The 288358-nt window shown below is 45.9% G+C and overlaps 2 protein-coding genes and 1 long non-coding RNA gene across 11 annotated transcripts; 1 reads left to right on the top strand and 2 right to left on the bottom strand.

The window, feature by feature from the left end:
- Positions 1-45293: 45293 nt before the first annotated feature.
- Positions 45294-116578, bottom strand: SH3TC2 (SH3 domain and tetratricopeptide repeats 2). Of its 5 annotated transcripts, none has more exons than XM_070569225.1 (17): positions 116107-116578; positions 97699-97797; positions 94067-94194; positions 90825-90930; positions 89034-89177; positions 87795-87996; positions 86922-86995; positions 84790-84985; positions 76728-76861; positions 73882-73923; positions 72060-73757; positions 71772-71952; positions 56027-56177; positions 53838-53960; positions 52210-52360; positions 49767-49963; positions 45294-48116 (listed from the first exon to the last, which is right to left on the bottom strand). In XM_070569225.1, the coding sequence occupies exons 1-17, from the start codon at positions 116156-116158 to the stop codon at positions 47925-47927; spliced, it is 3870 nt and encodes a 1289-aa protein (XP_070425326.1). In that variant the 5' UTR covers positions 116159-116578; the 3' UTR covers positions 45294-47924. The 5 variants fall into 5 exon arrangements, with proteins under 5 accessions (XP_070425326.1, XP_070425324.1, XP_070425325.1 ...); XM_070569223.1 differs by having other exon boundaries at positions 87795-88017; positions 116107-116549; XM_070569224.1 differs by having other exon boundaries at positions 87795-88017; positions 94085-94194; positions 116107-116316.
- Positions 116579-123916: 7338 nt separating this feature from the next.
- On the bottom strand, positions 123917-129136 carry LOC139075074 (uncharacterized). The gene is made up of 3 exons (XR_011525113.1): positions 129001-129136; positions 128029-128335; positions 123917-126911 (listed from the first exon to the last, which is right to left on the bottom strand). It is a non-coding gene; the product is annotated as an uncharacterized lncRNA (long non-coding RNA).
- A 1215-nt stretch (positions 129137-130351) lies between these two features.
- On the top strand, positions 130352-278661 carry ABLIM3 (actin binding LIM protein family member 3). 5 transcript variants are annotated; one of them, XM_070569222.1, is made up of 24 exons: positions 169194-169367; positions 169752-169851; positions 208159-208296; positions 218634-218817; positions 220644-220756; positions 226711-226837; positions 230759-230852; positions 237462-237549; positions 249945-250003; positions 252512-252583; positions 256348-256503; positions 258070-258099; positions 258623-258752; positions 259464-259562; positions 260899-260946; positions 263288-263422; positions 264977-265041; positions 266307-266454; positions 267702-267731; positions 268304-268362; positions 270136-270196; positions 270898-270905; positions 271440-271520; positions 276551-278661. In XM_070569222.1, exons 2-24 carry the CDS (start codon positions 169839-169841, stop codon positions 276662-276664), a joined length of 2052 nt encoding a protein of 683 aa, XP_070425323.1. In that variant the 5' UTR covers positions 169194-169367; positions 169752-169838; the 3' UTR covers positions 276665-278661. The 5 variants fall into 5 exon arrangements, with proteins under 5 accessions (XP_008526523.2, XP_070425323.1, XP_070425319.1 ...); XM_008528301.2 differs by lacking the exons at positions 169194-169367; positions 271440-271520; positions 276551-278661 and adding an exon at positions 130352-130460 and having other exon boundaries at positions 270898-271126; XM_070569218.1 differs by lacking the exons at positions 256348-256503; positions 258070-258099; positions 276551-278661 and having other exon boundaries at positions 270898-271520.
- Positions 278662-288358: the final 9697 nt, after the last annotated feature.

Below are 288358 nucleotides of genomic sequence, written 5' to 3'. Positions count from 1 at the left end.
CACCCCTGATATCTAAGGTGCATGCCCCTCCTAATCAAAAGCTCAGGCGTGCAGTGTTTGTACAGTTATACAGATCGGGAAACAGAAGACAAAGAGGGGAAAGGACTTGCTCAACAGCACCTGGCAGCCCAGATGGGCACCAGAGGGCCTGGTCATCTGACCCCTCTGCCAGGGGCCGCTCAGCCTCCGGGTCTCAGCTAAATGGCCCTTCCTCCGAAAGTGAGCTCGAGAAAGAATCAGATGCCTGTTATATTCTGTCCCCACAATCAGCTTTTCTCCTTTGCACTCATCACAGTTGGTGACCATATATTATTTCTTAATGTTTGTCTTCCCAACTAGACAGCAGACTCCAAGAGACAGGGACCCGTTTTGTACACCAGAATTTCTAGCACCTAACACAGTGCCCAGGACATACTAGAAAATTAACAAATATTTATTGGATAGATGGACAGACAGAAGTTCCAATGGTCTCTCCTGCATAATAGAAAACAGGAATATTGAAAAAGAGAAGGGTTTGCCCACACCTAGCAACAGGTCTGTGCCATGAGGCCAGCAAAGGCAAAGGGGGAACTCATTTTCCTTCAGCCTCAGTGTTCAGGATTGGACCAACTAGGCTTTGGCAAGCCTTCCAATTCATAACAGTGTGTATATTTCTAAATTTTATTTGCTGAGTCTAGGGTAGAAAGTGACAACATTATTCTCCCAATTCTCTAAAAGGGGCTGGTGGTCCCTCAGGCCACCCAGCTTTATGGTTTCACATCGCCCTCTAGTGGCCAGGATATGTCACCATAGTTTGTGGTGGTCGATGAAAAACTGAGCTTAAACAAGTTTAGAGGCCTGCTTTGAGTATAATAATAACTTACACATGCGTGAAATGTACTAAATCCATGGAGATAGTCATTTATCCGTTCAACAACTAATCACCCAGTGCCTGATTTATGCCTGGGACAATGCCTGGTGATAGAGTATCGCAATGAGTGTGTCAGATGTACCCCCTGCTCCTGCTTACATCTTAGGGCTGGGGCATTCAGTAATCACACAGCACTGGGTGAAATACCACTGTGACGAGTGTTAGGAAGGAAATTTACAGAGTGTCAATACAGAATATAAAAGTGAGGGGCCCTCTCCGGCGAGGCTTCTCTGAAGAGATCACGCTTAAGCTTGGATTTGAAAGACAACGAAGAATTAACAAGGAAAAAGTGGGCAGGGGATGGGAGGGAAGGAAGAGGCAAAGAATTCTAGGCAAGGAAGAGCTCTGTGAGCCGGAGGTGGAGAGAGAAGGCCAGGTGGCCTCCAGTGGAGAGGGACACAGGTGAGACAGAAGTTTCCTATTAATGTGAGACGGGACATAAGTTGCTCATAGTGACACAGCTTCTGGGTAGTGATAAAGAAGATGAGGCCCCGGCCAGGGTGCATACCGCAGGATAGAAAGAGCTGTGGGGCAGAGGGCAGATGGGGGCTCCGAATGGCCTGTGGGAGGGAGGGAGGCACCAGCTCCTCCAGCCTGATATGAGCTCAGACAACAGCTGCCGGAAGGTACTTGAAAGGTCACCTAGGCCTCCCTGTCCACTCAACAGGGAGAAAACAGGCCCAGAGAATGGAAGGTCATGTGGCAGTGAAAGGCAAAACTCCTTCTCCCCATCCTGTATACCCAGGTCTGGAGGAGCTCACTGCTCCCCAGAGATGCTCCAGCCTGGGCCCCCCAGCCTCAGTCAAAAGTCCAGTTCCTTTAAGGACCTCTCTTCAGAACCGTCCTCTCTCAGCATCTGAGGATCCAGCTGCCATAGCCCTAGGAGCCAGGGTCTTCAGGGTCCACATAGACAAGCTCATCCCTCTGGACCCCACCCTCCATGCCACCCCACCTGGGACCCACCAGCGGCTGCTACATGGAATTCCTGCCATGTCTCTTGGCATGCTGTGCCCTCTCTCCCTTTGGGGCCTGCCCAAAAACTCTTCTGTCTCACCACACTGCTCTCTTCCCGTTCTCCTAGCCTGGCCAACTGCCGCTCACTCTCCAGGTCCCGGCTTAGACATCCTCCTCTCCAGAAGCCACCCCCATACTCCCCGGGAGCCCCCTTTCTGAGCTTCCCCACTGGAGCACTGATCACATTGCATTTTGATTGCCTGTTTCCTTGTCCATCTCTCCAGCAGACTTGAACACCCGGAGGTCAAGAACTACGTATATCTCATTTTCTCCTGTATCCCCAGCAGCTAGCACAGCGCCTGACACTTAGAAGGTTCCCAGAACTATTCCTTAAATAAATAAACGAAGGAAAATGGAGCACTCTAACCCCAGCACCTGCTTTTCACTGCCCTGCACTGGGCTTCTCACTTCTTTCCGCCCATCATTCTCTGCCCTCTTTTTGTCTAACAGGGGCCTGTTTACTGCTGTAATATGACCTGAAGGAAAGAGAGCAGTTCTGTCCCAGCCCAGGCAGGGACTCGTCAACCTCACACCAGCTGCTGCTGTCCCCTAACCTCCCTGGGAAAGTGGAGTGAGAAGCAGGAAGGAGCTCTCTGCATTTCAAACTTACTAGACGTGCTATTCACCACCACTTGTTTTCCTGGTGACTAGGAATGCTTTTGAAAGTTGGGTTTTCTTTTTTACCAACTTCCCCAGCATTCTGAGGCTTGGATGTCTCTGAGTGAGTCTACGAGCTACCACAGACCCCAAGGCCAAAATCCTGTACAAAGGAGGCCCGCCATGAGTCAGCTATTCCCCAGCCTGCATGCAAAAGGGATCCTGGCAATTCTGCTCAATCAATGGCACATCTCTGTCGAAGGCCTACTATGTGCCAGGCTGTTTTAGGTGCTTTCCATCATTGGAGAATAGTCAGGCTTTGCCCTTGCCCCCTGCAGAGCTAATATTCTAGCAGGAAATACAGCATTAAGCAACTTATTACACAATTATTCAGTGATAATTGAGATACAAATCGAGGAGGAAAAGTGCAAGGTGCCAAGAGAGCACAGCCTGAGTGGCCCGGCCCCACCTGGGAGGTCAGGCTGGCTGCCCAGAGGCTGTGACTTTTGGGTTGAGAGCTGAAGGATGAGTGGATGTTAACTAGGCAAAGAAGAGGAGGGAGTGTGTGCACGTGCGATGTGTATGTGCACATGTATGTGGGTGCATGCAAACATGTGAGCATTTATAGCTATAGGCGTATTGTGTATGTGAATTCATGTGTGCACATATGTCAGAGCATATATATGCCATGTATATTGTGTGTGTATGCCTGCATGCACATGTGTGTGCACGTGTGTGCCGCAAGTATATATGTGTCCACGTGTGCAGGTGCGTGTGTATGTGTCCCAAATGTTTGTGCGTCTCTTGTAGAGTCAGACCCTCTTCAGCCTCTGGGCCTCCTTCCCAATGCAATGAGTCGTCACTGTGAAGCAGACTTCAGGGCTTCTCTGCATGGAACCGTGATTCTCAAAACTCTTTTGGCTCAAGGACCATTTCAGTAACAATAACATTTTACTTGTGTCCTTGCATTTACTCCTCCAGCAACCCCAGGAGGCAGGCATGGTTATTGTCCCATCTTGCAGAAGTGGAAATAAAGGCTCAGGGAGAGGAAGGGTCTTTCCTGAGATCACGCAGCAGGTTAATTTTGGAGCTAAGAGTTGAACACAGGTCTTTTTGACTCCAAAGCCTACACTCGAATCCACTGAGCTCTCTTTCCTGTCACTAGGGCAAGGGTCAAGATGGATCAGCCATACGGAGGGTCCCCCTCCCACTGTCGCAGCAACAACACCCACCCAGAAGTGAATGGAAGAAGCTTCAGTGAAGCCCTGTCCCAGTTCAGCCACTGAGTCACTGTGTGACGTGGCCGAATCCCTCCTCCTTTGTGAGCCTTCGAGACTTTCCTGAGTTCTTCCAGTCATAAGGCACGCACATCGAATTGTGACTGTCACTGATGCTGAGGAATCCAGCGGACCTGGTTCAAAGGTCCCCTCTGCTTTCTAATGGCCGTGTGACCTTGGAAAAAGTTACTTAGCTGTCAAACTTTCCTCACTTGTAAAACAGGAATAAAAATTGCACCTACTTCATAGGGTTGTTTGAGGAACAAATGAGATAATGCACTTAGCATAAAATGATTGCCCTGCAAGTGTTAGCTAACATTGTCATTATTTTCATATATTGCACACTATTATAAGCAAGGATTATTTGGGGTCCCATTTTGTTCCAGTTCAGGGTTTTAGAAGAAAATGCAAGGAAGCATCTGGTTTGACCAGGATTGCTAGATATTGGATAGTTTGTAAAAAAATTTTTTTACAAAACCAGACTTGGCTCATGGGTCAATGGAAAGTCAGTTTCCCTTTGGCTCTGAGGCCGGCGGTTCAGAGCAGTTTATTCTGGTGCTGGCTCACAGTTTGGTTAGATTCAAGGCCATGACCATGAGTAAGCGATTCACCCTTGCCAAAAAGTATAATCATGGTCATATTCTAAATATTTGTCCCATAAGAAACCAAATCTGCCCAACCTTCAGGGGTCATAGATGTCACTCACTCACTCAATGGAGTTCATTCATTCATCCAACTCGGAATTATTGACCACGCACCTCGTCCCAGGCACTGAGCACTGGTCATGCTGGAGACTAATGGGAGGGAAAGCCGTGGGCAGCCTCGGGTGATTTTGGAGAAAACTCAGGGCCCTCAGGGAGGGTGACTGCTCCCGAGCGGTGCAGAGTCCTGGAGAGGAGGCAGGCCTGAGTGTTCGGTGCATCTTGCAGTGCAGCTGGTCCCAGATGGAAAAGGCCGTTAGGGGTCATCTCAGAGAATACACACATTTGACAGGTGGAGAAGCAGGCACCCAGAGAGAGGAGGGAGCCACTGAGATCGCGAAGCTGGGCTTCATCCTGCTCGCCTGACTCATACGTCACCATCTCTCACAGTGAGCCCCTCCTTTACTCCCAAGATTTCAGGCCCACCTCATACAAAAACACAGCTTCTTGAGACATTTTAGCCCATGAACAGCCTCAAATATAGAGACAGTAAGAATGAAAAAGCAACCTCACTCATTTCAGTGTCTACCGCTTACCGGGTGATTACTTGGTTCCAGGCACTTTGTTCAGCATTTTATATGCCTATCATTTTAATACTCAAGACAACCTCATTGGGTGGGTCATTATTACTCTATTTTACAGAAGAGGACACTGAGGCTCAGAGAGGGGAAGGAACTTTCCCATGGTAACACAGCTAGAAGTTACAGAGCCATCATTGAACTTAACTCTGCCTGACTTTGAACCCAGGCCTGTAACCGCCATACAATGTCCCTCAGTGGGATACAGGGCACAGGGTACTTGCCAGTTTACACCTTCTTCCTGGGCCCACCCAAGCTGGCAAAAGTTTGATGACTGCAGCTGGGAAGGAGGAAGAAAGAGCAGCAAGTGAGCAGCAAAGACACTTGAAATCCAATCCTAGGATGGAGTACCCACTAAGATCCAGGACTGTGACAAGCTCCAGGGTGATGACGATGGAGGGAGATGGGAGCTCACTGTGTGGTGAGGAGATGGATGGATGGATTCAGTGCTTGTCCCAGACAAGAGTGGCACCAGATGCTGCGAGATAACTTGTGTGGTGTGACATAGAGCAAACCATTTCCTCCCTTCTGGAGAGGCAGCACAGTACAGTGATTAAGCCCAGGGCCCCTGGAGCCAGACTCCCTGGGTTAGATCTTAGCTCTGCCTCTTACCAGGTGTGTGACTCATGCAGTATTAGCATTTACTGAGTTCCCTGCCCTCTTCCATAAAATTGGAATAATAATACCTATTTGATAGTATTGTTATGAGGACTAAATGAATTACTATTTGGAAAGCACTCAGAACAGTACCTAACACATAGCAAGAACTGTATACATTTTTGCTACATTTTTTTAAATTATGTGAGCTAAAAATAACATACCTGATTGTTTGAATTAAGATACCTTTAGCTGTAAAATAACAGAATACCGGACCCAAAGTGGCTTTAACAAAAGGTTTTATTAGTATCTTCCACAATGAGAATCATTTGAAGGGCAATGGTTCCAGGCTAAAGGATGTCCCCAGGAACTCATGAGCTTCTCGTTCTCCTTCCCAATATCTTCCATATATCCTTGGCACCTCCCCTCATGTCTCAGGATGGCTGCAGCTGCTCGAAGCATCACATCTTCACAAAGCCATATCCAGACACAGAAAGGAAAGGTCCTGGGAATCTCTCTGGTACATATTGCTTTCTTATGAGAGAGGAAAATCTTCCCTAAAAATCTCCCAGAAAACTTCCCTTATCTGTCCTTAGCCAGAACAGGATCATGTGATGACCCTAGCCACTGTAGAAAGCCAGAAAAACAAGATTCTGGTGTTTTCAGTTATCTAGAGCTGGGCTCCAGAGGAAGAAAGATGAAAGGAAAAAGAGCTGTTGAGAGGGCAATCAACCTGCCTTGCAGGACAACCTTGAGAAGGGAATGTGGGAAAGGTGCAGGAACACTGTGAAACATATGCACACGGGTAAGGTATTGTTCTCATAAATAATAACGGCAATGCTAGTCCCTGTGGGGTAGAAGTAGAGTCTAGAAAAGCAGGATGCCAATAATTCCAGGCAGGCCTGTTCTTTCCCCACAGACATGGCAGGCAAGGGGAAAATGAAAGGAAGCCAAATGCCTCATGGGCCTGACCCCTAAAACTGACACCGTGCGACCTTGTAAGAACCCAGACCAGAGGAACAATTGGTCACCAACTTTCTCCTCTCAGTTTGGTAGGTCATAAATAAAGCCTCGAGGGAAAGATAATGAAGTTAGTTTAAGAACAGTGGTAGAATTTCTCTGAGGGGAGAAAACTTTTGTTTAGAAAACACTTTGATGGGGCAAAAAGTCAGCCCCCCAGTCATGGTCAAGATCAGGGATCAGCTAACTTTTTCTGTAGAGGACCAGATAGTAAATATTTTAAGATTTGCAAACAATATGGTCTTTCTCACAACTACTGCATTCTGAGTAGTATAAAAGCAGCCATGGACAATACATCAACAAATGAGTGTGGCTGTGTTCCAATAAAGCTTTATTTATACAAACAGATCGAGGGCCAAATTTGGCCCACGGGCCATAGTTTGCCAACCCCTGCTCTCCAAGGCAAGTTACATAAAACAACAACTGAGGCCAAGGGTCTCAAACTCAAATGCACAAGGATCTATACAAGTAATGTAAAGAAGTGAAGCAGGCTGGGTGGGGTCTGTGGCAATTCAGAGAACACATGACTCATGGAAAGGGGGCAGTTGCAAGACCCAATGTTGTCAGATCGTCCAATTTTTCAAGAAAATCCGAAATGCAGATATTTATATCTTCTAATTTTTAAATGTTGGCAACCAACTCAAAATTTTAAACCTGATGCCAACGAAACAAAACCCATCTGGGGGCCAGCACACCTTGGGGGCAGCCAGTTTGTGACCTCTGGCTTAGAAGCTCTTTCTTCTTGAGCAACATGCTATGACAACCAAGTACACATGAGACATTTCAGTGGCACGATCCAGGAAACTTAGCACAAAGCCAGTCTGACCTATTGTGAATGGAATGCATAACGGCTACTGTCCTGTGTGGTGGCCAGGCATAGGTGGGAGCCACACAAGAGCAATTAGCCTGTCTGTACCGTATTTCTCTTCCTACCTCATTAATGCTCCGCTTTCTATACACGGTGGTGGCATCAGCAGGCTGGGGCCTCAGGTGCTGCCTAACATTCCTCGTACAGACCTTCCTGACATACCTCTGAGGAGCAATGAATTCCTGTGTAGAAAGGTATTTTGCAAACCAGAAAGCCACATATACATCACCTTGACCAGTTTCTGGCTTCCATGGCCCCAAACACTGCCTCGAAGGCTCTGATAAGGAGTCTATTCTTTAGAGAGAGGTCAAAAAACCCTAGCAGCAGGACAGATGCAAAGCAAAAGGACTCAATCAGATCTCCTGCTGGTACCAAGGCCCCGTGAGCTGTGTCCACACCGCTCTGAGGAAGCCGGGGCAGCTGCCTCAGGCTGCAGACAGCTCAGCGTGGGACACCCTGTCCCTGGCTGTCTTTTAGCTGTTCTGCTCACCTGTTCACTGACTTCTTTGTCCTTCCCACCAGTTCCTGTAAATCTGCTGTGTCCTGAGTCCTCTCCTGCCCCGCTCAGCTCTCCATCCTCCTGCCTTCTGCCCTGCTATTTGCCTGGAGGCTCAGCTTCAAGGGATGAACTGACCTGCCTTTTCTCATCTCTCTGTAAACCCCACTCTGGGTTCCTTCAACAGTATCTTGGGGCGGGAGGGGAGGAGAAGACAGAGACAGAGACGAAAAACAAACAATGCAAACTTCCTAGCTTAGATGTTGTTCAGCCTCATGTCCATGGAATCCAAACCGGTCCAAATGAGATGCTGGGCCAGCAGTTTTTCAATGCTTCCTCAACACCTCTGATTCTTCAGAGCTGTCTCCAGGACACAGGTGGGGGTTATGGGGGATGACACAGGCCAGGGGTGACTTCAACAAAGCAGCTCCAACTGATCTGTTTTGTATGTTTCAGACCCTCATAAAACTGTTACCTAAAAAAATGATTCCATTGCTTAAAAAAAAGTTTGAGGGGCCAGGCCAGTGGCCTAGTGGTTAAGTTCATGTGCTCCAGTTCAGTGGCCTGGGGTTCGCCGGTTTGGATCCCGGGCACAGACCTACACACCTCTCACCAAGGCATGCTGTGGCAGGTGTCCCACATAATAAAATAGAGGAAACTGGGCACAGATGTTAGCTCATGGCCAATCTTCCTCGCCAAAACAGAAGGATTGGTGGCAGATGTTAGCTTGGGGCTAATCTTCCTCACCAAAAAAAAAAAGGTTTGAAAACTTCCGTGCTAGCTGCTATGCCTAGAACAGATGGAAGAAGGTAAGCTCCTACACGGAAGAAGTCTATAGGATAGCTTAAGGTGGCAATATTTTCCTGGCAAAGGACAATGCAGGAAAAATTGGGCTAAATTTTTGTTCGAAATAAAAATAGCTTTATTGAGTCATATGGGAAAAAGGTGTCTGTTTGCATAACTCAAATGATCCACTTTGTTGAATGACGAATAACATCAAGAACTATTTTTCAGCCACTTACATTTGAATATCTGTTTATATTTGCCAAGTGGCGACGTGGGGGACCATTTCTCATCTTTCATGCTGCAGTTAGATTGTGGAGCGTTTCTCGAAGCTGCCATGAGGCCCTGCTCATCGCTGCTTAGTGGACAGACCACCCCTGGGACCACCCCAGGGGATTATCTACAGGGCAAAAACTCTGAGAGGCATCCCAGCTCCTGCTTTCTTCACCTTGTCACTCAAGTTCAGATTTCTCCCAGGGGATGGTAAACCCCAGGTCTTAGGGACAGGCAGGGGACTGGGCTCCCAGGGCCGTGGGACGCTGAGCCTGCAGGGAGAGGCCGGCATGAGTCAAGGGAGGTGCTCCATCCGCTGAGCTCAAGTCTGAAAGGCCGCACACACCCCGCAGCTGACTCAGCTGACAGCTCAAGCAACAGCTAATTTGGGAGGCGGATTTGCAGGTGTGAACACTGACCAGCTCTGAAAGAATAGAAAAGGAATTAATCATTGCATTTGAGAATCGTCCGTTCTCAGACTTCCACAAGCAAAGGCTCTTAGAAACTCCAGCCTAGGAGGAAACAGAGAGGCTCCAATATTGCATCATGGCAAAGTTCAGACTCTGGAGGCAGACAGATCTGAACGCGGGACACCGAAAGACTCTGGCTAAAAGGAAATTTACTGGAGGGAGTGGGGCAGCTCACAAGAGGGAAGAGAAGAGAGAATCTGGGACACACTCGGAGCAGAGATCAGGAGTTACCTGGCCATCTGGCCCAGGAACTGGAGCCATAATCAAGTCCTGAGGATTTCTTCTGCTCTCAAATGATACGCTCAGGATTCCAAGCCCCGGAGGAGAGTCATTCCAATTGCACTTTCCCTTGCCTCACCAGTGAGATTTGAGGACACGTTCAGGCACCGTAGCGAGAGAGGCAGGCATCTGATTTACCATTCCAACAAGACCCTAAACACGGAGAGTGAGATAACTCCCGAAGGAAATCAGGGGCCCTGGGGAACAGGGAATGCTGCCTGTGACCATAAAGAACAAACGTCTACAACCGCGCACCTGCCACAGGGCTGCTCAGGGGACTGACAGAGACCATCCACATAAGGGCTGAGCACACCGCCTGCCGCAGAGGAAGCCCTCCGTCGCCATGAGTCTTTCATTACAACTCAGGCTCCTGTGTGAAGCGATACCCACTCTACGGCATGCCTGTCGGAGCAACACCCTCTGAGACCCCTCCCCCTCAGGAATCGTGGTTCTAAGGTACCTTGAATGCAGACATCATTTGGCTGGGGAAATTTAGATTTTACTGACCACTAGCACAGCCCATGCCACTGAGAGTCCACCCATATCTGGGATGGGACAGGCGGTCCCGAAAGAGACCCTCATGGATTTTATTCTCTTCGATACTCCGAGAATGCTCTGCGTGCTGTCCGCTCTAAGATCAGGGATGCAGGCTCAGAAACCCTTACAAGAACATGCAGCCTCGAAGACCTTATCTCCTCCTTAATATTCCACTAAGTGAAGAGCCGGTTCCTTGGACCCTCATGCCAAACCTCAAAAACTCTAAGAGCATGTACCAGACAGGGGACACCCACCTGCTTCACTGCTCCCGGCGACTGCCCTATTAAAAGGCAGCTGCAAACCCCTGGTGTCTGAAGCCACGCTGGCTTAACTTGAGGCATTCTAACTTCACAATCAATTACACAGATAGGCAAGGCGAAATGGAAGGTCGTTCTGCAGTTGTCTGGCCAGTCAAAGCCACCCTACCCTGAAGGACACCAACTGGGCTGACGGGTGACAGATCTAAAGCATTGTCTCTGAGCTCACTTTCATTTCTACTTTGTTATTTGAAGGGAGTATCAATACCATAACTCAATAACACACATCTTCAGCTTGGATGCCTCTAGCTTCCTCCCTCTAAGCCAGTTCCATGATTTGTTCATTCAACAAACGTACACAGAGATCCGCTAAGAGCTACTTACTGCGTGAGGAGTTGAATAATAATCATAGCTATTTTTTATGGAGTGCCTCTGATGGGCAGGCTGCGATGGTTTCTTCACATTGTCTCAATTCATCACAACAGCCCTGTGGAGGATATCAGTTCATTCTTTTCATAATAACTATGGATGCTGCTTGAGCAACTAGAAAGCTTTCAGTACTTTACAATAATTGTGCTTTGTTTACCTTACCCTTGCTGTTTCTTTGCCCACACAAAAGGTTAACAAATGAAACCAAAGGGCTGGAGTTGGGCTGAGGGAGCAGGGGTGGCCCTATCTGAAAGATGGTCTCAAACCCTCTTTCCTTCCCCCGTATAAAGACAAGACTTCACCTGAAATATACTTTCAGGTGATATTTATCACCTGCCTAATTATCAGGTGAGGCTGATAAGAAAGTCCAGTTCATGCGTCTCTGTTCCACCAACTCCTGTTCCAGAGGCAGCACTTCCCAAGTACTGGAAGTCAGAGCCGACCACAGCTCTGGGTGGAGAATAAAAGAGAAAACAGAGATGAATGAGGGTCGGTGATGGCATCCCTGAATCCATTGGTCTCCCTTGGATCTGAGGAGATCACCTGGCCCCTCAGATTCCCCTGTGGATGCTCAGACCAGGACATTGTTTCTGCAGAATCTTCCCACCAGTGACTCTCCCGGCAGGACCAGCTGTTTGGCTGTGTTTAAGCTGTCACCCAGCCAAAGCAGCATAGTGGCACACCCAGACTCCAGCCTAGCAAACACATCAGGTCTGTAGCCTGTGCCAGGACTTTTTAAAAACATAGTTTGAACCAAACAGCCAGTCAATTTAAAAACCCTCCAAGCAGAGAGCCAATGAGATCTGGAAACAAAGAAAACTGAAAATAAAAGGAAAATATATTTATTTATTCACTCATTCATTATTTATACCTTGCCTTTCTCAGAGAGGATCTAGATGTCAAAAACCAAGTTACTCTTTTAAAAAACAGTATTACATATGTTTTGCAAATTTCAATGATATTATAAAAAATAACTTGGGTTAACATTCAAAATATAAAATGTGTGTGTGTGTGAGCCCACTTGTGCCTGTTCACTACTCCGTAGGGTTTCAAATGCAGGAGTTTCTTTCTCTTTCACTTCCAAACTTAAAAATATGTCACAACACAGTATTGTCTACCTAAGTCATGCATTCATTCCTTCAGAATCATTTATTGAAATCCAACCATGTGCCACCCACCGAACCAGGTGTTTCGGACACAGTGGCCAAAAACCCACATACAGTTGCTGCAGACACAAAGCTTACGTTTAAGAGAGTTGGAGACGAGCAATGTTGCTCTGTGCTGAGACTGGACGCTCCCATCCATGGGTCCTCAGAGCTGGGAAGGCACTCAGAGGTCATCTAGACCAGGATTTTCCAAAGCACAGCCCTTCGCGTACCAACCTCACCATTTTTGCCATATGCCAAAACCACCTTCATAGATTTCTTTAAATGTTCTCATCTCCATAAACACTTTTATTTTAAGAGAAAACTCTACATCATGGAAAACCAGGATCACTTGTAATTAAAAAAGGCAACCATAAAAATAAATAAATAAAAACAAATAATGTGATTAAATACTCATCTAAATAGATACATGTAGTTCAAGGCGGCCTCTGAGCATGAAGTCTGCTCTCACTTTGCAAAAGAGTAAGATCAAGAGGTATTTAAAAAGTGTTAAAGATATATTAACGCCAATCTGAGAAGTTCTTCCCTTAATCAGGAGGATTAAAGGAGGATTAAGTTGTGCACAATGTTCTACTATGTGATTTAATTGTTTTTAGGGTTGTGATAATTAGTCACAGGATTTAGCAAATCCTGATCTAATCCAGCCTTCTCATTTTCCAAAGGAAGCTGGGGCCCAGAGACAGGCGGTGACTTGACTAAGGGCAAACAGCAACTGAATGGCAGAGCCGATACCAAACCCAAGTCCTTGCCTTCCTACCCAGACCAGTAGGTTCTGCTACAGTGGGCTGCAGACCACCACACTAACAGCTAAACAGATTCTTCTATTGGTTCTTCACCGTGACTGAAGACTGGTCTCGATCCACCCTACTTTCGGATGGGAAGAAACCAAAATCCATGCATGCCAGGCATCACAGTCCTTCTCATTCACAAAGATGGAAATTTTTCATTTTTTTCTGTTTTCTCCAGCCACTCATTTTCCATATGTTATAGAAGTTCTTGTAACAGAAATATCCACTAAGACCCCAGATAAAACCTAGAAAGTTTATAAAGACTTCTGAACATCCCAAAGTTTACATAAGATCCTTGGATAACTTCCTGTGATAAGGAACTCATTGGGAAAAAAATACCCAACCCCATCCCATAAGGACTCTTTGTCCTATAAAACTCTCGGTGCGCACATCCTGTACTTGGCGACCCTCACCACATGTTGACTGTAACACTTAAAATCAGGCCAAGGAGACAGAGGAGGGAGAAACCCTCTCTCGTTCATTGAGAAGGTCACCTCAGTTTGCCTGCCCCAGTCCACCCCAAAAAGTAGGTTCCAGCAATGGCCCCAGGGAAACAATGGGATGTCAGAGCACGCAGAAGCCATCAGCCCATTAAGGGAGTGCATTCCGCCATCCTTGTTTATGCTGCTTCTCTGGGAAGATGAGGCCAGGGTTTCAAAATTCCTCTCAGGAGGATGTGACAGTTCATGAAAGCTGGCTGCTTTTTTCTCTTTCCTTTGAAGCTGGCACAAGAACATTTCTAGGCTCCTCAGAGAGGTTGAAATCCATGTTTTATGGCGACAACTCTCAAGTTCAGCTTTTCCCTGCCTGAGGGAAGGAAGGCTGCCTAAGCCCCCAGGGCAGACTGTACCTATCCACCTTATGTGAGCAGCACTGTGACCCTCTGCCCTCTAGGGCTGGTGCCCTGTGAGCACCCAAAAGCAGAGAGAAGTGACTCTTGTTCCTAATGTGGAAAGAGCAGGACTTCCTATTATGCAGCTGGCGTTTCCTGAAATAGAACAGGACTGGAGCAAATGATTTTCACTAGGCAGGCAGGAAAGGCTGAGCGCCACTCCGTGTTTGATGAGTGGTGACTCAGACCCTCGCTCCTGGGCGCTCTCTCATCCTGATTGGATCCGACTTTTTTCCAGTTATGCTCAGCCATCAGGTTCCCTCCTTGCCAATGCCCGTTGTCCCGCCAGCCTATTTGATTTCCTGGGGAAGCCAAGCCTCTGTCCTTCCTCTTATGTTTTTTACACCCAGTTCCAGTTTCTATTTTGAAATTGATTAGGTCTTGATCCACCACTCATGTTCGTTTCCAGAACACCTCCTGTCCGGCTCTGCCTCTGTCTGGGAGAGATGGTGATTTATGTTGATCTCAAGCAGACGCAGGACTTCATCTGGAACTGTTTTCAAGTTTTGGGCATATGCCCAGGGACTATCAGAATTAGTTGGAGAAAAGTGTACTGAGGGTGCTGATTCAGCAAAGATCGCCTCAGACATGCTGCACCACCCAGACTCCGTTCCCAGACTCTCCACTCTTGTCTCAAACTGGCTCCCATTCAGTCAACACTTAAAGAGCCCTGATTATGAACCGGGCACTGTGCTGGGACTACAGACATGAAAAAGCCTGGCCCCTGTGGCCTCAATTGCCCTCCAACGTGGAAAGGACTCCATAGACTTATTATCAAAGCTCCGTGGGAGTCACAGAGAGAGGCAGCGTGCTCCAGCCCCTGCCGCCTCTCCAGCTTGGCTCAAGACGCCCTTACCCATTTCTCTCTGCATTGGCCTCCCTGCCCTTCGTTCTGCTCCTGGATGCCTTCTCTTCCCTCCACCTGGAATGATCTTTCCCCATCTCTTCACTTGGCCAGCTCCTTATCATCAGTCAGCCTCGGCTTGTACACCCTCCTCAAAGAAGTCTTCACCAATCATCTTATCACCCCCGTAGCCTCCTCACAGACACCCCAACAGGCTGTATCACATTACCTTCTTCCCCCTGGAGGCATTTTTCACTATCAGACTTTACCTTGTTTATTTATTTGTATATTGCATACTGTCTGTTTCCCTCAAGTAAAATGTAATGTCTGCAAGAGCAAGGACTTTGAACTTTGTGTTCATCACCATACCCTCAGCGTCTAGAACATTCTGGGCACAGAGTAGATGTGCCAACAGTCAGTACTTGATGAGAGACTGGATGACTACTCTACGTGGGGAATCAGGAAAGGCTTCAGAGGGATGTGACTTTGGGAGGTTGTCAGGTGAACAGTTATGCAGGTGAGAATTTCCCAAACAAAGACACGAAGCATTACAGGAATAGTGGGGAGGCGGTGGAAGAATCAGGGGGAGGGATGCAAATAGAGGCTGAAAAAGCAGGCAGGGACCCTGTGGTGACAATCTTTGGATAATCAGGAGGGGTTTTTTTGTTTTGTTTTTCCTGTAGGGCAGTGACAAGGTCACTTATCAACTAAACCCAAAGGAGGCAGCTAATCATATTTCACACGAGTTCTTCCCCCTAGACAAGTCAGACAATCAGGGTTGGCTCTATGAAATTGCTTGTGTCTAGGCCAGCACCCTTATCAATGCTGTCCCTGCCACTTCTAAATACTCACTGTGTGCCAGGCCCTGGGGGAAGCACTTCACAGCCACCATCTTGTTTGATCCTCACAACAACCTTAGGAGAGACCTTGCCTTCCTCACCTGGCAGATGAAGAAATGGAGATGAAAAGAGGAGAAGGGATTTACCTAGTGGCAGAGCTGGGGTTTGAACCCAGGCAGTCTGACCAGCCCAGGTCTCACTGCCTTCCTTGCCTTGGGACTGGAGAGGGCTTCCTGACTGTGCATGAAAGGGTGGCCAAGATGGAGCGCTCCGATTCTTTGCTGTCCCCATTTTTAAGCATAGGCTCAGGTGCCTGGAATATAACCCACCATCCTGCCTGTTAAAACGTGGGTATTTTGCCTTCAATCCCCTGCTGCCCCCATGCTGCAGACATTCACTGCAGACGATGTGCATGGCCATGGTCTTGACTGAGTCGTCCAGCTCAAATGTAACCTCGTTGGGTCTCACGCCGCTAAAGACCTGATCTCAATCTTCAAGGATGTCCCAGGGGAGTTGGAGAATAAGGCAAGGTCAAAAAGGTGGGATAGGATGCATGCTAAGGGAGTTTCTGTGAAAAACACACATCTGACCTGTCACACCTCCTCAGATCCTTCAGGGACTGGACAGCACTGTGACGATTGAGTCAAAAGTCCTCACCAGGGCCCTGTCTGGTCATCCTTCACATCTCAGCTCAGCAGCCACATCTTCAGAGAACCCTTCCATTTTATGTCAGACCCTCTCATCAGGTGCACACAGGATGTGGACCCGTCCTTCACAGCTCTTATCACAGTGGCAGTGCTGCATTTGTGGGCAAGATTGTTGGCTTGACATGGGTCTACCTCACTAAAATGTGAGCTCTGTGAAGGCAAGAACACGTCGATTTTTCTTGATGTTGCATTCTCAGGGCCCAGCACAGGACCCATTCATACTGGCCACTCAATAAATATTGGTTGAATAAATGAACTCAGAGTTGGGAGGCAGTTACCACACGAGTGATAGTGGGTGAATTACTTAATCTCTTTAATTTTCTCAACTGCAAATTGAATAATATCAGTCCTCTGTCCTTTTCAAAGCAATGAAATAAAATTAAGTGCTTTATAAATTATTCAGTGCTGTACAGGAATGCCTGACACAATATATCCTCAGGATTTGGAGCATTTTCAGAAATGTCAACATCTAAAATGGAAGCTGGGAGCTTAGAGAATGGAGCCATGACCTGCTCTCAGAGATGGCCTCTGTTTAAATGGAGGTGGCCACGGAGACTTGCCTGAGGCCATTCAGGGATTAAGGCATCTCCTCGAGGAACCATGCCTGGAATAGGACAGATCTTTGCAATTGAACTATGACAGGTCTGAGGTCATAGTGGTTGTCAGAACAGACAGGCTGTGAGGATGTGGTCTGGAAGGGGAAAAAGAAGAGATCAAAAGATGTCTCCGTGTGTCTCCAGCACAAGCTGAGGAAGGGAGGTTGTGACGGGGAACCAGCTCCAAATACACAGATATTCTCAGAGGGGAGAAGTGAACTTGTCACACCTCCCTGGGAACTTCACCAGCCGACTCCACCCATACTCAATTAATGCTAAATGTTTTAATTCTTAATCTCATCTTCTAGCCAAGCTGACTCCTGGTTTCTACTAACCTGGTGGAATCTCAGCTTTGGAGTCAGAAAACCTGGATCACATCCCAGAAAACAAAAAAGCTGCCAAATACTGAGCGCTTGCTATGTGCCAGGCACTGTGCAAAGCACACGGCAGCCCTTGTTTCATTTACTCCTCCAAGAGGAGTAGCACCATCAGCCTCATTTTACAGATGAGGAAAATGAGCCCAGGTCACACAGCTCCATTTTAAGCTCTATAAGTCTGTTTCTTGATTCACATAATGTAAATAAACATCTTATAATAGGGTAATCGTGAAAATCAAGTGGGCTACTGTGGGTGAGTGTCAGGCAAAGCTCTCTGCTCCTTGGGCCAGCAGCATCAGCGTCATCCGAAAGCTTGTTCGGGATGCAGAACTCGGAGTCCCATTCCAAACCTATGGAATCAGAATCTGCATTTTAATGAGATTCCCAGGTGATGTGTAGGCACTTTAAAGTTTTGAGAAGTGCCGATGGAAGACGTTCTTAGCCCCCACAATGAACTGTTGAGCTGGCATCTGACTCATTCCTATCCTCTCAGTTTGGTTAGCAAGAGTCTATTACTCCATACCTTGGTTATTTCTAGGCTAGTCCTTCTTAAACTTGAATGTGAATACAAATCAGCTGGGGCTACAGATTCTGATTCAGTAAGTCTGGGTGGGCCCCCAGAGTCTGCATCTCTAACACAATCCCAGGTAACGCAGCAGGAACTCGTGGACCACATTCTCAAGAACCAGGGGCTGGAGCAAACTGACAGATCCAGGTCTGGATCAGCAAAACGGAAAACCAGACCCTGCACTTGGGATGACTTTGTTGGGAGGAGACATCTCCGCTCCACATACACATCTAGAGGGCAGGCAGCATCTCCAGTCCTCCTTGTGTTCTCAGCACCTAGTTCTGTGTCTGTCCCAAAGGAGGCCTGTGTCATCACTGAATGAATGAACGGACATGAGTCAGTTCTCACCTCTCCCCTACTTAGCACTGTCCAGTGGCTTCCTATAATTACGAAACCCTATGAGGCTTGTCATGGCCCACAAGGCCAGACCTGACCTGGGGCCTACCCACCTCCAAGACCCCTTCTCACGTCTCTCCCCACCCCACCCCATCTTCACAGCACTAACCTCTTTCCTGTTTCTCAAACATACCAAGCTTTTTCCTGTCGCAGGGTCTTGGCACCTACTCTCCCCTCGACCTGGAATGCCCTTCCTCCAGCTCTTTCCATAGCTGGCTCCTTCTCATCATTCGTACCTCAGCTCAGATTTCACCTCCTCAGCAAGGCCATCCTGGACTGACCTGTCTAAAGTGGTGCACACACACCCCACCCCAAAACTCTCTATCATGGTTTTTTTTCTTAGCCCTGATCTACTTGAAAATACTTCTTTTGTTGTTTGCTCTTTTTTCTGATTCTGCTATCAGAAAGGAAACTTTATGAAGACTCAGGACCTTATCTACAAGCCTTGGTCCGTAGTAGGCACTAGATAAATAGCTATGGAATGAATGGATAAATGGTCTAACATACCTCCAAGGAACCCATAATTTGTTTCCATCACTGCAACAAGGGAGGGAAAGACTGAGCACTATGTGAGGCCAGAAGAGGTAGTCATCACTTCCTCCCAGGTGAAGAAATGGGGGTGGTTATCAGGGCAGGTTCCCTGAAGGAGGTGGTATTTAAACTTCACCTTGAAGGGTGGAAAGGATTTGAACAGGCAATGAAAGACAGAAGCAGCCACCCCAGGCAGAAAGAACAGTTTGGGCAGAGGCTGACGGTGTGGGAAGGCTTAGGGAGCAGAGCGCACAGCTGAAGAGTAGAGACTCAGTACCTGCCCAGCCCAGGGCTCCAGGCAGGGACAGCTTCGCTGTAGGTGTGACAGAGCCTGGCAGGGCTCCTGCAGCTGAGCAGCTGAGGTCACTGCCTTCCCTCAGGCAGGCCTCTGCCACACCCTGAACCAAGATGATGGAGCCTAGCAAGACAGGGAAGCCATTAGGAGGGGACAGGTAGGCCTAGGGGTGAGGACCGGCCTCCATCGCGCCCCACCCCCCCACCTCATGCCAGTGGGCAGCCCTGAGACCTGCCTGGCTCCTGTCCTCTCATCTGTAAAGGGCCAGATAGTTGTAATTATTTCATTAACCCGCTGTGATCATCCGTTTCAGGTCCAAGTCCCTGTTTATCCCTAAGCTCCCTAAGAAAACCACATTGGTCAGCCTTATTCACGACTCTATTCCCAGAGTGAAGGACAGGGAGCCTGGCACATTAAAGTTCCTCAATAAGACTCATTCATTCATTCACTGCTATTGATCAAGCCCTTACGATGGCCCAGGCCTTGCGCTATACACTGAGGATATAGGAGTGACATGTGGCAGCGAAGGTCTCTACCCTCTCAAGGGTAGAATTCACATTCTATTTGGGGACAACACATTCTAGCGACTGGATTCTGCCAGTCTCCCTTTGTGAATTCAGCAAGCTCTTTAATTTTCTGGGCTGCCTGGAAAGTAGAAGTGGATAGACTAGATCACCTAGTTCAGAGTTTTGAACTAAATTTTGAGGAATTCTAGGGTTCTGTGGAGCTTCCTGCATTCAGCAAGCAATGACGAGTTTCTCTGAAGGAAGATTTAATGAGCCTACGTAAGCTTTTGTTCTCTATTTTCTTTTGGGGGTTTCCACTTAAAAGTTCATGTGAGAAACAAGTTCCACTGCTAAGGAAATGTTGGTTGGAAGCCACTACCCTCATCCAGCCTCACACTGGCCATGGTGTGGGCCAGAGTGGAGAAAGTAGAAACTAGACATGCCTCCAAGTTGGGGGCAGCTGTAGGCGGTGGAAGGACGCTCTGGGAAGATGGTGTCCAAGGACCTGCGGTGATGGGTACTCGTCAGAGAGAGAGCAGCCTGGCAGATGTCCAGTAAGATGAAGTGGAGACAGGCACTCCTCAGGTCTCTGGGACATGGGACTGCATGCTGGTAGCTGGCAGTGGCCAGAGAATTTTCTAGCAGGTCTAAGAGAGATAACAGGACCAAGGCCTCAGGGAGAGATGGGTGGGAGGAAAACATGCTTCCCATCTGGGAGATGCTGGGACCGAAATTCAGAGATAAGAATTATAACAGAACTGAAGTCCAAGGTGGGGATCTGGTTGGGGACCACCACGCCCGGCTAAGGTCCGAGTCAAAACTGCAACAAACTGACTATGCTTTGAATCAAGCTACCTGTCCGGAAGTCTTCACGTCTCCGGCTAAGGCTTGTCCAAAGTCCCGGACAGTGAGGGGTAGGAATCATAAACACAGCTCCTTTTACCTGATCCTCTGAGCAATGCTCTTTCTACTGCCTAATCCATGTGATGCGAACTGGGCTAGATTCCAAATCCAAATGGGATTTTCTAGACAATGAGTTGTTTATTGAGTGCTTGGTGAAAGGGAGGAGATAATTTTCTCCAAACTGAGTTCTGGCTCGTGTTTCTCAGGGATTAAACTGACATTTGTGTTTTTAGCACCAGCCCATTAGGAGACTGGAATGGCTTTTCCTGTCTCTAGCTCAGCGCCTCTGGAGTCTTAACGGTGATCTTTAAGTTCTGTCTGCATAACACCAAAGCAACAGGTCAGTTCAGGCCAAAACCAATAAATACAAAGTTACTCTTATTAATAGCAAGTTTCTGAGCAGACTTTGCCCGCTTTACAAGCCGCTGTCCTCTTTGCTCCTAAAGATCTTGGGGAGGGTGTGGCTCGATCTCCACCTCAGCCTTCTCTTCCGCACCACCCTGTGTTATTTTCAGGGCACTTACTTTACTGCTCTGACATTCTGGGGTCTAATCTATGACTAGAATTTACTTAATTTGAATTAAATTATATTAAACCACATGCTCTATAAAATATGTCCTGTTTTATTGGTTTCCTTTTTTTTAATTGCCACTTACCTTTTTAGCGAGAGTTCCTTTTAAGAAGCTCCCACTATGTGTCTGCTGAGGAAGGTCACCTGGGCCATGAAGATGACCGTGGCCTGGGATATGGTGGCGGAGAGGACAGGCCTGGGTCTGAGTGTAAAATGACCCAAAAAGAGACAGAGAGCAAGGAGCACCAAGAAACAAACTCCCTAGGGTGGGAGTAGCCTACCACCAGATGCATGCTGAACCCCTGGATTCAGGTTACCCAGCTGCATGTTCCAAGAAACCAAATGCAGCTCCCTTCTTCCCACTTCCACATACCTGGGAGCTGAACTGCTCTGAGTAATCAGATTTTAGATGAGGTAAGGCACACCGGTTTCATCTTCCCCTTCCAGTAACAACAACCTAGTTTCCTATTTGGGGGAGTTCCTGCCTATCCCCACTGTCCCCAGTCCATGTGCTCCATCTCTGGGACCAGGTGTCCCAGGCTGGCCCACCATTGGAATCCATCCTGTCACAATGATCATCAGGCCCTGGGCTTTTGTGCAAAGCGTTGGGGAATAAGATACTCTCTTTGCTGTTACAATCAAACCTGGGGAAGAGAGATGTAAGATGTGGGGCTGCTGCTCACCATGGTGAAACTACATGAAGCTTAGAATGGAGGGAAGCAGAGACAAGAGATGGCGACTTCTTAGAGGTGCTGTCGACCTGCTCCTGGAATCAGCTTGGTTTTTAATCACATGAACCAATATGTTTCTTTTTTATTTGTTTTTAATAACTTAAGCCAGGTTAGGTTTCACCTTCTGTTTCTCACAGTCAAAGGGATCTGCATACAAATGCCAGCTCCAGTGGACTGGCAATGACTGCCTGAAGAACCGTATTGAGAAGAACCCTGGGGGCGTTGTCTGGGCTCGTGACTCAGGAGGAAGGTACGCCAGGAAAGAGTTTAAAAGAGAAGATGTGTAAAATGGCGCATCCCTTTGACTAGGATACAACCGCTGACTCAGCCCTCTGCCTCTCTCTGGACTGGGCAGTGTTTCATAGTTTTCCAAGGCTTGGTCTTTCAGGCTGGCATATGGGAAAGAATGTGTCAGCAAGTGTCCTAGAAGGGTAAATGTCCACATTCACTTCGAGGTTTAGTGGGTGTTCCCGCCCTCAAAGCACTGTGCTTGGGACCATAAGTACATTTGTTCCTTGTATCTGTCCTCTAAGAACTTACACTCTGAAGGAAAAATCTGCTTTCTGCGTGACGTTGAGTGCTCCGCTCACTTCTCTGACCTCCAGGAGTTTGAATCTGTATATGGTCAAAATGAATGATGATGCTAAAAACATAATGGATTATACAGGTAGCACTTTTAAATTTACAAAACAGAGAATAGGAAGTGAGTCCAGGCAACTGAAGCAATGAAACCTTACCCATGGATTACTTCATGGTTTTCATGGTTCCCCCAACTTGGGCAAGCTGATCTGGTTAACTGAGATTCTTCCTGACGGAACTTTTATTAATTCTAACCCCATCTGACATCAGAAAACAGACACTGCAGAAGAGTGGGGTACTTTTCTGATAGAAAGCTATTCGCTAAAAACATTTTAAAGTCAAAACACACACAAATATATATTTCTACTTTTTTGAGGCGGTCAGGTTATGAAGGTATAATTTACGTACAGAAAAATTTACCTTTTCAGTTATGTGGTTCTATGAGTTTGGACAAATGCCTTCAGTTGTGATACTACTAGCCCAATCAAGATATAGAAGAGTCCTGTCTCTTCAAACAATTCTCTCATGTCCCTTGGTAATCAACCCCTCCCCCGGCTCCCAGCACCCAGCAACCACTGATCTCTTTTCCTGAACTTATTTCCAAAGTGTCGTATCAATGGAATCATACAGTATGTAGCCTTTTGACTCTGACTTCCTTCAATAAGCATAACGCATTTGAGATTCATCCAACTTGTTGCGTGCACGTTGACTCTGTTCCTTTTCAGTATTGAGTTGAGTCGTATGCCATTGTATGGGTATCCCATGGTTTGCTTATCCATGCACCAGTTGAAGGACATTCAGGTGTTCTTGCTTTTGGCAACCATGAATAAAGCCATTATAAAAATTTTTGACAGGTTTTTGTGTATACAAGTTTTCATTTCTCTTGTATAAATGCCTAGGAGTAGGATTGCGGGGTCATTTGGCAAGTGTATGCTTAATTTATATGAAACTGTCAAAGCATTTTCCAAAGTGCCTGTTCCATTTTGCATTCCCAGCAGCAGTGTAGCCACTTTCATTTTTAAATAGACGGAATGTCATTTTATGTAGTTTCAGCTACGTTATCATATCTCCATTAAGGCTAAAGGGACTTCACGTGTGTGGTAAAGGCAAAGTAACCTATGGATGTCACTCAATCATTTTTGTGGCATGAGGCTCAGATAGTCTTAGCTTTAGAGTGGTTTTGGAAAAAGACACAAATGCAGAAACTTGGTGCTTGAAAGGCAGTTAAAGTTCACTGATTTATTATCTTTGAGTAGGGCTGGGGTTTTTTTGGGGGGTTGTTGTTTATTTTTTTCCAGCTTTATTGAGATATAGTTGACAAATTAAAGTTGTACGTAAAGTTTTTGTACATGATTATTTATGTATACATTGTGAAATGTTTACCACACTCAAGCTAGTTAAGATACCCATCACCTCATATAATTATCTTTGTGTGTGTATGTGTGTGTGTGAACAATTAAGATCTACTCTCTTAGCAAATCTCAAGGATACAAATAGCATTGTTAACTATAGTCACCATGCTGTACATTAGATCTCCAGAATTTATTCATCCCGCATATCTGAAACTTTATACCCTTTGACCGACATTTCCCCATTTCCCCTACTCCCAGCCCCTGCTAATCACCGTTCTCTCTGCTTCTAAGAGTTTGACTTTTTAAATTATTTATTTATTTATTTATTTATTTATTTATTTTTGAGGAAGATTAGCCCTGAGCTAACTGCTGCCAATCCTCCTCTTTTTGCTGAGGAAGACTGGCCCTGAGCTAACATCCATGCCCATCTTCCTCTACTTTATGTGTGGGACACCTACCACAGCCTGGCTTTTGCCAAGTGGTGCCACGTCCACACCCGGGATCCAAACTGGCGAACCCCGGGTCGCCAAAGCGGAACGTGCGCACTTAACCGCTGTGCCACTGGGCTGGCCCCTAAATTTGACATTTTTTAGATTCCACATATAAGTGACTTCATGCCCTATTTGTCTTTCTGTGTCTGGCTTGTGTCACTTAGCACAACGCCCTCCAGGTTCATCCATGTTGTCATAATGGCAGGATTTTCTTCATGTTCATGCAGCATTATTCACATCAGCCAAGATATGGAAACAACCTAAGTGTCCATCAACAGATGAATGGAAAAAGAAAGTGCAAGATTATATTTGTACAAACACTCAATGGAATATTATTTGGCCTTGCAGAAGAAGGAAATCTTGGCATTTGAGTAGGGCTGTTTGCTCGGATATAGTCAACTGTCACTCATTAAGGTTCTGCTCAATAAACCCTATGTTTACTGCTCAAGTGAAATTGGATGTGTTACTTAGCTGCTTTAAACCTCAATTTCTTTATCTCTGCAAGATTTTCGTGAAGATCTAGAGAAAAATGAATGAGAAAAAGCACTGGAATCAGAAAGCAATTAAACATTAGGCATTAATAAGAATACAGACGTTGCTAGTGAGTTTAGCTTTCTATGGGCAACTTTACCAAGCCTGGGTGTTCTTAAAACCTAATAGCACAGATCATGTGATTATTAAATGTTGGAACTGGGCCAACCCCAGTGGCCTAGTGATTAAGATTGGTGTGCTTCACTTTAGTGGCCCGGGTTCAGTTCCCAGGCACGGGCCTATACCACTTATTGGTGGCCATGCTGTGGCAGCATCCCACATACAAAATAGAGGAAGATAGGCACAGATTTTAGCTCAGGGCGAATCTTCTGCAGAAAAAAAAAAGTGTTAGAACTCCAAGAACCTTCAACATCTTCCATCAAGTCCCAGCTCTTAATGTCAGTCTTAGTAAGGAAACAGAGGCCCCCCTGAAAGGCCAAGACTACACTAAGTTAGCAGTTGCAAAGCTAGTTAAAGAATTCATAACTTCTGCCTCTGTGCCCAGTGCTCTCTTGATTCTCCACCACCTTCTTCTAAAGGCTGGTTTGAACAGCGGTCAGACACAACAAACTTTTAGGCCAATCCCCATCACAGTGGAATAACCACCCTACTTAAAGTAACCCCCAATCTCTCCCTATCATGTGTCCCTGTATTACTTTCCTCGTAGCACTAATTCCCATCTTCACCCGTTTATTTTGCTTTATCTCTGCCCCATTGGAAGTCAAGCTCTACCAGGGTATGGGCTTCTATTAGCTATATTGCCTGGCACATATAGTAGGTCTTCAATAAATGTGTGTTGAATGATGATTAGAAAAATGGTCTTTTACCAAATCATTCATGTTTACAACAGGTTTGACTAAACGACAGGTAGCTTCTTTGACAAATTTTTAAGCCATTTGTTTGGGTGACTTATAGGTGTCACAGACCTAATCAGAGCACAAGAATTGCTCGGGCCATCAGATGCGAGGGGCCTAAATCCCATTTCCATGCCGTAATCTCCTAGTCCTGCTCCGTCTTGCTCCTCTAAGGGCCACATTGTCTAAACAGTGCCGAGCGTTAACTTGTTAAATCAGTTACACCCAAAAGGGCTGAGATTATTTAACAATGTAATATGATGAGGTCATATCAAGAATTCTGAGGAGACGCAGAGTTTTCAAAGACTCCAGTTCCATGCCAGGGAGCTATTGTTTATGAAATGATTTTTGGAAAATGAAGAATTAGCTCAGGAACTAATCTTTTTCATGGGAATTCATTGTGCTTAATTCTCTACTTTGAAATTATTTTAGATCCATCCCATAATCATCTGATTAGTCTCAGTTTTTAGAGGAAATGCATGAAGCAAATGCTTCTAAATTTAATTTAAATTGAATTTTAACCATGTAATTCATCCGTGTGGAGGCAAAAATACATAATTGCCAACCATCTTTGCTGTGAACAAAGATTGGTTCCATTTGCCACCATTGGGAAATTTCAAGAATATTCTCACTGGAGTGTATGTTCTAGGAGGACAAAGATTTTGTGGGTTTTGCTCACTGGTCTACTTCTAGAGTCTGGGGCAGTGCTAGGCTGAGAGAAGGAATTTAATAACTACTTGCTGAGTGCCTAAATAATCTTGGGGTTATTTATCCAAGTTGAAATCCTCCCATGCCTTATCCAGGGAAAGATCAGCCTGGACCTCCAGCTCCTAGCCCTGTCCCAAGCAGACCTGTGTGGTCTTTACATCCATGGTCTCTGGCAGATTCCATGTGAACTCCATGTATTTGGCTGGGTTTCCCACTCAGGCTTACTTATGGTACTTTTCTGAGAGCCTCGGAAAAAACTAAGCGCCAGGCACCACTACAGAAACAAAACGAAACCTCACGACGAGAGAGGCGGAGTGATTCCGCGAGGATCGTCAGATTAAGACTTGGAGGAACAAAGTTCTAGTCACTCCTACACCACTTACCTAGTGTGTGAAGATCGCCAAGTCACGTCCTCACTCTAGACTTCCTCCAAAAAGTGGGGGCGGGGGGATGGGGAGGTGCGGGTTCTTTAGATCATGGTTTTCACATCTAAAAATCTCCACTCTGTGGCCCAGAGTAAGCTTTTATACTGAATGCACCCAAAGGTGAGCCCATCTCTACTTCTGCCACTTCTCCAGATGCCCACAAGAGAGCCTTGAGAATGCTATTGTACCTGCCTCTGGCCAGAAGGAGAGTCACTCCTGCCTATTTTGGGGGACAGAGAAGGTGACTTGCCTAATATCCTTTCTGCATCTCTTAAAGATAAGGCTGATTTCTTTCAGCTTCACTAGACAATAAAAACCTGTGTGTGCGTGCATGCTAGGAGCCACACGGCAGAAGGTTCAAGAAAACCAGCTGGATTTTGTGGAAAACAAACAACAAATCATCTTTCTCCTTTTTCCATGGAAAAGAAAATAATTTTCAGAAATCCTGTCCTAGATGAGAGTGCTATCTGGTCTCATAAAGCCCCTTTGGTATTTAGTCTTCAACGATGGGCCCCAGTGAAGCATATATCCCAGTATTTATGCCACTGAGTAGTTTGCTTTCACACCAGATCTAGGCTGGACCTGTATAACTAATAGATAACTAATAGGATGCAGCAGAAGTGACACAGTGTGACTTCTGAAGCTAGGTTGTAAGTCTTACAGCTCCCACTTTAGTCTCCTGGAATGATAGTTTCTGGAATGCTGTCTCCTGGATCCCAACCACCATGCTTTCAGAAGCCCGAGCCACATGGAGAGGCCATGTCTCAGCACTCCAGTTGACCACAGCCCCAACTGAGCTCCCATCTAACAGCCAGCATCAACTGCCAGCCCCTCGAGGGAACCATCTTGGATGCCCAGCCCAGTTAAGCCTTTGGATTACTGCAGCCCCAGCCACCATCTGACTGGACCACATGAGAGATCCCAAGACACAACAGGCCCATGAGCCAAGTCAACCCAATGGATCAAGACAGATAACAAGGTATTATCTTAAGTCATGAAGTTTTGGAGTGGTTTGTTAGGCAAGAATAAGTAACCAGAACTCTGCCTCAAATCCCTTTACAAGTTTCTGTAACCCTGAGCTGCTCTCACAAGTCTTTTACACTCACTTATACAAGACTTTGCCTTTTCTTAGCAGAGATTTACAAACAGCTGGTTTTGTTTTAAAGACCTCAAAATTAAATTTTGAGGTTAGGGTTTTTTTCCTGTTGAATTTGGAAAGGTTTGCACTGGATGTGAAACAATGAAGTTGAGTTTTTAAAAATATATTATGACACTAGCTTTATAAATTTGGTTCCAGATAAGATGTCTGTGACTATGGGTCTATAGTTCTTGTAATTATGTTTCTCAAAATCATCCCGATTTCAAGTAACCGTTCCCATGAATCACAGGGATTTTTTGAAAGCTACAATTTTGCATCCAGTCTGCATTTTGCAAGCTGCCTCTCAACCAAAGAAGAGGACAAAAATCCTAGGTCGGGTCACGTGTTCCTTTTTATGGCTCAAAAAACATAATCCCCATAACTCTAATTTTCAAGGGCTGTCAATTTGCTTCCTTCTTTGGATTTGGGATCCTTATTTATCTGGTCTGGTTGTGCCCTACTGAGCCCAAACATGAGAAAAATAAAAACAACCCCAACCACACACTCATAGAAACACACACAAAACAATATCTTGGGTCATGGGAGAATTTGCTCTTATTTTCTTTATATTTCTCTGGGTTCCTTTTGGAGCCACTGAATTACTTTTATGAGAATTTTTTCCAGATCAAGTTATTTTAAACTTTAAAGACTTAGACATAGTCATAATGCAGTATCTCCTATATTCCAGGCACCACGCTAAGCACTTTAGACACATTAACTTAGTAAATTTTGCATCCTTGGGATATGGGTATTTATTATCCTCACTTTACAATTGAAAGAAATGTGGCTCAGAACAGTGAGTGATTTGTTATCACCTCACAGTACCAAGTACCCTGAGCTGAGATTGGAACCGAGGTCTACCTCTCAGGCAGCAGAAGTATAGCTGGGAACATCTCTGAATTCTCACACATCCAGAAATTGCACCTCACTTGAATCCTTGGGCAGGAGCCATAGCTTGGCCAACAGAACTATGTGTCCTTGGGGATTACCTAAGGGAAGGACTTACTTCTGAGTTTGGAAGTATACAAAGTGTTGACATTTTCAGACTGCTTATTTATATCATGACAGTTGTTGGCATAATTCTGTATTATCCAGATTGCACTGGTGGTTTCCCTGTCTGTTAAGATCTTGTGCTATCCTTTAAGTGCATAGATGCTGAAGATTGCCCATTCGAGGGGCTTTGGCTGGGGCACAACAAGCAGTCACAGAGACCCAACAAAGTCAACAATCTGAAACAGAAGCAGCTGGAATGGGTAGAGCAGAAAAGCTAAGTAGCAGTCAGGATATTTAGGAACTGTCACTGTGGGTCCATCCATGAGCACTGGGGAGAGAATGGGATACATGACAGAAAAGAATGGGTTCTTGGGTTGGGTGTACAGGAACACATGTTTGCACAGGTTTGTGTGTTTGTGTGTGTGTGTGTGAGTGTGTGTTGGATGGGGTGGGTGCTGCTTTTCCTCCATACATCATTTCCAAACAACCTTTTCTTTCACTCAGTCTGCATCCTCTTTAAACCAGTTTCCTCTGCATTCTCTCATAGGCGAACCATTCTGGGGAAACTGAGACAGCTTCTCAATGAGATTTCCTGGCGGAACGCTCAGGGGTTGAGTGAGTGGCTCTGTTTGTTCTTTTTCTCTAACTTACTCCTGTCTCTAGTCACATCTGCAGTCCCTCTTTCCCTGTAGGACATTGGCCATTTAAAATATATTCACATTAAGATGATCAACAGTTCCTCTTTGGGAATGCAAGCATGTGACTCTCTGAACCTCGGTTTCCTCATCTGTAAATGTTCGTACTTGCCTTCACAAGTGGGTTGACCTTTGTCAAAACACACACGTACAGCCTTATACTGTTGATTGGTTGAAAGGAGGAGATCTGAGTGAATGACCAGGTTTATCTGGGGACAAGACTGCTGAAGAAGCCAAGCCAGGAGCAAAAGGGATCAGGCAGGCTGATGGCAAAGATCTTGGGCCTGGAGTCAGACCAGCCAGTCCAAACCCTGCCCCTGCTACTCACAAGGTGTGAGGTCTTAGGCAAGTTATTGAACTGCTCCAGGCCCCGGTCTCCCCATCTGTAAAATGGACATGTTAGTAGTACCTACCGCTGAGGCTGTTTTGAGCAGAAAATGAGATAACACATGCAAAGTGCTTAACCCAACGCTTGATACACAGCAAGTGCTCAGTAAATATTAGCAGTTGTTATTTGTTATAGAGTACACAGGGTAAAGATTACAATAGCTATTACTTATTAAATATTCGCTATGTACAAAGCTGTAGGCTAAGTACTTTAAATACATTCTCTCTCTCGATCTTCAAAGCAACCCTATAAGGTACATTCTAGAATATCCCATTTTCCAGTGAGGAAACTGATATCCAGAAAAGTTATCATGTCTACAAGATCTCAAAGTTATCAAGTATGAGAGTCCAGTCTCTCTGACTCAAAGCCCTGAGATCCCAACCAAGTCTCACAGAAACTTAATTTCCCAAAACACAGAATTAGAGTTATTGGTTGAATGTCTGTCAACTCTTTCCACAGGCCTTTCGGGGGATTCGCTCTGAACCCCAAAACCTATAATATGTCCCTTTAAAACACCAGGGCATTCTCTATGACAGCCCAATGACGCTGCGTGGGGTAAGAAAGAACATGCGTAGAGGACATTTTCTTCTTCGTGAGGTTTTACACACACCATGTCTGAGGATGAGTGTATTTAAGCGCTTATAAGATGCTTGCAAGCCCTGATGCAGAGTGAACATGGCAGAGAGCATGCAAGGCAGGAGGAAAGCATGACGGACAGAGTTTGGAGTCAGACTGCCCTATTTGAGCACCACATCTGTCCTTCATTAGCTGTGGGCAAGTCTTTTAACCTCTCTGAGCCCCAGGTTCCTCATCTACACTGGAGTAGGGGCTCACCTCTCCTCAAGGCGTGGTTCTGAAGATTAAATGAGGTTGTTCCTGTGAAGCACAAGACACAGTGTGAGACCCAGAGGAAACTTTTGAGAAATATTAATAGTACTGCAATTACTGTCTTCAAAACATTATATATATTATTATTAATATTCAATTCTCAAAACAGTTATACCTTAGAGACAAGGACACCAAGACTCAGAGAAGCCCAGCACTTGCTCAGGACCACACAGGGCTGGTGGTGGGCCTAGTGCTCCTCCCACAGCTGCCACCTGCTACTGAAACCAGCAGAGCAGTGAGGTGCTTGTGGCTGGGTCGTGTACACCCCTTGCTGGGCTCTGAGGAAGGAGTCCACTTTTTTTTACAGAGTAGCAACAGAAGTCATTCTACCATCTCTATAATCCACAGTTGCTTCAACAGCAAAGCTAACCCCAGTCTTTATGGGGCCATCCTGTATTTCCCAGTGCTCAAGAGAATTCAGAAGTTTCTCGAGTGGGCTTCCACCTTAGTTTTTGCCTTGAGTCAGATAGTAAGATGATTATGGCAGAAGAGTTTCCCAGAGGCTGCAGTTTTTTCATTGCTGGTGACGTTAAGCAGCCCCCAGACATTGCAGTTGGGTGGTTGAAATGCCTGCTCTGGGAGGGGCGGCCAGTCACGGAGCCGGGGTCACAGAAGCCTTGTAATTAGAATTGGGCTGACTAATTTCCAGGTGGAATCAGAGGCTCTTGCAAATTCCTTTTGTAGAAATCATACCCACTGGGGTCCAACCTGCCGAATCACTCTACACTCATAAGCAGAAACAGCTGGCGTCAGAGAACACTAAAATACAGCAAATAACCACATGGGACTTGGTCCAAGGAGACGGGCCTCCTCTTGCATTGGAAAGTGGTATGCCAGTGACGTCACGTTAGTTGACAAGTTTTCCCAGTGTCTAAGGCGAGTGTCAGAGAGCAACCCTGACCCGGATGAGCTGGGTGACCTCAGGCAAGGCTCTTCCCTTTTCTGGTTCTCCCTTCATAAGATGAATGAGTTGGACTAGAGGGTCTCCAAAGCCACCCACCGTCACAGTTATCACTTGTATGATATAGAATTCTCTGAGCATTTGTTCATTGAAGAGGTCGTAAGAGGTAACTTAATTGAATATCTGGCTGTTTCATACAACAGCCCTGCGAAGTTGGTGCTATTAATATTCCCATATTACAGATGCAGAAATTGTTAAGTGTCTTGCCCCAAATCATGCATGAAACTGAGATTTTAACCCAGGCCACACAACCCCAAGTCCTATACTCTTAACCACTAACAATATTAATGAAAACACTAATGAACCAGCCATGCGTATTAAGGGTTCCAGATCCTTCTTTTCTGGATTTCTCTATTTTTATCCATAAATAATGCATGTGTCAGCTCTCAGGCATCACTTAGCAGACGTATACTTATCACCTACCCTAAGTCCTAGCATGTCAACCCTGACAGATCATCTAGGCTGGGTGTTCTGAACTCATCATCCTTGGGCATGCATCAAAGGGTCCATGAACTCTCTGAAGTTATGCACAAAATGTGGGTGTGTGTATGTAATTCTGAGGGCAGATTTCATAGATTTCTTCAGATTTTCAGAGTCTATGAACTTTTAGATGCCAACCATCTTTTGACAGTTGGTAAAAGAGAGACCTAGAGCGGAAAGTGGACTTGCCCAAGTACGCACAGCAAGGAGTGACAGAGGTGGGTTCAGACCCCACACCACCTAACCTGGAGCCCAGGGCTCTTTGGCTGCATCACACAGATCTATCTCAGTTCTCTCCAACATGCACCAAGTGCCTGCCAGGGTCAAGATGCCTTAGTGGGGATAGCATGCAGAGCTCACAGTCTTTGCATATGGTTTATAAAATCGTTATGCTTCTCGTATATCTTTGAGTTTAACCTTGGGCCTCCGCATCTTGCCATTTCTCTAAAGTTCTTACCATTGATAGTTAACACTGATCTGCCCGTCTGCCTCTCTGCTATGGATGAAAACTTAGCTCACAGCATTTCACTCAGATCTGGTCCAGTCTGCCTTTGCCTGGCCCCGATCCTGGCCTCCATAGATGCCTAAGGTGGTTGGGCCTTTGCATCTTATTGTTTGGGTTGAAATAATCAGTCCTAAATAAAACTGACAACAGCTAAACTACACAAAGCAAAATGTGTTAATGACTAAACTTTGACAGAGGAATTAAATTGTCCTGATAAAGTTCATATCAACCAAAAATGTGAACTACAAAAACTGGACTTAGTAGAAATAAAGCCAAAGTAGAAAAACCCCAATGGCAGAAGCTAAAATTTATACAGTTAAATTTGATACAGATAAATCACAATTGATAAATTAAGCCTTCCTTGTAAAATCTCACATGCAAAAGAATTAATCCCTATAAAAGTGATTTTGATAAACTAAAAAGGGAAATGGCAACAAAGAGAAATGGTTTCACTGCACTATATTGCACAGTGATCTTGAAAGTAAAATGGCTTAATGAAAGTTAATTAAGAAAAGTACTTTCTTGACAAAAATTCAGCCATGTTGGTGCTGTGAATGTTTGTAGCTATAAGCGTGGAATCAAAGCATCGTGAGTGCCAAATCACATAGGTCAAATGTCTGCCACATTAAAAAGAAGGGTCAAAATGAAAGCACCAATACTGGGAAGACAAAACTTCCTGTAGCGGTGCTTGGTAAGGGAGGATGCTCTGACGAGGCAGGCAAATGATCACTGCCTTTGCAAAGGTCACTTGAACAGCCGGGCAGCTGTCACAGACTATGTTCTAGTCATGCTTTAACCCTACTGGGCAACGAAGAAGTGAAACACCAGGAGTAAAAGTTAGGGATGGGATGCGTGAAGAATTTCCTGAACCTGCAGGAAGGTTCGCAGAGAATTTCCTTTACTTCTTGAGCAAGAAGGGTCTCTTTCCTCTTTGCCTTCCATTTCTAGTGGTCCCTGGAGTTTCTTGTCCCATGTCATCTCGAGTGCAAGGCACTGGCTCACCCACCAGACTTCTGGGCCTCATGCCCATCACTCTCCCCACCTCGTCTTCTTTGATAGCACTGGCATCAATGGTGTGCTCGAGCTGGCTCGTACCTTCTTCTCCCGAGAGCCAGCTGTTACATTTCAGGAATTTTGTGAGCTGGTTGTTAAACCCAGCCATTATTAAAAGTTAAACTATATAAAGAATATAAACCTATGATTAAATGTATCACATTAAAAGGGGTTAATAAATGCTCAAAACTCATCACTTCCTAGTTAGTTTCATCAGTTTGGCTGTTACCTATGCTCTTGAGCTTGTTCACACCAATTGCTGTATGGTGGTCTGCATGGTGGGTTATACTATAGAGTGGTGTGCACATCCTTCCTAGCCCCATATGCAGTGACATCACATTGGTAGCTCAAAATCAGCCCAAGTGGAGTATTTATATCGCAGAAATTTGCAAATGCTACAAATCAGGGCTTAATTGTTGGCTGCGTTGATTGTCTGGATTTAAGAAGGTGATGCTAATAATGCAGATTATGCTTAACACTGTGTCAAGTCTGCAGCTGTTACATTGTGATGAGCACATCAAACTGAGGGAATCTTCTTTCGGATTCAGCAAAAGTCCTCACGCAATTAACAAATGAGTGATTTTCCAACCTCTTTGTTGTTTCACTTTCCTCCTACTTGTTAATGAAAACATCAACCAACATTCATGTCACAATTATGCTTGTTACCCAACTGCAACCATAGTCGACTCTAGATTCAAGTTGATGTTAGTGCCGTCAAGTCGATTCTGATTCCTAGCAACTCTGCATACAGCAGAGTAGAACCCTGTCCGGTGTTTTTGGGCCATCCCCTCACCTTCTGGTGCTCTATCAGACAATGCTCCACTGTTATTCATACAGTTTTCATGGCCAATTTTTTCAGAAGTGGGTGGCCAGGTCCTTCTTCTTAGTCTGGAAGTTCAGCTGAAACCTGTCCACCATGGGTGATACTACTGGTATTTGAAATACCGGTGGCATGGCTTTCAGCAACATGCAGCAACCACAGTATGACAACCGACAGAGGGGCAGGGTGGTTCCCTGACTGGGAAGTGAACCTGGGTCTCAGCCACGAGAGCACCAAATCTCAACCACTAGACCACTGGAGCTGGCTCCAGACAAGAGTTCCACATAAATTAATGAATGTGCTGTCTGAGAATCAATTGGCTATATAAAATTTACAATAAAAGTATCTATATTTTATTGTTATTTGTAAATTGTGCATTGTACATCTTTTTTAAAAGTAAAATTTATGACCAACTTGAGTATGCATATACACACACACATTCTTTTTTCAGAGAGCCGGTTGTTAGACACTTACCTCTAACCTCTGTCAGAAGTCTCCTGTCTCTTCCCATAACACCATCAGGACTAGCTGCAGCCACCAGGACTTTAGGCCAAGTGAGGTCATGGTGGGCCCAGGGAAGTGCCTGGAATCTTCAGGCCAGAGGAAAGGAAGGCCAGTGTTTACAGTAAGGGCTGGCTTCAGAATGGCCTTTGTCTGCTCAGGGACCTTATTTATTTTCACACTAGCTTAAAGCCTTTGACCTGAGTTTGAAGTCAAAGGACAGGAAGAAAGGTCCTTTTCTTTCATGGGGATTGGCCACATAGTTTGGCTGGGGGAGAACTCTGGGATGCTGTGAAACCCTGGCCCAGGATGTCCCAGAGCCTTGGAATGACAGCTCATGTTAAAACTGGAGAGAGAACAACCCCACTTCTCCCTGGAGGCCGCAAGTCCTGCGAAGTCTCTGCAGGAAGCCCTCACTCCCTCACGTACCTCTATTTCAGCTCACTCTGGTGTCCTACAGGGGGCATATTTATTTATTTATTTCATTATAGTATCCATATATAACTTATCCCCTAAATAATGCCTATAGTCTATTCCTTTATTCATTCACTCATTTATCCCATAAATCAATATCAAACACCTTCCATGGTCCAGGCACTATTTCATGCAATGGGTGCAGTGGTGACCCAGACGATCTCTGAGTTCATGGCATATAAGGTCAAGTGGACAATACAAACATTAAATTGGTTTCCCATCCATTTGGATGCGAACTACAAGTGCTTGCTCCAAGGTTCCAAGCTGAATTCATTACCTTCTTCATCCAAACAAGTACTCTTCCGAAACGTTTGTCAATACAACCACCACCATCATAGCTACCACTCAGATAACATGTGCCAGGCACTAGTCTAAGCACTTTATATATATTAACTCATTTAATCCTCACAACTGCCTCAGGAGATAAGTACTATTATCATCCTCATTTTACCAATGAGGAAAGAGAGGTGCTAAGAGCCTAAAAATTTGTCTGAGGTCACACATTTGATAAGCAGTGGAGTTGTTCAATGGTACCACCATCATCCTGGGCAGGATGTTCAAGTGGACAAGATCAATCTAGCTGAACTTTCGTGAAATTTAGCAAAAGTCCAGCTTCAATTTTCTGCAATACTTGCAATATGGATGAGGCTTAGATTGGTATCCTGACTCTGCCTCTCTCTGCCTATGGGACTTTGGGTAAGAGTTAATCTCTGACTTAACCTCTCTGAATTTGTTTCCTCATATATGCTCTATAAACAATTATACTATGCAATTACTTCCTGGGCAGGGAGAGACTATTAAACGGAGTTGGTGATAAAATGGGAGCACACATTTAGCACAGTGTCTGGAAAAAGTGCTTGAATCTCAGCTATGATGGTGAGAATGATGGAGAACTTCATCAGAGGACCCTGCCCCCACCCAGGAGCACATAACACTCCACAAGGTCATGAACTGTGATTACCTTGCTCACCGGAGTGTGAGCCTAGCACATAAGAGGTGTTGAATATTGGTTGGTTGGTTGGATAGAAAGGTTGAGGGAGGGAGGAAAGGTGGGAGGGATGGATAGACGGCTGTCTGGCTCTCTGCTTACTCTGTCCCACAGGAGCTATCCCGTGACTCAGACTCTCCCTCCTAGAGCTTCTCACGTGTGTACCCAGTGTCCTCTGAGCAGACCAATAATACATATTCAAAGGCAGGGACCAGGTCTTTTGTCCTGCATCTCACCACACCCCTAATTTATGAGTCACCAAAGAAGGAGCCTTGGGATTCTGAAATAATATTCTGCCCACTTAGCCCCAAAAATATCCTAAGAGTGTCACCTGTCCCCTGGTGCCCTTTATTCCACAGAACCTTCAGTACTGAAGGGATTTCCCGTGATGCTCGGTGGAATAATGCTTGTCTAAACCAAGCTTCCTGCCCCTTGGTTTTCTGATCATTCCCCCTCCTTAAGACAAAGGGGAACCATCAAATGTTCACAAGGGAAATATTTCTCTTCAGGATCCTAAGTTCTGGAAGAGAAAATGTGAAACCAGAATTATACTGTTATTAAAAGCACTGATTTTCAGGTCAGCTAGAACTGGTTTTGAATCTCTGCAAGTATTTTAACTACTTCGAGCCTTGATTCCTTCTTCTGGAAAGTAGGGATAATAACACCCTCTTGTAGGGTTATTTGGAGGATCAAGTCAGTCCTGCAGGTGAACTATCTAGCATAATGCTTAGTACAGGGCCAGTGCTCAGTAAAAGACTGCAACTATCCTGGTCATAACTGCTTCCTGTTTGAAAATTAGGACGAGACCAGTGCATCTAGAGCAACTCATCCTGAACAAATGAAAATTGTGCTTATTATTCTCAACAAAATTTTACTGAGCACCTGCTAAGTATGAGTAGCCCTATCACCCAATTCCGCGAGTCATTCATGAGCAAAACACAGGTAGATTATGGTTTTAATACTTTTTCTATCTCATAAGTGATAAGAAGGGGTCACAACCTGAATCCAAAGTGTCATTCGTTCATTTTTTTATTAACCCAAATTCACCAGATCTTTACTGAGATTCTACCATATGTCAGACACTGGGCTCAATTCTGGAAATTCAGAGCTGAGTGACAAGGTTCCCGCTGTCATGGAGCTTCCAATCTAGGTGGCACACAGAGATTATCTCTTTTAATTTTTCATTTGCCATCTTAAGCATTTTTTTTTTAAAGATTGGCACCTGCGCTAACATCTGTTGCCAATCTTTTTTTTCTTCTTCTTCTTCTTCTCCCCAAAGCCCCCCGGTACGTAGTTGTGTATTCTAGTCGTGAGTGCCTCTGGTTGTGCTATGTGGGACGCCACCTCAACATGACCTGATGACGGTGGTGCCATGTCCACACCCAGGATCCGAACTGGTAAAACCCTGGGCGGCAGAAGCGGAGCGCACGAACTTAACCGCTCGGCCTCGAGTCCGGCCCCCCAGCTGTCATCTTTTTTTTAAAAAGCCACATAGATGGTACAATTATAAACTATTGTAAGTGCCCTGAAGAAAAAGTACAGAGATCTATGAGCACATGCAAAAGAAAGAAGCTAATCCAAGGACATGAGAGGGAAGAAAGAGAGACAGAGAGACATTATACAACTGGAAAGAAAGTAGGAATGCCACAGGACTTGGAAGAGGGTCGAATATCAGACTATACAATCCCTCAGGACTTTAAAACAACCAAAAATGCAAATCCTCCAAGTCATGTCTGTTTGGCTATCCTTCCCTCCACCCACCAGAGTTCCAAAGCTGCGTGTTCTAGGACAGACAAAAGCCTGTTTTGTTTTGTTTCATGAATAAGTAGCCGTTTGGTCACAGGATTACCGTGCAGCTGTTTTTCTACCCGGCCTGCGACAGCTCCCCAGGGAGCAGAGCAGATGTAGCTGCGTCCCTGCTGTCTGGTGCAATGTGCGGAGAAGCTGGGGGCATTCCTACAAGCATCTCTACGAAGCAGACATCCAATAGACCGTGAGGAACAAACATCAGAAGATCTCAATTTACAGGAAAGTTCAAGAACAAAAATGTCCCCTTCACACACAATATTTGGCCCACACAGGTAAGGCAAAGTAGTTGTGAGTCATAGTCGTCATGTTTCAATATCATACTCTAGATCTGAAAGGTTAGAATCAAAGATGGAAGAGATCATCTATTTTAAAAATTCTTTCCATAGATAAAAAATTTGCACAGGTAAAAATTGGCACTCCTAGATAAAAATAAAATGGAAGGTTAAGAGGATAATCATTCCAGAAGACTATGAGTGAGTGAAAAACTGTTTCTAACATGATTTACATGTAAAGATTACAGCATCTGTTATGAGCATGGGTTTTGCCCAGGCTATTTGCTTCACAAGACACATTTGGAGGATGATAGTGTCCCTACCAGCTTTCCTATGATATCAAAAGTAGCTGATCCTGGCCAATAGGCACATGGAAAGATGCTCATCATCACTGATCATCAGAGAAATGCAAATCAAAACTACACTAAGATAGCAACTTATACGCATTAGAATGGCAAAAATAACCAAAACAAAAAGTAGCAAGTGTTGGAGAAGTTGTGGAGAAAAAGGAACCCTCATACACTGCCGGTGGGAATGCAAACTGGTGCAGCCACTATGGAAAACAGTATGGAGATTTCTCAAAAAATTAAAAATAGAAATACCATATGACCCAGCCATCCCACTACTGGGTATCTATCCAAAGAGCTTGAAATCAGCAATTCCAAAAGTCCCATGCACCCCTATGTTCATTGCAGCATTATTTACAATAGCCAAGATGTGGCAGCAACCTAGGTGCCCATCTTATTTATCCAATCATCAGTTATGGAATACTACACAGCCATAAAAAAGGATAAAATCATCCCATTCACAACAACATGGATGGACCTTGAGGGTATTATGTTACGTGAAATAAGCCAGATAGAGAAAGACAATCTCTGTATGATTCCATTCATATGTGGAAGTTAAACTTGTAGACAAAGAGAACAGATTAGTGGTTACCAGGTGAAAGAGGGGGTGGGGTGTGAGCACAAAGGGTGAAGTGGTGCACCTACAACAGGACTGAAAACAATAATGTACAACTGAAATTTCACAAGGTTGTAAACTATCATAATCTCAATAAAAAGTTAAAAAAACAAAAAGCCAATCCTCTCGTGTCTGTGTCCTCCTTTCTGCCGCTGCCATTCAAGCCACAGGACCGCGAGTGAGATCCACGAGGCTGCACGTGGCTGTCTCACTTGCTCGGGTGTCCATGGTCTTCTAGTATTGGCTCTAGGGTCTCTTGCAAATTCCCTTCACTCATCCTACTCGTCACCTGGAATCTTCTTCAAATCTAACTTATAATTTGTTTTGACCTATGGCCACTATGCCATTACAAACTTTCTGTTCCTCTTTTCATTTTCCATTTGGGAAGGATGTTTATCATTTCTTCTAGACTAAGTTAGCTGACTGTAGTCAATGAAAATCTCCCTGTTTTTCTCAAGACCTCCTAGAAAATCGGGCGTCTCCAATGCTGTTCTGGACTAATTGACTTTTAACCCACCAGAATCACTGTGTTGATTTCAGCCCAATATTCCAAACTGCTGAAACAAGTTTTAATCTTGCTTCTATTCATGATCACATTACTGATAGCCTCTGTCCCAGAGATGTGTCACCTGGCATAGACCCACAATGTAATGGAATGGGTTAGCGCTCTAGTTCCAGCTCTAGGGAGACATGAGTTCAAATCTCACCTCAACCACATGCTGCCTGTGGACTTAAACCAGCCACTTTCATTCTCTAAACCTCAATGGAGATAAAAATAATAGCGTCTTCCTCAAAATGTTGCTGGATTACAGGAGAGAGTTCTCAGAAAGGTTTTGCATAAGGCGTATTGCAGAATATCCATTCAAAAACGTCAACCCTTATTTCTATTTTGATCTGTACACATTCTCTGGTCTTAGTAAAGCTGTCCATCAAATGATATAGAAGAAGAACAAAGACCAGAGCCCTCCTGGCTTTTTGAGAGACTCCCTCCAGGTCAGCGCTTTCCACGCTGCAGGTTTGTGAATCTAGAAATCACTTTAGCAGGTCATAAGCCAGATGTTTTTAAATTAGAATAGAATGTTTTTAAAAATGAATAGAATAGGGGTTAGCCCAGTGGCGCAGCAGTTAAGTTCGCACATTCTGCTTCTCGGCGGCCCGGGGTTCGTTGGTTCGGATCCCGGCTGCGGACATGGTACCGTTTGGCAAAAGCCACGCTGTGGTAGGCGTCCCATATATAAAGTAGAGGAAGATGGGCACGGACGTTAGCTCAGGGCCAGGCTTCCTCAGCAAAAAGGGGAGGATTGGCAGCAGTTAGCTCAGGGCTAATCTTCCTCAAAAAAAAAAAAAAGATTAAAAAAAATAAAATGAATAGAATAGAATGTATCAAAGTGCATTTCATGTTGTAAGGACTAAATGGCATTTTGTCAAACACATATGTATGATTGTGCGTGTGCAAACTGGCGTGCAACGTAAAATGCATCTCTTACTGTGTGTCACAGTAAAAAAGCGGTTTGAAAGCCACTGCTCTAGGCTGACCCAGAGCTATTAAATACGTTCTTTGGTCATGATATACTATTTAAGAGAGACATTACTGCCCCCTACTGGATCTCTGGATTTCTCACAGGGAGGGATGGAGGTAGGTTAGCAAAGGCCTTGCTTCTCACTGCCCATGTGACCTCAGCCATCCTCCTCGTACACTGTCTGGAAGGTCACCCAGAGGCAACTCACCCCTTGAACTATCCTGATGCCCTAGGCACTGAGTTAAAGGTGGCGCCAAAAGTGGGAGCCAGAGTTCTCACCATTGAAATAATGGTGTGCTTCCCTCCCACCACCTCCCACAGTGTCTCCTGGGAAAGTAAAACAAAGTGGCCCCATGACTGAGTCTCAGCCACACGTTACCGTTGGTCCCACCTCCACCCCATTACACATCACAGCTGGGCAGAGCCTTCCAGTCCCTAAGCAGCCACCTGTCCCTGCTTCTCTGGGGAGACTACGCCTCTCAAAGGAATGCCAACCAACTGCCGTTCTCAGAGCCAGGACTGCCAGCTGCGCCCATCCTCTAATCTCCCGGGTTCTGAAATAACTGAGTAGGGTTGGGCGAGCAGAGAGGTACACTCCGGGAAAGATGTGCTGTCCCACCCAAGAGGTAGGCCCGCCCCCAAGAGGTCTCACCAAGAGGTAAAGGCAGGGAGAAAGCAACACCGCTAACACACATCCATCTTAAGAGGTGGGGCCCAGAACCAGGTGCCAATTGCTTACTAAGAATCTAAATCCTGCTTCAGTCCTCGAACCCTGCACCAGCTGAGCGCTCAAACCAAGTCACCCACACATGTGGCCTCAACCAAAGGAAAAAGTGAGGCTGAAGAGGGCTTCAGACCCATGTCCCTAATGCAGGACCAGCATTCCCAGCCATGCTCCGGGTTTCACTGCCCATCTGAACTTCGAGGCTTATATCAAGAAAGAAACCAAATGTGAGTGAATTGCAAAGTGGCAGATAAAACCTAGTATGAAAGAGTTTAACTTAACTTTAAAATAATAAACTGATGGGTGAGGTCATAGTAAGCATTTTTTAGAACATAAACCATTTGATTAACTCCCTTTAAAAATAGCCTCCTTTGTTTTGAGTCTGAAATAGGCTTCTTTCTTCTTTGTGCAAAGGCCTGTCCCCATAGATAGATGTGCTTTGGCCACTTCCTCATCTGAAATAAAGATGGTAAACAAGTCTTTATCAGATAATCTAGTGTTTACACTATGTGCCGGGCACTGTGTGTGCTTGGTACTTTTACGTGTTCTGTCAGATATAATTCCGACAGCAATGGACTCAGAGAAGTTAATGAATTTGTTGAAGGTCACACAGCCAGTAGGAGACAGATTCTAACCCAGGTATGCCTGATTCCCTTACCCCAACTCAGGACTATTGCCTGGGGAAGTGCAGGGCCCAGCCCCTTGAATTTCTCCTTCCTCCCTTCCTGTTGTTCACACATCTCAGTAGGAGAATTATCAAAAGGGAGGGAAGTCAGGGCTGTGGCTGTGGTTAAAAGTTCCACGTGCTCTGCTTCTGCAGCCCAAGTTCGTAGGTTCGGATCCCAGGCGTGGACCTATTCCACTCACCAGCCATACTGTGGAGGCATCCCGTACACAAAGTGGAGGAGGATTGGCAATGAATGTTAGCTCAGGGCTAATCTTCCTCAAGCAAAAAGAAAAAAGAGAGAGAGAAAGATTGGCAATAAATGTTAGCTCAGGGTGAATCTTCCTTATGAAAAAAAAAGAAAAAAAAAGGGAAGGAGGTCAAAATGGTCAAAGTCATAAAAAAACAAGGAAAGACTGAGAAACTGTCACAGACCAGAGATTACTAGCGAAATGTGACAACTACATGTGATGTGGTACCCTGGCGGGATCCTGGATCACTAAAAGGACTTCGGTGGGGAAACGTGAAAGCCAAGTAAAGACTGCAGTGTGTCGTTGTGGTACCCAGGTCCTAAAGGTCTCCCACCTTCCCTCCTGCTGCCCTGTGATCTATTCTCATGCTGCTTCCAGAAGCATCCTTCCAAAGCACAAATCTGACGTTGTCTCTCTCTCCTTCTTATAAATTTCCATGGCTCCCCCTCGCCCTCAGGGTGAAGACCGAAGCCCTCAAGGTCTGTCTCCAGCTCCCCTCTCCAGTCTCTTCTCTGCCCTCCTCTCCCTACCCCCTTGATTCTGCTCCAGCTTTGCTGAACTCGTTGCTGTTCTCAGAAGACACCAGGCCCTCTCTACTCTGCATCTTTGCTTGACACATGCCCTGTCTGTCAATTCCACACCCCTTGGCCTGCAGTTAGAATTAAGTAAATTCCTCTCTCACTTAGACGTCACTTCCTCCAGGAAGCCCTCCCTGAAGCCCTTGCTCCCATGCCTGGGTTAAGTCCCCTCTTCTGAGTCCCCATAGCACCCTGTAATTAGCTCCCATCACAGTGCTTCTCATCCTGAACCATGATCATATTATAGCGTTTGCCCTCTCCCTCTCATACAACTGAAGCCCTACTTCCCTGAAATGGGACTTGCACACCGAGACATGGCATTAAATAGCACTGACTCTCATTGTGGGGAGGTGAGTCCTCTGCGTGCCTTTCTCCGTTTCTCTGATTGCTCAAGAAAAAAGGTGTTAGTCTGTCTTCAACACTCCCTGCCGCTTGTTAACCTCTCTCTTTTCAAATAACGACCGATGAAGCCTAGGCTAGGCACCTGAAGTAGGCAACGGAATCTATCCTGAATTTAGCACATCATTTTGTTTTCATTGTGTTTGCTTTTGTTGATGAAATCCTATTTATGGAAAGCAATACAAGTTTCTCTTCTACATAGATTAGTCATCCTTTATAAAATTAATTTATATGAGTAAAGGAAGTAAATCAATTTAGAAAAGTTTGGTAAGTGGCTGTTCAGGTGGTGCAAGTGGTGAAAAATGCATGTATATCCACATGCGTGTGTATGACATGCACACAACAGTGAAGGTCACCCTGAACGAGAGAAACCCTGTCATTAGTGCAGCTAAGTCATGAGACCCAGGGCACTGCTGTCTTTGCCACTAACTACCCATGTGACTGGGAGAAAATTACTCTTCTCTTTCTCAGTTTACTCACCTGTAAAAAGAGGAAAATAAAATTGGACCGTAAAAATATATGATTTCATCTCTCAGATACGAATTTCTCTTCCAGCCCATACAGTATGGAAATCACACTGCTGGAAAAGAACCCAGAAGCGATCACACTTTTATATTAGAGATCAGAGATCTGAGGGTTAGAGGTTAAGTGACTTGCAGAAGATCACATTGCAATTTAATATCAAATTCAAGATCAAAATCCAGGTTTCCCGACCCCCTGGTGATCCGTTCCCCCCACTGCATTCTGAAACCCTCCACTCCTATATTCTCCCTTCCCCAGATAAACTTCTGTCCAAAAGTCACATTTTACTTACAAAGCACAAGCAAACACACATGCACATATGCACACAGAGACGCGATATAAAGACACCTTACAATAACAGAAAAGCAAATAAGAAAAAGATAAAGGCGATATTGGATTTCAGAGCATTCACAATATTGGAGAGGGAAGTAAGCACCTAAAAGCTGAGGAAACATGTCCCAGGGTTTTCCACGATGTTGTAATTCCCTCCCTGTTCTTTATTTAGATCAGATTCTAGGCGCCAGGAGGTCACGCAAGCTGGGGGCAGGATTACGGTAAAGAGGGTAACTAATTCACCTTGACTACTCTATATGTATAATAAAACCTGCTGACATAGAGACCAGATCCAATTGCCACTTCACTCTCTGTGGCTCATGAAAAAATAGCACCAACACGATCCAAAGGGAATAGTTAACCACATTCTTAAAATGGGATTTTTAAGCACTTTTAAAGACTATTTTAGCAGAGCAATTTGCATAAAGACTGTAGTGATTGCAATGACAGAGCACAATGTTTTTCTCATTAAAAAAAAAACAGTCCTACCCTTATCTTTGGAAATGTGCTGAACATTTTCATAACTGAGCCGGTTTAGAGGCAAATTTACCAGATTTATAAGTGAACCAAAATGTACAGAATCAGAAAATTTTAACCAAAATTCCCAATGAAATGTAAAATGAGTAGATATAAAGCCCTTCACTTAAATATACATATTTATTTAAATATTTATTTATTTATATGTATCTTTGTAGCAATTGAGAAAGACCTGGCCAACCAGAAGCTCATGTGAGAAGATATTTCATGTTCATAAGCTCAATGTGAGCCAATGGCAAGATGTGGCTGCTAGGGAGAAGAAAAATCTTAATGCAACATTAAAATACACATTAAGTTACATTTAGTACAGTAACATCCCTCTGTATCTCCACCCACCAGCCAATACCAAAAGCTTGCTGCAGTTATGGGAATCACACCATCAGAGGGACAGAAACTGGCATCTGGCCAGAGGAGAGCAATAGGTCAGCGGGAAAAGGGAGAGGGTCTGGAACGCCAGTCAACTGGGGAATGGGTCACGGCTTGGGTTCCAGGGCAGAGCAAGCCATCTTCAAACACAAGATGTGTAACCGTTCTGGAACGCATGTGCCCTTGTCCATCTCCCGGGAATGTTGTTGAAGGGACTCTGCGTGGGAGGTCAGGCTCATCCACAACATCGCTCCACCCTCGGGAATTTTATGGTTTGTGGTAGGAGCAAAACCACATCTATTTGACATAGTGGTGGATTAGGTCACTTCCTTTCCTTCCTAGAGAAGACCACTCTCTAGAGTAGAGAGCGTTTTGACAACCAACCAAGCTCTTGAGAGAAAACAAAATGTACTGATGTCTAGACAAGCTCGGTGACTAGAAGATGCAATGTTGACTCAATTACCACTCCCTTCCCACTTCACCACACCACCAACTGTTCAGTGGCCCAAGAAGCTAGAAATTAAAATCTGAGCTGCGGGGCATGAGGTGGCGAGCCCTGTGGCTAGATCTTCTGGGATGTTCCCACATTTCAGAGCAAGGGTGAACACCTGCATCAGGATCACTTAGATGCTCGTTAAAAATCCACATTCATGGGACATCTCCCAGACCTACTGAGTCAGAATTATTGGGGTAGGAACCAGAAAGTTCATTTTCAGCAAGCTTCCTAGAGGGGTCTTTCGCATCCTCTCTGAGAACCGTGGTTCCAGAACAGCTCCTCTCGTGCTTTCCTGTGCATTATAGCCACCTGGAGAGCGGGTTAAAGCTGGGACTCGTAGGCTCCGGAGACTCTGATTCAGAGGTCTTAGGTGGGCACCAGAATTTGCCTTTCAAACAACCTCACAGGTGATGCTGATGCTGCTGGCCCAGTCAGTGGACCATGCTGTGAGTTCACTGCCTTAGAAAATCCTGGATTCCATTATCCAAGAACTCAGATAGATACGGTGGTAGGCAGCGGCTGAAACGGTCCCCAACGATTCCCCACCTCCTTGTGTGGGCTGGACCTAGCGACTCACTTATAACAAACTGAATAGGCAAAACTAATAGGATGTCCCTTCCGTTAGGTGAGATGAGAAGACAGTGACCTCCTTCTCTCGCTCACTCTTCTTCTTCTCACTTGCTCGCTCCGATGAAGCAGGCCACCATGTTGTGAGCTGCCGGATGGAGAAGCCCACATGGCGAGGACCTGTGGGCAGTCTCTGGCCCAGAGCAGGGAAGTGACTCCCACCAACAACAATGTGGGTGAGTTTGGAAGCAGGTCCTCCCCCAGCTGAGCTTGAGGAGACCACAGCCATAGCTGACACCTTGATCATAGCCTTTCAGCCAGAGGACCCAGCTAAGTCCCACCTGGATTCTTGCCTTCCTACAGAAACTGTGTGATAATAAATGTTTCAAACCACTACGTGTATTCTGGAATGATAGATAAGTAATAGAAATGCTTTGTCAGGGAGCTACTCTGAAATCAATATGACATCTTGGTAATATTTAACCCATCCTTCAAGTCTCCCATCTCATCTCTCCCTATTCTAAAGGGGACAAATGAGTGTATAAATGTAAATGGGTAATATTTAATAATACACACTATGCACATGTAATTTACCCCATAATTTTCTTAGTGCCCAATTGTTATGCCTTGGCCCTTGGGAAGCTTCCCTGGGGTTTCTGGAAGGTTATGGGGGGACAGAGCCTCGCAGCAGGATGGAGACAGTGAATCCCAAATCCATGTCAGACCTCACAGCCTGGGCGCTCCAGCTGGCTATTCTGAGGCTGTGTCTTTTGAGCTAAGAGCATGGTGAATTCCTGCCTGCCAGTCCTCATGATGTAGAGGAGTGGCACCTCCTTTGGTCCTGGCTGAAGAGAGAGAAGAAAGAAACTACCAATTTCTCTGCTGGTGGGGGGAGGGGTCTTTCCCTGAGCAAAGTCAGTGAAGGGAGCAAAGTGCAGTCCCCTTGCCTTCTCTCCAGTGCCTGCCTGATTTCCTCACTGGGGGAAGGAGACAGGTCTTCCAGGGGCAAGGTTTCTCATTTTCTCTAGAATTGCCTGTTGAGAAAGTGCATTTCAGAGTCTGCATGTGTGGAAAGGCCACAGGAAAGGCTTTAGACACAAAGCCAGGACTTCTCATCCCTGCTCCATCGTGCACTCCTTGTGTGGCCTGGAATGAGTCCCTCTCCCTCTGGATTGCGCTCTTCCCACTGCAAGATGAGAGGGCTGGGCCAGTGATGTTGCAGACCTTCCAGAACAGTGTCTAGGAGTCTAGGGTGAGGAGGCAGCTTCTGGTCACAGCATGGTCAGAGATAGGACAGCTCTCTTCAGAGGGCCAGCCCCCCGCCACTCAGCCACCGTGCCCGCTCTGAGGAGCGCCCAGAGGGGCTGCTGTGCCACAGGGGGCTCTGGCAGATGTTGTCCAGCCTGCTTCTAATGGTGTCCTGCAGCTTCTCATCACCCAACAGGACCGCTGCTGCCAGGGCCAGCCAGAAGTAATCAGTGGCATCGTGGGCATCCTAACCCCAAGGCATGGGAGCAAAGAAGAGACAGCATTAGCACACATTTCCAGGAGAAGCTGGGAGGCAGTGCTGGGAACTCTGAGAACTGTAGCTTTCCCACCCCCACCTCCTAGTTCCCTGGGGGAGCTGTTCCCCACTCCACTGTAGTCCCATGACATGGCTAACCCCAGTGGCCATCCTCCCGAGGCACAGGGGTGGCACCTTACCCAGGCTCAGACAATTGTGAAGCAGCATCACCCTGGGCATAGTGCTGCAGGGATGGATAAGCGACTCAAGCTGACCTATCCCAGTCACTCCCCAGAACCTACCAGTGTGACATAGTAGAGAAAACGGTCCCTTACCCTTTTAGATGTGGGTTTGAGCCTGCCAATAGCTGGAGGGGAAGGAGGCCAAGAAACAGAGAGAAGTGGAAACATACAGAGACAAGAGATATAAAGAAAGGTGGGGGAATCCATGACAACATTTGAGTACCAGCATTTAGAACAACCCATGACGACATTTGAATACCAGCGTTCAGAGCTACCTGAAACTCAAGTTACACTTGAGCTTTCCAGTTACTTGAGCCAATATATTGTCTTCTTTGCTTAAGCTAATTTGAGCTGAGCTCTTCCCCTTGCAATCCTTACAGCCCTTGGTTGATGCAATCAGATCACACACACTTTGCCCCTGACCCACTTCCTGGGAGCAGTGGGACAGAGGCAAGATGGCTGGGAGTCCTTCACTACATGTAGGGATGAGGAACAAACGCTTTTTTGGGTGAAACTCAAAAAGGGATGTCTGGTTCCCATTAACCCTCCTAAGAAAATAATTAATTCAGGCCAGAAACAACTCTGGCAAATAAGAAAAGGACAGTAGAACTGCCCTGAGGGTCCCCTGGGGAACAAACACAAGCGTGACTCAGAAGCCACTGCATTAAGAGATTAAGAGTTGTGCTGGAGCAGACAGGGGCCTCTGGGAAGGGGAAGTCAATGCCCAGGGACACGGTTCAAGGGCCAGAATTCTGTCAGAATTTCAGACCACTAGCCTAGTTCTAGAAGTGGCTAGAAAAATAAGAAGTTCTGGATTCAACTCCAGCAGAGTGAACAGAAAAATCAAGGCTAAGGCCTTCTTAGGACCAAGGCATGCTTACATTCAAAGACCCCACACCTCGTTATCTCAGACATAGTCACAGATTTCTCCTAAATATAGTTTTATATAACTTTATAAGAAGTGAGTTGCAATTTACTGGTTAATCTACAACGTTTTGTAGACAGAGTTAAGCATTAAGTTTGAGTTTCATTTTAGAGCTTATAGTTCTTTTGTTTTGAGGGCCTCAAAAACGTATTGTTTCGGGTCTCATCTATTTTCAGAGGCCCTTGAGGAGCTCACAGGCACTAGGCAATGTGCCCCTAGTACCTGATAGATAAAGTGGCCACAGAAATCATAGCAGGGCAAGGAGAAAGAGGAGGTATGATCTGTCTTTTCAGCAGAGATGGGAGCCCCTTTGAGGTCTCCAATGGGGCTAAGCATCCCCACTGGAGCCACTCCCCACCTTCTGAGAGGAGAATCCCCATCTGGGCCCTCTCAACTCTACCCTGAAGGCTCAGGGTCAGGGGAGAGTATGCTTGGATGGTAACTCTCACGTGACTTGGGAAGCCTGGGTCTTACCTTCAGCTGGTAGAAGGTGAGTCGGCCCAGGCGATAATACACCTTGGCATAGTACAAGGCTTCCTTGGGACTCTGCAGCCAAGGTGGACAGAGGGACAGAGTCTTCAGGTAGCAGTCCTCAGCCATCTCGTACATGTGCAGGGAATAGTACACAGTAGCCAGACGGTGAAAGGCCACCAGCTCCTGCCTCTGATCTCCTAGGAAATGGAAGACTGAGATAAATATCTTGCAGCCAACACTTTGCATCATTCACTCACTCACTCATTCTGAACAATTTTTTGAGGGTCTGCTAGGTGTCAGGGACCAAGCTCGGGACACAGGGAACAAAGCAGAAGAAGTCCTTCCCTCGTAAGGCTGATGGACTCACAGGATACAGACGTTCCCTAAAGAATTCCACAACTAAAAGCGAAATGTGAAATCCCCTTTCACAAAAGCCCCTGTGATCACTAATAAAGGGAAGCCTCGTTTCAATCGGAGTCAGGATGCCAGAAGGGGGAGATCCCATGCAGGACCCCTGGAGGTCAATTACAGACCCCCACAGAAGTCTCAACGGGAAAGAATCATTAATTACTGGAAGAAAGGTACATTGCATCCCAACAGAAATCAACTACACGAGCGATTCAGCCAATGAGAAATCACCGCCGCCCTAAATTCTTGCTTTTCTCCAATGGACTTTCGTGCAAAACAACTCCTCCCAATTTCCTCCTTTTTCTCTATAAAATAATGTTCCTCTCCCTCATTTGTTGGATTTGCCTATAGATCTCTACAGCATGCATATCCCAAATTGCAATTCTTTGGCTATTCCCAAATAAACTCCTTCTGTTGGTAAAATAGCTAGCTGTTTTATTTTTAGGGTTGACACAGTTGTGGTAAGTGCTACAAAAGAAGATGCAGGGCTCTGTGAGAGTGACTAACAGGAGGATGAGTGCTGGGCAAGGTGTTCTGGGATCATTCCTAGAGAAAGCTTTCTCCATATTGCAGAGGTCACTGTAACTTGGGATTCTGGGAAATCCCTGTGATGGGACCTGGTGAGAAGACTAGCTTGATGGAGTAGCCAAAAATTCCTAGAAATGAAAAACTGTAAACAAAGTATGACAACTGTCTTCCTTGCCTAAAGGTCTCTCTCCTCAGAGAGTTCTCTGGGGCTGCCATCAGCAGCAGGCACCCTCTGCTCCCTTCCCAGCTCACAGTCTCGGATAGCTACAGAGACCCAGCCACTTTTAGCCCATGCTTTAGAACCTGGGTTTCTAATGGGTCTATGGCCTGTTGTTTTGGTTTTTGGTGGGTTTGTTGTTTCAATAGCTAACTCCTTTACTAGAAAGTGGCCTTCTAAAGAGAACAAATGCTTCCAGTTTTGCTTTTGGAATATTTGCAAGGTAGCTGTTTGATGCAATCTAAAAACATCACTTGTAAGTTTCAAAGAAACAAAAGCCAAAATTAGAAGATCCAAGGGAGAGAAAATTCTCTGCTATGGAAAAATCCAGTCACAGGGAAGTGGATGAAGGGTGGACACAGCCTCATTTCAGCCTTTGCCCTGGGAAGGAGAGAGTCCACCTCCGAGGGAGTCGTCTGGGGCCCTCAAGGCCTTTCCTGAGATTAGCGCACAGTCGCTCAGATAAGGTTTTCTGCCATAAAGAAAAAGGTAGGAAAAGGAGAGGGAGTGCTCTGAAGTGCAATTAGACACAATAAAGCCCAGTACCAGCCACTTCTCATGCCACTGAGAATGCCCAGAAGTCCCTTCTAGAGCGTCACCAAAGCCTCCATTTCCCCTACATCTAATCAAGGCTCCTCTAATCAAACCTGCTTTTCCTCAAGCATCAACATTTTAGATGAGGTTTTGTGTGGGTTTTTAAAATCATTTTTCACTCTGCCTTTTTTCTGTTTTAATGTCATATTGTTTCCCACTAGCTTTTGTGACAAATGCAAGCTATTTCAGCTATGTAGTGAATTAATGGGAATCTGACATTCATTTACATTTCAATCCCCTGGAGAAAATGTGCTTTTGACTAATAATCAACCAGTTAAAAATGTAGGGCACAGTGCTTTCACGGTGGCGGGGAGGGGCATTGCCTGTCCATAGGATAAAATACCATTTGCCCTGTACTCTGGAATAATACCAACTGTAATCTAATAATTAGTGTGGCACAGGTAACACTTATCACGGACTTATGGACCAAGCGCTGCGCTGCGGGTTTGCCTGGGTAATCATTGGTCTTCCAACGGCATGAGGTGGGCGCTGTGGTTAATCCTGATTGTCCGATGACAAACGTGAGGCTTACAGACAGTAAGCAGCTTGCTTAATTAACGTCCCCCTGACTGTTGGACCCAGGGTTTGAGCCCAGGCAGTGTAACTGCACAGCCGATGCCATCACTGCCTTGTCGTCCCTTCTAGGGGGGTGTTCACCCCTTCCAGCCAACGAGCCAGACAGTTAAGACCACCTACCTGTGACTGTGCTGAGTCTGGCCGCCAGGGTGGCAAATTCTAAAGCCTTCTCATAGCCTTCCAGGCTGATCTGCAGCTCTGTCAGCTTGTTGAAAATCCGGAGCTCACTTCTCACCGCCTTCATCCTCCTTGCTAAAGGAACAGCCCCAGCCTGAGAACAGAGGCACAAAGAACCTTAGTCTAGCTCAGGATCCACACTACATACCATACTCTATGAGGCTTCCTCTCCACTGGCAGGGGCTGAGGGGATGGCAGTGATTAAAACCAAGAGGATCGAGGGGCCTGCCCCATAGCATAGTGGTTAAGTTCATTTGCTCCACCTCAGCAGCCTGGGTTCATGGATTCAATCCTGGGTGCCGACCTACACATCACTTGTCAGGCCATGCTATGTTGGCATCCCACATACAAAATAGAGGAAGATTGGCACACATGTTAGCTCAGGGACAATCTTCCTCAAGCAAAAAGACAAAGACTGGCAACAGATGTTAGCTCAGGGCCAATCTTCCTCACCAAAAAAAAAAAGAAAAGAAAAGAAAAACCAAGGGGATCTGCAGTGTTTCCCTACATGACTGCTCAATTCACTCTCCTGGCCCTTGCTCTTGGATTCTCTGCCCAGATCTTAGAGGTGGAACAACTAGAGGTCATCAGACCTCCTAAAACTGGGGAAACTGAGAGCAGGAAAGGGAAGATAACTTTTCTCAAGGTCATGTGGGGAGTTACCCCTCCCAGCTATGTGCGCCCTCAGCACCCCAGTGCTAATATATCAAGTACATATATAGAGCGTGGACATAATGTCTGAGAGTGCCCAATAAATGCTTATTTCTATTGTCTTTATTACGATAAAATTTCAGGCAGTTTCATCATTTCTCTGATCCTGGGTTTTCTCATCTATGAAACGCGTATGAAAGTGAGCACCTCAGAAGTCAGGGATGTGCTTCTTGCTCTCCCAACCCCCACCTCAGTGCCTGGCCATATTGCGTCCTTGATAAATGTCTGAAGCTGAATAAACCACTGAACAAGCAAATGAATGAATATCTGGATAAGTGAGATTTTAGGATCAAATAAGATAATGAGGTTTCCCAAACTTGAGTCAGCAATGAACAACAATTATGATATTTAACACCTGGACATTTACTTAATTAGTATTCTTTCTTAAGTCAACTCTCTTTTATTATCTTGCCTCATCTTTGCAATAATATCCATGAAATCATGGATTTGATGAGCTGGTGTTACACATTTTTAATTTTTCAAAATATATTTTAATGCATATTTAATAAATAGTAAAACAAAAGTGCTCATCCTGGGACCAGTCATCTCCCACCACATCACCAGTGGTACATGGAAATAGTCTGGTAAATGTAGAAGTGTTCTACAAATTGTAAAGTACCATGTACCCAAGAGATGTAATTATTATGGTGTTTTCTCCCAAGAAGGAGAGAATGACAGAGTTTATCAGCTCCTTCTTTAAGGGCCTGCTAGATTGAAGAGAGGGAGAGCATGTGGGCACTGGATGGGGAAGGGAAGAAAAGGAAATACCAGCAAGAGAGGGGAAGGGGGCCCCAGCCATGTGGCCCTGCTCACGTTTGTGCCAGGGCCTGGCTGGGCACGCTGCACAGCCCAGGACTTACTCGATAATACTCCACTGCGCGATGCCTGTGGCGGGTCCCGTTGAAGAACACGTCACCTGCTTCTTCATAGAGTTTGAGAGCCAGGGAGGGCTCCTCTGACTTCAGGGCTTTCTGGATGGCTGCCTGAGTGGGACAGAGATGGCTGTCAAAGGCGGAGAGAAGGACTTCCAAACGTCCACAGGACAGGCGGCAGTGAGATCTGACCACCTAGCTCAAACCTCTGCTTAAGTGACCCCGAATCCTGAATTGTCCTCCACTCTCGGAGGGCTGGTAGGAAGACTTCGAGATTCTATAGTCCTGCATTTCCCCATCGTGGTGTGAGAGATTACTTTGGGGGCCTTAGAAATGATTTTTAACAGTACACAGACAAACATTTATGTTTTAATAGTTAAGTATTTATTTTAAGGTGTTTAGGGAAAATGATTAATAATACATGAAAACCTGTGATTTCAGATAGCACGTTTAGTGTAAAAAGCTAAGTTGACATGAAGTTGACTCAAAAAAAAAGAAGCAAATAACAGTACAGAAGGCACACGAATATGGCAAAACCATGAACTTGATGTGTAAACAACTGAAGTTTGGCAACCAGTGATGTCATCCAACACCTACACTTTGCAGATGCAGACACCAAGGCTCAGGAAGAATAAGGAACGTCTCCAAGATTGCATCAGTAGTTAGCAGCAAACAAATGTTAGTCTGCCAGCCTGACACCCTTCTCCTGGCCCCAGTGACCTCTTTTTCTCAAGCCAGCTGTTTCATATTGCATCTCAACAAAATGTGATGAGGAAGTTGAGGAGGGGAGAATGTCCCACAGCATCTGCAGCACAGCTACAGGACCTAAGGTAGAAGCCTTAGGTAGAGAATGATGCACTTCAGCCACAACGACCCTGCAAAATATCAAGTTAGGTGGCAGTGTGGGGTTGGGTAGGCCTGGGACCAATTCCAGCCAATGAAATGCTGGGTGAGTCCCCTCAGTTATTATCCATATGCAGCTACCCAGAGAGAGAGGCAGAGAGATGGCATCCTGCAGTCAGGAGGCTCTCCCACCAAGCAACGAACAGCCCAAACATCTCCCTCTGGGCCTCCATCTCTTGGAGAGTGAGAATCAAGACTGAATTCTCTACTCTCTGAAAACGCTTTCAGTTCTAAAATCCTAAGTCAGAGCAAAGGCTGAGAGTGAGGGCTCTAAGTCAAGCTGCTAGTGTGCAATTTTCACCACTTACTGGCTGTGTCACTTTGAGCAAGTCACTCGGCCTCATTGGGCCTCATCTGGAAAATGGGAATTTCAATAGACACTCCTGCCATGTTTGTAATGAGGATTACACTACATCACGCATGTGATGTGTTTAACAAAGTCTCCTGTGCATACGAAGTATGCAATCAAAGTACACAACCATTAGTAAGTCTCTTTAGAAGTGAGTTCGTAAATTTAAGTAATAGAATAAGGAGAGTAAAAAGGGAGAAAATAAGAAATGGGAAGGAAGAAAAGATAATGGACATATTTTAGATGAAACAAATCTTATATGCCGTGATAATATCAGTACGTGCTAAGTCCTAAGCATTTGTAAATGCTTACTATGCAAATGTATTTACTATGCAAGTGATATACCTAAATCCTTACCCTAAGAGACAGGGTTCATCCATGAAGAAACTGAGGCCCGGAGGGCTCATAGAGCAGGCCCAAGGTCACACAGTCCATAATCGATGGCTCTGTGATTTGATTCCAGGCCTGTCTCTCTTCAAAGCCCAGGCCTTTAATCAATACACTCTGCCATATCTCAGACATTAAAGGTATGCAAACAAAAAAATCATAAGAGAACAATAATGTCAACACCCTGCATGCATCAACCTCACCTCTAGTTGCAGCAAAACCCTGAAGTTAAGGTGTGTGTCAAGCTTTGGAAAGATGAATATAGCTGACGTGCCAGGTGAGTGAGTCTCCCACCATGGTCTTTGAGAGCTCACAGGTGTACAGTATATGGGTCTCAGGGACTGCCCTTTGCCACCTGTATTCAGCCTGCCAGATCGCCCTGATTTCCATCTTGTGTCCAGGCAGCAGCCCATGTTGACCCTCCCTCCAAGGACTTGGCAAGGACATCTCCTTTCTCTAGTGCCAGCTGGTCAGTTTGGAGGGTACAGCTGCCTCTCCAAATGGCCCAGGTGAGCAGAGGAGCTTGCGGAAGGCCTACCTGCAGGTACAGCTCCACCAGCTCATCTTCCTGCATGAGGTAGTGAAGTCGCCCAGCCCCGAGCCAGGCCTCGGCCGCCTTGTCTCTCTCCTCCAGGTCAATGAAGATACGCAGGCTTTCCTTGATGCAGGTGAGGGACCTCCTGAGGGACCTGGGAGGTGGAGATGGACTCATTAGGTGTGAGGGCTCAAAGGGGGCTCGGAGTCACTCAGCACGCGAGGAAACCAAGGCCCTGGGAGGAAACAACGTTGTTTCAGATCACACAGGGAGGTCAGGCCTGATTTGAATCCCGGCTGTGCCTCAACCAGCTGTGTCACCTTGAGAAAGTACAGAACTTCTCTGTGCCTTGGTTTCCCCATCTGTAAATGGGGATATAATTATACCTGCCTTGGAGGGTTGTTGTGACGATTAAATGAGATAAAACTAGAGTGCTCAGAACAGTGCCTACCACAGAGTAAGCACTCAGTGAATGTTTAGATGTTAATTATCATTATTATTATTACTGGTCCATCCATCTTTCAACTACAGTATAACATTGTTTTTTGTAAGCACCTAACACACCGTAGATGCCAAATGCACAGTCTATTGAATAAATGCACAAACGAATGATCACAGTGGTGACTTTAAATCATCCAAAAGATTTTGATGTTTGTTTAAGAAGAAAAATCAAAGAAGGGCAACAGCTTTAAAAGGTTGGTGCTTAACAGAGTAATCTTTATTTATCTGGAAAATTATCTTAGATAGAAAACTTCCCCCATGACAGGGATCAATGAAGAAATGAGGTATAGGCAGCGTAGTGTGGCACAGATTCATAATTCTAGAACAACAAGGGGCACTGGGCATTATCTAGAGAGTAGTTCTCAACTCCGGCAGCGATTGGAATCGCTCAGAAGCTTTTTAAACACACAGGCACAGGCAAACTCCCCCCAGTGTGTTGACACGCCATGCTAGCCTGGGACGCTCTGGGAGTGTGGCTCAGGCACCAGCATCTTATAAAGCTCCCCAACAGGGACTCTGTTGTGCAGCTTGGGTCGAGACTTGCTCACCTAGTCCAACCCCCTTATTTTACAGAGGAAACAGGCCCAGAGATGGGAAGTGACTTGTGCAAGGTTACACAGCACATTAGGGAAAGATCCAAGGCCGGAACTCCCTTCTCCTGAGTCCCAGCCCAGGACTTGTCGCAAAACACCCACATCCCTCAAAGCGTGATTTATAGCCCACCTGCATCAGCATTACCTGGGGAGCTTATTAAAAACACAGACTCCCAGAGCTACCTCAGACTGACTCGATCAGAATCCTCATGCTTGCAAGCCAGGAACCTGAATTTCTGAGACGCACCCAGCTTATGCTCACGCACACCGAAGCTGAAGAACCACTGCACCGAATCACCCAAATCCTTCTAGAAAAACTGGTCGTCATCAACCAAGCCTGTGGACAGTTAGGAGGTCCTCATCAAACATGGTTATCATCTCATCGTGTGCAACCCAGCCCCAGGCCCCCTGGTGCACAGTGATGGAAAGAAGCGTTGCCTTTGACTAATGAGGTCCTGATTTGTCTTGGTGATGAGGCAGCTGTTGGCCTTCTGGAGAATGTGCCAGGCATTTGGCGCTTGTCAGTACTGAGAAGAAAGACCTCAGGTTTTCCTCACTGCCCTGTTCTTCACATGGGATTTGTCGACATGCAGGGTGGGCTCTGACCACCCTCTCTCCAGTATTAGAATGTGAGATTGCTGCTGAGACTGTGCTGTGAGCTCAGGAGCCACGCGCAATGCTGAGGTGTCACCAGCCTCCTGGCTGAGCTGGGGCAACCACAGCCCTCTTACTATAAGAAGCCCTGTCCTTCTCCTGCCCGCTCCACACCCACAAACGTCACGCAGAGTTAACATGTTCTACAGGCCTGGCCTCCACTGCCCTCCCCACTCCCTCTGGAGCAGCTGATGAAGACAGGACCCACACATCTCATCCTGATCCTTTCTCCAGCTGTTTTGTTTATTACCATATGCTGTCCTGGGAGACCCTTAGGCTATGGTTGTTTTCTTCAGACCCCCAGGGAGCAAGATTTGCATTATTACAGAGAGGCCAACTCACAAAGCAGGCATTTACTTCTCAGACCTTTTCTCTCCAAGCTCACTATGACTGTGGACAGGACGAGAGGACATCAGTTTTTCTCTCCAGGAAACATCCCACAGGGGAAGGGAGGATGTACGGAGGCCAGCTACTCACACAGCGCTATCAAGACTCCTGGTGCATGCAGGGTTTTCGAAAGACCGCAGCCTCCCACCAAGACTTACCCCTGACCCATAACCTCCAGCAAAAACAAGTGCCTTATGGTCTGAAATTGGGAGGGGGTCTCCTGCTTCCTCTGTTCTTTTCTATCACAACTCACCACCCCATTTTTCTACATCTGCCAGTAGCTGTGCTATATCACCCACCAGATGAGCCACTGGCTTGGTCTGGAAGGTCCCAGCATCCCAGTTCCTCTAGCCACCACCTGTAGGCTCTAGGTGTGGCTCAGCTCCCAAATCAAAAGAAGTAAGGAGCCCAGCGGATGGAACAGCATCATTTCAGCCTTGATCCCAAGTGTCCCAAGCCCCAAGGCACTCCTGGGCCCCCTACACCTGGACCCTGCCAGGCTATCTCCTCTCCTCTCTCAAGTCTTTTCTTTCTCTCATTTTTCCTGCCCCCAGAGTTCAATCTGTGCAGCTGAGTCCTTTTTTCTTGCTTCCTGCCTGGACATCAGCCACGAGCCTGTGGCCAGGTGACCTCGATACACCTACATTCCCAGACTTCCTGCTTCCCAACCTTGCTGGGGCTTTCCAGATCCCCACCCTGCCTGGATGAATGTCTGACCTCTGGCCAGAGCCCCACCTCCGCTAATTGCTCCTGTCCTGTTTCCATAATAAGAACTGCCACTCACCAAGGGCCTACCCTGTGCCAAGTGTTGGGACACAAATTTTCAGTATACATTTTCTCATTTAATCCTCATAGAAACCCTAAGCTTACAAGAGTTCTTAGCCCATTTTGCAAATAAAGAAACCCAGTGGGTTTTTTTAAAAACTTGTCCAAGTTTGCACTGGTCATTTCTAAGGATTTATTTTGAGATCTCTGCTATTTTGTCTTGTAATAACAGCAATGACAGTAATTGTCACTGACATTTACTGAGCGCTTAGCATGTGCTGGTGGCTTTACATTTGTAATCTCATTTAATCATCACAATAGCACTAAGAGAGCAGTACTATTGTATTCATGTCATAAATGGAAAAAATAAGGCTCAGAAAGGGTAAGTGACGTGGACCAGGTAATATACCCTGTTTAGACCAGGATCTAATCCTGAGGATCTAATCTGACTCCAGAGCCCCCCCACACACTCTGAAGCAGTGCTCAGTCCCTGGCTCAGAAGTCAGCACATGGGAAAGGTTTTGCTTCTTTGACCACTTGAGCAACCTGGAAATTTCAAAGGACATTAGCCACTTCGAACCTTGAACACAGTTTCCTCATCTATGAAAGTGGAGTAGTGATATACATCATAGCCTTGGGATCAGATGAGAACATGTCAGCGCAAGAAATTCTTTCCTTGTTTAGGATTACAGAAATGTTAGGGATTAGTCATATTAGTTATATTGAAAACCAAACATTGAAGCATTTTTTTTCGGTTCCACAGGAATAGGAAGTATAAGGATAAGAATAAAAGCCATGAGTAATGACTTCTAGGCTACTGTTGTATTTACATGCAAAGAATCATTATTTTGTGAAGACCTACTGCACGCAAGGCCTTTCTTTTTTCTAAAAATAATATGCATACGCTTAGTGGCACTTCGCACAATTGATATGTACCTTTGGTGATTATGTATATAATGTCTATTTCCTAAACTAGTCTATGAGCATTGCGAACTCAGGGACTATATCGCCTTTGTTCAGCTTTTAGCACAGTGCCTGAGCCACAAGAAATCCTCAGTGTATGTTGAATTGATTCAGTAGAGCCACAAAGTTCTCCTGAATGCCACCTGACTCAGCTCCAGAGCAAGGTACCATCTATATTGAGTCACCTGGAGACAGAAGACAAGACCTTCAAAGACCCCTCCCATTGAGAGATTGAAACTCTTTATCAAACTAGGTTCTATCATTGTCACCTGGAGGCAGAGAGAGCAAGACTCTGAAGGTATTGGACAAAAGGACAGCAAAGTGTCCCAAGGCAAAAACCCAAAGGCTGGGCCAAAGTTTTCATCATCTCCTTGCCCTCCCCTTCCATCCCCCACCTCTAAACCCTAGAGAAAGTCTTTCAAATAGGAGGAATTAAAATGAGTAGAAAGGCAGCATGGGTAGTGAAAGCCACCATAAATTGAGGGTTCGGGGATCTCAGCTAATACCAGTAAAACCAACTGGTGTCAGGAGTCTGCACTCTTTATAGCAGGCAGCGATCAGATCAAACGAAAAATGAGGCCACTCTCATCCATACAGTCCCAAGGAGTTTCATGATGTAGACATCCACATCTATTCTTTAGAGTGAAAATTATTGACTGAACAGGCAGAATACATACAGAATATCCACTCTAGACCAGGGGTTGGCAAACTCTGGCCCGTGAGTCAAATGCAGACTTCCACCTGCTATCGTAAGTAAAGTCTTATTGGAACACAGCCACACTCATCCATTTATGTATTGTCTATGACTGTTTGCATGCTACATCTATAGAGTGGAGTGGGTGTGACATAGACCATATGGCCCACAAGGCCTAAAACATTTACTATCTGACCTTTTATTAAAAAGTTTGCTGACTCCTGTTCTAGACTCCGACTGGGCATCAATCCCTGCTGTGTGGCTCCATGCACGTTACCTGGCTTCCTTAGCTCTCAGTTTCTACAGGTCTTTCTACCTCCTATGGCCATCCTAAGATTACACCTTGCTTGGTAAACAGTGCATGCTCACTGAATGCCTGCTGTTACTATTATGACCACCATTTCACTATAGACGCTCACTGTGCAAGTCTAGAGTGACCTGCACAACCCCCTACCCCCAGTCAACCTCCACATCCCCTCCCAGGTGACAGGCTGGAGTCCTCTCTCTCCTTTAGTACCCATATCCGGATGAACATCAGACCCTGTCTGTTGAACCTACAGAATGTCTTTCAAATGTGCCCCTACCTCTCCGTTGCTATTGCTATTCCCTTTGCCCAAAATGCTATTCTACTCTTCTCCACTTCTCCAAATCTTACTTATCTGTCAAGGGCGTCCTCAAATACTACCCCTTCATGACATCTTCCCTGACAGATCCTCCCATCCCTTAGCTGCAACTGAGCTTTCCTTTGCCTCCAAAGCTGCCCCTGCAGATGCCTGCCCTCTCTCCCATGAATACTTCCTGCCTTTACTCACTATGGCTTTGAGCTTTGTGAGAATGGAAATCCCTTGGAGGGAGTTAAGTTGAAAAAAATTTGTTCATTACATCAAAACTCACTTAATAAATTCCTCCCAGAAATCAGTGCCAGGAAAAAGTCTGCTCCAACAGATACATTTGTTTACGTACTTTAATTAGACAGTGAGAACATCATATGGCTTTCCTCTTCTTACCTCAGCTACGAGGAAGCTTAAGGCTAAATTACAGTAACGACCTGCAGGTGCGTGGAAACACCTGTTTACCTATGTCTGTTAGCCAGTCTTTGTTAATTTTTTTTCTTGAATGCTCCGTAGGAGTAGGTGATTTATACATGCTAAATAAATATAGCATTATAGCGTGTTCTCCTTGATGAACTGAGCATTCTGAAAAGGGATAATCACCTCGTGTTTGCAGAGGTTTCCTCTGACACCTAAGGCACTTGCCCCTCTTCCTCATAGCATCACTCATTGGTGGTGAAGCAGGAGAAGTGGACATTTATTTCCTCCCAGTTATACAAATAAGAATCTCAGAGCCTAGAATTATAGAATGTTAGGATTCAAAGATCCTAATCTGGATCAACTTCCAGAATGATGGAGTAAGGATCTCAAAAGATCCACTCCCCCATGAAACCAATTAGAACACTGGCAAAAACTGTCACAGTCAACTTTTTCAGAACTCTGGAAATGAAACAAAAGCCTGCAACAATTCAAGGAGCATTTATTTAAGAAAAACAGCCGAATCCTGTTAAGAATAGTGAGATTTGTTGCTGTTTAACTTGCTCTAGAACCGTCTCCTCCCCGAGCTCTGTGGCAGCCTCGAAAACCAACAGCCTTGTCATCACAGTAGCTGGGAAAACCAGCAGCCCAGCAGCCACTGGAAGGGGCACAATGAGTTTGGAATTCCCCACTGTTCTATTCCCACGGAAATGTCACTATTTGATGTGTCTGGGAGTTCCCTGAAAGCCTGCATTCGTGGGGCTTTTTAAAATTGAACCTGACACAGAGCTCACTCACTATAGAACGTTCTCTCCCCTGAGGTATTTGTCCAAAAACATCAGCATCAATTGTCTGACACTGATGCTGCCTGAAGTGGTGAAAACATTTGGAGCAAACAAGAAGGTGACAGAAAAAAAATAATAAAAGGAAAAATTTGAGAATAAGATGTCCATAGGAGGCTTTGAAAAGCTCCAACATATTCCCAGGAATCTAGAAGGCCACACGCCTGTGCAAAACTGCATGCATGCCCAGGAAACACCTGAGATTGTTATAAATTAAGACGTTAGTTGTAATCCTTAGGGTAACCCCTAAGAAAATAGCTGAAAGAAATACTGTAAAAGAAATGACAAGGAAATTTAAATGGTACACTAGAAAACATCTATTTAACATAAAATGAGGCAGCAAAGGAGTAATTTTAAAAAGGTGTAAGACATATAGAAAACAAATAGCAAAATGGCAGACATAGTAATTACAGTAATTAAAGTAAATGTAAGTGGACTGAACACTCAAGTCAAAAGACAGAGATTGGCAGAATGGATTTTAAAAAAGAAAGAAAAGAAATGATCCAACTACATGCTATCTACAAGCAATACACTTTAGATTCAAAGACACAAATAGATTAAAAGTAAAAGTATGGGAAAAGATACACCTTTCAACAGGAGCTGGAGTGGCTAAACTAATATCAGATAAAAATACCAAAATTGTCACTAAACACAATGAAAGAAGATTTTATAATGATAAAAGAGTCATTCCATCACGAAGACATAACAATCAGAAACATAATGCACCTAAAAACAGAGCCCCAAAATACACAAAGTAAAAGCTGACAGAATTGAAGAGAGAAATAGACAATTTCTATTCAACAATAACTGGAGATTTCAATACCCCACTTTCAATAATGGATAGAATAATTAGACATAACAACAAAACAAAATAGAAGACTTTAACTATAAACCAATTCGACCTGACAGACATCTGCAGAACACTATACTGAATGGCAGAATATGCATTCTTCTCAAGTACACATGGAACATGCTCCAGAAGAGACAGTAGAGTAGGCCTTTCTCAATAAATTTAGACCTTATAAATAAATTTAAAAGTAATGAAATCATACGAAGTATGCTCTCCCACCACAATGGAATAAAATCAGAAATCGGTAACAGAAGGAAATTTGCGGGATTCACAAATATGTGAAAATTAAACAATATACTCCTGAATAACCAAGGAGTCAAAGAAGAAATAACAAGAGATATTGGAAAGTACTTTGAGATGAATGAAAACAAAAATACAGCATACCAAAATTGGAGTGAAGGAGGTGCCCAGAGAGAAATTTATACCATAAATATTTATATAAAAAAGAAGAAAGATCTCAAATCAATCACCTAACATTCCACCTTAAGACACTTGAAAAGGAAGAGCAAAGTAAACCCAAAGCAAACAGAAGAAAGAAAATAGTTAATATTAAATCAAAAATAAATGATAGTGAGAATAGAAAAACAAAGAAAATCAACAAAATCAAAAGCCGATTCTTTTAAAAAGCAAATTTCTGATCAGTCTGATGGAGAAAAATAGGACACAGTGTGAGGCAAGAGTACAATTTTATTTCTTTGTATGTGTATATACAGTTGTCCTGGCACTGTCTGATGACTGCTTTTTCCTCCATTGGATGATCTTGGCTTCTTTGTCAAAAATCAGCTTATCATAGACACAAGCATTTATTTCTTGACTCAATTCTAGCTCATTGATCTATATGTCCATCGTTATGCCAGTACTGGACTGTCTTGACTGATGTTATTTGGTGGTGTGTTTTGAAATTGGAAAGCATTACTTGTTCAATTTGGTAATTCCTTTTTGGGATTCTGGGAGCCTTGCAATTACATTTGAATATTAGAATCAGTTTGTCAATTTCTACAAAGAAGCCAGCTGGGATTCTGATAGAGGTTGCATTTGAATACATAGATTATTTGGGGTATATTGCCATCTTAATAAACTTCTGATCCCTTACTATGGAATGTTTTTTCATTTATTTAGATCTTCTTTACATTCTTTCAGTGGTATTTTGTGGTTTTCAGAGTATAGATTTTACGCTGCTTTTGTAAAATTTAATCTTTTACTTTAAATACTTTATATGTGGTAAAAATACTAGGATAATTAAAAATAAATATTTTATTCTTTTTGATGCTATTGTAAATGGAATTTTTCTTAGTTTAACTTTCAGATTGTTCACTGCAACTGTATGGAAATATACTTGAATTTTGTGTGTTGGTATTATGTTCTACAACCTTGCTTAACTCATTTCTTAGTTCTGGTGGTTTTTTGGTGGATTCCCTGGGATTTTCTATGTACGTGATCCTGTCATCTATGAATGAAGACAGTTTTGCTTCTTTCTTACCCCCCAGAAAAAAAAAAAGAAAAAGAAGAGAAAAGACTAAGAATTAAAGTAGAGACATTATTACTAACAGAAATAACTAAAGTAATAAAAAGGATTATAAGGGGGTACTATGAATAATTGTATACCAACAAATCAGATAATCTAGATGAAATAGACAAATTCTTAAAAAGATAAAAATATCAAAACTGCTCAAGAAGGAATAGAAAATCTAAATAAACCCATAACAACTAAAAAGAGTGAATTAGTAACGAAAAAAACTTCTAACAAAGAAAAGCCCAGGCCCTGACAGCTCCACTGGTGAATTCTACCAAGCATTTAAGGATGAATTAACACCAAACCTTCACAAACTTTCAAAAAATAGAAGAGGAGGGAACATTTCCCAACTCATTATGAGGCCAGTATTATCCTGATAGCAAAACCAGACAAAGACATCATCACAGGAACAGAAAACTACAGACCAATATCTCTTATGAATATAGATATAAAAATTCTCAACCAAATACCAGCAAACTGAATCCAGCAACACAGAAAAAGGATTATACACCATGACCAAGTGAGATTTATCCCAAGAATGCAAGGTCAGTTCAATACTAAAATCAATCAATTTAATATGCCTTATTAATAGAATAGAAGAAAAACCCACCTGCTCAGCTCAATAGGAGCATAAAAAGTATTTGAAAAAATTCAACACCCTTTAATGATAAAAACACACAAAAACCTAAGAATATAAAGGAAATTCCTCAACTTAATAACGGGTATTTATGAAACACTCACAGCTTATTTCATACTTAATGGTGAAAGACTGAAAGCTCTCCCCCTCATATCAGGAACAAGACAGGAAGGGGTACTCTCACCACTTCTATTCAGCATTGTATGGGAAGCTCTATCTAGGGTGATTAGGCAAGAAAACGAAATAAAAAGAAAGGAAGAAGAAAAACTATATTTGCATGTGACATGATTTTACACGTAGAAAATCCTGAGGAGTACACACACATGCACATGCACACACACACACACAAACTATTAGAACTAATAAACAGAGTTGCAGCATGCAAGATTATCATACAAAAATCAACTGTATTTCTATACAGTGTCAATGAGAAATCTGAAAATATAGTTAAGAAGACAACTCCACTTACAATAGCATCAAAAACTGCTTCAGAATACATTTAACGAAACAAGTGCAAAATTTATATCCTAAAAACTACAACACGCTGTTGAAAAGGATTAAAGAAGACCTAAGTAAAAGTAAAGACATCCCATGTTCATGAATTGGAAGGCATGATATTGTTAAGATAGCAAAATATGCCCAAATTGATGTACAGATTCAACGTCATCCCTATCAACATCCTAGCAGGCTTCTTTGCAGACATTGAAAAGCTGACGCTAAATTTCATATGGAAAGGCAAAGGACTCAAAAGAGCCAAAACAATCTTGAAAAAGAATAGCAATTTTGGGGGACTCACACTTCCTAATTTAAAACTCACCACAAAGCTGCAATAAACATGACAGTATAGTCTGGCGTAGGCTGGACATACAGATCAATAGAGTAGAACTTAGAATCCAGAAATAAGCCCTTACATTTATAGTCAATTGATTTTAAACAAGGGTGCCAAAAACATTCAATGGGGAAAAAGAATTTTTTCAGCAAGTGGTACTTGGACAACTGGATATTCATGCAAAAGAACAAAATTGGACCCTACCTTACACCATACACAAAAATTAACTCAAATGGCTGATTGACTTAAATGTAAGAGTTCAAACTACAAAAATCTTAAAAGGAAATAGGGCTAAATTTTGTGACCTTGGATTAAGCAATGATTAAGAAAAAACAGATAAATTGAACTTCAGCAACTTTAAAAATGTTTGTGTTGCCAAAGGACGCCATCAAGAAAGTGAAAAGAGGACCAACCTTGCTGGCCTAGTAGTTAAGTTCAGTGCATTCCACTTTGGCAGCCCAGGTTCGGTTCCCAGGTGCGAACCTATACCACTTATCTATCAGTGGCCATGCTATGGCAGCCTCTCACATACAAAAGAGGAAGATTGGCAGCAGATGAATTAGGGTGAATCTTCCTCAGCAAAAAAAAGAAAGAAAGAAAAGAAACCCATGGGTTGGGAGAAAGTATTTGCAAATCCTGTATCTGATACATCCAGATTTTATCCAGAATATATAAAGAACTCTTACAACTGAAAAATTAAAGGACAAATGATGCAGTTAAAAACTGGGCAAAGGGGGCTGGCCCAGCGGTGCAGTGGTTAAGTGCACACATTCTGCTTCGGTGGCCCAGGGTTCACTGGTTTGGATCCCGGGTTCAGACATGGCACCACTTGGCAAGCCATGCTTTGGTAGGTGTCCCACATATAAAGTAGAACAAGATGGGCACAGATGCTGGCTCAGGGCCAGTCTTCCTCAGCAAAAAGAGGAGGATTGGCAGCAATTAGCTCAGGGCTAATCTTCCAAAAAAAAAACTAGTCAAAGTATTTGAATAGACATTTCTCCAAAGAAGAAATACAAATAACCAGTAAGCACATGAAAAGAAGCTCAACATCCTCAGTCATTAGGGAAATGTAAATCAAACCCACAATATGATACCACTTCACACCTACTAGGATGACTAAAATAAAAAAGGCAGATAATAACAAGTATTGGCAAGAATGTAGAGACACTGGAACCCTCAAACATTGCTATACGAAGGTAAAATGGTGCAGCTGCTTTGGCAGTTCCCCAAAAGTTTACATACACAGTTACCATATGACCCTGCAATTCCACTCCCAAGAGAATCCCCTTCCCAAGAGAATTAGAAAAGTATATTCACACAAAAACTTGTTCACAAATGTTCATAGCAGCATTAATCACAGTCGCCACAAAGTGGAAACAACTCAAATGTCCATCAACTTATGACTGGATAAACATATGCAATATAGCCATACAATGGAATATTAGGCAGCAATAAAAAGGAAGGAACTACTGACACAGGTGACAAGGATAAACCTTGAACACATTACCCTAAGTGAAAGAAGCCAGTCACAAAAGGCCATATCTTGTATGATTCTATTTATATGGAACATCCAGAATAGGCAAATCCATAGGGACAGAAAGTAGATTAGTGACTGTCGGGCTGAGTGCAGGCGGGTTAATGGGGAGTGACTGCTAGTGGGTATAGGGGGTTTGGGAGGCCATGAAAATATTCCAAAATTAGATAGTGCTGATGGTTACACAACTCTGTGAAAGTATATAAAATCAATTAATTGTATAATTTAAAGACTGAATTTTATGGTATGCCATTATATCTCAATAAAGCCATTATTAAAAAGCTTAATTCAGGAAATTCTTCCATAAGAGCTCTGACTGGCCAGCCTTTGCCTGAATCCTCGTAATGATGACACCCTCACTCTCACAAGGGGTGGACTGCTCCATTTTTGGATAGCTCTTTGGAAACTTTTTTCCTAAGTGTTCAATTCCCTACCTCCTACCTACAGTACCTAACACATCAGAAGGGCTCCTGGTGTGATAAAATGCTGGATCAACATTTTGTAGTGATATCATTAAATTAAAAAAACAAACAACAGAAGAGTGTACTATGTAACAGAATTTTTATCGTGATCCCATTTTAGTAAGTAAAAAATGTGCATATTATATACCTAACATATATTTAATGTAGAGAATATGTATCACATATAATCTTTACATGTATGGAATATTTCTTGGTGGGTATTTAAAAATCTGTAAGCAGTTACTTCTGGAAAGTCTTAAGGAAAGGGAAGTTGGGTGGGGACCTTTATTTTTCAACTTATAACCTTCGATATTGGTTTAATTTTTTTGTACCATAAGCAAATATTATAATATAACTTTAAGCAACTTTAATTTCAAAAAAACCTTATTCCTGATTGGGGTGGAAATCCCTGATATTCTAATTCACTCTCCATTTCGTGGTTCCTTATCAGTGGAAACTCCCTAAGAGAAGACCCACTGTGTTCTGGAGCTGTTACTACGCAAGCCGGGTTCTAAATGGGCTGCTGGCATCTAAGGTTCCACTGTCAGCACTCTGACTATTGTAATTGTCACCGAAGAGCAGACAGCCTGCCTCCAAGTTGCAAGCACCTTTCTCTCCTTACCTGAGCCATGAGCAAGAAACCAGGGACTGAATCGGGCAAAACGCCCCCATTGTCCATCTGAATCTCCTGTCCTGCAGCCAAGTTGGCATATCATATAGCTGCAGCTCAAGGGCTGTGAGCTAGTGGACTAGCTAACTAACTAACTAACTAACTGACTGACTACATGGCTGCCCCACACAAACATGTATTGTATGCCTCCTCTGTGCCAAGTCCTACGCTAGACACGATGTCTGCCCGCACGGACTTTATGGCCACTACGCCATGACATCCCTACCCTACTGCAGAGCCCTTGGGAACCACAAAAGCTTAGGTCTCTGATCTAAAAGGCCCTGTAGAAGAACCACAACTTTAAGAATCTCCCCCCAAAATTCAAGATGCAGGAATTCTGGTGCTAATAGGGCTATTGCCAGTGTTTGAATAGCATAGCTGGCTGGCCCTAGACTCAACGTTTTAGAACTGGAAGGCACTTCATTCAATTTAACTTTATAAATGGAGCAACCAAGAGAAGAAATGACTTATTGAAGGACACGTTATCAGCTCATGGCAGGATCAGGTGTCTTGACTGCAAATCCAGCTTTTGCTGCTCCTCTCCCAGCTCTGCAGCTTCCCACTTCCTCCATCACTTCGTGGACCAGCTGCAGCCCCACTCCTTACCTCCTCTCTATCTCCCCCATCACCTAGGAAGTAGAGTGACACTTCACACTGGCTTAAGTAAGGCCTCCGCAGTCTGTGTTGACAGTGACCAGGATTTTCTCTCCGGCTTCCCCCTTAGGATTTCAGTGGTTTTTGACAACAGAGATGGGAGGGAGGCTAGTGAGCAAAGGACAGCTGTGGGGTAGGCGACGGCTGGGAGTAGTGATTAATCTGAGACTGAACTTGCACACAGGGAGGGGTGGCAATAAGCCTGCCACGTATCTGCCACCCTTGCTCCAGTCCCTTAAGTCTGACCATGAACAGACGACTGTCTCATCTCTAAGGTTAACTGAAGCCCGCTTCCTGGATCTGCTCCAGAACCATCCAAACTCCTAGGAGGTCCTGGAATGGAAGCACGGCGGGGCTGGCGCCAGGACTCCCAACCCCTCACATGCTGCAAGGGCCCAAAACTCCTTGCCTGGGACTGAAGGCAAAGACAGTGGGAGGTTTGGAGGACACTAGATTCTTGTAAGAAAGGGACGGGGGAGGGAGAGGGAGACAGAGAGAGAGAGAGAGAGAATTCGCTATCTGATTATTCCAGATCTGATTGTCCAGGTGCCCAAGGTTACCTTGCTGCCTAGAAAAGCAAAAACTGTCATTTAATTAGCTTCTCCTCAACCACCTCTCTCTGCTCAACACTAGCAACTACCCCTGCTCTATTTTAGAAGTCATTTGAAATTATGAATGCAATGCTACAATGCTAATCTGTTGTAAAATGAAATTGAATATCTTGCAAACTATGCAGAATTTAACAGAATCAATTAGAGGCTTGTTAGCGAGCAGAACCGCAGGCCAGGCCACTGGCAATCAAGGGTCAGGCAGATTAGACCGATGAAGAGACGGAGGAGAGAAAATCAGCAGGAGGAGGATTTAAATATCAAAGAGTTAAAAGAAGCCTTTGGGGGGCTGGCCCCGTGGCCGAGTGGTTAAGTTCGCGCGCTCCGCTGCAGGCGGCCCAGTGTTTCGTTGGTTCGAAACCTGGGTGTGGACATGGCACTGCTCATCAGACCACGCTGAGGCAGCGTCCCACATGCCACAACTAGAAGGACCCACAACGAAATATACAACTATGTACCGGGGGGCTTTGGGGAGAAAAAAGGAGAAAAATAAAATCTTTAAAAAAAAAAAATAAAAAAAAAATAAATAAATAAATAAAAAAAAAAAAAAAAGGGGCTGGCCCCGTGGCCGAGTGGTTAAGTTCGCGCGCTCCGCTGCAGGCGGCCCAGTGTTTCGTTGGTTCAAATCCTGGGTGCGGACATGGCACTGCTCATCAAACCACGCTGAGGCAGCGTCCCACATGCCACAACTAGAAGGACCCACAACAAAGAATATACAACTATGTACTGGGGGGCTTTGGGGAGAAAAAGGAAAAAATAAAATCTTAAAAAAAAAAAAAAAAAGAAGCCTTTGGGGAAAACAGTGACGTTTTGGTATATTTTTGCAAAAATGGGCCTTTCTAAGACAGCACTAAAACTCCAGTCACAAAACACAGGATGTTTCATTATGCCATTATACAATTTTATCAACAGAATGAAGCTAAAAAGTCAACACTTCTTTTACTGTTTGTTTATTCTAAGACAGTGCATAGCTGCAAATATAACCGAAGTTTCTTAACTACAAGGTGAAAATAAACTTAGTTTCATAAGTTCCGGTTTCATTTTAAAGGTAAGGTCTCAAACAAACTTTTTTTACCATGAAATTTTACACCCCTGCTTTCAGTGGATTTATTTACTTATTGCCCTTTCTCTAATGCCAATTGTCCTCAGGTAACGAAGGCCTCCTGAGGGTCCCACAGACTTCCGTGTAACTGCCACGTCTCTGAATTATGCACCCTCAGCCAGGTCACGTGATGGGTTATTACAGAAACACATGAGTAATTGTAACAAAGTCAACACAACTGAGTCCTTGCTATGTATCAGGCACTGTTCCAAGGGTTCCATGCGTTAACCAATGAGAGAGCTGAGGCAGGGAGAAATTAAATAACTTGCCCAAAGTCGCACAGCTGGTAAGTTATGGATGGCACTGAGTTTGCACTGTGTGGTGGCTGCAGCATTCACCCTCTTTTCCACGAAGCCATAAACATACCACGTGCATTTGAACTTGTCTTCCTAGGGGAAAGAATACTGTTTCTCCTTAAGGACGAAAAAAATGTGTCTAGGACTGTCCCTCAGTCTGGACTCACCTGGCTGTGTTCAGGTTCCGATAGAGCTGCCCAAGGGACTCCAGCAGCCTCCCCTCCATCTCCCGGTCCCTGAGTTGCTGAGCCAGGGTCAGCCAGTGCTCGTGGTAGGTGATGCATGCCTCAGGGTTTGGGGACACAGAGCTGTAGAAATGGCAGAGGGATTTGGTGACCTGAAGCTGACCTGAACATAAAGCAGGGACATGAATGAGATGACTTGAGCTAGGACAAAGCGAAAATGCGCTCTAACGCTTTTCTCGAAAGCTTCCCAGCAGCCCCAGCCATACTCACTCTTTAGGTGTCGATGGCTTAAGCCAAACAGCAGCGCCGTTTCATAACAGAGGCGGCCGCTGGTCAGCTGGCGTCCATACACCAGGACTTGGGCCAGCCAGAGAAGCACCTGTACTAATTCCATGTCTGTCTCCATGCTGGCCTGGAGTTCAGAATAGAGTCGGACTGCCTGCAGGAGATAGTCTCTGGCCGGCCACTGAGCCCGGGACTTAAGAGTCAGGTGGCCAAGATTAGCCAAAGTCACCGCCTGGTTACGCACATCCCCCGTCTCCCGGGCTCTGTTCAAGGCTCGGAAATAGCTCTTGGCTGCCCTGTTCACCCGGCCTTCACCTTGAAGTGCAAGTCCCAGGAGGTTATGGACCACCCCCTTTTGGGTAACACTCTCTGTCTCCTGCATGGAGTATAAGAGTGGCTCAAGGATGTCCAAAGCCTTCTTCGCCTGGCTGGCTAAGAGATAGGCCCAGGCCAGGGAGAGGGCAGACTCGAAGGCCTCCTGCTCACTCAGCAGCTGCCCTAGCACCAAGGCTTGGCTCAGGTAGTGGATGGCACCATCAGGAGACCTGTGTTGGAGGTACACTTTGGACAGGATGAGACACAGGGCCCTCTGGGTGCTCCGATCTGCCTGCTCCTCACAGGCAGCCAACGCCTGCCTGAGTGTCGGGCACGCCAGGGTGGAAACTTCACCCCAGCTTGAGGAGGGAATACGAAGGAGCTTGGTGCTATTCTGGAGAACCAGGTGGACCTGCCAAATGGGAAGGGACATCCCTTGGGCATTCTGGGCACCACATTGCCGGACAGAGGCCACTGCAAGGTGTGGAAGATATTTCTTATCATACAGAAAAGTCAAGATGGTGGCCACAGCATCCGAGGCAGGAGGGTGTCCAGAGAGAAGCTGCAGGCGCTCAGCGAAGGGCAAGACCTCCTCATGCTGGCCGAGGCTTAGGAGCAATCGGATGGCCAGGAAGCAGGCCCTGGCCTCCAGGGAGCAGCTGCCCACCGCAATGCCCCGGCGCAGCACATAGGCCACCACCTCAAGCTCGTTCTTGGCACTAGACTCACGGTCAGGAAGGCAAGCCAAGAGGGCAGCTGCCTTTTCCAGCAGGGCCGAGCCTTTATGCCTCAGCCTCTGCCTCAGGTAGATGGCAGCCAAATTGATGTACAGAGCAGCCACCAAGGATAGGTCCTCAAATGCCCCATTGAGAATGTGGATGGCCTCCTCAAAGTACACCCTGGCCTGAGAGAGTTTGACCTTCCTGACGCTCAGCCGGCCCAAGAGGAAGCAGAGACGGGCGTGGGCCCAGGTCATGTGGTTCCTCTTGGCCCACTTCCTCGAGGCCTCCAGGTAGGCCACAAGCTCATCCTCCTCAGAGAAGCTGTAGAAAGAAGATGTGAGGAAAGAGAAGGAGAAATCGTAGAGGCTCTTAAAATGGTCAGCATAACCCTTGTGATCCAGAAAAGCCAAGATGGGGGCAAAGTTCTCAGCCTCCTCCTCCTCTTGACCAGTGTTTAGGTCCATGAGAAGTTCCGGGTCATCAAGGTCATCAGTCTCCAGCAGGTGATAGTTGTCTGAGGCAGCTGAAAGGAGCTCCTCCTCCAGGCTGGAGTCCTCAGAGCTGCTGGATTGTCTGGAGCCCACAGCCTGGTGCTCCTCCCAGGCTCCACCAGGCCGGGCCTCCTTGAAGCCTTCAGGCTGGGATGCTGTAAGGGACAGGCAGAGTTGAGCAACCCTAAGCACCTATAACTACGGTGGCCAGCTCTTGGCAAGAGAACAGGTTGCTGTCCTGAAGGACTGGAGGTCAGGTTCAGCATGATCTCTACTCACCGATCAGATCATTTGGAAGATTCTGGATGGATTCAAACCCACCTGGATAGAGATGGAGGACAGATCTGATGTTAGGTCATAATGGGCCACCATGCCTACACCTGCAGGTGTAGCCCAGACTAGTGGCCTCTTAAGAGATTTTGTGTTCAAGTTTTAGACCATCAGCCATCTTTAAGGAACTGGGCAGAAGTCTCCCCTTCATCATCATCTCAGAGCTGTGGGGACCTGAAGATCATCTTTTTAACACTTTCACTTTACAGTTGGAAACTGAGGTATAAATGAGACCCAGAGTCAGAGAAGAAAAGCTGGAAACACAAGCTCTATGCCAAGAGCTGTAGGTATGGGGAGAAGATGGAATCTGAAAGCCCATATCTCTCAGTGAGTTTACAACAGAGCTGGGAACAGAATGCCAAGTGCAGCACACTTTGTGGCATATGGCATTGCCTCCCATTTCCGCGAGTACCACCTCTTCCCTTCTTCTTTCTCCCATTCATTCATCATCCATCCACTCATCAGACATTGATTGACCGTATACAATGTGCTTTGTAAATTTGACAGGATGAGATGACCAAATGTGAATAATGAAGAAAGAAAGAGAAGATGGATCTGAGGGTCCTAGTTTTGATTCCTGAAGTAACTTAGTGGGACGAGGTGAAAGAAGGGGCAGCCTTGAGCCCAGTTTTAGGCATTTTGAGTTTGCGGTACTCACAAGAGCTCAAGGCAGAGAATAAAATAGATCTATATCCAAAAAGAAAAGTTTAGACTTGCAAATATAGATTTGTGACCCAGTGCAGGTCACACACAAAGAGTGGGTAAAAGTCCCAGGAGAAGCATTTGGAAGAAAAAGCAAAGTAGGTGGGAGAGGAGCGGGGAGAGGCAATTTGTGAATGAGCCAAAGGCACATCAGCATTTGCTGGCAGATGGGAGCCAGTGAAGAAGGCTGAAAAGGTACAGAGAGAAAAAGGGAGACACAGAGGCCAAGGCGCCATATGGTGCAGCCCCCTAACGTCACAAAAGTGAAACAAGACGAGGTAAGAATGAAGAAGACACCTTGGTTTCCACAGCAAAGAAGTAAATGCTGTTGGTTAAAGCAGGCACAGTGGAGCTGTGGAGCTGAAGGCCAGATTCACACTCCACAGGACAGGGGCTGCTAGAGAGAAGATTCCACCTCTCCCTGGCGGAGAAGCAACAGCTGCCTGTGCCCCAACCCCGGGATCTCCAGTGAACTTTGAGGACAGCAGGCCCCTCACCAAGTCAAGCCTCTGCCTGCTATTCTCTGGGGAAAACTTCTATGTCACTGCAGACCCTTGATATCCACACCCCAAACGGTAGAAGGCCCTGCAGCCAAACATAGGAAAGCTAGAGCGCTGGGCTCTGGAGAGCTATTCACACACCCAGCCCTCACTGACGTTGAGGACATGTGCTAGTCTTACCGCAGCCATTTCTCCCCAGGCCAGGGCCACCAACAGCACAAATGGTTCCTCACTTACAAAAAGATGCTCCCTCTGGGAGGAAGAATTGCGGAGAGGCACACCCCAGGGCATAGGCCTCCGGGGAGAGAGAATTCACAGATAAGATGCCCCCTTTGCTGGTTGCCTTGGTTCTAGGGGCAGACTGCACAAATGTAAGACACAGCCCAGCACCCAGCAGAGTTGCACTGCTGGTCTTTAGATAAGAAGCAACAGGCCACATGGGACCTGTTCCTGGATCTCTCCCAACCATTGGATCAATAGTTGGCAGATACTTGAAATCCAAGTGTGCCATCATTCTGCCTTCAAGGAGCATCCCAAGTCGTCCTTCATTTTCAGACCTCAGCTCTCACCTACCAGGTAGAATCTGTAGCTTCAGCTTCCTGGCTCAGCCTAGTGGGGCTGTGTGATCTGCTTGTGGCAAGAGAGCTCTACCCAGGCTGGTACTGAGGCCTGGGGTAGGTGCTCGTCACAAATGCTCCTTGCACACAGAGAAAGACAGCAGCTCCCACCTCCGTTCCCTGGAGTTGGCCTAAGGACCCCTTCTGCAGAATCTCTGGCTGTGCTCATGAAATATGCCCCATCTAATCTGGCCACACAGGAGTGGACACAAGATCACCATCACTGAAGAGGTGGGAGAAACAAGAATCCCTCCTCAAACCACTGTCAATGGGTGAATGTACTTCCCGACGCAGAGCTGTGGGCCCTTCCCAAAGTAAGGGAAAGGAGTGTCATTCATTTACTCAATCAATCGTGCAGACACTGCTGAAAACTGTGCTAGGCACTGAAGCCCCTCACCCACCCAAGGCTAGCACACCCAGCAGTCCAATGTCATTTTGCATCAGGGGCAGTGTGGGGAAGTATGGATTGTCCTGAGTAGAAAATGGGGGAGAGCAGTTCTTATCCTGGCTCAGGGACTAATTCACTTGGGCCTCAGTTTCCCAATTGTAAAATGAGAGGAGAAATCATCTCTTACAGTCCTTCTCGCTGTAACATTCTAGGCCCCCCCTTTATCATCAGGGACCTAGATATACTTCAGTCATAGAAGAAGGGACCTCAGCCACAACTCAGGAAGTTTTTCTTCTCCAAGATTAGAATGGATAGCTCAATATGGCTGATCTTCTATGCTAAGCTGAGTTGGTTTAATCACATCACATTGTTTCTGGGCAACGTGTCCCACACAATCCCAGAATTGTCTGGAATCTAAAGTGAAAGTGCTGCTAATCAAATACGATCAGGTCATCAATAGAATAGTGGTCATAGCCCCAAATTCACAGGTGGGATTAGAATTTAGAGATATTCTATTCCTGGTTGGGAAGGGCTTCTTAATTTTGAGGGGCCTGGGCTTTCAAAGGGGTCTGAGGAATGAACACTCACTAAGCCGGTAGACAGACGTGATGTCAGTATGAGCAAGCGTGTGGAGGAAGTTGGCACACTCAGCTTTCCTGTCACTTCCCAGGACCCACAGAGACCATCTTTCCTCGTCACTGAAAAAGGCAGAGTTCTTGCTCCTGCATTGAAGCAAAAGACATGGACACAGATCAGTGCAAGGTTCCAGACATGACCCCTTCTCTCTCCACCCTAGAATGTAGTGAAGGACACAGAGAAGCCATCAACCCATTTGCCATAGCTGAAGTCAGACTCCTCATCTCCCTGCTGTGTAATGTACTTATTTATACTGCCAAGGAGATGAGCTGCTCGTCCCGCACCCACGGAGATCCGAGCTACGCTGCACAGCTCAAAGGAGGAGGAAAGCACTTCTCCAGTTAAACCTCTATCTCCTACAAAAAACAAAGCCCCTTCTCTTGACTCCTACCCTTTCTTTGAGATCATGTGGTGCCCATTTTTATTGAAAGAAGTAGAAATTGGCTGTCCTAAATGTAAGGGTTGGAAAGGGACCATTAAAAGAAGTTTCTTTGTCAGGTTATTTCAAGGAAACATTAAAGAGAAGTACCATGATCCAGAGCAATGATGAAGAAAGTGTGACCATGGTCAGAAGGAGCCTTTCCTAATGTTGACACTGGATTCCATGACACAGAACCACAGTATCATGTAGCAGTAAGGAAGGAATAGAATGCTAAGGGATGGGAAGTAGGTAGAAGGAAGGCCAGGGGGCTGGAAGAAATGGTTACAAATAATGGAGACCTTTTTTTTTTTTTTTTTGAGGAAGATTAGCCCTGAGCTAACTGCTGCCAATCCTCCTCTTTTTGCTGAGGAAGACTGGCCCTGAGCTAACATCCATGCTCATCTTCCTCTACTTTATATGTGGGACGCCTACCACAGCATGGCTTTTGCCAAGCGGTGCCATGTCTGCATCCAGGATCCAAACCAGTGAACCCCGGGCCGCCAAGGAGCGGAACATGCGAACTTAACCACTGCGCCACTGGGCCGGCCCCAATAGAGACCCTTATACTCACTCTATTGTGTAAACTAATTGTTAAAACTAATTTTCTTCTTTTTTTTTTTCCTGCTTTATCTCCCCAGGTCCCCCTGGTACATAGTTATATATCTTAGTTGCAGGTCCTTCTAGTTGTGGCATGTGGGATGCCGCCTCAACTGGCCTGACGAGCGGTGGCATGTCCACGCCCAGGATCCGAACCAGCAAAACCCTAGGCCGCTGCAGCGGAGTGCGCAAACTTAACCACTCGGCCACGGGGCTGGCCCCCTAAAACTAATTTTCTTATTAGAGATTTGTCACAGGACCAAAAAATCCAAAAACTAGAAATGCCTCAGAAAGTATTCAATCCAGTATCTATCTGAACCATATTTAAGATCTCTTTCAGTTCTAAATAAAGATCTTTTTTTCACTCAGAATCCATTTTTAAAATAAAGATAGCTTCGAAGCCCAAGAGTTAACAACAGCTAATACTTTTGGGGGCTTATTATGAACTTATCATCTCATTTAATAGACACAATTGCCCTAAGAGGCAGGTACTATTCTTACCCCCTTCTTACAGAGGCACAGAACTGAGGCACAGAAAACTGTTGAAGTTGGTGGTTAGGAAGCAGCAGAGCAGGATAGAAGAAGAGCTTCTCTAGTTAAAGCAGAGCTGGAGGGGGAGGGGAGCTGGAATGGGGGTGCCAGAGTCTGCCATGTACACTTTGTTCCCATCCTTAGATAATGCAGTTTGAAATCCAGTGATGAGAAAGCCAGCAGTTAATACGAACTGCCCAAGGTCACACCACTAATTCGTGGCAGATCTGCCGCTAAAGCTATGCCCTGATATCTGGCCCAGGGCTCTTTCCATAAGACTTACTCATCCCCCATCTCCCTGGCCTGAACCCCAGACTCTTCCCAGCACCATGAGAGTGCCCATCCTCAAAAGACCATGTAATTGAAATCTACAACGAAACTCATTTGAGATAAAAAGAATTATATGATCCCAAATCTCTGTAGAACTCTTAAATTTGGCAAAGCATTTCTGAACTTACTATTTCATTTACTCTTCCTAACAACCCTACAACGTAAGTACTTTTATCCATATTTGTAGATGAAGACTCAGAAAGATTCAGTGACATGCTCAGAATGACTCAGCTGGAAAGTAGGGGAGCTGAGACCAAAGCTGAGGTCTTCTGCCACTGTCTGTTACCTCACAGCTGATCTGCTAACGTCCTGAGTCCCAGGTGTTTAGAGAGAGTCCAAGAAGTTTGACAAATTACATTAGGGCTTTCCTAGCATGGAAATGGGGTTAAATGAGTATGGAGGGCTTCTGGAAATATGGCAGGCTGAAGCGCTCCACACAGGGCTACTCTCCCAATAGACACATACAACTCATGGATAAAATGTGACAAAGATAAATATTGTAATACCTACTTTAACTTTAAAGAAAGAAAGGAAAATTCCTGGGAGCCAGAAACAGGAGGAAAAACCAAAGGCAAGTTGGTATGCAAGGGTAGATGGCCCAGAGACCCTGGGGGTTCTCACCTGGGAGATTAGCCCCGAGAGCTGGGGCTCACCTTGTAATTCCACCCAGGAACAGGAAATGTGACTTTGGACCTGTGTGAAGCAGGGGAGATGAACAGAGCTCCCTACAAGCTTTGAGTTCCCTATAGCCTGAAGTCTGGAAGGGCTGCAACTTCCGCAAAGAGGGAACTGGAAAACTCGCCTGCCAAGAAAACACTTTCCATCTGTCTGAGACCCTGGAAAAAATCAAACACCTGGGCTTACACCATTAGAAGGTGTGGGAGCTGAATTTACACTGCATGGTGCAGGTACCACAACCAGAGAACTTAACATTACAAAACCAGCCCTGGACCCTTGAGTTCCTAAGTTTCCAGGGGAAGAAAATGCCAAAACTGCTCTGTTGGGATGATTCCCTCAGTCTAAGAGTCAGGTAAAGACTGTCTTTTAAAATGTTGAAAATTCGTTCACATAACAAAAAATACAAACCACACAAGAAAATGAACTACAAACAAAGAGAGCCAGCAGATGCACAAATAGGTAAATTAACACTACAAAAGCCAGAAATAACAATAATCTGAAGATTAATTTAATTAGAAGCATGTTTAAAATGATGAAATAAAGAGAATGAATAGAAGCTGCATGAATATGTGGAACGTTGTGAGCAGAAACAAGCATATGTGAAAAATAGCAAAATACAAATTCTAGAAATTAAAATAAAAGCATGGACATTTAGGACTACACGAGTGAGTTAAACAGCAGATTTAGTCACTGCAGAGGAGAGAATTAGTGAAACTGAAGATCGTTCTGAGGAAATCACCCAGAATGTAGCCTCGAGTGACAAAAAGATGAAAAATAGAAAAGAACTGATTAAGCAAGATTGAGGATAGAATGACAAAGTCCAACATACCTCTAATAGTAATTCCAGAAGAGAGATTAAAAAGAATGACAGAAAGGCAATATTCAAAGGGAGAATGAGAATTTTCCAGAATTGAAGAAAAACATGTCTTCAAACTGAAGAAGTACACCAAGTCCTGAGCAAAATAAATAAAAATAAGATCATTTTTAACATGATTTCCATTTCTTTAAGGTTATAGTTCTTTTCAGGTTTTCTATTTCTCCTTATCCTTCTTTCTGGGTTCAATTATCTATCACTTAACTGTTCAACTTATAGGATGAAAGAATTACACAGGAAAAGAATGTAAATTAATGAAATAAAAACAAAGAAAGTAGAAGAAAATAATAAAGGTAAGTATGAAATTAGTGAAATAGAAAACAAAGAATAAAATGGCCAACAAAAAAAAATTGGTTCTCTCAAAAGCCTAATAAAATGGACAAAACCCTGGTAAAATGGATTTGAGATTTTATATTAATAGTTATTTTTCCCTCCACACTTTGAAGATGTTATTCTACACCTAGCTAAATCATCATTCACGAGTATATTTTAAGTATATTTGAGACAAACGAGGACCAAAGACTAAGAGTATGTGCAACTCACAGATCTCCACCGAAATAACTACTAAAAGATATACATTATGGAGAAGGAGGTGGACAGCTTGCTATAAACATGTAATAGAACATATCACATCTAGATGTATCGTGGTCCAGTTGTAAAACATCAGTAACAAAAACCTAAACAGACAAAGCTGCCTACCTACCCAGAAATAGCTATGAGACTAACAGCAAACTTCTCATCAGCAGAAATAGATGCCACAAGAAATGAAATTACGAAGAAGACACAGATAAACAATATGAAGAAGAAAAGAAGGGATCTGAGGAACATAGAAATTTTTTAAATGTTTAATACTATAAAATACTAGCACTTTTTTCCTATGTTCTTTTTTTCTTGTTTGAGTGCATTAATTTTTCAATCTTGCTTATTTTTTAATTTAGGCACTTAAATATATAAATTTCCTTTAAGTAACACTTTATTAAAATGAACTGTATCTATTACAATGTGAATAAATCCTAAATTTATGTCAACTGAAGAAAAAGGCCAGTTGCAGTAAAAATCTATATTTTTTTTAAATACACAAAACCATAGTATTTTTTGTTTCTGAACCAGTATCTGTTTTTAAAATGTATCAGAAAGAGGACTGGAAAGAAACACGTCAACTTCAAGTAGAGTTTGCCTACCCGGTGGGAATCAGGATCAGAGGGTGAAAGTAGGAAAGAGTAAAAGGCACCTTCAGTTATATCTAAAGACTTTTTTCCCATAAAACACACACACATACACAAACACACACACATCAAATATTTTTTTAAAAAACACAAAACATTTAAAAAAAGGAAGGGTGTGGTGTTCTGTCACCCTCAAAAGCTCTGAAATCCCCAGAGTCACTCTGGCCAAATGCAAATACTATGTCTATTCAGACAGATTCCCTGCCCCAAGTTTTAAGAACTGGTTTTCCAGCTGCTGTTACTATGAAACTAGGTAGCTGGCATTGAAATCTGCTGAAAAAAGGAAACTCGCAAATCTGCTCCTGTTGAAAAGCAGGATCTCTTTCCCCTGTGTCAGGCACAGACTAAATCTGACTCAGAAACCGGCTTCTGAGAAATTTCACTCTCAATATACAGCTGATTTGATTAAATAGGCGGATGAATAGACGGATGGATAGATGATGGATGCATGAATGGATGGATGGATGGATGAATGAATGAATGAATGAATGAATGAATGAATACACTTTGGGAGTAATATACCAGCACAGAGAGGGACCCTGTGGGAAGAGGTTGGAGACCAGCAAAGGCTCAACCTTTTTCAGGAACCTGATACCAAATCAACATGGTCTAAGAGTGACACCTAGTGGTCAACTCCCACATAGCACACAGGGATGATTCCCAGGACTCCGCACCTGGCTACTGCTCGTGGCGTTCTCCTCTGATTGCTGTGTTTCGGGGATGTCTGTAAATAGAGAGTGCTTTGGGGGCTGTTCAATGAGCCAATTCTCCTGTCCTCTCCTTCTTCTACCATGCCTAGTCTCCTGGCTCACTTTTTCCTTCCCTAATGAATGTGCAATCTCTGGTGCATGGGTCCCACAGGCAACCAGGGGTGGGCCAACAGAGGATCCTGTGGAAATAAGGAGAAGGTCTCATGCTGCCACTGCAATACAGGAGATGATGTTCTTAAGGGTAAGAGTGTCTCCCCTGCAACTGAGCCAGTTAAAACGTGCTGATCAAATTGACGTAGTGGTACTGAGTTATTGTCATTTGGGGCAAAGTCTGAGGTGCAGAAGTCCAAACATAATTTATGAAATCAGACACCTGGCCCCCATATCCTATTAAAACTGCCTCTCAAAGATTACCACCCACAACAATGACAGCAATTGTAAGAGTTAATGCATATTGATCGCACACACACACTGTGCCAGGCACCGTCCTAAGTGCTTAACATGTATTAGCTCATTTAAACTCATGACCATCCTACTAGCCAGGTACTAATATTATACGCATTTGACAGATGAGAAAACTGAGGCATAGAGAGACAAATTAACATGTCCAAAGTCACACAGCTGGTGAGCTAATGGAGACACATGATGTTCTCATGTGGCCCCCAAATGCCTTTCGGGCAGTCTGGCTCTGGAACTCTGTAAACCATTAAGCTATGCTGCCCCCCCAGTGACCTCCCAACAGCCACTCCCAAAGACCTTTCCCCAGTCAGCTCTGCTTTGATCTCCCAGGCCTGCAACAGTGTTAGCATCCCTCCACCTCCCCCGTGGCTGGTTCCTTCCTCTCAGCCAGCTCCTCTGTCTCCTCTGCTACCTTCCTCCTTCCTCCACTCTGTAGATGGAGGCACCCTCCAAGGGTCTGCCCTACCAGCCCTGGATTCTGTTCTCTTATTCTCTCCCCCTTTCTCCAGCACCTCGGTTACAGCACTCATTGGATTTACCGTCAGGATTCTGGGGTTCCAGACCCAAGGCCCTGAGCCCAGCCCCTTCCCTCCTGGGTCCTCACTTCCCCCGGCAGTAAAACGAGGGGCTGTTCAGAGCAGTGGTCCTCGCCTTGGCTGCACACTGGCCCCACCTGGGAGCTTCCATAGCCATCCCTGCCCAGGCCCCACCACACCAATGAGATAGACCCTCTGGGGGCAGAACACAGGTATCCGTATTTGGAAAGCTCTGGGAGTCTTTAAATTCCTGTCGCTGGCTCCTCAGCAGTGCCCTCTCCTCTCCATTCCCCCACCCCTTCCTCCGTGCCAGGCTCGGCTTCTCACTGGTCTCCTGCCTCCACGCTCTCCCCTGCCCACGGGCGCCTCACCCACAGCCAGGCTTAGCTTCCCAGAGGGAGGTTCCAGTCACATCATTTCTCTCCCTTGCTCAGAGACACCCAGTGGTTCCCCATTCTCTGCCAGTGGAGGTCAGGCCCCTGGCACCGGCATTGCCATCTTCCACATCATGACCCCACTGAGGCGTGGCCACACCAGTGCCCTCCTGGTAACCTGCCTCCTGACCGACATGAGTCCTTCCTCAACATCCCCTCACTTTCCTCCCTGTGACCTCCTTTCCCCTTTTACATTTGTTGAAATATCTCACATTGTGCAAAGCTGAACTCAAATGTTGCCTTTTTCGTGAAAGTTCTCGATACCCTTTTCCTCCTTATAAACTCCCATAGCACTCCATGCCCCTCCAGGGGCTCAGTGAGCAACCTTCCTTGTGTAGAGTTACTTGGGTTCTCACTTTTCTGTGTGGGGAATATGATCTTCCGTCTCCTCTCCCATAAAGGGGGCGGGATTTTAGAGGGAGTTCTGCCCGTGGCCCACTCATCTCAGGGCCTCTTTCACAGGAGAAGGGATTCCAGTCTGAGCATTCAACCCTTAGCCATCCCTGGGGCCGCACTTTCCTGATGTGGAGGGCCACAGTGTCTCGGTATTAGCAGCCACCTCTACGTTCCCTCTCACGCTTCCTGGGCCCAGGCTGCCTTTGTTCCTGAGCTGGTGCAGGAAGCCCACCCACAGAGACTGGTTGGTACTCCGGAGCCCCACCCCTCCATGACAGGGCCTGCGGAGGAGACCACTGCTGACTGGCCATGTGGGTGGCTCTGCTCCTCAGAACCAGCTCTTCTGACTCAAGGCAGAAGAGAGGAAAAGACGCACGCTACCCTCCTGGCCAACACTGGCTCCACACAGTAAGCTTTCAGCAGACAGACCTATGTGGGAGGGATGTTCCACCCACTCAGCTGCGATCTCTGCGCTCTGTGTGTGCCCCTCCCTGATGGGCCCCTCCGTTTAATGGGGTGAATGGCAAACTCAAGGACCAAAACGCACTCTGGATGCTGACAGCAGGCCCTTTGTCTTGGGTTGTGCTTCTGTCCTGGCACAGAGAGAGGCCTCAATGACCATCTGTTGAAATGAACCAAACTGACCACTCCTCCCCTCCCTCTCACTCTTTTGTCCTCCTCGGCTGTCAGAATGTGCTCCTCTGGCTCCGTGTCACCAGGGAACCCTGAAGCTCATCGGCAAACCTGCTCAGAACGGGGCAGGACCACTGGGGAGGTGGTCCCGCTCCAGGACATCCAGGAGGACCTCTCTGTCATACTCACACTGGGGAAAAAGAATCAGGATCTATGTTCCCGGTGGGGACAAAGCCCACTTCTCCTGAGCGTGTTGACTTCCCAATGAACCACTGGAGCCCGGGGATGACAAAGCCGATGATCTCGATGCTCTCTCCCTGGCGGAGATCCAGCTCATCGTTTTCTTCCCTCTCATATTCCTTCCAGGCCTTACACTTCCCTCTGCCTGTGGGGAAATAGCACAGAGGTCAACTAAATAAGGCAGAAACAGCTGAGCCTTCCACGAGCTTCCAACATAATATGAAATGACGGGTTCCCAGACTTCGGAATTTCAAAGACCAGTAAATTTCCCCAACCCGACTCCTCAAAGAACAAATTGGCAAGATTGACACAGGGGAATTGGTTTTTCATTTTGCTAAAGTAGGACATTCAGTAAGCACTTTGCTGTGCTTGGCACAAATCCCCAGGCCAGGGGAGAAGCATTGTACCAGAGGGTCTCTCCATTTCCTTCCAGCTCCTGTTGCCACTGTGACCCTCAGTCTCCTCAGCTGTAAAATGGGAATAATGAGAATACCTCTCTCTTATGAATATCAGGAAGAGAGAAAGTGCACAATGCCTGGCACCAGTCAACCCTCAATAAATGTTAGCCTCACACCACGGGGGAACAGAAAACTGCTGATGACCCAGAGGGATCTGGAAGACTCCCCTTCTGACCATGGTCACTGCCCAGCTTGATAAGTTGCCTAGGTAGGATCTAGTCATGACGTGTTTATGAGCGTTGTGCTATCCACTTTACAAAGTACACTCACATCCATTTCCTCAGGTCTTCCTGGGAGCCCCAAAGGGTAGAGAAGGTAACTATCAGAATCCCCTTTTCATAGATTAGAAGGTGGAGGCACGGAGAGATACAGGATTTGTCCAAGGAGCTTATGTGTGACAAAGCTTGGCCTAGAAGTGAAGCCTCTCCACTCCTGGTTGACGCTTCTTTTTCATGAATCCTGTTCTGGTTGAGATAACGACTTTTATATGCCTCAGTTTCCATATTTGCATTAGCTCCTCTACTAAAGCTACTGGATTTTTTTTTTCTGACATTTTTGGTCACGTTTCTATTGATTATATCTTCAAGATCAGCAATTCCCACTGCTCTCTGGGCTAATAACTTCAGTGTGAGAAAACTACACTAAGTGAATTACAGGCATCGTTTAGTTTAGTCCTCATGACAATACGAAGTTGGTCTCATGGTGTCATTTTACCAATGAGGGAGTTGTAGCATAGTGAGGGCACGTGAATTGGCCAAGGTCACACTGATTTTAAGTTGTGGAGCCAGAATTTAAACCCAGAACGGACTTTACAGCCCTGTGTTCCTAACTACAAGGCCTTCCTTCCTCAGATAGCTAAAAATCTTGTTTACGATTATCGATTAGATCTGATGTCTGGGTTCCGTAATTCCCTCTATTTCCTTTTTCCGAACTGTTATTTGGGCTGAGAACTTACAAAATTGCATTTTGTGCTAGGTGTAGGGGGCCTCTAAGGATGAAGGTGAAAGGAATGTATATTCTAGATACATATAGAACATTAAAGTTCATTATCTAATAGATACTTATATACTTACATATATGTGTGTATACACATACCTACATACACAAATAGAGATTACCTAAAATGTATGCTTGTATTTACGCATATACTTATTTCTTTCATTTATTCACCAAATATTTACTGAGTACCCACTATGTGCCAGGTATTCTTGCTCTTCTTAAATCTGAAATTAATTTCACAAAACTCTAAGGGAAATTAGAAAGTGTTTTGAGTAGAGATTGAAAACATGCAGCCTGCAGGCCACATCTGGCCCACATCTGGCTTTTTTTTCACCCACATATCTTTAAATCCCCATGGTTTCCACCATTCCCTAACATCTTCCATCCAGGCCTTCATGCACCGTGCCTTCTGCCTACAGCACTCATATCTACAGCCCCCAACTGAAACCTCTCATTTCACAGGCAAGGAAGCCCACGAGGATAGATAGTAACTGGCTTCCCCAGATCCAGTCAGTAGCAGAGCAGAGACGGGAATTCACATCAACTGACTCCAAACCTGAAGACAAAATTAGGAGGCAGGGCGATATTATCGCCCTAACAATACTGTCTTCAACTCAACCATACCGATCTGGTAGGAGCCTGTCCAATCCCTCTTCCTGGAAAGGCCGCAGCTTCCTGGATAATTCTTTAGGAACCATCTGCCAATGGAAACAAGGGGTTTGCAAAAATTGATTTCAAAAGATTAGAAGGATGAGCCGAATAGTCCATTAAAATAACAATGATGGTGATAATGATAAGTATTCTTGATATCACTCTTATTATAATGATGGCAGACATTTCTTGAGAATTTACTTTGTAATGGGCACTGTGAAAAGGAGACAAGGTCAGCAGGCCCGGACTGTTTTCTGGCTCTGCGATTAGTTTGTCAGTTAAATAACTAGCAAAGGATCCCTTTCCATTCTCACTGTGAGACTCTGTGCCAGAACCACACCCAGGGTCCACGGCCTGGGATAATGTTACGGTTGCTTTGTATGTTTGAGTTTACAATAGCTTCCAGCAAAGGATTTTCAAACTTTAGTGTGGAAAATATCCCCTTATGTTTAAGGGGAGCTTGAATAAATAAATGAATAAAATGCAGATTCCTGGATCCAACTCCAAGAGAGTCGGAGGAGGACCAGGGGGTCTGAACTTGCAATAAAATCCCCAGGAGAGCCTGATACAAATGGTCCCCAGTCACTACATTGAGTAACAGTGCAGTGGAGACCAGGCAGTATATTTCCTCCTAGGAACAATGTCCATCTGAAATTTAGAGTTGTCTCCAATTTCATCAAATTGTGAGAACCTGAGTGTTGAAAAAACAAAAAAAGATAAAAGCCACCCAGATTTCATTTCCTCCCTGGCACCACAGATGCCCAAATCTGCAAGCGTGCCTACGCTGTTCTGTGCAGACCTCAGTCTGCTCTGGGACCCTCTCCTAGGAGGTGGGTGGCTACTCACTGGTGGAAAGGGAGTGGCAGGGGTTCCAGGGCTGACACGGGCACCAGGCCCCGCTGACCGGTTGCCAAGGACATGCCTTCCCACTCGGATCCTCCTTCGGCTATCTTCACTGAGATTAACTCGTTCTTGTAAAGTGTCAAATACTCCCCTTCCTTCTCAGCTGGCTGAGCCACGGAGCACATGGCTCTGCAGAAGAAGTGGCCTGTAGATAATGAGAAAAGCCCTTCCAAGGAGTAGCAGGAAGTAAAAAGCGATTATCACCCAATATAACATTTCTATCCAGAGCCCAAACGCTTTCCTTCCCGGGAGTAAAGCGCACAGCTGATGGGGAGGCTCTTTCTGATCCCAGGAAAACCGGTAGCAGGAGAAAAAAGCCATCGATAGGGAATTCACTTAAAATAAGCACCAAAATTTCTGAGTAATTCATGAAAATGTGGTTTAAATGAGACTTCACCTTGAAAAAAAATGAAACAAAATCTTATGAAAATACATTTAAGAGAACTTCAATTATAATTGCAACCTCATGCTTTATCTTAGGACCAAAAAAGAATAAATTACATTGATTTGGGTGAACATAATTTCCCCAACTAAATTTTATAGTAACACGTATGAAATTCTTTCCTTCAAATGCGATTTGTGCAATGCAATCATAAGGAAAATCATTTTACAAAATACTCTATGCAAATCTGGCTCTTTCAAAGTGTCTGCAACGTCATCAGTCGTTAACTGGTTGCCTGTGGCCCTGATCAGACCCTTCTTTGTAAACAGGTTGATGGGTGCTTCGAGCAGTTCCCCAACATCGCTTTCCTGGATCTCACGAAACCCTGCAGGTTTTTCAAGGTTTGCAATTTTATGGTACAATCTAATTACATCATATGTTTATAAAAGTGATTCTCAATCTTGGATTCCCATTAGAATTATCCAGACAACTTTCAAAAAATACCAAAACCTTGGCCCCTACCTCTGGAGATTTGATTGGCCTGAGTGGAACCCTAGCATGAGCATCTTACTAAAACTCTCCAAGTGGTTCTAACATCAGATCATGAGGAAGCCTGACCAACATAGCTTTTCACATCATGTCAATGTTAAACTAAGAGAGATGTTTGCAGTAATCTTATAACAGGTGAGTTCATTCGTGAATATTTTCATGTTTGAATGGTTTTTGCCTCCCTTTGTATCCCAATTATTTCAGGGAGTCTGATAATAAGACCGGCATCCCCACCTCTACTCCATGCTCACCTTCCTGTATCAGGAGTCCCAGGTATATTGATTCCAGGTGTTTATCATCTACTGACACTTGGATCTCTGTATCCTCCACCAATCTGCTGTTGAGCCAGTACTTGTGGTCAAAGAGAAGATGCTCCAGACATGCAGATACATAGCCTAAGAAGTCAAGCCAACCAGATTCCTGAACAACATGATTTCTGCCATTAGCCGAGCACAGAAGAGGGTGAGCAAGCTCCCTCCCAGACCTCAATTCCCAACCTGACCCGAGTGAACTGGAATTAGAAGAGCATAAGAAGGATAACTGGAAAATTTCTAGAATGAACGATTCTTCTCAGCATCTGTTGAGAAATACAAGTCATTTTTAAATGATATTTACCATATCAGCACGGTATGAGTCTCCGTAAATGCATAATGACATGACCAAACCAAATAACCTTTTTCTAATATGTCCATGGAGGAATCTCCAAGATTACAACGTTGACTCTGGGGGTTCCTGGTCCCCCTTTAAAATTCTCCTGACTGCAGGTTCAATTTCCTGGACCCCTGGTGATGCAGTGGCTGGGGGTTCTCCAAGACCCCCAAAGGAGTCACAATTTACTCAAAATCCCCACTCTGACCCTCGGCCTCACCCACGCCCAGTAAGCTCTCCCTTGTTAAAACCAGACCAAAAACTATGCAAATTATAAAAGTCTAATAGTTATGTATAGTATTTTAAACATGCCTATAAATGTGAATTATTCTTATTAAAATTTTTCTTCTTTTGAGACTTCCTCTCCTTCATAAGATGCAAAAACCCCTCTTTCCAGTCTGACTCTCCCTTGTTCTGTTAGGCCTTGCGTGTCTTCCATAATTATGCTTCTCACACTTTAATGTGCACACAGATCACGTGGGGACCTTATTAAAATACACATCCTGGCTCACCAGTCTGGGTGGGGCCTGGGATTCCACTTTCCTAGCAAGCCTCACATGATGCTGATGCTGCTGGTCCACAGGGCCCACTTTAAATAGTGAGGAAGGATCTCTGATGGAGATGCGTGGTGTGGAGAGCAGAAAATCACCAAGACTACTAGAAGAGAAGTTACACCTTCTAGCCAAGAGCCATCTTGACCCACCACCCTCACACAAAGTCACTTGCTGTGCAAGTCTGCATGGTGCCCCGCATTTTCTGGGAGATGTAAAACATGCGTCGATTCAAGTCGCCTCCTCTTGCTTTGCTTGGTTTTGCTTTGCAACTGTAATTTCCCCACCGTGAGTTATTCTCCAGGGAGAGAGCAGGCGAACCATTTCCCACCACACTGGTGCTGGCTGCGCCCCAGTATCTTCCTCTACCTTCTCAAAAACCCTGCAACCTGAGGCCCCTTTAGCAGATAATTCCCCCATCTCTTTCTTCAACTCTTTTCCCAAAACATGGGATAAAGTAAAGTAACTTTACTGTTTTGAGCAGTTCCTTTGATCTGACTCAAGACAGTTTCCTTTTTTTTTATCAAAGCATCAACTTCACATCTATCTCAGTACTTTGAATTTAGTGGATGATCAATAACTGTTTGCCAGTTTTGATTGATTATCTAATAAATGTTCTCTCCCCGAACACAAAGAAGTGTTGCACATGGCATTGTAGAGTCATAGTTAATATTTGCTTTAGATTTCGTCCCAGGCAGTTTGTGATATTTCAAATTTTAACCATCCATGTTAAGGCCCCACCTCTTTTAATTGTCAGAGCCAGACCAATTCCTCAATGTCAAGTCTACGCATTGGCTGAACTGTGCAGCAGCTGCTCCCGCACCTGCCTGCTCCGCGTCGTACCTAAGTGCAGGTAGGTGGAGAACTTCCAGATTTCCTCCATGGTCTTGAAGGTGATGAGGAACTGGGCCCTCTGGGACTGGATACCCACCAACCTTGCTGAGAGGTCCTGAGCAAAGAGGACAATGAGTCAGCCTGGGCTGGCGGTGTCCTGCTAACAAGCTCACCTATGTGCAAAATGCTCCATAAGAACTTCTTTTTTAATTGATGTATAATTGACATATAACATTGTATTTGTTTTAAGTGTACAATATAATGATTTGATAAATGGATATATTGTGAAATGATCACCACACTAAGCTTAGTTAACATCCACCACCTCACATAATTACAAACTTTTTTTGTGTGATGAGAACTAAGATCTACTCTCTTACCAACTTTCAAATATGCAACACAGTATTGTTAACTATAGTCACCAGGCCGTACATTACATCTTATTTATTTATCTAATCTATCTTATAACTTATCTTATAACTAGAAGTTTGGCACTCATTTTTACATCACCAAAAAAAAAAAAGGAAACCACCTAAATGTTCATCAGTAGGAGCCTTGTTAAAATGAATTATGGTCCATCTATACAATGGAATATTATGATATTATGCAGCCACGAAAAAGAATGACAAAGCTCTTTGTGCATTGATATAGCTTCCAAATATACACTGAAAATGGAACAACCGCAACAACAAAAAGAAAGCAGAGTTTGGAACTTTGTGTAGCAAAATCTTCCTTTTATGTAAAAGAAAAGTGTATGGGGGAGAGTGGAGGATAAATCATGGAAGGCACCTTGGAAGCAAATTTGATTGTGAATTTATGACTAATAATTATTTTTATAAAACTGGAAAACAGAAAAAAAAGCAAAGCACACACAAAAAATATTACCCACAATCCCTCCTCCTAGAGATCATCATTGTTAACACTTTCGTGTATTAACTGAATTTTTTTCCTAGACGTGAATTTCTATGTAGCTATTTTTATATAAATAGAATCACATTCCATAAATTGTTTTGTAATCTTTTGTCACTAAGAAGTATTTTGTGAATCATCTCCTTTGCCGTTAAATAATCTACATTATTTTTAATGGTTACATGTGCCATTGTTGCATTAACATAGTTAATTCTTAACGTTTCCTTATGGTTAGACATTTGAGTTGTTTTAATTTTTTTAACATCCTAAACAGTATTGTGATAAGCATCCGATACCTAAATCTTTGTACGCATCCTTGATTGTTTTGACACAAGTAATTCTAAGAAGTGTAATTGGGAATGCAAGGATAGGCACATTTTCAATCCTAAAATGCGGGAGTCAAACTGCCTTCTAGGAAGGCTACGCCAGCCTACACACTCACAAGCAGAGCACTAGGTGGCCAGCAAGCGCCCCCCCCCCACCTCTTTTTTAATACCTGAAAAAACAGGCCTGAATCACTGCCCAGACCTGGTTTTCCCCTAAAATCTTTCTCTGTTGCTTCTCCAAGCTTCTAGAGTGGACTATAACAAGGGATGATCAGAAAGTCTCTCTCCCCACAGGCCAGGTCTTGCCATCAAAGATCAACCCCTGGAACCCTGTCCTGAGGGAACCTTGCAGGGAGAAGAGGAGAATAGATGGATCCAGAGGAAGAGCTCTAGGTCAGCAAAGTCAGAATGCTGGCCATCTGCCACAGCAGGAGCCAGGAGGCCCCAGATCCGAGAAGGGGGTCTAGGTCAAAATGGATTTACAGGGAATTTACTAATTGCCAGGCACTTCACCAAGAGCTTTATGAGCCTCATTTAACTCTCGCAGTAACCCTATAAAGAGAATACAATTACAGTACTTAATCCATTCTAAGATGCACTTTTACCACATTTGACCATTTCTGAAATAAAAGATAAGGAAGCATGGCACATATTTGATTGGCATCATTTATTTTCTTTCTTAGAGGCACATAAAATGTTGGTGCATTTTATAATCAAATGGCATCTCCGATTTAATAGAAAATGGCCTTATCCCCGTTTTATAGTCATGGAGGCCAGGGCACAGACAGGATAAGGTGAGTGTGCTGTGGCTCCCTGACTGGATCTCAGATCCAGCTGCCTCCAGGCCTCAGCTTTGGCCCACAAGCCTCAGCCCAGCAGGTCAGCTTGCTCAACCAAACCCAGCTCTTACCCGTGACAAAAGTGACTCAAATTAACAGAAAGTCTATGGTGCCAATTAGCAGCTAGTGCCTCCAAGTTCCTGAATTCCAGAGATTAAAAAACAAAAACACTCTTCATCTACTATGTCTGGAGTACATAGCACCACCCAAACACAATGCCAAGCTCCCTACACAGACCGTCTCATTTAAGCCTCCCAACAAACCAGATGCTATCCTTTTTGTTACAAGACAGACTTATAGAGCAAATGTCTCTTTTTAATTTCTATCAGATTAACGCAGAGGTTGTAAAAATAACCAGAACATATTAGTTTCTTAGGTAAAGCAATATTCTCCTTCCCCCACCACTAGTTGCAACAACTTTTAACCATTTCTGACTTAGTTCTCCTAGTAGCACCTCCTAAACTGTAAATAATTAGATCGTACTCTTCCTTGGTTCAACAATGGAAGATATTATCTACTCACTATGAAAGATGAGGAACTGGTTTATTTACTTTATTGTCTTTTCCTCCTGTCATTCTATTATTCACAGTTATTAACTTTTGATTGGTAATTTTGGTACTTAAAAAAAAGGATACTTAGTGGTTACCAGCAGCTGAGGGAAGGGGATGGAGGGGAGTTATTGTTTCGTGGGTCCAGAGTTTCAGTTTGGGGTGATGAAAAAATTCTGGAACGGATAGTGGTGATGGTCACACAACAATGTGAATGCACTTAATGTCACTGAATTGTATGTTTAAAAATGGTTAAAATTGAAAATTTTATGTTATTTATATTTTATCACAATAAAAGTCAAATTTGCCACCTTAAAAAAAAGTATACTTAGTGATTTGGATGTTGTAATGATTCCCATTCTACAGAGGTCAAGCAACGTGGAAGGTCATACAACTAATAGTGGCAGATTTGAAACAAAGACTTCTCTGACTTTGCAAATCCAGGGGTTGCCCCATTCTAAGTTCCTGCCCATTCTTCTTGAGCAAAGAATGTGTACATTTTCTTTCAGTCAGTCAGTCGTATGTTTCTTGAGGGCCTACTTTGTTCTCGGCGCTGTCCTAGGTGCTGAGGAACCTGGAGCGGACGGACACAAGGCAGGCTCAGTTTGCTCCGCTCCGCCCAAGCTCACCTTAAACAGTGCACGCACCTCCTGGTCCTCATTCTCCAGCGCCCAGAGGCGCCTCCTGGCTGCTTCCTGCAAGGGGCCGTTCACACACCTCTTGGAGCGGCTCTTCACACTGAAGGAGAGCGTCAGGTCTTAAAGAGAACAGAGAAAGATCAGGCTAGAAATGAAATAAAAGGGAAGAATTAGATAAGCCCCAGTGTTTCCCACACCCAAACCCTAAATTGGTGTCCTTAGTAGTTAGAGATTGCAGGTGATCCTAACGATTCTCGAAGAACTTTCCTTTAACTCTCCCCCCGACCGCCTGAAAAAAAAAACATGCTGAAGCCTGGAATGTTCTGGAATCCCAGGAGTTGCTGCGCTCGGATTGGTTATTCCTGCTTTGTACAGGCTTTATCCCTGCGCTGCCTGGCACAGAAGTAATGGTGTTGACACAGAACCAGCTAGGACACATATTTCCTCCTGTGGATGATTGTGAAAGTTCAGAACAAATACTAATTTATACATATTTATGGGAAAGTATTTATACGTCGAATTTATATTTAATAGATACTACATACTTTATGCATTATACAGACACAAGTACATTTTCTCTAACCTGTTTCTTTCTGATAATACATTTATTAATGTTAGGGGAATTGGTTAATGTAATGTCCATCTTTAATTTCTTCAAAATACATATTCATTCGACCAATACTGTGAGCAGAAGATATTTTAGGTGCTGAGAAACAGCAGGAAACAAAGTAGACGTGGTCCGTGTTCTCATGGAACTTGTACTCTTGGCAAGTACTCAGTTCTATGAACACAGTAATTCCAGATGGAGAAAAGTGCCATAAAGAAAATGTAACAGAGTAGAGAGACAGGTTGGTGGAGCACTTGGAGGGTGGGGCGTGCCTTCAGAGAGTGCTGTCGGGAAAGGCCACCCTGAGGAGGCTCATCATACAATTGCACTTTGCCGTGTGTCTTCCTTAGACAATAAATAGCAACCCCGTTAATAATTATCAAACAGAGTGAACCGAGAAGGCATCAGGCTGGATAATCACCAAGGTCTCTCTTCTATCCCTGACTTGCCAGGGCCTTTGCAAATTCCTGAACATGTTAGAGACAGCCCCTGTCATGCTGACCTGGGTCCACAAGGCAGCCCTGGACTCCTACCTTTAAAAGGCCTGTCTTTAACCTAAAAGTCTTGAAAATGCTATGGCTGCAGACCAGCTCCAATAAGACATGCCCAACTGACCTGACATTGGTGTGAACTTCGGGTGGAGGTTTGTTCCACTCGATTTCTCCCTGGCCTGTGTTCTAATGTCATCCAAGCCCTCCGTCTTCAGCAGTCCAGGTCCAGCCCTACGACTGTAGCCTCGCTGCACCCTGATCTCTAGGAGGAGGTGAAACCCGGGGAGGAGGAGTCACGCAGCCCCAGGCTCAAGACTTGGCTGTGCCCTTGCTTAACTGCACCACCCTGAATGGTTAATTACCTCTCTACACTTGACTTTTCTCATTAGCAAAATGGCTTTTACAGTACCTATCCCACAGGAGTTTTAAGAGGCTTACTAAATGAGCTTATGCATATAAAGCTCAGATTCAGTGCCTGGTGCATACTAATTGTTCAATAAACACATTAAGCATTAGCAGTTGCCCCTCAAAAACCCCCCACCCTCAGCCCAGTCCTCCAGCGATTACTGCTCAGGCTGCCTTCATCTTGTCGCGCCTGTAACGAACACTGACTCGAACTGATTCTGTGATTCCTTTTCATCAAGCCTGTCCTTCCAAAGCCTGATCCAAACTCCCCTCTAGAATCTCTCTCGGAATAGCCCCTGATGAATGCCAGCCCCTTCCGTGTGGTCCTCTTTGCCACCCACGTGAATCCTTGGACATGTACCTCAAAATACCAGGCTTTAAGTAAGTAAGCTGCCTTTGAGATCTCAGCCATTAAGAGCTGATACTCAGAGCAGGCCTCTGGGCCCACTGTGGAATCCTACAGTGCCACCCACATCACCAGCCGCACCAGACAGGGAATAAACTTCAAGTTCCCTCTAGTTTTAGTGTGAAGTGTATTTTATCATTTTATCAGGTTTTTACTCCTTCTGAAAACGGGTCGTTTAAGCATGATAATATATCTGATTGATTCCGTCTGTGACTCTTCCACAGAAAGGAGAGGTTGGCAGCTGGAGCTGAGTCTCCCCTTCTCACTCCGTGACCTTCCTGGAAGCAGCATCATGGTTGAAGATGCTGAAAGATGAACAAGTTCAGCCTCAGTCGGTTAAGTTTCACCTGCAGGTACCTCTGTTCATCGGCCTGCATGCGTTGATAAGGCAAATGCTGACTCCACTGTGTCCGTGAAACGACAGATGGTGAGTCAGCTTTGTGCAGGGAGAGCCCGAGCTGACAGACAGATAAGCAGATTGACACAGAAGCGAGAAACAAAGGACAAGGTTTTCCTCATTGTCAACCAAGAAGTTTGACACAATTTGAAATTGGGAAAAGAAAGCATCTAGGATGACATCTATGCAACATCTATTTCTGTGATTTATGTTCTTTAAAACATTCATAATGTAAATTTTTCCACAAATCTATCTTGTGCATGCCAGAGAGATGTATATTTTTGGACGGCAATGGAACATCAAAGTTACAAATGAGGGCCAGGGATTGAGTCCCTTTCTCATCACATATTAACTGTGTGGCAGTGGGGAAGCCACCTCCCTCTCTTAGCCTCTGTCTGCCACCTTCAAAATGGGGACTTTTGTGCTACGTGCTAGAGGTGAGCACATGAGGATGAGAAGAATATGCGGGGGTCATTCAGCATGAGCTTGGCACACGCTTTGCCCTCAAAAATGGTCTCTGTTAGTGTACAACAGACACTGAATCTTCTACAGGGTTATCCCTGGAGTTTCTGGTACAAGGTTCAGCCCGGCTGTAGCTCTCTCTGATGACAACTCTGTCTTTGCCAGCTGCACTGAGACCTCTTAAGGGGAACCTTGTGAGAGATGTGTATTGAAAATAAGATTTTTTTCACATTAATTTCAAAATCTTTTTCTTCTTCCGAAAGATTCATACAGATGCCCTTCTGCCCAATCTCACCCCACATATTTAACTCTTCGTTCACTTATTCATTTATTTAACAAATACTTATTGAGAACCTACTATGTATAAGGTACTGTGTTAGGTACCATATAGAACACAGACATGACTTCTACATATTTATTCAACTATTCGTGTGTTTATTTACCAAATATTTTCTGAGCGCCAACTGTGTACAAATAATTCTGTTAGGTACTACGTAGAATATAATTATTCAAAAAAAACCTTGCCTTCCAGCATCTTAAAATCTAATCAATGATATACTTTCTTTGATACAGCAAATATGTACAAAGCTCCTACTATGTGCCAGCTTGTGAAAAGCTTTGAATGTGAGCCTGAGAAGGTTTAACTTAATCTTATAGGCAATGGAGAGCATCACAAGATTTGTGAGCAAGTGAGTGTCATAGTCAAGGTCATACCTACAAAGATGCATTTGGTGGTGGTGCCAAGAAGGAAAAGGAGGAGACAGCCCGCAGATGGGGGAGATGAGGAGGTTACTGCAATATTGTACGTGAAAAGTATATTTTTTTAAATAGGGTTTGTCTTGGGGGTCTGGATACCTGGAGTCATGTTCTGTAGCAGGAAACATTTTTCCTTTTCTTCAGATGAGGATATAAACTCAGTCGATGAGGTTGGATCCTTCGGAGGAGTTTCTTTACCTGGAAGAGATCAAGTGAAAGACCCTTTGTAAGAGGGCAAACAAGTTACAAGCAAGGACTTCAAGTTTTTGTCAAGTGACAATTTTTCTCCAGGGCTGGTGGCAGGCAGGAATTCTAACTATCATCATTACGTTATAATTATTCAGTACTCAACTCTTACCAAAGAACTGCCATGCGTGCTATCTCAATCCCACAGAAGCCTGAGTTTCCCCGTTTTATTAAAAAAAAACAGATTCCCACCCACAGGTCAGACTGAGTCCCACGACCTAGGACACTGAAGGTGCTCGGTATGTGTTGAGCCTGCCAGGTCATTATAGCTCCGACTATAAGATCAATGGGTGGATAATGGAAGTGCTGGAGCAGAGCAAGGGAGAGTGGCGTCATTAGGGAGCTGACAGGGGCTTGGTTGTCATGGCCCTGACATGTATGATTGTCCCCAGACTGTCATTCTGTGTGCCACTAAATAGAGTCCTATATGGAACTTTTCTCCTCCCCAGCTCTCCAAAATGTTTCTGTCTCTGCAGCTGTAGAATTGGAGTGAAAAGGAAAAGAAAGAAGATGATGGCACAGGCTGGGGTTAGGGAGAAGGCTATTTTGACAGCAGAGAGTTGAAAACATAAGAGAAGGTAGCTATAAAGCATGAAGCAGAAGATATAAAAAAAAATAGGAGGGAATTTCACAAGTATTGCTGTAGAGTGTGGGCCTCCTTCATGATATCCCCAAAATATACCAAGAGAACTCAACTCCTGAACACATTACTTTTAGTTACTCTGTTCTTTTGCATGAAACTGCTGAAGGACTATACCATGGCGTCAGAATATTATAAGCATTACCTGGTCCCGGAAACAAGGGTTAGGAATCAGGGCTCAACTACTATTTGTGAGTCACCCATTTAATCCTCCCAGTTTCTTCAATTGTAAAATGGTGATGAGCCAAAGTCAACCAGGCCTACCAGGTTTGCCTTCTGGACCTGTGCTTCTGTTGGTGCAGCCTGAGGGTGATAAGGCACAGAGCAATGACCCTCCGTCCAGTCGCTGCTGATTAGTGCTGAACTCAAATCCCCCTGTTGCTCCCAGGAGCCTCCCTCTGTGCCTGTGCAGCCAGATTTTGAGACCCAAGGGGAAGAGCTTCCAGTGCTTCACAGCAGGAGCATTTAGCACTTTTTTGGGCGATGTACAGAGAGAATGAAATGGATTTGGGCTTGAATAGGCAGAAAAGGGGCCCATTAGCTCACAGCTCTTCATCCAGTAAATCTTGTCAGGGGTCAGTGCTGAAAGCTAAACAGCTTAGCTGGAAAGCTGGAGGGAATGAGCTATCATTGGGCAAGATCACTTTGTAGTTCTGCCTCCAGGAACATAAAGTAACTGTAGCCAAAAGGCACTGGCTTGGGAATCATGAGATGGGAAATTGAGCATAAGTCAGACTCTCCCTTACGTTTGTTGAGTGGCCTTGGGCAAGACATTTCGTCTGTCCGTTCTTTGAGATTTCACTTTTCCCACTCATAAAGGAGGGATTGATCTAAGTCAGTGCTTCTCAACCCTGGCTGCCTATTTGAATCACCCAGCATGCTTTGTAAAAATGCCAGTGGCTAGACCTCATCTCCAGCAGTGCTGATTTGTGTGGCTGGTGGTGCACCCCAGCCATAGGTATTTTTTTTAAGTTCCCCAAGTGATTCTAATTTGAGCTAGTTCTGAGAACCACACATCTGGATTGGTGCTTCTCAAATGTTAATATGTGTATGAGTCACCCGGGGAAAGATTTTATTTTGTTTTATTTTTTTTTTCCTTTTTCTCCCCAAAGCCCCCTGGTACATAGTTGTATATTCTTTGTTGTGGGTCCTTCTAGTTGTGGCATGTGGGATGCTGCCTCAGTGTGGTTTGATGAGCAGTGCCATGTCCACGCCCAGGATTCAAACCAACGAAACACTTGGCCGCCCTGCAGCGGAGTGCGCAAACTTAACCACTCGGCCACGGGGCCAGCCCCTGAGGTTCTGCATTTCTAATACGCTCCCAGGTGATGCTTCTGCTGGTCTCAGGCTCACACTTGGAGTAGCAGCCTGCTTCCCTACTCTAGGACAAAGTCTGGAGACGTAGACCAAGAGGCCTTTCAGGCCATAGCAAACCCACAAACATCTTTTTTTCTCCTTTCTTTTTTTTTTTTTTTTTTTTGCCCACACAGTGAATTTTTAAAGTTTGAATTGCTTGACATCATTTAGAAATCAGGATATTTTACATAACCCAAATGCTTGGCTTTGCTTTGAAAACTGGAAGATCTGTAGCCTGAGGCCCTTGTTCTCATGTGGCAATAGTCAGCTGGGGCTGAGTGGTTGCTGCCCCTTTGCAGGGCGTTGGTTCGCTGGCTGCCAGGGTCCCCACAGAGTCAGGTCACTCACACCTGACCCTGGCAAACTTTGGGTGTGTGTCCCTTTGCTTTGTAAGACCGCATGAGAAGAGACAATGGCTTAAGGGTGATGAGAGCCCATGAGGTGAGCCAACCTTGAAGAAGGAAGTCCAAGATGGTGACTCTGGCTTGGGGAGAGGGCAAGGCACACAACTCTTAAAGGATGTGTGCTATGTAGAGCAGAAAATCAGAGTTTCACAGAAAGTGATTTGTGGACAGTCTGCATCAGAATTACTTAGGTGCTTGTTTTTTAAAAGATACCTGTACAAAAATATTTGTAGAAAAATATAGAAGAATATGGGCATGACTTGGAGTAGCCAGTGACTTCCTTAACAGGATGGAGAATGCATTACCCACAGGCACACACAAAATGGATAAATTGGAATACATTAAAATTAGGGACTTCTGTTAATCAAAGATACAATTAAAAAAGGTATGTGACAGAGTATAAAAAATTATAGACAATATGTATATTCATCAGAGAGCTTGAATCCAGAATATATAAAGAACACTAAAAACCTGTAAGAAATAGGTAGTCAACCTGCTAGAAAAATGAGTAAACGGCTTAAATAGGCATTTCACCAAAGGTAAAATCCAAATGGCCAAATAAATTTGTGAAAATTTCCTCAAGCTCATCAGGGAAATGAAAATTAAAACCACACCAGAACACCATTCGACGGACTGGCTAAAATGAAAAGACGGACAAAGTCAAGTGTGTGTTAGGATACACAACAACTGGAATTCACACACACTGCAAGTGTGAGGATAAATTTTGGAAATTTTCACTTGGGAAAACTCTTTGACGGTATTAGTTCAAGCTGAATGTATTCATATACTAAGATTCAGCAATTCTACTCCTAGGTACATACCCAAAAGAATACACACACATGTTCACCAAAACACATCAACTGAAATATTCAGAGCAGCCAAAACCTGGCAAGAACTCAAATATTCGTCTACACTGGAATAGATAAATAAATGATAGTGTGTACAATTAAAACAACACAGTAATGAGAATAAATGAATTACAGCCACAGGAAGCAGCATGGATGGAGATACTCACCTTGTGAACATTCGCCAAGCTGCACACATATAATTTCATACACAATTCTGTATGAATGGCAAATTTTAATAAAAGATGAATTAAAAATATTCCTGGAGCCCTTCTCTACCTACTCTACCTCAAAATATCTAGGGGTAGAGTCTGGGATGTGCCTTTTTAATTAGCACCTTGGGGATTTCTGATGTCCTCCAGAGTGTGAAAAACTGGAGTAGAGGGGGCCGGCCCTGTGGCCAAGTGATTAAGTTCGCACACTCCACTTTGGCGGCCCAGGGTTCGGATCCTGGGCGCAGACATGGCACCACTCATCAGGCCATGTTGAGGCGGCGTCCCACATGCCACAACTAGAAGGACTCACAACTAAAATATACAACTATGAACTGGAGGGATTTGGAGAGAAAAAAGCAGGGGGAAAAAAGAAAGAAAGAAACTGGAGTAGAAAGAGCTGATTCACCAGAGGCCTTGGGACCCACGAGCCAGAGGGCAGCTCCTGGAGAAGCAGCAAGGAATCCAGAAATTAGAGTGAACTCTATCACAGGAAGAAGAGCTGAGAGCTGCACAGGGATTTGCAGGTTACGGAGTACTTTTACGCAGGGAATTATATTTCAACATAAAGGAATTTGAAGACTCAAGCTGGGCCTTGAAAAAGAGCCAGAGATGATTCAAGGCAATAAAAAACTATGGTACAGAATGAAATACTTCAGGAAAAATATACAATTTTTTTAAGTGACTGAAAGGAAATAAACCAAAAGGTCTATGGTGGTCATTGCTGAGTCATTTTTAATCATGTTTTCTATTCTTTTTTCTACTTTCCAAATATTCTGTAAGGGGCATGCATTTGTTTTCTAACACTGGAGGCAGGTAGAAAAGTGGCTAGGAACAAAGGCTCTACAATCAGACTGTCCTGGACTCAATCCCTGGGTTTTTCATTAGCCATGTGACCCATGTGAACCCAGTCTATGTGGTTCAGATGGGACTGACTCCATCCGTAGCTCCAAAGCGGGGCACATGACTCAAGAATAAGCCAATCAGCTTACACTGTGCCATGGCCACGTGACCAAAGTTAAACCAATGAGAATTGGTCCCAGGCCCCTCATGAGCACTTTTAGGGGAAGAGAAGATTTTTTCCACTACACTTGGAGCTGTGAATGTGACAGTCTGGAGCTGTGGGGCCCACCACAGGGCGAAAGCTTGCCTGAGGTTGAGGCCAACCCAGTTCAAAGAGAGCTTAGGAAAGCTAACTTCCTAATGACATTATTTGAATATCTTGATCCAGCCCTACCTGAAGCAAACAGCTCCCAGACTTTTCATTTATGAATCAATAAATTACTTTTTGTGAAAGCTAGTTTCATTTTTATTATTATTATTATTGGTCAGAAAATGTTGCTAACACTCAATTCAAAAAGCACTGAGATTTATTTAAAAACTGCCAAACTGCCAAACACTTTCCAAAGTGGCTGTGCCATTTTGCGTTGCCATCAACAACCTAAGAGAGTTCCAGTCGCTCCACATCCTCACCAACACGTGACAGTATCAGTTTTTTAGTTTTAGCCATTCTAATAGGTTTACAGTTTTATCTCATTGTTTCACTTTGCATTTCCCTAATAACTAATGATGTTGAGCCTGTTTTTCATGCACTTACTTGCCATCCATGTAATTTTCTGAATGAAAGTGTCTGTATAAACGTTTTGTCCCATTTTAATTGGGTTATTTACCTTCTCATTACTGAGTTATGAGAGTTTTTTTTTTTTTTGCATTCTGGATACAAGTATCAGATATGTGGTTTGCAAATATTATCCCCCAGCCTGCGGGTTCCTTTTTACTTTCTCAGTAGATTTCTATGGGTGAGGGGAAAGCAGGGTTACCAGTAAAGAGATCAGCAGGGGAGGAGGAAATGAGCTTTGCATGCTCGTGAGACAGCAGAGGCCAGGCTGTATGTACCAGAGAGGTGGGTGATCATGGGCCTAAAGTTAATAAAGTAGAGGTAGGATAGAGAGAACGTTGTGAGGCAAGCAGAGGAATTTAGAATGGATACAGCAAGCAATAGGGAGTCATGAAACATTCTTGAGCATGGGAGTGGCATAATGAAAGGGGCACGGGAAGGACAGGGAGAGGGAAGGAGGACAGACAGGGAGGCCAGCTGAAAAGCTTCTGTGGCAATCTAGGGATGTGAATGTGAGAAGTGGCCTGTGATCCTGTTGCTGAGAAGTGAGAGAATGCAGTGAATGATGTTGTGTTTGAAAGTAAGAAAAGAGAAGGAATCTCCACGTATTGAATATGAGGGATGACAATGAGGAAGAGGCAATAATTGTAGAAAATGAATGTTAGAAGAGATTTAAGAGATCAGTTAGTTCCACTTCTAATTATACTATCAAAAAACTGAGGCTCAGAGAGGAGTAGTGATTTCACCAAGGTCACACAGCAAGTTAGCAATAGTCATGACAAATAAAAATGGCAAGTAATAGGATATATTGGAATATATGAGGAAGCCATTTTGTGTAAACCTAATTCGGCCTGACCTTGTCTTTCCAAAAGGGCCTGACCGAGGCCATGGAGCATGCATTGTATATCTGCTTTAGAGATTCCCTACGGCAAGAGCAAAGGCCCTTGAGATAAAGGTGCAACTTCTCTCCCCCTCCCAACATTGGCATCTCCTTAAAGATTAAGCATCTTTCTTTAGGCTGGGAACCAATTGCAGCGCTCATCTGTGACCGCCCAGCCCGAGGCAACACACCTGCCACCCCGCAGCGTTCACTGAGACAGCAGACCTATCTGCCGTTTCCATCAATCGCTGTGCTGACAGAGCAGCCTCGTGACTATTGTGGGAGGGACATTTCAATCATATGTGAAACACCCTCTTTGAGGGCATATAACCACCCTGTATACCCCCACTTCTTTGGAGTGCTCTGTTCCTTTGTGGAAAGACTCTCCTGGGTTATAATCCTCAGATTTAAGCTCAGAATAAACTCACCCAAATTTTCATTTATAGATTGGTTATGGATTATTTTCGTCGACAGTTCTTGGCGTAGTCATGGCAGGATTTCAGAGAAACCCACCGGAGGCCACCTGGAATCTACACTGAGCTGGCATTTGGTACCAATAAGGGCCCATTGAGCCCCCCGGATTACTGCATTCTTCAGGTGACCCTGGTGAGTTCTTCTGAAACCCGGACTTCTTTATTTTAAGTTGACGGTCCAAGAGTTTATATGAGCTGGGTAAGGTCTTAAGACTAGAGGTTTTTAAGGGGTACTGGTACATACTCTAGGTAAGAGGAACCTAGGAGGAATTTGCTAGGCCAGAGGAGCCTAGAGGAACTTGGGAGTGAATGGAGAAGGCTGACGTTTTTAACTTGGCTTTAAATTGGAAAGAACTGTGTTTACAAAGTCTGAACAAACTGCTTGATAGAGAAATGAGAGACTGAACGTGTTCAGCTCCAAAGAAAACGGACATTTGCTCCTCCCGGCCTTTACCAAAAGGCGCCCTTAGGTGACTAAGGACCTCAGCAGGAGTGTCAGAGGATCAATCCTCACGATGTGCAGCGGTCCCATAGGGAACTCCACTCTCACTCATGGTAATTAATTACAGGCTCGTCCGGGGACGCGCACATAAGGGCTGGTCACCCCGTGCTCTGAGCCCCACGTTGGTTTTAGACTGCCGGAGGAGAAACCGAGGCACGTAAGAGAGTGTTTATGACCTTTTATAGGGAGTAACACTCACAAGCAGCACACTTCTGACCCACTACACTGTCCTCAGAAGTTGTTTGGACTTTATAACAAAACGAAATTAAAAGAGAAGCAGGAAATCGAGCTTCTAAAACAGTCCGAATCAGTTCCCGAATGGGCAGCCTTTCCTCCAGACTCCGGTTGGCTTTATGCTGTGATTGCAATTGCTTAACAAAGGGGGATCCCAAGCCAGATTGCTAAAGCCAAATGAAAGAGAGAAAGAGGAAAAAACTGGGAAAACAAGTTTTTCCACCGCGGTCCGCTATGAGAACACCTAACTAATATAAGGAAAACCTTTGCTCTGTCTGTCTGTGTGTGTCTATACATGTCACAAAAGTTTTTATATTTTACCTCCGGATGGTACAATTTCTAAAGAGCTCTATTCCATTGACTTAAAGTAAGCGCTTACAAAAAGTTTTTCTGAATAGAACAACCCAAATGTCTTTAAAGTTTATGGTCTGAATTAGGGCTGCCCCAGGGAGAGAAGTCCAGGGCATCCTCACCTACATACCGATCTATATGACCAGATTCGTATCTAAAGTTATAGGACCGCACAATAACCAGACCCCATCTGCCCTGAAATCATCATCCCTTGCTACAGGAACCCCAATGGGGGAATTTTCAAGGTAATGGCTCCTTTTCTTTCATCTCTCTTAGAGTTACAAGGGCCATTTTCGTCTCCTTTTGAGCTTTGCAACCGGGAAACAAAGAAATCTTTAAAGAGTCAAAGGCTCCACCCCCGGGAGCCCCAACTTTGAGTTTCCAGGCCTGATCACCCCAGCAACCCTAAGTGGGGTGCCCTCTCTTGACAGTTGACTCATTGAGTATTTTAGTCACCTACTGAGTCAGTCATGAGGGTAGGAGACCTGTGATTTATTCTGTGAACTGTCCTGCTGGGATTGTGTGCCCAGCACAGGAACTGTTGTGTGACTCTTATCTTGATAACCCTCTGGAAGAGGCCATGAGGGCAAGGTTCGATCTCTTCTTTTCCTTTCTTTGTCTGTTTTACTCATCATCTCTTCTGTTGTCGCCAAGTTGAGGTTAAGTTCAGGCTGGACCTGACCAGAACCTGGACCTTCTGTAAAATCAAAAACTTGAGAACCTTTTGCCAGGGACTTAACTCTCAACCCTGGTACTGGGAGCCCCGGCCTCCAGCCAGTTCCAGGCCTTTGTAGGCTCTGCACCCTTCTCCAGTCCACCGTCAGTCGGACACTGGCTTTACTGCCATGGGGAGTGCCGTAAGCATCCCCAGAGACTCACCACTTGGGTGCATTCTAACTAATTAGAAAAACTTTCAATTGCATAGGTTATGCCCCAGAAACTCCAGCTGGGAGAAAACTTGAGGGGTTTCTCTGTGCCTTTATGATGCAATTGGACAGGTAGATCAACCTAGAATGTCATTCAAGTTACAATCCAGTTTCCGGGAAATCAAGAGCAACTGTCCTTAGAAAATCCTTGCAAGACTGGAAATACTGCTCTAGAGGCAGTTCGGATTCCACCCAGTTCCTTTATCTCAAAAGGGATTATCATCGCCCCTCTCCAGAAACTACTACCTAGCCCATTACTAATTCCTAAGACTGAAGAAAAAAAAAGGGGGGGGAGGGGGAGGAAAAAACAGCTTCCAAATTCTTTTTGGTAACAATCTTGAGTTCTGCTAAGTGATAAAAATCTGAGTATCTGGGTCATTTTGGGATTGGATAGAACACAAACATTGCTAAACATCTAAGTTTATCTACTTTTGGCTTTTTATTGCAGAGATGCTAAAAGTCTTCGGGTCTTTTACTGTAAAGTGACGTGTTCTTAGAAATTATGAAGTGTTTAGAATGCTGATATAAAAGACAATTCATAATTGCTAACCTTTTGTCTGTTAATGGTTAAAAGTTCTAATTAACATATATAATTAAAGCTATTGGAAATTAATAAAAAAAAACAGCTGTGCATTCAAAGAAAGTTAAAATGTATGTTTTCAGTAAAGAAGGTATAAAGAATGGAAGTAATTTTGTTTGTTCGGTTAAGAAAGATAAATTTGTCCTAATGTACTAGAAGGAAGAAAGCAAGCATGGGACAAATTCTGAATGCAAAAGAAGTTATAGAAGGTTTGTGAAAGAAATTCTGAAAAGAGTTTTATGCCTGGTGAAGTTGGCTAAGATTGAAATGAATCTAATTAAGTAAGTGGGTTTTAATATGAAAAAGTAAACTGGTACAAAAACTAGAATTTGGCTTTCTCTCTTAAAAGGATAATTTTCTTAAACGCTTAGTCTGCTCTTGATAAAGAGATTATAAAAGATTTTTTCCTTCTGAGTAAGTTTACAAAAGATTTATGTTTTGTTGTATCTATGTTTATGTTTCCTAGGTGCAAAAAGACAGAGGTCTCTCTATTAAGGTTTTTTTGTTGTTGATACCTAAGCATTGTTTCACAGTGAGTGTTGTTTAAATAAGTGTTTTAAAAATCTTTTGATATTTTTGACAAGCTTCTCTCTCAAAAAAAAAAAATTCAAGTCCTAAATAAAGGTTTTCCTTTGACCTGGATGAAGGAGGAGGATTTCTTTGAGGATTTTGAGAGGGCCCCTGGGACTTCACAGAGAAATTTGCTCTCTCTTCCTATAAGGTGGAAGATTCTAAACTAATTAAGCTTATTTGGTCTGTTAAATTATACTGGAAGCATTGTCTGATAAGTGATGATAATCTTTCTTAGTTGGTATTATGTGGTAAATGTTATTGATATAAGTGTTTTGAAAATTATATAACATTCCTAAAATTCTGATCTGTCCTGGCTATCAGCCATAATTCTAATTATTAGTTTAAGGTGTTATATATCACAGAAATAGCTAAGTTTCTCTGTCAATTGTCATTTTTAAGTCTTTTGTTGTTTACAGTTAGTTGTTTTACTCTGATGCTTTTTGCTTTTGCAAATATGTCTCATCTTAGGAGGAATTCATGGAAAAGACTATGACACACTCTGGATTACAGTTTTCTGGCAAACTTTCAGATCATAGAACTGAACTAGGTAAGAAATTACAGAAATCTAATAGAAAAACTGATGACCTCATAAAACTGCTAACAGAAGTTTAAGATCAAGAACAGATCATACAGGACTGAATGAACTAAGGATGATTATAATTTTTTTATGACTTTTGTTTGAAATTTTGTTTTTGATGTGTTGTTTTGTTTTCTCAGATTTAAGGAAATCTTTTTCTCTTTTCTCTTCTGCTAACTATGCCTGATAGCAATTTAGTGAAATTATAACTTTATGAGCAGAACTGAAACATTTATCTTTTTCTCCCTACCTGATCCCTCCAGAATTTGGAAACTCTTTGTGAGTGAGTATGGTTATTTCGTGGCAATATAGTTATATGCATAAGTTCAACAAGAATCTGTTCTCCTTATAACAGGACACATTTGTTATCTTACCAAAACTTTGACTGGAATGTCATATTTGAGAGAAACATACAGACTCAGATATGACAATACTGCCTTTGAGGAATAAGGTTGACTTTCTGGAAATAAAGACACTTGGAAATATGGGCCTGATACCCTGCTTTACAGAGAGAGATTCCAGCAATCTTGCCTGGTAAGTAAGGAAGCTTGCTTATCTGGCAGGTGCAAGGAACCTCAGAATATTTTGGGGGGACATCGAGAAGAGAGGAATCCACCCAAATCTGTAGGTACTGCAGGCAGAATCTGACGGCAAGTTCTTGGCTTGGTTTTCCTGGCCTCGAGAGGTCTTTAAAGTTCAATCTGAGATTCCTCATAAAAGAATTCCAGCAAAGCAGATTTAAGAGCCTACATGATCAACTGCTATTCTTGCTGCACTTATGTAAATAATTGAGCCAAGTTTCTTGAAACCAAACTTATTTTGCAAACCAATTAGTCTTAATTTGACTATCTTTGGTAAAAATGAGGGTGATTTTAGAGAGAAGAATTATGTTTCAGTGAAAAACTATAATATGCATTTGTGGATATTAGATCCTAGTTCTGTTAATTGTCTTTGAGGCTTTTTCCACCTGTGAACTGGACTGAATCCTGAATTCTTCTACTGAAATATCTGGTTACAAACCTCCAAACTAATGTTTTCAATTTTTACCTCATTTTCATTTGGAATCATTGAGAATTGAATATGCTCTTTTTCCTGAAACCCTGCAAACTGAAGCTGAACGACTTGAGAGAAACTTAAGAGAGATTCCTATCTGTTGCTGTGTAAGCTGTAAGCCACTCAAAAAGATACCTGAATGCCCGATGACATCATCAGAGACATTTCAAGCTGCAAAAAGATGCTTTGACTCTGACATCTAGAAGTCTTCTTGACTGCCTGCCCCCTGGACGCAGGAACTAGTTTATAATTTGCTCCAACCATTAACCTTGTTACCTTGCTTCCAACATCACAAGGGAGAGAAGACCACAACTGCATTCTATTGTTTAACTTGGTTTACAAATGGATCTTACTTAAATGATAAACAAGGACGGTTATCAAGCTGGATACGCTGTCCAGCCTCAAGAATGCCTGCTGCTTCCCATTAGCTCCGCTAACCCAGTAAAAGATTTCCTTCTACAGGCTCAAGAAATTGCCACGGAACAAGAGAAATAGATATGGCAGTCAAAAGGGGGAATTTTTGACACCCCCTCACAGATGTGGTTCGGGCCCAATAAGAAACCCATAGTACCTATTGAAGCACAATTGCCACTGCTCCAGCATATACACAATTAACCCACTGGGCACCTGAAAAGATGATTTTATGGGGAAAAACCCACTCCATGGGTCACAAGGCCACTTTCCTCTTGCTAAGGGACCCTTTGAGGTATGGCAATTGGACTTTGTCCAAATGCCACCATCTCAAGGATATAAATACATCTTGGTAATGATTTGCATGTTTTCACATTGGATTGAAGCCTTTCCTTACAGAAGAGCAATGGCTTTAACAGTAGGTAAATTACTATTAGAGAGAATAATTCCTGTTTGGGGAATTCCTACTGAGTTACATAGTAACCGGGGAACTCATTTCACGGGACAAATAATTAAATCTATTTGTAATATTTGGCCAATAATGCAACATTTCCATTGTGCTTACCATCCCCAGTCCTCGGGATTGGTGGAACGAACTAATGACACAATCAAAACTCAATTGGCAAAACTTTCAGAAGCATTTAATCTCTTATGGCCGAAGGCTCTTCCACTAGCGCTCCTCAATCTTAGATCTACACTCTTTGGTAAACATCGACTGTCTCCTTTCGCGATAATAACCGGACGGCCTATGAAATTAAACGAAGGAATGTATGAACCAACTTTACTTAGAGGAGACATTTTACATTATTGTCAAGGTCTCATCAAGGCACTTAAAAGAAATGAAAGATTGGTAGCTGATTCTTTCACAGAGAATTCCCAGAAATTAAGGATCTTGGACTGTAACCTGAAGAATTTATTTATTGAAAGAGACATCAAATAAAACTGTTTGCAGCCCTGTTGAAAAGGACCATACCAGGAGGAGAAGAAGACGGCATCTGTTGTAGACAGCTGTCCCAAGACTCCGGACCAGGTCTGTATTCCCAACCTTATATCTCATTTAAACCTTTGTTATGCTTAAACTGTATACCTATTTTATAATTTGTTTGGAATATTATTATACTTAATCAAAGGGATTAATTTGGAACAGACTGGTCTTGAAGGCCAGGCATTTATCGAGTGACTCCTAATGGAACTCAGTGGTTACGTGGAACAAATCTTTGGCCTTTCCTACTGCCTGGATGGCTAAAACATTGCACCCTGAGTTTCCTTTAAAAGCAGGGAAGGAGTCAGGCTGAGTTAAAACCTGTTGCCAATCTCCCTCTCTTTAAGGCCGGATGGGCTTGTTCAGTGTTCCACTGGTATGGCTATATTTTCAGCTATATTTGCTTCTTCTTTGGGGCTAAAAGACGTCATTATTACATATGAAAGCTCTGACTAAATTGACTCAAGAAGCCCTTAATGATAGTCAAGCAGGAACAGCCTTATTAAATACTGAAATGTCTTTAATGAGAAGGGCTGTCCTTCAAAACAGAATGGCTTTAGATATTCTTACTGCATCCCAAGGTGGTACATATACAAGCATTCAGACTAGATGCTGTGCTTTTACATGTGATGAATCTTCCAATGTGTCATCTCTGCTGAAACTCATGAAGGAGCAAGTGGATGCCTTGTGCGATCCGACACCCAGTCTTGAATTGTTTGGCTAGCTCCCTTCCGGTATCAGTTCCCTTTTCCGATCCGGATTGGAATTCCTATTTCTACTACTTCTTGGAATTCTTTTACTAGTCATAATATTCAAATTAATTGTTGTTTTCTTTACTCAGTGTTGTAAGAGTGGCATACACACTAAAGTAATGATTGCTCGACAGCTTGAGATGGTTGATCTGTCTTATAACCCTGGACAAATTTCTTTTTCTGATAGGGACTATGACTAAGAATTCATTTCAGACCAATCCTTTTAAAATGCTGAGTTATTATTGTTACTGTACTTGTTCTATAATCATATACAAGGTAAATGTAAACTGTCATAGAAAAGCACATATACAATGTTTGTGCAACAATCTAAAATTAATTGGAAATTACATGACATATGAAACGCTTCCTCTGTTAATATATATATAACTCTATACTTGTCCACTATTTCCCCCAACGTGGACGACTAGGCAAATGAATGAAATAAAAGCCTAGCACCGAGGGGTCATGATGGACCCAGGGCAGGCAGCAACCACCCTGGCGCTGAGGGACAATATTTTGATCATCAATGCTTTCTATCGAAAGATTAGAGATCAAAAGGGGGAAATGACAAGTAAAAATGGCAAGTAATAGGATATATTAGAGTATATGAGGAAGCCATTTTGTGTAAACCTAATTCGGCCTGACCTTGTCTTTCCAAAAGGGCCTGATCGAGGCCATTGAGCATGCATTGTATATCTGCTTTAGAGATTCCCTACGGCAAGAGCAAAGGCCCTTGAGATAAAGGCGCAACTTCTCTCTCCATCCCAACGTTGGCATCTCCTTAAAGATTAAGCATCTTTCTTTAGGCTGGGAACCGATTGCAGTGCTCATCTGTGACCGCCCAGCCCGAGGCAACACACCTGCCACCCCGCGCATTCACTGAGACAGCAGACCTATCTGCCGTTTCCATCAATTGCTGTGCTGACAGAGCAGCCTTGTGACTATTGTAAAAGGGACATTTCAATCATATGTGAAACATACTCTTTGAGGGTATATAACCACCCTGTATACCCCCACTTCTTTGGAGTGCTCTGTTCCTTTGTGGAAAGACTCTCCTGGGTTATAATCCTCAGATTTAAGCTCAGAATAAACTCACTTAAATTTCCATTTATAGATTGGTTATGGATTATTTTCGTCGACAGTCAGAAGCCATCCAGATCATTGGGTGCAGACCTTGCTGTTTCCATTACATTAACCTGACCTCAGAACACTGAAGTCTAAAGTCTCTAATCCAGGAAATATATCACTCACAGAAACTTGCCAGAAATGAGAATTCACGCCCATTTCTCCTCTCTCAGTCTCTCCTTGCTCCTACCCATCCACTGCCGCCTCCAGCTTTAGGAAGAGAACTAAACAGTAAACGTTTCCCAGTGTGCTTTTTTTCCTCCACCCACATACTTTTTCCTTCTTCGACCTGGCAAGCATACCACCAGCAGTTTTTATGATGCAAAACTCACACTGTCCTTGTGAGAAAAAATATCAGATCAGAACTACAGCTGCATCTATATGCATAGATATATCTCAGATCATAATCTTGAGGGGAAAAAAAGCAAGTTGCATAATGATATTTTGTCTAAGTTTAAAAATCTTCAAAATAAATTCTTTGCGATGATTAAGAGTACATGAATATGTAATAAAAGCACAAAACTGCTGAATTCAAGAAAGGGATTAATTTGGGGGAAGGAAAAAGGGGATGAGATTGGGAAGAACTACCAGCAGACCCTAAGTGTATCTGTAATGTCTTATTTTTTGAAAAGTTAAGAGAAAGAAGGAAAGAAGCTCTGAAGCTCATGTGGCATAAAGAAGAAATTTGCGAAAGCTAGACGGTGGGTTTATTGTTCTAATAGTCTCTATTATCAGTAAGTTCAAAATGACTCACGAGTTTTTAAAGTTCAAATGTGAAGCATCATTTACTATTGTCCGCATTCACCATGGATGGACTGTTGTTATCCCGATGATTCGTATTTATCAAAAAGGTGGAAAGGAAACTGACAAACACCAGAGATCATTGGAGGCAAATGTTTCTCTCCCTCATCCTCTGTTTAAGAATGTATGTCTGCCTAATTTCTTCAGAAAGTGTTGAAGATAAGGGGGAAGTGCTAGAAGCTTTTAGACCAATGAACTTTGGCATGACTTGCTCTGTGGCCCCAAGTGAGCAGCTGTAGTTTATTATTAAACAATGGCAAGGATCTCCAAGGGTCCAGAAAGTCAGAGATGACTACAGTTGATCAGAAACTCACCCTCCCTCTATGTACAATTGGGAGATTTATGGCGCAAACGAGAAACATCACAGGGGGACCGATGCTGCAGGCAGAGTCCACACGTGAGAATGCGGCACCTGGGGTCGTCAGAGCCAAGGTTCGTCATGTCACACCGCAGCAAACCAGCTGGGCAGCTGTCCAGGGCTCAGTGCCATCAACAGCCTTCTCTTTTCCTGCCTCCCTTACCCCTAAGGACCGTTGGTCCCTGCTGTTTACTCCCACTTAAACAGACACAATGGCAGAAACAGCCAAAGAAACGTGAGCACAGACTCCTGCGCCAATGGCGTCAGAATTAGGAAGAAGGGATGTGGGAGTGGTTCCTATTAGCTAACAATAAAACAGCCCACAATTACTGAGGGGTTATCAGAAGCTAGACCCTGTGCTAAATCCATGAAATGAGTTATCTGATTTAATCCTCACAAAAACTCCATGCGATGGATACTACCATTAGATCAAGTTTACAAACGAGAAAACTGAGGTTCGAAGAATATAAGAGACCTGTCCAAAGTCACACAGCTATTAAGTTGTTCCAGGATGTGTCTCCTACTTTGTTCCATTTCTCTATGACAAATAGGGGAACCTAGAAGAGAATGTTTATATCAACTGGCTTCAGACTTAGAATATGCATATCGACCTCCCTAGGGAAAGCCCCTACAAATATGGAGAACAGTATCGGGGGATGGCACAAAAAGCCCTAATAGAAATAAACAGCAAGCTGACTCTTGGTGAAAAAGTGAATCCAGCGTTTCATTGGATGCTAAGCAATTATCAGTGGCAAAAAACAGGGGAAAGAATAAAATACTGAATGATAGCGCCATCAGAACTTTGAGGAAGCTTCTCCAATATTGGTTGGTTGTTTTGAGCTGCAGAACTCCTCTACATGGAATCTTGAGCTGAAGGACAGAATGTCAAACCGAAGCAGTTACTCCAGCTAGTGCTGGGGGTCAGGGAGCGGGGGCAGAGCTCCCTAAGACACCTCCGCAGGCCGAGTTTATAGCCCACTCATTTTATAGATGAGCAAAATGGAGGCCTAGAGACAGAGCATGATATGCTCGGGCCATGGAAATGTAGTTAATCTGGCTAACTTATTTATTGTGCTTAATTAACTGTGTGCCAGGCTAAGTGTTTCACACAGAGACTTAATCCCATCCCATCCCAACTTTATGAGGAAGGCATAATTATATCATAAAATATACAGATGAGGAAACTAAAACCCAGAGAGGTTAAATAAATTGCTCAAGGCAAGTCAAAGAAGCAAGATCAAAGCCAGACAGTCTGGCCTCCAAGGGCGGGTGATCACCCACGATGATGCCTGCCCCCATGGAGAGAGACTGAGTCACATCTAGTCCCCACTCCCTGACTTGCAGACCAGTGATCCTTCGTGTTCTCCCACCCACGTGCTGTGTCTGCACCCATGGGCTACAATGACAGCAGGATTTAGCAAGAGGGTCTGAAAAATTTATAAATCCCAGAAATCTGGAGAAGCAAAATGTTTCATAGCTGAAGGTCGTGCCTTTGTGCCAAGGGCACTGTTTGAGACTTTATTTGCTTATGGTTTTAGGTCCAGGTGGCCTTAGCCTGGGAGCCTCTTCCTCCCGGAGGTGTCAAGCTGTCTAGGCTGGGACCTCAAGCAGAGGAAGCAGAACGTGGTGCTTCAGGTTTGCTTTGAGGACCTCTAGAGCCTTCCGCATTGTGAGCCCAGGTCACAAGGCTGCAGGTGAAGTCATCTGTCAGAGAGTAGAAAGCCCTCAACGGGGGATGCTCCCGGGCTCCCCTCCAAGGAACCGTGGTGAGGCTCCAGGAAGACGTGGATTCCTCACATTGTTAGGAAGGCTTCCTCGGCTTAGTGCTCTTCCATCTCCCAGGGAAGTCCTCCCCCAATCCACCTCCCTGCCCTAAAGCCACCACTCCTCCTGATAAATGCCGTACTTGCGACCACAGGGCCCCATTTGGCCCTGCTCTGAAAAGAAGGAAGGAGTTTGCATTAGGGTAACCAATCATCCCAATTGCCTGGGACCACCCCGTTTCTAACACTGACTGCATCCTGGGCAAACCCTCAGTCCCAGGCACATCAAAATGGTTGGTCACCTATGTCAAGTCTCAGATAACTTGACAGTTTCTTAGAGCAAAACTCTCTGTGGCCTCAATTTGACATACCAAGAAAAAAATCACACTGTAACAGGTAGGAGGCAGGAAATTGCTTGTTTTTCTCCAGTAACAGCAACTCTGATGAAAACAGGGTTGAGTGACTGAGGCCAAGTTTATGACCACCGATGGTCCCAGAGGAACTCACTTCCTGACCTCTCTTCCTGACCTAGGGAATCCTGGGAAGAAAGGAAGGAAGGGCTTAGTCACACCCTGGGAGTGGCAGCCAAGAGCAGCACTCCTTCCTCACAGAGTGAGCTCAAAGCCTCTCTCTTCAGGAAAAGCAGATGCTTCCCAGGCTTCACTCCCTTTTCACAAAGCCAGAATGACAAATACTGAATAAGGCACAGAGAAGAGTGAGCGAGGACTCACAACCATCACCCTGTCTTTAGAAAAGCAACTCCCCCACCCCCAGCAAATCCCTGAGCCTTCACTGAAACAACCACCTCAGCCAAGCCACAGGCCAGAGCCCCCCCGAAAACTCACCTGGGCCCCAGGACAGACTCGGCTCCCCGGGGATGCAGAAGCAGCCACCCATGTGTGCACCATCCTCCTCAGGCCGAGACCCCTGGGAACACCAGCCAGAAGAGCACTGGGAGGGGACAGCCCTCCAAGAGTGTCCCTCCTCCCGCCTCCTCCCGGGCACACAAGGGACCAAGGCCCCAGCTCAATGCACAATGCAGCCTTTGATATCCTGGCTGCAGCAGGAGGCCCAGGGAGGATGGGAGGGGCAGCCCAGCCCTCAGGACCCATAGTCCTTGCACTGTCAGGCTCTGACTGGGGAGCGGAGCTCCTCCCTGCCTCTCTGCAGATTGCTTCATGCCTCTCAGGCTGTGGCACATTCCTCACATTCTGGGATTGAGATACACAGTTGGTTCTTGCGGGGGCGGTCAGGGCGGGGGAGGAGGACAGAGACCATCCCAGGAATCAAGGCTGCTGTTCTTGCTCCCTCCTGACTGCCTTGGCCCATGCTGCCACTGGGAGATGGAGCCCCACCCAGGCTCTCTGCAAACACCTCCCTTGGCTGTTCGAGTGAAGCTGGAGCTCTGGGCACAGCATCTCCCCTCACCCCCAGCAGCATCCATGAGCCAACCCCTCACTGGTGAACATGCGACCCCCAGCCGCTGGCTCCCAAAGTCTTGGTCAGAAGGAATCCGGGAAATCTTCTGATGGAGTGCAGCATATTACAGATCAAAGGATGAAGGGCCACGCGTGTTAAGGCTACAAGTATGCACAAAAACTGGTCACACCAGACTAATGTCTTTTCCATTTTGGATAAGGAGCAAAGCAGGGGAATGCAGTTGACACGGTATGGCTGAATTTCAGAAAATCTCCCAAAGGAGACAGAGAAAATATGGCTGAATGCCAACAAGGTTAGACAGAGACATGACTGATCTAACCAAGCTCAAGGATCACTAATTACTTAACGTTTCCTAATGCTAGAGCAAAGCTCAGTGGTGAGTGGTCCGGAGGATGAGGAGGTATGAGCCAAGAGAAGGCAGCATCCTGGTGACCTGCCTTGCAGGCTGCTTGGAGGATAGACTTGAGGTCATTCTCATGAGCATTTTTAAGGAAGGAGGAGGCCTGGTCAAGTTTATATTCTGGCAGGAGCACTAGGGTGACAAAGTAAAGGATAGCTTAGAGGTCAGTCTCACTGGTGAGGTCAGAAGTGTCCACTGCACACACTAGTTCAGCCCCAGGTGATGGGGTCTTGCCACATCTCTGAAGTCTGGCTTCAGTTTCAATACTGACTCCTCCAGACTCCCAGTCACTGAATGTTGACTACGGGCCAGGCATTCATTATACGTGACTTCATTTAAATCCCATAACAGCACCATAATGTAGGCATTATCATCTCTATTCGGGAAGTGAGGAAACTAACGAAGAGGGGTGTATAACTTGTCCACGGCGTCACCACTTATGAATGTCAGATTCGGGACTTGAGCCAGGTCTAGTTGATGCCACAGCCCAGCAGCTTCACTTTTCTGATGTACAAGTTCTTTCCATGACTGCAATGAGGAAGGATTCAGTGATCTGATACTGACCCCTCTGGTGCCAGCTGACCTTTTATGGAAAACCCAGGAGAGGAGGGCTGGGGGTCCAGGGGGTGCAGGGGGCACAGTGTCTCTCTGATCACAGTGCCACCATGGAGGCTGTTTTCTCTGTGCACATCTGTTTAAAGTATCCACTTCCCATAAATTATGCCCTAGCTTCTCCTTCACCAAAGCACAGTGTTCTAAGTATGGATTAGGATGTTTTCTTAGGCCTGAGAAAAAAGGGCAAAGGTTTCTTTAGAAAGCAGCCACTCAAAACTTCGTGAGGTACATGAGAATCAGACAGTGAAGAGAAACCATGGCCTAAGTTGTTCATGATGACAAATACTGAGACTTGTCATTTCTCCTTGACTTGCCTACATGCCATTCTTATACAGGTGCAGGAACAGAGATCAGAAATTATGAATGATCAAGACCAACCAATGGAAGGCCATCTGTCAGAGATGACACCCTGAGGCAGCTTGTTGAGATGCATATTTTGGCAAATCTGAAATGAATGGTCCATTCTGGATAAAGTCATTGCTTCTCTTGAGATGCAAGAAACCAGTGCTATTCTACTTATGGGTAGCTCAGATGAATTAGCCAGAACAAAGAGCTTTCTAGTCAGAGAGAGCAGCAGGTGCAAAGGCCCTGAGGCTGGAACATGTGTAGCATGTTAAGGGGAAAAAGCATGTGTGGTTGGAGTCTAGTGAGGCAGGGCAGGGTATAGAGATAAGGTCAGACAAAGCACCAGGAGGCCAGATTGTGCAGGACCTTGAGGGCTATTTTAGGATTTCAACTTTTACTCTGAGTGAGATTGGAGCCAATGGAGGATGTTAAATAGAGGAGTCGCATGATTGACTTATGAGTGACTCACGGCTGCTCCTTGGAAAATAGGCTGCTACTGGGATTCCAAGTATGCAGCAATTATAACATCCAGGAGAAAGATGATGATGGCTAGAACCAGAGGGATAGCAATGGAGGTGGCGGGACGGGCTTAGGCATTAGACATAGTTTTGAACGAAAAGTGTATTAGTCAAGGTTCTCCAGGGAAACCGAACCAAGAGGACATATACAAATCTGTGATGCAAGGAGGGCAGTGCCCAGTCTCAGGAGCAGCCCCCGCGAGGCTCCAGGCAACGAGGAACATGGTGGAATGTTCCTGTGGTAAGTGATCAGACATTCTGATTTGTTCTGGAAACCAGACATGTAGATTTTCAGATGAAGTTTCCAAACTTTTAGATATTTAGAAACTAATTCAGAAAATCTTCCAAAGCACCATGTGGGCCAGTACTTCAGGGCAGACACAAGTTCCTAGAAGGCAAATCCAGCCCCAAAGCAGCCAGTTTGCCCCTTCAAGTGTAAACTTGAATTTTTTTCTTGGAAAATTTCCAATCTAGTTGGGATAATAAAATATGCACTTGGGTACTATAATTCAAGGGAAACTGAAAGCCCATGTTATCATGTTATGGGTGGAATTGTGCCCCCGAAAAATAACATATTGAAGAGCTAACCCCAAGTACCTCGGAATGTGACCTCATTTGGAAACAGGGTTGTTGTAGATTGTAATCACTTAAGTTAAGATGAATTCATACTGGAGTAGGATAGGCCTCTAATCCTGTATGTCAGGTGTCCTTATAAAAAACACGCTGCGAAGAGATAGACACACAGGCGAAGTCCGTGTGACAATGAGGGAGAGACTGGAGTTACGCAGCTGCAAACCAAGGATTGCCGGGGGTTGCCAGCAAGCCCTCAGAAGCTGGGAAGAGGCGAGGAAGGATGCCCCCTGCTCGTTTCAGAGGGAGCACGGCCATGCAGACACCTTGACATTAGACTTCTAGTCTCCAGAATTATGAGACAACACATTTTTGTTGTTTTAAACCACCTAGTTTGTGAGAGTGTTTTAGGTCAGCCCTAGGAGATTAATGCAGACCCCAGGAGAGCTAGGAACAACACGGCACTCATTAAGTCCCATTATTCAGTGGACAAATATCCATAGAGCTCTACTACGTCTAGGCATTGATCTAAGTCGTGAGGATACAGCAGGAAACAAAACAGACAAAAATCTCTCCCTCGTGTAGCTTACTTACGTTCTAGTGAGGGAAGAATAAATCAGTAGGTTATGTAATATGTTAGACGGTGGAAAATGTTATGGGAAAAAAAAGAATGAGACTCCTAGAGTAGAGGGGCTGTAACTTTCAAAAGGGCAGGGAGAGAAGTCATCACTGAGAAGGTGACAACTGAGCGACTGAAAGGACATAATGGAGGATCCTGGGCATTCAGGAAAAGAACCTGCCAGGAAAAGAGCAATGCCAGTGCAAAGGTCCTGAGGCAGGGGTGTGCCCAGCATAAGGAAGAGCAGAGGAGAGTATAACTTGAGCAGAGTGAGAAAGGGGCAGGAGGCAGAGGGTACCCTCAAAGGAGCAAAGAGGGCTTAGAGAAGGAGCCATTTATAAAGGTGTGGGCAAGGCTAAAGAAAACCAGCAAGGAGGGCAAGGCACTCCAGGGCTAGGAATACTAACAAGCATGAACATCCCTAATCCTGAAGAGACAAGAGGAGAGAGTGACTGTTGGAACCTAGCAAGAGCTAGCTTCAGGACTGATGACAGGAGCTGTGCCATTGACAGAGGAACACAGCCATGGCCCAGCCAAGGCCATGTGTGCAAAGGGGCCAGAGGAATAAATACTTCATCCTCTCACCTCCCATCTTCACGTTGGCTGAATACAACTGGAAGCCAAAGCTCAGAGAGCAGTTTGAGGACACCTGTAGGGCCAGCCTCCTGGGGGCACAGAGCAGGAGAGAGAAGAGCGGAGAGTGGATTTCGAAGGATAGCTGAAGATTATCCCGAGCAGGGAGAGGCGTAGGAGATGACGTTAGAGAGCTAACAGGGCCTGGGCGTGCAGAGCTTGCTGGACCATTTTAAGGACGTTGGCTTTCACTCTGAGTAAAATGGCAGCCATTGCAGGGTTTTGAGCAGAAGAATGACATGATGTGATTTAGGATTTGAAAGAATCAGCATCGGGAGGCAATTGCAGTAATCCAAGCAAGAAGAGAGTGTGGCTCGGGCCAGGGTGGTAGCAGTCGGGGTAGTGAGAAGTGGTGAGAGTCCGGCTTATTTTGAAGAGAGAGGCAGAATTGCCTGAGGGATTAGATGCCGGCTGTGAAAGAAGGAGGAGAGAAGGATGGCTCCCCATGTTTGGGCCTGAGCACCTGGAAGAAGTGGGGTAGCCATGGCCTGGGATGGGGGATCCTGCAGGGGGAGCAAGCTCAGCTGAGAGGGCAGGGCACACATGTTGAGTAGGAGAAGTCTCTTCACCATCCGTCTGAAGACATTGAGCAGGCAGTAGGATACGCAAGTGTGGAGTTCAGGGGAAAGGCCTCTACTGGAAACATAAGCTTGGGAATCGTCAGCGTATAGAGATATACTGGAGATATGAGGAGGAAGCTAGCACATCCCAATGGGAAAAGCAAAGAGAGCTTCATGGAGGAGGTGGTATGTGACTGGGGGCCTTGAAGGATAGAATTTTGACAGGCAGAAATAGGTGGGAAGAGAATCCTAGATGGAGGAAAAGCCCTGGGGGAGGCGGGGCCGCTGACCCGCTGACCAGGGCAGAGGTCACCAAGCTGCTGGCTCTGACCTCACCTAGGAGAGCTGACTGCTCTTTCCAAAATATCAGTCTCCTGTTTCTTGGCTCCTGCAGCCAACCTGGGGTCAAGGGCAGGCGAAGCCTCACCCTGAAGGTCAGGAGTGAAAGTGTCCTTAGACAGTAATGCGTCCACTCTCTGTGTCATGTTCTCCTCCAGCCCATCTTAAGAATGAGGAAACCGAAGACCTCAGAGGCTGTTCCACTTGTTCTCTGTTTTCTTGGGATGTGTGTGACAAATCCTGCACTAGACCAAACCTCAGGACTCTCAGGGCAGTGCTCCCACAAAACGTCCTACCTCTCATCAGTTCACCTTCCACAATTAAGTTCCCTAGTGAGCAGGCTGGGAGAGGATGGGGTGTGTGTGTGCGTGTGTGCGCGTGCGCGCAGGCATGTGCCAAGCCCAGGACACGAGTCCAGGACTGACACTCCCCACCACTCCCTGGGAAAGGAATTTCTCCTCAGCCCAGCTTCTCTCTCAGGGAAATTCAGGTTTGCAGGCATCCGACCCAGTGAACAGCACAGGAAGGAGGAGCCCCTCTGGCCAGCGAGGTCCCTCAGGCGTCTTTCCTGAGACACTTGCACCTGGGCGCCCCCAGGCTGTGCTGGGAGGTCGATGGCAGCCTGGCTGGAAAAAGTGAGAAATGGAAGGAACTTAGATGCCTGTCCACATGGAAGTGGCCCGATAGTGATGGCGTATTTAGTCAGCCGTGAAAAAGATTGGAGCAGGTCTAGACGTAGAGTCAAGAAAGATCTCGACGACATATTATGGAGCAAAACCTAGAGAAACTTGCACACAGTGCATAGAGTATGGTCCCGTTCATGCACAAAAGTAACCTATATATGTGACTTTGAATGTATAGAGAAAGGGTCACAGCAGCCTGCCGATGGCGATTCGTTTATTCACTCCACGGATGTGCGTCCAGTGCCCTCTCCTGCCCCTGGCGCTGTGCTGGGGGAGGGGATCAGCAGAGGGGGGAGCAGACGATGTCCCTGTCCTCCTGCAGCCTGAGAGGGGCAGGGTTGAGGGAGGGGTAAAGGAACATGATGGCTTTTTATTTTATGTCCTTCTGCATTATCGGAAGATTTCCAGCTAGAATATTTCATAGGGATGTCATAACGAATACAAAAATACACAAACAAAGAGAAGAAGGTGGAAAAAGAAGAGAAGGAGGAGAAATGCTTATGTAAACAATGTGATAGGGCACCTGGGGTCACTTTCAAGCTGTCACACTCTTGACCTGACTAGAAGGATGGTCTCTCCTACCCAGCATCACAGAAGAACAGCACCAAGTGGAGAATGCCAGACATGATGTCCACAGCCCCTTAGAAGGAAGAAGGCATATTCCAGTAACAGAAGGTCCCACAACTCCCCAGTTTCTCCCCAGCCCTCCAAGAGCACTGCCTGTAGCTGGTCACAGCTCCTAGAGGTGGCAGCTTTTTAAGACCAGGATCATCTTCTGGGGCTGATGCCATGAAAATAGGTGCGCTGTCTTCTCTGAATGCATCCTTCCAGACGTGGCCTTTTACCCTCCTCCTCTGATGAAGTGCCTCCATCTGCCCAGCAACCTGTTTAGAGCCCTCACTGTTGCTGGGAACCTCAAGTAACAGCAGAGGGAGTTTCTTCTCTTCTTTTTTCTTTTTGAGGAAGATTAGCTCTGAGCTAACATCTGCTGCCAATCCTCCTCTTTTTGCTGAGGAAGACTGGCCCTGAGCAAACAACCATGCCCATCTTCCTCTACCTTACATGTAGGACTCCTGCCACAGCATGGCTTGACAAGCGGTGCCATGTCCGCACCCAGGATCCGAACCAGCCAACCCCGGGCCACTGAAATGGAACATGAGAACTTAACCACTGCGCCACCAGGCCAGCCCCTCTTCTCTTCTTGAAGTGCTCAGACAGTCTAACTGAGAGCAGACTGCACAGTTACTTACATGGATTACACCAAAGGATGCACCCTTCCCCATCCTACCCCCTCCCAGTCCTTGAGCTTGTCTTCTCTGGGCAGAAGAATTGGCAAGACAAGCTATTGGCCAGTAAGGTGACAAAGTCTCACGAGCCCTCTGATGTGTTTTCAGCTCTCAGGTGGTCAATTTAGCTGTTAGATTTGTGGTCAGACGTCCTGAGTTCACATCCTAGCTCTGCCATTTTCAAGCTGTACACTTTTTGGCATATTTCTTCCTCTGTAAATAACAATAATTATAATAATAATTAAATGGCAATGACGAGAAAGTCCTGCCCCACAAAATGGTTGTGAGGATTTAAAAAGATGTCTATAGGGGTTTGTTTTTTACTTGTGCAAATCTTGCAAATGTGTGGTGTGTGCAACCACTGTGCTACTTGCCTTGGGAGTGTTCTCCATGCACCTGGAGCCGGAATGAGCCTGAGGCAGCCTGGGTGAGCAGAATGTGCCCATCAGCTGTGACAGAGACACAATCTCAGTTTCAACCAGAGAGCCTACAAGGAAACGTATCCAAGAAAACCAGATTTGCCTGTCCTCCGAGATAAGCAGAAAGATTCCTTTCAGTCACGCAGGCAAAGGCATCCAGCCTCGGCCACCCCAGCTGCATTTTTGTCCTTATTCCCCAATTCTAGCATTTTCAACAGACATGAGTTTTGCTTAAGACATGTTTACTTAAGAAAGAAAAATGAAATCTCGTGCACCACCATTTTTATCATTATGGTATCTGGCTTTATGATCTAATAAATCTGTTTATTGCAAAAGGAAATGCGTGTGTCTCTTTTTTTTCTAGGTGTTTTCATTGAGAAATTTCATTGGGTGACATTGGGCAAGTCAGCCATTCTCCTTCAGTGCTTTCCCCTCTTCCTTACATAGTATAGCTTGGAGTTCCCCCACCATTTGGGTCTTGCTCCTGTGAAGACTTTGTTGAAGTTCCTCGGGAAGTGGGGCACCCCGATCTCCATCCCATTGTCCCATACAGCTGTGTATTCTGTACACAGCTCCAAGGCACTGTCGCCTCCTTTGTTCCACTGGCTTTACTTCTATTAATGGATCCCAAGCTTACATGAGCCTGCTAAGTCAGGAAATAGCTCACGTTCTATTCAGTTGGAGAGATTTATCAAAACTCAGATGCCAAGATCTTGCCCAGCCTGGATGAATCAGAATCTCGGGAGGGAGGGTCCTTGGAGGTCTTCTTTTAGACCCCTTCCAAGTGATTCGAATGTGCATCCAGATTTTGGCAAGTAATGTCCCCAGAGGTTTCTTCCACAGGGATGAGAGTCAGGCCCAGGTGTAGAATTCGGGGGCCTCAATGCCCAGCTCTCCTTTCCTAATCTTCTGATCCACACCAAAGTTAATTAAAAGCCTTAACCACAAGCAGGCAGCATGCACAGGGACGTTCAGCTGTTGGTGAAGAGAATCTGAGGGGTCCGTTTCATTCCTTGAGGTTGGGCGTCCACAAATAACCAAATAACGACTTGTAAGGAATGCCCGTTGACGAGGTCCTCCCCCTCACCACATCCTCACACCACAGCCGTGACGTAGGGGTGGGACCTGCCATTTTATAAGTGATGAAAGCATTGTGTGAGAGGAGTCAGGTGACTTCCCCGAGGTCTTATTGGTAGTGATTGGCAGAGACAGATTTTCTCGAACATTCCAGCCAGCACCGGCACATACAGTAGCTTTCACCCCTTATGACATCCAGGAGGACACGAACCAGACACATTCACACGGTGCCCCAGCCCCCAACCCCTCCCTCAAGCAACATCTGTCTAATAATACAGATGAGAATTTTGTTAACCTACACAGAAATACAAATGTATAGGGATCAAGGAAACGAGCAAAACAAGTTTATCATACCTGCACTTAACTTAAAAGGTTCCAACAATATGTGAGCAACCAGGGAAAGAAGGAAAGAAAAAGCACTTAAATGCAGGGCACCAGGGCTTCTCAAACTTTAATATGGATATGAATCCTCTGGTGTGGTGGGCAGAATAACGGCCCCCCAAAGATGCCCTAATCCCCACTACCCGAATATGTTACCTTACATGGCTAAAGGGGCTGTGTTGATACCATTAAGTTAAGGAATTTGAGAAGGGACGCTTGTGTGGGTTATCCGGATGTGATCACAAGAGTCCTTATAAGTGGGAGGTAGGAGGGTCAGAGCCGGAAGAAGATGTGACGACAGAACCAGAAGCTGAGGTCAGAATCAGAGAAAGAGATGTGAATGTTACTACAGTGCGGTTTTAGATGGAAGAAGGGACCGTGAGCCAAGGAATGTGGGAAGCCTCTAAAAGCGAGAAAAAGCAAGGAATGGATTCCCCCCCTAGAACTTTCAAAGGGAACGCAGCCCCGCCACCACCTCGATCTGAGCCCAGCGAGACCCAGTTCAGACTCCTGACATCCAGAATGATAAGATGATAAATTCTTGTCACTTTAAACCACTACATTTGTAATTTGTTGCAGCCATAGGAAACATACACCTGGGAACTGGTAAAATGCAGATCCTAATCCCCGGTCTCGGAAGGATGGAAAGCTCTGATGGGAGCTTGCTGGTGGTGTCTGTGCGCTGGTCCTGGGACCACACTCAGCATCGAGGCCATTAGCAGCTCCCCCGTTCCCTCCAGGTCTGGAGAGCGCCAGTTAGCGTGGGATGGGACCAGGGACCCTGCATACCCCTGAGTGCCTGGCCTCCAACGCCCAAGCATCTGTGCCACTGAACACGGTACAGATCTCTCATCAGTCTTACTTTCAAGGTCACCTCCTCCGAGAGGCACCCCTTTTGATTCCCTATTTCTGCCCCTGTTTATTTACTTCACAGGTTGTAACCATAAGTCTGGGTGTTGGTTTATTGACTCCTCCTCATGTTTCTGCTGCCCCACCCACACCGTGCAGCACAGGGACTGGGACAGAAAAGGCACTCTTATGTGAATGAATGAACTAAAAAATTCAGGAATCCCTTAGTTCCTTTTCAAACAAATGCCTGTCCAAATCGCGCACATCTTGTATCAGTACAACTGAATTTTTTTAAGCTACATAATCCAAAAGTTTGCCTTGATCCAAGGCGCTTTATCTTCTCACACCAGGCGCTATGTTCCAAGCAGATGAAATCAGTCTGAATATTGGTCTTTCCCATCCAGGTTCAAGATTTCTCCCCATATTTGGAAAGCCTGCTGTAGCAGGTCAGTATCCAAGAAGCAGACTCTGAGATGAGGATTTACAGGCAGGAACCTTACAGAGACATGCTTACAGGATCCATATGGGTGGGTGGGTGGGGAGGGAAACAGGACTGAGCAGAGAGCCGAGTGGGCTGCAATGCAGACCCAACAGAGTCCTCAGTTGGTTCCTACAGGGAGGGGTCATGGCCCTTCAGGGTTGTCCTTAACTGGAGCAAGGGTGCCTGGTAACAAGCAGTCATTGGACTGGTTACATCCCTGTAAAAACCAGTCATTGAGGACAGGCTGCCTCAGAAGGGAGCATGACTTGGGGATGGTGCTGTTTAGTTCTAGGCAAGCCCCAGAGGGGACTCAGCTGAGAGCTGCCAATCTTGAAATCTTCCAGCCACCCACACAGGAGTAGCCCAGTGGTGATGGGTAGGAATCCGGGCAGACTCCACAACACTCACCACCCATGCCTTCCGTTTCCTCAGTCACTGGAAAAGAAACCATTAAATCAAGCTAAGCCCAGGCTAGAGCTCAGTGCCCCACCAGTAGGAACTAGAGGGGAACAGACTAAAGATGCAAGAGAGAAGAACACTGATGTAGAAGCGTCCACGGGGAGGACAACCGGGATGGACTTGAGGGCGTGCACAGAGCCCGTCTTGGAGACAGGGTTTTTCCGAGTTGAGCCAGCAGGAGAACGTGATGCATGAAGGGGTCCAGAGGAAGGAGGAAGGAGGCGGGCATCTGAGCAGTTCACAGGTGAAGGCCTTGGTGTTCACAATATAAACAGGGAGAAGGGGGGAAAAGGGGTCCATGGGGCAGCATAATAAGAAGCCGATTAGAAGAGAGTAAGGGGATTGCCGGGCACAGTGAGGGGCGGGCTGGGCTGGCTGCTAGGAGTTCACAGAGACCCACTCACAGGAGTTTATGGCTTTCCTCCAGTAGCCTCAAAATGGAACAGGGACAGCAGACAGTTCAGAGCTGGCAGAGCAGGTATGACAGGGGGACATTGTGGTGATGGAATCCAGGGTGAAAGTCAATGAGATGGGTGACCTCAGAGTCAGGCTGGATGAGGAGGCCAGGGGTGTGGAGGGGATCTAAGAACAGGGGTGGACCATGACACAAGATCATAAGAAGAATGTCCAGCAGATTCGGGAGGGGTCAGGGCATGGGAGATCCACCAGGTGGAGGGTGCGGAGGTGAATGTCAGAGATCACGTTTATAATGGTGGAGGGCAAGAAGGAGCCCCTGCAGAGAGTGGCGAGGGAGGTACGGTCCTGCAGGAAAGCCAGGCATTCTGTTTAAAATGGTGTCATCGCAGTAGTAACATCTGCATGGAAAAGTTCAAACTACAGATTGAATAAAAGTGCAAGTCCCCTTTCAAACCACTTGACCCCTAACCAAGCTCAGTCCCCTCTCTGAAAGCAACCACTGGCAATTCAGACTATCCTTCCAGAACTTTGGGTCCGCATTCTAGACACAAATGTACGTGATCCCATTTCCGTAAGAAAGATTATGTATATATTACATACATATGTATACTTGTACTCCTAAATAGGGTCATAATATATATCTATGCATTATTATTATATATATTAATTTGCTCACCACTTGACTCTCAGCACTGGGATTATCCTACACTATGAGAATGACACTCTGGCACAACCTGTTTCTCTCGACTTGTGGCTGCACCTTTCAGGAAGGAAAGATGGGCGCTCCTGTGGAGAAGAGAGCCCGGCAGTGGCCTGTGAAGGGTGAGGTGATGACCACAGGTGAAGCTGGCCTGGAAATCTTCCCTCTTTCCTGTGATAAAGGCAGGACAAGAGCATCCCAATGGTTTCACCACGTGGTTTTCCAACATCCAGGGATATTTTCCTGTTTCCTCATGAGAGCTGCAAATCTCCCTTCCTGGAATCTAAATAAAGACAAAAACAAACTTCTAAACAAAAGGATCCTCTGCTCCCGGGTTTCAATTCCATTCCCCTGAGAGGAACGGGCTCAGATCGTCGTCTTCCCACAACCTGTCCAGCCCAGCCCCCGCTTCCTCTTGCTCTTTCCTGATGGCCGTCAATTGTGGACATCCTCATGGGTGTAGTATTTTACTTCTATTGACCCCTTTCTTCATGTCCTCGTCATTATGCAGGGAAAAGAAGATTGTTTTCCCAATAGAAGCTATTTGGGGCTTTTGAATCGTCCAAGGTTCAATGGTCTCTCCTAAGAGCCTAATTAGTCATATCCAGTTGGGCAAGGTGAAAGGACTCTAGACAAAGAGAGGTGAGGGAACCCTCATTCAAGCCTGACGCTGCCCCTGCCTCATGTGAGGCTGAAAGGCTGCTCAGCTTGTCCAAGGGGGGGGCTCTTCAACTATCAAATGGGAACGTAACCCCTGTCATGTGGGCTTTACAGAGTGGCTGTGGGGAGAAAACTAGAAAGATCCCTGGAAGCATTTTGTTCATGGTGAGGTGCTGGGAAGCACTGTGCGTCTTCACTGAGTTCACACAACTGGGGAAACTGTTCAGTCATAGAGAGAGAAATTAATCTCAGTCTGGAATAAAGGGAAAGGATGCAGGATCACATCACCTTCATCTATGAATTGATGCTGCTTTGAAAGCACTTTCATCCAGATCCTCACAAGTCTATGAAATAAAGAGACAGGGTTAAATTTTATTGCATTTGCAAGAGCAGAGCCGGAGACTGAGAAGGGAAACAACCAGAAGCCTGCTATCTTCGCCTGGTCCCTGTCTGAATACTTCTCTCCAAGGAGACGGAAAGAGGGATGCAGGCCAGCCTCATTTAGCACCACTGTAATTGGCCCAGAGGAAAGACCACACCCTGAAATCCCCATGACAACAGAGCTCACCACACATTTCCAGGCTGGGAAATGCTAACAGACAGGAAGGAACTGTGGAAAGGTCCAGCACGCCTGCACGAGGAGAAAGAGAAATGATGGGCTTGTCACTTGGAGAGGTGTAAGTAACAACGATAATGATAGTTAACATACATTGAGGGTTTCAAATGGATGCACTACACTAAGTATTTTCATGGAGTTACTCATTTAATGCACACAACGACTCAGTGAGGTAGGTACTGTCATTATCTCCATCCGCCGACAAAGAATTCGAGACTCTGGGAGGCTGAGTAAATTTCCAAAGGTCACACAGCTGGCACGTGCTGGAGCCAGGGTTCAGAACCTGGGCTGGGCTCTTGACCAGGCCACCACCCAGTTTCCCTAATTATTGCTTTTGGCAAAGAATAATGCAATTTATATTTATGGAACCCTGGAGTATGGAGAGTGGAAGAAATCCTGAAGGTGACCTGGGGTGTTCTTTCCACAGTTATTGATTAAGCACTATGGAGTAGGCACTAATCTAGGTTGGGAGGGAGTAGCAAAGTCCACCAAAACGGTTTATTCTTTCACAGAGCTAACGTTCTAGTGGGAGAGAGAGAACAAACAAGCAACAAATTAATAGGGGTGGGAGTGGAAGGAGTATAGGGTAAAGTGATAGAAAATGCCAGGACATAAGAGAGCAGCCTCGAGAATCCCCCAATGTCTCATCCACTTGTCCAGCCGCCACCTCCTACACTTGAGGAAGACGAGGCAGAGACAGCAGCGACCTGTCAAGACTAGACCACACGGAGCTTGTTGGAAGCAGAGTTGGAAGGGAACTTTGTGTTCTGCAAAACCAATCCTTTCTTCACAGCCCCTCCCAATATGACTTTACTTCCCGTCCTTGTCTAGCCCTTAGACCCCAGTACTGAGGGAGGGGAAACAGGCGCTCAAGCACCCCCTCGGCCCCAGGACACAAGGATCCCCTCCAGCCCCTCATCACTCCCCAAGACCCAGGGAGAAGCCCAGGCGGGGCGGGGCCTGGACACGCGCCGGCACGCCCAGCAGGTGGCAGCAGCGAGCTCGTGGATGACGAGCGCTCCTATTTCGCTTTGCTCGCCTCGGAATTCGAGACCCCAGACGAGGACCAGGATTCATGAACCGGTCGCAGGGGCCCGGGCAGGGGCCTCTGGCTCCCGACGCTGGCCGAGAGGTGGGTCCCGGGGCGGGTCGCTGCTGGCGGAGGCCGGGCGGGGACGCGCTGCCCCGCGGAGCCCGGCGCCCCGCGCGGCCCCCGCCCTGCCTCCCTGTGGTCCACACCCCCTTCGGGCGCCCGGGCCGCGGGGCTGCAATAGTCCGGGCTGCGCGCGAGCAGGCGCTGCCAGCCCCGCTTCTGCCCGGGATTCGGGTCCGAGGGCCAGGAGGAGCGGGGCACCCGTGTCCTCTCTGCCTCCGCCTCCTTCCTGCTCTCACCTGCGCCTGTTAGTCCGGTCGCCTTCAAGGCCAGCGGCTACAGCCCAGACTGACAGGGGACAGCAGAGGGAGAGAGAGCACCTGAGGATACAGAGCTGGCGCTGGATGGCCTTTTCACCCCAGGTGATGAGTGAGGTCGGAAGGTTTAAAGGCAACCGGAGCAAAAAATGAAATAAAATACGTTCAATTTGAAAAGGAAAAAGTAACATTATCTCTACTCTCAGGTGGCATAATCTCTTATGTGGAAAATCACAGGGAATCCAGTTTTAAACTATTAGAACTAATAAACAGTTTAGCAAGTTTGCAGAACATAAAAATATACAAAAATCAATTGTTTTCTTTGTACTAGCAATGAACAACCCCAAAATGAAAGTAAGAAAACAATTCGATTTACCGTAGCATCAAAAATAATAAGATATTTTGGAAATATATTTAACAAAAGAAGTGCAAATTTTATGCTCTGAAAACTACAAAACATTGATGAAAGAAAGTAAAAATCTAAAAAGATGGAAAAACGTCTTATGTTCATGGATTTGGAAGACTTGTTAACGTGGCAGTACTCCATAAATTACAGAGTCAATGCAATCCGTATTAAAATCCCAGCAGCTTCGTTTTTAGAAATTGACAGGCTGATACTAAACTTGATATGGAGATTTATGGACCCAGAATAGCCAAAACAGTCTTGTCTTGAAAACGAAAGACAAAATTGGGGAACTCCCACTTCTCAATTTCGAAAGTTACTATAAAGCAATGGTAATCAAGACAGTGTGGTACTGCCATAGGGATAAATCACTGTAACAGAGTTGAGAGTCCGGAAATAAACCCATGTACCTATGGGCAATTGATTTTCCACAAAGGTGCCAAATCAATGAAGGAAAGAATAGTCTTTCAACATGTTGCTGGGACAGTTATGTGGCCACATGCAAAAGAATAGAGTTGGATCCTTGTCTCACACCATATATATATTTGCTAACTCACAGTGATGGAGACATAACATTGCCTTTGACTAACAAGGCCCTGATTCATTTTGGCAATGAGGCAGCTATTGGCCTTCTGAAGAAGGTGTCAGGCTTTGGCCCTTAAAAGGACTGGGAAGAAAGAGCCCACACTTTCCCTGGTTTCCTGTCTTTGGCATGGTATTTATAACATCCAAGGACTGGCTCTTACCACCCTCTCTCAATTATTAGAATGTCAAACTTGCTGCTGCATCTGTGCTGTGAGCTGGGAAACTCCATGGTGAGCTGAGGTGGTCCCCACCCTCCCTGGCTGAACTAAAATAGTTGCAGCCTTCTCCTGATGACGGACCCGTGTTCTCCTCTCAACCACCTTATATCCTCAAACCTCAGTAGAGTGAAGAGGTTGGGCGCACCTGGCTTGCTATTCTTCCTACTTCCACTGGCCATAAAACAACGTGCTCTATGGAACCCTGGATTTTTTTATACCAATTGTACCAATCAACTATTATCCAAGTCATCAACTCAATTGTGACCATAGCTCCAAATTCTTGGATAGGATTGGAACACCCCTATTCGCAATTAAAAAGACTCTATGGATCTTGAAAAGCTTGGGCCTTCAGAAGATACTAGGAACATATAGGCAGCTGTTAGGCAGATGTTAGAGCAGTATGAGCAACCTGCAGAGAAGCTGGTACATGCTGATTTCCTACCACTTCCCCGGGACTTAGGAGCATTGCACCTTGTGCCTGAAAATGGTAGAGCTCCTGCACCCAAATTAAGGCCCAAGGATGTAGGGGGGGCAGTGCATGGGGTGGGGGGGAGGGAGTGCAAGAGGTGGGAGGGAGTCAGTGCAAGGCCTTCACCTGCTACTTTCTCCACTTCACACTGGGATGTGGTGGGAGACCATCACCCCTCATTGCTCACGGCTGAATCCTGACTCATCATCTTATTGCTTCATAATGTAGTCATGCTCCCAAGTGACAAGAGCTGTCACCAGCTCATCAGGGCAGAACTGGCTGAACAATTACTGAGTAGGTCGAAGTGGTAATGAAAATGACCCTCCCAATAGCACCTTCTCTCATGAAACAAAGCAAACCCCTTCTCTTAACCCTATCCTTTCCTTGAGACTACACGGTCCCCACTTTGACGGGAAATATAGAAGAGGTGACCATAAATGTAAAGGTTAGAGAGCGACCATTAAATAAAATTTCTTTAGTGGCAGGCGATTTCAGCAAAAAAATCTAGGCACAGGTGACACAACGTTGAGAAACCATGAAGGGAGGCTGACTCTAGTTGGAAGAAAGCTTGTACAACTGTTACAACAAGCTCATTGTGAATCATAAAAGAGTCGAATTGCTAAGAGTTGGGAAGTCGGGTTGAAGGAATGTCAGGGGGCTGGAAGAAAACGGTCATCCACAATAGAGATCTTTATGCCCACCCTGTGAGGCATAAGCCAAGCTTGGCTAAAATGAACTTTCCTACCGTGGAGTTGACATAGAAGTAAAGAATTTTCAAACCAGAAGTTCTTTTAGAACGTACCCAGTCTAGAATGTATCGAATAATTTTTAAAGCCCCATCTAGATCTAGAAAGACTTAGGGTTTTTTTCAGCTCAGAACTATTTTTTTTTTTAAATATAACTTGGAGCCCAATAATTAACAAAGATCACTTACTGAGTGCTTCTTTTGAACAAGGCACCGACCTGGGTGCTTTGTGTGTATTATCTCATTTAATCCTCACAACAGTCCTGTGAGGCAGTACTATTATTGTTCTCTTTTTACAGATGGAGAAACTGAGGCACAGAAAGATGAAGTACTTGCCAGAGGCACACAGCTAGGCTGTTGTAGGGCAGGACGCAAGAAGGGCTTCTCTGTGTAAACCAGGGTACAGGGCGGGGTTTAGGGTGGGGAAGGTGTCAGTTGCCCTGTCGCTTATCCGACTCCCCCACAGCTGAGATGACTCTGTTTAAAAACCTCTGATAAGAAAACCAGAAGATAAACTGAATCGCTAAAGGTCAAAGTAGAATAAAAGGTGACAAAGATAAATGTTTTAATACATATTTAGCTTTAAAGAAAGAAGTGGGGACCGGCTCCGTGGCCGAGTGGTTAAGTTCGCGCGCTCTGCTGCGGTGGCCCAGGGTTCGGATCCTGGGCATGGACCTGGCACCGCTCGTCAGGCCACATTGAGACGGCGTCCCACACCCCACAACTAGAAGGACATGCAACTAAGATATACAACTGTGTACAGGGGGGTTTGGAGAGATAAAGCAGAAAAAAATAAAAAAAAAAGAAAAGAAAGAAAGAAGGGAAATTCCTGGTGAAACAAGCACAGAAATCAAAGCCCTGTGGGTAAGGGGGAGCGGAGGTCCTGGGGACCCTGGGGTTCTGAGCCAGAACATCAGCCCTTGGAGCTGGGCTGGCCTTCTAATGCCCACCCCTCTTACTAGAGGTAACCTTGGGCTTACTAGAGGTAACCTTGGGCCTGTGTGAAGCCGGGAAGCTGGAAATTTGCTCCCTGCATAAAGCTTGAAGTCTGGAAGTGTCACTATTCTATCCACAAAGAATTAGAAAACTTCCTTCCACCTTCCAAGGACACCCTGAAGAAGCTATGCCTCTGTCTGAGGCCTTTTGTGGAAAATCAGCCACTCAGGCCTGTGCCTTGAGAAGGTGCAGGATCCGAATTTACCCCTCACTCTGCAGGAATCCCAGCAGGGGAGTAAGTGACAGCCACTTGCCCCGGGATGTTAATTCTCAAGGAAGACAAGAGGAACAATTGCAAAAACTATTCTACTGCGATATTTTCAGAGTAGGGTTCATGAGAAGCCCTTTTTTTTTTTAATGCTGAAAAGTAGTTCAGCGTAGTTCATAGTTAAAGAGATACAAATCACAAAGGGAAATTAACTGCAGAGATGGAAAACCAGCAGATGCAACCAGCCAGTGAATTAGCATTGCAAGAGTGGGAAATGAAAGAACTGGAAATGAAAGAGAACCAGAATAAGCAAGTTTAAGTAATTTAAAGGATTTTAAAAATTAGGAACCATAATGAAAAAATAGAGCATTATGGAAAAGGAAACAGACAAATTTGATAAATAACCAATTACAACTCATAGAAACAAAACACAAAGTGTCCACAGTTAAGGACTCACTGGGTAGGTTAAATGAAAGATTGAGCAGAGGAAAAATTAGTGAACCTGAACGCAGATCTGCAGAAATCACCCAGAATGTAGCATGGAGAAACAAGGTGGAAACTGAGAAAGAATTAACCAAGCAAGACGGAAGGTAGAATGAGATGCCCAACATAATCTCCTAGAACTTCCAGAAGGAGAGTCAGTTTTCACAGGGAAAATGAGAATATTCCAGAATTGAGGACGTGAATCTTCAGATTGAAAAAGCACACCAAGTTCTGAAGAGCATAAGTAAAAATCACAGATTTTTTAAAACATAATTTCTATTTCTTCAAATGTTGTATCTGCCCAGGTTTTTCTCCCAATCCTTTCTGGGTTTAATTTCCATTTCATCTAAATTGTTCGATTTTATCGAAAAAAAGAATTAAATAAAAATATAAGAACCTAAATTAACAAAAAAGAATGTAGAAAGAAGGAAATAACAATGATGAATGATAAAATTAATGAACTATTTCTGTGCCTTAAGAGCTCGGTTTCAAGCTGCCGCTGGTGCTGTAGAATTGGTTCCTGATGCTGGGCTCTCGTTGCTTCCGTGACGAACAGGCTGCTTTCCTGTGTGGGGCGACTTCACTCTCAGTACACTGCTGTGTGGTCAGGAAAGCCTTCCAGTGGAGATACACAAGCACAGGGAGGGACCCTGTGGGAAGAGGGTGGAGACCAGCAAATGCAGGACCTTCCCCAAAACCCTGATACAGAATGAACACGGACGAAGAGTGACACCCAGTGGCCAGATGCCCACATAGCACTCAGAGGTGATTCCTGGGGCTGCACATGCTGGCTGCTGCTTGTGGCCAGGTTGCCGGAGGGGTTCTCTGACTGCTGTGTTTTGGGGATGTCTGTAAAGTAGAGAGTGCTTTGGGGGCTGTTCAATGAGCCATCTCCCCTCTCCTCTCCTTCTCCCACCTCTCCCTGGCTCCTGCCTCACTTTCCCCTCCCTTACCGAATGTGCACTCTCTGATGCACTGGGTCCCACAGGTGACCAGGTGTGGGCCGACAGAGGACCCTGTGGGAATAAGGAGAAGCTCTCATGCCACCACTGCAATACAGGAGACACTGTTCTTCAGGGTAACGGTGTTTCCCCTGCAACTGAGCCAGCTAAAATGTGCTGATCAGATTAATTTAGTGGAACTGAGTTATTGAAATTCAGGGAGAGGGTATAAGATGCTGAAGTGCCAGTGTAGACAATCCATTCCATCACAAAAAGGCCCCAGTGAAACTAGACATGGTTAGGTCAGCCTCACTTCTGCAAACAAAACTGCAAGCATGTTTCTAAACGCTCTAGCAACAGCCAACATGGAGATTATGCCAAGGAACTGCTGGCTGAGATGCAGATGCCTGTAAGGCAGTTATAAAATCTGACACCTCTCCCACCACCCAATGAAAATTGTCAAAGGTCACCATCAATAATAACCACAACAATGAAAGCTAGCGTGATATTGATCATACACACACACACTGTGCCAGGCACCGTCCTAAGTGTTTTACGTTTATTAGCCCATTTAAACTCAAGACCATCCTACTAGTCAGGTGCTAATATTATACGCATTTGACAGATGAGAAAACTGAGGCATAGAGAGACAAATTAACATGTCCGAAGTCACACAGCTGGTGAGCTAATGGAGACACATGATGTTCTCACGTGGCCCCCAAATGCCTTTCGGGCAGTCTGGCTCTGGAACTCTGTAAACCATTAAGTTATGCTGCCCCCCAGTGACCTCCCAATGGCCAGTCCCAAAGACCTTTCCCCAGTCTGCTCTGCTTTGATCTCCCAGGCCTGCAACAGTGTTAGCATCCCTCACCTCCCCGGTGGCTGGTTCCTTCCTCTCAGCCAGCTCCTCTGTCTCCTCTGCTACCTTCCTCCTTCCTCCACTCTGTAGATGGAGGCACCCTCCAAGGGTCTGCCCCACCAGCCCTGGATTCTGTTCTCTTATTCTCTCCCCCTTTCTCCAGCACCTCGGTTACAGCACTCATTGGATTTACCGTCAGGATTCTGGGGTTCCAGACCCAAGGCCCTGAGCCCAGCCCCTTCCCTCCTGGGTCCTCACTTCCCCCGGCAGTAAAACGAGGGGCTGTTCAGAGCAGTGGTCCTCGCCTTGGCTGCACACTGGCCCCACCTGGGAGCTTCCATAGCCATCCCTGCCCAGGCCCCACCACACCAATGAGATAGACCCTCTGGGGGCAGAACACAGGTATCCGTATTTGGAAAGCTCTGGGAGTCTTTAAATTCCTGTCGCTGGCTCCTCAGCAGTGCCCTCTCCTCTCCATTCCCCCACCCCTTCCTCCGTGCCAGGCTCGGCTTCTCACTGGTCTCCTGCCTCCACGCTCTCCCCTGCCCGCGGGCGCCTCACCCACAGCCAGGCTTAGCTTCCCAGAGGGAGGTTCCAGTCACATCATTTCTCTCCCTTGCTCAGAGACACCCAGTGGTTCCCCATTCTCTGCCAGGTGGAGGTCAGGCCCCTGGCACCGGCATTGCCATCTTCCACATCATGACCCCACTGAGGCGTGGCCACACCAGTGCCCTCCTGGTAACCTGCCTCCTGACCGACATGAGTCCTTCCTCAACATCCCCTCACTTTCCTCCCTGTGACCTCCTTTCTCCTTGTACGTCTATTGAAATATCTTGCATCGTGCAAAGCTGAACTCAAATGTCACCCTAGGGAGACTGACAGTACCCCTAAGCTCCACCGTGCTGTGACAGGGTGGGTGGAGCAGCCTGGCCATGTGCTACTGATTGATCAGATGGATGGGTCTGCTCCTCAGGCCAGCCCTTCTGACTCAAGGCAGAAAAGAATGAAAGATCTCTCTTTGGTCTCCTGGCCAACGATGTCTTCACACATTAAGCTTTCAGCACACAGACCTAGATCAGTGAGCAATCGCCATTCACCAAGCTGGTGATCTGTCTCCCTCTGTGTGTATGCTTCCCCCTACAGGGACCCTTCACGGCAAGAGGGGCATGTGGCAGGCTACCAGCAATACAACCTCCCCTGAGTGCCTAACAGTGGGGCCTCTCCCAGGAGACGGGTGTGGTTACTCACCTGGGGAAGGGAGCCGCGGGGGTTCTAGAGCTGTCACAAGCACCAGGACCTGTCATCCTGCCAGACCTCAATCCCAACCTGACCCCATTTAACTGGGGTCGGAAGAACATGAGAAAGTGGCGGGTGGGGACAGCTAGGAAATTTTCAAAGTGCATGTGCTTTCCTAATCATCAGTTTGGAGATATAAGTTGTTTTAAAATTACCGTTATGTTTATTAGCATATTATGGGTCTCTTTAAATGCATAATGAGATGTCCAAACCAAAGTCACCCCTTTCTAAAACATCCACGATGAGATGCTCTAAGCTTACAAAGTTGAGTGCAGTTTCCTGGTGTCTTCCTCAAAGTTCCCCTGCCTTGGGCTCAAATTCCCATAAAATGGACCTCACAGAGCCCACGTAAGAACCAGGATTTACTTCAACACCCCACACCTACCTTCTTTCTCATCCTGTGCCCACTAAGTGTTTTCTTGTAAAAAAGTAGACTGAAAACTATGAAATTCTAAAGGTCTAATAATTTCCAGTCCTTTAAGCACACTTATAAACATCATTTATCTGTGTTGATATTTGCCTCCTTCTGGGCTTGCTATGAGGCAAACACCTCTTTCTTTCTGTTCTGGCTATTTTTTGTCCAGATTGGGCCCTTGGATGAGTATTATAACTGTGCTCCTTGCACACTTTAACGTGCAAATGAATTTTGTGAAATCTCGTTAAATGCAGGTTGTGTTTTCAGTAGGTCTGAGGTGAAGCCTGAAATGCTACATTTCTAGCAAACCCCCGGGGGATGCTGAGGTTTCTGGTCTATGGACTACACTTTGAATAGTGAGGGTCCATAAACTCCATTGGAGGAGATGTTTAGTGTGGAAAACAAAACATCACTAGGATCACTAATTATTAGGGAAATGCAAATCAAAACTACAATAAGATTTCACCACACGCCTGTGAGAATGGCTATAATTGACAAGACAAGAAATAACAAGTGTTGGAGAGGGTGTGGAGAAAAAGGAACTCTCATACACTGCTGGTGGGAATGTAAACTGGTGCAGCCATGATGGAAAACAGTATGGAGAGTGCTTAAAAATTAAGAATAGAAATACCAAATGATCCAGGTGTTCCACTGCTGGGTTTTTATCCAAAGAACATGAAAACACAAATGCGTAAAGATATATATACCCCTATGTTCATTGCAGCATTATTCACAAAAGCCAAGACTTGGAAGCAACCTAGATGCCCATCAAGGGATGAATGGATAAAGATGTGGTATACATACACAATGGGATGCTACTCAGCCATAAAAAGGATGAAATCTGGCCATTTGTGACAATATGGATGGACCTTGAGGATATTATGCTAAGTGAAATAAGTCAGAGGGAGAAAGTCAAATGCCATATGATCTCACTCATAAATAGAAGATAAAACAACCATAAACAAACACATAGAGACAGAGACTGGATTGGTGGTTGCCAGAGGGGAAGGGGGAGGGAGGAGGGCGAAAGGGGTGACTAGGCACATGTGTGTGGTGATGGGTGGTAATTAGTCTTTGAGTGGTGAACATGATGTAATCTACACAGAAATCAAAATAAAATGATGTACATCTGAAATTTATATAATGTTATAAACCAATGTTACCACAATAAAAAAATAAATAAAATACATCTTCAAAGAAATTTTTCTAAAAGGAATTAAATCTTAGAATAGTTTCCTGTGTACAAGAGTTAAAATTAAAGAATATAAATCTCTCTGTTTATTTGAAATAAATCTGTAAGACAGCAAAGTCTAACTTAAGAGGACTCGCTGCCAACATATTCTGGTCCCCTCCAGCACTGTTACTCAAGTCATCCCCAAATACACAGTTTTTTGTTTTGTTTTGTTTGGGTGAGGAAGATTGGCTCTGAGCTAATATGTGTGCCAATCTTCTTCTATTTTGTATGTGGGACACAACCCAGCATGGCTTGATGAGTGATGTGTAGGTCCATGCCCAGGACGCAAAGCCGCAAACCCAGGCCAACGAACCAGAGTGCACAAACTTAACCACTATGCCACTGGGCCGGCCCCCAGATACACAGTTTTGATCATTTAAAAAAAAAATAACCAGGACTACAAGTGGAAAAGTCACACCCTTATTCCTTCCAACCATGAGCTATCTCGATCTTCCACCCCTGCACAAGGTTGCTTCCTCTATAAGTCTGCATGGAGCTGGTATTTTCTAGAAGATTTAAGACAGATTTAAAATGTGCACCAAATCAAATGGCATCTCCTTGCTTTGCTTGGTTTTGCTTTGTAACCATAACTTCCCTATCATGAGTTGCTCTCCCTGGAGAAGGTAGGTGAACCATTTCCCACCACAGTGGTACTGATGCTGTGCTGCAATGTCCTTCTTTACCTTCTGGAAAACCCTGCAGCCTGAACCTGCTGTGAGCAGACAATTCCTCCATCTCCTTCCCAAAGCTATGGCATAGAGTATCTGTCACTTTTATACTTTGAACTGCTACCTTGCTCTTGCTCGAGACTAGTTTCTTATTTTTAAAAAGCATCAACTGCACATCTATCTCAGTTCCTTGCATTTAATGGGAGATCAATAACTGTCTGCCAGTTTTGACTGGTTATCTAATAAAGAAGGATCTCCCTGGAGGAAAAGAAGCTTAATTCTTCACGTGGCATTTCAGAGGAACAGTTAACATTTGCTTTAGGTTTATTTACAGGCAATTTGAGATATTTCAAAAGCCAGTCATTCACATCCTCTTCAGCAATTTACTTGCAATTTTTTGCAAGAAGCAGCCAGATTAATTCTTTAATGTCAAGTCCTGCAGAAGGCTGAGCTGGGAGGTGGCTCTCTCTTTGCCTGCCTGCTCCATGCTTGCCCAATCTGCTTTTGACTGTAACTGACCATGGTCCAAATGTCCCTTCTCCTCAAGGCCAGATCATTTCATCAAGAATCAGTGTGTGACAGGTGACAGAAACTCAGTTCACTGGAGCTCTGTAAAGAGAGAGGGGACCTCCAGCCTCAGTGATCAGAGCAGACACCATGAGGGAAAAGTAACTGAGATGAACCTCGGAGGATGCAGATGATCCTGAGTGACGACATCAGGGAGGGCATAAAAGGTAGTGGGAACAAATGAGTGAAGACTTGGCAGTCAAATGTGCAATGATGCATCTTTGGCAGATAATAGAGTCCATATCAACTACAGCCAAAATAAAAATTATGTGGAATGGACTCTTATGAGTCATGACTCAGAGGGGTGGGTATGTCAACCTGAAGAGATTGACATTAACCTTCTAGGCAATGGAAAGTAATGGAAGATTTGTAAGCAAGTAAATGTCATATTCAGCTAATGTCCTTACAAAGGTGTATTTGGTTGTGCTGTCTAGACCATCTGCAGATGAGGTATGAGTTTGAGCTTGGGTCATATTCTTCCATAAATTTGGTCTGTCTTGGTAAATGTACCACGTATGTGAGAAAAAATGTCTAAGCTATAGGATATAGTGTTCCATAAATATCAATTATATCAAGATGATTCTTTTTCAGATCACCTTTATTTTTACTAATTTTTTCTGTTCTCTCAATTATGTGTGACTTTTTTGTTCTTTTAATTGCTGAGAGAGGGTGTTAAGATCCCCAACTATAACTGTAGAATTTTTATTCTCCCCTTAATTCTCTCAGTTGCTTCTTTGCATATTTTAAGAATTCTATTATTCGGCACACACGTTAAGGATTGTAGGTCTTTGGGGTACCACTCCAGCCACTCCAGCCTGCCTGTGCTTGCAGTTTACATGGTATCTTTTTCAACCCATTTGCTTTTAACTGGTCTTTATATTAAAGTATATATCTGGTGAATAGCGTGCAAATGGGTCTCACTTTTTAAAAATCAGTTCTGATAATCTCTCTCTTTTAATTAGAGAGTTTTACAGTCTCCTTCCATGATATGTGATGAGAAGTCAGAGGTCTTTGGAATTGGGGTTTTTTTTGTTGTTTTTTGAGGAAGATTAACCCTGAGCTAACTACTGCCAATCCTCCTCTTTTTTTGTTGCTGAGGACGGCTGGCCCTGAGCTAACATCCATGCCCATCTTCCTCTACTTTGTATGTGGGACATCTATCACAGCATGGCTTTTGCCAAGCGGTGCCATGTCTGCACCCAGGATCTGCACCGGCGAACCCTGGGCCGCTGAGACGCAGAACTTGCAAACTTAACCGCTGCGCCACTGGGCCAGCCCCTGGAATTGATATTTTTAAAGAAAAATTATTCATGACACTTGTTAAAGATGATAAGGAAGAACTGATATTCAAGAAGGGACTAGTGCCATGGGGTTTTGCAGTAGGCAAGAGCGGTCAGGCTCAACTTTGAATACAACAGGGACGAGTGGAGATTTACAGCCGTGGAGCAGGGTAGGGGTCAGTAAATGAAGAATTACTAAGAGGAAACATCAGGGATAGGGGGCTTCTTCCTAGGCCTGCTCTACAGGATTCTTGCTGAAGGCAAACCAGGGCGATGAGATATTGAGGGTAGAGGTTGAGGAATTTGATCAGATACCGAGGGCCATCAGACACCCAGTGGGAGATTTTTGCTACTCTGACTCAGCAGGATTCTTCCTCAAACCAGACTAAGTGGACCAGGGACAGAGCCCAAGATCCAGGCCTAGTCAGAGAGAGAACTCAGAGGAGCTTGATGGAAGTTTGGTCAAAGGAGAGTCTGCCATATTCCACTGTATGTAATGTGTCTTTTTCTCTAGCTCTTTCAATATTTTCTCTTTCCCTTTGGTTTTCAACACTTCCACTGTGGTGTGACTAGATGCAGTTTTTTCTAACTTATCTTACTGAGCTTCTTGAATTTGTTGTACCTTTGAGAAAATCTCTGCGCTATTCTGTCTTTCCTCTCACGCGGGGACTCCAGTTGCACAGTGTTAGACCTTTTGCTGTTGTCTCCCATGTTCCTGAGGCTAGTCATTTGTTTTAAAGACTTAATTTTTTTGTAGAGCAGTTTTAGACTTACAACAAAGCGAGGAAGGTGCAGAGATTTCCCATATACTCACTGCCCCTACTCAAGCGTAGCCTCCCCCATTATCAACATCACTCACCAGAGTGGTACATTTTTTACCAAGGATGAATCTACATTGAAACATCATAACCACCCAAAGTCCATAGTTTATCTCAGCGTTCATTCTTGGTGTTGTACATTCTAGGGATTTGTACAAATGTATAATGACATATATCCGTTATTATAATATCATACAGAGTATTTAACTGCCCTAAAAATCCTCTGTCCTCTGCCCATTCATCACCAACTCCTCCTCCCACCACCACCACTAATCTTCCTGTCTCTATAGTTTTGCCTTTTCCAGAGTGTCATATACTTGGAATCGTACAGTATATTGCCTTTTCAGATTGACTTCTTTCACTTAGTAATATGCATTTAAGTTTCCTCCATGTCTTTTCATGGCTTGATCACTCATTTCTTTTTAGCACTGAATCATATTCCATTGTCTGGATGTGCCACAGTTTATTTATCTATTCACCTACTGAAGGATATCTTGATTGCTTCCAAGTTTGACAATTATGAGTAAAGCTGCTCTAGACATCTGTTTGTAGGTTTTCATGTGGACATAAGTTTTCAACTCCTTTTGGTAAATACCAGGGAGCTCAATTGCTAGATTATATGGTAAGAGTATGTTTAGTTTTGTAAGAAACTGCCAAACTGTCTTCCAAAGTGACTGTACCATTTGCATTCCCACCAGCAATGAACAAGTGTTCCCGTTGCTCCTTGCCAGCATTTAGTGGTGTCAGTGTTCTGGATTTTAGCCATTTTAATAGGTATATAGTGGTATCTCATTGTTGTTTTAATTTGCATTTCCCTGATGACATATGTTGTGGAGCATCTTTTCACGTGCTCATTTGCCATCTGCATTTCTTCTTTAGTGAGGTGTCAAGGTCTTTGGCTTAATTTTTAATTGGGTTGTTTCTTTGCTTGTTGTTGAGTTTTAAGAATTCTTTGTATATTTTGAATAACAGTCCTTTGTCAGATGTGCCTTTTGCAAATCTTTCTCCCAGTCTGTGGCTTGTCTTCTCATTCTGTTGACATTGTCTTTCACAGAGGCAGATGTTTTTAATTTTAATGAAATCCAGCTTATCAATTATTTCTTCCATAGATCACGTCTTTAGTGTTATATCTAAAAAGCCATCACCATACCCGTGGTCATCTAGGTTTTCTTCTATGTTATCTTGTAGGAGTTTTATAGTTTTGCATTTTACTTTTGGGTCTATGACCGATTTCAAGTTAATTATTGTGAAGGGTGTAAGGTCTGTGTCTAGAGTCCCTTTTTTGCATGTGGATGTCCAGTTGTTCTAGCACCATTTATTTAAAGAATATCTTTGTTCCACTGTATTGCTTTTACTTCTTTGTCAAAGATTAGTTGACTGTATTTATGGGGAATCTCTTTCCTGGGCTCTCTATTCTGTTCTGTTGATCTATTTGTCTATCCTTTCACCAATACCACACTGTCTCAATTACTGTAGCTCTATAGTAAATCTTGAAGTTGGGTGGCATCAATCCTCCAACTTTGTTCTTCTCCTTCAATATTGTGTTGGCTATTCTGGGTCATTTTCCTCTCCATATAAACTTTAGAATCAATTTGTCAATATCCATAAAATAACTTGCTGGGATTTTGATTGGGGTTGCATTGATTGAATCTATAGAGCAAGTTAGGAAACACAGACATCTTGACAATATTGAGTCTTTCCACCCATGAACGTGGAATATCTCTCCATTTATTTAGTTCTTTGATTTCATTTATCAGAGTTTTATAGTTTTCCTCATACAGATATTGTACGTATTTTGTTACATTTATACCTAAGTATTTTGCTTTTAGGAGTGCTAATGTAAATGGTACTGTGTTTTTAATTTCACATTCCACTTATTCATTGTTGGTATATAGAAAAGCAATTGACTATTGATATTAACCTTGCATCACATAACCTTAGTATAATTGCTTTTTAGTTCCAGGAGTTTTTTTGTCAATTCTTTTGGATTTTCTACATAGACAATTATATAATCTGTGAACAATGACAGTTTTAAGTCTTCCCAATCTGTATACTTTTTATTTCTTTCTCTTACTTTATTACATTATCAAAGACTTCCAGTACAATGTTGAAAAGGAGTGGTGAGAGGGGACATCCTTGCCTTGTACCTGATCTTAGTGGGAAAGCTTCAAGTTTCTCACCATTAAGTATAATGTTAGCTGTAGGTTTTTTGTAGATGTTCTTTATCAAGTTGAGAAAGTTCTCTATTACTAGTTACTGAGAGTTTTTATCATGGGTGAGTGCTAGATTTTTGTTAAATGCTTTTTCTGCCTCTATTTATATGGTCATATTCATTACACACTTTTTTAGTGTGTTATGTGATAGAGTACGTTAATAGATTTCAAAAGTTGAATCAACCTGGAATATCTGGGATAAATTCCACTTGGTTGTATAATTCTTTTTACATTTTTGGATCTGATTTGCTAATATTTTGTTGAGGGTTTTTGCATCTAAGTTCATGAGAGATATTTGTCTGTAGTTTTCTTTTCTTGTGATGTCTTTGTCTGGTTTTGGTATTAGGATAATTCTGGCCTCATAGAATGAATTAGGGAGTATTCCCTCCGCTTATGTCCTCTGAAAGAGATTGTAGGGAATTGACATAATTCCTTCCTTAAAAGTTTGGTAGAATTCACCAGTGTACCCATCTGAGTCTGGTGTTTTCTGTTGGGAAGGTTATCAATCATTGATTCAATTTCTTTAATAGATACCTACTCAGATCATCTATTTCTTCTTCTGTGAGTTTTGGCAGATTGTGTATTTCAAGGAGTTGGCCCATTTCATCTAGTTTATCAATTTTGTGGGTATAGAATTGTCCATAGTATTCTTTTATGATCCTTTTAATTTCCATGAGGTCTGTAATGATATCCCTGGTATCATTTCTAATATTAGTGATTTGTGTCCTCTCTCTTTTTTTCATAGTTAGGTTGTGTTTTTCATAGTTTTGTAGTTAGTCTTTCATAGTTGGCTGGAAGCTTATCTATTTTATTGGTCTTTTCAAAGAACCAGCTTTTGGTTTCATTGATTTCCTATTTTCAGTTTCATTGATTTCTCCTCTAATTATTATTATTTCTTTTCTTCTGCTTACTTGGATTTAATTTACTCTTCTTTTTTATGTTCCTAAGGTGGAAATTTAGATTATTGGGTTTAGATCTGTCTTATTTTCTAATATATGCTTTCAATGCTACATATTTCCCTCTAGGCACTCCTTTCACTACATCCCACAATAAGCTATGTTTCTATTTTCATTTAGTTCAAAATATTTTTTAATTTCTCTTGAGATTTCTTCTTTAACCCATGTGTTATTTAGAAGTGTGTTGTTTAGTCTCCACATATTTGGGGATTTTCCAATTTTCTTTCTATTATTGATTTCTAGTTTAATTCCATGGTGGTCTGATAGCAGAAATTACATTTCTGTTCTTTTAAATTTGTTAAGGTGTGTTTCATGGCCCAGAATGCAGTCTTTCTTGGTGAATATTCCATGTGAACTGAAGAAGAATGTGTATTCTGCTCTTGTTGGATGAATTAGTCTATAGATGTCAATTATATCCAGTTGTTTGACAGTGTTGTTGAATTCAACTAGGTCCTTACTGATTTTCTAGCCTTGAATCCATCCATTTCTGAGAGAGGGGTGTTGAAATCTCCAACTGTGATAGTGGATTCATCTATTTCTCCTTGCAGTTCTATCAGCTTTTGCCTCATGTGGTTTGACTCTCTATTGTTGGACTCATACATGTTAAGAATTGTTATGTCTTCTTGGAGACTTGACCTCTTTATCAGTATGCAATGCCCCTCTTTATCCCTGATAATTTTCCTTATGTTGAAGTCGGTTCTGTCTGAAATTAATATAGGTACTCCTGCTTTCTTTGGATTCGTGTTAGCATGGTCTATTTTTCTCCATCCATGTACTTTTAATCTCATGTGTCTTTATATTTAAAGTGGGTTTCTTGTAGATAATATATAGTTGCATTGTGTTTTTTGATCCACTCTGACAATCTCTGACTTTTACTGGTACGTTTAGACCACTGACAGTCAAAGTGATTATTAATATAGTTGGATTAATATCTACCATATTCATTACTATTTGTTTTCTATTGGCTGCCTTTGTTCTTTTTCCTGTTTTTGTCTTCCACTCTTTCTGCCTTTTGGGGTTTGAATTGAGCATTTTATATGATTTTATTTTCTCTCCTTTCTTACCATACCAGTTATACTTATTTTTTTACTTTTTTTAGTGAATTCCCTAGAAGTAATCCAAGTCCACTTTCAAATAACACTACACCACTTCACAGGTAACATACCTTACAACAATAAAATAATCATAATTCCTTCTTCGTGCGCCTTGTATCATTACTGTCATTCATTTCACCTTTATATAAGTGCATATATCATATATACATAAGCATACATAATTGAATACATTGTTGCCATTATCATTTTGAACATACATCTATTAGATCAATCAAGAATAAGAAAAATAAAAGGTTTCATTTTACCTTCACTTATTTCTTTGTCAGTGCTCTTCCTTTCATTATGTAGGTCCAAGTTTCTGACCTTCATTATTTCCTTCTCTCTAAAGAACTTCTTTTAATATTTTTTGCACGGCAGGTCTGCTGGCAACAAATTCGCTCAAGTTTGTTTGTCTGAGTCTTTATCTCTCCTTCACTTCTGAAGGGTAAGGGGCCTATACTATGTGTACTGTGGTGTGATATTAGGAAAGTAACCTCTGATAAGTTAAATGTGTATGTTACAAACCCTAGAGCGACCACTAAAAAGATATAAATCAAAAAAGTGTATGTAATATTAAATACAATCATTAAAAAATACTCAAAAGAAGGTGGGAAAAGAAGAGAAAGGAACAAAGAGCAAATGGAAAAACAACAAAAAATAGTAACAAGATGGTAGATTTAAACCCAACCAAATAATGACTACATTAAATGAAAATGGCCTAAACTCTCCATTTAAAATTCAGAGACTGCCAGATTGAATAAGGAAACCCAAATATATAAACATAAATATAAAGACATAACTAGATTAAAAGTAAAAGGATGGAAAAAGAAATGCCATGAGGCACCAATCAAAGGAAAGCTGGCATGCTTATGTTGCTATGAGTTAAAATGAACTTCAGAACAGGAATATGACCAGGGATAAATAGGGACATTTCCTAATAATAAAGGGATTAATTCATTAAAAAGACAATCTTGAAAGTATATGCACCTAACAACACAGCTTAAAACTCATGAAGCAATAAGAATAGGACCAAGAACTAGAAAAATCTGCTATTTTATTTGGACATTTCAACTCTTCTCTCTCATTAATTAATAGAACATGTAAATCTCCCAAAATCAGTAAAGATGCAGAAGCCTTGAACAACACTTTTAATCAACTTGACCTAATTGACATTTATATAGCAAGGCACCAAAAAACATCAGAATAGAGTTCTTTTTCAAGTGCATGTGGAACATTCACCAAGAAAGAACATATTCTGAGACAAAAAACAAATGTCGAAAATTTTTAAAGGAATGAAATCATACAAAGTATGTTCTCTGAGCACAAAGGAATTAAATTTGGAATCAATTTAAAAGAGATATATCTGGAAAATCCCAAAACATGTGCAAATTAGGCAAAGTACTCCTAAATAACTCAGGGCTAAGGGAGAAATCACAAGAGAAATTAGAAAATAGTTTGAATGCAATGAAATCGAAATACAACCTATCAAAATTTGGGGGATATAGCAAAAGCAGTGCTTAAAGGAGCTTTATAATATTAAATGCTTATATTAGAAGAGAAGACAGTCTCAAATCAGTTATCTAAGCAGAGTAAATTAAACAAAAAGTAAGAAGGAAGAAGAAAATAATAAAGGTAAGAGCAGAAATCAAATAGAAACTGAATAAATTGATGTTAACTAAACTCGTGGTGATTATTTCACAATATATGTAAGTCAAAGCATTATGTTGTACACCTTAAATTTATGCAGTGCTGTAGGTCAATTATATCTCAATAAAATGGGGGTGGGGAAATAGAGAATAACAATGAAACCAAATTGCTGCTTCTTTGAGAAACCAGTAAAACTCCTCTGGCCCCTCAGACAGACTGCTCCCTGGAATGCAGAAACCACACCTCTGTTTGCACTATCCTTCCAGGACTGAGAGACCAAGGGACATCAGCCTGAACGTCCCTTCTACCTCCTACCAGATACATGAGTGACCTAAAGCCCAGCTCAATGCACAATGCAGCCTTTGATATCCTGGCTGCAGCAGGAGGCCCAGGGAGGATGGGAGGGGCAGCCCAGCCCTCAGGACCCATAGTCCTTGCACTGTCAGGCCTCTGACTGGGGCGCAGAGCTCCTCCCTGCCTCTCTGCAGATTGCTTCATGCCTCTCAGGCTGTGGCACATTCCTCACATTCTGGGATTGAGATACACAGTTGGTTCTTGCGGGGGCGGTCAGGGCGGGGGAGGAGGACAGAGACCATCCCAGGAATCAAGGCTGCTGTTCTTGCTCCCTCCTGACTGCCTTGGCCCATGCTGCCACTGGGAGACGGAGCCCCACCCAGGCTCTCTGCAAACACCTCCCTTGGCTGTTCGAGTGAAGCTGGAGCTCTGGGCACAGCATCTCCCCTCACCCCCAGCAGCATCCAGGAGCCAACCCCTCACTGGTGAACATGCAACCCCTAGCCGCTGGCTCCCAAAGTCTTGGTCAGAAGGAATCCGGGAAATCTTCTGATGGAGTGCAGCATATTACAGATCAAAGGATGGAGGACCCAGCATGTTAAGGCTACAAGTATGCACAAAAACTGGTCACACCAGACCAACCTCTTTTCCATTTTGAATAGGCAATGAAGCAAGGGAATGCAGTTGACACAGTGAGCTGAACTTTAGAAAGCATCCCCCGAGATCTTGCAAATGAGATGGAAAAAATATGGGCTGAATGCAAATAAGGGTAGACAGATTGGTGACTGATTTAAAGACCACTAATAAATTACTTAATGCGTCCTTGGATGCTATTTTCTGAGCAGGTTCTTAGTCTCAGCTCTCATTCCAGTCCAGGCCAAAATGTAATGAAGTCTTGAATGAAGGCACAAGTTCACTCCTTTAAATAATATTGAATGATCGTCTACTCTGTACCGGGCCCTAGTGACACTATTGAGTGAAAACAGAGCCTCTGCCCTCACAGAACTCACGAGCCGTTGGTCAATCGAACGGTCCCACAAAGGGCTGTTCAGGAAGGGCTGTGTCAGGGAGGAAGGTAGGTACTCTCAGGGCGTATGAAAGGGGAGTTCCATCTAGGCGGGGAAATCAAGGAAGGCTTCCCCACAGAAGTGACTCATAAGCTACTACCTGAGAGATAAAGCGAGAGTTACATAGACAAGAACAGGAGGGAAAAGAATTCCAGAGAGAGGGACCAGCATGGCCCTCAGAGGCCCTGGGCTAGGAGGGAACATGAGCAGTGTGAGAAATGAAAGGCCAGTGAGCAGAGGGAGCAGGGAGCCACAGGGGCTGCATGCATCTTCTAGAATGTAAGTGCATGAGGGCAGAGAGTTTTTATTATTTTGCTCATAGCTAGATCCCCAGTGCCTAGGACTGCACCTGGCACATAATAGGCACTGAGAAATAGTGAATGGATGAATGGATGAATGCTGATGTGTGAAGCTGGTAGAGTACGTAAGGGACATGAACAGTAGAAATTGTGTAGGGTTTTAGGCAATGGGATGTCGCGAACAGATTTCTCTGTTTTGTGAGATTAGCCTGGCTTCAACGTAGTGACAAGACTGAAAGGGGCAGGAGTGGATGTATGGGACCAGCTAAGATAAGACTTCCTCTCTGGATGAAGGCAGCTCAAACTAAGCTGTGGTACCCCAGAGAGAGTGAAGCGAAGGGTATTGAGAGCTGTTTAGAGCATTCAACAGGCATGCATTGGTCACCTACCAGATGCCAGGCATTAGTCTAGGCAGTGGAGATTCATCAGTGAGAAAACAGATGAAATCCTTGCCCTCAAGGATCTCATAGTCTAGTGAGAGGATAAAGATAGTGAAAATCACAAATAAATAAATAATGGAGTGAGTTATATGATGATAAGTACTGTTTAAAAAAAAAAAAAAAGATTGGACTGCCAAGGTTCAGAAGCTGCAATTTTTATTAGAGCAGAGAGAGAGATGGTCACTGAGAAGGTAACAACTGAGCAAAGATACAAGGACATAAGAGAAGGACTCACGGACATCCAGAAGAGCATGCCAGGAAAAGAGGAAGAGCCAGTGCAAAGGCCCTGAGGCAGGAGTGTGCCTAGCATGCTAGAGGAAGACCAGAGTAGAAAGTGTTGCTTGAACAGAGTGAGTCAGGGTGAGGAACTGATCAAGGCTGGGCAGGAAGGAGGGAGCACCTAAAAAGAAATAATTAAAGAGTGTTCAATAAAGAAAAGAGCTATTTACAAAGCTGCAGACAGAGTTAGGGTAAACCAGCAGGGTCAGGCACTGGAGAGTTGGGAATGGCTAGAGGTCTTTAGCACGCCCTGGCCAGGAGGGGCCAGCAGAGAGCAGGGTTCCTGGAACCTGGAGAGAGCGGGCTGTGGGCGAGGGCTGCTGACAGGAGGTGTGGTCTTCGGTAAAGGCACGCAGTCATGGGCCACAACCAGGCTGAGAAGGGAAGGAAACAGAGGACTGAATACCCCAGCCTCTCTCAGCTCCTGTCTCCCACTCCTGGACCAGTGACTGCCATCGACTGTTCCAACCACAAGCCAAAGGGCAGCAGAGCATGTTGGAAGATTACTGTGGCCAGTGTCCTGGGGAAGACAGCAGGGTGGAAGAAGCTGGGGCATGGATCTGGGGGGACAAAGCGAGAATGTCCAGGGCAGATGGAGGAGTGGGAGATGAGGTCAGAGAGGATGTGGTTGTGTACAGCCTGCTGGACCATTTTAAGAATGTTGGCTTTTACTCCAAGTGAAATGCGGAGCTGCTGCAGGATTTGGGACAGAAGATTGATAGGATTTGACCTATATTTTGTAAAGAATTCCTCTGGCTGCCCTGTGGAAATGGACGGTGGCTGAGGGAAGGGCAGAGGTGGAACCTGCTGGCCCTGACTTGGACCATGGTGGTAGCAGCAGAGGTGATGAGAGCTCTGATTCTGGATACAGCCAAGGAGATCCAACAGGATTTCTGGATGGATTAAGCATAGGATGTAAGAGAAAGAGAAGCATCAAGGATGACAACTAATGTTTTGGCCTGAGCACCTGGAAAAATGGAGTTGCCTTCCACTGAGATGAGAGGGCGTGCAAGTGGAGCTGACTTCGCCAAGTGGGTGCGTGGTGGATACATTACGTTAAGCCTATTAGACATCCAAATGGAGATACTGAGTAGATATTTGGATACACTAGTTTGGCGTTCATAAGAAAGATCAGGACTGAAAATATAAATTTGGGAATCATGAACTAAGAAATATATTGGAAATATGAGAAGGAAGAAGCACTTTCAAATGGAGAAACATAGAAAGCTTCGTGGAGGAGGGGGTATTTAATTTGCATCTTGAAGGTGGAATTTTGACAGCAGAAATAAGTCAGCAGAGCATTCCAGATGGAGGAAAAGCCACCAGTAAAAATGCTAGGATAGGAAAGTGTCGGCAAGTTTGGGGAAGGCCAGCAGAGTTGGGAGGGGCTGTGGGCTTGCTGTTAAGGAAAGTCAGAAGCAGAAATGGAACTAGAAGGTGGTTCCTCGCTTCCAATTCATTCATATATTTGTCACTTACTCATCGAACATTTATTGACAACCTGCTTGGTGTAGGGGCTATACTCTGTTCTGAACATTAATAATAAAAACACTTATTGAGCACTAATTATGCACTCAATGGAAAAATCACCATCAACAGAATGGGAGAAAATATTTGCAAATCATATATCTGATAAGGGGTTAATATAAAAAATATATAAAGAACTCATACAACACAATAGCAAAAAAAAAAAACTAATTTAAAAATGTACAGAGGAACTGAATAGATATTTTGCCAAACAAGACATACAAAGGACCAAGAGGTGCCTGAAAAGGAGTTCAACATCACTAATCATCAGGGAAATGCAAATAAAAGCCACAATGAGCTGTCACCTCACGCCTGTGAGAATGGCTGTCAGCAAAAAAGACAAGCGATGGAGAGGATATGGAGAAAAGAGAACACTGTGCACTGTCAGTGGGAATGTAAATTGTAAAATGTCCAGCAGCCATGGAAAACAGTATGGAGATTCCTCAAAAAATTAAAAAGAAAACTACCAGATGAAATCACTGCTTTGAAGAGATGTCTGCACCCCACATTCGTTGCAGCGCTATTGACAATAGCCAAGACATGGAAACAACTGAAGTGTTCACTGACAGATGAATGGATAAAGAAGTTGTGCAATGTGTATACAATGAACTATTATTCAGCCATAAAAAAGAAGGCAATCCTCCCATTTATGACAACATGGATAGGACTTGAGGGCACTTTGCTGAATGAAATAAGTCAGACAGAGAAAGACAATTACAATATGCTCTTACTTATATGTGGAATGTAAAAAAACCCAAATTCATAGAAACAGAGGACAGATTGATGGTTGCCAGGGGCAAGGAATGGGGGGTAGGGGAAATGGGTGAAGGGGCCCCAAGGTACAAACTTTCAGTTATAAAATAAAGTCATGGGGATGTAACGTACAGCATCGTGACTATAGTTAATAACACTGGATTGTATGTTTGAAAGTCTTCAAAGACCTCATCACAAAAAAAAAATTTTTGTAAGTATGTGAGGTGGTTGCAGTTAATTAAACTTATTGTGGTGATCATTTTGTAATATATCCATTTATCAAATCATTATGTTGTGCAGCTTAAACTAATACAATGTTATATGTCAATTATATCTCAATAAAACTGGAAGCAAAAGTAACTTTTAAAAAGATGGGAAAATATAAGAACAGTGACCCTCCCCCAAAAAAACAAACAAAGATTTACAGAACACCTCCTTCATGCTGGAAACTGTTCTAGGTACGAGGGCCAGAGCGGTGAATGGAACCCACTGAGGTTCCTGCTCACGTGGAGCTTTCAGAACAAGGTCCGCCCGTCCAGCTTTAGCAAGGGTCCACCTGGGAGGGATGCTGTCTTTCCAGAGACTCATCTCCAGCCCTGGTCCAAGGGCCTCTCATCTCTTGCCTATTTTCCTCTCTACCCTCTACATCAGACTCCCAAATGAGAATCCTATGGTTTTTATAACTAATGCTTTATTCTAAATTTTGTATTTCCATGATGAGTCCTCTTTTTATATATTATGTGTATCTCTGGAATAAATTTTCTGTCAACAAAGGAAAAAAAACAAAAGAAAACATTTCATTTAATCCTTACAACACCCCTTAAGAGCAATACTAACATTATCTTCAATTTAAATATGGGGGCTGGGGCCCAGCCCGGTGGCGCAGTGGTTAAGTTGGCACGTTCCGCTTCTTGGTGGCCTGGCTTTCGCCGGTTCAGATCCCAGGTGCGGACATGGCACCGCTTGGCAAAAGCCATGCTGTGGTATGCATCCCACGTATAAAGTAGAGGAAGATGGGCATGGATGTTAGCTCAAGGCCAGTCTTCCTCAGCAAAAAAAGAGGAGGATTGGCAGTAGTTAGCTCAGGGCTAATCTTCCTCAAAAAAAAAAAAAAAAAAAGATAAGGAGGGGCTGGCCCTGTGGACCAGTGGTTAATTCCGTATGCTCCACTTCAGTGGCGTGGGGTTCTGGGCATGGACCTACACACTACTCATCAAGCCATGCTGTGGCAGTGTCCCCATAGAAGAACTAGAATAACTTACAACCAGGATGTATAACTAAGTCCTGGGGCTTTGGGGAGGGAAAAAATAAAAGAGGAAGATTGGCAACAGATGTTAGCTCAGGGCCAATATTCCTCACCAAAAAAAAAAAGATAAGGAGAGAAGCATCCCAGTGACTTGCCCAGCTCATTTAGCCCACAGAGCCCGGCAGGTCGGGGTGCGAGCTGGCCAGTGTGACTGCAGGGCCTGGTTCTCACTGCTCTGCTTGGCACCTGACACTCCGTCAGGAAGACCAAACCAGCATCTGTGGCAGTGCAGCCTGGCAGCCACCAGAAGGGCAGATTACCAAGCCATGGGCAGGGCGTTCTCCAGACTTTCGTCTGCAAGGGATGCGGAACGTGCCCTTGCCAAGGGTCAGCTGAGGAACTGGCCCAGCAGCTCCGGGTGGGGAGGCAGGACTGCTGACCCGCTGACCGGGGCAGAGGTCACCAAGCTGCCGGCTCTGACTTCACCTAGGAGAGCTGACTGCTCTTCCAAAACATCAGTCTTCTGTTTCTTGGCTCCCGCAGCCAACCTGGGGTCAACGGCAGGCGAAGCCCCACCCTGAAGGTCAGGAGTGAAAGTGTCCTTAGACAGTAATGCGTCCACTCTCTGTGTCATGTTCTCCTCCAGCCCATCTTAAGAATGAGGAAACCGAAGACCTCAGAGGCTGTTCCACTTGTTCTCTGTTTTCCTGGGATGTGTGTGACAAATCCTGCACTAGACCAAACCTCAGGACTCTCAGGGCAGTGCTCCCACAAAATGTCCTACCTCTCATCAGTTCACCTTCCACAATTAAGTTCCCTAGTGAGCAGGCTGGGAGAGGATGGGGTGTGTGTGTGCGTGTGTGCGCGTGCGCGCAGGCATGTGCCAAGCCCAGGACACGAGTCCAGGACTGACACTCCCCACCACTCCCTGGGAAAGGAATTTCTCCTCAGCCCAGCTTCTCTCTCAGGGAAATTCAGGTTTGCAGGCATCCGACCCAGTGAACAGCACAGGAAGGAGGAGCCCCTCTGGCCAGCGAGGTCCCTCAGGCATCTTTCCTGAGACACTCGCACCTGGGCGCCCCCAGGCTGTGCTGGGAGGTCGATGGCAGCCTGGCTGGAAAGAGTGAGAAATGGAAGGAACTTAGATGCCTGTCCACATGGAAGTGGCCCGATAGTGATGGCGTATTTAGTCAGCCGTGAAAAAGATTGGAGCAGGTCTAGACGTAGAGTCAAGAAAGATCTCGACGACATATTATGGAGCAAAACCTAGAGAAACTTGCACACAGTGCATAGAGTATGGTCCCGTTCATGCACAAAAGCAACCTATGTATGTGACTTTGAATGTACAGAGAAAGGGTCACAGCAGCCTGATGATGGCTATTCGTTTATTCACTCCACGGATGTGCGTCCAGTGCCCTCTCCTGCCCCTGGCGCTGTGCTGGGGGAGGGGATCAGCAGAGGGCGGAGCAGACGACGTCCCTGCCCTCTAATTTATTTGTGAATGTGTTGTTCTAAATACACACATAAACGCAAGAAGAAGGTGGAGGGAGAAGAGAAGGGGGAGCAGAAATTCATGGCTAAGTACCGTGTGTTGAAAGAGCTCATGGAGAGAAGGCCCGGGGTGTCTCCTGAGGCTGTCACATCACAGCACGCAACACCGGTTCCCAAGCACAGTGTCCACAGTGTCTTGAGAGGGGGAGGAAGTAAATGAAGTAATATTATATTTTCTGCAACAGGCGTATTCCAGTCACTGAAGGTGCCACACCTCCCGTGGTTTCCTGAGGCCCACACAGAGCACGGCCTGGTGCCCGCTGGCGGGCTTCTGGGCCCATCTCATGAAACGTCTGCGTCGTCCTCCCTGAAGGTGGTCACCTGAAGTCTACACTGTTCTCTGCCTGATCACACGTCTCCTTCAGGCCCGTGTCCCCTGTAGCGAGCCAGCCATTTAGAGAGCAACCTCCTCATTCTCACTTCTTGAAGGTGTGCTCTGCTGCCCACACAGACCAACCGAGAGCAGGTGATAGAGAGCAACAGATTCACAGTGGGACACGCCCTTCCCGTCTGGCCTCCACGCTGTCCTTGGCCCTGTCTTCTGGTCTGCACAGAAAAACCGACGACATAAGTATTGGCAATGATATAGCAAAAACCTTGCTCCCGATTTGACATGTTCTTACTTCTCAATAATAAAGTGGCTCATCAGAGTTGGAGTCAGAGCCCTCGGTTCAAATCCTGGCTCTGTCAGTTTCAAGCTATATTCTCTTAGGAATACTTACTCCTATGTAAAAAAACCCTATTAGTAGTATTATTCAATGGGCATAATAAAAAGGCTTTCCTCACAGAATAGCTGTACAGATTTAAGGTGTCTGAGTTTTTTCTTGTGCAAAGTTTGCACACATGTGTGTGCATGAATGTGTCCGACTCCTTGTTCTGCAGTTTTAGGCACTGCCCATGCACCTGGAACGTGCGGGTCTGGCGGAAGGGGTGCCCAAGCCAGCAGAATGTGCCTGGCAGTCAGGAAAGAGAGAAAACCTCAGTTCCAACGAGAAAGCCAACATGGAAATGCATCCAAGCAACACCAGACCCGCGTGTCCTCAGAGATTCTTAGACAGCTTCCTTTGGTGTTGCCTCAGACCAATAGCGCCCTGGCAGTATTTCTCTCCTCTTGCTCCTCAGCTGGTTAGCATCTTCACTCGACTTGAGTGTTGAAAGCTATTTACTTAGGAACAAAAACTAAAGTTATATAGTCAATTATTTTCATCGTTATGATATTTGGCTTCATAGTCTAATGAATCTATTTTAGCGATAAGGAAGACAGAGTTGTCTCTATCTCGTTCTCTATCTCGTAAATTCCAGTGGGCCACTTTGAGCAAACTAAGCACTTCCTCCTTCAGTCCCTTCCCCTCTTCCCTCCGCGGCATAGCGTGGAGTCCCCACACTAGGCCAGTCTTGCTCCCTTGAAGACTCTGGCCAGGTCTGTCTGGAAGAGGCATGCCCAGGTCTGCATCCGGCAGTCCCCGTGTGCCCTGTCCAATACACAGCCCCGAGGCACTGGCCCCTTCCACATTTCACTCACTCTCCTCCTGTTGTAGCCCACATTAACATCAGCAGGTGACCCAGGAGATGGTCCTCACATCACACTTTGAGAAACGTGCCACGGACCAGCCCCGCACTTCCGACTCACTTGGACAGATTTATCAAAATGCAGATTCCTAGACCTCGCCCTACCCAAGAATCAAAATCTCCAGAGAGAGCGTCCTTGGAAACTCTTTACATACTTCCTAGGTGATTCTGACTAGCTGAAATTTCAGCAAATACTGCCGCAGGGGTCCCTTTCACGGGGACAAGGGACAGGGTACAGACGTCAGGGCTCTGCGGTCAGCGGCTGTCCTTTCTCAATCTTCTGATCCTCTCCAAAATTAATGTAAAGCCTTAGCCAGCAGAGGGCAGCACAGGCAGGGCATTTGAGCTACAGAGAAAATCTGCGGTGACCTTTCTGATTCTTCACAGGTAAAATGATCACAAATAACAACCTATAATTGGACAGGGGGGTCGCTGTTTATGAAGCTCCTCCAAAATCACTGCCTCCTTCCATCCTCGCACCGTGCCTGTGACGCAGGAGGGCTTTGTGTCAGTGAGGAACATGTCTGAGAGCAGCCAGGTGACTTCTCTAAGGCCTTATTGCTAATAATTGGCAGAGAAGGGTTTTCCCACACATCTGTGGTGAGGGGGGGACAGGGGAGGAATTACACACAGTAGGTTCATCATTTAAAACTTATAAGAGAACATGAACCAGAAACACACACACGTACACGCCACAGCACAACCTTCACTCCCAAACCTCACCTCCACTCAGCAATTCTGCCTGATAATAAAGTCTAGTTGTTTCTGATCTACACAGAACCACTTCCTGTGGCAGTTAAGTCAACGAGTGGAACAAATTTATCATCCGCGCGCTTACACGCCCAGTCAGCGACAGTGAGCATGAGAGAGAACCATGTAAATACGTGGGCTAGCTCTTCTCAATTCTTAAAGTGTATTGTAATTCCATAGACAACTCCTTCTCAAACGTTAAAGTGCCACTTGGCAATCTAATTAAAATCCAGATTCTGACTCTGCAGGACTGAGGCAGGGCTGAGTTTTGCATTTTCTAGCCAGCTCCCACGTGATAGGATGGCTGCTGGTCCTGCGACCACATTTTAAGTAGTAAGGCCACAGCCTATGTCAGCCGCTGCTGCTCCTTTCCATGGAAGGCGGCCTTCAGTTCGCATGAGATGGGAGCAGTGGAGCTGCCAATCCCTAGCTCCTTGTCTTTCACTGTGTGAGCATCTCTCCCCATTGAGAGTAACTCTAGTAAACACTAGACACATATTGTTCCCACTTGGCCCCTAAACCAAGCCCATTGATTAATCTCGAACTCACCTGAAGAAACTATGATTGTTCCGTAGCTCCAGGCTTCTAAGTCATTCTGAGGATTACTTTAACTAAATGAGATTTTGAGGTGCTAACCCCCGATGTGATGGAGTCCCATGTATACAGCACGATCATTGGCTTGGAGCAAAGGAGAGTTTTTTGTGAGTGTTTTGTTTTGTTTTAGTTTTTGTCACTCAATTCCAGTGGTTCTCAACCAGGAGCAATTTTGCTTCCATGGGGACATTTGACAAAATCTGGAGACATTTTTAGGTGTCACAACTGGCTACTACCTTCTAGTGGGCGGAGGCCAGAGATGCTGCTAAACATCCTATAACACACAGGACAGCCCTCCCCCACAAAGAATTATCCAGCCCAAAATGTCAATGGTGCCACTCTAGAGAAATCCTGCTCTATTCGATCCGCTTATATTGATCCATATCTTTGGCAACTTATTGAATGATATTTGAGTATTTCCACAGATCAGAGGAAAGGAAAATATTATAGGCATCATTCAAATTGGACACCTTGCTTGGCATTGAGCAGGAAATTTTGGTGGCTGCAGGGTCCACTGGTTGGGTTTGAACGCCAGTTCTGCCATTGACAAGCTGGATGGAATTGGACAGGTTACTCAAAATCTCTCAATTTTAATTTGCTCAATCTTCAAATGACTATAAGGCCCACGAGGGACTGTCTGTTCTTGGGGCAGCAAAGTATATACATTCTCCCAGCACAAAGTAAGTGTTTATGTGTTTATCAAATGAATGGTACCTGACTCGCTTACAACATTTTTTAACGATTGCAATCATTTTTTTAATCTGACGTGGGCTGCCACTTTTCAAGTCTTGATTAGAGACTTGAAGGTCAGGAATTACTATTATTAGCTGCACCCCATCCTGGCAGAGCCAGACTTGTGCCCCAGGATAGGATCTTGTGCTACACATGTACCGGTATTGGCTCTAGGAGAGACTGTAGGCTCCAGCATCAGACGGCCTGGGTTCAAATCTTGGCATCACCCCTACATGAGCTTAGACGTTTGGTTTACCCTCTGTGTGCCTCAGTTTCTTCATTTGAAAAATGGGGGTAACAACAATTCCTCCCTCACAGTGTGCTTGGAAGAATTAAATTTAAGTGAGACGATGTATGCACGGCCCTTCACGCAGTGCCTGACGCACAGCAAGCTCTCAGTGAAAGGAGGCTTTATTATGCTTTTGGCCTCCAGCCTCCAAATCAAGGGCACCTGCTCAGTTACCTCTCCAAAGAGAAGCAGAGCCACAGTCCTGAAATCAGAACCTGGCCCCCGAAACTGAGCTGACCCGGCTCCCGGATGGAAAGTCAAGGGCTCACCCTTCAAACTCTCTGCTCCATGTGCCTGAACGAAGGGGTGTGGAACAAATTTCCCATACTCTTCTGCATGCCCACTTAGTCATATTCAGAATACAGCCCCAACGACTAGATACACAACATTTTCATTCTGCTAAAAGGCCAAAGGATGCTAATAAAGACGTCAAAGCTGAAAATTGTTTGGAGAGCAAAGAAACAAATGAGGAGAGAAAACTGCAAGCTTTGATTCAATAATGAATTTTGCATAAAGGCCTCAGTATTACAGTGCACCAGAGACCATACTGCCACCCAATCTGCATTCCATTTTTTATGAGAGAGAGGAAAATGGAAAAAAAACAACTGACATTAGGAGCATATTCAAGAAAGTATATTCAAGCGTATGTCTTGATTTGAGCACGTGGATCCAAATCATTTATATTTTATAGCCTAGTGAAAGCTTGGAGCTGAAAAGAAGCTTCTAGTCCAGTTCCTTCATCCTTGAGATGAGCAAATTGAAGCATCTGGGCATTAAGCAACAGGCCCCACTCTTTCGGCATCATAGAGGCTGAATTGGGAAGAGGATCCATGGGCTTGTCCCTTGGTCCATCCTGCCTGACTTGGATCTGACTCCTGACTGGAAGGGCTGGAAGGAAAGCTGGAGTCCTTCTCCTCCAGGTGCACTCTCCTCACTGAGCTTGTGAAGTTCACATAGTCATTCAAGTAATCTTTCCTGAGCACTCAGCATGTGCCAGATGCCGTTCCTGGTACTTGGGCTGAGGAGAAGACAGGACAGGTGCCCGTTCCCAATGTACCTACCTTCTAGTGGCAACACGCTCGATAAAAGTGCACTGATAAATTGTGCAACATAACTTCAGGCAGGGTTCTGTGCTCTAAGGGAAATGAAACAGTGCATCGTGGCAGAGAGGGACCAACCGGGGAAGGATGACTGGGAAGGGCCTCGAGGAGGCAACATTCGCTAGAAATGAGATCTGAACCATGGGAAGGTGCCATCATGTGGAAGTCAGAGGGAAGAGGGCTGAGGGCAGAAGGAACAGCAATCACGAACGCCCGAGGCAAGCATGGGAGGCAGAGTGAACGGAATGGAAGCCAGTGTGGCTGGAACAGAGTGAGCAAGGGGGAGGTGCTAGGAGAGGAGGTCAGGGTCATGGACAGGTAGCATGCTGGGGCAGTGGGCACTTGCCCAAGGTCCCCCTGGAAGGTAGAAGCAGGACTGAGATTCGAACAGGAGCCTCCAGGCCCACCGTTTCCGTGGTTCTGTGTCAACTGTGCTGTGCTGACCTTTCCATCACGTTGAGTCACCAGGTCAGTTACAGGAGGACCTTGCTGCCCTGGACTCTGGGCACACTGTGCTCACACTCAGGACCGGGCATGGGACAGGCCTCCAAAGGTCAAGGGAGCCCCTTGTAGCAGACTGACTGGACAGTCTGGAGATGGAAAGTGGACCCCTGCCTTCCCTTTAGTCACCGTGACGCATGCAAGGTTGGTTAGTCATGAAGCAGTCCTGCCAGCCCAGAGGAAGGGCTCAAGAGAGTCTAAGGCCAATTTTTTCTCATTATTATTAATTTTTAATCACACAAGGACTCATGAATACATTGTCCTTATTTTTTAAAAAAGAAAGAAACGAAATAAAACACCGTCCCTTAGGTTAATGTCCCTTAGACTCCTCTTCTCCAATCCTGTCCGTCTTTTCAGTGCCCCAGCTCTTTCAACAGCTAAGTGGAAAGCCTTCCGGACCTTTTGTTATGCTCTGAAATGAATGTGTGTGTACTCCTAGGAAAGTAAGAGTGATTTTCATGGGTTTGTTTTAATACCTTGTGGCATATTGTATGTAGTGGCTCTGCAACTTGTCCTCGCCCCCACCAGACGACAGGTCTTGAGTAACTCTCCAGGTTATCGCGTACACACCCACTCACTGTGCTAATTGCCATGTAATATTCCTTGGTATGATATGTCACAGTTTATCTCCCTATGAATTGTGATTTAAACTGTTTCCAATTCTCTTTGTATTACAAATAAAATAATGCCGCCATGAAGTTTACTGTCTGTCCCCCTTGTGCATCTTCCTCCATGGCAGAGGAGGACTTTACTCCTAGACGCGATTCCCAAATGGAAGCGGAATCAGTGGTGGAAATTTCTAAGCACTAATGGTTGTCTATACTGCAGAGACCTTTCCTTACCACGACAGCCCTCACCATTAACTCGCTGCATGACATCAGCCGTTCCCAGCGCCTTTGGGACTCCGTAGAAGGAAGAACTTACTTTTGCCGAACTCTAAGAATTCTCACAGTGACGGCAACCTAAAATTCTAGGATTGTGGGTAGTGGGCCTGTGGGGTTCTCTCACAAGCGGGGGTTTAATTCCCTTTCAGAGGTTACAAGGCATTTGCAGGAGGCCTGTGGGTTGCAATGTATCTCCCCAAGCAGTGGAAAGCACTTCAGTGTTGTTCCTGGGGAAATGACTAGTGCACACATGCCGCCAACTTCTGCTTGCCCTTTTCCATGGCCTTCCTGGACATCGGGGGATAGGATGTCACCTTCTGCAAATTCCGTGTAAATGCCTGAGCTTGAATCGCTAATTTATAACAAGATGAGGGAAAAATAATCACCACCTACTTTGCATCAACTTTAGTTTATGAAGCACACAGTTTCTCATTTCATTCCTGGAACAACCCTGAGATATCCACAGGACAGAGATAATTATAATGTATATTATAATAATGTTTAATGGACACTGTTTTTCATTACAGCTAAGCAGATTGAGACAAGAAGAATGAATAGGTTGCTCAAGGTCACACAGCTAGGAAGTAAGGGCAAACGCAGAACCCAGGTCTTCTGATTCTCCATCCTTTTCTCTCACACAGGCCAACATTGGACTACCCAGCTGTGTGGCCGTGAAGACCCATTTGTAATCCTTAATAACCAGGAGGGACATGCATCCTCAGCAGATTCTAAAGGATTTAGTGGAAGACCGTATTCAGAGAGAGAATTTAGGTCTTAAAGAGCCAAGTGAATATAGAGGGAAGAGAGCCAAATTCAGAGGAAGAGGGCATGGGAGTTGATTTAACTGAATTCTAAGAAGAGATGAATAAGTCCATGTTGCCTGAGAGGCTTTTATTCCACCCATTAATTAAAGACACTCTCTGGGATACTTTAGCTAGACTGGTCATGGAAGGCCTCTCTAGGGAGGCGGCGATTAAGCTAAGACCTGGAGGGTGAGGAGATTCAGCTTTGCAAAGAAACAGGAGAAGAACAAACAGGCATAGGGAACAGTGTGTCCAAAGTTCCCAAGATGGACAAGCTCACTGGAGGGCCAGGGGATCCCTCTGTGTGGGGAGAGGGAGCATGAGACAAGGTGGGTCCCCTAATGACTGTCCTGGGCAGTCAGTGCTGGAGGAGCTCAGAGGATGGCTTCCAGGAGAAGATAGGACCTGAGGGATTCTGGAGGAAGATGATTGGCTTTATTTGAGGGAAGCACAGCAGAGGAGGGCGCTACCAGCAGAACTGTAGGCAGAGGAGAAATTATTGGTGAATAATGAGTGCTACTCAGTCTCTTCATCTGTAAAATGGAAGAGCAGGACGGAAGGCTCGCCGAGGTCCCTCTTAGATTGGGTATGCCAATACTGAGCCTGGAGAAGGTTGGCCAAGGGAATGGCAAGGTTGAGTCCAGCTGTCAGATCTTCCAGATTCCCATCTGGAGCTGGCTCCACCCCAGCTCCTCTCTTCTGCTGGCAGGGTGACCATCAGGAAGGAGGCTGAGGCTGTGGTGGGATGTGAGTGTGAGGCCCTAGCAGAACCCCACAGGGGGACCATCTGCCCGGAGCTCCCCCACATCCAGGGCGGCAGCCGCCATACTCTGATCTCAAAACCATTCCTTTGTTCCCCCCAGAAGCTTCCCAAAGACTTCAGAACCACTTTGATTTTTTTTAAACATTTCTCCAAAAAACAATGTGAGGAACAAGAGGAAAAATGTGGCCCCATCACAAAGCTGTTACAGCCAGAAAAACAGGCCCATGTCCTGCCAATACCATCTAGGTTTCAGGGCTTTCCAGGGAGAAGAGGGGCACAGATGTGGAGTTAGGGAGCACCATGCACAGCACTGTGTCCTGGTGGGACATCCACTCTGCTCAGGGCCAGGGTCTCAGCACAAACGAGGGGTGCCCCTGGGGATCAAAGTGCCCTGCACCAGCCTAGACCGTGGTCAGACGTTCTGCCAAACTCCAACCACAGGACACTTAAATGTCGAGAGCCAAGAACATTAGAGTGAAAGGAACCTCAAGACTCATCTGGTCAAATCCTCCATTTATAACGTGGAAACTCAGGCCCAGAGAGGGTCACCTTGCAGGTCAGCCAGGTTGTTCCAAGTTGAATAACAGCCAAAGCATCCTGAGCACTGACCAGATGCCTGATGCCGTGCTGAGCCAGGACATCTGTCCTTGCTGTTGACACTCCCAGAGGTAGGTGTTGCTATGATCCCTGCTTTACATGTGAGGAACCTAAGGCTTAGAGAGATTAAGTCGCCTGCCTGAGGGCACACAGAGTAGAGCCAGGACTCTAATCCAGAGTATTTTATCCCACTACCCCTGGGTTTCACATCCTTCTGCACCAGGACTGTGAGCAGGATCTCTGACCTCCCAGCCCAGCAGAGCCACTTCCATCCCAGGCCCATTAATCCTGGACATGGTCTTGACCATCTGCACCCTACTCAGCTCTCGTACAAAGAAGCCAATAGATCCATCACCGGCAGCCGGTGTTGCCTCTGCTAGGACCTGTGAATCTCTCTTTTGTCACTTAACTCTGTGCCCTCTCCTTCCCCACCCCGACCCTACATCAACTCAGAATGGCTGCACCTTCTTATTCAGCCTCAGTTCAAATGTCACCTGTTGTGGGAGACATCCCTCTTTTAATGCTATTCTGCCTTCTCATCACCAGTTTTACAGACGGTAATCATAAGTCTGTGTGTTTATTTATGTATCTTCTCTTCTATGTTTCTGCCAGGCACAGTGCTGGACATGGAATAAACACTCAATTAGAAGCTGTTGAATAAATGAGTGAATGAAGAATGAACTAAAAAACCTTAATTCTTCTTCAAATAAGTGTCTGCCAAAATTTCTCACATCTTGTACTTGTTCAAGCAATTTTGTTAAACCTACATGATCCAAAAGTTTATCTTGATTCAAGGTAATTAGGATTGTGTCCTTCCAGGTCATTTTCTGTGTATTGTAGGTGTATGTACATAGTACCTATATGGGATCCCATTTGCAGAAAAATAATTTAACTATTTTATATGATATGTGTATTCTTTATGTTCTATATATTATGTATTATATGTATTATGTTCATAAATACTTATGCCCATAAATATACATTATCCTAAAGAAGAACATACTTACTTTTCTGCAATTTTCTTTTCTTATTTAATCACGTACCATGAAATCTTTCCTTGGAAACACATGTACACCTGTCCCATATTATTTTTAAAAACTAAAAATAAAAGTACTCACTCTTGGTGGGATACTGAAATAGAGTGGGGATGGCAAGTAGAAACTATCGGACCACAAGCACCTCTTCCCACCATTCCCACGCCTCACGGGCAAGAAGGATTTTGTATTCAAGATGAGGATAAATGAGAGTGTATTCACGAACGGACAGGAGCAGCACCCAAGTGAGGTGAGGAGGGGGCAGGCTGATGTGGAGGACAGAAGTAGGATGGGGCCAGGGGACAGAAAGAGATGACCCCAGTTACAGACAGGAAGTCAGGAAACATGGGGGCTCTTTGAGGAGAAGAGAAGCATAATGGGGGCAGTCGGGCATAGCAGCCTGGGTGAAGCTGGATCCCAAAGGTTTCCTCTTTCCTGTTGAAGGAGGTGGGGAATTCGCCTCCCAATGGTTTTGCCACCTGGTTTTCCAACACCCAGGAGCATTTGCCTGTTTCCGAGTGAGACTTGTTTATCTCCATTCTAGAGTCTTAAAGTTCAAAACAAACTTCCAAACAAAGGGACCCTCTGCTCCGTGGTTCTCAGCTCCATTCTCTTGCAAGGACAGAGCCAGGATTCTGCTCTCCTGATGACTTTCACAGGTGATTCCTTCGAGAATCCCACCCCCAGCTTCCTCCTGCGTCTTTCCCGTCTGCCTCCGATTGTTGTGGACATCCTCACGGGGGTAGCTTTTTTAGCTTCTTTTAACCCTTTCTTCCTATCCTTATAACTATGCAGGGAGAAGAAGATTTTTCCCCAACAGAAGCTACTTAGGGCTTTTAGAGTAGTCCAAGTCTTCATGGTCTCTTCAAAGGGCTGAATTCATCAGCATCCAGCGGGAGGTACTATTAAAAAGAACCCTAGACAAGTAGAACAGGTCAATTAAGCTCCCTGTAGTTGGAAAACTCTGAGGCATATTTTCATGGCTCCCATTCTATGGAAAAGCCCAACAGGTCTGCATAAGTAGGAAACGCCAGGACTGTCTCTGAGGGTAGGTATAAGCGATGCTAATAATTAGCATACATCAAGTCTTCATTCACCATGCATTACAGTGAGTATTTTAATACACACACCAATCCATGAGGTAGGTATCCTACTACATCCATTTTACAGATGAAGAATTTGAGGCCCTTAGAGGCTGAGGACTTTGCCCAGGGTCACGCAGCTAGTAAGTGATGGAGCTGGTATTGAAAATCAGCCAGGCTGGAAACAGTTCTTGGGCTCTTAACCAAGCCACCACTGGGATTACCTAATTCATGCTTTGCTTAGTTAATTATTGTCTACCTTCTCCCCAAATAGGATCTATGCTCCAGGAGGTCATGGTCCTTGTCTGTCCTTTTCACCACTCTATCCGCGGCTGCCAGCATGGGGCCTAGCACAAAGTAGATACTCCAGAAACGATTGCTGAGTGAAAGAATTAAGGAATGAATACTGTGCTTTTATTTGACTATGCCCTGTAATCTGAAAATTCCTGAACATCGAGGCTTTGAGTGACAACTAAATATGTTCACTGAACAGTACTGTTAATTTTACATATTTAGTTTACCTAACTTTCTACCAGAAAAAAAAATATCTTTTTCCACACATGAGAAGCTAGCAAGTGACATGCAACTTGGAAATTGAATAAGGAATCCCACCCGAAAATGTAGGAGGTCTCTAAAGAGATCTTTTGGAATAATTTAAATATTTCTTAATCACTTACTATGTTTTCAAAGTTATTCCAGGCCTCTGGGCTTTGCGGTAGCAAAGAGTGGTCTGTGAATCACCCGGGATGCTGGTTTAAAATGCGGAGCAAGGACGCAGAAGACTGGGGATCTGCATTTTTGAAGATATTCCAGGTGATTGTTATACCAACAAAACTTTGAGAGCCACTCTGAGGAGGTCAGGGTTATTCCCCCCCACTGGAAACAAATCCCAATAAGCTTTCAAAATGTGTTTCATATTCATCGGCCCTCCAACTTATCCAAAGATTCTTTCATCGCCATCATATCTTGGGGTCATGAGCCATACCAATATTTTTTACCCTGTGTAAGGCAGACACAAAAGTCATGCTTTGGGGCTGGCCCCATGGCCGAGTGGTTAAGTTTGCCTGCTCCACTTCAGAGGCCCAGGGTTTTGCCGGTTCTGATCCTGGGCGTGGACATGGCACTGCTCATTAGGCCATGTCAAGGTGGCGTCCCACATGCCACAACTAGAAGGACCCACAACTAAGATATACAACTATGTACTAAGGGGATTTGGGGAGAAAAAGCAGAAAAGAAAAAAAGGAAGAAGATTGGCAACAGTTGTTAGCTCAGGTGCTGATCTTTAAAAAAAGTCATGCTTATGTGATCCTGCATTAGGTTCAGAAGGTGACAGGGTAAGCAGTCAGGGAAATGTAAAGAACCCCACCCCACTGAATTAATCATGACCCAAAACATCAGGATATAGGTTTCTATAATACACACCTGCAGGAACTAACTACAGCAACAACAAAAAATACTTTTGGCCAAGAGTTAGTTGGCCATCCAGAAACTAGACGGACCAGTGAGGTTGCCTGTGAGGCCACATACCTGCTGTTTGCCTCAGACGGGGAAGTGTTTCAAGGTGGGGGTTCCTAGATCTACTCTAACGGCTGCACAGTCTTACATCCAGAAAGACCTAGGGCATTCTATCCACAAATATTTATTGACATCTACTACGTATATAGAACAGCCAGGCACTGTTCTAGGCATTGGGGTCCGGTGGTGAACCCCGCTGACAAGACCCACGCTTTCATGGAGCGAACAGTCTAGTAGGGAAGAGAGATGATAAACAATTCTAACAAACAAATCGGTGATAAGGGGCATAAAGGGGGAAATACGGACATAAGTTAGGAGGCTGAGAGAATCCCCCAACGTCTCATCCACTTGTCCAGCCACCACCTCCTACACATGAGGAAGTTGAGGCAGAGACAGCAGCGACCTGTCAAGACTAGACCACACGGAGCTTGTTAGAAGCAGAGTTGCAAGGGAACACTGTCTTCTGCAAAGCCAATCCTTTCTTCACAGCCCCTCCCAATATGACTTTATTTCCCGTCCTTGTCTAGCCCTTAGACCCCAGTACTGAGGGAGGGGAAACAGGCGCTCAAGCACCCCCTCGGCCCCAGGACACAAGGATCCCCTCCAGCCCCTCATCACTCCCCAAGACCCAGGGAGAAGCCCAGGCGGGGCGGGGCCTGGACACGCGCCGGCACGCCCAGCAGGTGGCAGCAGCGAGCAGCCGCGCCCCCCGCGCTGCCGCCCCGCGAGCCCGCGTCATGGATGGCGAGCTCTCCTATTTCGCTTTGCTCGCCTCGGAATTCGAGACCCCAGACGAGGACCAGGATTCATGAACCGGTCGCAGGGGCCCGGGCAGGAGCCTCTGGCTCCCGACGCTGGCCGAGAGGTGGGTCCCGGGGCGGGTCGCTGCTGGCGGAGGCCGGGCGGGGACGCGCTGCCCCGCAGAGCCCGGCGCCCCGCGCGGCCCCCGCCCTGCCTCCCTGTGGTCCACACCCCCTTCGGGTGCCCGGGCCGCGGGGCTGCAATAGTCCGGGCTGCGCGCGAGCAGGCGCTGCCAGCCCCGCTTCTGCCCGGGATTCGGGTCCGAGGGCCAGGAGGAGCGGGGCGCCCGTGTCCTCTCTGCCTCCGCCTCCTTCCTGCTCTCACCTGCGCCTGTTAGTCCGGTCGCCTTCAAGGCCAGCGGCTACAGCCCAGACTGACAGGGGACAGCAGAGGGAGAGAGAGCACCTGAGGATACAGAACTGGCACTGGATGGCCTTTTCACCCCCAGGTGATGAGTGAGGTCGGAAGATCGGAAGATTTAAAAAGCCACCGGGGCCTCTGTTTTGAATGAAAGACCCAGCGCAAAGGCATCATCATGAACACGAGCAGTAAGTGGGTCCTTCTCTCCTTTGCTATGGGAACAGGGTGGGGGCGGGAGGTACAGGAGCCTGCGCTGGGGCTGCCTGGAAGGAGGAAGGAAGCCTGGCATCTGGGTGGACACATGGCCCCCAGACTCCTTCTTGGTCTTTTCTGTGCTCCCGAGCAGAGGGATATGGGTCCAGCTTTTCCTAATTTTGCTAGTTTTATCAGCAGCGCCACTTGCCTCTGCAGGGGAGGCTGCTTGTCTCCTTCTAGCAATGCCTTGGAAGGCCTAGGAAGCAGTTGTGTGGCCATTGTCTGACTGTGGGGGCTCCGAGGGGAGCTCCCCTGCACACAGCTGGAAAGCCACAGAAGGCCCTGCTTGTCCTGAAGCCGGGAGGAGCAGGGAGGCTGGCCCTTGGCTGCCGGGTGGGTGGGTGTGGGCAGGCAGTGGGATGGGAGCGAGCAGTTTGATAAACAAATCATCAGAAGCCACCTTTGGATCTGGAGATTGTGAAATATCCTGCTTCTGTGCTCCTGCAGCCGCGTTGGCCTGAGGCTGATTTCTCCACACACCTACAGGCTTTTTAGCCATCCCTGGAACTAGAGAGAAAAGGGCAAGTCCTTCTGTCAGGGTCTCTGACGTGCCAGAGGCAACACTGCTTTGCAGAGCCAAGACCAGATATTTTGCTGCTGGGCTGAGCCTCAGCTGCTGAGACATGCAATCAGAAATACAAGGCGGTCCAGTCCACTTCTCTTCAATATAGTCTGTTTGACCATGGGCACCTGCTGGGGCACGTGGTCTCGGTGCCACGTGGAGGGGAGGTCTGGGTTCAAGTCCCGCTTCATGCTTCCTGGTCATTAGTTTGTCTGGGTCATCCCAGCAGCAGATGAGGTTGTGGAACTGGAGGACCCCTACGAACATTCACTTCTCCAGGTCTATGACTTTGTCATCCGTCTCTGTCTGGATCCCAGATTGTTCATCTGTAAAATGAGAAGGGTTGAATTAGAGACCCTTCTAATCTAAGCATCTGCAAGTTTCTTCTGAAAAAACCAGAGGTGAGCAGCAAGGCCAGAAAAATCAGTACCTTCTGAGGTTGTGTCCAGCCCAAACCCACTGTGTCCTCACTGTGCCTCCATTTCAAGGCTGTTAGCATGGAGGGGAGGAAAACAAAGCGAAAGCCACTGAGACGGAAATGAAATATATTTATTTACTATGTATTTGTATGACTCATCTCTCTGCTGTCTTCCTTTGTGTATTACATAGCGAAGCGAAGCAAGCAAGTGTGGCTAGACGCCTCTCCCTCTTGCAGCCAAAGAATTTTGCCTTTTGATTTTGATAGTCTGCAACAGTCCTCTGGCTTCACACCAGGCTCAAGAAAAGAGCAAAATTCCGTAGACCCAGTCACCTGGCGGGCCACATGTTTACATCTGTGTGCTTTCAGACAAGTAAAGATGTGAAGTGCCTGTCACGCCTCACTGTCTCTGGGGAAAAAATGTCTTGATAGGAGTCCTTTCTCACTAAATGACAGAAGAGAAAGATGGCTCATCTATTTTTCAAGGAACTAAGAAATAAGGTAACAAGCAGTTGGCTCTGCCCTTTTCCCTCTCTGGGATCCCAAGGAACTCTTGTCCTGATAGAAACACTGAGTATTCCTGAAAGAAGGAAACGGAGATTTCACTTTTTTTTTTTTTAAAGAAATGACAAATGGAGTTGATTACTGCACAAGATGCGGACTGACAAAAATGCCATTCCAGCTTCATATACTTTTCCTAAGTAAGGAGAGTGTGTTTGCTTTCCAGGAGCAGTGGAAAATAAACAGAGTGGAATGACTTGGGCAGCCTTGGGGGCCCCTGAGTTCCCGTAAGAGGAAGTGCTTCTCCAAAGAACTGCCTGGAGACACAGTGGGGAGACTGAAGCTCAGACTCGGGCTGAGCTGTCACTGAGGCTCCTCCCAACCCTGAGAGTCTGCAAACGAGAGAGAGTAGCAGTCAGACCTCACTCAAGTGAAGGAGTGACGGGGTCCTAAGGTCAGAGGGACAGGGCGTTGGCAGGAGGTCCCTAGCATGACCTGATCTAAGCAAAAATGTTCTCCCCTTTGGGATGTGAAATTCTTAACTTAATCCTCATGCCTGAAATTGACCCTAAGAGAAACTCTTACTCAGTTTTTCTTTCTCTTCCGTTTGCTGGATCCCCACTCTCCACCAGCCACTGTGCTAAGCATTTCACCTGCATGATCTCCCCAAACTGTCACACCCAACCTGTGAGGTGGATGTTATTAGTCCAGTTTTATAGGTGAAACCCTGTGGCTGATGTTCACTAGCGTCTTCAAGTCATGCAGTTAATTGTTGGATTATGAAAGGTACTGGATGTTTCTGACAGTGCGTTCCATTCCTAATCCGTGGTTCAAATGTCACCATTGAGGTGGGGGCAAAAGCGTGAGCTCGTTAGTAAGTTCCTAATCACATCATCTGGAGAAGAGGTCCTAGGACAGCGTGTAAGAACTGATAGGGTCAGGCCCTGGAAACGGGAGGTCTGGGTGCTAGTCCTCCTTTTTTCTTGTGTTAGGTGGATGGTCTTCTGCATGGTTGTCTCATCTGCAAAATAGGAATACTGAGACCTCCCTCAGCGTGGAACGGAGATCCATGTTAATGTGCTGAGTGCACTACGGAGTGTGGTACCTGGGACACAGCCGACATCGTGTCACGATGATGGTCAGGCTGTCATCACCAGCAGTGGTCGTTGTGGCTTTTGTCATTGTTGACTTTATGACATCAGCCAGCAGGTCACTCAACCTCTTGAAAGTTACACGTTCGTCGTAAATTGGAGGAATACCAGAACTGTGATTCTGAGGGTTACACAGGATTGTATGAAAATGCTGTGTGAACATATGTAGATTGTTTTTATTAATAAGAAGCACATGTCTCAGATGGCAAAAAGGGGAGTGCTCAGTCAGCAACTCCTCAGTGTGCATTTTAGTTTCATCAGAATCCTTTCTTCTCAAGTCTAGCTGAGCGTTAGTATGCCACACAGCCGGAATTTGAGAGAAGGGGTAATTTTGGAGATGAGGGAGAGAGGTGGTAGTACAGACGTGGCAGAATGCAACAGGTGGGGTCTGGCCCTCGGAGCCAATAAGGGAGGGCAAGGAGGGCTCCTTGTGGACGGAACGGGACACAGTGGCACAAGCAGAGCCCTCTGGGCTCAGGAAACCCGGGCTGATCATGAGACGGTGCGTGCCTCTGGGTGAAGGGAAGGGAAGCACCTCAGTCATTCCCACCTTGGCCTCTGTGGGGTGGGTCTCCTAGCCAGCCTTTCCTGCCCTCTGCATGTACCCAACCTAATTTCAAGGACTCTATCTGTCATTTGTCTCCTGACGTGCTGAGGCAGCCCTCTGTATCCACTCCAACCTCTTCCGTTCTCCCCCATCCACCCTCTGCATCACTCTCTGCTTAAGACGCAGATCCCATTGCTCTTCAGATGCGAAAGTAAACCCTTCAGCGAGGCCTGTAGGCTCCCATGTGGCCTGGCCTCGGCCTTGCTCACAGACCCGTCTCATCCACGCTGCACCACTCTCCATGTTCCCGTCACGTTCAGTTCCTTCCATTCTCTCTAAGGGCCTGCGCCTGCCAACTCTACATGTGCTGTCCCTTCCTCCTGGAAAGACCTCTCCCTCCACACCAGCCCTTCTGCCCACTCCCCCTTCACCCAGGCTGGCCTCCTCGCCCCCCAGAGCTGCAGAAGCCCTGCCGGCCTCCCAGCCCAGCTAACATCTCCCTGATGTATGCTGTCCATGCACCTTGGCCCTGTTCCTTCAGAGCCTTGTCTCTCCCATCACACACTTACCGTGTGATTGCAGCCCATTTTTCTGAGCTACAGAGCAAGAAAGGAGCTGACCCCAGATCCCTCACTCTCACACAGTCCCCAGAGCCATGAGGGCACCACCACCTAATGTGCATATTCTTGGGCATCTGTATACCTCTGGTTATTCCCTGTCAGTGTCTCCCAGGCCCATGTTGGCCCCAGGAGCTGCCAGGTCCCTGCATCCAAAGCCAGGGGAGACTGAGTTGGTCCCAGAGTGCCAGAGGCCCTGAGCACCAGTCAGTTCTGTGTGTCATAAAATCCCGTGCTCCTCACTTGGGTCAGAATTCCCAGAGCTCCTGAAAGCTATGGCTTTCCTAGGCACAGAACCCAGCCTGGCTCATCCTCGAGGCTGGGGAGCATTATGCATACCACATACAATGGTGCCAATGGCCACCCTCCCTCATTTCATCACCTTCTTCCTGCCCTCTGACCCCTTCTTTGGTCTCTGTCATGTATTGACATGCCAACAAGTTACTTTTTTGGAGAAGACTTTGTTTTGTTGAAGAGAGTACTGAGGGGGTTATATAACCCCCACAAAGGTGTCATGGGATAAGCAGACACCATACTGGAGCAGTAAGAACCTGAGCTTTGGCGTATGGATTCCCAAGTTCAAGTGCAAGGTCTATCGTGTACTCTATCTGTGATCTCGGACAAGATAGATCGTGTCTCTGAGCCTGAATTTTATCATGACTAGAATGTGAGCAATAATTCCAGTGTGCAGGATTGTTGTGAGGATTAGGGAAGAGCATGAGAAACTCACTGACACTGGGTCTTAGGGAATGCAGTTGAATCTGAAGTTGAGTTGGCCATTGAGTAGAATAAAGTTCTGGAATGATGGTATCATAAGAGCCAAACCCTCTGGTTGAAAATTAGCCTGTTTTACTGGTGTGGTAGCCAGCCCTGGGTTCTGTACATAGGAAAGCCATAGCTTTCAGGAAGCCTTCAGGAAGATTATTAACCTGCTGTTGTGTGTGCTATGGGTCGAAGACAGGAAGTTAGGATCCAAGGTTCCTAGGAGAGACAATTAGCCCAGTTCAGAAAAGGTCTGAGGGCCTCAGTGGTTGCAAGAATAGAAATAAGGAAAGGATCCTTTAGAAAATGAAGTCTGAGTGATCTACCACCCAACTGAGTTCTAGGGTGAAGGAGGAGAGGAGTCTGTCAGTAGGATCCTGGCAGGGGACAGATGGGCAAGTTGAGGGGAGTTAAACAGAAGGAGTCTTCACAGGTTTGTGAGAAGGGCGTGGAGGAACAAACGGGAGAAGCAAGGATGGCCCAGTATTAGGAGGCTAGTGACAGTAGCTGTTACCACTCTTACCACACCTGTCCCCAGGGGCAAAAAAAAGGAACCCAGAGACCCGAAGAGCTGTGGGGTAAGGACTGCCTGAGAGGAGCTGTGGCCCCTGACTCCAGGAAGGCAGCCAGCCCATGGCAAGACCCAAAGGAAGGAACCAGGGGAGTAAATAGCCTGAGCTCGCTCTCCTTCCTCCCTTGGATCTCCTGCCGTGTTCCCCATTGGCCCAATCCAGCCAGGAGCCAGACGGCTAGGAAGGCAGTTGACAGGCCCATCGTGGTCAGCCACCCAGGATACAGCGCAGGGTAGAGAAGGGAGCAGCGTAGATCTGGAGAGGCAAGGGGTTCAGAATTGAGGACCCCCCAACACAGGGAGAATGATGACCACTCTCTGCTGACATCATCGCCCAGGTCAGGAACTCTAAGAATTCCTTGAGAAAAGGATGCATTGCAAACACAAACACGGTCCAATGCCTTCTAAAGAAATACTAAATTTGCGAAACAGATAAAAAGTAGAGATGATTGTATAGTTTATAAGGATAGAGGTTTTTTTTTAAACAGCCCTTCCCAAATAAATGAAGCAGTTGTTAACAAATGATTACTTGAGGCTAAAGGGGGGTTAGAAAAATAAGGAACAATTGTAAAACCATCCAAAATGAATACAACATATCTCTGAAAATCTAAATGTTTTTTCAAGAGCACTTGTGTTGCACAAAGGAAGTGATATCAATTCTGAACTCCAACGTTCCTATCTGGCAAAAGCTTTATCTTGCTGAGATAACATCTGCTGTGGTGAATGGTCAACAGCTGGCTAATACCCAACGCAAGCCAGATACCATTGTCAAAGAACAGAAAACAACCAGAAGTGTGTAAGCACTTTTTACTTTGGGGGTATTTCACCAGTTAAATTGTTCTTCCATGGTTCTTAAGGGCACAGACTGGAACTAGGCAGGTGGATTCAGATTACTACCCTGCCCTTTACTTGCTGTGTGTCCTCGGGCAAGTCACTTACCTTCTCTGTCCCTTAGTTCCTCGTGTTGAATTATAATCACAGAGGATATAATAATAGTGCTTCTCGCATAGAGTTGTTATAAAGAGTAAATAAGTTAATACTTCTGGACTGCTTAAAACAATGCCTGGCGTATAGCGAGGTTTATAAAATGAATAATAATAGTGTATATCCATTTGCTAGAGCTGCCATAACAAAGCACCACAAACTGGGTGGCTTAAACAGCAGAAATGGATTGTTTCACAGTTCTGGAAGCTGAAAGTCCAAAACCAAGGTATTGGCAGGGTTGGTTCCTTCTGGGAGCCATGAGGCAAGGATCTGTTGAAGGGCGCCCTCCTTGGTTGTGGATGGCCATCTTCTCCCTGTGTCTTCACGTCATCTTCCCTCCGTGTGTGTCTCTGTGTCCAAATTTCCCCTTTTGACAAGGACGCCCGTCCTGCTGGATTAGGGCCCACCCTAATGCCCTCATTCTAACTTGATTACCTCTGTAGAGACCCTCTCTCCAAACAAGGTCGCCTTCTGGGGTACTGGGGGTTAGGACTCCAGCATATGAGTTTGAGGGAACACAATTCAATCCATAACAGTGTTTGTTAAATAATTGACTCCTCAAGGAGAAGACTTCCCTTGGATTGATTTCCCCTGATATCATCCGCTCCCCAGGGCTGGTGTAGGGTGCTGACAGTTGATTATTAAACACCAGTGTCACAAAGGTTATCTGCCTAGTCTTGATGTTTAAACCCTAATTTTACCATGTCCGGCTGGTGGGGACAGAGCCTCTCCCTGAGAACCTGAAGGGAAGAGTTCACATAGAGGAGGTCCCCAGAAAGGAGGACCAGAGTGACTTAGTATTCCACCATCAATCTGTCTGCAGAAAACACCCACCCCACCCAACCCCCGCTTCAGATCATTACACGCAATTGTAGCATTTCAATAGCATAACGGAATTTACAGTCGTGATATTGGTTTTCAGTTGGCCTGGTTCCTGGGAATGTCCTACCTGGGGAATAAGAATTGGATTGTTCATTTGTTCACTCAACAGATATTTACTGACCACCAACTCTGTGTCCGGCATGATGCTGGAGACACATCAGCATGTGTCTCATGCTGGAGGCTCAGAGATAACAAACATGGGCCTTGCCTTTGTGGATCATACAGGCTTGGCAGAATGGGCCAGCTGATGTGCGGTGTGATGGAGCATACACCAGGTTTTCAATGAATTTGGATTATCTGCCAGCATTGGGAAGGTGATAAATCAAAATTGAGATTTCTGGCTTCTCTTTAAAAAAACAAACAAACTGGACGCTGTTGCATCCTTGCCCTATTCTCCTACATGACAACAGTCAGCAGGATTGCTGCCATCAGTGGGGCATGTATGGGTCACCAGTGTGCCACAGTGGCCACCACTTCCTGTTACATTGCACGAGGACAGCTTAATACTTTTATGTTATCTTTCCACTGTCCTGATTTGAATTTTTAAACCCCTGTCTGGTAGACAATCCATATAACATCACACCTGGAGAAGTGTATCTTCATACAGAGATGTGGAAATTGCAGCCTCTCTCTTAATTACGATGGGAGAAAGTCCTGTCTGGAGGTAGCAATTGATTAACACTCCATGCTATTAAAGGCCTCTTGAAGTGAGCAAGCCCCTGCAGCGCGTCCTTATTTCCCCAGCTGACCCGTTCCCAGAAGGGTATCATATCCTGTTGGAGACAGTTGGGCAAACAGTATCTAGATCCCATCTCCTAGAGGTCAGTTTTGTTTCCAGAGTTACTTAGTAATAGCAGGTGGGGCACAGACCAAAGGAAGGCAATTCCGGATAACTGGTCCCAGCTCTAGGTACCTTTTCCAGCCCAAAGGCAGGTACTTTGGGAGGCTGAACTATTCCAGTGATTATCCTGACACAAGGGACATGCCTGATCCAGTTGAGGACATCTAGTCAACAGCATGAGCTCTGTGACAGTAAGGTCAGTTCATATGCCACCCAGCTGAGGAGTGATTACTGAAAGGCCACACACTGACCCTGTATGCCTACTCAAGACCTCTCCTCTGTCATTATGGGGTTCTGCTTGAGAAAGAAGAGTGGGAAAATGGATAATCCCTACCTAATGTCTTCAGTTGAGGGCAGACTTTTTTTCATTCCTCTGGAAGAGATCAGAGTAGTAAAGAATTCATAGAAAGCAAAGCACAGTGCCTGGCACATGGAAAATGCTCAAAAGATATTTGATGAGTTAATTCATTATGAAAAGCCCACTCTCTTTTTCTTTATGATACAGATCTCTCTGCTAAGCACTAGGTTCATCTTTCTGACTGTCTGCTAAGATGTACACCTAGATATTCCCACTTCAAATTCAACCTAAAATTTAATATTCTCTTTGAAAGAAAAAACCCACTTCAACTCTGTGGTCCCTCTTAATTGCTAGAACCTCCATCTACCCAGGCACATAAGTTAGTGATTAGAAAGCAGTGCTTGTCTACATTTCTCTTTCCTTCACTATCTGGTGTTTAGTCTGTGTCCACATCTGGTCGTTCCTAGCTCCCAAATATGACTTGAACTCTTCTCCTCCTCAGCAGCCGTCATTTCCCAATGTCTGCGACACCAGGCATGGCAGCCATTAGAGTTAAAGGTTGGGGGAGGGGGTGGGTTGATCTCAAGTTCAGTAGGAGGCAACAGAGCCATGTGGTCTGCTGGAAAATGCGATTCCAGGCTGCATGGACAGGAGGAGGTCATAGCGCCGCTCTGCAGAATGCTGATTAGGCTGTGTCTGAAGCATTGTGTTCAGGGTGGACAGTGATCAACTGGAGCATGCCCAGGCAAGAGCAGCCAGCATGGTAGAAAGACTTGAAACATGCTAGAGAGAGGGCATTGAAGGAGCGGTAGGGAGGTGCCAGAGTCAGCCCTGCACATTGGGTTTGTGTCCCCAGGAGAGTGTGGATGATCCCTTGACGATTTCACACAATGCTACTTCTTTGTGCCCTGCAACCCAGAAGTCTCTAGCCTCTTTTCCAAGTGTATCACCAGCCAGACAAGGGGTCCAGACAGGCTCCTCTTGGCCGTAGTGTTGCTCCCGGTGCGGTGGTTACCGCTGTGGGCTCGTGCAGCAGCCCCACCCCCTCTCCTGGCAGAATTCCACTCTGTACTGCCTGTATCATTTCCAAAGCTTCTTCCTCGCATCTGCTTGATTTTGTGCAAAGCGCAGGTCTTTCTCCATGGGCTGTTATCTCTTGCCCTCGCCAGCCCCAGCAGGGCCAATGAGATGACTGCTTTGCCATAGTCTAATGACACAGTTGATCTATTTTAAGCACCTGAAGCACACTCCGCCAAGTGCCAATCTTCCTGCAGCAAGCTGCTCTCAGCGTGCAGGGGCAGGGGCAGCCCGAGGTCTGTTCCTGCTTTTTGAAATCTGGGGAAACAGCCCAGGGGTCCAGACCCTGCCCGTCCAAGACAATCTAAGGCAACCGTAAAATTAGATATTTTCACAGTCAGCATGAGTTGTTCTGGAAGGAGAATTGCCTGTGATGCTAGGATTATATGATGCAGAGACCTCAAGAGACCATGACTCTTTCATTCAAAGGGTTGATACAGAGCCTGGGCCCATTACATGTGGGGAGAAGGGACCTGGGAGGGAGCATTTCAGGAACAAAGAGAAGCCCAGCCCCCATCAGAGATGTCTTAGCCTCAGACCAATTTTTTCTCCTCCTTCTAATCAAGAGACATTCTTTCCCAATTATAGCCTATCTGAGTGCCAATGTTTACATATATTATTTGTTTAGTCCTTGCAACAGTCCTACCTGGGCCTTCCCTCCATCCTGCAACTAAGGGAAGTCCCCGTGTTATATTGGCTCTCACCAACCTTCACTGAACTCGCCACAGTTGGTAATTATTTTATCCATTAGATTGTTTTCTTCATTTCTGTCTCTTATCCCTTTTGAACTGTCAGCCACATGATGGCTCTGTGACAGCCCTGTCTGTTTTGCTCACTGCTGAGTCCTCCAAAATCAGAGTGGTGACCACTAATAACAGTTCACGTTGGTTGAGCATTTGCTGTGTGCCAGGCACGGTGCCAAGCTCTTCACACACATAACACACTTAACCTTCATGAAAGTCCTGGGAGGGTTACTAATATTATCCTCATTTTACAGAGGAGGAAACTCGGGCTCAGAGAAGAGGTCATTCATCCCAAATCTCACATTTAATAAGTAAGGAAGCCTTGAATGAATATATGAATGGATGAATTTAACAAGGACTATTTATACCCCCATTTTGCATAAAAGGGAAATGAGGTTCAAAGGTGAGTCACCTGGTTTCTGTCACACAAGCCAGGAGGTGGTGGGGCAGGCATTTGAAAGCATGTCGATCGGACTCTGAGGCCTCCTTTCTCTCCTCCCTGCTCCCTCCTTTTCACCATCTTCTCCTACTTAAAGGTGAGGAGAGTCACGGAGGAAAGTGTACACTGGAGTGGCTGGTCTTATAGTCTCCTGCTGGATGTCCCAGCACTGCTCATGCATTCACTGGGGCAGTGACATAAATCCCTGCGCTATGTATGACTATGTGCCATGTACTGTGGGATCGGAGATGCACACGACAGAGAGCGTGACCTCACATCGCCTCCTTCCAGCATCACCCAGGGTGGATGTGAGCATGTGTGGCTGTAACATGATGGGAAACCATCATGGGTGTTGAGAGGGAAGGAAAGAGTGCACAGGAGGACAGGCCAGATTCCTTTGGAAGACCTGGGGATCCTTTGTGGAGAAGACCTGGAGAGGTGAATAAGCTTTTGGAGGTGGAAGAGAAGGGAAAGAAGGGGCATTCCAGACGGGCTTATTCAGTCCTCCTCAGGGGCAAGCATTCCACAAACCCTTCTTGCACAACTTCTGCATCCTGGGCCCTTGGCTCAGTGAAATAAACAGATGCAGAGTGTTTCGGGAAATGTCAGGAAGTCCAGTTTGTCTGTACTCTGTAGAGTATGAGGAGGTGGACAGTGAGGAAATAAAGCTGGCGAGCTGGTGAGGATCAGGTCTTTGAGAGTTTTCAGTGCCAGGCTAGACAGTGTTGGTTACAGTCTACGGCCAATGAGGAGCCCTGAGAGGTTCTGAGCCGAGCCGTGACCCGACCAGAGCTGTGCATTATTCAGGACGATCTCCCTGGCAACACGTACCTGATGGATCAGAGAGCCCAGAGGCCATGAGAGGTAGGCTAAGCACAGTGCGCAGGTGTGAGTGGATGAGAGGGGAGGGCGTGGGGTGCAGAGAGGATGGCAGTGGTTCTGTAGCTGGCTGTGCATTACTGTTGGCATTCCTCCTCTTTTGCCCACGGTTGGACCTGTTATCTGATTCTGATTTCTGCGACTCTGAGAACTGATACTTTAAAAACTAGGTTACTGACTAAATCGAGATGCCTAGCTAGTGTATTTGATAAGCACTTGAGCTGTGGAGTCAGACGGCCTGGGTTCAAATTCCAGCTCAGCCACTTACTAGCTGTGCAGCCTTCCGTGACTTGCTTTGCCTCCAAAGCTTCAGTTTCCTCACAAGATGGGAATGTTAGGGGAACACTGAGTGAACGAAGTGGTGTAAGATGAAGATGCTTGGCACATGGAAAATGCTCTGTAATGATTAATGGTGGTAAAGTAATGAAATACACTTGAATGTGTTGGGAAGACCCCTTTAAATATACAAATTAATCAACACCTGGTATTGTGAGGACACAGTCACCTCTTGATCATTCCTTTGGGAAAAGGGAACAAAGTATTGATTGCCCAGGACTTGTGTTTACTAACACTTAAGAAATGCTTTCTTATACATCATTCTAAACTTTCCATGAATTTGTCTCTTTTGATCCTAGGCATGAGTCAGAGGTAAAATTAACGTCACAGAGGCTGTTAGAGGAGGGAGCATGTCATCCTAGACCAGGGGTTGGCACCCTTTTTCTGTAAATGGCCAGGTAGTAAATATTTTGAGCTTTGTAGGCCATGTGGTCTCTGTGGCATGAAAGCAGCCCTAGACGATGTGTAATCAAATGACAAGGCTGCAGTCCCATCAAAATTTATTTACAAAAATATAGGTGGAGAGTGATTTGGCCCTTGGGCCAGAGTTTGCTGACCCCTATACTAGATGACTTCTAAGATCTCTTCCAACTTTGACATTCCGATGCAAAATGATGACACAGAAATGCCTAATCCCTCTTGGTTAGTTCATCTTTGTAACTACAAGAGGAGTTTGCTTCAAATATGATAGAGGTGATACACTGGAAAGATAGACGCAGAAAGGACTCTACAAAGCTGTCTCCATGCTTTGTGCTGCCTTCATGTTTGGCAACCCCATAATTCACACTCAGATATTATATGACTCTTGTCAAGTGTCCACTAAATGCCAGGCTGTACAGGCTGCCCGGGGATCTGTTCAGTAGACAGCTCTTGGGCTGCAGAGAAAGATACTCAGGCCAGAGACTCTCCCACTTGGGAAAAGACGCACTGGGCAATTCCATGCCAGTGCTTCAATGTCCAGAGCAAAGTCTCCTCCTGCTTTGCTCCCCATTCACATTTCCTGCTCAAAGCGCACATTCCTTTGTAATGAAAGACAGTAGCCAGATTGTCTGTCCAGCATGTTTTATCATCCCTTCTTCTGATTCTTTGCAAGAACTTCCCTCCAGCTCCATGTAGCACTAATGGGCTGTCGGTTGTAGTGTTCTGCCCCTCCCCCAGGGGATGGCACATGACCTAGACTAGCCAATCAGAGTATCCCATTTACCTTGGCCCAAGGATTTGTTTGTCAGTGGACCTTAGACCCAAGAGAGGCCAACCAGAGTATTCTCGGAAATTGGATAGGGAGATATTGGGGAGGAGAAGTATTCATTCCAATGAGGTTGCTAAGCCGAGAAGATGAGGGTCCAGGGATACCAGTGGGCATTCTTGTCCAATATATGGGAAGAAGCTGTCTGAAAAATAAAGAGTCACTCTGACCATGTAGTGAAGTCCCTGAATCCAGGCAGACCCGAAGCCAGAGGCTACCTACCACTCCCCACCTCCCAGATCTCCCACTTGCAAGAACCAACAGATTCTGTTTATGCTTAAACTAGTTTCAGCTGGGTTTCTGTAAATTACAATGAAAAGGATCCTAACTAAAGTACATTGGGTTTTTTATTTTTTACCATTCTTCCCATTGGCACTTACCGCCTACAATTACCCTCATTTATCAAAATCCTAGCCATCTTTAGGCTAAAAGACTTTGCCATTTTAGTTTCCTCTCATCCACTCCTGAAGTGATTTTATTTCCTCTTCTGAGGTCCCTAGCCCTGGTTTGAAACATTCTTATGGTTATGGGTCATTTGCTGTAAGTCAACATGGCTTATTCATGTGCGTTTCCTAGCACTCCTCTTAGCTTATAAGCTCCTTGAGGACTGGAGTCATGTGTCAGGAGGGTACAGTGTATTTGCTCCCCAACTGTAAGCTACAAAGCACTGGGGAGCCAGTGAATTATTGCTGGAGCTTACAAATCCTTGTGTGCGCCAAGCTTCAAATACGTAATACTCTGTCAAATGAATGTGGTTGAGAAAATTCAGTATGACAACAAGCTACCATAACTGTTACTTAAATATAATACTAATATAGAGAGACTAACAAATGTTTTTGACATTAAAAAGCTGTCCTCAAATGATCCAAATGTGGTTACGTAGATGCATACGTATGTAAAAAACTTTTGAGCTTTACACTTAAGATTTGTACACTTGACTCTAACCAAGTTATGCCACAACAAAAAGTAAAATAAAAGTAAAGGAATCCTCATTTATGCAAGCCTGTCCATCACTAGTCAATACACAAAAATTAATTTAATAGCTCATAGACCTAAATAAACTAAATGCTAAAACTATACAGCTTCTAGAAGAAACTATAGGAGAGTATCGTATGACCTTGAGGTAGGCAATGACTTCTTAGAACACTAAAAGCAGCAAAAATGGGCAAGAAATTCCAACAGACACTTCACAAGAGAGCATATACAAATGATCTGTGAGCATACAAAAAGTGCTGAGCATCATTAGTCATCAGGGAAATGCAAATTAAAACCACCTCTTTACACCCACCAAAATGGCTAAAATTTCTCATACATTGTTGGTGGGAATATCAAATGCTACAATGACTTTGGAAAACTGTCAGGCAGTTTTATAAAAACCCAGCATACACCTGCCTATGATCCAGCAACTCCACCCCTAGGTATTTACCCATGAGAGAGGAAAACATATATCTGCAAAAAAGATTTGTGTAAGAATGTTCCTGGCAGCTTAATTCATAGTATCCCAAAGCTAGAAACAACCCATATGTTCATCTATGGACAAATGGGAATACAAATTGTGTTACATTTACACGATGGAATACTGCTCAGCAAAAAAATGGGCAAACTATTGATACATGCCATAGCATGAATGAATCTCAAAAACATGCTGAGGAAAAGAATCCAGATGTAAAAGAGGCTATGTTGCATGATTCCATTATATGAAGTTCAAGAACAGGCAAAACTACTCTGCGTGGGTGGGGAGCATAACAGAGTTTGCCTCTGGTTGTGGGGAGGAGAGACTGATTGCAAAAAGTCGCAGCAAATTCCCTGGGGTGATGGAAATGTACCCTATCTTGATTGAGACATTGTTTACATGGACTTATTTGTCAAAACTCATTGTATTTAAGAGCTATATATTTTGATATTTGTAAATTATACCAAATTCATATGTATATAAAACCCTTTAAAAGATTCCTAGGCTTAGAAACAGAAGAACTGACTCCAAATCTCAGCTCTCCTACTAACTCTGACACCTTCTAGTATCCTCATTAGTTCAATGGGTCCATCCTATCAGCCTTGCTTACCTCAGAAGGCTATTTGAACTATAATAAAACCTGAGAAGGTGCTTGGTAAATTTTTAAGCATTGTACCTTTCAAGAGCCTCCTCTCCAACTTATTTTGTGCAGATCTCTCCCTGGCCCCAATTTTCCAGCTGCACTGGCCTCCCTGAACTCACTACGTGCTTTCCAGTCTCAGGGCCCTTGTACATGCTGTTTCTCTACCTGCATTGTTTTCCCCCTGGTCTTCCATGGCTGGCTTCCTCACATCCTTGCAGTCTTAGCTGAAATGTTTTATCTTCAGATTGCCTGACCCCATCCCTTGTTCATTGTCTTCATTCTACTTGTCACACTTCATAATTATCTATTTATTTGTTTATTTACTTACTGTGTATCTTTCCCACAGAATTGTAAACTCCCAAAGGATGGGAAACCTGCTGGTTTTATTCACAAGTGTATCTATCTTCAGTCGTTAGCACATAGAAATTATCCAGTAAATATTGCTGAATAAATAAGTGCGCCAACAAATGTGAGTTTTAGTGCATGGACTTTAAAATCTGTTTGTGCTGACTGGGGACTTTCTGCTGGGAGCCAGATCTGCCCCCGTGCTTGGTGGGTGCCAGAAAAGTGACATCAGAATAATGCTAGTGTCACTGTAGTGTGCTCACTCGAGAAGAGCTTTTTGGATCAAGGGACTCAGGGAAACATTAGGCCATCTTAGGAACACTTTCTGTTCACCACTATGCTTTGTGATCCCTCTGTTGGGCTATAACCTGGGGTTCTGGCTGTCTCTCCAGGTTTAGAAGAGTCTGAAGCACAAACAGGCTAACTATCTCACATGCAGGGCTGGTCCTCCATCTCCAGGGCCATCCACATCCCACACCCAGCACAAGGCCACAGAGCAAATGGCATAAATGCCTATGTCCACATCCATCTTCTTATTTGGCACTTTTCACTGCTGTAGCCTGTCATGGGCCCTTTTAGCTCTAATCCTCCCCCTCTCTCTCCCTCTAAAAATCAAACCATTTTGGGTTTTCTGGATCTGAATGCCATTGCCCTCACTGAGGCCATTTCTCTCCCTGGAGTTAGCCCCAGTCGAGCTGCTGCTCTGGAGCCCGGGTCACCTGGGCATCACCCACGGCCAATCTGCCCGTGGGAGCTCTCTGAAACCTTCTGTTTCACAACAGGAATGTGTTTGCTGACCTGGATTATCTTGGCTTCTGTGACATCAGTGTTATGGGGAAATGCTCCTTAACGTGGAGCAAAGTCCACTTGGGAGTATGAACTTAGAGAATGCTCTGGGGAAAATCTAAGGGGCTTTGAAATAGGGGAGAAGTCTACCTCCTCCCCTGCCTACTTCCTCCACAGCCCAAATTCTGCTTTCTCTCTGTCTTGCTGTCTCCCTTGAAATCCGTATTCTGTTCAGCAGATAATGTCAATAAGCCCTTTATGTGAGTGGGATTTGGGGCTTCTGTTTCTCATCTGAGAATCTGTCCTGTGCCAATGAGTATGGGCCTCTGGCCCACATGTTAATTATTGTACCAGGGTTTCTGGAGTCGACTGGGGACAGAATGCCTCTTTGGCTAGAAGAGGGGTATTCTGGTAGGATTTTTTTTTTTTTTTTTTGAGGCATTAGTCTGGCTTAGAGAGGCTGAGAGAGTGAAATGCTTGTAGGCTTCACTGATGTGTGCTCCTTCTTATCTGAGCTCCACACTTAACTGGGCTTTGGGAGTCAAATGTTAATGAATCTCTCGGGATTCCTTGAAGTTATATTGGCAGTAATCATTTTCTGCTGGCCTTAGTGCCGGGAAATAAAAAGCAGTATTTTAGGTTGCAGAATGATGGAAAGGGAGTCTAGTGGTGCGTGTATATGTGTGCATGTGCACAAGTATAGAAAAGAAAGCTCGCTGAACTGGGGATCCGAAGGCGTGTGTTGGAGACTGGGCACATCGCTTCAGTTCCCTAAGCCTTGGTTTTCTCATCTGTAAAATGGGCAGACTGATCCCCAGCAGCCCTGACTCCTATGTTTGGTGATGATCAATTGAGGCCGTGAATGAGGAAGGCCTGAGTTAGCCTTTGTTGTACTCATTATTAAGTAGATGCCTTCTTCCCTTGGCTGTTCTTTGAAAGAGAAGGCAAAATATATTTGAATTGTTTTTTTATTACTTTTGGTTGCTGGCTATGTTTCTTTGAATCATTAAAATTTAGTACAATTCTGTACAGAAATTGAGCACAAGGCAAATCCAGCTTTATTGGGGTTACACTAAATGGGGAAGGTAAAGAGTCAAGAAGGTAAAGGACACTAGACTCTTTAGTCTAGTCTCCTTAGAAGCAATTCTCCGAAATTCAAGTATTTCATCCCATTCTTAGGCCATGCATCCAACCATGCATTTCAGCATCTCGTTCAGAAAGCATGGTCTCTATAATTAAATGATGATAAAAAGAGACACAGGAGAGTGACCATAGGATAGACGCTTTGCTCTTCTCTTTGTGTCTAGAAGGGCAGTGAGCCACCCAGACCAAAAAGAAAGAGCCCTTTCATCATGCCTATCAGAACAGGTGGCTCATTTTGGCCGACAGGCCCAGAATTTCACCCTTCAGCTCCTTTTACAGTTCTCAGATGAATGGTGCCCAGCACCAGGATTCACCCAGGTCTAGTTTGGGAAGAACATTCTGCATACATCTCGGTAGGCCTCCCTTTTTCCTCCTCCCCTCGCTCAATGCTCTGACGCTTTTCAGCTGCTCCTTAGACAGTTTCTTCTGGTGACTAACTTGACAAAGGCAGTGGGGTATGAGCAGTCACGACATCTTCCTGCTGAAAGCCATCCGCCTTGGAATGCATGTTCCAGGATGTGTAAAACATCTGACCGTGGAAGCACCTCTGGCATGTCTGTGTTGGAGTGGGTATCTCCCAGTGTTGAGATGGAGCAGGATGGGTTTGAGGGAAAAGAAAGAAAGCCAGTGTGGCTGTCATCTACTGCCAAAGGGGAGGGGCGTCTGAGGTGAGATGGGGGAGACTGGCAGGGACCCGGCCATGCAGGGCCTTGTGGCCCATGGCAAGGAGTCTGGCTTTATCCCAAGAGCAAAGTGAAGCCATTGAATGGTGTTAAATGCCACCGGAGGTGGTGGGATTGGAGTTAAGCATCATTGGATTTGCATTTTGAAAGCATCAGTCAGGCTACTGTGTGGGGAATGAGTGGAGAAAGGAGGTTGGTTAGGACCTCCTCAGAGATAAGACATCCTCAGAGATAAGAGGGCTGAGACTAGGGGTAGATGGTGCGGGGCATCTTCTACTCGAGGGGCATGGCATAGTCTTGATTCCCTGACAGCTTTTATAGTCTTTCTACTATTTAAGATAATGATTTGGAGTACGTATTAGTTTGCTAGAGTTGCCACAGCACAATACTACATAGCAGTCACTTTAACAATGAAATTTATTTTATGATAGTTCTGGAGGCTGAAAGTCTGAGATCAAGGTGTCAAAAGAGTTGGTTTCTTCCGAGGCCTCTCTCCTTGGCTTGTAGATGGCCATCTTATTCCTGTGTCTTCACATGGTCCCCCTCTGTGCATGTCTGTGTCCTCATCTCCTCTTCTTAAAAGGACACCATTCATATTGGGTTACAGCCCACCCATATGACCTCTTTTTAACTTAATCATCTCTTTAAAGACCCTATCTCCAAATGCTGTCACGGTCTGATTCCAAGCATACTTTTTTTCTTGGATTCCCTATGAAGGGTAGTTGGATAACCTTGAGCACTTCTATTATTTGTCATTGTACACCCCCTACTGTCCCCCTCACACACACAGCCACCACGTTAAGTATAGGAAAAGTTACATAAGCATTTGATGGATTTCATTTGGGTTTTGGTCTTCCACCAGAATGTTGAACTTGACCGTGTTGTGATTTCTATTACAGCGTGGTTTAGCCACAGAAATTTCCTGTGCCGGTTACTTCTTGGGAACAGGTCTGTTGCATTTGCCTTCCTTGTGGGCTCAAGCGATACCTGTTGTAGGAAACAGCTGTCAAGTTCATCCTGACCAAAAACTTAACTCTTCATCTCATCCCCTGGGTGTGTCTAAATGTTTGTAGACTGTCCGCAAGAATACTCCAGGGTCTATAGACTTGAGTAGCTCTCTCCTCAAGTAATTTACAATCTGCTAGGGATAACGAGGAAGCACAAAAGTAACGATGTTATAGGGTGGACTACGCTCTAGGTCAGTGGCTCTCAAAATGTGGTCGTCAGACCAGCAGTGTCAGCATCACCTGGGAGCTTGTTAGAAATGCGAATTCTCAGCCCCCACCCTACACCTAGTGAATCAGACACCCTGGGAGTGGAGCCAAGCAATCTGTGTTTTGACGAGACATTCAAGGATTCTGATGCGTGCTACAGTTTGAGAACCACTGCTTAGTCATAAGAAGTACACGCCATGAGATTTTAAAGAAAGAGAGCTCATATTTCGAGGAGGGTGAGGGGAGAATCTGGAAGTATTTCTAGAAGAATGTTGCATATGAGATAGGCCTTGAGGAATGGGTTGGTTTTTGATATTTATATGTAGATGATCGTATTTACTACAATTGCCATCTGTATGTTTATGTATTTCTTTTACGAAAGTAATTAACAGCCTGGACTCTAACTGGAAAGATCTGCTAGCTGTCCCTTCCTTGCATTTTAACTGGCTCACTATGAATTGAGGCTTCCACCAACATATGCTCAGTTACAGAACTGGTAATTATAGTTGGAGGGTACTTTCCATTCCAAACACAGCTTGAATCGGAGGTGGAGACTCTACCTTATATCCTTGAGACAAAGTCAGACCAAAGCATCCTTGAATCTCATAGTGGGTAGGGATCTTTGAGATCATCTACACTAATAAACCAGCCAAATAACCTCTGAGCTGGCCTTGAAAGATGGCTTACATCAGGACACTCAGCATAAACACACAATTTTTCTGCTAGCCCATTGTATGAGTCTATAGCAGAGGTGGGCACACTGGCTCGAAGGTCAATTCTAGTCCATGGCCTATCTTTGTAAACAAAGTCTTATTGGAACTGTGCCATGCCCATTCATTTACATATTGTCTATGGCAGCTTTTGCGCTGCAGTAGTGCAAAATTTGAATCCCCTCCATAAGACTTTGTAAGAATTCTTAGATTGCTAGTGACCAAACCCAGTTCAAACTAGCTCAAGTTAAACAGGAGTCTATTGGCTCCTGGACCTTTGGAGTCAAGGGAAGGTCTGGGTGGAGTCAGCTGCTCTTGAGATGCAAATGGACTGTCTTGTCTATCTCTTCGGCCCTAGTCATGCCTAGCACAGCTCCTGCTTCTGAGCTCTCTCCCTGCTCACTCAGTCCGGCTAGCTCTTCTGCCTTCACTGCCCATTTCCCTTTCATTCCACCCAGTCCATCTGCTAAGTTCAGATCTTTTTTCTGGTGCTGTGGATCCTGCAACCATAACATGAACACTAGGCTTGGCATCAGAAGTCTTGGGTTCTAGTCCTGACTGCTGTTCAGTACCAAACCGATTGATAAGATGTCACGACACTGAAAATCAAAAGACCCTCAATAAATACAAGGGGTTGCTTTTTTTTTCCTTAGACTCAAAGCATATTTAAGCTGGCAAAGGCACTAAAGTTCATCTTATCCTAGTGGCCTGGGTAACAAAATGACCCATAAATGTGTTTTATTTGGCTCACATAGTATTCTTTTTTATTTTTTTAATATTTGAGCCAAGCTGTAAAAACTCAGAGATTTTACTCTAAAATCCAGATTTCTGGTTTCACTGAGCCCATGTCCCTACGTGGTAGGAATCACTTAAAACCAAGTAGGGGCCATGCGTGTTTTGGTAGAGTCTCCCACTCCCTTTGTCTTACTCCAGCCCACTCGCTCATTTGCATGACCCACCTACACCCTTAAGGAGTTTATGCTCCCTAATTTAATACAATTATCCATCTGATTCCCAAAGATCTGATTCCTATCTGTCACCTCTGGGCAGCTCAGTCTGTTGGGAAAGTTTTCCCTGTCTGTCCATCCTCAGCATCCCCAAATAGATAAGTGACTTGCCCTGAGTCTCCCAGTGTGTTGGAGGATTAGAAGTCAAAGGTCTCAGTATTGCTCGCCAAACTACTGGTCTTTTTACCCCACCTGATGGAGATATGTTCTTTCCTACCTTCCTTACCCACTTGCTAACCCTCAGTCCAATTAAGGAGTCAGGAGGTACATTTAAAAAAAAGTCATTCAACATCAGGTTTATTTTTGACAGAAATATTTTCCTTTATAAATATTCTAAAGAAGAGGAATTGGCAACCTTTTTCTGGAAAGGGCCAGATAGTAAATATCTTAGGCTTTGTGGGTCATGTGGGGGCTCTGTTATAACTACTCAACTCTGATATTTTAGCATAAAAGTAACCATAGACAAAACATAAATGAATGAGCATGCCTGTTTTCCAATAAAACTTTATTTACAAAGGTAGGCAAGTGGGCCAGAATTGAATTTCGAGCCATGGTTTGCCCACTCTTGCTGTAGAACCATGCAGTGGGTGAGCAGAAGAGGTGTGTGTCTGTGCTGGGTGTCCCAATGTCACAGATCTCGCAAGGGCCTGTTCAGTTGGGGCATTTCCAAGTAGCTTGCCTGGATTCCTCTGCAGGAAGTTATCTCTATAGCATCAGGATTCCTGTAGTACATCAGTTTCAAAGATGTTCCAGGGACCCCTGAGAATCCCTGAGATTCTCGGGGCGGTCCACAGGATCAACACTATTTCTGTAACAATCCTAAGAAGGTTTTTGCCTTTTTCACTCTCATGGTCTCACAAGGATACAGTGGGGTTTTCCAGAGGTGATGTACGATGAAATCATCACTCTGACAGCTAATGGAATGTGTGCTTTTGTTTTTCTGTTTTTTAAAAATCCTCAGATATTTCTAATACAATAAATACCAATAGGTAGAACTCACCGAAACAAAAGCTCTTTGAGGTTCACAAGGAATTTTAAGTGTGTGGAGGAGTCCTGAGACCAGAAAGTTTCAGAACTGCTGTCATTGTGCTCTTATGCTACAAAATACCTCTCGTCTTGTAATAAGGATTTTTCAGATAGTCCCTACAAGAATGTGATTTTCTTGTAGGCAGGAGCTGTGCTAACCATTGTGATTCATGATTGCACATGAATTTGCGCATAGTTTTATTTATTTTAGAAATGGTTATTGTGAGCCTGCTCTGGGCAGATAGTGTGTCTGGCGTTAAGTCTAGAGAAGTGAACTCAATAGATACCATCCCTGCCGTCATGAAGCTTAGAGTCTAATGGAGAAAAAAGAGATTAAACAAATAATCACAACTAATTATATCAGTACATACTGAAAAATGCAATCAAGGGAGAGTACCCAGCACTGTGACAGCCAATAACAGTAGGGTTTGTACTATTGAGGGAAGTCAGTGAAGGGCCTTTGCTGAGATCTGTGGGATGTAGGGACCATCTGAAGCAGGATTTCTCAACCCTGGCACTATTGACATCTTGGACCAGGTAATTCCTTGTTGGGAGAGGGAGGAACTATTTTCTGCATTGTAAGATGTTTAGCAGCATCCCTGGCCTCTACCCACTAGATGCCAGTAACACACACACACCCATTTCAGTTGTGACAACCAAAAGTGTCTCTAGGCGTTGTCAAGTGACAACTGGTGGATGGGGTCTGGGGGATCAGAGAATTGCCCCTAGTTGAGAAGCACTGATCCAGAAAAGATGTAGGGTAGGAAGCCCACTGTGATGATCCAGCTGAGAGGTGCTTGTGGCTGGGACAGAGCTGGTGGAGACGGAGAAAAAAGGCTGACCTGGAGAGCTATGTAAGGGATCCATCTACATGGCTAAGTAATGGATAGACATGAGAGTGTTTATGAGAGGGTCAATGATGAAGTTCAGGGTTCATCATGTTGAAGCACTGACTTTGGTTTGGACAAGTGACACCATCACAGGCTGGCTCTGAGACCTACAGGTGAGAGAGAGAAAACACATTCGCTCATCTCTCTGCCCGCACAGCCGCCTTTGTTGTTCATGTCAGCCTGGTGGGGGCTGGCTCTAATAACAGACCAGAAACAGCTCTTCCTAAAAGAAATGACAACTTTAGAAAAGAAAAACCATCTGCCAGGACTGAGTGAATTAAATCTGTGTTTAATCTACCTGCATTAAGACATTATTTCATTGCCAGTTGACGTTTTTAAACATCTGTGAAGGTTGGCAAACACATTGGAGAAAATATAGTTTGTAATACTCCGAAGGATATTGGCACGTTATCTATGACAGCAATTTTGATACTCATTAATATCAGATACCAAGATTTCTAAAATTCTCATCTCACTGCCAAAGATTGTGTGAGTCTTCTAGTCACTAACCCAAGGGTTCTCAGCCTTTAGGGAACTAAAGACTTTCCAGAGGAGCTTGTTTGAAATTTAAAGTCTGATTCAGTAGGTCTGGGGTAGGGCTCAGGAGTCTGCGTTTAGACAATCCACATCGCCTCCCCAGATGATTCTGAAGCAGGTGGTTAGCTGGTCACCTTGAGAAACACTCATGCAGCAAAACATGCCATCGTGAAGGAATTTGTTCCAACGTCACTTCCACCAGTGACTTCTGCTGTCTGACCACGTCATCTCACCCCACCTCTGCTTGGCTAACTTTGCTCATCTCCAGAGTGGCTCCAGAAAGCTTCCCTGCTTAGATGCTCCCATAGCATGCCACGCTTGTTTCTGTGGAGTGTCTGCAGCAACAAGTGACAGCCCCCAACTAAAAATGGCTTACACAATCTAGACACATCTATTTTACAGAATAGAAAATCCAAAGAAAGGTAGATCCAAGGCAGGTTAATTCAGAAGCTCAGCATCATCCTCAAGCACCCAGATTCTTTCCAATTTAGGTGGCTCCGCTCAGAGTTCATCAGGAGCAGCAGGGCTGCTGTTCCAGCATCCCAGGTGGACAAGAACCTCCGGAGGCCGAGAGGAGCAAAGAAAATCTTCCAGCCCCAGCCAACCTCCCCTCTTGTCTCATTGGCCAAGAGTGTATCATGTGCCTTTGCCTAAGTCAATCAGTTGGCAAAGGAATGAGATTATTAGAATCATTTTCACCAATCAAGATTCTCTCCCGGGGGGCTGGCTCTGTGGCCGAGTGGTTAAGTTCATGCGCTCCGCTGCGGCAGCCCAGGGTTCGGATCCTGCGCGCGGACATGGCACCACTCATCAGGCCATGTTGAGGCGGCGTCCCACATCCCACAACTAGAAGGACTTGCAATTAAGATATACAACTATGAATGGGGGGTTTGGGAAGATAAAGCAGAAAAAAAAAGAAAAACAAAGGAAGATTGGCTACAGTTGTTAGCTCAGGTGCCAATTTTTAAAAAAAAAAAAAAAGTTTCTCTCCCCAAGTCTGGGTAAGGTCACAACCTTTCCTGAAAGACATGCCTGCTCAGGGAAGGATAAACAAAACTGGGTCCCCCAGGAGAGAGAGATTCTGTTAGCAGATGAAGAGATGAATGGCTGCTGGGAAGGCAACAGTAATATCTGCTACAGTCCTCTTCCTCTCTCCTAGCACTTTTCCCACCATTTCCCCTGCTGAAGTGGGAGTCACAGGAGGGCAGGGACCATGTCCACCTCATGCATCATGGTGTCCTTAACTTGATGCTGTGGGTCATGTTAGATACATGATGTCCACTGTGAAGTGGTCCTGGAATATATGTTTAATTTAAATTGGTAGAGTGCATTCTGATTTAGATGGAAAACTGTGAGTAAATAGGATATAAATTTTTTGGTTGCAAGTGATAAAACCCCAATTCAAACTAACTCATTGTTTAGAAAGAGACTGTACTGTATCTGTTCATGTAATTAAGAAGCTCAGGGGCCAGCCCGGTTGCATAGTGGTTAGGCTCATGCACTGCACTTCAGAGGCCCGAGGTTTGCAAATTCAGATCCCAGGCACAGACCTGCACACCACTCATGGAGCCATGCTGTGGTGGCGTCCCATATACAAAGTAGAAGATTGGCACAGATGTTAGCTCAGGGCCAATCTTCCTCACCAAAAAAAGCAAAGTTCAGAAATGCAGTGGCTTCAGGTCAATCTGGATCCACAGACTCAAGTGATGCAGTGAGGGACCTCTCTCTTTCCATCTCTAGTAAGCTTTCTCAACGTGTGAGGCAAGATGGCACCAGGTGCCCCAGATGACCTCCTCCTGGCTTAGCAACCCAGATGGCTTCTCCAAAAGCTCCAGTAGAAAAAACCCTGGAGAGGACTAGGTCACATGCCTGCCAATCACATAGAAAGAGGATTGGGTTTCTCTGATTGGCCAGGCCTGGGCTACTTTCTGATCCTGTGTTGGAACAGGGTCAGCCCACCCAAACCCCATGAAATGGGTTCCCCACAGGAAAGAGGTTCTGTTGCCAGAAGAAGCAGAGAGCAGATGCTGAACAGGCAAAACAACAGATGTCCACTACATTTATGGATGAAAAAGCTTTTTGCAGGGCATTATACATGGGCCAAACAGTAATTGAGAACTCCTTGCTGATACACACAGAAAGTAAACATTTCCCTTGCTCCCCTAGACTATACAAATTCAATTTGAAACTTTGAATGATGCTTTGTTTCCTAAAGATACAAAACTTTTGTCCATTGATTTTTTGGGAGGATCTTTGATTTTATAAAATCTTTTCTCTCAAAAGGAAGTATTCTTCATCTTTCCTTCTATTATCTTTTACCATTTTTACTCTCTTTTTCTGTTTTATTTAGCGTGTCTTAACTTCTTCATCCCACATGTGTACCAATAACCCAGTAAAAAATGTAAAACTGCCATCTCTCCGTGGTGCTTTCCCTAACTTTTTTCCTTCTCTTTCCTCTCCTTCCCAATGAGAAATAATTCATAAAAATCTTACACTCCCTGTTTGGACCTCTCTGATTCCTTTACCAAACTCTATCTTAGATTGTAGCGTGTAGGGATATATTTCCATCATTCATTCATTTGGCAAGTATGAAATGAGTGCTTCCTGGCATCAGGGACTGGCTTTAGCATTAGAGATGCAGTTAGAAAAACAGTCTCCCCAACTCATCCTGGAATTTCCTTTGGAGTAGGAGATGTGTCTCCTTTATCCTTACATCTCCACTATATTTTGCTTCATTTTATTATTATTGTTTTTGTTATCATTATTATTATAATAACTTTGGCTTTTCACTTACAATATACCAAACAGTGTGCTCACTGCTTTATGTACATGACTTCTGCTCCTTTCAAAAATTCTGAAAGATAAGCACTATTGTCCCATTTTACAGATGGGGAAACTAAGGCTCAGTGCCATGGCCGCTTGCTAATCTCATGCAGCCTGTGAGAGAAAGAGCCTGGATTTGAACCCAGATCTGACAGGTTCCATACCCTATTCCCTCTCCAGTTCACAGAAACTACTCCGTAAATAGCCTGCAGAGCAATGAAGGAGTGCTTCTGTTCTTCTCTGAAGGTTCATGTTCTGATCCGCCACCTTGCATGTGGAATGCGGGACATGGGCTTTGAGTTGTGAATCTTGTAGTGAGGATGAATCTGTAAGGACCCACTCTTCATCCTAATTCCTTTTGGATGGACTTGGCAGACATCGTTGAGGCTGTGTCCATTTGTCCCTAACCCATACATCCTCAGTTTCCAATCCCTCTCTTTGAAGGGCCTCCGGCCTTGATTTCTTCATTGGCAAAACTAAGACTTGGTGCCGATCAGAACTTCCTACAGTGGTGAAAATGTTGTTTCTGTGCCCTCCAACACAGTTGCCACCAGCCACCTGAGGCTGTTGAGTACTTCAAATGTGGTTAGAGTGACTAAGGAACTGAATTTTTAATTTTATTTAATTTTCATTTGAATAGCCACATATAACTAACGGCTACCAAATTGGACAGCGCAAACCTAGAATAATCTTTATCCTTCTTTTCCCCTGTGATCTTATCCCTACTATTGGGTTGAAAACAACATTTTTTAGTGAAATGGCAGAAAGTATTGAAATGGGATGGAATGAAAAACAAAAGAAAATATCAGTACATATCTATACTAAGAATGAGTTTTGTTTGTGAAACTTGTGCACATATTTGTGTACTGAGTCATTTTGCAAAATTAATTTCTTCCAGTGGATCATGATCAAAAGAAAGTTTGGAAACCTCTGCCTGTCCCTGAGTAATGTCACCGAGAGCTTAAGAATGACATGCCTCTCTGGTGCTCCCTCATCCAGCCTAGGGTTCTGCAGGACCTCATTTCAGGAGTGTTCTGTTCTTTCAGATCCCCCAGGCGTGTGGTGAGCATGTGACTTCTCTCAGATGGTAATTGGAGGTGACTTGTGGTCATCTATCTGTCTAGATGCAGCGATCCCAAACTGGTGGCCCACAGGCAGAATCCAGCCCCCACAGATAGGCCTCTCTGGGACCTGGATGTGTTTTTGCAGGACCATAATCCACTGGAGCCCAGTAGCTTCTTCCCCTTTAGGTGGGCCAGTCTCTCTGGCATGGCCCCCTTGTGTGGATTTTCCATTGACATTACCTGCCTGGCCCCTGAGGGCATTTTATGTGGCAACTGTGGTTAATATACATAGAATATTAGATCTGAAAGGAAACTGAGAGACGACAGAACACAGCCCTTTTACTTAATAGATGGGAAAACAGTGGCCCAGGAATGAGGAGCGTTCTGCCTGAAGCCTCACCAAAAGTTAGTGGCAGAGTAAAGACTAGAAGGAACTGTTTCCCTCTCACAGAGGAGAACCAGATATTAACCGAAATCTTGGTAGGGCAGAGGACAAGGAGAAAGAGAGAGAGGGAGAGGGAGGGAGAGGGGGAGAGAGAGGAAGAGATAAAGAAAGAAGGAAGGAAGGAGGGGAGGAGGAAGGAAGGAGGGGAGGAGGAAGGAAGGAGGGGAGGAGGAAGGACGGAAGGAGGAAGTGAGTAGGGGGTGGGGTGGGAGAGGGGAAGGGGAGGAGGAAGAGAAGGGAGGGGAGCAATAAGGAGGGAGGAGAGGAAGGAGATAGGACAGGGTGGGATGGTAAGTCATCCTCACAGCCCTGGGGAAGAGAGGGCCTGCCTGGCAGGTCAGAATTCTGTGAGGGGAGCCCCTCTTGGGGTATGTGATCACCTGGAGAAGCTTCTAGTGAGCATGACTGCAGAGGCCATCAAGGAGAGCCCTGGAGGACTTTGAGCAATGGGCAAGCACTTGAGACACCAAAGAGGGGGCCTCTGGGAGACCTCTGCCCTCTGAGAATGGAGGCTGCTTGGGATGGCTTTGAGGATTCCCTGACTGGTGTGACCCACACCTCATTTTGGCCTGCCCTCAGGCAAACTGTCCCTGATCTGAAACCAAGGCATTTTCTTGCTGGTCCTGGTGTGGCCAGCATGATGGGGACCTTGAGCAAGTTCCTCCACTCTCTGAGCCTCAGGGCTGCATCTGTAGAGATGGGAATGTGGATGAGCTGGGGCAGAAGGTGCCCTAGGGGCTCCCTTAGAGAGGAGGGGTGGGTCATAAGTAGGTGGCCTGCCAGGCCCTACCCCCTTCAGTCACAGCAGCTCTAGGGGATCTAGACAGGGATCACAACTCCAGTGCCTTCAAGCACCTGGCCGTACAGGAGAGAAGCTGGCCAGGGTGAGGCAAAAGGAAGAGGTAGGAACCATGGTGATCTGGAAGGACTTAAAAACAAACTCTAGGCCGCCCAAACAAAGCATGTCTGGGAGCCACATCCAACGCAAGCAACCCCTGGTCGAGGGGGTTTCCCTGAATGACCGCCAGGTCAGTGTGTGTTTGCATTCCATGCATGGTTTGCAACGGAATCAGTGTAACCTAGAGGCCATTTCTTCATTTCAAGGAACAGTTCATAGCTTTAAAAAAAAAAAAGAAGGGAAACCTCGAGGACTAGATGTTTTCTATATGCTCTCCACTCTGATACTGAAAACCTGTAAGTCAAGGGGAGCCCCGGTGACAGCTGATGTTTCTTGGATTTCCCCACAATATATCAGGGCTTGATGGCCTGCCAGAGCCTCAGGAAGCAAACGCTGTAGAAGTATTAAAACTTCTGGCTCAGAAGCCGAGGGCCTGAGTCACTCACAGCACGAAGACAATTGCTGGCTTCCTGAAGTTCCTCTATTTCCAACGTGGTTTCCAGGGCCCCAGACGAAACCCAAATAGTATTTTTCAGATAAGCTGTCGAGATGCTGGAAAGGGTGCCTCGGGGCCCTGGTGGATGCTTGGGTAGGTCCCCTTCTTTTCCTCAGGATACCCTGGGCAGAAGGAGGCCTTGCTGGGGAGGCCCCCAAGGAGCAAGGAGCGGGGGGAGGGGAGAGAGAATTGAGCCTCTCTTAGACCTGCTGATGCCTGTCTGACCCTGGCTCTATCATGTACAGGTGTGTGACTTCAGGCAAATTAATCCATCTCTCTGTGCCTCAGATTTCCCATATATGGTCCCATATATATTCCCCCCATATGGGATCTGTCTTGTGGAGTTGTTGTGAGAATTAAATGAGCCGGTAGACGTGAAGCACTCAGCACAGGGCCTGGCACGGAGTAATTCCCCAATTCCTCTTAGCTGTTTGCAGCTATTTTTACAGCTCCTCAGTGCCCCTGACTGGGGGCTTTGTAAAGGTATTCAGGGACAGAGTCAGCAGTGACAAGAGAATGGGTGTGGATTGACAGGAGCCACCCCGAAGTGGGAAAGATGCCAAGGCTGGCAGACTCCCTAGGGAGTTTTCCCCTTCTCATCAAGTCCTGTCTGTTCCTCAGCCGTTCTTATCCTGCTCTGTACATCGTATCCTTAAAGCCCGTGACCAAGTGTAGCAAGATGATATTTTTGAAATATCCACTGGGATTTCTGTCACCCGCCCCTCTTGCGCCTTCCCTCTATTCAGTGAGCGAGGCCTCAGGGCCGGGATGGGCAGCAGAAGGCAGCGACAAAAGGGGTGGCTTCCTGGCTTTGGAATTTCAAAAGTCTGTGCCCTTAGAACAGGAAGGATTTACTACAAAGCTAAATATTCTAGAGAAAGCATAAATGAGAGAGAGCAGAAAGGGCTCCTTGACCCTCACTCACAAAAATGGTTCCCTGGCCCAGAGGGAGAGAAGAGAGTCTCAGGGAAAGAACAAGAACACACGTCTATTTGAGTCCATAGAAAGAGGCCCAGGGACACACCCCAATGAAGGGCACAGGGGTGGGGGAGGGGCAGACTGACTGGAACTTAGTTTGTGCTTGTCTTGAAACAGGGAGCAAGCTGAGTTCTAAGAGAGAAAGGAGATTTTTTTAATGTTAAAGTCTCCTATTGAATTCCATCAGAAGTATACAATTTTTCTTTTTACCATCATAAAATCAATATAGAAATAAGTGAGGGGCCAGCCCTGTGGTCAAGTGGTTAAAGTTCCACACGCTCCATTTCAGCGGCCCAGATTTGCAGGTTCCATCCAGGGTGCAGACCTACTCTGCTCATCAGCCATGCTGTGGCAGCATCCCACATACAAAGTAGAGGAACGTTGGCACAGATGTGAGCTCAGGGCTAGTCTTCCTCAAGCAAAAAAAAGGGGAGGATTGGCAATGGATGTTAGCTCAGAGCTAATCTTCCTTGCCAAAAAATAAATAAATAAATAAAATTTTTTAAAAAAAGAAAGAAGTGAAAAGTTAATTCTATGACGTTATATTTGGACTAGCTTTCTGATTTGCAAAATGAGTAACAACTATGCAGTTCTCATTTTATCAAATGTCTTCACTTGTTGTCATTCCTTTCGTGGACTGTGCCTCAGGCCTCCTCGCCTGTGGTGGAGGCCTGTTTGGGTAGAGCCCAGCTCCTTTCTCCTGTAGCCATAGCGTGGCAGCTGGCTCTCAGGCAAGAGCAGTCTGTCTGGCCAGGAGCGTGCCGTTCTGACACATGTCTGACAACACGTTTCTGAAGAAGGCAGCGGAAGCCATGTTGCCAGCTACACACCATGACAGTGGAGCACGCTGATGAGCCTGGCAGAGACGGGCTGTGGAGGAGTTTCTGTTGCAGCAAAGGTTTTACAGTATCGTCTTCTTCGGGTGACAGACTGTGTTGCTGCCCTGCTGACACCGGAAACTGTGGCCCGGCCGGGGCCATCTGTGCAGGGCCCCGGGAATCCCAAAGCGCTCCTACCTCTGCTCTGCTGCAGCTGCCAGCACCTGCTGAGCCTGCCTCTCTTAGGGACCGGCAGGTACACCTGTCGGGCTGTACCTGCCGCCACCGGGGAAGCTGCTCAGGGCTGACATCCCCCGCCCAGGGGCAGCAGTCACAGCTTCTTCATCACCTGCCACAGATGCTGAATCACTGTTCCCAGTCTCTGGGTCTGTACCCTCCTCATTATTCTTAAATCTTTGTGAAATTTGTGTATATATATATATGTACATATACACACACACATATTTTAAATCAGCTGGATAATGGATGGGCGATTACTGTTGGGGGAAAAATTAGATACTCCTTTAGCCTTCCCCACGCCCACTGCCTCCCGCTGTTGGCACCTGTTCATGACAGGCGGTAGGCTTAGCGGTGAGAACACAGATTCTAGAGTCAGACTGCCTGGGTTCAGATGCTCCCTCTGCCATTTACTAACTGTGTGGCTTTGGACAAATGACCTCAGCTCTCTGCACCTCAGTTTCCTAATCTGCAAAATAAGGATAATAGTAATATGCCCTCCTGAGTTACAAAAACTCAATGATGACCTATGTAAATTACTGAGCACGGTTCCCGACAGAGTAACTATGCTCTAAATACTATCAATTATCCTTCCAGGCCTTTCCTTCGCATTTACTCCTCCTTTTTCTTCATGCATGGCTTCATTCCAGACTCTCTCCTATGCTTCTGCATCTTGGAACACTGACCCCTCCCCCCAACTCACCTACTCTAATTTTAAGGCTCAGATTGACTCCAGATTTATGGTAACTTAGTCTGTTGTGAACTCTCCCCACCTTCCATGACCCTGGCTCTGTGCCAGCATAGCCTACCCTCTAGGTTTGCTTTGTCTTTCATCCTGTTATCTTAAAACAGATACCCTCATGCACTGATGCAAGCAGAAGTTGCTGTGTGAGCTTGGCTAAATCTCTTCTCCCTTCTGGGCCTCAGCTTTCTCATTTGTTAAGTGAAACCATTAGACTCATTTAATTCATCCTTTTCTTCATTCATCCAGTACTTATTGAGCACTTATTCTGTGCCTGGCACTGAGGGTCCACAGGCAGACAAGGCAGACATGGTCCCTGCCCTCATGATGCTCATCTAGTGTGTGGATAACCTCCCAGGCCCTTTCGGCTCTAAAAGTCTCGTTCTAAGTATTCACACGATGAACGATGAACGTAGACGTGATGGCACATTCGTGACCTTAGGGGTTACTCATAGCAGCTCTCACAATCTCCCTATCAGAGTTTTCAGAAAACAAATGACTCACTTCATTAAGTAAGCACACAGAACAAACATGCTAACACGTCCCCCTGGAAACAGCAGATGTGCCAAAAATACACCGCCCCAGGATAACACAGATCATAGCCTCTCATCCCACAGCAGGAAACACCCAATTCACACATTCCTTTGCAGGATAGATCAAAAGCATGTCAGCCACTCACCTCTGCAGCCCACAGAAACCTATAAACAGAGAGAGCTCCGAGATAGAGAAGAAAGACAAGATTGCTTAAGGTGGAGAATGGGCTGCAGCCAAGGGTTTTTTTTCTTGACAGCAGGGAGGGAAAACCAGAAAACGTTTGCCCAAGCTCAACTGGTCCAAAGATGGATTTGACAGTGCTCAAGCAAAACTCAGCGGCAAGCTGGCAGGGGTAATTTAGAAAGAATTCCTGCATTGACTCGGAGGTGGGGATACATGGCTTCAGAGATCCTTTAGTATTAATTATTGCTTATACTTATTGAGCCCAAGTTACGTGCCAAGCAGTGTACTAAGCACTTTTATATAATGTAAGTAATTTAATGCTCACAAATGATTGGAGATATTCCCACTCTAGAGATGAGCAGATTGAGACGAGTGTCATGTAAGTTGCTCGAGGCCACACAGCCAGTGCCTGTCAGGGCTAAGATCCAAACCCAGCCTTCCCAACTCCAACGTCCATCCGCTTAACCCCTGTGCCATGTGCTTCTCCCTTCCAGTGCAGGGATCTCGTGTCTCTGTGGTCCTACCACAGGAAACAGGATCGGTGCGGCAGGCCCTGATGCAACTCCAGAATCAAACCCCAGGGCCGTGTTGTCAATACCAGATACTCTTACATACAAACCCCAACCTAACCCTTCCAGCTGCCGGCTTTCTATCTGTGAAATGCCTGGATCCACACTGGGGTCTCCTCCTCGGTCTTTAGCGAGTCCCTGTGAACACCCTCCAGGTACCCTGGCCTCTAATGAAGCCGTGGTGGGACAGCTGCTGCACCCGGCTGTTTTCCAGGGCCCCGGGCTGTTGCGAGCTCACTCCTGGGTGGTTGATTCTCTGCTTGATGTTTCACCGTTCAACCAGAAGTGCCACTGTTTTTATTACACTTCCAGCCAATTACTCACAGTTGTTATACTGTCTCCAAGTTAGTTTTGTCACACTTTTAATTATACTCCAACATAGCATAGGTGCTTCTGCCTTTTAAAGACTGTTTTCAAGACGACTCAATTAGAATGTGGGAACATTTTTATCTTCAAGGTCAAGTGACCCTCAAGGGAGGGAAGAAAAATTGTGCAGGCGCCGCATTAGTAACGAGAATGTAACTTAGATCCCGTTGCTTATGAGAGAGGAATCATACCGTTATCCTCTTTCAAAAGAGACTAATACATCTGATAGCATACAGCACAGTCTAGTTTAAAATCAAGACAAGTTAACGGAGAGAAGAGAGTGAGGAGGGAGAGAAAGAAGCCCAGGAAAGGACACACAGAGCCAGAATCCGTTTTTAATTGGAGGGAATTGTATAAATCATTTTGTCCAGTCTCCTCGGTGACTAAGGACGGAATTCAGGCCAGAGAAGTTAGATGATTTGCCCAAAATTATAAAACTCAGTGACACCAGAGAGGGAATTGGGACCCAGGTCACCCTCAGCACCATCTATGAGAGAGAAACACATGAGATGAAGAATGACAGGCAGAGGGAGGGAGGAACAGCAGGTGGAGGAATGGGATGCTGAGTTTGGTCCCTGCCATGTTCAGCTCACATGTTCCTTTTAATTTACCAGGAGCCAGCCACCTCTCCCCTTCCAAGATGTTGTTGTGCTCCAACAATTTCAAATTATCTTTGTAGCACTTGGGAAGAGCTTTGCTTGCAAATTGAATTGTGGAATTAAGATGTATTTTCTCATAGAACTCTGAAGATTTGGTATTTGTATAAAAGAGGGCTTAATGTTTCAAACGCTTAATTTTAAATCTCAAAGCCATTGACCAGCTGATTTTCTGTCTTAAAAAATTATACTGACAGCCACTGATTTTCTTGCTTTTATTCTTGGGAAGATTAAGGTTCTTCAGTCTTGCAGTGTCTAAAAAACTATGAGTTTTTTTAATCAGTATTTATTTCATTGCTCAGAAGCCTTTGTTTCCAGATAAAATTCGGGATGGGTGACTGTGTATGCAATTCGTTCCTATTGCAAATTGTTTTTTAAATATAATTTTAAACTCTTCAGGGATCAAAAGAAATGATTTAAGTCTGAGGTAGTATTCCTAAATTAATTTGTACACTTTATTTTTATATAAATAGGATTCAACCAGATTTAATTTCTTTTTCCCCATTCTCAGTGCTTGGTATTCCATTTGTGGCACTATAAGGCTGCCATGTCCAATATGGCAACCACTAGCCACATGTGGTTATTTAAATGTAAATTATATTAATTAAAATTAAATAAAATTAAAAATTCAGTACCTCAGTCACACTAGCCCCAGTTCAAGTGCCCAGTAACCACATGACTAGCGATTGTTATATTGGACAGCATAGATTTAGAGCATTTGCATATCTCATAAAGTTCCACTGGACAGCACTGCTTGAGGACTAGTAACTGGGATTGTCTCTCCTGGTTGCCCTTTATTGGCCAAATAGCATTAAACAGAAGCTGGAGATTCCCTGCATGCATTTTAGAAACGTATCACATGATCCAGATGTCTAAACTTGGTACCTTCATGGATTATTGCACAAGTGAGCAGAGCTAAAGTCCTTTGAGGCTCATGGCTGCTCTCAAATGTTGCTCTCAACGATAGGCAGTTCCTAACATATGAGGCAGTTCAAAACTTCATGTGTAAGTTAATTTGGAATTCAAAAGGCATTTACGCATAAGACAAATGTTATAAATTGTGCAACCGAACCTTAGTACTTTCTGAAATAAAAATTAGTAGAAATAATAACCAGCAAAAAATCAACAATAAAATGTGAATGTTTCAGCGGGGTTATAGATTGGTTATAGAAGGAATAACACCATCTCCATAGACACGCATGGAATAAGTTGGATTAAGTTGCTGAGTTACTTAGCCAAGGATACAAGATCTTAGTGGAAATGGGGTGGCTTCCAGGGCAGGAGCAGGTGTGACATACCTCAGCATAGCTTCCTTTAACCCCTACAGCTCCTACTGGCACTATCTGGATAAGGAAAGATCTTCACACATTTATAAGCTCAAATCTTGCTATACCACTACCCGTTTGTAATCACAGTTATATCAGCAATCTGGAAGAACTCACAGCAGCGATGAGTGCATTTGTGCTTATGGGACTATTTACAAACGTGAGATATTTGTGGACCTCTGGCCACACTCAGCATCACCGTAGCAGCACCCTCCTGCTGAAGGAGGCAGCAGGGTTAGGACTGGGGGCTCCATCACAGCTCTACCCCAGAAAGCTCTTTTCCCCAGTCCATCTCCTCACTCTGATTTTGCATCTTTTTCCCTAGGTGATTCAAAGACCGGGTTTTAGCTGAAGACCATGGTCACAAATCCATTTCTCCAAAAATCAAATCAGGAAAAATCTAATTGGCCGTGGACATTGGTTCTTGAACAATAATGCAGGTGGACTTAGAAGAGGTAGATGACAGCTTGTGCAGTGATTCTGGAGGGATTTGGGATCCTTTCAAGAGCTCTCATCATTGATGGTGATGATTATATTATTTGTTCTGATTTTATTTCAGACTCACAGCTTTGTTTCCCTAGGCGATGGCGGATTGCCACACTACTCATATAAACATGATCTGTATTTCTCCCACAAATTGGGAGAAGAGGAGAGAGTGAAATATTTTCCAGGACTTTGAGCAGGAGTCAGAAAAAGAAGAAAAGGAGATAGGACTAAAGAGAATGTTTGTGGACATCCTGGGGAATGGGGGAGGATTGCTCTGAGCTGAGGGGAAGATGTGATGGTCATAGTACCAGTGAATATTTGTGGAGCATTTAATGCACTTTTTGAAAGACCTTATGTGTGTTAAACCATTTAATGAGTTAATCATTTAGCTAACTAGCTAACTCGTGTAACTGTCGTCTTAACTTTAAGACAGGCAAAAAAAAAGTTGAATAAGGGGTATGAACTCTGTGAGAGGAAGATTGTGCAAAGGACGTGTTCCCCCACCTCAGATGGCAAAGTTGTCAGCAGCAACAGTTTCAGGACTCTTTGCTCTGCAGCACGCTTATAACTCAAGATCCCTATAAGTGGAAGATAATGGAAAGTCCTGCTTTCCTGTCCCGTTTCTAAAAGGAGGAAGGTGGGTGAGATCAGTTATAGAGAGCATCTTTGAGCATCTGAAGAAAATGGGATAATGTACATAACACCGATTTTTATATTTACTTAGAGAGAAGTATTCAATCCCAGGTGCATCAGTCAGGATACACTGCAGTAACAAAAAGTCTTAGAAGCTATGACAGCAAAAATTCTTCCTTGCTCACAATAGATGTTCACTGTGGGTTAGCTTGGAGCGCTGTTCTGTGACTCTTGCATCAGGGATCCAAGCTGATGCATCCTGCACACCATCTGGGTTATCACTGGTTGCTGCACTATGGGAAAGGCAATATGGTAGATCACGTACTGGCTCCTAGGGCTTCCAATTGAAAGTGACACACAGTTTCCACTCACATTTCATCCCCAACAAATCACAGTGTGCAATCCTTCCTGTGCCTGGAATAAAAGGTTCAAACAACTACCACACTAGATCCAGAACCCCTGAACTAGGTGATCTCCAAGTTCCCGTGGAATTCACTGTTTCTGTGAGTCCAGATTAACTTATAATATGCTTAATCAGAGTTTGACCAGTAAGTCTACATGTATAAATTCTAGACACCAATTTCCCTTCAACTGGTCATCTGTAGAGCCAGAACAAGACTGAGCCTTCTCATAATAGGGTGTGAGCGGGAGTTTTTGGACTGTTGCTTCAACTTTGAGGGAGAATTGAGTTATTCTCTCCCTGGTGCCACTAGGGGCTTCCTACGAGAAAGATTGGGTTCCTCGCTAGCAGTTATTTCAATAGCTTACACATAATGAGATTGGACCAGACAGCTGCTAATATCCTTTCCAACTCTGAAATTTTGTGTTCTAGGTAGGTGTCTACTATTATTAAATAGCAAATGACCAGATTTTAGAATGGTCAAGCAAAGTAGTTCTCACGGAAAGGAAATCTAGAAAAGTAGCCGTGAGAAGGTCTAAGCAGGAGATGGATAGACTCAGTAGGCTAATAGAGCCCTTCGGCATCGTCAAATGCTGACCACTGCACTCCTACCCCCAGCAGCTGCAGCCCCTTCATCATTTCCACCTGGCTTGTTTTCTTAATTATACACATTTGACATTTTCTCAAGGTTATGGAAAGTGTTTGTTCAAAGGCAGCTTTAAGGTGAGTCCACTTGTCAACCTCCTTCCAACCAGAGTGCCTCCCTTCAGGCCTCTTTTGTAGAAAGTCTGTGCTGCCATTGACCGCCCTCATTTTATAGATGTGGAAACTGAGGCCCAGAGAAGAGATGTAACTTCTTAACAAAAAGACCAGTTGGAGGCAGCACCTATTTCTTTGAGATCCATGAGTCAATTGCAAGACCCAAATTCCCTTTGAGCAGTTTGGGGCCTGATTTGGATCCAGAAATCATCCAAGAAATTGGGTTTGTTTACCTTGAAATACTCCACTTCCTCATTTATTTTTCTCCACTTGCGAACTTTCCCTTTACTATTACAAGGAAAGGTTATGCTCACTTATAGATCTCTGCCTGCTTCAGGAGGTTTATGGACTCACATCTTAATGCCAATGATGTCTCAGCTTGGTGTATCCAGCCTAACGGTGTATTGAAGGTACTTTGCTCATCATTTACACCCTTTCTGCTTTCTTTTTTCCATTTAAGATTATGATAATATCCGGCAGCAGACTTTTTAAAGAATAAGGGCCTTCTGGATGGTGACTCTCTGTTTCTTTCTACAGTTCCTTATCAGCAGAATCCTTACAGTCCCCGGGGCAGCTCCAGTGTCATCCAGTGCTACCGATGTGGAGACACCTGCAAAGGGGAAGTGGTTCGCGTCCACAATAACCACTTCCACATCAGATGCTTCACCTGTCAAGGTAGGAGGCCCAATTTCCCAACTCCCTTCTCAGATTCCTGGCCATGCTCTCACCCCCAGGACATGCCGCAGGGGCAGGCAGAACAAACATGGGCAGTTGAGATACTTATAAAGGCCTAAAGAGACTTTCCTTGAGAATTCTGATGAGAATTCTCCCTTAAGCAGTATGGAGTGAAGAGGGAGGTAAGAATGAAGGAAGTGTTTGGATAAAGGGGAAAGAGGGAACCTGGTGACCCCGGAGAGGTAGTGCTGACCCAGAAGAAAAAAGGCAATCCTGCCAGCTTAACTTACACATCTGAAAAGACTCCTCGCTTGTGCCAGTATATCTGTTTGGGAGCTAAGGAAAGAGCAAGCTGTCTTGGTCAAAATTCAGCATGGCTCTGAGATGAGCACCTCTTCTATAACCGTGTGACAATCCCCAATGGGTAAGTCTAACAAGAGAGATGATACATCTTGACTTCAGCTTATAATTTGGGAGCAGATGGACGTTGGGTTACCTCTAATTATTATAGCCTACCCGTGGCTAATTTATAGAATCCTAGACTTAGCTGAGCTAAGAGTTCCTAAAGAAGAAAGATAACTAGCAGCAGAAAGGAAGAGGGGCTCGGCTGAAAGAGCCCGGAGAGCCCCCTGACCCAGATAGGGCAACACTCCCTTCCCCAGCGTCCCTGACAAATGCCTCTCCAGCCTCCACTTCCTGAACTCTCCTTCCAGGCTTCCTCTTCCACATAGCAGCCATTCTGGTGTTGGATTGCCCTGTGGCTTTGGAAAATGTTTGACCCAAATCCTGTAGCTTCCACCTGTTGGTTCTAGACTTGTCCCGATAAAGTTCGATGAACACTTTGTATTTGCTTTTCCCTGTGGCTGCCCTCCACATACTTGTAGCCAGGTCTTCCCCATGCCCAGTTATACTGCAGATCCTTAACTTGAGCTTCGTCTGAAATGATTTCAACTTGTATCATCATCCTGGAGTCTTTCTCCTTGATCCATTCTAGTTTGTCACCATCGTTCTTAAAACATAATGCCCAGAAGAGACCACAGTTCTCAAGGTCTGCCAAATACAGCAAGGACGACATTTCTGTTCATGTGACTGATATTGAATTGACTTCCTGAGGAACCACTTCGCACCATTGATGTGTATTGAATTTAAGGTCATTTGAAACTCCCAGATCTTTTCATTTCAGTATCTGCTTCCAAGCTCAGGCTCATATATCAGAGATTGACTTCCACTGCCATTGAGAAAAAGCCTGGATTTCTTTCCTCAGGATCTAACTGGACTCTGCACTGAGCAAATAAATTACATATTCATATTCCCTAGTTTGTTTATGGAAACAAATATGGGATATATTTTAATTGACGTGATTTAAATTTGTGTGTGTGTGTATGTGTGTGAGGAAGATTGTCAGTGAGCTACCATCTATGCCAATCTTCCTCTTATTTTATGTGGGATGCTGCCACAGCATGGCTTGACGAGCGGTACTAGGTCCATGCCTGGGATCTGAACCTGCAAACCCTGGGCCGTCAAAGCAGAGCACATAAACGTAACCACTATGTCACCAGGCTGGCCCCTGATGTGACTTACATTTTATATTGAAAATTGGCAAACCCCTTTAATGCAAGCTGACCTGCAAGAGGATCTTGGTAGAGACCATTTTTATATCCCCAGAAATTGAGTCAGGACAAAGGGTGAAGACAATAGAAATTATTATAAGGAGGTTTGAACTACGACTCTGCAATTATATTATTAAGAGAGTATATTTGTTACTTTTTGCTTAAGCCAAAATTTGATAGCTTAAAACAATCTTTTATTTAGCTCATGATTCTCTGGGTTGGCTGGGCAGTTCCTCCAGGCTGAGCTGGCTCTGCTTATCTCTGTTGGCCTCATCATTGATGTTGTGGTGGCTCAGCTGGCAGTGGTTGGCGGACTGTTGACCTGAGTGCCTCCACATGGCTTCTCATCCTCCAGCAGGCTGGCTTGGGCTCACTTGTACGGTGGTCTCAGAGTTCCAAGTGCAACAAGAGAGCAAGCTTTAATGAGGAAGACTTTCAAGCCTCAGCTTGTGTCATGCTTGTTAATATCCTGTTGATCAAAACAAGTCAAATGGCCAACCCAGATTCAAAATCATGGAGAAATAAACTTTGCCTTTTGTAGAAAGATCTGCAACATCAGATTTCAAGCCTGTGAGTACAGAGAAGGGAAGAATTTGGTCATTTTGACAGTCTACCACTGGGAGGTTGTAGAATCTCTTTCAATGGAGATTTTAAGAAAAAAAAAATTATACTATTATTTTTCTGACTATTTTCAATGTTAATTTGCTTAAGGGTAAAACAAATGAGAAGATTTTTGTTTCCAACAGTTACCAGTATAGGGATTAGTTACCCTAAATAGCCTTCTCATTTGAAAAATATAAAATCTCTATGAATTTCTTTTACAACTCTTTTAACATGCATTACTGTACTGACATGAAAGGAAGGAATCTGCAGAGGTGAAAAACAAAAATAAAAGCAGAAATCCTGGTGTGACTGCCAATGCCATATTTAATCCTGATGGTTTATGCTAAACCTTAAAGACCTTGAGCTTTTACTTTGGTGGCTGTATGGATCATGGAGAACAGGAGGCAAAGCCTAGAGCCTGGTCAAAGTAGGAATCTAGTAGGAGACCTCTGAATAAAGCTGAGATGTCCACCTACAAAAATCTTACTCTCATTGTGTAGATGGATAGATGACTCTGGAGAAGGAGACAGCACTGACTCTTGCCTCTACCAACTTTGGCACTGGGTAGAAGAGAATAAAACTTGTACCGATATGTCTATCCATAATCCACCCTTTCCGTGGATTCACATTCTGTATGTTTGGTGTAAATTTTTAAAAAGTGAAATAGAGAATTTAAAAGAAAGTGGTCCCACACTTGGCAGATAGCAGAAGTGAATGATAATCCTCTTTGGGGGAACTCAGCTTTACTGCAGACCTCAAAGAATTCTCACAGATAACATTACTGGCAAAAGTAGTGACTCACAGTCAAAACACACAAATCGTAATGGAAGGAGAGCCTGCAGAAACAATGAAGAAGAGAATCAGAACCTCAAAACCTTCATCTATTGCAACTTTCTGACATTATGTCATAACTATGTTTAATACATTTAAACAAGTAAGAGAAGCCGGGGGAAAAAATGAGCAAGAAACAACAAATTATAAGGAATAGCACAGCAGATTTGAAAAAGAAAGAAATAAAACTTCTAGAAATAAAAATACCTAATTTTTGAAATTAAAAACTCAGTATATGGATTAAGTAGCAGATAGATGTTGCTGAAAAGAGAATTAATAAACTGTAAGATTTAGCCAAGAAAGAGGTATATAGATTTAGCCCAGAAATATGAGAAGGTGGTAAAAATAAAAGAGAAACTGATACATGGAGAATATAGTGAGAAAATTTGACATATATCCAATCTAAGGTTTGACCTAGCTCTATAGATATATAACAGAGAACATGAGTAAGAGGACAATATTTGAAGAGATAACAGCTGTGAATTTTCTAAAACTGTTGAAAAACACGAATCCTTGGATCCAAGAAACCTAATAAATCCCAGCAGAAAAATATAAAAGAAATCCACCTCCACATATCAGAGTGAATCTGCAGATCACCAAAGACAAAAAGACAATCTTAAAAGTAGCCAGAGAGAAGACAGATCATTTGCATATGAGTGGTAAACAGACTGGCAGCTGGTGTTTCAGTAGCAACAAGGCAACCATAAAGCAGTGGAATGATACTTTTAATGTACTGAAAGACATAACCTAAAGTTAGGATTATGTATTCTGCAAACCACCTTTTAAGAACAAAGGCAAACCCACAGCTCACATCGTACTTAATGATGAAAGACTCCTGCTTCCTGTAACATCAAGAATAAGGAAAGAGTGTCTGCTCTTAACATTTCTGTTCAACGTTGTCTTGCAGACTCATACTGGGTCAGTTAGGCAAGAAAATGAAATAAAAAGCATCTAGATTGAAAAAGAAGACGTGAGACTATCTCTGTTTGCACATGACATGATCTTGTATATAGCAAATCCTGAAGAAGGCACTAAAAAACTATTAGAATTAACACTGATAAATAAGTTTATCAATGTTTTAGAGTGCAAAATCTATACACCAAAATCAATCGTATTTCTATACACTTGCAATGAACAATTGGAAAATAAAATTGAGAAAACAGTTCCATTTACAATGGCATCAAAAATAAAATACATAGGAATACATTTAACAAACGTGTAAAATCTATACTCTGAAAACTGCAAAATATTAAAGAAGATCTAAATAAATGGAAAGACATCCCTTATTCATGGGTCAGAAGTCTTAATATTGTTAAGATGGCAATATTCTTCAGACTGATCTACAGATTTAGTGCTGTCTCAGTCAGGCTGCTGTAACACAATACCGTAGATTGAATGGCTTAAACAACAGAAATTTATTTTCTCACAATTCAGAGGCTAGAAGTCCAAGATCAAGGTGTGAGCATGGTCACATTCCTGTGAAAGCTCCCTTTCTGGCTTGCAGACAGCCACTTTCTCATGTGTCCTCACATGTTAGAGAAAGAAACAGCGAGCTCGATGGCGTCTCTTCTAGTAAGAGCACTAAGCCCATGATGAGCTTAGTGGGCCCACATAGGGCCCCATATCCAAAAACAATCACATGAGGGGTTAAGGCTTCAACATATGAATTTGGGGGAGGACACAATTCAGTTCATAGGAAATGTTCATGAGAATCCCGGCTGGCTTCTTTGCAGAAATTGACAAGCTGATTCTGAAATTCATATGGAATAACAAGGGGCATAGAATAGCAAAGCAACTCTGAAAAGAAGAGCGAAGTTGGAGGACTTACTACAAGCTACACTAAACAAGACCGTGTGGGACTAGCCCAAGGATAGACAGATCAACAGAATAGAATCGAGAGTGCGAAAATCAACCCTTCCATTTATGGTCAGTGGATTTTCAACAAGGCGACCAAGACAATTCAATAGGGAAAGAGTAGTCTTCAACAAATGGTGCTGGGAAAATTGAACATACGTACGCAAAGAAATGAGGTTGGTCTCCTTGCTCACACCATACACAAAAATTAACTCAAAATAAGTCAAAAACCTAAATGTAAGAGCTAAAACTATAAAACTCTTAGCAGAAAATAGAGGAGTAAATCTTTGTGACCTTGAGTTAGGCAAAGCTTTCTTGGATATAACACCAAAAGCATAAACAACAAAGGAAAAATAGATAAATTGGACATCGTCAGCTTTTGTGCTACAAAATATGCCATCAAGAATGTGAAAAGTCAACCCACGAAAGGGGAGATAAAATTTGCAAATCATATATCTGATAAAGGACTTGTATCTAGACTATGTAAAGAATTCTTGCAACTTAATAAAAAGGCAAATAACCCAATTTCAAAATGCACAAAGAAATCTAAATGGACATTTCTCCCAAGAAGTTATACAAATGTCCAATAAACACATGAAAAAATTCTCAACATCATTATCCATCAAAGAAATGCAAATGAAACCACAATGAGATGCACTTCACACCGCCAGGATGGCTATGATGAGAAAGACAGATAATACAGGTGTTGGTGGGAATGCAGAAAAATTAGAACTCTCGTACATTGTTGCTGACAGGAATGTAAAATGGTATAGCTGCTTTGGGTCACCATATGACCCAACAGGTCCAAATTTCACTCCTAGATGTATGCGCAAGAGAAATGAAAACATACATCCACAGAAAAACTTGTACACAAATGTTCATGGCAGTATTATTCGTAAGAGTAAAGAAGTGGAAATATTTCAAATATCCATCAGCCCATGAATGGATAAATAAAATATGGTATATCCATAGAGTGAAATATTATTTATCAATAGAAAGGAATGAAATATTGATACATGCTCCACGTGGATGAACTTTGAAAACACAAATGGCCCGTAAATGTATAATAAGATTCTCAATTTTATTAATAATCAGGGAAATTGAATTTAAAATCACAATAAGATATCACTACACATCCACTATGTTGACTAAATGCAAGAAGTTAGGTATTCCCACATACTGGCGAGGATGTGGATCTGTGGGAACTGCTGGTGGGAAGGGAAATAGTGAGGCATCACCTCACACATACAAGAAGTTTCAAAGCAGCATTTCCATAAAAGAGAAAGAATGCAAGCAGCTCAAATGTCCTTCTACCGTGGAATAGATTGATTGTGATGTTGTCAGACGACGGAATACAGGACAGCAGTGAAAATGAATGAAGTGCAGGGACATGCGTGGACGTGGAAGGATCTCAGAAACATCATACTGAAAGAATGAGGCACAGAAGAATAAATGCAATATGATTCCATTAATATAAAGTTCAAAAACAGGCAAAACTAAACAATATATTGTTTGTAGATACTTCATAGGTGGTTAGACTGTAAAGGAAAACAAGGGAGTGATAAACACACAAGTTGGAATGATGTGGGATGTAGGGGAGAGAGAACAGGATTCCAAGGTGCTGATAATGATCCGTTTCATTAACTCGGTAGGGGGTACCTGGGTGTGTATTTTATTATTATTCTTTAAGCTGTATGTACAGTCATGCACCACATAACAACATTTCAGTCAGTGATGGACTGCATTTACGATGGTGGGCCCTTAAGACTAGTACCATGCAGCCTAGGCATGCAGTAGGCTAGACCATCTCGGTTTGTGTGAGTATACTCTGATGTTCACTCAAGAACAAAATCGCCTAAGGACGCATTTCTCAGAATGTATCCCCATCAGTAAGCAAGGCATGACTCTGTATATTTTATACATTTTCTGTGTGCATAATGTATTTCACAATTTAAGTATTTGAAATACTGAACTAGATCACCCTCAGGGGCCTTTCTAACTCTTTGATTTTGGAATTTCCTAAAACTCAATCTCATTTGAAAAGTTGAAAATCAGCAGAATTTTATTATATATATACATATCCTGGACTCTCAGATCTGGATGTGTCCTCTGTTACCCTCATTTTAAAGATGAGGCAACTAAGCTCCAGAGATGTGAGGCAACTTTTCCAAAATCACATAGTACCTGAGTACTAGAATAGAAACACGGACAAAGGTCCAGTGACCCGCGAAACAGTACATTTTCCACTGAAACGTGCTAGGGCTGTGTGCAGGGCCTCCTCCTAGGCATTATATGCCTTTTTTGAAGAAGAAGAAGAGTGGCCCTGAGCTAACATCTGTTGCCAATCTTCCTCTTTTTGTGTGAGGAAGATTATTGCTGGGCTAACATCTGTGGCCATCTTCCTCTATTTGGTATGTGGGACACCACCTCAGCATGGCTTACTGAGTGGTGTGTCGGTCGGTGCCTGGGATCCGAACCCACAAAGCCCAGGCCACCAAAGCAGAGCACACGAACTTAACCGCTACGGCACCAAGCTGGCCCGGCTTTTCTTCAATTAACAAACTTTATTTTTTTTGATTCACAGAATAGCAGCTATCCTGGGTGTATTAATTCCACATCAGTTCTGTACTGCAGACACTCTCCATGGCCTTTCCAGTTACTTGAATGTTGGGCTCTGCTCAGCCTCAGATACGTCTGTCATGCTGCTCCAGCTTGCCTTCCATCCCCTTGTTCTCCACTGGATTTCCAGAAGCCCCTAAGATTCTTATCACCCTTTACATCCTTTCTACCAAAAACTTCCTCCTTCAGCTCCTTGGGGGAAAGGGAGGAACTGACTGTTCCAAGTTTTCTTCTGGCCTCCTGGTTTTCTCCACTGGGAGAGGTGGCTCTGGGGGTGGAGTTGGCCCTAGAAACAAAGGAGAGAAAAGAAGGGAAAAAACAGGAGCTGCTTCCAATGAGGTCGTAGGCCATGACCTAACTAATTCCACAGCCATGAAGTCAATTGATCCGCCACCTGCACGCCCAGAACAGCGTGTCCTCTGAACTTGCCTGCCCTCCAGACCAGGCATTGTTTGATGTGGTGAATTTTCAGGAAGCCTGGTGGAAGATGAACCCTTCCCCACCAACCACCACCACCACCACCACCACCACCACCACCACCACCACCACCTCCTCCACTGACACCCTGCCCCTCTGCAGGGGTGGTCTGCAGGCCCTCCAGCCCTCCCTCACACTGAGTTTTAAATGTTTAGGCACGTGGTAAGCCTGGAAGGCAGCTCTCCTCCTAGACTCACAGGATGTCAGTGTCGGAAGAAAAGCTCAGGTCATTTCTTGTCCAGCTTCTTCATTTTGTGTGTAAGGGAACAGAGGTCCTAGACAAGAGAGGGCCAAATTCATTGTCACCCAGAGAGTTTGTGGCAGTTGACGAGACCAGAGCCAAGGTGATCTGACTCCAAGACCACCCACTGTGCTGCACCATTCTGCTCTTAATGCTATGACATCTGGGGCTGCCCTCCTCCTCAGTCATCTGGGCCCTTTAAGCCTGCCTCTGGCCTGCGAGGTGAACAAACACTTGCAAAATATTTCTGACCTTCGCCTGCAAGTCCCTCCTATTTCTAACCTGGCAGCTTTTGCAGAACAACTTTCCCTGTTAAAGATAAGGTAGTATTTACTGGGGTGATGTCACCCAGTCTAAGCCAGGTCCTCATACTTACAGGCTTGGAAACTCCATTTCATTGGTTTCCCTGCCACTGATCAAGCCTGAGAGAGCTGACTAGTGCTAACCGAGTCCTCAGGAAACGGATGTATAAAGTCAGGATGCCTGCTTGTTAATATAAACAAGAGCTGAAACTCTCCATTGTACTGGATCATGTTGCCCTGACCAGCCGCTTCGCTCCCAAAGGCAGTCTATGTAGAAAATCAAACTATCGGACAGTCATTTGGTGAACGCAGACTCAGGACAAGGAGAGGTAGTCATAGGGTCTGAATGGGCTCTCTGGTGGCCTTCCTTTGATCGCTGACCAGCGTTTCCTGGCTGGCCCATCCTGGCTTGAGCTGGACCAATACACTCAGCAGTTCTGGTGTCCCTGAGAGCCATTTGATCCTCTTGGAAGAAACTTTGCCTCTTTGCTCTGCCTGTCGTGTGTTGATTTCGTAACTTAACTCGCAGAGGGAAATTTCACTTGCCACATTTCTAAGCCCTTTGAGGGAGGGGAGTCCCACATGATTCAGTTGTTCAGACACCTATAATTATACCCACCTGCTCTTCTATTATCTGTCCTACACATCTTCATATTGTCCACAAGGATATCCCAAAAGACTGTATGAAATACCTTATAAAATCTTATTGCCCCTCTATTCAAAAGCTATCAGGACAGTTGATCATTTTTGTAGCTGAGTGATGGGGCGTCATTAGAATCTCTTTACCTTTGTAAATGTCTGAGATTTTTCAAAATAATTTTTTTTTAAGTTTTTAAAAACTAGGGGAAAATCCATCCATGGCTTCTCAGTATCACACAAAATCTAAATTTTTTAAGCTAGACTCAGGCCCTCCTCCAACTGTCCTGTCAATATTTTCCTGTATTACCATCTTCCACTCCTTAAAAACACCACACCTACCCTGGCCCCACCTCCACACTTGCAACTTCCTGCCTTTAGATTTTAGCTCATTCTGTTCCTTCAAAGTTCGCCTCAAGTGCCACCTCCTCCAAGAAGCCTCCCATGATTGCTCCCCCACTGATCATGCTCCCTTTTCCTCCCCACTCACAGCGCTTATTGCCTGCACCAGCCCATGGCCTGTCACCCCGATGTATGTTCTCTACAGTCTTCTCTCTGCATATATCATTCGCTCTTCACAGTTCAGGCATTGTGTTTTATCATTCTTGGCTGGGAACAGACCCACTCATTGTGGCTATGGTGAGGACAGGTTATAAACTTCACATATCGTCCATCCTATCACCATCCTAAATTGTCTTCACCTAGCACAGAGTCGCACGTAGAAAGTGCCCAGGAAATTTTTAACTGAATGATTCTTCTATCGAATTCCCGATACCACCAGCTATGTAGCATTGCATGAGCCATATGGCCTTAAACTTCTCATCTGGGTGTTGAGAGGATTGTACGTCAGTGATCTCAGTCAGTCAGTGTGCATCAGAGGCAGCTAGGGAGTGTGTCAAAATGCAGACACCCGGCCTCAACCCCAGGGAGTCTGATGCAGGCCCAGGCATGGGCATCTTAAGAAGCCCGCCAGGTGATTCTGACGTGAGGGGTCTTCTGGCTGTACTTTAAGGAACACTGGCCACAAAGGCCCATGAGGTCCCACGTGTCACCATCCTCTGGCCACTCATGACGACAGGCACCAGCTGTGTCCCCAATGAGAACCTCATGCTTGCAGACCCTCCTGGCCTCAACCTGCCCTTTCTCCCTCCTTGTTTCCCCCAGTGTGTGGCTGTGGCCTGGCCCAGTCAGGCTTCTTCTTCAAGAACCAGGAGTACATTTGCACCCAGGACTACCAGCAACTCTACGGCACGCGCTGCGACAGCTGCCGGGACTTCATCACGGGCGAGGTCATCTCCGCCCTGGGCCGCACCTACCACCCCAAGTGTTTCGTGTGCAGCCTGTGCAGGTGAGCGGGAGGCCAGCGGAGGCCGGGGCCCTCTGCCTGAGCCCCAGGGAGGGAAGAAATGGCCTTTCCCAGGCAGTCTGGGGTTTTCAGGGCTTTATGGTGGACACTTGGGTTTCTAGAAACTCAGGGGTGGGAAGATCTCACAGGCCACTGGTTCTCAAGCCTTGTAGCAACTGAATCCATTTGTCAGATGTGATCTAATGTAAAACACTAGTGTGTCCTGCGATGAAGGCAGAGTGAGGATCTGAGCCCCCACAATCAGCCTCCCATTTCCCGTCAAAAGCCCCAAAGGAACTAGTGAGGCCCCTGGCCTCTCATAACTCAGTTTGGAAACCACTGATCTGGCCCAGGCTCCCACACCGTCAGCCAGATGGTACCACACGTGGTACAGGGGCATCTGTTTATAGCCTTCCTCCATTACTCTGGCAAGTGACCTCACTTCTCTAAGCCTCAGCTTCTTCATCGGTAAGATGGGCATCAAAACCATTCCAACCTTGTTGGGTTTTCATGAATGTGAATGAGATACTGTGTGCAAAGACCTTAGCTCCATGACTGGTGCATAATTGTGTCTGCTTTTATTCTCCCTTTCATTATCATAATGATAATCACCCAGCCTCTCAGGATGTCTGATAGGTGATGGAAACCTCACCCGTTCCCTCTTCCCAACCCCCAGCATCCCAATCACTTAACTCAGCAAATGCACTTTACAGGCCCACTGTATGCCAAGCACCACATTAAGGAGATGAGAAAAATAAAGAAAACCTCAACCCTGCCCACAAATACGCTATAATTTAATGGACTGCTCTGATTAAGTCATAAGTAAAGCATGATTAGAGTATATATGCATTTTTTTAATTGGGAAAAGAATTATAGATTAATTGTTCTACCTGTAAAATAACCTGTTAGTTACTAGTAAGAGTAACTAACCAATTAGAGTTTCTGATTAAGACTAATGACACAGTGTGTAAGAAAATATAATCTCCCAATGGAATTCATTCATTCATCCATCTCTTAAGACCCAGGCCCTGGGTCCTCCAATCACAGGCCCGCAGGAGGTTGGCACAGTAGGTTTTTGTCAAGTCTTGTAGAGATGAGCTTCCTCCCCAAGGTCATGCCAAGTCCTTTTACCATGAGTCCATTCCTGGGCTGTGATGAGAACACGGGTCCCCTGACTCTCGCCACAGCTCTCCCTCTGCTGTCCCACGTTGCTAATAAAAGGGCAGTGGAGCTCCTGGAAGGCTGTGTCAAAGCTTCTGCCCAGAGTCCATATAGCAGGTGTCCCACATAGCATGCGCAAGAGCGGTCCAACGATGAGATTGACAGTGCCGGGGATTCTGTACATGGTTTATATTTAGTTGGGAGGCAGGATATGTAGGAGCTTGAGACCTTGAGCCATGGAGCTCAAACTGCACAAATGCAGAGGGGGAGAGGGAGAGGTTATTTGTGGACCTCTGGATAGTGAAAGGAAGAAATTTTGGTAAGTTTGGGAGTTGAATGAGTTCTTCTTCAAGGAGAAGGAGCAACTCTAGGAGGAGTTGTTAACCTCTTTGTTCTGCAGATGAGAAATGGAAGTTCAATTCAGTGTCATGGTTTACCCAGTGTTGAAATCATGTTAATGGCCCCCGGGGTCCTCCAGTTCCAATCCTGTCCTTAACTGAGTGGTAAACTCAGCCCAGCCCTGTGGACAGCACTTGAATTTACCTGGGGCTCTAGAAGACAAGCTGTGTGTGTTACCAGAGAGCTTTGAGCACATGTTGTCATATCACCAGTAGACACAGAATCCCTCCAGAGAGGAGTGTTAAATTTCTCCCTCGTCCCCCTTGCAGGAAGCCTTTCCCCATTGGAGACAAGGTGACCTTCAGCGGGAAGGAATGCGTGTGTCAGACGTGCTCCCAGTCCATGACCAGCAGTAAACCCATCAAGATCCGTGGACCAAGCCGTGAGTCCTCCCCACTGGGCACCTCCCTGTCTGCAGGCGCCGTCACCCCAGGTTCCCCTGTCCCGCCTCCATTAACCGCTCCAGCAGGCCTGGAGGGAAGTGGGGGAGGTTCTCATCCTGGAGGATTCCTGAAGCATGACCCAGTTGGCACACAGCCCAGACTCACGAGCTTCCCTAAGCACAAAAGCAGGGAAAACAGGCTGCCCAACTATAAACAGTGATGACCTGTGCCACATATTGGCCACTTGGGTGGGGCCCTTCTGGGATGAGCTGGGTTCCAGATCTGACCTTCCCTCTAGATCCACGTTCCCAAGGGCACCCCAACAGAGCCAGTCAGGTGTTTTGCCACCAGTGGTTCTCGATGTTTATAAACTCCACTAAAAATGAATACGCTGATGTGTCTTAATAAAGAGGAAATGTGGGAGCAAAGCACAAGGGCTGTGCCAGTGTCTCTTAGAATGTGTTCCAGGGAGCTCTGCATCAGCTTCATGCAGAACTGGTAAAAATACAGATTTCTAGGCCCACTTGGACTTCTAGGAATGGAATCTAGAAATCTACACTCTTAATAAGCTTCCTGGGTGATTCATTCGCTGTTCCTAAGATTGAAAACCACCATCTAGGGACGAGGGGAACATCTGCCATGCCATAGTAAATGTTGTGTTTTCTCACCGAACCATAGATTTGGGAGAAATCTGAGGATCAAGAGTGTATCTTGGAATAGTCATTCTAATTTGAGTGTCCGTTCCACTCAAGTGTGTCTAGCAGTAAGATGTCTAAATCACTGTTCCCAGACATCTTGTCAGGCCGCTGCCTGCATATGCCCACACACACATGGACCCAGCCCCCTGGGTCTCGGTAAACCATGCTAAGTTCCAGTGTTCTTTCATGTTACATGACACTCTTGCTGGCCTCTTCAGCAGAATCAATGAAAACCCATTAGCCTCCTGTGCTGCGTCACTGTGCGGGTGTGGGGGCTGCTGGCCACAGCACCAGCAGAGTCAGCATGCTGGGGCTGCATCCGACCAAGGAGGGTGAGCAGGGAACACCCTGAGTCAGCAGGGCTTGGCTCCCAGGGGCTCCATTAGAGTCCACCCCGCGTGGTCAGCTGGACAGAAAGACAGGGGGAAGGCACCCTTCCTCATCCTTCCTTCCTTTCAGTTGAATCGGATCTGCTTGTGGAACGTGCAGAGCCCTTGCTTTGGCATCCTTGGTGATGCTCAAGAACAGTTTGCTGCTCTGAGCCCGTTTCCATCTTGAGTTGGCTGACTGCACACACTGCTATCCTTCATAACTCCTTGAAAGCATCATCCAGAATGACAGCAAGGCTGGGATGATAGGATGCAGGACCATGGCCCTGTGGCTGATGCTGCTGAGGTACCCAGAGACCAGTGGGACCAGGTGTGAGGCTGGAAAGACAGGCAAGCTGGGAATCAGGAGCCCGCCAATCTTCTGCATGATGCAAAGCAGTCACGTAGCCTCCCTGAGGCTCAGTTTACCTAGCTTTGTGGAAAGCAAATGTATTAGTATACAGGGAATCAAACTAACATCTGTCGTAATGTGTAATATGCTCTCTAAATATACAGTGAGGGATGTGGTTGGCTTGGGGTTTAATCTAGAAAGCACACCAAGGGAGGACTTGGAATGGTTCCTGGATCTGTTGTTATTTCTCTGAGCCTGTGTTGCATGCTACTGCATGCATCAGGGATCTCGGAGAGGTAGGAGAGTTCTTCAGCTGGGTGTGGGAGTCTCGCATGTGAGCACGTCCTCGAGGAGAGGCTGTTCAATGTCTCCACCATAATTCTGCAGAAGAGGAGGTAGAGGAAGGTGAGGAAGAATGAGTAAAAATGAGCAAGTGAGCACAGGGGCAGTGCCCGGGGGAGTACCAAGGATTGTTGTTCATCTTGTTACTCATGAAGTAAAGACATCAATCTGCGGATCTGTGATACATATATTTCATAGAAATGTTTTCTCCCCAAACATGGTCACTGTCGGTGCCGCAAAGGCAAGGTAGCTTCCTGCCTAGACAGAATGTTGGAAGGTCTGCTGACTTCCCCAAGGACAGAGGGAACCCAAACCAGATCTGAGAGAGTGCTAAGATGAAGAACATATCACTTAAAAGGAAAAAGAAGGAGGAAAAATTTGGTGTATTTTTGAACTACAGGATTGTGAAGTTTCATCCCTGTAGAGTGAATAAAGACATTCTTGAAAAGCAGGAGCAGTATCTACTCAAAAGAGATCAAAAAGAATACTTAGGAACTGTCAAGAGAGAAGAATTGTGTTGCTTGCCATAGGAAGAAGGAATGTTTCCTCACAGACCTCACTGAGAAGAATCAGCAGCACTGGCAACACCAGCATCACCATCATCACCACCATCCCTAACATCACCACCACTACCATCACCAACACCACCGTCACCACCACCATCACCAACATCACCACCACTACCATCACCAACACCACCGTCACCACCACCATCACCACCATCACCAACATCACCACCACTACCATTACCAACACTACCATCACCACCATCACAAACATCACCACCACCAAAACACCATCACCACCTCTATCATCACCACAACCACCACCATCACTATTGCACCACCATCACCAACACCACCGTCACGTCACCACTGTTAACACTGATTGACTCTTACTATTGCCAGGCACTGCACAGACGTCACTAGAAGAGTCAGCAGCAGTAGCAGCACCACCAGCACCACCAATACCACCACTATCACCACTGTTAACATTGGCCCTTACTACTGTCAGGCACTACACTGTTTTTTATACATAATATCTCATTTAATCATTACAACTCTATGAGAGGGATAAGAGTAATTGTTTTATAGATGAGAAACTAAGACTCAAAGAGCATAAATGACTTCCCCGAGGCCATACAGATAATAAATAATAGCAATGGGATGTGAGCCCAGGCAGTCTGCTTTGGAGCCTATTCCCTTAATGCCCTATGCCAGAGACGTGACGTGCTAATCAGGAAGGGTCCTGTCTTCCTGGATTAGTTGCCTAAAGCAAAGTGGGGAGCTTGCTGTAACTCACAAAACCCACTCATTTCTGCTAATCTAAGTGGAAGGAATGACGCAGTCAAGAAAACTAAAAATTGCTGTCTGGGGTCTTTAAAGACCTCAGGACACTGAGAGATTTGGGAGGAACAGGTGGTGGCGTCATACTTTCTGCCAGCTGAATGTTGTAATTTTGGAATAGAGGAACATATGAGGAATGGAGTGGACAGCTGGCTCTGCAGAAGCCAACCTGGGATAGAATGTGATTTTCCTGACCCAGCTTATTACACCAGACCCATGGGCTCCAGGATGGAGTGCCGGAGTCCACCAATGGCCAGGAGTGAAAGTTGGAGGAAGAAGGAGAAACAGGTCCTGATGAATGGTGAAGCCAGTACAGTTGAGGACCAGCAGTGTAACACGAAAAGAAAACCACAGGGAGAAGGCATCCCAGAATTCCCGGGATGAATCAGCAGGCCTTCCCTACATCAGGAATATTGCTTCTGGCTTCAAGTCAGAGATTGGATAATGCACAGAATATAGGTTAAAAACATGAGAATGCGAAATAATAATGACAGCAACCACTTACTGGGCACATACATGCTAAACACTGTGCTAAGCCCACGCAGGCCTGACTTCAGCTCCTCTTCACACCAGTGTGGTAAGGAAGATATCTAGATGAGGAAGCTGGGCCTTAGCATTCATGTGACTAGTATGCTGGGGAGCTGGAATTCTCCTCTTAGCCAGCCTCCCACCAGCTCACTCTAACCTTTCAGCCCAACCTCTAACCACTACACTGTGCTGGCTCCTAAATTTTAACTCAAGGAGCTAAATTCCTCTCAGATGTGTCACTGTAACTTAGAGAGACGGGACTCATTGCTAGAATGTGGCCACGAAAGGATATAGCTATTCAAATAAGTTTTGTTGAAATAGGGAATTGTTCTGTTGGCCAATGACATGTCTATCTCCATGGAATCCATGAGTGAATTTAACCAGTGGATGACCATATCAAGCAAGGCAAAGTGAAGTGTGAGGAAGGAAGGAGAAGAGAGAAACTATAGTTGCCTTTAAATATTTGAAGGAACTGTCACGTGGGGAAAGAGGTAGATTATTCTTGGTTGAATAAAATAGGAGTGACAAGGAGTCGGGTCTTGGCTCCATATGAAGACGGCAGTCATGACAATCTCACCAATCCAAAGGAAAGTGGACTTCCTCAAGAGCGGGGAGCTGCCCACCCCGGAGGCGACTGAGCAAAGGATGGTGCCACCTGTCAAGAATGCTGTAGACTCCTGCGTTGCATGGGATGTTTGACCAAATGCTCTGTGAACTCTGAGCCCCTCTGGGTTTAACACCATCAGGGGGGCTCACAGAGACACCAGTTCAGTATTTGTGGCCTAGAAAGCTAGACCAGATGCCTGGGTCCTTGGGTTCTTCTATACTGAGCATGGGAAAATCGCTTAAGATGCCTGTCTATAAAAGAGGAGGGGATGCCTGACCTCTCTGAATGATTATGTTCTGAAACCTGTGATTATTATCATGGGGGGCAGGGGAGGAGGGAGACTTATCCCAAGAGAAAAGAAAGAAAAAGAAGTAAATCCCAAAACCAATCTCCCAGCCCCCGTTTGACGGCCTGGGGCTTGAAGCATTTTGCAGTCGGAGACCTTACTGCCCCAAGCCCGAGCTAAGGGATGTTAGAGAGGCACTAAGCGGCCAAGAGCTGGGTATTGTGGGAGCTGCCTCGTATCAACACTTCATCAGGGCCCAGACCCTGCACACAGCCTGCTGGGCACACCCCCTTCCTGGACACCCGGACACATCGTCTTCTCTCCCAGAACTGGCTCCCAGCTGGCTGTGAGGGCTTCCAGCCAGCCTCTCCCAACTTGAAATGCAATTTCTTTTCTCCCCACTGCTCTAGAGTGAGAGTTTATCTTGCAACGCCAACAGGGAGGTTTGTCCTCTGGTCACCTTTGCCCCACGGCCCTTTCCTCCTCAAGAGTGGGTCATCCGGTCGGCTAGGCCCAAATTCCCAGCGTCTTCCAAGTACCCTGGACATGGGCTGCATTTCCTTCCCCTCCCCAGACATTGATTGAGCAACAGCAGATGCTGGGCCCCCCACATTCTTTTGGCCCCAGTGCCCATTCCAGGGTGATGGAGATGGAGAGTGAGGCCACGTTTCTGCTTTGGAAGAGTCTTGTCAGACTCTTTAATCCTTGCTACTTGGGGAGGCAAAGGTTTGGCATATAAGCACGTTGGGGAGGGGTGAGATGGTAAATCCTATCCTTTGCCTGGGTACTATAAGGTCTGCTCGTTCATACTTGTTCAGCAAATATGCTTTGAGTTCCTACTATGTGCCAAGCATGGTGCTGGGCAAAAGAATAGATTTAAGCACAAAACACACAAAACAAAGACACTGCTCTTGCCGTTGAGCGTATAGCCTAAGGCTGAGAAAAAATAGATAGTGAGTCTGTCCCTTGGAGCAGTGCTTCTCAAACTTTGCTGCCTAGGGACTCTTGCTAAAATTCAGGAGGTCGGGACGGGGCCTGCAGTGCTGCATGTCTGCAAGCTCCCGGTGATGCTGGTGCTGCAGGTCCCCAGGTCATGAGCTGAGTTAGCAACTTGAGGACAGCCAGAAGCCGTGCAGGGCCCCCTCTGGATGAACAGTGGTCGGGATGACAAGCAGAGAACTGTCTGGAGGAACGCTGGGAGTTCTTTCTTTCTCCCTCACACCAAGACCCCTTGTCTAGAAGCCAGGGCTCCGCTGGCCTTTTCTATCCCCTAGTAGAGCCTCTGGACAGGTGCCACTGCCAGGGTGGGAACCGCTGTGGGAAAACTGCTGTTCACAGAGGATTTCCTTGACTTGGGTGTGAGATGATGGCAGTGGTCAAAGGAGCCCAGGATGTTTTACTCAGCAGCATCCTCTTGTCTTTGCAGACTGTGCTGGGTGCAAGGAGGAGATCAAACACGGCCAGTCGCTCCTGGCACTGGACAAGCAGTGGCACGTCAGCTGCTTCAAATGCCAGACCTGCAGCGTCATCCTCACCGGGGAGTACATCAGCAAGTGGGTCTCCCCCTTTCCCTGCCTCAGCTTCCTGGGCTTCTGCATTCCAGCGGCATTCCCCCTTTAGCCCTTGCCTGAACCTCCAGCAGTATCCCCCTTCATTTCCATCCACCTACCACACTTCAGCCACAAGCAGCATCTCACCAGCTCCCCGGGTCCTCCCATGGTGTTTCCTCTGCCTGAGATTTTCTCCGTTCCTCACGTGCTTACTCCTTCCCTTCCTTCCAGTCTCAGGTCCCATACCCTCTCCTCCAGGGTGGCCCCATACCATCTCTTCCCAGCTCCAGTCCCCAGTACTGGCCCTCATGAGGCCCTTGTTCTCCCCTGTTCATTTCCTTCATACCGGCTATCACCATTTGAAATTGTATATCTATTCATGTTAACTTTTTAATAATGATAATAATACCAGCTGCCATTACTTGAGTTTCTGTTATGTACAAGGAACATATTAACTGCTGTGTGTAGATTATCATGTTAAATTCCCATCAGGTATTTATCCCCATTTAAAACTTGTGGAAACCGAGGGGGTAGGTACCCTGCTCTAGTGAGAGTATTTAATGTCTGTGCTCGCCAGGGCAGGGACTTTGTTTTATTCACTGCTGCCTTTAGCGCAATGCCTGACCCATAGTCAATAATATAGTCATTGAATGACTTTAACTGAGATGAGAGGAGATGATAAACACCAAAGGAGAGAGGGCCCAGCCCCAGCGACCTACACACTGCAGCACTAGACAAGCCCCCCTTGCTGGTAGGCCTCGTGACCTCATTTATAGACTCAAGTACCTAAAAGAAATTATGACCACAGACCCTCACAACTTTGACACTTTATGACCCCAGACACTTCCTAGGTACCACTCTCTGGCCCGGTGCTAGGACATAGTGAGCGTGTCAAGTTGCAGCACACGTGGTTTCTGCTGTCAAGAAAGTTATAGTCTCATAAGAGAGATAAGCTATATCCATAAAGAATTATGACACCAGGGATATGTGATAGGGAGCTCAAGATGTTTTATTCTTTAAGACTCTTTTGGTCATAAGTGACAGAAAACCCAACTCAAACTCACTTAAAAGCAAAAATGGGAGCTTATTGACTCATAGAAATGGGAAGGCCAGAGGCATACTGGCTTCTGGCATGGCTGAATCCAGGGGCTTAAAGATGTCATCAGCACTTTAGAAGTCTCTCTCTCTCTTTCTGTCTTTCTCTGCTTCTCTCTCTCTCAGCTCTGCCTTCCTCTGTTTTGGATTCATTCTCAAGCAGGCCCACCCCAAGGGGTAGCAAAATGACCACCAGCAACTCCAGACTTGCATTCTATCAGCTTAGCAAGCCCAGTAGACTTTCCCAAGAATTCCAGCAAAAGTCCCACAGCCACCCCTGATTTGGCCACCGTTGGTGACCCATTTTTAACCAATCACTGGCCAGGAGAATGTGAACCTTAGAGCCAGAGGGCAGCCCTCTGTGATCCACAGTAACCGTGAGTGGGAAGCGCTGGCTCCCGAAGGAAAACCTCGGCGAGGGTTTCTTCTACCAGCGGAAAGGGAGATGGAAGCTGGCCAGACAGCACTGGTCTGTGTCAGAGGTCTGAGTGAAGGGCTGTGAATATTCAGAGAAAGGAAGAATCACTTTCTAACTAGCAGGAAGTGGAATCTGGAATCTGTGAGAGCTTCATGGAAGATAGTGGCGTTTGAGCTGGACCTTGAAAAGGGGGCCAAGTCTTGAAAATGCAAAGGAGAGCTTCTAGGCAGAATGCTCAGCCTGGGCACGGGCAGGGAGGTGCTGGATGCATCCACCCTGTTTGCTGGAGCTCAGGTGGGTGCACGGGTGAAGCAGGGTCCGAGGCTGCAGAGGTGAGCTGAGGCCACATCATCGAGAGCTTTGAATGCCATATTAGTAGGAGTTTGGCATTCCCCTGTGTGCCTGCCAAGTAGGGAGTGCCCTTAGTGAGTGGCCGGCCAGGAGTCCTTGAGTCTGCGAGCCTAAATCAGAATTCTCTGGGAAGTAAGGGTTTGCTGAGAGATCCTCTCAAGGAGGCCCAGCCCAGATTGCCCACCACACCTTGGGCCTCTGCAGCCTGGCTCTGGGCTCTTCATCTGTCTGCTGGCAGAGTGGCAGTAAGGCACTGGCTTGGCATCAACACCCGGGTTAGAAGCCCAGCCTACAAGACTTTGGCAAGAGACTCAATTTCTCTGAGTCTGTTTCCTCATTTATAAAAACGCGGATCAGACAAAGACCTACCTCATAGTGTTGTGCAAAGGCTCAGAGATCTGTGCTTTGTACCTAATAAGTGCGCAGTAAATATTGATTTTTACCATCTGCTGCTTTTTAGAATCATGTGTATTTCAAATTCTCCAAGGCCTCAGCAGCCCATGGGCCCAAATGAAGTGGTGTTGGCATTTATACCCAAATTCTGCTGGCTTATTGCATCCACCTCCTGACAAATGACTTTATCCCCCTGCAGACTCAGCCCCCACACCCACAGAGTGTGGAAGCATTGGGAGGGGTCGGGGAGCCTTGTCTCATGGGCTCACCAACAAGTCCTTGCCTGGTGGGCACAGTCTCACCTCTGGGCCTTTGCCAGGCATCGGTCGTTACTGCCGCTTCTCCTTCAGGAAATCACTGCCCACCCTGCTGCCCGGGCTGGGCTCCCAGAAATCCCAACATGGCAACAACTTGGAGATGGAAAAACGACATGCTTGTCCTGTAGGCTCTCTGGGTCTGAGCCAAGTTCTTTTACACCCAAAAGTAGGGGAAACGTCCCTCTCTCATCACTGCACTTTGTGTCATCAGCACTTTGGAAAACGTCATCAGATCTAGTCCTTAGAGCTAGGCAGGGCCCAGAAGCTGGGCTGAACTCTCTGATGCCCCCAACTATCTCCACGTTGGCCCTAGAAAGCTGAGCCCCAAACGTCCTCCTTGAAGACCCCTCTCAGCATCATGGGGATTCCTCTGGCTGCCATTTGCTGAGTGTTCACAAGGCCAGGTGCTGTGCCGAGCCCTGGACACCCTGGAGCCATGTCCTTTCATCCTCGTGACAACATAAGTGAGAAAGCAGACCGCCTGTGTTTGAATCCAGTTCTAGGTCATTCAAGTTGGGTTTTCTCATCCTCACAATGGGGAGACTGATACTTGCAACCTCACAGGGCTGTCCTAAGGGTTAAATGAAATAATCTCTGTAAAACCATCAGAGGGCCCGGCGCACACCAAGCAATAAATGTCAGTGGCTGGTAGTAGTAGGGAGTAGTATAAGAATAATTAATGATCTTATTGCTACCTGATAAGTTATAAGCATGGGGCAAAAAGTACCCTGGAGCACGTAGAAGGTGGTCACGGGAGGTTCATGTTACGTGCTGATCTAGTAGCACAATCAGATGATTCTTTCAGTACAGGTGAAATTCTTTATTAGCGGAGGAACCCTTCAGGATATGCACAAATTGATCACATTGATTACGTCCTGGTTTTCCTGGAAGGGAAACTGGAAGGGGCTGGAAGGAGGGTGAAGATTTTTCCCTTTGTGCTTTTGTAATATGCCATATGCAAATATTGCCTATTCTAAATAAAATAAAACAAATTTTTTAAATGATTTTTTTAAAGAACGTTTTGAGATACAGAGAAGAGAGTGGGTCTGGAGAATTTGTGGGGAGGGGGAAGAAGGAGAGTGGGAAAGGGACGCCCACAGCCAGCAGCAGACCAGTGGGTTCTAGGCACACTCCGGGAGTTTGTCAAGATGCAGATTCCTGGACCCCCCTCCCAAGAAGTCTCTGATTTCATTGGTCTGAGGGGTGTCTCAGGAGTTTGCATTTTTAACAAGCTCTCCCAGTGCTTCTCATCTTGGCCCAGTCCCTGTTGGCTGCAGATCCTGGAACCTCCATGTGACACCCCCACGAACCCCCCCAACTTCCTCTTCCTGTGTGGATTTCCTCTTGCAGGGATGGCGTTCCGTACTGCGAGTCTGACTACCACTCCCAGTTTGGCATTAAATGCGAGACTTGTGACCGATACATCAGCGGCAGGGTCTTGGAGGTGAGTGGGTTCAAGTAACCATGAAGGTATTTGAACAGGATAGCCTGTGACTCCAAAAAGTCGTCACTGAGAAAGGAGCAAGTCACCCCAGATCCCTTCTTCCATAGCCTCCACCTCCCCCTGCTTCCTGTACCCCAGCTTAGCTACATGACCTTGAGCAGATAACCTTGCCTCTCTGGGCACCCCCAAAATGAGAACCTGGACGAAATTATTCCTGATTCAGAAAATGCTGGGCTGAGAATAGGAGTTGCTTCTCTGGATTCAGACCCTGATAGATTACTGAGGAGTGACAATTAGGATTTTCTTCCTAACCCTGCTAGGGGATGGAAGACTTTTTTTTTATTTTTTCGGCATTTGGTAATGTGCTGATTTAAGAACCAGCTTGTCTAGCAGCTTGCTCCCTAAGCCCTCCTTTGGCTGGTCCATCGCCATGGCAACAGCTCTCCAACGCCTCCAATGCACAGCTTGCTCTGCCAGTGACAGACAACCTGCAGCTCCCTTGCTGAGCCCCTGCCTGAGCCCCCTGTCCACTGGTCTTCCTGGCCTTCCTTCCCACACCCTCTGGGTCCAGGAAGCTGTCTTCCTAGGCTTTGGGACCACCCACCTTGAGGAATTAGAAACAAGAAAGAGTTTGGTGCAAGTGAAAAACAGTAGCCTAAGAGTAGAAACAATTAGTTTCTAATATTGCCTCGACTGCTAACACATGCTCAGATTTTCGTGAATATCTTTGACTCTCTAGGCCTCAGTTTTCCCATCTGACAATGGCTGAAGGACAGCAGACTGGGTCAGCTCTTGCAAGCAGAATCGTTAATTCTGACAAATTGGCCAGTTGGTTGCGGTTACCTGGCATCAGCACTATGTCGAGAAGGATTCTGCAGCCATATCTGGGCTCAGCAGGAGAGCGTGTAGCAACCAGGAAAGAACTCTCTGAAGAGATGCATTGAAGCTGAGCCCTGAGGATGAGAAGGAAGCTGTCATGTGAAGAGCTGGAGGGAAAATGAGCTTGACCCATTCAGGGAAAAGAGAAGAAGGCCTGTGTGGCTGAATTATATAAATCAGGGCTAGGTGGCGGTGGAGTACATCATATAAGGCATACCATATAGGGTTTTGTAGACCCATTTAAGAGTTTGGATTTTATAGTAAATGCAATGGAAAGCCATTGGAGAGTTTTAAACCAAGTTGCAACGTGATAAGGTTATGTTTTTAAAAGATAGGGAGTCAGAGAGAATAAGATAAACAAATGCACAGAGTTGATAAACTATTAAGCATTTCCAGGAGCGGGAGGAGCCCAACGTGGAGGATAAGGCATGAAACAGGAGCGCCGGCAGGGTGTTGGGCCCAGGTTTCCGAGGGCTCGCTACTGAGGGAAGGAGTTTGTATGCAATTCACTGAGCAATGGGGGTTGAGGAAAGATCAGCCAGAAGTGACGTGCTTAGAGCTGCACCTTTGGGAGAATAACGTGATGTACACAGGCTAAATGTGGAGGAAAGAAACTAGAAGTGGGAGACCAGCAAGGAGGCCATGACGCCAGAAGGAGTCAAGAGGTACAGTAGCAGTGGAAAGGACAACCACCCTGTCTCAAGGGTTATGGCAGTAGAATTCCAATGCTTTGCCACTGTGCGACAACTTGTAGACGTGAGGACTGAAGGAGAAGAGGCCAAAAGTTGTACCAAAGAGTCAGGCCTGGGTAAGAGGTAGTCTGTTGTCACCATCTGCAGAACTGGGGGTGGCAGAGAAAGAAGCTGATCTGGGCAGAAACACAGCGAGTTCCGTTTGGGATGGGTTGTGATTGAAATTCTGGGAAAGTTTCAAGAAGGCAGTCAGAAATGTGGAGCAGGGCTCGGGAACAAAGCTCAGGCCTGGAGGGACCAATCTCAGAAATGCTGGGATTGGAAAAATAGCACCATGGGAGTCATCAGGATTTCCGAGAGAGAGGAAGCGGGCTGAAGGGAGCCTTGGAGAGTGGCTGCTTGCAGGTGGCAGAAGGAGGCTGAGGAGTTATCAGAAGAAGGGCAGTCAGGGAGGTGGGGGAGAAAGAGGGAGGGGCAGTAAGAGAACAGAGCTTCAGAAAAGATGGCAAGGTCAGTCAGAGTGTTGGTCAGGTTCGCCAGAGCAGGTAAGGACTATGTGGATGGAGAAAAAGCTCTGGGGTGTGGGGAAGGGTCACCTTCAGGAGTACAGTCTCTGGGGTCTGCAGGATTGTGGGGGAGAGGCATCTGCACTGTAGTGAGGTAAAGGGTGGGTGGGATGAGAGATCATAAAAGCAGACTCTTCTTTCAGGAAGGAAAAACTCAATGGCACACAGGACTGTAGACGGGAATTCGTCTCAGCTGCTCTGACATTCTGTCGGCAGTGGGTGTCTTTTCCCGCGTGTTCCTGCCGTTTAGCATTGTGGGAGCCTCCTCTTCTGAGGCAGCTGTTGTGACTGGGTTTCAATTGATTCCCTTTGCGTGAGGCTCCATTAACATCTCGAACGTATTGATTTTTTTTCTTAGAGCTGGCAGAGACTTTTAGCAATCAACCAGCTCACCCTCCTCGTTTTACAGATGAGAATAGTGAGCCACAAGACATGTGATGTGTTTCCAAGGTCACACACAGTGTTTCTGGTGGAGACAGAGCTGAAATCTAGGACTCTAGGCTCCTATATCCCACACCGATGCCCACAGCTCTCGGCCACTCGGGGTTCTCTGAGGTAGTGCGATGTCATGAAAAATACGTGGCTAGGGGAAAACACACTTGGGTTCTAATTTTACCACTTATAGCCATGAAACCTGAAGCAAGTCATCTTCTCTGAGTCTTAGAGTCTTTATCTAACAATGGAGAATACTACTGTTATTTAACTCCTAATGGACATATTAGTGTGAAATAATAGAAAAAATATAACTGGTCTCTGCCCCAGTTCCTGGCACAGAGCTCCTAAAATCTTTGTACTTTCCTAGGTGATATGAGCTCTAGGAGCATCTTTAGTTCTAATATTTGGTCTTTGACCTGGTTCCTGACACAGAGCTCCTAAATCCATTGGAATTTCCTGGGTGATAGGGTGTCTTTTCTTCTAACGAAGTGACTCCTGATGGGCTCCTGGTTGAGGGCTGGTCACCAGAGAGACCAAACCATGATTAGAAGGTTAAAACTTTCAGCCCCATCTCACATCCTCCAGGAGAGAGAGAGGGACTAGGAATTGAGTTAATGATGGATCATGCCTGTGAAGTGAAGCTTCCATAAATATCCCAAAAGTACAGGGTTCAGAGAGCTTGCAGGTTGGTGAACACGTGGAGGTGCTGGGAGAGTGGGGCACATGGAGAGGGCATGGAAGCTCCACACCCCTGCCGCATACCTTGCCCTTGTGTATTTCTTCCATCTGGATGTTCGTCTGTGTCCTTTATCATATCCTTTTGTAATAAACCAGTAAATGTGTTTCCCTGAGTGCTATGAGCTATTCTGGCAAATTGCCAAACCCAAGTTGGGGGTCATGGGAACCTCAATTTATAGCCAGTCAGTCAGAAAGAAGTACAGGTAACAACATGGGGCATAGAATTGGTATCTGAAGTCTGTTTATGGTAGTTGAGAGGGACAGTCTTGTGGGAGTGAGCCCTTAACCTGTGGGATCTGACGCTTTCTCCAGGTAGATAGTGTCAGAATTGAGTTAAACTGTAGGACACTCAGCTGTTGTCCCAGAGAATTGCTTGGTGTGGGGGAAAAAATCCCACACATCTGGTATCAGAAGTGCTATGAGTGCGGTAGTAGTGTGGGAGTAAAGGACACACACAGGAGTGTGTTTTTCCTTTACAGTTAGGATGTTTTTGGTTACAAGGGCAGAAGCTATACTCAAATGGCTCAGGCCAAAAGGAAATTTACCAGCTCCCGTAATAAAAAGCCCAGGAGTAATTCTCTGTTCAGGCACAGCTGGATCCAGTGTTCAAACAAATGCATTTGGAATATCTCGCCATCTTGGCTCCACTTGCTTCTGTGTTGGCTTTATTCTCAGGAAGCCTCTCCTTCATGATGGGGAAGTTGGACACCAGGTGTCCAGGCTACATCCTATCAGCCAGTATCCCAAGTGGAAGGAGAGCTGCTCTTTTCTAACAGCTCAGCAAACATCCTGGGACTGGCTCTCACTGGACAGTCTCAGGCCCATCTCCAAACCAATAGCTGTGACCATAGAGCTGAAATAGCTTATTGGTGGGGTCAGCCCTACTTAACACGTGGACTGATTTGCGAAAGGGTGGTCCCACCCAGGAAAGGCCTGATGCTGTTTCTGGAAGAAGAGGGCAGGATGTTAGCCAGGCAGAAACAACAGTTGCCCAGTACAGGGCCCAGTGCATTCCTAGGTACACAATAGGCACTTAATTAAATACCGTTTCCCCTTCCCATTCCTCTCCAGGCCCTCCCACAATCCCTTCCTCAGTGATAAAGCTCACTGTGCTGCATGCCACTCACACTTCTTCCTTCCTAGTCTGTGTCCTCACCAAGGAGAATCGCACACCTGGTGTCTTTGTGCTGCATTTTCTAACCCAACTTCAGTAAGTTTGCAGTTCTCAGTCCACTCCACTGTGGCCCCATTTTTCTGGTACTAATGCTTTGCCACTTTTCTTCACTATTTTCTTGACTTCGGTTGTTAACAGACAGAATGTCTCATCACACCTCACTGACTTGGTTCTCCTTATGCTGGGACCGGCTGCTCTGGAAGCCTCCCCTCCCTCAAGTTGTTTTCAACATCACCCCTGCCCGGGGTTGCTGAGATGGGCATGAAGCATCTTTCAGTTGGGGTGGCGTGGGGGCGGGGGGGCTGGGGAGGAGCGTGACATTTAGGAAGATGCCAAGCTTCAGTTTTGCCAAGGCGCTGTTGCCACCCTGGAAAACAGGTCTATAATTGAAATGATAACGAGACACAAAGTAGGAAGAGGCTACTAATTAAACCGATTATCCTTGTCATGGTACGAGAGAGTTGGTCCCACGATATCTCAGCTTGGGAAAACAGCAGGCTCCTTCCGAAGTTCGAACCCAGTTTGCTTTGATGATGATAAGGACATTTTATCACTGAGGGGAGCCATGCAAACAACCAAGACTGAAAAAAGAAATGTTGGAGATATTTTTTTCCTTTTTTAAAAATCTGCCCTTTCCACATTCTTGCTAAGTTTTTAAAATAAATCAAGTATCTCCAGAATAGGCAGGCCCGTGCCCAACCCCTTCCCCAAAGAAAAAGATTCAGAAATAAGCCTTCACCATTACACAATTATAATTTTTGAATTGGAAGGAACCCATTAATATTAGATCAAGTGATGGCTTGGGGAGGGGCCTTTAACAATCCCCCAGTCTCTTATCAGTTTCCCCCAGACATAGCCCCCTAAAATCCCTGCCCTAACATGCAAAACAAGCCCCACCTTCCAGCCCAACCACTGTTCCAGGCTCCTGCCGTGTAGAAACGCTGGAGCTGCCGCTGAAAGGCCCTTTCACATCCAGGCCTCTTGGCTGGACTTGTGTCAGAATGGTCAGCATGGAAGTAAGTGCTGGCCTGGTGACTGGCCCTCGGGGGTCCAGCTCCAACACTGCTCCTGGCTTCCAGTGAGATCTTGAGTCACAGCCTTCTCTGAGGCCGTTTCTTCCCGCTATGGAAGAATTAGCAGCTGCAAATCCGTTCCATTTTGACTTGAAATAATTGTAGGGAAGGAAAGTGGGAATAGTGAAGGAGGTTCACCAAAGCCAGACTGGGGTGAGCTGGGGCTGGGGGCAGGGGCGCCCAGGTGCAACAATCATGGGGCTGGCCTGGGGGTCAGAGGCTCCCCGACAGGGCCTGGCTCTGCGGGTCCTTTTATTTGTCCACTGAGTCCTAAAGTCGGGCCTTCATGTGCCACTCACAATTTTTGCCATGTCTATGAACCTTGTGTACTCATTCTTAACTAATACTTTAATTTGTCTTTGAGTTGACTCACTTATGTATAAGAAAATTTATATAACATAGCAGGAAAACCAGGATCACTTCCCATATTGCCAATAACCAAAAAATAAATATAGTTCTAGCTAGATTCTACTGCTTGTGGAGGCTCCCAACCTCACACCTGTTCTCGTTCCTAAGAAGGTAGATTAGTAAGTTTTGGATAGATGTTAAAGACACATCGCACCGAACTGGTGTTTTCTTGAAAAAACCAGAAGTATTGATAGAGGATTGAAAGGAGATCATTTTTTTCATTGATTCAATGTTATTAAATCCTGGGTCCATGTACCACTTAAAATCATCTCATGTACCATTAGTGGTAAGGGTCCCATTCTTGGGGGAAGGCTGGGATGTCCTCAAAGCAAGATTGTTTCCTCATCTGGAAATGAGGAGGTGGGACCAGTGGCCTCCAAAGGGCCCCTCCCCTGCCAGAATAGAAGTACAGGTGTCAGGGAGGTCCCGTGAACTGCCATCAGGGACCCAGGGTATGGAATCACCAGGCTTCATGGGTGGACTTTTATAGATGGTTCTGGACTCCCCAGATAGACTCCCAACCAACCTCCAGGCCATGAAGATGCCAACATCACTAATGTGTCCAGGAAATGTTCAAACCCAACCTGCCCCACTGGACAGCCTCTCCAGCTCTGACCTCCTGTTTCTTCTTTTTATTTCCATAGGCAGGAGGGAAGCACTACCACCCAACCTGTGCCAGATGTGTACGCTGCCACCAGATGTTCACTGAAGGGGAGGAGATGTACCTCACAGGTAAGCAAAGATGAGCCTCCGTAAAGCATCCCTATCTACCCATGGCTGGAAAGGAAATAAAATTCCCTTTCATTTCAGTCTTATCTTTGCTTTTGGCTTGTCCTCAAAATTGCAATTAATTCGCCCCTCTCTGGGTGGTTCGGGAAAGTTGCCGGTGTGGCTAATGTGAAGTGACATGTAATCTGCCTTCCGTCCCTGTGCGCCTCCACCCGCTGCTCAGCTGGCCTGCTTCCCTGGAAATGCTCTGAGCAGACTCCCCTGGCTCTGCCTGGGGGTGGGAAGTTGAGCTAAATGAGGCCAAGTGGTCAGAGAACCTCAGAAGAATGGCTTGGTTGCACAGTGTCTGCAGCATCACAGCCTCTACCCCACGTCCCTCACCCCCCCTCCCCCCACATCTCAGACCATCACATGAGGCTCTCACTTCCGTCTTCCCATGGACTCTTAGGATGCACAGAAAGGAATTGGAGGGAACCAACAGCCTCCAAGAAGCAAACTGGGGCTGATTTCCCTCCACCACTGTCTGGGGTCTAGCCCTCTGGCCCCAGGATTCTTGCAAGTCTTTTAATGAGTCTCCAGGCTCTGCTCAATCTTTCCTCCTCTGCCTCGTCCATCATCCCAGAGCATCATGGTGTTCTTGGCACAGCCCTGTGGAGAGATCTTCAGGGCCCCTCCCAGCCCACCAGTTTAGGTACCAACACTTCAGCCTAGCATCTAAGACCCTCTCACTGAGGTCTCAAACTGCCTTTCTAGCTTGAACAAATCCAGCACTTCAACTGCCAAAGCCAGCTTTCAATTGTTTCTTCATCCATTTGACAACTATTTCTTGAGCCCCAGCCTTGTACAGGCTTTGCACCGGGGTCCATAGTCCTACCCCCATTGCCCTACAGTCCAGCAGGGGAGGTGGACCATAGTCCATAATTATACAAATAACCGTCCACTGTGATAAGTTTTATGAAGGGGAGCAGTATGGGACTGTGAGAGCACATAACGGGGTACAGGGGCAATCAGGGAAGGTTCCTGAGGAAGGGCTGGGAGCTGGGATCCGAAGGATGAGTGGGCGTTAATTGGGCAAAGAGAGGAGAGATGGGATGTGCTCACCTGAGGGGACAGAATCTGCTTGGCTCTGAGGTTGGCGAAGAAGTGGCAAGTGTAGGAGGCCAAGAGGAGCCAGGGTGTAGACGGAGGTGAGATGTGAGGCTGGGAGGTGGGCACGGACAGACCAGGCCAGGCCTTGTGGTAAGGACGGCGTTTGGTCCCTCAAATGAATTCATGGCCCTGGTGCCTCCGGGTTGTTGCTCTTTGTTACATACCTCTCAGAACACTCTTGTCTTCCATGCCCTCCTTTGGAAATTCTCCTTGGCCCAGTTTAGGCACTACCTACTTCATAAATGCCCTAGATGCTCTCATCCCCACACCACAACCCTCCTCCCTGAACTCCCACAGCCCTTTGTTTGCACCTGCTCCCCTCCAGCTTCCATGAGAGTCATTGGCCTTCTCCCTGAGACCCCTTGCCCCTGAAATTGACCCCTCAGTCCTGACATTGACCCCACAAGCACTCATTCTACAGGTGATCATTGTTGGCTGAATTGCTGTAATTAACCATCCCCAGATGTTTAAATAGCTATCTAGGGGAGAAACCTTCCTCCCGGTTTCCTCACAAGGCAGATATAAGACCAGGGAGGCAGTTACAGGGAGTGTGTCTTCCTATCAAGCTTGTCCTAGCCATGAGTGCCCACAGCCAGGAATCCCCTCCAGATGTAATGAATTCCCTTTGCCTAGAGCAGGGCTTCTCAACCTCAGCACTAGCGACATTTTAGACCAGATAATTCTCTGGTGTGGGACTGTCCTGTGCATTGCAGGATGCTTAGTAGTATCCCTGGCTTCTGCCCACAAGATGCCAATAATGTACGCCTTCCCATTATTGACAGCTGCAAATATCTCAGACGTCGTGGAATATCCCCTGGTGGGCAAAATCGTTCTCAGTTGAGAACTACTGGCCTAGAGCTCTTCAACAGAATCTCTTACCATCTGCTAGAAATGCTGGAGCAGGGATTCCTATGTTGGCTTGGGCTGGGTGGCCATTTCTAAGATGCTGTGACTCTACAGCTGTTCACTTGTATGTACAGTCTTACAGGTGTTAGAGGTGGAGGATCCTAGAGGCCACTCTAGACTGGAAAGTAACAACTCTCATTGTACAGATGGGAAAAGTGAGGCCCAGAGAGGAAGAGACTTGCATGAGAACCAGAGCATGCAGGGGCACAGAGGACCGGGCCTTATGACTCCCACTCCAGAGCTCTCTCTGCTTGGCCCCCTGGGACAAGGCCCTGCCTGCTACTCAGGTCCCTGCAAGACTAGACCCCCCCCTTCCCATGGGCACCAATCCCTCAATGCTTGGGTCCCCGAGTGGTTCCTGCTGCAGGACCCTGTGTTCCATCCTGGGAAGCCCACCCGAGTCTCAGCAAACACGATGTCTTCATGGACACTGACCACCTGGTAATCTGGACGTTGCACTCGGTTTGAAAATTCATTGTGTGATATTCCTCTCCTCCTTCCCTGGTGGAGACATTCCCTAGTGTTGAAACTGCCCTCACGTTCACATCTCTAGAATAATCAACATCTTCACCTTCCTGCCTGAATTCCCAATCCTAATCTTTCCCCATTTAGTGGTTTGAATCCTGGCTCCACTGCTTGCTAATTTTGACCCTGAGCAAGTCTCTTAACTCTGAACCTCAGTTGCCTAGTCTGTAAAATAGGCTAGTAACAGACCCTATAATATAGAAGTATAGGAAGTTCCTGACACATGGTAAGCTCTTAGTTCATTCACTTAACAAATATCTGTTGAGCCCCACCTGTGTGCTGGTGCTGTCATGTCAACTGGAGATGTAGCAGTGAGCAAGGCTGACAAGTTCCATGCCCTCTTGGAGCTCACGTCCTCATGTGTCGGTATCTTCTAGGCCCTGCTTCTGACCAGAACTTCACAGAATGCTGAAAGAGTTAAGCGGTGAAGTGAGCAGCTTTGTGATCACGAGAGAGAATGCATAAAAAACCTATGGCAGCAATGCCTCCGGGAGGTGGGAGATATTCTTGGTGATGAAGAAGGGCCTGTCACCCTCCTCCTTAATTATCCCATCCCTACCCTCCTGGCTCTGGGGAGAGTGGGAGTAATTGCAGAGCTTTCAAGGACCTGCCTCGAGGGATGCTGAGCGATCCTGGAATGAGGGGGACCAGGCCATCCGATGCTAGAGTCATGCTGACTTGAGCTGTGGGCGTCCTGGGGGTGGCAGCCACCGGGGGGGCTTCTGCTACCATCAAGAGCTGGGCCCAAGATTGCCCTGGACACCCTCCCCAGGCAAGGGTACAGGACTCGCAATGATATTCCCCAGAAATGGCAAGAAAACTCTCCTCCCAGGCAGAACAGGAGTGAGAACCGGCTGAGAGCCTAGACTCCTGGGTTCAAACGTCAGCACTTCTGCTAATGGGCTGTGACCTTGAGAAGTGTGTTCCTTCCCTGGGTCTCTTCCTTAACCTGTAAAATGAGGATAATTACACTGTCTTTCATTCATCCATCCAAACTGAGGTCATGCTCTGTGCCGGGCTCTCTGTTCTGTGCTGGGCACTCAGAGATGAGCGAGGCAGGAGTGCTAGCTTCTGTGGTGGAGTTGACTGACAGGAGGAGGGGACCAGCTGTAATCAAATAGAGTTGCAAACATTCAGTGACAAGCAGTGATAAGTGCTGTGAAGGGGAGGTTTGGGATCCATGGGAGTGTATTATAAGGCTCCTGGTCTAGTCTGAGAGGTCAGGAGAGGCTCTGCTGAAGAAGGGCAGTTTCAAGCCAAGACCTTGAAATTAAGTAGGAGGTGAGAGGGTAGAGGGAGGGAAGATCGTGAAGGTGGAGAGAACAGCAGGTGCAAAGGCCCACGGTGGGAGGAAGCATTACACGATGGAGAAACTGAGGCACATCCACGTACCCAGTGCACAGAGAGCAAGCATACTCCACAAGGTCCTCGTGACTATTAGAGGGGAGAATGCATGTGAAGATGCTCAGTGCCCCATAAAGCAATGCACACAAGAGAGAGAGTGCTGGGAAGCCTGCAAAGGTTAGAAACCCAGTCTTGTCAGTTCCGTAGCAGGACACAGCAAGGTACTGGCAGCCGGCCTTGGAGGTTCTTTTGGTCAGGTTGTTTGTTTTTTAATTACTGTGGGATGGCTTTCCGATGGGCCCTAATTGGGAGAAGTCTGACGTCTGTCTGGATGAGAACTTCCAAAGCCCCAGGAGACAAGAGCAAGTTCTATTTGTTTTAAGTTCTGTTGTGCATTCAGTCTTCTGTTTTTGTAAAGATGCCAGATTTCTAATCTGTTTGTGTCCAAACCCTTCATTTGGGCTTCACCAGGAAATTAGGTCACTGATTTTGTGCAGCAAAATAATAGCCAAAGTTCTGCAGGTTCGGGGCAAAACTTAGCCTAAAATCACAAAGGTTACAGTTGCTGGATTGGTGGGAGTTTTTCTAAACCCAGAATGTGGTTCATGAGATAGATTTTCCTCTTGTTCTAAATGTGCCTGTACCTAGGAAAAAGGAAAGACAGACTTGTTTTTCTCTCCTTCTGTCTCCACTAAATACAACCGTGTTCCAAGGACCTGAGACAGAGAATGACGCTAGAAGTCCAGGAGTTCAGCTGCACATTTGAAGCAAGACTCTGTTATCATTTGTCCGTTTAATTAAAACCCACCAGGCGGGAAATCATTTATGAAATCCTAGGACAAACTTTGCTCTGCTAAGGAAAGTATTATAACAAATTGTAGGCCCCGCCAATATTAATAATAGTATTAACAATAATAATAAAATGCTATCAGCTGACATTCCTTGAGCACTTACTGTGTGCCAAGCACTGTCCTAAGAGTTTTGAATGCAGTATCTCATTTTATCCTCTCAACAATCCTGTGAGCTAAAAGCCATTAATATCCCTGTTTTAGGGAACAAGAAAGTTTAGAAAGGTTGTGTCCCTGGGCCAAGGTTCACCAGCCTGTCTTGCTAGGCTTTGTTTAAGACAGTTTTCTTCCGTTTATCATCAGAATTCTTAACCCGTAGTTCATGGTTGGCCTCTGCATTCGTTGAATCCCCTGAAATTGCTTGCCGAATTTTGCATGTAGGTATATTTCTTTAAGGAAAGGGTCTGTAGCTTCTACCAAATTTTCAGAGGTGTTCATGGCCCAAAATAAAGAACCTTAGTTCTCTGTTAATGCAAATCCAAAATGGAGCCCTGAAAGCTTGCTCTGATAATTACACCAAACTCTTCTCTTATATAACTGAGTCTATTTCAGATCACATTTTATTTGGTTCAGATGATACAAGGTCCTGGTACCAGGAGGTGTGTCTTCCTGGCACAGCTGGGGATGCCATTCATATTTAGCTGGGGCCTCCCTCTACTCTGACAAGTACCTTATCAGAGGTGCACTGAGCTAATAGATGTTCAAGAGAAACGCCTCCCTTGGTTATGGATGTCGTAATCTACACATCTCATCAAACCACACTTTCAAAGGCACTAACGTAATATTGGTTGCTATAATTTAGTAGTTTAGCATTGTTATTTTAAATTGGATCTCTCTACTGACAGCTTAGGTTGTAGGAGTTATGCTTAAAAACTTTAAATCTTATGTTTCCCCAATCCTGCTACATAATTTTAGACTCTTCAAACATATCCCGCTACTGTACTAAATTGATATTTTCTGAAGTCTGACTCTACTAAGCATATTTCATTTTAAATAGAGTACATTTTAATTTTCGATGAGCTGCAGGGTTTTTTTAGATTTTTAGGGTTACCAAACATCTTGAATCCTATAGAAAATATTACAGCATAGTAGTTTGAAGTTTGTATTTTAAAGTCTGTTTCCAACTTGCTCCACTCAGTTTGCCACAAACTCAAGATGATGAGGTCATTTTCTCTCCAGTTACATGTCACATCTACTTCACCAGCCAATTTGTCCATGTTGGTCAGAATTAGGTCCACAGCAGCAATTTCCCTGGTTGCTTCCTCTATTTTCTGGGAAACAAAATTGCCTGCCGGGCAAGTCAAGAACTTGTCAGATACTCGGGTTTTAGCTCAATGAGATGTTTTATTAGTCTGGACTTTTTAGGTGGCAGAAACCCAACGCAGACAACGTTAGGCAAAAAGGGTTGATCAGCTCAGAACTTAGAAGCTTCTAGGAGCAGCACAGCTGGTTTAAGGGCCCCACGGGGGTCAGCAGGTGGTTCTTCTCCCTGCTGCTTTCTGTGTGTGACCTCGCACTCTCCTGCCCCAGACTGGCTGCCTCAGCCCCTGCCCACGTGGGCACAGAGGGGCAGCATTCCCTGCAAGGCTCAACAGAGAAGAGTCTCCGAATCTGACTTTGGTCACATGTACATACCCAGGCCAGGATGGGGAGACAGAAGTGGACAGGCTGGCAAGACAAATAAGCTCCCTAAATCCCAGTTTCCCCATCTGAACATGGATAATGATAGGCTCCACCTCACCAGGCCGTCATGAGGATTAAATGAGCGAATGCACAGTAAAGGCTTAGCACAGAGCCTGGCACCAGCGGCTCTGCCAGTCTGAGCTCGTGATAAACACCCGGTAGGGGCTTGCCCCATGGCCAAGTGGTTAAGTTCGCATGCTCCGCTGCAGGCAGCCCAGTGTTTCATTGGTTCAAATCCTGGGCGCGGACATGGCACTGCTCATCAAACTATGCTGAGGCAGCGTCCCACATGCCACAACTAGAAGGACCCACAACGAAGAATATACAACTATGAACAGGGGGGCTTTGGGGAGAAAAAGGAAAAAATAAAATCTTTAAAAAAAAAAAACACGCAGTAATGTAGACATGGCCATTCCCCGTGATTTCACACACTAATAAGTGCTGGTTACTGTCAATATCATCATCATTATTAATAACACTTAGAATAGGACTTGGCATATGTTAGTTATCATTGTTATTTTTCACTTAAGTACTATTGTTATAAAGTGTGTAGCGTAAGGCCTGGCACAGGCACTCTCTAAATATTAGTCATAATAATCCAATAAGATAATAAGAATGCTTAGTGCCTGACATATACTAAGCACTCCATACATTTTAATTACTGTCCTAACTGTTATTATCAGCACTTCTTGTTTCCTCTGAATTACCAGGCGCCTCAGTGCTGCCATCCTCCTCTCCTCCTCCTGCCTGATAGCCCCCATGGTAACCAGCTTCATGGTAACTAAGCACTTGGCTCCCTCAACCGCTTTATTAAGTTTCAAGCCCACTTGATCATGTCAGCTCCAGGCAAACTGGTCTTTTCCACTTCTCCCGTGTGCCCTCGTCCCTGGGCACAAGCCCAGCCTCCCAGAGGGCTCTGCTGGCAGCCCAGCCAGGCTTCTGTTCAGTGACTCCACCTGCACAGCCAGCTCTCCACCTGCTGTGTGCTCCAGCTCACCCAGGCCCTGGCTCCAGGAGGAGGAGAGTAAATGCTACCCACCCCCTTCAAACTCTCTGTTCCCCCTCCCCGCTTCCCCAAACTAGATCCTGGCAAACAGGGGGTTTGGGGAGGGAGGGCAGATAATAAGAACAACAACAACTAACACTTCCACAGTGCCTCCTCTAGGCAGACACTGTTCTAAGTGCTCTACACTTATTAACTCAAAAATCCTCGCAACAAACACGTAAGGCAGGTGCTGTTATCATCCTCATTTTATAGATGGGGAAACTAAGGCACAGAGAGGTAACTGAGTTGCTCTCGATGGTGTGGCTAGGAAGTGTTGTAACCAGGATCCAAACCTGTTAAGAATATTACATGAAATAATGCAGAGAGTGTCTGATACGTGGTGAAGAGTTCCTAATGCCCAAGGTTATAATGATGATGATATTGTTGTTACTACTTGTCAGATTCAACAGAAGGGCTCGCTCTGCTCCCTCCTGCTGAGTTTGGAACCCCTAGTAACAAGCGAAGAGCAGAGTATCCTGGAGTCTACAGAAGCAGTCTACCTGCTGCGGGGAGGGAGTGGTTTTAATTGAGGTAAAATTCACATAACATAAAATTAGCCATTTTAAAGTGTACAGGTCAGTAGCTTTTAGTACCTTCATGATGCTGTGAAACCACCACCTCTATCTAGTTCCAAGATATTTTCATCACCCCAAAAGAAAACCCATACCCAGTAAGCAGTTGCTCCCCATTCCGCCTCCCCCAGCTCCTGGCGACCCCCAATCTGCTGTCTCTATAAATTTACCTATTTTGGATATTTCATATAGAAGGGATCATACGATGTGGGCTTTTGTGTCTGGCTTCTTTCACTTAGCATAAAGTTTTCTAGATTCATCCATGTTGTAACGTATCAGTGCTTCATTCCTTTTTATGGCTGAATAATATTCCATTGTATGGATGTACCACATTTGTTTATCCAGGCAGGGATTTTAAAGGAGCCATTCGAGGGTCCTAGCAAGTCTATGTAAAAAGGTAGTGCTCCTGACGTAAAGGCAGAACTCTGAGAAATCTCACCTGCTGTGGTCCACAGAACCCAGAGGAGAAACCCGCTGTAAGAGAACACCCTGGCCTGAATCCGGGGTTGAAACTCAAATGCCTGCTTAAATGAGTGAGAAGGGAACAAGGCAGACCATAGGGCGGGTCACTGGCCACCTGCAAGGTCCAAAAGCATTCTTATTCAAAAATGCTTTAAAAACACCGTGCTGGCCAAATAGAATCTTCAGATGGGCCAGTTTCCATCACTGTTGTGTTTATAATCCTGGCTGGGCGTTCTGGAAGTCTGTGGCACCAGCTCCGGCTTTGGCATTAAAACCTCTACTAATGCAAAAAAAAAAAAAGTGTTGGCAAGTTGAACTTCAAGGTCCAGCAGAGAGATGGGTGGGTTCCCAAACATTAAATAAGCCCCGGAGTGTCACAGGTGTGGGGTGTGCTGTAACCAGTCGGAGAGATAAGACTGAGTGCTGACTCAGCTAGGGATTAAAAACAGCCCTAATACCAGGCTGAGGGACAGTTTCGGAGATTTAGATCTCTGTCTCTGAGTCAGCCAATACAGAAATAGCTAATCCTTCACTTCCATAGCCTTTACAAGAGGGTTTAACCGCACAACCTGGAATTGTGCGTGACAGTCTCCGAGGCAGAGAGTGTGACTCATGGAACCAGGAGTGTGACAAGCAAAAACTGTTGAATTCTTACAAGAAGTTAAAGAGCTCTGTCTTGTAAAGTTGGTTTCTTTATCCCATGACATTCCAAAGGAACACATTTGAAGCATTAACTGGTATTTAGCCCTGTGGTTCTCCAGTTGAGTCATAAATCACCAAGAGAGCTTGTTAAAATTGCAGATTCTCAGGCCCCAACCCCAGGAAGTTGAGTTCAGGGGCTCTGTGTGGGGGCCCAGGACTCTGCATTTTACCAGGCTGCTGGACAGATGGCCCACACATCCATACTTTGGCAAACTCCAGTCTGGTGAATATTCTTATAGACACTCAGTCTAGAATTGCAGCTGTCAAATCAGAGTCTAGATTATACCACTTGTGCAAATCTCTGAGTCCAGCTTAGAAAATTCAACTGGCCTAAAATCGAATATCATATTTCTTTTGTTTATTCATTCTCTCAGTGAGTATTTATTAAGAATCCGCAGTCCCTGCACTATATCTGTAGATAAGACAGATGTGAATCCCACTCTTTAGAGAACTTACATTCTATGCAGGATCGCTGGGTAGGGCAAATAGTTATTCTTTCTATACAGAGAAGCTTGTTAAGGTGGGAACAGACTCTGTGAGGGTTGGAAGGGAGGGCAAATGTCCCTTAGTGTAACTACCACGTGACGCATCTCCTCTGCAATATCCCTGCTGAGCATTTATCTGCCAACGTGGATACTTAAATACTTCCAGGGCCAGGGAACTCACTCTCAGAATAAACCCATCCATCCTCAGACGTTAAATTTTCCTTCCCTCAAACTTCTGCCCTTTAGTTCTTGTTCTGCTTTACAGGACACGCAGAACAAATTAATCCCTCTGTCCACAGAGAGGCATTAAAATATTCAAAACTTTCACCATTCTGTTAATTCTTCTCTTCTCCATGGTGAAGACCCTGCCTAACCTGGGGTCTCCTCTCCATCCCAGTTACCATCAGCCTCTGGGTGCATATCATCCTGTGTCTTTTTTTTTTTTTAAATACAAAGATGAGATCCAACCAGGCTATCATTCATTTCTTTATTAGACATACACAAGCCAGGTACCGAATGTTCTAGGCTCTGAGGATAAAGCCCAGAGAAGAGAATAACCTCCTTCTTCACCCTGGATGTTGCCTGTCTATCAATGTCACAGTGTCGAGCTACTGACTAGTGGCAGAAGCTCAGTAGACAATATTTCATAAGGATCTTCATCAACAAATCACCTTTTATTACCTTCATTTACCTAAATTTATTGCTAACTACCAACAAATTCCTTTCTCTTTAATTTAAATGATATACTGCCAACTCTCAAACTTCTGATTTGTTTTTTGTTTCTAATTATATTTTCTTTCTCCCATTTGATTCTCTCCCCTCACTTCTTATATAAACCTGCTTTCCTGTATGCACAGTGCTAAAGCCATTTGTGGCTCAGCTTTATTTCAGAACAGATCTGTCAATGGCATGGAGAGACCATCTAGTTTGACCCTTCACTTTACACATCCTTTCCTTCCATGAGAACTTCTGCCCAACCCTTTACCATTCTTATGCCTCTTTCACTTAATCTCATGACCTTCTTAGACATCTGTGTCCACCTCATCCATTTCCTCCAGTGACCTGTAACATGTGCTTCCTGCCAGAGCCACAGTGGTAAACAACTCCTGCCAGATTCAGTCCAGCAACTCAGAGAGGAGCCGGAAATGCTCTCTCTAATGACTCTCCAAAGCAAGGATCGCCACCCACAACTTGGTGGTGGACACACCCTTCGATTGCTAGGATCAAGCCACAGACCCAGAGTCCCTCTACTGGGCTCTGAGAGCCACTGCACTTTACCTTAGGAGAAATTAAACTCATGTTGAATGATTAGGAATACCCCAGAACGTCAGCAAACAAGAATCGAAGAACTCTATCTCACAAATGACAAAACTGGACCTAGAATTAGAATTTTAGAGACAAAAATAATCTCCAAGACCATCCAAATCCCACCTCGTTGTTACTCAGGTGAAGAAACTGGGCCCCATAAAGAGGATGTGTTAGGGGCCAAGCAGAGACGAGAACCCAGGGCTCTTTACTTCAGCCCATCCTCTCCCCACCACGCTTTCGGCTCTAACTGTTCACCCTTTTACACCACTCCCCCTGTCACTTAGCCAGTATTCCAGTCCTAGGGGTTCCAGGCAACAAACCGTAATGGAAAATATATCCTACAAACAAAGTCAGACAAACAAATGCCATCTGGGTGCTCAGGAATCTGGCCATTTGCTGGCTCCTTTCCTTTTAGGGCTGGTTACAGGAGAAATGGCACCAGAGGGATAATATGTTCCTATTTTTCCTTCTAATCCAGGACACCTGTCCCTTCTTTGGGGAATGTGTAGTATTTGGGGCTTCTTCTCAACATGTGACCAGCCACCTGTTGCTCATGCCTTTCCAAATTGGCCTCTCAGGTTTGGAGCCAGCCAACTGGACCCCCACCCACAATAAAATATAGGCTTTCGCAGCATCCTAAATTTGAAGAGTCTAGAGTCTGTTAGGAATTAGCAGGTCAAGACAGTGCTCCCAAACAGAATATCCACCATGACACTGCCTCCCCTTAAATATGATAGCTCTGATAGACTGTCATGAGTCTTTGAAGAGAAAAGAAGGCTGGAGGTAACCACGGTCTGTCACTTTATTTCACCTCCACTGCCATTCATTCATTCAACAAATATTTATTGACCACCTGCCATGTGTCAGTCACTGCCAATCGTCTACTCATCTAGTCACCCCACAAACATGTACGGGGCCTCTGCTGAGAGCAAGGTCCAATGCAGGATGCTGTGGGAGATCCAACAGTGAATAAAGCTCAGCCCTGCCGGAGGAGCTTCTAATTTAGTTGGGATGATAAATCCACAAGCTACTGTGATGTAAGGTCGTATGTATTGAGAGAGATACAAAGAACTATGGATCATGGAGGAGAGAGAAGTCACTCCCAGCTAGCAGGTAAGAAAGTTTGCAAAAAGATACCATGTGAGACCTGGACCTTGAGGAATGGGTAGGATTTGGACAGGCAAAAAGAGTGCATGCATGGTTGAATTGATATAGCAGCAGAGAACCAGGAAAACCCAGGGGTCCTCCCGGCTGCTGTGCCGGGTGCACATGCTGTGGAGGGAATAAATAGAGGTGGAGGTTGGGGAAAGACTCCAAAAGCTGGTAGGTGTGAAAAGTCTGAGCCTTTGCTGTTTTCCTGGCCCCTTAGGTTCTGAGGTTTGGCACCCCATCTGCAAACAGGCAGCCCGGGCAGAGAAGAAGTTAAAGGTAAGAGAGCTGGAAGTAATACCAGACCCACTACTTTTTGCCACAAGCTGAGGGCACTGTGCTTTAGTAGAGAGTCATTCCTTTGTTTGCACACTTCCAAATGTGAGCCTGTATCCTTGGATTTCCTTAATGGAAACACCTGCATCATGGGGCTTTTGAGGGGATAAAGACATTGGATGTGAGAGCACTTTGAAAACTGTAAAGCACTGTATTCATGTGAGTTTTTAGTGTTTCTGGGGTGACGCTACAACCTTACCAATGCATACCAAGATGGTGGCCTCTCAGAGGCACACATGCCATGGTCAGTTATTAATAATAATAGTTAATGTTGTCACAGGAATTGACCGTTTGCAAAGCATCTTCACAGTCACTGTCTGATTTGATTTCTTTAACCGCATGGGGCAAGTGGGGCAAGGAATTTTACCTTATCTTTGCTTGTGAGAAAATCAAGGTCTGAAGAGGGTAGTGATGTGCCCATGGTAATACAGACAGGCAGGAGCACAGCCAGTGGTGCAGGGCACATGCTGGACCAGCTGTGGTCCTGCATCCCTCTGAACTACTGTGCTCTGAAAAGTACAAGGAGGTCCTGTGAATCTGGGTTCTTGATCCAAGGACTGCAGGGAGGGGCCCAGCTCCTGGGTCCTGATGCTGTGGAGGGGAGACCTAGGGTGTGTGCTGGGGGCCACTCGATGATCTCCAAGGTACCTCCACACTCTCGCCCAGAATATCAACTTGGCCTCTTGGGACTCTATAAAAGGTTACCTGCTAGAGTATCAACTAAAAACACATCTGTGGGGCCCACCCCAGTGGCCTTGTGGTTAAATTCAACACCCTCCACTTCAGCAGCCCATGTTCGATTCCTGACCATGGACTATACCACTCGTCTGGAAGAGGCCATGCTGTGGCGGTGGCTCCCATACAAAAAAAGAGAAAGATTGGCAACAGATGTTAGCTCAGGGCAAATCTTCCACAGGAAAAAAAAACAGATCTGTACAATTTCTCACCAGCTGGTTAAACGTTCTCTCCTTTGCCATCTCATCAAACTTAGTGTAAGTTTTGCAAAAGAGCAGGTCTATTAATGTATAATTTTTTTGAGCCATGAGTTTTTTCCCCTGTTTCTTTGAAGGCCTCTCCCATTTGAGGTGTAAGAAGACATAGTTGTCCTTTTCTTCTTCAATTTCCTCCTTTTTGGTGGCATTTCTCAAATTTCAGTTATTCTTCTACAACCCCGATTGTTTTTGCCATATCTGTGTACCATTTGTATCCTTATATACCTAATATTTTTCTTTAAATCAACTCATGATTTTTAGCTTAACTTACTTTAAAATAAAACTATATTACCAAGTGGAAAAACAGTATTACTTGCTATAAATAGAAGGTAACCATAAAATATATTCAGTGAAAAGGAATAATTCTTAAGAGTAAATCTTAGAAATTCTAGCTAGATCATATTGCCTGCCCTCTCTTTGTTAAAAAAAAAAAGGAGCCACAACTAGAAGGACCCACAACGAAAAATATACAACTATGTACCTGGGAGCTTTGGGGAGAAAAAGGAAAAAAAAATAAAATCTTTAAAGAAGAAAAAGGAAATTAGCGATTGTCGAGAAAGTTGCTGAAATGTATTAGCACCAAATTAAGACTTCCTCCTTGATCTAACCAAGAGGATTGAAATAGAATTTTACATTCTACTCTCTCACTCTGCCACTCAGTGTTATCAAACGTTCCACCTAAATTCATCTTCCCCGAGCCATGCTAGTTCACGATCCAGAGTTTGGAAAACCGCTATATAGCCCCACTGAGAATGCCTTAAATTGTAGGATGGAGATCTGGAAGGGAATTGAACAGTCCTTAGGACCAGCCCCTTCATTTTACAGATCAGGAACCCAAGATCCCTAAAATCATAGTTCACTAGTGGTCCTTGGTTCCCAATCTGTTTACTTTTTAACCACAATATGCCGCCACTCTCTTGGACGCTCTAAGACGGACATCAGGTTCTGCTAAGGGAGCCATTTCTATCATTGCCATTGTTCAGAGGAAGATTTTTTAAACTTGCCACTTAGGTTGAAGTCAATCTACAATGGATACACTATAGGAATCAGTCTATTATGCAATTACATGAAGTTTAACCTACTTTTACATTTTATATAGACAAAATGCTAAGGAATGAGTATTAACCAGTTTTATTCACTTAAAGTAAATACCTTATTAACTGAGATAACCCAAAATGAAAAGTTTTATGAGTGATTTCCTATCTAAAAGGCCAACTACAAATATGTAAAAAATAAATCCATATTCTGTCCAACAGCCTAAAGTCCTGTGCATTTCAGATTTCATTCACACTCAGACGTTGATTAAAAAGGCAAAAAATAAAGATAAAGTACAGAAATAGAGAGTGCTTGTGACAGTATGCTCATGTTCCCTGAAGAGCTGGTCCTTGTACTCCCCTCTCCCCCTCCCCACCAAGTTGGAGTGCAGCTTCCCACCCCTCTGTCTTCGTCTCTCCCACAGCACAGGCGGACGTCTGAAACTTCCATCTCGCCCCCTGGATCCAGTATTGGGTCACCCAACCGAGTCATCTGCGTATGTATCACTTTTCAGCCACCAAAAGGCCTTTCTTATCCCCCAGCCTGGTATCTAAAGCGTTTCTAAGGAGAGCCAAAGAGAGCTGTCAGATTTTCATCCAAATGGTATCTGGTGTGTGCCTGTCCTGTGCTAGGTCTGTGCTAGATCCTGAGGGTGCAGTAGAGTACAGAGAGGGCGTGGACCCTACCCTCCTGGAGCTCACAGCCTAGTAAATGGAGTTACAGGGATAATATCATTTAGTGGGAGCAGGAGAAAGAAAGTGCAGTGACAGCAAGAACCTTGACAAGCTCTGAAACCATGCGATGTGCCTCCTTCCCCATTAACTGAGACAAGGGCAAGATAAAAATTTGAGATCAGAGTGGTATTCAGAGTGGGTATTGGGTAGAATGTCAATGTGGAGATACTGGTGTATGATAAAAAGGCAGAAAGGAGGAGGAAGCCATATGACTGAAACATGGCTGTAAAGGATTTGGAAGGGTAAGAAGACCTTTCCAATCACATGAGATATCCAGAGATGGAGTAGACCATGTGTGTGTGTCTGCGCTCCCATCCCCAGAGGCATTCAAACACAGAGACACTCATCATTTGCAGGGATGTGGCAGAAGGGACAACAGTTGAGTTAGATGACCTCAGAGGTCCCTTGGATACGTAATTTATTCATTAATCAAATGTGTGCCGAGTGTCTATTCTGTGCTAAGTGCTGGGCTCTGCACTGGGGAACTGGACGTGAACTGCACTGACCTGATGCCTGTCCTCCTACCATTGAGTACGTGACTCCATGGATAATCAGTTGCAGTTCTGGTAAGTGCTAGGAAGAGAAAGTGCAGAGTGCTCTGATGATGCTACAGATGAACAGAGGGACTCGACAGAAGAGTCCTAAGGAAGAAACATTCAAGCTCAAAATCTAAGAGATAAACAGAAGTAAGCTGAAGGAGGTGGGGGAGGCAGAGCCAGGCAGGACTGAGACCAGCAGAGGAACGGACTCACAGTCAGCAAACCCCAATCCGACTGACTCTGGACTGTTCCAGGCTTCCTCAAGTCAAAGGAGCCAAGAAGACCAGAAATGTAGGGGAAATGGTCTACAGCGGGAAACCCATTCCTTGTTAAGAAGCTCTGGATATAGTCCGTGAACCCTCCATCCCTGGGTGGGCCCTGACCACCATTGCTAGATCATTATTTTACTCCAAATCCACATCCAGTTTCCTTGATCCCTGGATGGTGCCCATCGATGGACTGTTTCCTTTTCTTTCTTCTTTGGTTCAAATGAATAAAGACATAAGAGTTGTCACTGACTGCAACTTCAATATGGGTCAATACGGCCATGCGGCTCCCGCAAAAGACAAGCGACTTTGATCACAGGCTGTACTCATTGAAGATTCCTGTCCAGAACAAGAGAGATGATAGTCCCCCCAGTGCTATGAACAGAGCCGTACCACAGCAGGATTAATGAGCTTAGTTTCAGGACCTACACCATGAGAAGGTTATTGACAAACATGAGCATGTCTCCAGAAGACAGTTTCCAGGATACACGAACTCAGGCTATATACGGTTGCATTATAATACCTTTCATGCTGGCCGGTCTCCCCTGCTACTAAGGAGCCGCACAGACCTTTGTGAAATGAGTTAGGCTCTGATGATGTTCACCCTGGAGTCCTGGAGAAAGCTCGTGGAGTTGCCCCTGTGAGAAGCAGCTTGACTACAGATGAACCAGAGCAGCTGGGGACACCTGCCATGGTGCCCTCCAACTTGGGGCTTATCCACTGAGATCAGTTACCCCTCACATCCCAGCAGAGGCTTGTGTCTCTACTTCTGTTCTCTCTTGCTCTCCCCTTAGTGGCACCTCACCTCCAGCTTCTCTGGAGTATGACTGCACCTGTCATGTGAGCCATATTTGAAGTCACACCATTCCAAAGATGACGTCCAAATCCGGGGAAGAATCCATCCAACCACTTCCGGCACATGCAATACCTGACAGAAACATAGAGTATTGGTTTAATTTTCATAAATACTGAGGTTTGGTATGAAAATAGAATTATCAGTGAACCTGGAGGGGGCAGGTTCTTTCAACCTTTGCTCCGTCCCCTCCTGAGTCATCTTCAGGTGGCTTGACTTCGACCACCCCACGTGTTCTCTTCCTTCCTGACTAATTGTGTTAGGATGCCTCTGTTCAATCACTGTGCCTCCAGACCCGAGGCTCCATTATAACTCTGTAAACAAGGAAGCTATAGGAAGAAATATAAATTTAGTATTTTTGAGGTTTGGAGCAAAGTGCCGAGATGAATATTGGTGGGTTGAGACAAGTTTGTAAGATGCCAAGAGCTCTCAAGGTCAAGATCTAACAACCCAGGACAAAAGCCAGCAGTGACTTCAGCAAGTGGACTCTTCTATAAGGTCCCCTTTACCCCACACCCAAAATTGGTGCAGATGTGGGCGTCTGACCTGTGCAGGCTCTGGCAGAAATGAGATGGCACACTTCAAAGGGTTTAACTAAGGAGGGTTCTGTGAAGGGACCGTTTAGAGAGGTGTGGGCAGGGTTACAGGGCCACAAAACGTAGTGTGGCATCCAGGGACTACAACAGTGGGAAGTTGTCACCACCCTAGGCCTAAAGGGAAGGGCTGGCGAGAGCTGGAGATGTGAAAGAGCAGCCCTGGATGGACGGGAGCCATGCCCTCCGCGCGGCCCTGGGAGAATATTATGAGGATAATACAGTCTCCCTGGACCTCTGTCCAGTGGCCTCTCTCTTAATCTGCCTCACCTCGGGACCTTGTGAACCGCGGGAGTTACAGGGGGCGCAGGTACTGGTTGACCATAGCAGAAACCAGGTGATCAGAAACAGAGGGATCAGCTGGAGGCTGCAGACACAGAGAGGATGTGGCTTCAGGAGCCGCAGGACGTGGGCTGTCCCATGCAAGGGGAAGCCGTCTCTTCATCCTCGCAGATCTAAAGGGCTGAACCCAGGCAAAGTCAGGTAGTAGTAAGAGGCTCATTTCAGTTTGATGTAAGGAGCAGCTTTCTGCGTGCAGCCCTCTGACAGTTGTCAGTGAGCTCCCCATCTCGGGAAGCCGGGAGAGGCCACTGGAGAGGGCAAACTGGCTGGGTTTGAATTCTGCTTATTAGCTGTGTGACTTTGGGAAAGTTAATTGATTTCTCTGTGCCTGTTTCCTTAGTCAAAGATGAGGATAATATTAGCACTACTGTTAAAGTTGTGAGTTGTAGGGGTTAATGGAGTTAATCCACGTAAGGGACCTAGGACAAAGTCTGGCTTATACTGAGTGCTCACCAGATGTTAGCTAGTGTTTTACTATCATGATTAATTCTGTCTTTACCATCTTCAACTTCTTCAAGGATGCTGTGAATGGGGCATCCTCACTCTGTGGGGTTGGAAGGCAGTCGGCACCCAGGCTGTGTATTCAAACCTGCTAGCTAAGTGGTGCAACTTGCAGAACCTTTTGAGCCTCATTTTCCTCATCTGGAAACTAGGAATAATCTTGACCCTTCACAGAGGCATCATGACATCTAGATGAGAGAGTCCCTGTAAGGCACAGGGCCTCACACGCGAGGTGTGCTTGGTGAATGTTAGCCCTGTTGGAACGGATGGCCTGTAAGCACCGTCTTATTCTACCACCCAGGAGTCTTCCATCCTGATAGTTTGTTTCTAGTGGAAACTGGAGAAGCTCGTTCCTCCTGTGCCTGCTTTTTGTTTCCTCTCTCTTCTCTCTTATCTTTCTGCTTCTTTCCTGCCCATTTCCCTCTTCCCCAGGCTAAAGTGGATAATGAGATCCTTAATTACAAAGACCTGGCAGCCCTCCCCAAGGTTAAGTCCATCTACGAGGTACAACGCCCCGACCTCATTTCCTACGAGCCTCATTCCAGATACACGTCCGACGAGATGCTGGAGAGATGTGGCTACGGGGAGGTATGGCGTCTCGCCTCTCTCTGGGGCTGTTGGAGGAGAGGAGGGCCCGTGGCGTCCCCTGCCCACTCCGTCCCAGATACTTTGGCCTCTACAGTGTTGGCCTCCAAAGTCTTTTAAACTGGAATTTATAGTCAACATTTAAAAATCAAGAGATTTCCTCTAAAAATCCAACTTTTCTTGAAAAATCAGAGCTGGCGACACTAGTCCAATGTTTCCACCATCTGGAGGTGGGGAGCAGAGCCTCCTGTAGGCAGGGTGTGGGCTCTCCACTTCTCCCAGTCCCCACCATTCCCTGAGAACCCCAACTTTGAAGCCCAGAACCCATGACCACTTATCCCGTGAGCTGTTGTTTTTCTTAGAGTGGAGAAATTTTGTACCCAGCCCATGGCTCTCACCCTCTGCCAGGCTCTAATCCCTGGTTAAGTAGAGTCTCTGGTTTTTGTACCTGGCCTTAAGCCCCTGTGCTCAGAGCAAGAGACACTTTTATAAAAATGCAGCATCAGATGGCTTTGGAAATCGTTAAATGGTTGCTGGAGAAAAGGAAGTGTTCTCTGGCGAGGACAGGGTGGCCACCACCCTGGGGGTCCTGGCAGTCTGTATGCCAGGAGATTTCTAACTCCATCCCAGGCTTCTGGAGCTGAGATCATTTGGAGCAGAAGGAGCCCTTGTCTGGGGGGCAGGGACCCAGGTTCTTGTCCCCACCCATCACTGGCCCCTTCCTCTCTAAAGAGATGGGGTTCCATTTGGTTTGAGAGCCCAGTGCTGAGATTCTCTGGGTTCAGGCCCCTGAAATGGACCAGCGAAAAGTGACCAAGTGACCAAGACTAATTCTCCTGAAGCCAGAGATGGCAAACTGGGGCCCACAGGCCACAGCCAGCCCCCAGGTTTGTTTTGTTTCACTCACAAAGTGTGTTTTAAAAATGTAAATTAGCTGTCAACATTTCAACACTGGGAGGTTTCACATAAGAATCTGCATTTCTAACTTGTCTTGGAAACTTGAGAGGCTGCGTTAAGGTCGGGCAGTTCCAGCCTGGCCCTGACCTGCCAGAGCTGAGCGGCTGCTGCCCTCTGTAGACGGCACGTTCCGTCTCCAGCCGCACCACCAGCTGGCCCAACTCCCACCTGGATGGCAGCAGCCTGGCCCTTGCTTGGCCGCCCATTTGGGTCCCCTGCCCTGGGCACTGATCTCATGAACCGCAGAGGGGTCCTGAACAGGTAGAGGGACGGGAAGGGTTGTGAAATGGCCCTGAACTTGCAGTGGAGAAGCCTAGTTCCACGTGAGGACCCTCTACCTCCTCTCTGAGAGGCCCCCAGCTGTCCCGGTCCCTCTCTGGGCCCTGGTTTTTCCCGTTTGTAAAAGAAGGACGTAATCTCAAGGTTTCCAACCACCTGTCAGCACTGCTGACCTTCTGGAACTCCGTGAGGCTGGCATCCGGAGAGGGAGGCCCAGGGGCCACTGCAGACCTCTCTTTCTGAGCCATTTAACCACTTTCTGTCCCTCCTTCTTGCCCTCCTCTCTCTCCTCCTGCTCCTTCCACGACTGCCTTCAAACTCTTCGCCTCTAAGTCGCTGGGAACGTTATCTCCCTACTCCCAGGTAATGAAACTGGTCCAGGAGACCTTTTCTATGATTGTGGCCCTTTGTGCTGACCAAGCAGACCCCTGATTTTACCCTCCCTCACCTACCAAGGGGCTGAACCCTTGCCCAAAGTGCTCCCCCAACCAGGGAGACACGGGGAAACTTAGGAGCATGACCTGGAGGATGTGGCGGTGGCATAAAGGCTAGAAATGGCTAGAAGAGAAGCTGGTGTACGCCCTCTACCCAGAGATGCCCTCCCTAATGGCTCTTTGATCCTTGGCCAGGATTCCAGGGACTTGGCCCACAGGTTCCATTCAAGAGCCTGTGAGTGATGGCTGAAGGCCCTGAAAATTGTCTGCAGCCTTCCTCAGCCTGTGCCTGTAACCCGGGGAGGGATCTCCATATTCAGAAGGGAAGCACCATGTCTCAGCCCCTAGCATCCCAGATCCCCTGTCTCCCCGCTGTCACCTGCCTGCTAGACCCTTGGGCCACAGGCCCTCATAGTCGCCAGCCTTGCTCACAGCCCCGTTTCCTCCCCTAGGACATCTACGAGAACCTGGACCTCCGGCAGAGACGGGCCTCCAGCCCAGGATACATCGACTCCCCCACCTACAGCCGTCAGGGCATGTCCCCCACCTTCTCCCGCTCACCCCACCACTACTACCGCTCTGGTAAGGAAGGGGGAAGCCCCCAAAGGGACAGGAAGAGCCAGGGGACAATGCAGTGGCTTGATGTCCCTGGCTGCAGAGGCAGCGTGGGGCTTCCCCAGGATCTCAGTCACAGTATGGCCTTCTGGAGGCCTGTGGCCACTCAGGTGACCAGCTGGTCCTTAACTGAGTCCCTGAAGATGCCCCTGGCAGGGGGACAGGAGGGTGCATGGTCCTGAGAAGCAGTAGAAGGCGGCTGGTGAGCTGCCAGGAGTGGGGAGTGGCAGGCAGTCCAGGGGTCCTGGCTGGAAGAAAACCCGTCTGTCCTCTTCTTTTGGCCTGCCCCATCCAGAGGGTAGAACCAGAGGACCAGAAATGGGGCTGTGGCCTGGTCTTCACCCGAGGGTCCAGCCGGACCCAATCCAGTCAGGTTGTCCACAGCCGCCCTAAGGTTGGGGCGAAGCAGGCAGAGCAATTCAGGGAGGGGCCCAGGTGGGAAGGGGTGGGAAGCTAAGAGGGGCAAAGACGCCTTTCTTACAACCCACAAAATCTGTCTTTGGGGTGAAGCAAGAAAACAGGGTCAAGCCTGTTTCTGCAGACACACCGCATGCAAGCACAGCCCCTCCCCACCATCCCTGCTGTCATCACCTCACTGCTGCTGTAACCGCCACTGCGTTAATGCCTGTTTTCTCTGTGCCTCTGTTCTCTCTGGGGACCACTGCCTGCGTGCTCCAGGGCCCGAGAGTGGCCGGAGCTCTCCATACCATAGCCAGTTAGATGTGAGGTCCTCCACTCCAACCTCTTACCAGGCTCCCAAGCACTTTCACATCCCAGGTAGGCTGCCAGCCTGGAATTCCCAGCGTGGGTGCATGCTCCGTGGGGTTGCCGGGCGCCCTGCACCGGCACCGCGGAGAAGCCGGTTCCTGGGGACCCTCCCTAACCAGTCACCCACACTAACCCACCTCCAGTCCTCACATGTCCATGGGCTTTAGTCCACCCACTTGACAGAACCAGCCCTGATCAGGACCACCAGGAAGCCCAGGGAAGTGCCTCGGATGTCTGAGGGCCGTGGTGGGACTTGGCAGTACCCACACTGAGGGTCATGGGCTTTTCATTATAAGCTCGTGACCTTGGGTCAGTTACTTGCCTTCCCTGAGCCTCTCTTGTTCTCTCTGTACAGCCAGGCACTGTTCTGGGCCCTGAGGTTGCAAATGTGCTCAGCCCAGCCCAAATCCTGCCTTCATGGTGTTTATATTCTAGTGGGGGGAGGGAGATAATAAATGAGTAAACAAATAAGTAAAATGATAATTCAGGTAATGATAGTGCTATAAACATAATAAAACATAGCGTTGTGATAGAGTGACTGGGGTGGGGGAGGCCAGCTAGTTGGAGTGGTTAGGAAGGGCTTCTGGGAGGAGGTGACATTGAAGCTGAAAGATGAGAAGGAGCCCACCATGGAAAGATCCCAGGGAAAAACATCCTGGACAGAGGGAACAGCAAGTGCAAAGGCCCTGAAACACTAAACTAGCCAGCCAGGCCAGCGTGGCTGGAGGAGGCAAGCATGAGGGAGAGTGATAGGAGATCAGAGGAAGGCAGGGGCTGGGTGGCCTTGTGGCTGTGGTTTGGACGAGGTTTCCCCCTGAGTTCCAGCAGAACCCTGGAGCTCAGGATGTCACTCCTTACTCACGTCTCCCCCGGAGCTCCTGCTGCTGTTTCACCTACACCTTTCTCACCTGCCCCAGATAGGTCCCATCCCGTCTGTTTTTGAGGGAGTGGGAGGGCGATGATGCTGAACTGTGGCCGCAGCATTCTGGGGCCTTTCACGTGGAATGAGACGTGGCCGCTGGGTGGAGGCGTTGGACACCTTGCTGCATGGGGTCCTGCTGAGCACGTGCCTGCCTTGTGCCTGCATGCCCACCATTCAAGCCCCAAGTCCCTTCCTCAGCACTGTTCGAATCCATCCATTCCTCTCCCCTCACCTTTCTTGGAACCCGATGGGATGAGGTTGGAAGTTCAGTTTTGGAAGAGGAAGTCCACCAGGGAAAAGAGGGGCACCCTTGGGAAAAGTTGCTGACTATCTCTCTTTTGAGATCAACTGACCAACTACGTCTCTTTTTCTCCGGTCTCTCTCTGTCTTCTCCCCACTGTCCCTTCCCGGTCTGTCTGGCAGCTGGAGAAAGTAACATCTACAGGAAACCCCCGATCTACAAACGGCATGGTACGGTCAAAGACTTGGCCAGGCAAGGGGAGGGGGCCGTTAACCATCTGTGCAAATGGCTCTGCACAGGCCACCAGGAGGGACACACACACATGACTGTAACTCGGTCCTTCTTGTTGGCTGCCCCCAATCACTCAAAGTGACATTAGGAAGGAATTTGGTGTCATTTCAAAAGAGCATTTCGTGTCCTCTAAGTACTTTCCCAGCTCCTCCCAACCTTCCTTCCCTGCTGTCTGGGGTCCTAAATTCCATGGTCAGAGCAACCCTTGTCAAATGCATGCACCCCTGGGAGAGTCGCACTCCTGGCATTGACACTCAAACTTTGACATTCGTTAGAGTCACCTGGGATGCATACGGATTCCTGGGTCCCACCCCAGACTTCCTAAATCACAATTTTGTATTTGTAACACTTTCTCCAGAAGATTCCAATGCCCAGCCCAGCTTGGGAACCACTGCTCTAGGCCATTCTCAGTCATAGTGTCCAGAGAATGGATGGAGGCCTGGAGAGGGGGTGTGGATGAGAAAGGAGCAAGATGTCAACGAGGTTGCCTTCATTCATTCATTTGTGTATTCATTCATTTGGTGGTTCTTAAAGAATGGTCTGTGGACCACCTGCACCTGAGAGACCAATTGAAAAAACAGGGGCCCTGCCCCTGCCCTGCCCTAGACTTCCTTAATTAGAAATACTGAGAATGTGGCCCACAAATCTGCACTGTAAGCGGCTTCGTTTGTGATTCCTGCCTGCACTCCGTATGAGAACCGCCATTCCTTCATCACTGAGAGCTCCTGTTCGTTCTCGCAAAAGCGCTTATTGAGGCTTGGTTGACTAAGCACATCCCTTCTGTTGGGGATGCAGGGGCCCAGCTGCCACCCCCTATCACCCTCACGTGTCTAGGGTCTGGCTGGATAACAGGGGAGCACAGACTGGACGAGCATGGAGACAGCAGAAGCAGCGCTGTACAGCTGAACTCACCGAGCTGGTGGAGGGGGCAGTACAAGTCTAAATAGTGGCTCTGGATGCTTAAGACCTGACAGTTTAGACAAATGTCTTCGATTTCTAAGGGGGCTGGTGTGGGGTCCGGGGGAGTCTGTGAGCACATGCATGTCTATGCGTGGCTGTGGAGGACACACCATGTACCCAAAGTGGCCACAGAAAGGGACCAACCCTAACAAAGGTAGTTTGTCCAGAAAAGGCCCCCGGATCTCGAGCACCTCAGGACTGCATGAGATTTTCCAGGTGGGCTCTGAGGGGCAGCACCAGGCTCGGGGGGAGTCTAGGGTGGAGGTGGATTGTGTGGATATCACAGTGGATAAAAGGGCTGAATGACATCGGCTGGGGTGGGAGGGGCTGCCTGGGACCCACATCAAAGAGGATTCACAAACTTGGGAGGCAAGTGCTGCTGGAGGGGGACGCACAGGCTGGGGCTGGCTGAGGGCCCATCCCAGGACCCTCTGCTCCTCCAGCTGCACGGAGCACAGCAATTGTCCCTACAGCTTCTCTCCTGAGAAATGATCACAAGGCCCCGCTCATTTCCCCAGCCCTCCCTCTGCCCTAGCCAGCCTCTCGTCAGTCTTTGGCCCATGCTAAAGTCACTGCCCTGCATTTCGTGTGCCTGCGATGGGTTTGATGGTCCATGTCGTGGACTTCAGGTGGAAGGGTTGAAGCTGGATGGCACCTGAGCCAGCACACCAATTCCAGTACTCACAGATGAGGAAACTGAGGCAGAGAGGGACAGGATTTGCCCAATGTTACAGCTGAGTTCGGTGGCAGAGCTGAACCCAGCATTGCTGACTCCCTGTCCAGTGCTCCTTCCTTCGGGCCATGCAGTCTCCCCAGGCAGGATTTGACATTTCAGTGTGAGGAAAAGGTTGACCTGACTCAACACGCATCATGGCCCTGCTTGGCAATTCCCACTCTAGATGTGGCTCGAATCCACAGCAGGCCAGCTTCTAGAGGGTGAGAAGGTAAGGGCGAGAGCTCGCCTGGGACCTGTCTTATCTCCTTGGAGGAGCCACAGCCTTGGTGTTCACTTAGGAGCCCACCTGAGAGTCCACGGAATGTGGTGAAGGATCCCTGAGCTGGGGCCTGGTCCAGTTCTGGTATGACTTGCTCTGTGATCTTGCGCTAGCCTCTTTCCCTCTCTGGTGTTCATATTCCCATTTGTCAAATGAGGGGCTTGGCCCCAGTGCTTTTCGCTTTGATGCTCCATGTCCCAGACCTGGCCTCGAAGTGGCCTCATTTCGCTGGGCTGGAGCCCCGCTGAGGCAGGGGAAAGAGTGTACAGGACACTCTTCAGGGACACTCTGCCCCCCTGAAGCTCTCTCCTTGGGTCCTTCACAGGTGATTTGTCAACAGCAACCAAGAGCAAAACAAGTGAAGACATCAGCCAGGCCTCCAAGTACAGTCCAGCCTACTCGCCAGACCCCTACTACGCTGCGGAGTCTGAATACTGGACCTATCATGGGTCCCCCAAAGGTAGTACACCCATGGGGGAGCCAGGGCCAGAGCCCTGTCACCTGTGCCAGGGACAGACAGTCACCCCCTCCTTCACATGAGCATTCATTTATTCATTCACCAAACTTGTACTGAGAGCCAAGCCATGGGCCCTCGGGAGCAAAATAGACCAGGTTCTTGCCTTACGGAGGAGACTTAAGTCCCAAGTGGAGAGGGAGGTGATATATAGGAGGTGGCACACAGGAAGTAGGAGAGCTGATGACAGGGGCCACTGTCCAGCCTGGAAGATGACAAAAGCTTCTCAGACACAGAGACTCAGCCGCCATAGGAAGGGTGAGGAGGAGTTAAGCCAGCAGAGTATAGAAACGCATTTGCAAAGACCCAAGAGGGGAGGGCTGGTTCCACTGGAGGAAAGAAATGCTCTCAGCTTAACCTCGAGCTCAGAGAGGGAGGGGAGCAGGTCGGGGGTGAGGGGCCAGATCCCACAGCGCCTTGTGGGTTGAGGTAAGGATTTGGATTTTTATCCTAAACACTAGGAAGCCCTCGAAAGTGGTGACATGATCAGACTTGTGTTTTTAAGAGACCACTTTGGCTGTAGGGTGGAAATGGTTTGGAAGAATGGAAAGGAGATGATGTGGGGAGATGGAAGGCCCTCACAGGCAGCCTGGCAGGGGGGCTTAGTGGTCCTCGAGGCACCATCCCACCCAGTCAGACATTCCAAGCTGTTTCTTTCAACTATGGGGAAGAATTTTCATCACGTGCCACTTTGATTCACACACACCTTTACTAACTGAAAGCCCCCTCTGAGCAAAGCTTCACAGGAGCTCAGAAATGACCCCTTCTTTACCCTCAAATAATTCTCTGTTTAGTAAAGGAGATAAGACAGAAGCTCAGCTCATAGCAAAGTGGACAGTGCTCAGTGCCCACGAAAGGGAAGTGTTCAGAGGCTGCACAGGCAGGAGAGCCCGTGCCCAGCAGGCTTGTTGGGGGTTGGGGGGGTGCTGGGAGGGGAATCTTAAACAAGACCGTTCCAATCACAAAAGAACAAATCGAAAAAGGAAAACGAACTCCAAATGGCTTAAGCCAAAACAGAGATTTTCTGGGTCATATGACTGAAAGTTTTTGAGGCATAGCTGGATGTAGAGGTGAATAAGCGTCATCAGGACTTGTCCTGTCCCCTGGGGTGGCTCCAGTCTCAAGCTGGCTCTGCCCTTGTCCTGGCAGGGTGAGCTCCAGCAGGTCCAGGCGTGTATACTACCCTTGGCAGAAAGAGGACTCCTCTCTCCTACCTGCGGCAGAAAAAGTGTCAACGCTGAGGCCATTAGTTCTGTTTGGCAGTCAGCTTACGCTGCCCGTCATCGCCCCGGAATGAGAAGGGATGCGGCGTCTCCATCCAGGGAGGCCCGCAGTGGAGGCGGCTCACCAGAGTGCTCTTGTGCAGGGTCACTCAGCTAGACAGTGGTGGAGCCAAGAAACCCCGACTTGTGTAGGCTCTACTGGCCCTGTGTGCCCTCTCCCCAGGGCAGGCCGAGTGGGCAGCACACGCGGGAACTGATCCTAGCTGTCTTTTGGCAGTGCCCCGAGCCAGAAGGTTCTCGTCTGGAGGAGAGGAGGATGATTTTGACCGCAGCATGCACAAGGTAAGCAAGCCACGCACACTGAATGAGATGCTTAGTCTAAGGTATGGACTGAGGGTTTTTCAATTTGCAAGTGACCAAATTCAAACTCACTTATGATAGAAAAAGGAAATGTATAACTTGGCATAACTGAAAAGTCAAATGGTAGGATTAGCTTCAGGTATGACTCGATCCAGCTGCTCAAAAAATTGCCATAGAGAAATTGTCTCTCTTCTCTTGTGCTGGCTTGCCTCTCCACTGGCCTCATGCACAGGCAGGTTCTTCTCATGTAGTGGCAAGTGGGAGCCAGCGACCCTCAGGCATTGCTGGTGGGAATGCAAAGGGGTGCAGCCATTGGGGAAGACAGTTTGGCAGTTCCTCAAAAAGTTAAACATAAAATTACCATATGACTCAGCAATTCCACTTCTTAGTAGATACTCAGAAGAAGTGAAAACTGATAACCAAACACATGTGCATGCGTGTTCATAGCAGCACTATGCCCAATAGCCAAAAGTGGAAGCAGCCCAAATAGCCATCCACTCACAAATGGAGAAACAAAATGTGGTATATCCGTACAATGGACTATTATTCAGTCATAAAAAGGAATGAAGTGCTGACACATGCTACGGTGTAGATGAACCTCAAAAACATGATGCTTAGTGAAAGCAGCTGGACACAAAAGCCCACATATTGTATGATTCTGTTTGTATGAAATATCCACAATAGGTAAATCCAGAGAGACAGAGCACAGATTGGTGATTACCAGGGATGGTAGGGGAGGGAAATAGGGAGTACCTGCTTGATGGGTACATGGTCTTTTTAGGGGGTGATAGAAATGTTTTGGAACTAGATAGAGGTGGTAGTGGTACTAAATGCCACTGAATTGTTCACTTTAAAATGGTTAATTTTATGTTATGTGAGTTTCATCTCAATTGAAAAAAAAAAAAAAATTTTTAACGGGTGCCAGCAACTCCAACAAGAGTCCAGGAAGGCTGTCACTGGCCCGGCTGGAGCCATCTGCCCTTCACTGAACCAGTCAGTGTGGCCAGGACCCTGCAGTCCTGTCGTTGGCCAGGCCTGCTTTTTGTGCCCCACCCAGACCACAAGACTACTTGTGAAAGAGAGATGAAGTCCCAAAGGAAATATGGGTGCCACAAGGAGGGAGGGACACTGGGAAGACAAAAATGGCAGAGAGTGACTATGGAGAGTCTTTCCCCAGCCTGTTCCATCTCAGGGTTCTTTGCTTCCTTCTAACTTCTTGCTCCTCCCACCGCCCCCCACCCCTCCAGCTCCAGAGTGGAATTGGCCGGCTGATTCTGAAGGAGGAGATGAAGGCCCGGTCCAGCTCCTATGCGGATCCCTGGACCCCACCCCGGAGCTCCACCAGCAGCCGGGAGGCCCTGCACACAGCTGGCTATGAGATGTCCCTCAATGGCTGTAAGCACTGCCCTGGAGGCCTGCCGGGGTAGGGGGAACTTTCCTGCCCGCTCCGTCGTTGGATCCACACTCCTACAGCCTCGCCTGGGTCTAGCATAGACTTGGCAAGAGGCTGTATGAGGCACTAAAGAAGACCACGGTCTGCTCTGAGCAGTCACTGCTGCTGCTTTGAGGCATCCGAAGCTGTGACTTTCAGTCAGCTTCGATGTAAAGGAAAATGTCTTCTAATAGTGTGAATAACTCAGACATAAGGAGCTGCCTCTGAGGCAGCGAGTCTTCCATCACTGGAGGTGTACAAGAAGAGGTTTGGTTCAAGCACTTTGCCCTGAGAGTCTCTCACTGTAAGCTCCTCTCTGTTCCTGGACACACACAAGCTCTTTCCGGCTCCTCTCTTTCTTACCCCCTGTGGAAGGTAGTCCTGCCAGGAAATCCTGTCTCAAGTCAACACTTAACAGATAATAAAAGGTACCATTTATTATAATTCAATGTGCCAGGCATTTGCAGGTATATTGTCACTCTTGGTCCTGACAAAGACCCGCAGTGTAGAGGGATAATTATCACCCACCTTATAGATGAGAGACCTGAGCTTAAGTCACTAGCCCAAGGTCAGAAAGCCAGTAAGGGACAAAGCCAGGACCAGACCCAAGTCAGAGTGACCTTGACCCAAGGTGAGATCGAAGGTGATGGCAGCGGTGAGGATATGAAGCCAGGTTGACTGTGTTTTGTAGGAGTCAGGCCCTGTGCTAACACCTCACTGTCTGCGGCATGTATTCTTCACGATAAGCCTATAAAGGAGACACTGTCGCTCCCCATTTTACAGATGAGAAAACTGAAGCGTGATTAAGTAACTTGTAGTGTTAGGTGTCTACTAATGGCAGAGCCAGGACAAACTGATGAGCCTGTTCCCCTGTTTGACCACTGAGGGGCGCTGTCTTCCACCCCAGCTCTGAGCTCTGTGAGTGCACCAATGCTGCTCAAAACCCAACTCATCCAGTGGCATCTGGGCAGCAAATACCACTGAGCACCTGCTGTGCGCCAGGTGCTGGGCCAGGAGCTGGGCGGGGAGGGAGGATGGGGCACAGGTGCAACAACCGGAAACTGCCCAGTGGGAAAGGAGGTAGTGAAGGAGGCCCCTCTGCCCACCAGCCAGGTTGGGCTGGGTATGGGAGCCATGTCTTTGTCCCCATGAACTGTCCACCATGTCTGTCTGTCTCCATGAACTGATCTCTGGCTTTTCTCTCCTGCAGCCCCTCGGTCCCACTACCTGGCTGACAGCGGTATGTTCTGTTCACCCTACTTCAGCCCATCGTGTCCTTTGAGGGCCCGAGCTGAGTGAGCTGCAGGTCCCCAGTAGCTGTGATGACCATACACTGTGAATGTCCCAGCACAGTCCTGATCTCAAATAGTCCAGCCCATTGTGTTTGTCAGATAGAAGGCCTCAATTTTGGTTCTGGAACCAGGCTTGCCATGCCCAGTAGCTCCTGGAAAGAAAGAGCATGCCCCTCTTCCACACACATGGGAGCCTGCCCATCTGGGTTCTGAGCTCAACTCCAATTCCAGGGCCTTTGTCCAGAGCCACCCTGTGTCCAGGAACAGGGGTCCACCATAGGAGGATAGATGTGTGCAGGGTAAGGCCAGAAGGCTGTGTGAGTGGGTGCTTCAGGTGGGCCTGGAATTCTGGCAGGGCGATGCACCCCTAAGATGGACAGTTGCATGTCTGGAGAGCAATGGGAGGAGCTAATGGCTTCTGGGTTGGGGAGTAATGTTGGCCATTTGCAGCCAGATGACCTCAGGGAGAGGGACCCCTGGCTTGGGGCTCCTGGTAATTGTCTTGGCTCTTTCTTTTCAGATCCTCTCATTTCCAAATCTGCCTCCCTACCTGCCTACAGAAGAAACGGGTTGCACAGGGTAAGAGAGGCTGTGCTGGGGACATTGTCCCCAAGAGGATAACAATGCCAGCATTAGCTCATTGTTGTGGTGATTATGGTGGCTACTTAGAGGTGAATCCTGGACAAAGGCTGTGGGGCCAGAGGTGTGTTAACTGAAGGACCCCAAGGCAATGCTTGGTCTCCTCCCCAGGAGCCCTGTGTGAAAAGGGCTCAGTGGGAAGGACTGGGGACACCGTGCTAAGCACTTTACAAGCACTGCTCCATTTGCGCTCACAGCCCTGTGAGGTAGCTGTTATTGCTAACCCCACTTTGTGGATGAAGAAGTGGAGGTCCTGAGCGGTGTGGTGGCTGGCTCCAGCTCTCACACGCTGAGAGGGTCGAGCCAGGACTCGCGCCCAGGCCCCTGCCCGGCAGCACACGCCTGACTGCCATGCTCCCCTCGGCTTGTCGCCTGCTGAGCTCCTTACAGCCTTTGACGTGAAACCTTCATGGAAGCAGGGGGTTGGTTTAAGGACTGAAAAGGAAGGAAAAGTATGCCTCGTTAGCAAGAGGAGAGGCTGTGCGACTGGACAAGTGGCGGGGGAAGAAGAGACATAGACAAATGTTTGTTCATGGAGCACCTGCTAAGTGCACGCCCTGTTCTGGGTGTGGGCGCCTGCAGGGGACAGAGCTGCTGCCCCCACGGAGCTCACGCTCTGGCTGGGGAGACAGACAGCCAACAGGTAAAGGTGTGATCTGAAGTCAGGTAGCCACAAGCGCTAGGATGGAAGGCAAAACAAGGGAGGAGAGAGGAGGTCAGAGAGGGTGGATTTAAACAAAGGCCTGAGCACATGGAGGGACCTCACTGCTCTAAGACCAGCGAGAGCCACCAGATAGAGCAAAGGCCAGTGTCAATATCCCTGGGCAGGGAGGATGCCTGGCCGGGGTGAGGGAACGTGGAGATGCAGCCAGACAGGGATGTCAGTGGGACCCTGCAGGCTGGGTAAGGACTTGGGAGGGTTTCCAGTAGGTGTGCTGCGTGATCCCACTTGGGTTTTTAATGGGATCCCTCTGGCTGTCACGTAGGGAAGAGACTGCAGAGAGACAGAAGTGGAAGCTGTAGACCCGTTAGGAGACTGTTTTGGGGTCAAGCACACAAAAGGGGTCATTGCTCCACTGGAGATGATGGCTAGTGTTAATAAACCCCTCCTGTGAGGGACACGCAGGCCCTGTGCCGTGGACACTCAGCCTCGACGTTCGTTCATGAACAGAGGTTCATTGAAGGCCTTTTACGTACACCAGGCACTACTCCGGGTGCTTGGGATACGTCAGAGGCCACACGAGACCAAGACCCCTGCCCCTCGGAGCTTATGTTCTTGCAGGGACCAACAGAAAGCAGGTATTAAAGAATAAACGAGTCAACTTACATAGAACGTAGAAGATAATATGCGCTATGGGACAAAAGGGGGAAAACGGAGCAAGATAAGAGGGGCTGGGAGTTTGGGGAGAAAGCAACTTGCAATTTTAAATAGGGTTGCCAGGGCAGATCTCAGAGAAAAAGCGGCTTTTGAGCAATGAAAGCAAGCATGCCATATAATTTACCAAGAAATGAATGTTTACTGAGGGCCTACTATGTGCCGGGCCTGGATGCTAAGGATATGGCAGTGAGTTAAATCACCCCGGCTTGAGACGGAGGCTTCTGAGAGGGCCCCGTGTCCCACCAGCCCCGGTCCTTGTTCTGGAGATGGGTGAGTGCTCAGGGAGGCAGGGGGGAGCTTGCCTCCGGCCAGCCGTGGCTCTGTCTCCCCTGCAGACACCCAGCGCAGACCTCTTCCACTACGACAGCATGAACGCCGTCAACTGGGGCATGCGAGGTGAGCGCTGGCCTCTCCTGGGACTCACAGGGGCTTCACTGCTCATAACTGCGGCCTGACCTTTGACTCTGGCCCCGTGCTGGGCTCTGTCCAAGCTCTGAGTTCCCACTCCCTTTCACTTCCCATTTCCTCCCTTTTCCCCTCCTCTTCCCTCATCCTCTCAAGTTCCTGGCCTTGGGTGATCTCCAGGCCATCTGTCCCATCTGAGTTCCCAGAGCCGTCACAGAGTGCTGGTTGTCCTGGTACTGCTGAGTTAGAGCTGCCTGCCAGCCCCGGGTGGAGGGAAACACTCAGAGCCAAATGCACTTTGTTCCCAGCAAAAATTCCATGAGCTTCGAACTCTGCCAAATGATGCTCTGCCGCCAGCCTCCTCCAGCTCCTACGAGCAGGCGCAGGCAGGAGTGCAGCCCACATCAGAACCCTGGAGGATTCCGCCAGAAGATGGAGGATCTTGCCCAAGTGCTTCACAATCTCAGATTCTTCCTATTTCTATTCTAAATGTTTCAAGGGTCATTTTTTCCCCTAAAACCGTATCTCTGGATTAGCCTGACCCCTATCTCCAGCCATCCCTTCTGCTCATACCAGCCTTGATTTGAGGTGAATTCTGCAAGGACAGGGTCTCTAAGACAGAGGCCAGTGTAGTGATACAAAGCAAAGACCAATGGAAACCCCATTTGTGTATGTCTCTTTTCTCTCTACAGAATACAAGGTAAAGGAGATCTATAGATCCCGTGAGGCTCCAGGACCCTGGGAGCTGCTGCAGTGGGGACGAGCAAGAGGATGACAGCACTGTCTGTGCAGGGAAGGGAACATCGATAAATAACCCGAAGGGTGCTCTCAAGACAAGCATTTCCAGTCCCTCCGTGGCCCACTTTTTCTGAATCCTGCCCTACGTCCCTTGCCTCCTGAAATCAGACAGTTCCCCAGGGGCCTGAGAGACTTTCTGGAGACTTACCAATCACCAGATAGTAGACATTTTCCTTCGGGAGGCCTCATGCCGCATTAATGCCAGTGCCATCATGCTGATCCCTAGCAGTATTAGGGGACGCTGAGGTCCTGCCTTTTGGGAGAAGATGGCTTGAGGCTGCCAGGCAACCCCAGGGAGGGCAGATCTGTCCTTCCTCCAGACTTTAATGTCTGGCCCTTTCTGGGTAGAGGAGGGAGCCCAGACACAAAATATGGCTAAAGAGGCAAGCCCACCACCCTCACCCAACCTGGAAACCCCTCCATCCTTTCTCCTTAGATCTATCCTTATGAACTGCTGCTGGTGACCACAAGAGGAAGAAACCGACTGCCCAAGGATGTGGACCGGACGCGTTTAGAGGTACGTATAGAAAACTGAGCAGGAGCCTTTGGGTTTGAAGGGATTCCAGAAGTTGCTGGTCTAGCTCAGCTTGAAAGAATTGGATGGAATGAAAGCCTTTAAGGTCACACAGCTTGTTGAAAAAGCAGAGACTCCAACCCAGTTTCCTTATCCCAAGACTGTTCCATGGTCTTCTGTGCTGCCTCCTCAATTCAGTTAGCATCTGTGGTGCACAGCTACGGTGTGTCCCTACTTGGGGCTGATGCTTCCGGAGACATAAGAGGAGAGCTAGACTCAGTCCCTGCCCTCAAGGGGCATGCAGTCTGGTTGAAAAGAAGAAATGCAGCACTGGTTTTACGCAGGACTGATCAGAAAACCAGTGCTGTGATGGGGAGGATGGGAGAGGCAGCACTGTGCAGAGGGTAAACGCATAAGGAGGTCTCGAGCCAGACTCCCCAGCTTCCAGCCCTGATCCTGCCAAGCCTAAGTGGGCAGCCTGGCCACATGACAACCTCTCTAAGCCTTAGTTTTCTCCTCGGTAAAGTGGGGGTGATTGTTGTGCTTCTCTCAAGTTGCCAAGTGACATAAATGAGACAGTGCACAAAGAGCCCGCGACACAGAGTCTGGCAGTGAACTGAGTAGTAAGTACTCCACAGATGTTCGATTGCTGTTATTCAGAGAAGACCACTAAGGCTGGGCTGGTTGACATAGGCTTCCAGCGAGAGGAAGGATTTGGATGGACTCTGAAGATGGGCAGGTCTGAATGGATGGAGAGAGGGAGAAAAGCATCCTGAAGAGTGGGAATAGCATCAATAAAGGCACAGAGGTGGCCTGAGCATGGCAGTGGGCTCTTGAGCAGGCTAGTCCAGAGGGTGTGGAGTTCGAGTCCCTGGTCACCTCTGATCCAGGAGCGCCCTCTGCCCTTTCTACCCCAGTGCATCTCCCTGCCTCTCCTTCTCCCTCGAATGCCCTTCCCATCTCTCCAGCCCCCTACTCCTCAGGGCTCCATTCTAGTGATGCCTGTGTCCCAAAGCCCCCTAAACTTTCCTGAGGATATGTCGCTCTCCTCTTCCTCCAGCCCTGTGTCCAGAGTACAGATCAAACACCTCTCCCTCTCCTTTGTATCAGATCATCGAGCTATCCATCGCCTCTGCCTGACAAAGAATGTCTGTCATCTACCACAGGGCATGGACTAGGAGGGGTGTCAGGAAATGTTTGTAGAATTGAATTCAGGCTTCTAAGAGAGGATGCTTGGCACTCCTTGGGAATAGCGTATCAACCACCCTTGACCTTACTGTTGAAGAATTCGCCCAGAGTAGAGGGTCAGGGCATTAGGAGGAGAATGCGAATAGGCCAGGAAGCTCTGCAGGTCTTTCCAGCTCTAGCATGCCGGGTTAGCAGCCAAAGAAAATGATGATTCTTCCCACATTTGTAACAAGGTCCTGCTTTACTGTCTGGCAGTGAGCGTCTGCCGGTGCTGAAGGACAGCTCCCATGGCAGCTCAGTGGAGCCAGCATTAAGGGACGGAAGGAAATGTTCAGGAGCCTGATTCGTCCTGGAGGACCACTTGCTCCCCTACATCCTCCAGGACACCCAGAAGCTCAGACCTGGGAAGCACAACCTTCGCTAAGCATCAGAATCACCCAGGGAGCTTTTTAGAAATATCAATACAAGGCCTCGCCCTAGACCAATTAAATCACAATCTGGGGAAGGAGCTCAGGCATCAGTTTTTTTCAGAGGCTCCCAGGGATGTCTAACATAGCCTGAGCTGAGACCACAGGGCTACAGACCCTGCCCTAGCCCCTTGCACCAGTTCAAGGAGGGGACTGAAGAAGGAACACCCTGACTCTGTCCTCAGGGAGCTCATAGTGTAGATATTCATTCATCCAATAAATATTTATTGAAAGCCTGTTATATATACCAGGTACTGTTCTAGGGGCTTGTAATATATCAGTGAACAAAATAAGGACCCCCACCCTCTTGGAGCTGGCCTTCTTGTGTGAGGAGCAAGACAGTAAATGACACAAATAATAAATAAATGATACAGTACGAAGGTAATAGGGATAAGGGAAAAATTGAAAGGAGAGCAGAGTCGGGGGGAGTGGGAGTGGAGGGGTGAGTTGCAGTTTTAAATGGGGTGGTCAGAGTGGACCTCACTGAAAACATGACATGTGAGCAAAGATTTGAAGTAGATGAGGAGTTAGCCATGCTTATATAGGGAGGAAGAGCATCGGGCAGAGGGAGCAGCCACTGCCAAGGCCCTGACGCAGGAGCAAGCCTGCTGTGCTTGAGGATGGCAGGAGGTGAGTGTGCCTGGGGTCACATGAGCACAGGAGAGAAGAAGAGGAGGAGATGAAGTCAAAGGAAACAGGGACCAAGCGATCACACTATGTGACAGACACATGAAGAGGTCATTGCAATAGTGAGGGCAACCTGCAACTGAGGCTTCTCATGTGCTGACCTGTATCCTCTCATTCACCCTCACAGTAGCCACGAGGTAGGTACTAGGATGCTCCCTCTTTCCAGAAGAGGAAATTGAGGCTCAGTGAGGTGAAGTAACTTGTTCAAGGTCACGCACCCATATCTGCCTGCTCTAAAGTCTCTGCTTATAAGCTCCGTGCTTTCAAGTCTGTGGTGAATGTCAAGTGGACAGGGCGGGCTTTGGGTGCTCTGAGAACTCGCGAGAGAAAGGAGGCTCCAGCTGGCCCCTCACAGAGGGAGAGAAGAAAGCCTCGGTCTCCTTCAGGGTGTCCTACTTTGGGCGCTTCTTGAGTTGAGTCTGCCGTTCTTTTATATCGAGCCTCGTAAAAAAGATTTTTGAACACAGTAGAGAAAACTAGCTAGAAAATCCATAGTAACCACCACCCTCCAACCAAAAAAAAGAAGAAATGAGACTGAATTACAGTTCCCCTCAGTCTTTACTATGGAAGGAACAGAGATGAGGACTCCCTCATAGGCAGATTATTCTTCAACACTCACTTGAGTCAAAGTAAAACGAGTATGGACAAGTTCATAGCATGAAGTCTAGACTGGCGGAGACTTAAGGGTATGACAACCAAATGTGATGCGAGGATGCTGCTCCTTACTGAAACAACCCATGTTTCACATAAACGTAAGAAGACGTTTTTGAGACAATTAGGGGGATTTTCTTGTGGACGGATATTAGGTAATTCTGAGGAATTATGGTCATTTCTTTCTTAGGTTTTCTCCTGGCGTAGTGGTTATGTGAGAAAATATCCAGTATATTTTGAGATGCACACTGAAGAACATAGGAATGAATTGACACAGTGTCTAGGGTTTGCCTTAAAATACTTCAGCAAAGGAAATAGGTGAAGCCAATGTGGCAAACTCTTGATAATTATTGACTCTGGGTAATGGGCATGGGTGTGCATTGTACTATTTTTGTTCTTTTGTGTATTTTTGAAATTTTTCATATTAGAAAGACTTACTTATGAGTTTTTATTTGAGGAAGACTGGCCCTGAGCTTACTTCCCTGCCCATCTTCCTCCTTTATATGTGGGACACCTGCCACAGCATGGCTTGATAAGCAGTGTGTAGGTCTGCACCTGGGGTCTGAACCGAGAAGCCCAGGCTGCCAAAGTGGAGCACACGAACTTAACCATTACACCACCAGGCCGGCCCCTTATTTATGAATTTTTAATGGGGCTGACCAAGATGGGCAGTGGGAGCGCACTGTGTTTGGAGTCAAAAGGCCTGGCTTTTGGCCTCAGCTCTGCTACTTAGCCAGCCTCCCTCCCTCCTGCCCACCCTCCCTCTTGATCAAGTAAGTCATTTTAATTTTCAGACTTTTGATTTTCTCCTGTTTCAATTCACAGAAATAATTCGTGGTTTTCAGGGTGATTGGAAGAATTAAATGAACAAATTCAGATGGATGTACAGTCGTGTGCTATTGGGCATAACACAAATGCAGTGTAAGGAACTGTCGGTGTTATTAAGTACTGTTGAGTGTTGAAAACTCAATGCAAAGTCACCAGCAGCCAATGATATCTATCAAAGGTATCAAAGTTACCTCTGCTTGAAGTTCAGGAAATGTGGCTAAAATATTAGTTCACAGTCACAATGGGCCAGAGAACTAGCTAATTATTGTCTGGCCGTATACATAATTCTCAACGAATCTCCTTCAATACCCAATTAGCTAATGTAATTGCTAGCAACAGGTCATCTCAATGATTCCAGTAAGTTTTCAGGCAGGATGTATGCCATATATTTCTCTCTTTAAACATAATTTTAAGTTTCATTTTGAAAATTTTTCAGACCTCCAGAAAAGTTGCAAGAATAGTAAAATGAACACCCATCTACCCTTCACCCAAATGCACCAATTGTTAACATTTTGGTACATTTTCAGTGCCATATATTTCTAACTCTAAAAGCTTTTGACAATGTATCAACTTTCAAGGCTGCTTGGAAGGGACTGAGGGGAGGCAGGAAGGAGGGACGTCAGGCAGAAAGGGGTTAAAAAAAACCTACCATGGAATTCAGAACAATGTTTTATTATATGACATATTTGTTTTCATGTAAGAAAGAGATGAAAGGACATTTCAGTGGATGGAGAAATATGAACAGTAATTTTTTTCTCATTGACTGGCCCAAGAAACAGCCTTCCAGATCATTTGTAAAAATATTATTAAGGGAAAGTACATGCTAAAATCCTTTTTCTTCCAAAGGAGAGAGGGAGAGCATTAATCCATATACACTCCTAGACACAGAATACATGGAGCAGGGATGCAGAAAGGTGAGGTCAACCAGGATGCATCGAGGGGCACTTAGGTGAAGCCGAAGTCCCACCTGAATCTTGGGCGGAGGCGGCCTCTCCACCCAGAACAGCTACAGAGGCCCCTCCAAGGAAACAGTCATTCACGTGTTCATCCATTCAACAAATATTCATCACACACCTTCCGTGGGTCAGATACTGTGCAGGGCACAGGGTGCCCAGAGGAAACACACAGGGACCGCTCCTGCCTCTGCCTGCCCCCAGCCTACACCGCACGTCCTCAAGCTTTCCCTCTCTGTCCCCCCCCACCTCCTTTCAGCGCCACCTGTCCCAGGAGGAGTTCTACCAGGTCTTCGGCATGACCATCTCCGAGTTTGACCGGCTGGCCCTCTGGAAGAGGAATGAACTGAAGAAGCAAGCCCGGCTGTTCTAGGCAGAGGCTCTATAAATATATATGCATTTATATAAAGATATATGTAAAATCTCTATACCGAAGCTCCGTATAATCCTCTCTTGTGGAATGGGACATGCTGCCTGCCATGAAACTTCCTTTTCTGTACTGTCAGGCAAGCCCACGTCATTGAGATATTTTTATGCTCCTCACTTTCTCTTTTCTAAGTGCAATGGGGTTTGGGAAGGGATTTGAGGGGACTCCCATCCTTTTACTGGGGACCCTTTTTATACTGAAACATCTGTCCTACCTTGAGTCCCCCAAGGTCTAGCTCTCCTTTCTAAAGGAGGTGCCTCCAGGAGTCTCTCTTCTCTCCTCTCCTTGGCTCTTTTCCCTAGGCTCAAGGGCGGATGCTGACCAAGCAGTTTTCACACCTTACTGGCCCCAGAGGGGCCATCCCATGGGACTATCCACAGCGATCTCCCAAAGTCACAGAGCACCTTTGAGAGCACTGAAGGGTTTTCTCATCACCCCCAATTTGGAGCTCGGTGCTCTCTGGGGGTGATGCATTGGAAGTGTGGGCCTCAGATCTACTGGTTATGGCAGTAAACACAAGTGGACCAGACCTTGGCCACTCCGCAGCTCTTCAACCCTCCTCCTTCTGCCCTTGATCCTAACCTCTCCCTGGTCCCAATCTGTGGCTCATGTAGAAAAAGAAAAGGCACTTCCCTTCCCTCCACCACTTCAACTGCCCCCTTAGTGTGGCCCTGACTGGACAACCAGAGGGAAGGAGTGGAAGCCGGGAGCAGGAGACAGAGCAGGGCACCTGTTAGAATTGGAGCTGCGGGACCTCTTGGGACCCTCCTCTCACCCTCACTGCTCCCAGCACCTCCTGACCATTCCCCCTGTGGAGGAGAGGCCCATTATTGCAGCCGGTATTCTTCAGCCTTACTACAATCTATGTGCCTAACAACTCAACACACCACAGGGCTAACGTTCCCACCACAGCTCCAACTGAACAACTGGACAGGTGTCCTCTAATGCTCTTCTAAAGGTGATACCCACCCTGTCCCAAAGAAAGGTTCTTGGTCTATACCTGCTGGTCCCTGGGCTGGCAGGGCATCCCTCCCAGACCCCCACCAGTCCTCGACTCCCACTGCAACGTTGGTCGTGTTTCCTGGGGGAAACTTGCCAAGTAATGGCTGCTTATGAGATTCCAAAATGGCACATGGGCCAACACTGCTCATGATCATCCCAGATCTGCCCAGGGGCTGCCTTTCCTGCCTCCTTGCTTCTGGAACAGAGGTGAAAGCTTAACCTCTCCTCCCCTCCCCAAACCTTTGGCCCTGAGTTGGTGATGTCTGGTGGGGTCTGTTTCTTCCTGGAGATGCTTTGAGTCAGACCATTTTGAGGTCCTGGAGGAATGATGAAGGAGAAGAAATGACAATTCTGTCTCTCAAGAGGCTGGTGATGTGACGTGGCAAATGTAGAACTGACTTCAATTCAACGAACCCTCACTGAGCACCTGCTGACGCTGAGCACCTGCTGTATACTGAGCACTGAACGGGGTGGGAGATGGGAACACTGAGATGATCGACATGGGTTGGTCTGGGGGGCATGCCAGCTAATAATGGGTATTGGAAGGTATGTCCCCAAACAGGATGGATGTAAGGCAGAAAGTGATAGGAGACAGCATGAGAAAGTGTTTGTAACATTACTGAAAGGCATATGTAGTCGGTGCAGACCAAGGAAAGCTTTCTGGAAGAGATTGCATTTGAGCAAAATTCAGGAAAGAGCTTTGTAAACTGGGGGAAGACGGTAACTTGAAAGGGTAACAGGATGAGGGGCCGGAAGGGAGGTCTAAGTTGCTCTCATTTAAAATGTCAACCCTCTCTGCCACTTCTCTTTTTGGCCAATGTCTTTCATCTGTCCTAACCCTTTAGAAATGTCCCCAGCCAGATGCAATCATTGAAACTGCCTCATTATCACTGGTTGAGAACTTGGCGAGATTAAAGAGCTTTTGTTATTGTTGTTGGATATTTTTGTTTCCCATAAAAGTACATAATTTCAACCCAGACCCGTGTTCTTCTGTTGTTTCTAGTGTGAGTGGAAATGAGTGACATGGGAGGTGGCTGAACCATGCACATTTTTCAAAATAAAAGAGACTAGAGAGCAGCTCTCTCTTGGCCTCAGTTTCTCCTATAAAATAAGAAAGTTTGACAAGGTAAGCATGACCCAGGTTGTTTCTGCAGAACGCAGGGTCCTGCAAGATGGTAGAGGATGTTCCAGCAACAAATAAGGTTCTGTGATCAAAAAATAACAATGATAATACTAGTTGCTCACTATTATTAAGTACCAAGAGTGTGTCAAGTTCTGTGTGGAGGGCTTTACACCCACTATCCATCGAAGCCTCTGTAAGGACCTGAGAGGTACAGTTATTCTTATCTCCATCCTGTAGAGGAGGAAACAGCTTTGAAGAAGACACATAATTACCATGGTGGAGCCAGGAGCCAATTCCAGCGCATCTGACTTGCAGCTGCAAGTAAAGCGCGCCTTCTTAAAAGTAGCTTAAACAACGAGAGCACAGATGGCCTTGCGCAACCAGAAGTCCAAGATGCAGGGCTGATCAAGTCACCAGCTCAGTGATGCCATCAGGAGCCCAAGTTCTTTGCATCTCTTCACTCCGCCATCATCAGCACATTGGCTTCTGTCCTCAGCTGTGTCCACTCATGTTTTCAAGATGCTGCTGTGGCTCCAGGCATCATGTCCTCACACAGTCGCATTGAAAATACAGAAAAGAAATTTCCTTTTGTGTGTCTCTCTTAATCAGAGAAACTTTCCCAGAAGTCCTCAGTAGACTTCTCAGGTCCTACTGGCAGAACTAGGGAAGAGGCCCAGGCCCTTGCTGCAAAGAAGGCTGGGAAATTAAGTATTTGGCATTTTCAGCCGCTGTAGTGGGAGGCCAGCACCCTGCTGACAAAGAAGAGAGATGGGGCAGCTGAGGAATGGCCTCTGAGTAAGTCAATCACAGTGTCTCTGCCACAGCCACTGTGCCAATACAGAGCACACTATGTCCTTCCCCTTAGAGACTCAAGGTCCCTTTTCAACAGTCCTGCAAAGTCCTACATGACCTTTGTTTAATCCACTGTCTCCTTAACTAACTTGACATAACTCTGTTTAAGGAATGTTGGACTAACTGTATTTTATCTTTTCTAAGATGAGACTTTTTTCACATTTTGACATCTCTAAAGATGAGGTGTGGCTTACAAGTAGCTCCTTTCCTGACCTCTCATTCTATGATTCTTTAAAAATAACCAATTCTATCATCCCCACCACGGCCCCTCCACACAGGTACCTCAAACATGCAAAAGGATACTCCAGAATGTTCCTTTACTCCCTGCCTCCACACACACCCAACAAATATTCACTTGGGAGCATCTGCTGCCAGGCAGGAGCACTGAAGATACAACAGTGTGCAAGACAGGTATGAGCTCTCATTTGGCTCTGGTCTAGAGGAGGAAACAGATTGTAAATAAGTAAACAGGAAAGAGGTGGCACACGAAGATAACTGCTCAGAGACAAGAAATAGGTGCCGGAGAGAGGAGCAAAAAGGAAGTCGCTTCAAATACTCACTGAAGGATATACATGAAGTACCCATGGGAAAAGTGGGAGTGGGAGCATTCTAGGCACAGAGAACAACATATGCAAAGGCACTGGGGTGGGTAAGAGCTTGGTGTATTTAAGGAACTAAAAGTGCCTGTGAGGACAGAGTGGAGCAAGTGAAGAGGAGACTAGGAGATTAGACGAGGTGGCGAGGCAGTCAGGGGCCAGAACACACAGAGGGTCTACAAGGACACTTCTCATTCACTCAGGCTTTGTCGAAATTATCTGGCTTGCACTGTGGTTGTTAACCTACTGGAAGCAGGGAGAATCACTCTAAGCCTATTACTCTGTGGTCCCCAACCAGCAGCTTTGGAGTCACCAGGGAGCTTGTGAGGAATGCAGAATCTCAGGTCCCACTCCCAACCCACTCAATTCGCATCTGTATTTTAATAAGACCCCCATGTGAGTCACACACATAGCGAAGATTGAGAAACACTGCTCTCAACCATCATCCTTTTATGGACAGACACAGCAACATTTTGTGTCAGGCTTTCTGAAGTTCTAGAAGGGAGCCTTTTCCTCATGCAGGTAACTTTTTGGACACTGGAGGGCAACCTTACATTAATAAGGCAGAACACGACTTGGGGGGTAACAAATCACAGAAGGTTAGAGCTTAAAGCCAATACAATGACCGCACTTTGCAGCCACAAAAACAGGCCCACGGAGGGTTTGAGCTGATGACGACAAGCAGGCAGCTCACCCAGACCTCCTCGTCCTCACCAGGCACCTGGTGTGGAAACATGGGGACCGGCTGTGGACAGCGTCAGCAGCTACAGCTGGCCACTGAACAGAGCCCAATGCAGAGTAGAAGGCTTAAAATTCAAGGGAAACAAAAGCACTGCTAAAATCCACAGCAGTTAACATTGCAGAATTATGCCAACTCTGTTAGTGCCCCACGTGGAATTAAGTTTTAAACGCTTCATTTCACATCAGACTTTGACTTGCTAAAAATCTCGACCACACAGTGATAAACACCTGCTTACATACACAGCCATGAGCGGCTGCCAAGCCTTTTGGAAGCCCTGGAGTGAGACTGTAAATAAATAAAATCCAGAACCATGACGATGGGGCCAGCCTCTCATTACACTCAAGAGCCCACTCGCCTCTCCACCTGGCCAGGTCCAGTTGACACAGGGGCCCAGGCAGGAGAAACCAGAGGCCTGCGGTAACCCCAGGCTTAGTCCACAGGGCAAATTAGGGCCAAATGTGCCGATTAATCAGGTCAAAAAGTAAGGTGACATCTATGCCCATGACCACCTCGCGGGGAACTATCCCAGTGTTTCCCAAATTTCAGTCACTCCACCACCACCCTCACAATTTTCATCAGATGATTATTTACTTAATGCTATCTACGTGATATTTTTCTTTCAGTTGACTCATACCTGACATTTCTATTGTAAGCAATATCAGTGAAATTATGGGTTCATAAAGACCGATTATATGCTGTTAATGCAAATTCAAATAAATTCATAACTCTTCCAATATGTTGGTCTGTGTGCCATCTAAACATGTCTCACATTTTCACCAATAGTCTGAATTCCACACTTGGGGAAACACCGTTCTCTTTGATGGAAGTGGGAGGGGAGAAGGCAACGTGTGTCCCCTTGGTTTTTGCACCATGACGGGTCCTTGGGGAACCAAAGAGAAAATGATCTGAAGATGCTGCAGAGAGAAGAGAACACAAGCTACTTTGACAATCAAGCAGAACCTGATTAAGCCCCACCCTCCTCGGAGCCAAGACCCTCATTTCCCACGGCTGGTCCCCAGGCACCATGCCAGCAGCGAGTCCTTGCCGAGGTTTTCGCTGGACGTGTCTTCCCCAGCTGCTCTGGTTGTGAAGGCTTTCCCTTCATGGGCACTGCCCCGAGCTGCAGCAGGAACCGATAGCACCAGGCTAGACTCAGCCTCCCTGAGTGTAAATCTCAGCCTCACCGTTTACTCGGCATGGATTATGAGCTGAATTGTGTCCCCCTGAATTTATATATTGAAGCCCTAAGCCCAGCACCTCAGAATGTGGCTGTATTTAGAAATAGGGCCCTTAAAGAGGTGACTCAGGGGCCGGCCCAGTGGAATAGCAGTTAAGTTTGCGCCCTCTGCTTCGGTGGCCCTGGGTTCACCTGTTCAGATCCTGGGCGCAGACCCATGTGCCGCTTATCAAGCCATGCTGTGGCAGGCAACCTACATATACAGTAGAGGAAGATGGGCACAGATGTTAGCTCAGGACCAATCTTCCTCAGCAAAAAGGGGAGGATTGGCAGCAGATGTTAGCTCAGGGCTAATCTTCCTAAAAGAAAAAAAAAGGTGATTAAGTTAAAATGAGACCGTTAAGGTGGATCCTACCCAATCTGACTGGTGTCCTTATGAGAGGATATAAGGACGCATAGAGATACCAGGGATGCAGGTGCACAGAGGAAAGACCGTGTGCAGGGGCAGCAAGGCAGCAGCCGTCTGCAAGCCAAGGGGAGGGGCCTCAGAGGAAACCAACTCTTCTGGCACCTTGATCTTGGACGTCAGCCTCCAGAACTGAGAAAATAAACATCTGTTGTTTAAGCCACCCCGTCTGTGGTGTTTTGTCACGGCAGCCCTAGCAAATAGACACAACACATGAAACTACACTTGCAAGATAGGAATGAGAGCACTTATTTCATAGGGTGGTGAGGACTGATGACATGCTTCAGGGACAGCCCCTGGCTGCAGTGCAGGTGCACGTGTGACGGCTCAGCACCTCCCTGGTCCTTCGATCAGGCAGTTTACCCAGACCGTGAGCGCCCCCTCTGGGCCGGGCTGGAATGACAGGGAGAGAGCCATGCTTTCTCCCCTGGAGCCTCCACCCGTAGAGGCGTGCAGGGCTGCAGCTGCGGTGGCCCCTTTGCCACGGACTGGCAGAGACCACCCGAAAATGAAGACTAAACAGAGGAAGGCAGAGTCAGGAGGTGGAGAGAAAGTAGTGACTGCCCTGTTTGCATTCCTGGATCTGAGCTTGCCTTAAAGCCAGCTTCACCTCTTCAGCTCCCCTCATTACCGTCTGAGTGAGGAAATTCTCTTGTTGGTTTAAGCTGGTTTGAGTTGTGACTCTGTCACTTGCCATCAAAGGAGTTGTGACAAAGACACTGGCTCCCTGAGGGAATTGGTCTTGACGGTGGATTGTCAAATGCATACCTTTGCTGTCTGTGAGACAGAGAGTGATCACAATTTAAACAGAGCAGGCATCGGCCCCTGAGGGAGCGTGCAGGGGCCATGGGACTCAGGAAGGAGAGCAGGCACACAGGAAGGGGTCAACTTTGCCTCGGGCAGTCACTGAAAAGTGCTTATCAGGCCAGGACCAAGGGCCTTCTTGTTTCCAAAGCTCTCTGTGGATAAAGAATTTATTGTCCTACAGAAGAAATGTGACTGCCTCTCTAACACATGGGGTGTCTCCTTCACCTGAACAGGAAGAAATGATCCTGAGCAATTTGTCCTTCTGACAAAATAACAGCACTATTTAATTTTTAAACCTACATACGAAACGCCACCTCTTAACAGACTCTGGGTAACAGGAGCTGGAAGCTGGGTAGTCGTTGCATGCGAGAGTGTCAGGTGTTCCTGCCGGGAAGGAGGGACCCGGCAGAATCTATCACACGTCCAGTGGTTTGATTTACATGAAACTCCCTGCAGGGGGCAGTCTGGCTGTGTGGCTGAGAGTTCAGCTTCCTTTAATGTTTCCACGAGCCTCTGACAGCTTCTCCAGAGGAAACTCACATTGATTACAATAACAGCTCACACTTCCGACAATGGGTCAGGCCCTGTGCTGGACTTTATATGTCTCATTTAACCCTCTGGGCATTACTTTTATCCTCATTTTACCGATGAGGAAATTGAGCCCTTGATAAGTAATTCATTCAAGCTTTCACGGCTGTGTGTGGCAGAGCCTGAACTTGAACTCAGGTGACATCAGGGCTGCATATCACTCCTGGTTCTGCCTCTGAGGTCTGGTGTGATTTCAGGCAAGATTTCTTGCCCCCTCAGCCTCAGTTGCCTCGTCTGACAAACCAAGGGACCAGACTGGCTAGTCTCTTAGGCTCCTCTCAGCTCTAAGGGTTTTCCAGCTCCAGGCTTAAGAAGTTCCCTTTGGCCCTCTGCAGCCTCGTGTCAGCCTGCAGCCTAGAGGTGAAGACGGGGATGCAGCGCAGCCTTTCAGAAGAGAGGAGGCCGTGGGGCAATGTCAGGGATCGGGCCTCACCCTGGGCCCTCAGGGTGCAGGCGCCCAGAGGGACAGATGCTCCAGAAGCCTCCATGGGTTCATAATTTCCCTCAAGCCTCCACACAGGTAGCCTCTAGGCCAGATTAAGCCCAGAGGAGTGTTTTAGTTGGCTCTTGCAATGTTTTAAAACAACTGGAATTTGTTACCAACATTTTTAAATCAAGAGAGATTTTGCACTAAAATCTGGATTCCTGGGTTCTCCAGAAAAGTCTAAAGATCTGGCCACTCCAGGCCCATGTTCCCACCAGCCACACTGGTCTGAGTTGCTGGCTGCTGGGCTTTCAGATGAGACACAAGTGACCTGCTTTGCCACAGCCCCCACGACTCCCACGGCCAGCTCACACACACACCCCTCCTCTGCCTAGCTGTGTAGGCACTTCAGTCTGTGAGCCTCACTTAAGAAGCCAGGGTGCTCTAATTAGGGAAATGCAAATCGAAACTACAATGAAGTATCATGTCACACCCATCAGAATGGCTATTACTAAAAAGGCAAGAAATAACAAGTGTTGGAGAGGATGTGGAAAAAAGGGAAGCCTCAGAGACAGCTAGTGGAAATGTAAATTGGTGCAGCCACTGTGGAAAAAACTACGGAGATTCCTCAAAAATTTAAAAATAGAAATATCATATGATCCAGCTATTCCGCCTCTGGGTATTTATCCAGAGAAACAAAAACGCTAATTCAAAAAGATAATATGCACCTCCATGTTCACTGCAGCATTATTCACAATAGCCAAGACTTGGAAACAACCTAAGTGTCCATCAATGGATGAGTGGATAAAGAAGATGTGGTATATATATATATATACACAATGGAATACTACTCAGCCATAAAAAAAAGATGAAATCTTGCCATTTGTGACAACATGGATGGACCTTGAGGGTATTATGCTAAGTGAAATAAGTCAGACAGAGAAAGACAAACACTGTATGATCTCACTCATATGTAGAAGATAAACACATCCATAAGGAGACCAGATTAGTGGTTACCAGAGAAGAGGGTGGGGAGAGGGCGAAAGGGATAAAAGGGCACGTAAATATGACGATGGATGGCAGATAGACTTTTGGTGGTGAACATGATTCAGTCTGTACAGAAATCAAAATATAATGATGTACACCTGAAACTTACAGTGATATAAACTAATGTGACCTCAATTAAAAAAAAGCATCAGCAGCAACCAGGGGGCTCTTTTCTTGAGAAAGGGAGGGACAGGCTTCATGCAGCATTTGGGCATAAACTAAAAACTGCTTTCCTCTAGACACAACAGGGGCCCGGGGCTCTGTTGACCCTTGAAGCTGAGCCCTGTGGCCTGGGGACAGGTAGGAGCCCTGTGCCCTGAAACAGATACCTGAAGGTGTGACAGAAGGAGGGGTGTTCATCCATCCGTGAAACTTTTTCTCTTTCTCCCAGCAGCCGCCACTCAGATCTCTATCTGCTTTCCGGGGCCCTGGGTGGACCAGCAAGCATGTGTCATTTCCCCAGATAGGGGCTATAATGGTGACATTGTGCTGAATGAAACAAGAGAGGTTTTCATGCAGCAACCAGCAACGGGCAGACACTCGAGCAAGGGGCTCTGGGGCTCCCTCTACACAAAGGAGCTCGGGAGAGGGGCCCTGAGCTCAGGAGAAGTGCTGTGGGCTGGGCCGCATGTCCACAGTAGCACGCACTGGGGCTGGAGGCGCAGACAGTTCTCACAGAACACCTCATTGCGATCTCATTTCCCTCTGCAAATGAATAAGCAAATAAACAATCTCAGAAGATAAATGGGACCCCCCAGGACACAGGCATTAATAGAAGCCTCATGAATCCTTGAGCATTTAGGCGCTGACCACTTCACAACACTTATTACCACTTACGCGGTGCCAGGCACTGCACTAGGCTCCAGGGATCAGGCAAGGAGTAAGACACAGTGCCCACCCTCACGGGCCTTGCGACTGGGGGATAGGGAGAGGTGAGGAGAGAAATAAGTAGGAAATTCTACGTTGACGACCCAGTGGCAGAACAGAGTCACACAGTGACGGAGTCAGTTTAAGAACCCAGATCTGAACCCCCAAGGTGTGGTTTTTCTCACTCTTCCCACGGTCTCCTGAGATCGCTGCTTGTCTGCTCTGAGGAAAGGTGGGTTGGGGTTCCGTGAGGAAGGCGCCCCAAAACTATGGTAAGGAATTTGGACTCTACACTGAGGGCAAAGGGGAGCCAGCAAATATTTTTAAGGGGGATCTGATTGGGATCATAGAATGGTCACTTTGGTGACCCTTGTGGAAGCAGACCTGAAGGCAAGGTGACAGGCTAGAAGGTTAGAATATGTTTCTCTCACTGGGACAAAGGACATTTAGCCTCCAAACTTTTCTTTCCCAGAGCTTCCCAGTGCCACCTGATAAGCTAAGAATGAGCCTGGGGAGTTATCATTTGTTTTCACAAGACTGGGAGCATGAGGGAGTTGAAAGATTTCTTCCTGGTATTGTTCACTGGAACCAAATTTGATATCTTTTTACAGAGCCGAGGCTCTCCACACAGAATTCTCTAGACAAGCTGCAGGCAAACCTAGAAAACTTCAAACTTAGCAAGAAGGAAGGGGAAGATAGGAGGCAGATCCTAAAATTCCTCTCCCGAGAGTTATAGTCATACAGAGCAATGGAAAGGGGAGGCGAAAACCGGGCATCCACCACACCCATCCCGATGCTTCCCAGGACCCACCACCCGATGCCCCGCAGTCCAGCCAAACCAAACGCTCTGCAGACACATCCTGCCGTTGTCCATCTCTGTGTCTTTGCTCTCACGTTATCCCCTCATTGCAGTCTCTCCCAAATCTCCACTATCAGAAAGAAATTCTTGCTTTGTCTTGACGAACTCCGAAAGCACTTTCTCTCTCCTGGGGTTCTTTGCGCATAATAATTTGTAATTAAATTATTTTCTGCATATTTAGCTCTTCTACTAGATTGTAGATTTCTTGAGGACAGAGAACATTCCTACTTAGTTAGCATCAGTTCTCCCAATGGGAACTTGTGCAGAGGGCAATAAATATTCCTAAGTGAAGTGATAAAAAGCGGGGGTCGTTTTTAGGGTGAATGCAGACCTAATGAAAGGAAAAGTACAGAAAAAAAATATAGTTATTCCTTGTCCCAAACCCACAAATAGCCCTCTCCTCCGTCTGTTATCCTGACAGCAACCAAGCTGTAGTCAATTTAGTCAGCAGTGCCACCTAGTGGACATTATGGGTAATTATTTAAACCAGAACCACTACACCTTCACAGTTAATCCTCAGAACTGTGCACAGACCATGAGCTCCCATTTTTACATCTTTCCCCCACCACAGCTCAGTTAATTCCTCCCCATAAATTATTCCTTGGGTACATATAAATTCTCCTTAGCCCTTTTGACTTTTATGTTCCAATTCTCTGATAAACCTCCAAAATCCTTGAAAATTTCATAAAGTTCTTTTCAAAATCTCCCAAAGCCTCCATCCGTTTTTGCAATAATTGTGTTTTATACTTTTTAATTATTTCAAATGAAATATTATGTTTTTAAAAGTATTAGCGGGCTAGCCTGGGAACATAACTACAATTTAGAGCCTTGTTTCCAAGCGCTTCAAAGTTGAAACAGTGAACTTTTGGAACTTAATCCACTTGTAAATTGTGGGTTGCCTGCTTTAGAATTTAAACTGACCTTTTGAAATTGGAAGAGTGGGCAGGAACAAAGAGGAACTTGGAAAATAATAATGGCTCATATTTTTCTGGCTATTTATGGTTTATAAAGTGGGTTTGCATCATCATCTCATTTGCCCTCCCGACAGCCCTGTGAGGTCAGGGTGAGGTTTCCCATCGCACAGACCAGC

The sequence above is a fragment of the Equus przewalskii genome, chromosome 13, assembly GCF_037783145.1.
Source record: "Equus przewalskii isolate Varuska chromosome 13, EquPr2, whole genome shotgun sequence".
In the NCBI taxonomy this organism is placed as follows: domain Eukaryota; kingdom Metazoa; phylum Chordata; class Mammalia; order Perissodactyla; family Equidae; genus Equus; species Equus przewalskii.
This window is presented reverse-complemented; position numbering and strand designations above follow the sequence as displayed.

Coding starts and splice junctions, on each gene's coding strand:
- SH3TC2 (XM_070569223.1), bottom strand. CDS start 116,158: ATGGGTGGCTGCTTCTGCATCCCCGGGGAGCCGAGTCTGTCCTGGGGC. Junction 90,931..94,066: donor AGGTGCGTGCACTGTTTAAG/GTGAGCTTGGGC, acceptor CTCTTTGCTCAG/GACCTCTCAGCAAGGTTGGT. Junction 88,018..89,033: donor GGGACTCCTGATACAGGAAG/GTGAGCATGGAG, acceptor ACTCCTTGGAAG/GGCTTTTCTCATTATCTACA.
- ABLIM3 (XM_070569222.1), top strand. Junction 226,838..230,758: donor ACCGGGGAGTACATCAGCAA/GTGGGTCTCCCC, acceptor TTCCTCTTGCAG/GGATGGCGTTCCGTACTGCG. Junction 267,732..268,303: donor CCACTACCTGGCTGACAGCG/GTATGTTCTGTT, acceptor CTTTCTTTTCAG/ATCCTCTCATTTCCAAATCT.